The 240,391-nt window shown below is 54.7% G+C and overlaps 3 protein-coding genes and 3 long non-coding RNA genes across 8 annotated transcripts; 4 read left to right on the top strand and 2 right to left on the bottom strand.

Annotated features, from left to right (window-relative positions):
• The first annotated feature begins 20,918 nt into the window (after window positions 1-20,918).
• On the top strand, window positions 20,919-62,784 carry PSD2 (pleckstrin and Sec7 domain containing 2). Of its 2 annotated transcripts, none has more exons than XM_029052371.2 (15): window positions 20,919-21,063; window positions 35,244-35,545; window positions 43,140-43,640; window positions 44,995-45,189; window positions 47,766-47,846; window positions 48,592-48,704; window positions 51,358-51,416; window positions 54,302-54,391; window positions 55,020-55,063; window positions 56,021-56,211; window positions 56,640-56,710; window positions 57,431-57,588; window positions 58,861-59,005; window positions 61,045-61,188; window positions 61,998-62,784. In XM_029052371.2, the coding sequence occupies exons 2-15, from the start codon at window positions 35,265-35,267 to the stop codon at window positions 62,184-62,186; spliced, it is 2,262 nt and encodes a 753-aa protein (XP_028908204.1). In that variant the 5' UTR covers window positions 20,919-21,063; window positions 35,244-35,264; the 3' UTR covers window positions 62,187-62,784. The 2 variants fall into 2 exon arrangements, with proteins under 2 accessions (XP_028908204.1, XP_028908203.1); XM_029052370.2 differs by lacking the exon at window positions 20,919-21,063 and adding an exon at window positions 23,116-23,232 and having other exon boundaries at window positions 51,358-51,418; window positions 54,301-54,391.
• A 7,788-nt stretch (window positions 62,785-70,572) lies between these two features.
• Window positions 70,573-165,096, bottom strand: NRG2 (neuregulin 2). The gene is made up of 11 exons (XM_029053487.2): window positions 164,651-165,096; window positions 108,898-109,069; window positions 103,696-103,814; window positions 97,576-97,696; window positions 88,830-88,888; window positions 80,333-80,356; window positions 77,414-77,516; window positions 76,931-77,054; window positions 74,622-74,749; window positions 73,922-74,161; window positions 70,573-72,652 (listed from the first exon to the last, which is right to left on the bottom strand). Exons 1-11 carry the CDS (start codon window positions 165,069-165,071, stop codon window positions 71,893-71,895), a joined length of 2,271 nt encoding a protein of 756 aa, XP_028909320.1. The 5' UTR covers window positions 165,072-165,096; the 3' UTR covers window positions 70,573-71,892.
• A 530-nt stretch (window positions 165,097-165,626) lies between these two features.
• Window positions 165,627-187,966, bottom strand: LOC114807419. The gene is made up of 3 exons (XR_003755504.1): window positions 187,882-187,966; window positions 170,853-171,095; window positions 165,627-165,857 (listed from the first exon to the last, which is right to left on the bottom strand). It is a non-coding gene; the product is annotated as an uncharacterized LOC114807419 (long non-coding RNA).
• LOC103166437 lies at window positions 172,066-175,914 on the top strand. 2 transcript variants are annotated; one of them, XR_484855.2, is made up of 3 exons: window positions 172,066-172,423; window positions 172,899-173,070; window positions 175,614-175,914. It is a non-coding gene; the product is annotated as an uncharacterized LOC103166437 (long non-coding RNA). The 2 variants fall into 2 exon arrangements; XR_003755503.1 differs by having other exon boundaries at window positions 175,580-175,914.
• Window positions 183,492-191,193, top strand: LOC114807420. The gene is made up of 3 exons (XR_003755506.2): window positions 183,492-183,791; window positions 187,890-188,043; window positions 190,966-191,193. It is a non-coding gene; the product is annotated as an uncharacterized LOC114807420 (long non-coding RNA).
• A 12,722-nt stretch (window positions 191,194-203,915) lies between these two features.
• Window positions 203,916-206,004, top strand: PURA (purine rich element binding protein A). The gene has a single exon (XM_001507146.4). It carries the CDS (start codon window positions 203,954-203,956, stop codon window positions 204,950-204,952), a length of 999 nt encoding a protein of 332 aa, XP_001507196.3. The 5' UTR covers window positions 203,916-203,953; the 3' UTR covers window positions 204,953-206,004.
• The last annotated feature ends 34,387 nt before the right edge of the window (window positions 206,005-240,391 follow it).

Below are 240,391 nucleotides of genomic sequence, written 5' to 3'. Positions count from 1 at the left end.
CCAGCCCATCGCGTTTCAGTCCGGCCTGCGTATTCACTCCCTCGACCGTATTTATGGAGCACTTACTGCGTGCAGATCGCTATACTGAGCGCTTGGGGGACCACTAAAACAACAGACACATCCCCTGCCCGCAACGAGCTTACGGTCCGGAGGGGGAGGCAGACGTGAATATCAATCAATGAATGATAAATAAATTAGAGTCTTGCACATCCCCGCTCGGACCAACGCCAGAACGGGCCGCAGGGAACCAAGGTGGGGACGGTTGCCACGAAGAGCGAGATCCTGCAGTGTCACCATGGCGACACCGCATCTTGCGGCAGCGGCGGCGGCCCGTTCCCGGCATCCTCTCCGCTCCCGACTGCGGCCGGCTCCGGGGCGGACTGGTGGAGGCTGAGGACTCCTGCCTGCTTCTCCCTAAGAGGCCGGGTCCTCCCCCACTCCTCAGAAAACTCCAGCGGTCGCCCATCCACCTCCGCATGGAAGAAAATCTCCTCACCGTTGGCTTCAAAGCCCTCCGTCACCTTGCCCCCTCCTACCTCAGCCCGTTAACCTCTTCCTACGACCCACCGATTACACTCCGCTCCTCCGCTGCCAACCTTCTCGCCGTACTTCGATCTCGTCTGGCTCACGCCGACCCCTCGCCCGCGTCCCGCCTCTGGTCTGCAATGCCCTCCCTCCTCAAATCCAACAGACAGATCCTATTCCTCTCCCCACCCTCAAAGTCTTACCGAAGGGCCATCTCCTCCAACAGGCCTTCCCCGACCGAGCCCTCCTTTCCTCTTCTCTCACTCCCTTCTGCGTCGTCCTGACTTTCCCCCCGATATCCGGCCCCCCTCCCAGCCCCTTATGCCCATATCCGTCATTTATTCATTTATATCAACGACCGTCTCCCCCTCTAGACTGTAAGGTCACTGTGGGCAGGGAATGTGTCTATTGTATTTTTGTAACCTCCCAAGCGCTTAGTACAGAGCTCTGCATACAGTAAGTGCTCCATATATACAATTGATGGATTCAGTTCGGTAGGGCTGGTCGATGGCACTCTTGTCGTCTCGGAGCTTGGAGTCTGACGGACACAGAAACGGGTTCCTGGGGGGAGATGTCGGACTCCTGGGTTCCAGGTGGTGCTGTGATCCTACCTCATTTCCAGGTAAGAGTAATAATAATAGTCATAACGATGGTTCTGGCTGAGCGTTTACTATTTGCCGGGCACCGTACTCAGCGCTGGATTGGATGCAAGCAGATCCGGTTGGACACAGACCCCCGTCCCGCGTGGGGCTCACTGTCTCGATCCTCATTTTACAGATGAGGGAACAGAGGCACAGAGAAGGTACCCGCTCAAAGTCACGCAGCAGACAAGCGGAAGAGATGGGATTAGAACCCAGGACCTTCTGACTCCTGGGCCCGGGCTCTATCCACTACCTTTTCCACTATTCTCGGGTGCTAGAGAATGCCGTTCTGGCCCCCTCCCCTTCTGCCCTCCCTCCCAAGTGCCCCGGCCTGGCCTTCTGCCCCCCCTTTCAGGCCCCCCAGACCAGGGGGAGATAGCGTGGCTCGGTGGAACGAGCCCGGGCTTGGGAGTCAGAGGTCGTGGGTTCTAATCCCATCTTCGCCACTGATCAGCTGTGTGACTCTGAGCCAGTCACTTGACTTCCCTGGGCCTCAGTTCCCTCCTCTGGAAAATGGGGATGAAGCCTGTGAGCCCCACGGGGGACGACCTCATCACCTTGGCTCTACCCCGGCGCTTAGAACAGGGCCTAACAAATGCCGTCATTATTATGCTCAACAACTGCTTAACTAAGCGCTTAACAGATGCCATCAGCATCATTTTTATTACTATAGGCATTAAGTTAAATATCTAAAGGGAATATTTATAATCGAGGTTTTATATAAATAGAATATGTAGAAGGTATTTATATATAAATATAAAGAAATCAAACTTAAATTACAAATATGTACCGATGTCCACTAGATGGCGGCACAAGGTACCCAGCAGGCACCGCCAAACCAGGGCCCGGGTCTTTTTAAATTATTATTATTATTATTAATACTAATATTGGTATTTGTTAAGCGCTTACTATGTGCCGAGCACTGTTCTAAGCGCTGGGGGAGATACAGGGTCATCAGGTCGTCCCACTTGGGCCTCCCAGTCTTCATCCCCATTTTACAGACGAGGGAACTGAGGTCCAGAGAAGTGAAGTGACTTGCCCACAGTCACCCAGCTGAGAGGTGGCGGAGCCGGGATTAGAACCCACGACCTCTGACTCCTAAGCCCGGGCCCTTTCCTCTGAGCCACGCTGCTGCTCTATGCTTACTATGTGCAAGACACCGTTCTAAGCGCTGGGGTAAACGCTTAGAGCAGCACGGCTCAGCGGAAAGAGCCCGGGCTTGGGGGATCAGAGGTCATGGGTTCTACTCCCGGCCCTGCCCCTTATCAGCTGTGGGACTTTGGGCAAGTCACTTCACGTCTCGGTGCCTCAGTGAGCTCATCTGTAAAATGGGGACGAAGCCCGGGAGCCCCACGTGGGACAACCTGTTTTCCGTGTATCCACCCCAGCGCGTAGAACAGTTTTTTGGCACATAGTAAGCGCTTAACGAATGCCATCCTTATTATGTTTAGGCTGTGAGCCCGTCACGGGGCAGGGATCGGCCCTATCTGTTGCCAGTTGTCCATTCCGAGCGCTTCGTACAGTGCTCTGCACATAGTAAGCGCTCAATAAATATTATCGAATGAATGATAGGAGATAATGAGGTCCCACATGGGGCCCACAGTCTAAGTAGGAGGGAGAACAGGGATTGAATCTTCATTTTGCCGATGAGGGAACTGAGGCACGGACCCTTTAAGTGACTTATGGTACAGCGCTCTGCACATAGTGAGCGCTCAATAAATACGATTGAATGAATGAATGATAGGAGATAATGAGGTCCCACATGGGGCCCACAGTCTAAGTAGGAGGGAGAACAGAGATTGAATCTTCATTTTGCAGATGAGGGAACTGAGGCACGGACCGTTTAAGTGACTTACGGTACAGCGCTCTGCACATAGTAAGCGCTCAATAAATACGATTGAATGAACGATTATTATCAATAGGCCCGATCCTGCCTCCACGGGGCAGAGGGGCAGCATCAGGCCCCCGCCGTTGGCCGGCCCAGGGGAGCCCCCCCCGTCTCCTCGGGGCCCGGCTGCCCTTCCCCCTCGGATTTCCCGGAGAGGGCGGCCCCCCGTCTGCAAAAAGCCCCCCCGGTCGGAGCTAATTAGTAATCGGAACCCAACGCTCCTCTCTCCATCGATCCTATCTCCCGGCTCCTCGGCCAGCCGCTCCGCGATCGATAGCTCACTTAATTGCTGCCTCCGGGCTGACAGGCCGGATCCCCAAGACGACCAGGGGCCTGGCACCCCTCCGGCCTCGCCCCACCGCCCCCTCCGCCGCCCCCCGAGACCCTCGGCCCTGCCCCGAATCTCCCCCGCCAAGCCGACGCATCGACGGCCCGCCCCATCGACGGCTCGGGCCCTGGGTTCATCCGTTCATTCGATCGTATTTTTTGAGCGCTTACTGGGAGCACTGTCGTAATAAGAATGTGGGTATTTGTTAATAATAATGTCGGTAGCTGTTAAGCGCTTACTATGTGCGGAGCACCGTTCTAAGCGCTGGGGGAGATCCGGGGGCATCAGGTTGTCCCACGTGAGGCTCCCAGTCTTCATCTTCATTTTCCAGATGAGGGAACCGAGGCACAGAGAAGTGAAGTGACTTGCCCACGGTCATACAAGCGGCGGAGCCGGGATTCGAACCCACGACCTCTGACTCCCAAGCCCGGGCTCTTGCCGCTGAGAGACGCTGCTTCTCTGGTCGTCCCGCGTGGGGCCCCATTTTGCAGACGAAGTAACCGAGGCGCAGAGAAGCGACTCGCTCAAGGTCACTCACACACGTCACTTTACTCTGTGCCTCGGTTCCATCTGTAAAATGGGGATTCAGTACCCGTTCTCCCTCCTACTTAGACACCGTGAGCCCCTTGGGGGACCTGATGATCTCGTATCTACCCCGGGGTTTAATACAGTGCTTGACACATAGTAAACACTTATCAAATGCCACACTACTATTATTGATATTATTATCATCCATCATAATACACACACACACACCTTGAAAGAGAGGTGACTCAATAGTATTTATTGAGCGCTTACTATGTGCAGAGCCCTGTACTAAGCGCTTGGAATGGACAACTCGGCAACCGATAGAGACCATCCCTGCCCACTGACGGGCTCGCGGTCCAATTGTCGTCCATTCACTCGTTGAGCCGCATTTATTGAGTGCTTACTGCGTGCAGAGCGCTCAGTGGAAAGAGCCCGGGCTTGGGAGTCACAGGTCATGGGTTCGAATCCCGGTTCTGCCACTCGTCAGCTGGGTGACTGTGGGCAAGTCACTTCGCTTCTCTGGGCCTCAGTTCCCTCGTCTGTAAAATGGGGAGTAAAACTGCGAGCCTCACGTGGGACGACCCGATGACCCCGTATCTCCCCCAGCGCTTAGAACGGCGCTCGGCACATAGGAAGCGCTTAACAAATACCAACGTTATTATTATTTCTAAGCGCTTGGAAGAGGACACTACAACAGTAAACAGTCTAGACTCCCAGGCTACTTCCCCATCACCGCCCCTCGGGGTTTCCACCTCCCCTCTCCTGTCCTTGTTTCCCCTCTCCTTCCCCCCATCTTCCCGAACCCCCCCGGTGACAACTCCACAGACACAGAGCCACGCGGCCGCTCCGCTCGGTGGCCGGGCGGCCGACGGCTCCCCCGGGAACCGGTCTCTTAGCAACCGTCCTCCGGGCTCGGCGGGAAGCGCTGCGCTCGGGGGTCCCCGTCGGGTGGTCCCCGCGGGCGGCCGGACGGCGGGAGGCAGGCCCGGGCGGCCGGGTAGGCCGGAGAGCCCAGACGAGGGAGAGGGGTGACCCCCATACAATAATATTGGTATTTGTTAAGCGCTTACTATGTGCAGAGCACTGTTCTAAGCTCTGGGGGAGATATAGGGTAATCAGTTTGTCCCACGTGAGGCTCCCCGTTCATCCCCATTTTGCAGATGAGGTAACTGAGGCCCAGAGAAGTTAAGCGACTTGCCCACAGTCGCACAGCTGCCGAGTGGCAGAGCCGGGATTCAAACCCATGACCTCTGGCTCCCTAGCCCGGGCTCTTTCCACTGAGCCACGCTGCTTCTGTAATCCCATCTCCTCCTGGCCACCCCCGTCTCATCTGCCCTTCAAGGAGCTGCTAGGAAAAGCACGGGGTCCTGGGTTCTAATTCTGAGCGACCCAGGGCGAGTCACTCAACCTCTCCGGCCCCCGATTTCCTGCTCCGTAAAATGGGGGAAGATCCCTCCGCTCCTCACAACCTCTCGGGAGAAGCTTGGACCGTGCTTCTGTTCCTGCTAGAGAGGCGGTGTGGTCTAGTGGGTGGCGGGTTGGGGGGGACATTAATATAAATATAAATAAATTACAGATATGAACTGAAGATAAATGTATTCATTCATTCAAACGTATTTATTGAGCGCTTATTGTGTGCAGAGCACTGTATTAAGCGCTTGGGAGAGGACACTACAACAATAAACAGGCACATTCCCTGATCGTGACGAGTTTGCAGTGTGAGCGTGTGTGTGTGTTGGGGGGGGACATTAATATAAATACAAATAAATAAATTACAGATATGTACGTAAGACAAATGTATTCAATCGTATTTTTTGAACGCTTAACGTGTGCAGAGAACTGTACTAAGCGCTTGGTAGAGGACAATACGATAAACGGACACATTCTCTGACCTCAGTGAGTTTATAGTGTGTGTTTGGGGGGACGAATATTAATGTATTATAAATAAATTACAGATATGTACTTAAGACATATATATGTCGTGTACCCTCCCAAACTCTAGGTAACAATAGTAATAATAATTCTATTTGTTAAGCGCTTACCACGTGCCAAGCACTGTTCTAAGCGCTGGGGGAGATACAAAGTAATAAGGTTGTCCCACAGTGAGGCTCGCAGTCTTAATCCCCAATTTACAGATGAAGAAACTGAGGCACAGAGAAGTTAAGTGATCTGCCCAAAGTCATAGAGCCGATAATAATAATAATAATAATATTGGTATTTGTTAAGCGCTTACTATGTGCAGAGCACTGTTCTAAGCGCTGGGGGAGATACAGGGTCATCGGGTTGTCCCACATGAGGCTCCCAGTCTTCATCCCCATTTTACAGATGAGGGAACTGAGGCACAGAGAAGTGAAGTGACTTGCCCACAATCACACAGCTGACAGGTGGCAGAGCTGGGATTCGAACCCGTGACCTCCGGCTCCCACACCCCAGCTCTTTCCACTGAGCCACGCTGCTTCTCTAATGATAGCGGAAAGAGCTCGGAAACGGAGGTCCTGGGTTCCAATTCAGACTCTGTCGCTTGCCAGCTGTGTGACTTTGGGCAAGTCACTTAACTTCTCTGTGCCTCAGTTACCTCATCTATAAAATGGGGATTAAAACCCCCCAGCGCTTAGAACAGTGCTTTGCACATAATAAGCACTTAACAAATACCGCCATTATTATTATAAGTGGCAGAGCTGTTATTCGAACCCATGATTAGTATTCATTCATTCATTCAGTCAGTCAGTCGTACTTATTGAGCATTCACGGTGTCCTCTAGACTGTAAACTCCTACGGGGGCAGGGAATAAGTCTGTTTATTGTTGTATTTTTCTCTCCTGAACGCTTAGTACAGTGCTCTGCACATGGTAGGCGCTCAATAAATATGATTGGATGAGAGCCCTGTACTGAGTACTCGGCAGGGTACCATATAAAAATAGACACATTCATTCATTCAATAGTATTTATTGAGCGCTTACTACGTGCAGAGCACTGTACTAAGCGCTTGGAATGGCCTAGTGGATAGTGCACGGCCCCGGGAGCCAGAGGTCCTGGGTTCTAAATACGATTCTGCCACCTGTCTGCTATGTGGCCTTGGACAAGTCACTTCACTTCTCAGGGGCCTCACTTCCCTCATCTCTAAAATGGGGATTGAGACCGTGAGCCCCACGTGGGCCAAGGGACTCTGTCCAATCCGATTTGCCCGTGTCCACCCCAAGCGCTCAGTACGGTGTCTGGCACGTAATAATAATGTCGGTATCTGTTAAGCGCTTACTATGTGCCGAGCACCGTTCTAAGCGCCGGGAGAGATACAGGGTCATCGGGTTGTCCCACGCGGGGCTCCCAGTCTTCATCCCCATTTTCCAGCTGAGGTCACTGAGGCACGGAGAAGTGAAGTGACTTGCCCACAGTCACCCAGTTGACAAGAGGCGGAGCCGGGATTCGAACCCATGACCTCGGCCTCCCAAGCCCGGCTGGACAGAGGTCATGGGTGCGAATCCCGCCCCCCGCCACTCGTCTGCTGTATGAACTTGGGCAAAGCACTTCTCGGTGTCTCAGTCACCTCATCTGTAAAATGGGGGGGATTAAAAGTGTGAGCCCCGCGTGGGACAACCCGATGACCCTGTATCTCCCCCAGCGCTCAGAACGGTGCTCGGCACAGAGTAAGCGCTTAGCAAATACCAAACATAGCAAGCGCTTAAATACTAACGTTGTTATTATCATTACTAAACATGACGATGATGATTCCCCGCCCACGACGACGAGCTCACAGCCTAGCGAGCTCAATAAATATCACTCATTGATGGATGGGGGGTGGGAGGATCCCTCTTGGGGGGGGGGGGGAGGAGGAGGGAGGAAAAAAAAGGGAGGGAGGGGAAAGGGGGTCGTTAGAGCCTTTTCTCCCGGCCAGGTGTTGCTCTTGAACCGCAGATCTTCCCTCTCCCGGCCGGAAGCAGAGAGCAGGCCCGGGGAAATGGGCCGAAGCTGCGTTCTGAACCCCCAATTTTCCAGAGACCCCGGATCTCTCCCCCCGAAACTTCCATTCCAGGTAGGAGAGGGGCTTCAGCTGGAGGCCACGAAACCGAGCATTAGACCGTAAACCCGTCACCGGGCAGGGATGGGCTCTATCATCCGTTGCCGATTTGTCCATTCCGAGCGCTTAGTACAGTGCTCCGCACAGAGGAAGCGCTCAGGAAATACTATTGAATGAATGAACGGCGCTTCCTAGAAGCGTCTGGCCTCTAGGAAGCGCCGTTCAATCATTCGATGGTATTTATTGAGCGCTTACTGTTGGGGGCTGTGATGAGCACCGGGGCTCGCGGAGAGAGGCAGGGAGAGAGCTTGTTGTCTTAGCCCCATTTTACAGGGGGAGAAACTGAGGCCCAGAGAAGCGACTTGCCCCTGCTCAGAGGATTTTCACGTTTCTACTCCCCTGGCTATTCCTGCTTCAGGAGCACCTCAGTGCTTACACGCTTTATTTCCATCCCAATCTACCCAGCCATGGGTTCGAATCCCGGCTCCGCCACTTGTCAGCTGTGTGACGGGGGGCAAGTCACTTCACTTTTCTGTGCCTCCGTGCCCTCATCTGTAAAATGGGGATAAAGACTGGGAGCCTCACGTGGGACAACCCGATGACCCCGTATCTCCCCCGGCGCTTAGAACAGTGCTCTGCACACAGTAAGTGCTTAAATACCCACATTATTATTATGATTAGGGTTTGTTGATTGTTGTTGATGATGGAGGACTCAGCAACCAGCTTTTTGGGGGAAAGAGGGCAGTGTGGCTTGGGAGTCAGAGATCATGGGTTCAAATCCCGGCTCTGCCACTCGTCAGCTGTGTGACTGTGGGCAAGTCGCTTCACTTCTCTGGGCCTCATCTGGAAAATGGGGATTAACTGTGAGCCCCATGGGGGACAACCCGATGACCCCGTATCTACCCCCAGCGCTTAGAACAGTGCTGTGCACATAATAAGCGCCTAACAAATGCCGACATCATGATCCCGGCTCCGCCGCTTGTCAGCTGTGTGACTGTGGGCAAGTCACTTAACTTCTCTGGGCCTAAATTCCCTCATCTGTAAAATGGGGATTAACTGTGAGCCTCACGTGGGACAACTTGATTCCCCTGTATCTACCTCAGCGCTTAGAACAGGGTTCTGCACATAGTAAGCGCTTAACAAATGCCAGCATTATTATTATGATTATTATTGGGGGTTGTTGATTGTTGTTGGTGATGGAAGACTCAGCAACCAACTTTATGGGGGGTGAGACTTGGCGCTTAGTCCAGTGCTCTGCACATAGTAAGCGCTCAATAAAGACTATTGAATGAATGAATGATTTAATTGATTAATGGGAGCGGGGGAGGGGTCGAGACCACCCCCAAACCACGTGCCCCCCACCACCACGTGACCCCCCAAACTGCAGTGTCCCGTGGGTCCAGGGGGACGCGGGGAAGGTGCAGGTCCCCCGATCGGCCGCCAGAGGGAGCCCGAGAGCTTTCCAAACCGTTCCTTTTTTTTTTTTTTGGAGGGAATTTTTGGGGCGCTTCCATAATAATAATTACGGTATCCGGGAATCCTCCCTAATCACGGTATTTTAATAATAATGTTGGTATTTGTTAAGCGCTTACTAAGTGCAGAGCACTGTTCTAAGCGCTGGGGGAGATACAGGGTGAGCAGGTTGACCCACGTGGGGCTCACAGTTTTTTAATCCCCATTTTACAGATGAGGTAACTGAGGCACAGAGGAGTTGTGACTTGCCCACCGTCACACAGCTGACAAGTGGCAGAGCCTGGATTCGAACCGGTGACCTCTGACTCCCCAGCACGGGCTCTTTCCACTGAGCCACACTGTAATCCGTGGCTCAGTGGAAAGAGCACGGGCTTTGGAGTCAGAGGTCATGGGTTCGAATCCCAGCTCTGCCACTTGTCAGCTGTGTGACGGTGGGCAAGTCACTTCACTTCTCTGTGACTCAGTGACCTCATCTGTAAAATGGGGATTAAGACTGTGAGCCCCACGTGGGACAGCCTGATTCCCCTGTGTGTCTACCCCAGCGCTTAGAACAGTGCTCTGCACATAGTAAGCGCTTAACAAATACCAACATTATCATTATTATTACTAATAATGTTGGTGTTTAAGTGCTGGGGCGAATCCAAGGTGATCAGGTTGTCCCACTTGGGGCTCCCAGTCTTCATCCCCATTTGACAGATGAGGGAACTGAGGCACAGAGAAGTGACTTGCCCGAGGTCACACAGCTGACAAGCGGTGGAGCCGGGATTAATAATAATAATAATAATAATGATGATGGTATTTGTTAAGCGCTTACTATGTGCAGAGCACTACGTGCTGGGGGAGATACAGGGTCATCAGATTGTCCCACGTGTGGCTCACAAATTTTAATCCCCATTTTTACAGATGAGGAAACTGAGGCCCAGTGAAGTAACTTGCCCAAGGTCACACAGCAGACAGATGGCGGAGGCGGCATTAGAACCCACAACCTCTGACTCCCAAGCCCGGGCTCTTGCCACTAAGCCAGGCTCCTTCCCGGGAATAGTAATCACGGTATTTACTGTGTGTCAGGCACTGTACTAAGCGACGGGGTTGATAGAAGCTAATCAGGTCGGACCCAGTCCCTGTCCCACATGGGGCTCGGGGTCTTAATCCTCAAAGTAAAATGCAGATGGGGGTCACTGAGGCACAGAGAAGGGAAGTGACTTAACCAGGGTCACACAGTAATAGTGCCGATAATACTAATGACAGTTGTGGTATTGGTTAAGCGTTTACTAGGGGCCAAGCACTGTACAAAGCGCTGCGCTAGGCACAAGATCATCAGGAGGTCCCCAGTGAGGCTCACGGTCTAAGCGGGGCAGAGAACAAGTATTGAATCCCCCTTCTAAAGATGAGGAAACTGCGACCCGGGGAAGCTGATTTGTCCAAGGTCCCGCAGCGGGAATTGGAACCCGGGGCCTCTGACTCCCAGGCCCGTGCTCTTTCCACTAGATGATGCTGTTTCACACAGCAGACGAGTGAGGTGGCCGGGATTAGAACCCAGATCCTTCTGACTCCCAGGACCGTGCTCTGGGATTGCTCACTAATCTCCGTATTTTAATAACTGATCACGGTATTTACTGTGTGTCAGACACTGTGCTAAGCGACGGGGTAGAGAGAAGCTAATCAGGTCGGACCCAGTCCCTGTCCCACATGGGGCTCGGGGTCTTAATCCTCAAAGTAAAATGCAGATGGGATCACTGAGGCACAGAGAAGGGAAGTGACTTAACCAGGGTCACACAGTAATAGTGCCGATAATACTAATTCAATAGTATTTACTAATGACAGTTGTGGTATTGGCTAAGCGTTTACTAGGGGTCAAGCACTGTACGAAGCGCTGCGCTAGGCACAAGATCATCAGGAGGTCCCCAGTGAAGCTCACGGTCTAAGTGGGGCGGAGAACAGGTATTGAATCCCCCTTTTAAAGATGAGGAAACTGAGACCCGGGGAAGCTGATTTGTCCAAGGTCCCGCAGCAGGATTAGAACCCGGGGCCTCTGACTCCCAGGCCCGTGCCCTTTCCGCTAGATGATGCCGTTTCACACAGCAGACGTGTGGCGCGGCCGGGATTAGAACCCGGGTCCTTCCGACTGCCGGGACCGTGCTCTCTCCACTAGGCTCTGCTGCTTCTCAGCCCGGGTGGGAGGCCGGGTGGTCCGTGCCGCGGGGGTATCCTAGCCCCCTCCATTCCCTCTTTCGCCTGGCAGCCCCCTCCTAATCCGGTTTCGGCTCTGCTGCGATCCCCTTCTCCTCCAGCTTCCTCCCTCTCCATCTTGCGAGACTCTCTCCCTCCCCTCTTCCGTCCCCCACAGACCTCCTCTATTGGTTAAGCGCTTACTCTGTGCCAGGCACTGTACTAAGCGCTGGGGTGGATAGGAGCAAATTGGGCCGGACACGGTCCCCGGCCCGAGCGGGGCTCCCGGTTTCAATGCAGCCTCCCTTCCTCCAGCCCCCCACCGCCGTCCGGCTCCGTTTCCTTCCTCCTGGGTCTGGCCAGCGGCTCGCTCCTGGACCCCGCGGGATCTTGGGGAGGGCAGGTGGGGGCACAGCTCACGGACACCCCCTCCGACCCGAATCCGGTTCACCTGCCGGCCGGAGAAGCCCCCTCCCCCAACCTCCCGGATGGACCCCGCTCCTTTTCTCCGCTCTTGGGCTCGGCCCAGGGGAGTCGGAGGCCAACAAACAGCCCCATTTAGGGGTCAGACAAAGGGCCGGGGACGTGGCCGTAGCCAAGCCCGCTGGCCCCGTCCCCAGGGTGGACGGGCGGGGGAGTCGGGGGGCTGGGGTCCTTTGTCCCCGACCAATGGGGCTAGGCCGCCGCGGGCCTCGCCGCTCTCCGCGGGCCAGGGCAACCTCGGGCTCCCCCTTTCTGGCCGGCCCTCTGGCTCCCGGACACAGGGGCCTTCTCTGCCCCCTCCCCGCCACACCTGGGAACGGGGCCCACGGGTTCCGGTCCCCCTTTTGTCTCTGCCCCGGCTGGTGCCGGCCCGCGGGGGTGGATGAGGGGGTGGGGGGGCACGACGAGGGGTGTCCTGCCAGCTCCCGGCGCGGCTTCCAGCTGAACCCCGGCCAGTCGGCCCCCGCCGCTCCGTAAGGAGCCGGGGGCGTCGGGGGAGCCCACGGGGCCGCGGCGGTCGGGGTTCCGGACCCCAGGACCCCGCCGACCGGGATCCCGTCACCGGGACCCCCCGCAGTTCCCGGGCCCAGGCTCTTTCCACTAGGCCACACTGCTTCCAGTGGACGGGGAACATGCCACTTAATAAAAGTAATAATAATGGTGGTATTTGTTAAGCACTTACTATGTACAGAGCACTCTTCTAAGCGCGGGGGTAGATACAGGGTCATCAGCTTGTCCCACGTGAGGCTCCCAGTCTTCATCCCCATTTTCCAGATGAGGGAACCGAGGCACAGAGAAGTCAAGCGACAGCTGCCAAGTGGCAGAGTCGGGATTCGAATCCATGACCTCTGACTCCCAAGCCCGGGCTCTTTCCACTGAGCCACACTGCTTCTCTAACACAGTTGCACTTCCGTTTGTATTTCCCCAAGCGCTTAGTACAGCGCGCCGGATCCGGTGACTACTCGATAACTGCCGTTATGACTCCTGCTCTAAGAAACAAATCCCCGTGCTCCCACTCCACCCGCAGTCACCCAGACTGGATTTCTGAACGCCAGGAACCAAGGCCCACGGGGACGGGGGCTGATCTGATTGCCTTCAATCGTATTTAGCGAGCGCTTACTGTGCGCAAAGCACTGTACTAAGCTCTCGGGACAGTATAATACAACAGAGTTGGCAAGACGCGGTCCCCGCCCACAGTGAACTTACAGTCTGGAGGACTTTACCGAGAAGCAGCGCGGCCTAACGGAGGGAGTCGGGGCCCGGCAGTCAGAGGACCTGGGTTCTAATTCCGGCTCCGTCACTTGTCTGCTGTGTGAGTCTGGGCATGTCGCTTTATTTTTCCGTGCCTCAGTCTCCTCGTCTGTAAATTGGGGATTAAATCCTTCTCCCACCTAGTCCGTGAGCCCCAAGCAGGGCAGCGACTGGGTCTGACCTGACACAGTCAGGTGAGATGACCTCGTGTCTCTCCCAGTGCTTAGAACGGCGCTTGGCACCTCGGAAGCCCTTAACAAACACAGCAGTCGGAGTAATCTGCCCAAATGCTTGGCGCGGAGCTTGGCAAGACGTACACGGTGCCCACAAAAAAGATGAACCCCAAGTCTGCGGGACGGGAGACCCCGTGATTTCCCATCCCGCTCCCGCCAGCGCCTCTCCCCCTTCCTCCGATCGGTCTCTGGCTTCCCAGACTGGAACTGGAGAGGGCGAGGCACAGGAGGAAGGTTAGCGTGGAAGTTGGGTGGTGATCCCCCGCCCCCCGCCCCCTATGTAGAGATGGTCTCTGGGAGGGGGAGGGGGCTTCCTGCCAGCCTTCCATCCCAGCAAGTTGAGCCTGTAAGGTTGCCATGACAACGGCAGCTGCTGGTGACATCAGAGGTGGCCCGGGGATTCGGCCCAGGCAACCAGACTTCCCGGGGCCAGATAGTGCCAAAGGACAGGAGCGTTGGAGCCGGAGTTTGGGGGGCAGCCTCCTCACCCCCTCCTGGTCTCCCCCTTCCTGGTCTCCCCCCTCCTGGTCTCCCCTCCTCCGGCCTCGGCTCCCGGTGTTTCCCGGCTTGATTGGAGGCCGGTTGTGTTGGGGCTGCCGAGTCGGGTGCCCCTGGGTCCCGGGCATTGAGCTCAGGGGGCCGGGCGGAGGGGCGTTGGATTGGGCTGGGGATCGTCCTGGGCGCCTAGTGGAAAGAGCCAGCGCGACTCAGTGGCAAGAGCCCGGACTCGGGAGTCAGAGGTCGTGGGTTCTGATCCCAGCTCCGCCACTTGTCAGCTGGGTGACTTTGGGCAAATCACTTCAATCCCCTGTGCCTCAGTTACCTCTTCTGTAAAATGGGGATTGGTACCCTGAGCCCCTCCTGGGACGACCTGATCACCTTCTGTCTTCCCCAGTGCTTAGAACAGTTCTTGGCTCATAGTAAGCACTTAACCAATACCATCATTATTATTATCTTAAGAGCCCGGGCCTGGGAGCCGAAGGACCCGGGTTCTAATCCACGGCCCAAAACTCGTCTGCTGTGTGACCTTGGGCAAGTCATTGTTCGTAAGAGATGAGGAGGATTGCAGTCAGGGACCTGGTAGAGGGCATAGAGTTGGAAAGCAGGCAGGAGATCTCCCTGAGACAACCAGCAAGGAGGAGAAGAGGAGGATACTCATTCAGTCCTATTTGAGCACTTACTCTGTGCAGAGCACTGTACTAAGCGACAGTAGGGTTGTGAGATGAGAGGGATTCAAGGGAAGACCCTCATCTGCTGGTTTCTGTTTTATGGACAAAGTAGTTGGCAGGATCACCAGGGGCGGGCAGCAAGGGTTGTGGAAGGGGAAGTGAGAACTTCAGGAGGAGAAAATTAAACAATAATTATGGTCTTTTTTATGGTATTTGTTAAGCGCTTACTTTGTGTCAGCCAATGTACTAAGCGCTGGGGTAGATACAAACTAATCGGGTTGGTCACGGTCCGTGTTCCACATGGGGTTCACAGTCTTCATCCCCATTTTCCAGATGAGGGAACTGAGGCCTAGTGAAGTGACTGACCCAGAGTCACAACAGCAGACAAGTGGCAGAGCTGGGCTTCAAATTCAGGTCATTTGATTCCAAGGCCTGGGCTCTATCATTCATTCATTCAATCGTATTTATTGAGCGCTTACTCCGTGCAAAGCACTGAACTAAGCATTTAGGAGAGCACAATACAGCAAGCAACAGATACGTTCCTTGCCCACAATGAGCTCACACTCTAGAGGGTGATGTACATAATACTATACATAATTGATGAATAAAGAAATAAATTAGTCCACTAGGCCCGGCTGCTTTTCAAGTGCCAAGTGTTTGTGGCACTTACTGTGTGTCAAGATAATCCGGTCAGACGCAATCTCTGTCCCACATGTTTCTTAGAGTCTAAGGGGAAGGGAGAAGAGGAATAATAATGAATAATTGCTGTTTCTGTTAAGCGCTTACTACCTGCCACGTGCTGGGGTAGATAAAGGCTAATAAAGCTGGACCCAGAACCTGTCCCATGTGGGGCTCCAGTCTGAGTAGGAAGGAATAGGATTTAGTCCCCATTTTACAGAGGAGGAAACCGAGGCCTAGAGAAGTGAGTAGAAGAGTGGTCGATCAGAAGAGGCCGCTGAATTCCGGCAGGAGGATTCAAGAGCTTAGTACAGCGCTCTGCACACGGTAAGCTCTCAGTCAATACGATTGATCGATTGAGGAGAGAATGGATTCAAAGCGGCCGGGATGATTTCTACCAGCGGCATGAGCACGAGAACAGCGGAAGCAGGCGGTGGTGAGAGAACAGTGAGGCCACTGAGGCCCAGAGAGGTTGAGTGACCTGCCCAGCGTCACCCAGCAGGCCAGAGACAGAGCTGAGATTAGAACCTGGACCTCCTGACTTCGGTGTTCTTCCCAGAGTCACCCTTGTTCGACTGGAAGCTCCTTAGGGGCAGTGACGCCGGCTCTTCCTTCCGCCCTCCTAGTGCCTAGCTCGGTGCTCTGTGCTAAGTCTGTTCTAACGCGGATCCCCGCTGGCTTTGGTCCAGACTGGGCCTCCCCTGTGCTCCCCCAATCTGGTTGGGGCGCTTTCTCTTATTACATCCCAGCCCGCACACTTCGCTCCTCCGATGCCAACCTTCTCACTGTACCCCGATCTCATCTATCTCGCCGCCGACCTCTCGCCACGTCCCGCCTCTGGCCTGGAACGCCCTCCCTCTTCGTATCTGACAGGCAGTTAATCTCCCCAACTTCAAAGGCTTATGGAAGGCCCCTCTCCTCCAAGAGGCCTTCCCTGCCTAAGCCCTCCTTTCCTCTTCTCCCACTCCCTTCTGCGTCGCCCTGACTTGCTCCCTTTATCCATCCCCCCTCCCACAGCATTTATGCCCATGTCTGACATTTATTGATTTCTATTCATATCTGTCTTCCCCTCTAGAGTGTAAGCTCCTTGTAGGCAGGCAATGTGTTATATTGTTATATTGTACTCTCCCAAGTGCTTAGAACAGTGCTCTGCGCACAGTAAGTGCTCAGTAACTACAGTTGACTTACCGACCGGGTGAAGGGTCGGAGCGATGGGGGCTCGGCAGCCGAGAAGCTGCCCAACCGGGGGTCTTCAGACACAATCAACTCTATTGATTGGGCATCCGCTATGTGTGGAGAAATGTTATTACCCTATTTATTTTGTTAATGAGGTGTCCATCCCCTCGATTCTATTTATCGCGATTAAGTTGCCTTGTTTTTGTCCGTCTGTCTCCTCCGATTAGACTGTAATCCCGTCAGTGGGCAGGGATGCCCTCTGTTGCCGACTTGTCCATTCCAAGCGTTTAGTACAGTGCTCTGCACATAGAAAGCGCTCAATAAATACTCCTGAATGAATGAAGTGCTTGGAAAATTCCAGTAGAGTTAGACACAATCCCTGCCTTGTAGGAGTGTACAGTCTAAGGATCTACTACTTGGAAGGTTATATTTTCCCAAGTGCTTAGTACAGTCCTGTGCGCACAGTAAGTACCCAGTAAATACCATTCATTGATCCGTACTAGTAACAGTCATACAGTCTAGACTGTAAGCGCAGTGTGGACAGGGAACGAGTCTACCGACTCTCTTATTCTCTCTCAAGCACCGAGTACAATGCTCTGCACCCGGTAAGTGCTCAATAAGTACTATTGATTGATTAAAATGTATTGGGCACCCACTGGGTACAAAGCACCGTATTAAGCCCTTGGGAAATAAGAAGCAAGAAAATGGCATTTTCCTTGCCCAGAAAGAGCTTACACGCTGAGAGAGTCTGAAACTAGAAGTAGTCACAGAGTAAGCAAAATAAATTCTGAACCAAGTGAAGTTTACACCTTGTCGTTACTGTGTTCGAGCTCTTACTGTGTGTTAAGCACTGTTCGAACCACTGGGGTAGATACAAGTCAACCAGGTCAGACACAGTCCCTGGTTTAGTGGGGAGAACAGGTATCGAATTCCCCTTTCACAAATGAGGAAACTGAGGTGCACAGAGAAGATAAGTGACTTGCCCAGGGTCACCCAGCAGACAAGTGGCAGAGCTGGGATTAGAATCCAGCTCCTTTGAATCTCAAGCTCGAGCTTTTTCCACTAAACCACCCTGCTCCTCTAAGCAAACTTCGCTGTGCATTAATAATAATAATAATAATAATATTGGGTTTAAGTGCTTACTATGAGCAAAGCACTGTTCTAAGCACTGGAGGGATACAAGGTGTCCCTCAAGGGGCTCACAGTCTTCATCCCCATTTGACAGATGCGGTAACTGAGGCCCAGATCCGTGAAGTGATTCGCCCAAAGTCACACATCGGACAGGCGGCGGAGCCGGGATTAGAACCCATGACCCCTGTCTCCCGAACCCGAGCTCTTTCCGCCGAGCCACGCTGCATTAGAGGCTGTGCGGTTTAGTGGAAAGCTCCCTTTTCACTGGGCTGCAGTCTCACAGTCTGACCGCCTTTGACTTGGAGTTAGAAGTAGGGGTAAATTTGGTCTCGGGTCCAGGGGTTCCACGATGTTCACTCTCCATCAGCCCTGTCCTTTGGGGTGTTCGGGCACCCGGCGTGAGACGATGAAGCAGCTTTCCTCGGGCTTCCTTATGTCTAACCTCATTCCCTCCTGCAGAGGAGGCTCAGACCCATTCCTCCTGAGGGGCTGTCCCCGTCGGCTGGTTCTTGGGCCATCCGGGGTCGGTAGGGTCGCCTCGGGCTGTTGCCCCAGACCACTCGGGAACGGACCGCTCCCCGGTTTGGGATCGTGGGGGGAGCTGCAACTAGCTGATCGGCTCGGGCAGTGATCGCGTTCCTCCCTCTCCCGTCCAACATCCGAGGTGGCTCATTCCGCTCTCTCACTCCCTTAGCACGGGGACTGAATGGGGGGTGGGCGTTGGCCAAGGCCAACTGGGGAGGGGGACGTGGTGAGAGACCACGGTGGGAGGAGCCAATTACAGTCACCTCTGCCTCCCCTCATCCCACCGTGGCCTACCTGTCCTCCCTGGACTCTTGAGTCCCTGAGGACAGAGGATTTTGACTTCGCCTCAGTTAATCAATCATGTTTATTGCGTGCTTACAATGTGCAGAGCACTGTACTAAGCAGTTGGGAGAGTACAATTCAGCAGAGTTGGTGGACACTTTCCCTATCCATAATGAGTTTACAGTTGTCCTCCTTTGGAGGAGAGACAGGAATCTCAGCTGGGAGACTCCAAGGGCAAGACCCCCAGACTGAGGGATGGCAGTGGCGAGGGCATCTCCTGGGATGAAGGTGGCCCCCTTCCCTGAGTGGAGGTTGCTCAGAACCTTGGGGGCTTCTTCCAGGTATTACGGGCAGTCTGTGTTTTTCCTCCTCCTCCTCCTCTTCCTGCTCCTCCTCTTTCTCCTCTCCTCCTCCTCTTCTCCTCCTCCTCCTTCTCTTCTCTTCCTTTTCCTCTTCCTCCCCCTCTCCTTTCTTCCTCTCCTCCTCCTCTTCTTCTCCTCTTCCTCCTTTTCTCTTCCTTTTCCTCTTCCTCCCCTCTCCTCCTCTTCTCTTCCTCCTCTTCTCTTCCTCCTCTTCTCTTCCTCCTCTCCTCCTCTTCCTCTTCTCCTTCTTTTCCATCTCCTTCTCCCCCTCCTCTCTTCCTCCTATTTTGTCCTCTTCTCCTCCTCTCCTCCCCTCCTTCTCTCCTCCTCTTCCTCCTCCTTTCCTCCACTCCTCCGCCTTCTCCAGTCTTCACCTCCTCCTCTTCCTCTTTTCCTCCTCCTCCTCCTTTTCCCCCCCTCTCTTCTCCTCTTTCCCTCCTCTCTTCCTCTTCTTCCTCTCCTCTTCACCTCCTCACCCCCTGGATGGCGGCTCAACCTTCTCTCTGACTTCTGGGCTGAGATCAAGTGTCCATATACGCCCCATCCCCCTCAGAGAGTTCACCCCACCACTCCCCCAGCTTGGCTGTCCCGCGGCCCAGTCTGACCCTCGTGGTCAGCGCCCAATCTTCCCATCCTGCCTGCCCTGGTTGAAGCACCCACAATGCCTATGCCGTGACCTGGTCAGACTTAATAACAACAATAATAATAATTATCATTATGGTATTTGTTAACCACTTACTATGTGGCTAAGCACTGAGTTAGGACTCTAGGTTCCTTGTGGGCAGGGAACATGGCTACCAACTCTCTTATATTGTACTCTTTCAAGTGTCCAGTGTGTCAGTGGGTGCCTAGTAATTACCATTGATAATCAGGTGGGACATGAACCCCGTCCCGTGGGGGCTTGCAGTCTCAGGGAGGGCAGACAACTTCCACCTTCCCACTCTGCAGCCCGGCCTGACCCCTCCATCCCCCAGCCTCCTCCTCCGGGAAGCACCTACCATCTCCTCCTGCCACGTCGGGTAACCCGAAGCCCCCGGCCCTCCAGGCTGGGTCCGAATGGAGCCGGGGGGCTCTGTCCGAGGGTGGGACAGACCAGTTAGAGCAGCAGAGGCGGAGCAGGGGGAGAGACCCCCCCCTCTATCCTTATCCCCGGACAGCACCTGGCCCGATCAATTATTTTTATAGAGTGCTTACCGTGTACAGAGCACTGTACTAAGCGGTTGGGAGAGCACAATACAACACTAAACAGACACATTCCCTCCCCACAGTGAGCTTACAGTCTAGAGGGGAGCTCACTGTGGGCAGGGAACGTGTCAGTCGGTCAATCAGTCACACTCCCGGCCCTGTCACTTGTCTGCCGTTTGATCTTCTCTGGGCCTCAGTTCTCTCATCTGTAAAATGGGGATTGAAACTGCGAGTCCCACGTGGGACAGGGACTGGGTCCAGTCCGATTTACCTGGCACGTAGTAATCGCCTAACAAATACCCCAGTTATTATTCCCAGTCATCTTTATTGAGCGCCACCAACTCTGTTGAACTGTAGCCTCTACCAACTCTGGGTTCTCCCAAGAGGTGCTCTGCACACGGTAGGCGCTCAATAGATGCCACTGCTGGTGATGCCGTCGGTAGCCAAGACTGAGGGTCCGAGAGGCCCCCTGCCCCGAGGAACCGGGCAGAAGCCTTGCTCCCGGCACTGGTTTGGAGGGAAGCAGTTGGCCCTGTGGTCCCTGCCAGCTTTGCGGAGCGGGTGTATATTTTTACTAGTTTCCTCACACTTAGTGGAGTAGTGTCTCCCGCCGGGGGCTGGAGGCCGAGCGGACCGCGCCCCCTCCTTACACACAAGCGCGCACACACACGCTCCCACACACACCACAGCCAGGGCTCTCCTTCCCCCCTTTCATTGACTGCAGAATCCCCTCCCACCCCTTCCCCACCCCCCGCCGCTCCCCCTCCCCTCCTCCTCCTCCTCCTCCTCCTCCCTGCATCCCAGCAATCTCTTGACACCTGAAGAAAAGCCCTAACCAGTGGGAGCCGACTGGGGGAGAGGGGAAAAAAAGCCCAGAAGAGGGGTGGGGGGTGGGGGTGGGGGGCTGCTGGGGACGAGACCCCTCTCGTGGAAACACCGGTTATTGTGTTGCATGGATTATTGAGGAGGAACGACCCCCCACCCCCACCCCCAAGAGCATCAAGACAAGGTCTGCTACTCTGGTAAGTGTGAGCCGATCCCCGGGCCCCCCCTCCTCCCCCATCCCCAAGACCCCCACCATCAATCTGTCCTCCTGGGCACGTTCACTAGCGGAAGGGTTGGGCGGGGGTCGCTCCTCCGCCGGCCAGCCTCGGGGGGCTTCTGGGTCTGAAGCCGGCGTGGACCCCGGTGTGTAGAAACGCCCCTTCGGTTTCTTCTGGGGGTTTCAGGGAGCGGAGACGGATGGGGCCGGGTTGGGGAGGGGGGTGGGTCGTTAAATCGTCCCCCGGCTGGGGTGGCTTCTGTCACGATCGCGACCCACCCCCTTTTCCCCCCCAATCCCCGCACGCCCCCCACATCCCGATGTCTGACAACAAAGCTTCATCTGGAGATCAATCCGGCAGTGGCTCCAGCAGCCCAAATGACATGGTTGTCATGGAGATGGTACAGAGAAGCCCAAGCGATAGGGCAGCATCTGGGCTGAAGATGTCCTTCCTTTCCCCCGTCCGCGAGGCTCTCCTCCCTCCAGATCCATCTTGGTCACCGCCCCCCACCCCAGGGTCCCCCTCCACGCGGCCCCGCCGAGCCCCTTGGGGACTTTTTGTCTGGGAGAGGTGACATTCTCTCCTCTTGGCTAAAACAATAAAGCACCCCAAAGCTGGTTCTCTGGCTGTCCCTACCCCAGTATTAGCTTAATTGTTCCATTAGCATTTCCTTTCTGCCTCCCGCTTCTTCTGCCCATTTTTTAAAAATCCGGACGAGGAGGAGGAGGGGTGGAGGAGAGGGAGGGTGAGGTGGGGAGGGGGTGTTAGAGCAGCCCTGGACCCAGCGGATCGGCAGGACTACTTTCTCATTGGAAGGCCTGGGGGAGGGGTTAGGGGGAGGGACCCCGGGCTTCAGGGGCTCAAAGCCATCTTCCCCGGGCGGGGAGCCTCTCTGAAAGGGGGAGGGGGTCACTAAAATGCAATTTTCAGGGCCACAAGTTGGACTGCAGTGGAGTTGAGACTTCCCGGTGCCAGGACGGGGGTCACATAATGGCCGAGGGAAGAATCTTCCCATTCCGGGCGGGGGCTAGGAGCAGGAGGGGGATCGCGGCAGGAGGCCCCGGGGACCCAAGCACATTTGTGAGCCCCTCCGTTCTCCCCATTTGACCCCGGGAGGTCTGGGAATGTTAGGGACGGAGGGCAGTGGAGAGAAGGGGTGCCCGGTGTGTCCCAGTTGAGTGTCTTGACTCCCCCAGGCCTCAGCCCTGGCTGGATCCAGCCGTGGACTGTCTTCCACCCGGAAGGAGGGCTACCACAGGGTGGGGGTTTGGTAGTGCCGGGTTGGGGGTAGGGAGGTGGGCCTGGGGTCTTCGGGTGAGCCCGAAAGCGTCTGTGCCCCTCTGCGGTTCATTGAAAAGGATGGATTGGGGGGGTGGGCCTCCTTCTCTTCCTTCCCTGAGACCATTTCCACAAGTCGTACTCTCCCAAACACTTAGTACAGTGCTCTGCCCACCGTAAGTGCTCAATAAATACGATTGAATGAATGAATTGGCAGGTCTGGGGCTCCCCCCAACCCTTAGAGGTAAAGTTGGAAACTTTCACTTTTGCCACCCCCTTCCCTGATTGGGCAGGTGTCTTCCCCATCCCTGCAGGAAGTAAGAAACCACCCAAGGTCAGAGGTCAGGGGACCTGATGGGAGAAGGCTTTTCTCACCGTGTCTATTGCACTGTTTAATAACCCGCCCTAGATCTGGGGAGGGGAGAGGTGATTTGAGGAGGGCACTGGGCTCAGGGACTCTTATATCTGCCCCACCCCCTGCTTCGGGGCCTCAGTTTCCCCACCAGTTCAGCGGGAGCCCCTAGGGGTTTGACGATGTATAATTAGGACTGCCTGGTCTGTGGTCAGAGCTGGGCAGGCGGCGGGTTGGGGTGTCAAGTACAGGAGATGAGGTAAGTGAGGCGAGGGCAGTTAGCCTACTGTGGATGCCTCCCCCATCCCTGACCCCCTGACCTCCATGTGCTGGTGACCGAGGAACCAGGACAGGTCTGGGTTTTCCTAAGGGCGGAACTGTTCTTCCTGTCTTGAGATCTTGGAATTTTGGGCCCTGAAGGCAGAAGATTTAGGGAGTCGGGGAGGTGTGAGTGAAGACTGGGACCCTTGGTTCGATCTTGGATCCTGGAGAAAAGTCAATCGATTAATCAACCAAAGGTATTTATTGAGCGCTTACTGTGTGCGGAATCCGGTACGAAACGCTTGGGAGAATACAGTACTATAGTGTGATAGCCCCGGTCCCTGCCCTGGAGGGGCTTACGGTCTAAGTGGCGAGGCAGACATTAAAATAAATTAGAAGTAGGGGCAGCGACAGGGTATAAGTGTGCGTATGTAAGGACTAGGGGACCGGGGAGAGGGAGAATCAAAGCGTTTAAGGGGTACAGACCCAAGTGTTCAGGTGAGGCAGAAGGGAGGAAGAAGAGTCGGGGAAATGAAGACTTTGTCAGGGAAGGCCTCTTGGAGGAGATGGGATTTTAATAAGGCTTTGAAGGTATGGAGAGTGGTGGTCTGTCGGATGTGAAGGGAGCTCCGGGCCAGAGGGAGGAAGTAGGCGAGGTGTCGGTGGTGAGATGGATGACAGTAGGTTAGAAGAGCCAAGTGTGTGGGCTGGGCTGTAGTGGGAGATTAGGGTGGTTAGGTAGGGAGGGTTGATTGAGTGCCTTAAAGCCAATGCTCGGATTTCCTGTTTTCAAACTCCTTAAACAAGTTGCTTACACCACCGCCTATTTCTTCTCCTCCAAATCTCCCTTCGACCCCCTGCAGTCTGGCTTACAGCCCCCCCCACTCCACTTAATCTGCCCTCTCTAAGGTCACCGGTGACCTCCTTCCTGCCTGTTTGTTGTTGTATTGTCCTCTCCCAAGCGCTCAGTTCAGTGCTTTGCACAGTAAGCGCTCAAGAAATACGATCGAATGAACAACTGACGGTCAAATCCAAAGGCCTTTATTCCATCCCGATCCCTTCTCGACGTCTCAGCTGCCTTCAACACCGTGGATCACCCCGTTCTCCTGAAAACCCTCTGTAACCTTGGTCTCACTGACACTGTCCTCTCCTAGTTCTCCCATTTCTTGAGCCGCTCCTTCTCCGCCGGCTCCTTCTCCTCTGCCTCCCATCCTCTGACTTCCTCAAGGCTCAGTTCTAAGTCCCCTTCTGATCTCCATTTAACACCCATTCCCTTGGAGAACTCATTCACTCCCACGGCTTCAACTCCCATCTCTCCGCAGATCATCTCTCCAGCCCTGACCCCTCTCCTCCGCAATCTCGTAGTTCCTCCTGCCTTCAGGACGTCGCCACTTAGATGCCCTGGCGACAGGTTAACATCTCCGAAACAGAACTCCTCATCTTCCCACACAAACCCTGTCCTCCCCCTAAGCTCCCCATCACTGTAGACAGCACCACCATCCTCCCTGTCTCATAAACCCGTAACCTTGGTTGAGCCGTCGCTCATTCAACCTGCACACATAGTCTGTCACAGAATCCCGTCGGTTCTGCCCTCCCAATATTTCTGGAATCCACCCTTTCCTCTCCATCCAAACTGCTACTCTGTTGATCCAAGCTCTTTTTCTATATCTGCCTTGACTACTGCATCAGCCGCCTCTCTGACCTCTCAGCCTCCTGTCTTGTCCATACGTCACTCTGCTGCCGGATCATTTTTCTTAGAAAAAGTTCAGTCAGCGTCTCCCCACTCCTCAAGAACCTCCGGTGGAGGCCCATCCACCTCCACCTCAAACAGAAATTTCTTACCCTCTGTCCTATGGCACTCATTCAGCTCTCCCCATCCTGCCTTACCTTCATCTAATAATAATGATAATTATAACGGCATTTGTTAAGCGCTTACCGAATGACCTCGGACAAGTCACTTTGCTTCTTTGGGCCTCAGTTCCCTCATCTGCAAAATAATAATAATAATAATGTTGGTATTTGTTAAGCCCTTACTACATGCCGAGCGCTGTTCTAAGCGCTGGGGTGGATACAGGGTAATCAGCTTGTCCCATGTGCGGCTCACCGTCTTCATCCCCATTTTACAGATGAGGTAACTGAGGCACCGAGAAGTGAAGTGACTTGCCCAAAGTCACCCAGCTGACAGGTGGCGGAGCCGGAATTAGAACCCATGACCTCTGACTCCTAAGCCTGCGTTCTTTCCACAGAGCCACTGTGCTTCTCAAAATGGGGATTCAAACCCTGTTCTCCCCCTTCTACTTAGTGAACAGTAATCGTATGAGACCTGATGACCTTATATCTACTCCAGCGGTTAGCACAGTGTTTGGTATATAATAAGTGCTTAACAATATCACTGTTACTGTTGTTATTCTTTGTGAAGCAGCATGGGCTAATGGATAGAGCACAGGCCTGGGAGTCAGAAGGACCTGGGTTCTAATCCCAGCTCTGCTACTTATCTGCTGGCTGGCCTTGGGCAAGTCATTTCATTTCTCTGGGCCTCAGTTCCCTCCTCTGTAAAATGGGGATTAAGACTGTGAGTCCCATGTGGGACAGGGACTGTGCCCAACCCGCTTTGCTTGAATCCACCCCAGTACTTAATAATTATTACGGTATTTGTTAAACGCTTACTGTGTGCCGGCTACTGTACTAAGCATTGGAGTGGATACAGGCAAATCAGGTCGGACACAGTCCCCTGTAGGGCTCACAGCCTCAATCAGATGAGGTAACTGAGGCCCAGAGAAGTGAAGTGACTTGTCCAAGGTCACACAGCAGACAAGTGGCGGGGCTGGGATTAGAACCCATGACCTTCTGACTCCCAATCCCGTGCTCTATCCACTGCACCATTCTGCTTCCCATCCACAGAAGGGGTCAGAAGACTTCTCTGCCTCGCCCCACATTGACGCCATCCTTCCCTCTGCCTTCCCACCCCGCCTTAAGAGAAGCAGCGTGGCTCAGTGGAAAGAGCCCGGGCTTGGGAGTCAGGGGTCATGGGTTCGAATCCTGGCTCCGCCACTTGTCAGCTGGGTGACTGTGGGCAAGTCACTTAACTTCTCTGAGCCTCAGTTACCTCATCTGTAAAATAGGGATTAAAACTCTGAGTCCCACGTGGGACAACCTGATCACCCTGTATCTATCCCAGCGCTTAGAACAGTGCTCTGCACATAGTAAGCACTTAACAAATATCAACATTATTATTAATCACGGGGACTCCAGGCTTAGCGGGGATCATGGGGGCAAGAGAGTGGGGAGAGGGAGGTCTGAGGGGACTGTGTGGAGAGTAAAACTTATCCCAGAAGGCCCCCTCTGCTCCATTTCCTGATAAATAATAAGCACTTAACAGCTATCCCCCAAAATTTGTTTCTAGCCTGTTCATTATTAATAATAATAGTTGTTATATTAAGCACTTACCATGTGCCAAGCACTTTTCTAAGAACTGGGGTAGATAGAAGCTAATCAGGTGGGACACAATCCCTGACCGACGTGGGGCTCACACCCTTATCCCCATTTTACAGATGAAGTAGCCGAGACACAGAGAAGTTAAGCGACTCGCCCAAGGCGATTAGAGCAGACAGGCGGCAGACCAGGGATTAGAACCCAGGCCTTCTGACTCCCAGGCCCGTGCTCTCTCCGCTAGGCCACTCTGCTTCTCTGGGGTTTAGCACCACCCCAGAGGTGGCTACATTTCAGGGCTACCTAGAAAGGACCCAGGGTGATTCCGAGCACCGGGATTGAGACCCCAAGACGGTGGCCCACTCTCACCTCCTGACCCGCCAGGCGAACTCCGTGGGTGAGGTGGAGGGCGGGGATTGTACCACAACAGCGTTTCTGACCCTCCCCTCACCACCCCCTGCTCCTTCTCCCCATTCCTGCCTAATAATGATACCTGTCAAGCGCTTACTAGGTGCCAAGCACTGTTCTAAGCACTGGGATAGATGCGCCTTAGATTGACCACACCCTCTGCTCCCCGTTCAGTTTCCCTCTCCCTCGTCTCTTCCCTCTGCTCTGTCCTCTGCCCCACTTTGCCTAAGCAACGGGTGAAGTCTCTGTCTCGGAATGGACTAGAGCATGCTGAAGCAGGAGGGATTAAGGTCAGACACGAGGAAGGACTTCCGACGAGGGAGGGACAGGGTGCGTGGCATGAGAACTCGGACAAGTCATTAGAGAAGCAGCGTGGCTCAGTGGAAGGAGCCCGGGCTTGGGAGCCGGAGGTCATGGGTTCGAATCCCGGTCCTGCCGCTCGGCAGCTGTGTGACTGCTTCACTTAACTTCTCTGTGCCTCAGTGACCTCCTCTGTAAAATGGAGATGAAGACCGTGAGCCTCACGTGGGACAACCTGATCACCCTGCATCTCCCCCAGTGCTTAGAACAGTGCTCTGCACATAGTAAGCGCTTAACAAATACCAACATTATTGTTAATATCATCATTTCACTTCTCTGGGCCTCAGTTACCTAATCAGGAAAATGGGGATTGAGCCTGTGAGCCCCATATGGGACAGGTTGGACTATGTCCATCCTGATTTGCTTGTATCCACTCCAGCAGTTCACTGTTTGGCACATAGTAAGTGCTTAACAAATACGGCAATTATTATTATTATTATTATTGAGGTTATAGGTTCATTCATTGTTGTATTTATTGAGCACTTCCTATGGGCAGAGCACCGTACTAAGAGGTTGGGAGAGGACAATACAGCAATAAACGGACACCTTCCCTGCTCACTACGAGCTCACAGTCTAGAGGAGGATGTGAATATAAATAAAGACATGGATGTAAGTGTGGTGGGGCGTCAACTAGGGGAAACGAGGCCCAGGAAGGGCGAGGGGGCTTCCCGGGGGTCCCCGTAGGAGGGGCGGAGTCAGGAAGAGTTCCCCGAAAGGGGGATGGGAAAGCGGGGTTCCCGGCTCCGATCTTCCCTCCCGCTGTTTCCGCCGACTGACAGATGGCCCTTTCCAGGAAATCCTCTTCTGAGTGGCAGCTTGTGTGTTTAGAGGCCCTATTTAGCCTGGCTCCTTACAACCAGGGTACACTCAGTCTGGGCTGGGTCCCTGCTCCCGCCCCTCCCCGCATCCCGATCCCGCCGCCGCCTGGTCCTGGTTATCCCGGAAGAGGCCACGGTCGTCCGGCTCCCCCCGGACCTAGTCCCGGGAGGGATGCTCCTCCTCGACTAGATATTAAGTTCCTCGAGGGCAGGGAAGCAGCGTGGCCTAGTGGGTAGGGCCTTGGGCCTGGCAGTCAGAAGGACGTGGATTCTAATTCCCGCTCCGTCACTTGTCTGCTCTGGGACCGTGAGCAAGTCACTTCACTTCTCTGGGCCTCAGTGACCTCGTCTGTAAAATGGGGATTAAGACTGGGAGCCCCGTGAGGGACAAGGGACTGTGTCCAATCCAATTTGCTTCTATCCATTCCAGAGCTCAATACAGTGCCTGGCACAGGGTAAGCACTTAAATACCACAATTACTAATATTATTAGCTACTAACACTCTTTTACTCTCCCAAGCGTTCGTTCATTCAGTCGGATTTATTGAGCACTTCCAATATGCAAAGCAATGCTAGAGGAGGCCTGTAAAAACCATTAATAGGTAAATTTCTCCCAATTAGAATTTCAGAATTCTGACTCTCCTGGGCGTGATTCCCCTTTTCAGGGGGAGGACTGCCCACCCCCCACCTCACATTCCTCTCCCCAACACCCCTTCCCTTCAGGTCAGTTTATTTCAGTATTTACTAAGCACTGAGAAGGAGCGTGACCTGGCTTCTAATCCCCGCTCTGCCACTTGTCTGCTGTGTGACCTGGGGCCAGTCACTTCACTTCTCTGGGCCTCAGTTGCCTCATCTGTAAAATGGGGATGGAGACTGTGAGCCCCACGTGGGACGGGGACTGTGTCCAACCTGATTAGCTTGTATCTACCCCAGCGCTTAGTACATAGTAAGTGCTTAACAAATACCGTTTTTTAAAAAAAGATCCTGGGAGCTGACAGGAGAGAATTGAGGTGCCAGTCTATTAGTCCCTGCCCGGCCTCAACCACGCTCTCTGTCCGTCTACCACCCCCGTATTGTCATCGGGGGGACAAGCCCCCCGACTTTACAGAAAACATGGAGGTGGGGGGAGATCTGCAACTTGGAACGGAGGAGCCTCCAAATCAGAGCCAGGGCTGGAGAACGGAAGAGTCAAGTTCACTAAAGACCATGGTTTAGGCAAATGAGAGCAGATCTCATTAATAACCCTTAATTAGCACCGACTAATGGGATCTTGTTCCACAATTATGCATAAAAAACCACAAAACTACCCAGTGAAATCCTCTTATTCATGGAGTCTCTTCCCCTCCCCACAGCCCCCCCTCACCCTCACCCCAACAAAGACCCTGGTCGTCCCCCGAAGTGGGAGGCTGCAGGGTGCCAGGATGGGAAGCAGCGTGGCTCAGTGGAAAGAGCCCGGGCTTGGGAGTCAGAGGTCATGGGTTCGAATCCCACTTGTCAGCTGTGTGACCGTGGGCGAGTCACTTAACTTCTCTGGGCCTCAGTTACCTAATCTGTAAAATGGGGATTAAGACTGTGAGCCTCATGTGGGACAATCTGATTATCCTGTATCTACCCCAGCGCTTAGAACAGTGCTCTGCACATAGTAAGCACTTAACAAATACCAACATTATTATTCAACCACTATTATCATCAAGAAGCGGCGTGGCCTGTTGGAAGTCAGAGGACCTCGGTTCTACCGTGGGACCTTGGCCTGATCGCTGAACTTCTCTAGGCCTCAGTTTCCTCACCTGTAAAATTGGGAAAGGACTCTCCTAAAAACTTTGATGCTCTGCACACGGTAGACTGTATACTTCTTGAGGCGGGAGATCATGTCTGCCAACTCTGATATGCTCTCAATCAATCAATCATTGCTATTTTTGAGCACTTAACTGTTGTGCAGAGCACTGTACTAAACGCTTGGGAGAGTATAATGCAGCGGAATTAGCAGACACGTTCCCTGCCCATATCGAGCTGGTAACCTATTGCTTAGTCCAGTGCTCTGCGCACAGACCGTTGTACTCTTCCAAGTGCTTAGTACAGTGCTCTGCACGGAGCAAGCAGTCAATAAATATTACTGATTGATCGATTGATTGGGAGAGGCTAGAGGGAGGTATAGTAAAACTGAAGGAATGAGGAGTCTGAGCTGATGTGGAGTTTAGGAACAAAGTTAAGCCCTTGGGGTCAGAGAATGCATCTGTTGACTCTGTGGTATTGTTCTCTTCCAACCGCTTAGTACAGTGCTTTGCACACAGTAAGCACTCCGTAAATGCCATTGATTGATTGATTGATGAATCAGAAGGTGGAGAGCCTGCCTTGTTGTGGAAAGAAATAAGTTGTCAGTGGACGGTTGTGGTTTTAAATGGCATTTGTTAAGGGCTTATTATGTGTCAAGCACTGTTTTAAGCATTCAGTTGTATTTATTGAGTGCTTACAAAGCACTGTACTAAGCGCTTGGGAGAGTACAATATAACAGCAGACCCAATCCTGCCCACAACGAGCTCACGGTCTAGAGAGGGAGACGCATTAATGCAAATAAATAAGCACTGGGATAGATACAAATCAATTGGGTCGGACACAGTCCCCGTCCCACGAGGGGCTCCCAGTCTAAGTAGGAGGGAGAACAGATATTGAATCCCCATCTTCCAGATGAGGAAACTGAGACCCAGAGAAGTGAAGCTATTTCCCCAAGGTCACACGACAGACAAATGGCGGAGCCAGGATTAGAACCCAGGTCCTCCGACTCCCGGGCCCGGGGTCTTTCCACTAGGCCATGCTGCCTCTCTAACCCACTCTGGGGGTAACCCAGGTGAAACTGAGGTTTAACGACAGGCTAGGAAGAGTCTCCGCTTCAACCTGGATTTTATTTCTAAGGTCTCTTCTGTTTAATTTCTGTTGCTATTTTGGCTGTTTCTGGTCTTCAGGGAGACTGAAGAGTGTTCCAATATTCTGCAAATTGAGTAAACATTGATTTGTATCTCTGTGCTAAAAAGGGGGAGAGGGGATTGTGGAATCTGTGGTGAAGTCACAAACTCGGGGGAATCCGCGCTACCGCATTGGGGCGGGAGATGAGGCTCTCAGCTTCTCCTCCGGACGATTGCTGTACCCGTCAGTCACTTGTATTTATTGAGCGCTTACTGTGTGCAGAGCACTGGACTAAGCGCTTGGGAGGGTACAGAGTAACAGACACGTTCCCTGCCCACAACGAGCTTACAGTCTAGAGGGAGAGGTCAGACCTCCCCACACGCCAGAAGTCATCCAGGCTTCTTGGGGTCCACATCTGTTAGGGGATTTAGGGGAGCACAAGCTGAAGCTTTTGGGGACTGGACAGGGAAGGTGAAGCTACTGAATCATCCTTGCTCTCCTCCCTGTCCCATCTGGGGTACCCAGTTAGAGAAGCAGCGTGGCTCAGTGGAAAGAGCCCGGGCTTAGGAGTCAGCGGTCATGGGTTCGAATGCCGGCTCCGCCGCCTGTCAGCTGTGTGACTTAGGGCAAGTCGCTTGACTTCTCGGTGCCTCAGTGACCTCATCTGTAAAATGGGGATTAAGACTTTGAGCCTCACGTGGGACAACCTGATTACCCTGCACCTACCCCAGTGCTTAGAACAGTGCTCGGCACGTAGTAAGCCCTTAACAATCACCAACGTCATTATTATTATAATAATTGTGGAATTGGTTGAGTCAAGAGATCTTCAGTTCAGACTCTGTCCCTGTCCCCTTGGGGCTCACAGCCTGAGGGAGAACAGGTTCTGAATCCCCATTTAATAGATGAGGAAACTGAGGCCCAGAGCAGTTAAGTGACTTGCCCAAGGTCACACAGCAGGTAGGTGGCAGAGCCGGGTTTAGAGCCCAAACCCATGGTAAACGCCTAACAAATTCCACTTTTTTTTATTATAAGGATAGCAAGAGACAGTATATGTCTTTGGGGAATTTACTCTCCGGTATCCCCACCCTTCCTTCTAAACACCCCCTACCCTACCACAGCTAATAGCAGCAGCTATTAGGAGAAGCAGCTAATAAGAAGCTATATAGAAGCTATAAAGAAGCTATAGGAGAAGCAGCGTGGCTCAGTGGAAAGAGCATGGGCTTTGGAGTCAGGGCTCATGAGTTCGAATCCCGGCTCTGCCACTTGTCGGCTGTGTGACTGTGGGCAAGTCACTTAACTTCTCTGTGCCTCAGTTCCCTCATCTGTAAAATGGGGATTAAGACTGTGAGCCCCACGTGGGACAACCTGATTCCCCTATGTCTACCCCAGCGCTTAGAACAGTGCTCGGCACATAGTAAGCGCTTAACAAATACCAACATTATTATTATTATTATTAGGCGCATTATTAATAATAATAATGTTGGCATTTGTTAAGCGCTTACTGTGTGCCAAGCGCTGTTCTAAGGGCTGGGAGGTTGGGGTAAATACAATGTCATCAGGTCGTCCCACGTGGGGCTCACCGTCTTCATCCCCATTTTACAGATGAGGTAATTGAGGCCCAGAGAAGTGAAGTGACTTGCCCAAAGCTGACAAGTGGCGGAGGCGGGATTAGAACCCACGACCTCTGACTCCCAAGCCCAGGCTCTTTCCACTAAGCCACGCTGCTTCTGCTGCCATTGAACTGAGACTTCTTGAGCTGGAAAGGGCCAGGAGGTCATCCAGTCCAGTCCCCTGTCCCCAATCAATGGAACTCTTGCTGCAGCTCCCCCCCCCCCCCCGATGCTCACCTGTTGGCTCTCTTCTGTCTCTCCCTATCTCAGTCTTTCTCCCTGTCTCTCCCTCTCTCCCATCCTCCCTGTCTCTGTCTCTCTGATTTTCCCTGTCTTTCCCTATCTCTGTCTCTCTCTGATTCTCCCTCTCTCTCCCTGTCTATGTCTCTGATTCTCCCTAGCTCTGTCTCTCTCATTCCCCCAACTCCCCATCACTGTTTCTGTCTCTGATTCTCTCATCTCTCCCTCTCTGTTTCTCTGTCTCTGAGTCTCTTTGTCTCTCTCTGATTCTCCCCATTTCTGTCTCTCTGTTGCTCCCTGATTATCCCGATCTCTGCTCTCTCTGATGCTCCCTGATTCTCCCTCTCTCTCACCTTATCTCTGTCTCTTTCGGATTCCCCCATCTCTCCGTCTCTGTTTCTCTGTCTCTAATTCTCCCTGTTTCTGTCCTTGATGGTCCCTGATTCTCCCTCCCTCTCCCTGTCTCTCTCTCTCTTATACCCCATCACTCCATCCCTGTTTCTCTGTCTGATTCTCTCTGTCTCTCTGATTCTCCCTCTCTCCCTGATTCGCCCACCTCTGTCTCTGTTTCTCTGACTTCTGATTCTCTGTCTCTGATTGCCCCATCTCTGTCTATGTTTCTCCATCTCTGATTCTCTCTGTCTCTCTGATTCTCCCTCTCTGTCTCTCTCTGATTTCCCCCATCTCCGCCTCTGTTTCTCTACGTGTCTCTTATTCTCACTCTCTCTGATTCCCCCATCTCTGTCTCCATTTCTCTCTGTCTCTCTGATTCTCCCTCTGATTTCCCCATCTCTGTTTCTGTGTCTGATTCTCTGTGCCTCTCTGATCGTCCCTCTCTCTCCCTATCTCTGTATCTCTCTGATTCCCCCCTCTCTGCTTCTGTTTCTCTGTTTCTCTCTGATTCTCTCTCTCTGTCTCTCCCTGATTCCCCCATCTCTGCCTCTGTTTCTCTGTGTCTCTGATTCTCCCTATCTCTGTCTCTCTCTGATTCCCCCGTCTCTGTTTCTCTGCATCTCTCTGATTCTCCCTCTCTCTCCCTCTCTCTGTCTCTGATTGTCCCCTCTCTGCCTCTGTTTCTCTGTGTCTCTCTGATTCTCCCTCCCCTTGTCTCTCTCCGATTCCCCCCATCTCTGTCTCTTTCTCTGGGTCTGATACTCTCTTGTCTCTCTGATTGTCCCTCTCTCTCCCTGCCCCTGTGTCTCTCTCTCATTCCCCCATCTCCCCATCTTCATCTGTCTCTCCCCATGTCTGCCTGTCTCTCTCCCCTCCCCCTCCAGCGCAGGTAGAGCAGCAGCATGGCTCAGTGGAAGGAGCCCAGGTTGGGGAGTCAGAGGCGGTGGGTTCTAATCCCGGCTCCGCCACTTGCCAGCTGAGTGACTTGGGGCCAGTCACTTCACTTCTCTGGGCCTCAGTGACTTCATCTGTAAAATGGGGATGAAAACTGTGAGCTCCATCTGGGACACCCTGATGACCCTGTATCTATCCCAGGGTTTAGAACATTCATTCAATTAATTCAGTAGTATTTATTGAGCGCTTACTATAAAATGTTGGTATTTGTTAAGCGCTTACTATGTGCAGAGCACTGTTCTAAGCGCTGGGGTAGACACAGGGGAATCAGGTTGTCCCACGTGGGGCTCACAGTCTTCATCCCCATTTTCCAGATGAGGGAACTGAGGCCCAGAGAAGTGAGTGACTTGTCCACAGTCACACAGCTGACAAGTGGCAGAGCAGAGCATACGAACCCATGACCTCTGACTGCAAAGCCCGTGCTCTTTCCACTGAGCCACGCTGCTTCACCTATGTGCAGAGCACTGCACTAGGCGCTTGGAATGGACAATTCGGCAACAGATAGAGACAATCCCTACCCATTGACGGGCTCACCGTCTGCTCTGCACATAGTAAGCGCTTAATAAATGCCAACATTGTTATTATTATTCCTCGGGCCTCAGTGACCTCATCTGGAAAATGGGGATGAAGACTGTGAGCCCCATGTGGGACAGCCTAATCACCATCATTCATTCAATCGTATTTATTGAGCGCTTACTATGTGTAGAGCACTGTACTAAGCGCTTGGAATGGACAAATCGGCAACAGAAAGAGGCAGTCCCTGCCCTTTGACGGGCTTACAGTCTAATCGAGGGAGACAGACAGACAAGAATAATAGCAATAAATTTGTATAATAATGTTGGTATTTGTTAAGCGCTTACTAGGTGCAGAGCACTGTTCTAAGCGCTGGGGGTAGATCCAGGGTAATCAGGTTGTCCCACGCGAGGCTCACAGTTAATCCCCATTTTACAGATGAGGGAACTGAGGCACAGAGAAGTGAAGTGACTTGCCCACCGTCACACAGCTGACATCCCCCTCCAGCGGTCAGAACAGTGCTTGGCACAAAGTAAGCGCTTAACAAATGCCACCATTTATTTTCTTTTGTTTTTTTTAGGTTGGATTTCCACAAAGTAAGCGCCTAACAAATGCCACCATTTATTTTCTTGTGCTTTTTTAGGTAGGATTTCCCGCGGGGACGATGAACGAGGAGGCCCGCCGCCCGTCGGCGCCCCCCGGCGGCGGCCCGGGGCCCTGCAGCGAGGCGCGCGCGGCGGCGGACGAGCTCGGGGACGAGCCCGGGGACGAGCCCGGGGACGAGCAGCCGGGGCTCGCGCCCGCCCTGCCGAACGGCGTGCACGTGGAGCGCGGGCCCGGGGGGCGGGGCCGCGCGCCCGGCCGGGCGGCGCAGGCGCACGAGGAGCAGCGCGGCGAGGAGGCGCCCCCTGCGGACGGCGTCGGGAGCGCAGGCGAACCGCTCAGGTAATGACCGGCCTCCTCCTTCCACCAATCCAACAGTGTTGGTATTGGTTAAGCGCTTACTCTGTGCCGAGCACTGTTCTAAGCGCTGGGGGAGATACAGGGTCATCAGGTCCCCCGCAGGGCTCCCAGTCTTCATCCCCATTTTCCAGATGAGGTCACTGAGGCCCAGAGAAGTGAAGTGACTCGCCCACAGTCACACAGCTGCCAAGCGGCAGAGCCGGGATGAGAACCCATGACCCCCGACTCCCAAGCCCGGGCTCTTTCCACTGATTTGTTAAGCGCTTACTGTGTGCCGAGCACTGTTCTAAGCGCTGGAGTAGATACAGGGTCACCAGGTTGTCCCACGTGAGGCTCACGGTCTTCACCCCCATTTTCCAGATGAGGTCACTGAGGCACAGAGAAGTGAAGTGACTTGCCTAAAGTCACACAGCTGCCAAGTGGCGGAGCCGGGATGAGAACCCATGACCTCTGACTCCTAAGCCCGGGCTCTTTCCATTGAGCTCTTTCCACGCTGCTTCTCTAATTTCAGTAAACTGGTATTTACTGAACGCCTACTCTGGGCAGAGCCCTGTCGGAACGCCTTCCCTCCTCAAATCCGGCGGCGACTCTCTCCCCTTCAAAGCCTTATTTGAAGGCCCATCTCCTCTAGGAAGCCTTCCCAGATTAAGCCCCACTTTTCCTCCTCTCCCACTCCCTTCTGCGTCGCCCTGTCTTGCTCCCATTGCTCTTCCCCCCTCTCCCAGCCCCTCAGCACTTTTGTGTAATCTTATTTGTTCATATTGATAATAATAATAATGTTGGTATTTGTTAAGCGCTTACTATGTGCAGAGCACTGTTCTAAGCTCTGGGGTAGATACAGGGTAATCAGGTCGTCCCACATGAGGCTCAGTGTTAAATCCCCATTTTACAGATGAGGTAACTGAGGCACAGAGAAGTTAAGTGACTTTCCCACAGTCACACAGCTGACGAGTGGAAGAGGTGGGATTCGAACCCATGACCTCTGACTCCCAAGCCCGGGCTCTTTCCATTGAGCCATGCTGTTTCTCTGTGTCTGTCTCCCCCCCACACTAGACTGTAAGCTCATCATGGGCAGGGAGTGTCACTGGTGTTTGTTGTATTGTACTTTCCCAAGTGCTTAGTACAGTACTCCGCACGCAGTAAGCGCTCAGTAAATACGACTGAATGAATGCAACAGAATTAGCAGACAAGTTCCCTGCCCTTAAAAGGCTTACAGTCCAGAGGGCCTGTCAGCCATTTCCAAGTACTTAGTACAGTTCTCTGCACATAGTAAGCGCTCAATAAATACTATTGAGTGAATGAATAGTAAGAATAAAAATCCCTCGGGTTTTCTATAGTGCTTTTATTGCCAAAGCTCTCTCCCGTTAAGTAGTGCATTTCAGCCCTCCCAACAACCCTGGCAGGTAGGGAGAGAAGTCTTTTATGATTATCCCAATTTTCAGATGGGGAAACTGAGGTACAGTGAAGTTAAGTGACTCACAGTCCAAAGGTTAGCGGCACGGCTTGGACTGAAACCAAGGTCCTCCGGCTCCTAGACCGGCACGCTGTCACTTCGCCACACTGCACTGTTCTAAACACCGGGGTTAATACGGAATAAACAGGTCCCACAAGGGGGTCACAGTCTAAGTAGGAGGGAGTACAGGTATTGAATCCCCATTTTTTTAATGGTTTTATTTTTATGGTATTTGTTAAGCTCTTACTACGTGCAAGGCACTGTGCAAAGCACTGGCGTAGATTTAAGTTAATTAGGTTGGACCCATCCCTGTCCCACAGGGGGCTCACAGCCAAAGTAGGAGGGAGAACAGGAAAACTGAGGCACAGAAAGGTTAAATGATTTTCCCAAGGTTACACAGAAAGCATTTGGCAGAGCTGGAATTAGAACCCAGCTCCTCTGACTCCTAAGCTTGGGCTCGCTCCACAAGACTATTAACTTCTCTGTGCCTGTGTCCTCTGTAAAAGAGAGATGAGATCCCCACTGGTCTTCCCTTTTACATTGGGAGCCCCGTTTGGGAAAGCGACTATGAACTGATTACCTGGTATCTACCCCAATGCTTAGCACAGCGCTTGGAACATAATAGGTGCTTAATAAATACATTATCATCATTATTATTAGAAAGCATCGCCCAAGCCCCCAGGAGGCTGGAACAGACTGAGGTCTCGTTCCCCTGCCCGACCCTTCTGCTGCAGGAGTGGGAGGGGCGTGGACCCTCATATATGTGCATATGAACACGGGACTGCGAAACCCATGACACATGCAGGACTTACACATGTCCCACTGGTTGGCGGGGGGTGTCGTCCTATGGCTTTCGCCCACTGAGGAACACAGATCTCATCTGACACAGAGGATCTGAAAGTTGGCCATGGCATAGGAGTGGGGGGGTCTGCAAGAACCGGGACCCCCCCCCCCCCCGGGCGGTGGACGTGAGACCGATTCTGCTGATGAGAGGGCGGTTAGAAAGGGTTTCATTTTCAGGGGCAGTCTAGAGGGAGTGGGAGGAAGAGGGTCCCAGAGGGAGCAGGAGGATAAAGACCCCCCATCCAGGACGCCAGATTCAGGGTCCAGTCTCCCCGGGGGGTTTGGAGCCAGGAATCCGCAAAACTCAACTGCTCCCACGGCTCCCGTCTCTGGGCTGGGAGGCCAGAGCTGTCGGGAAAGGTCAAGAGAATGCCCTTCATGGGGAAAAGATAATTGGTGCTTCTCGCCATATTTGGGCAGGGCAGTCACGGGGAGGAGGGCCATGGGGACGCGTCCTTTCCTTCCAAGGACAGAAAAAGGAACGCCCGGACCGGCCTCCTGGAGTAATTAGGTTAAGGAAGAGGAGAAGCTTCTGCAAGGAGGGAGGGCCGGGGGAGAGGGGCCGCGACGGGGGGAGATATGAAGTCGTCATTTATATGGGGGGCCTTCCTCCTACCGTCCGAGGGATCCCACCTACGAGCCCTGCTCCCCGAGATCCACAACCTGGGGTTTGCCTGGGGGCCGTGCTAGATTCGCATCTCATTTGAATGCCCCCGGACAGGCTGGGTCATCCCTTCTCCGGGCGGCCTTGTCCTAGTTGAAGTGTGGCTGCCCATCTCCTGGGATCTTTCTGGCCCCGCCTGTATCTTTTTCTGATCTGGCTTCTCCTCCCATCCCCCACCCACCATATCTTCCCTTCCTCCTCCCCCTATACCCAAGAGTTGGTGGTAATATGGGGGCGCTGGGGACACCACCGTTGTGGGGGAGGTGGAAAAAGATCCAATCTCTGCTCTACTCATATAGGAAATGGCAGGGGAGAAGGAAGGGGAAACTACCTGTTCATCCACCTAGCTTGAGAAACCAGAGGTGTTCGCTCTTTCCCTCCAGTTCTCAGCTGGATCCTGACCCCTGGAAGGTCCGGATCTGGTGGGTATGAATGAGGCACAAGGACCCTTGGTTCAAGGTTAGGGACGGACCATCCAACACTCCCGACTCTTCCCTGTCCGTCCCAGGCTAGTTGTGGGGTGTGGGTTTCAGTCTCATCCCAACTCAGACCTGGTCCAGTATCCCCTTCTCAGAAGCCCGGGGCCCAAGGAACCTGCCGGGGAGGGCAGTGGAGAGTCCAGCCCCCAGAAACTGTGGCTTTGAACGTGAGACTTCCAGACTGGCGACCTCAGCTTCCCCATCTGCAAAATGGATCTGATAGTATTGCAAGCCTTTAAGAGCAGGAGAGGCCCAAAAATGTAGGAGGCACCGGCTAAGTCCTGCCCGGAGCCAGGGGGATGGACAAGATGGCCTCTCTGTCGCCAGCCCTAGATTTCTCCCAAACTCACTTGCCCCCCCCCCCCCCGGGGGGCAGAGTGAAGCTTCTCTAATTAAGGCAGCTAAATAAAGAACTCCGCGTGAATAGTCGGTCTGATTCTCCTGGGGCAGAAACTGGCTTAGTCTGCCCCTCCCAGCACCGAGGCCACCTTCATGTCCTGCCCCACATTGGCATGAAAAATCTTTGGGCTGATGTGGTCACATGCCCAGGATGTCCCTCTGTCGGGGGATTCTGGAGTCGGGAGACAGCCCTCGGCTGGTCCCTGGAGCAGGGCAGGCCAGGCCACGGGTATGGGTGGGTCGCTGGAGGGAGAGTCAGGGGGGTTGGATGGTCTATGCTGGGTCACTGGAGGAGAGTCAGGGATGGAGAGGGAAAATCAGGGATGTTGGATGGTCTGTGATGGGTAACGGGGAGTCGGGGTATTGGATAGTCCATCTCTAGTAATCAATCACATTTATTGAGCATCTACTGAGTGCGGAGCACTAAACTAAGGTCATGGGAGAGTATGGCACGACAGTAGTTAAGGCACATTCCCTGCCCACAAGGAGCTTACAGTCTAGACGAGGCGACAGACATTAATATAAATAAAGAAATAAATTGTAAATATGCACATAAGTGCTGCGGGGCTGGCAGTGGTAGTGAGTAAGGGAGCAAGTCAGGGCGACACAGCGAGAAGTGGGAAAAGAGGAAATGAGGGCTTAGTCAAGGAAGGCCTCTTGGAGGAGATGTGCCTTCAATAAAGCTTTGAAAGAGGGGAGAGTCATTGTCAGATTCGATGAGGGAGGGATCCAAGTCAGAGGCAGGACGTGGGCAAGAGGTCGGCGGCGAGATAGACGAGATCGAGATACAATGAGTAAGTTGGCATCTCTAGCCATGAGGGTGGGTGTCCAGGAGGGCAGCCGGCACACGCAGAGGCTCCAGCTTCCCAGCGGTGAGGGGGACAGGTGCCCACCCCGGTTGAGAATCCATCATCTCCCCGGGGGCCGCCCGGACCGGACTTCTTGGCCACTCAGCCCGGGGCCGTGTCCAGGCCTGAGAGCATCAAGTGGGACTGAAGAATCCCCAGTTGGCACTTTCCAAGCAGCTCAAAGCCTGTCTGCCCTCCCGCTGCCCATCCTCTTCAAAGTGCCCACCCCCTTCTCCTGCCCTCACAAAACATTGGCCCACCGGTGACTAAGCCTGGGCCGGGTTGGGCCGTGATCCCCAACGTGACTGGTGGTCCATGCTGGAGAAATGGGGATGGGGGAAGGGGAGATGATCTAGATGGAGAAAACCTCTCTCTACGGGTGGGCACTGGGCATCATCTCAGCTTTTTGGAATGATGGGGGAGGGCAGGGAATCAGAGAGGGCAAGATGTGAGGGGCTGGGACACTGGAGGCAAGGCAGCTGGTGAGTTAGGCCCTGGGGTTGCCACGGTTCCTGACCCCAGTTTAGGTCAGGAAATAATTATAATAATGATGATATTTGTAAAGTGCTACATGCCAGGCACTGTACTAAGCTCTGGGGTGGTTACAAGCAAATTGGATTAGACACAGTCCTTGTCCCACATGGGACTCACAGTCTCAATCCCCATTTTCCAAATGAGGGGACTGAATCCCAAAGAAGTGAAGTGAGTTGCCCAAGGTCCCACAACAGACGAGTGGCAGAGCCTGGATAAGAACCCATGACCTTCTGACTCCCAGACCCGGGCTCTAGCCACTATGCCATGCTGCTTTTCTACTGGGTATCATCTCTACATGTGGCAGCTGTATACTCCCAAGCACTTAGTACAGTGTGCACACTAAGCGCTCAATAAATACAAGTGAATGAATGAATGAATGTTTGAATGAAAAGGTTAGATCTGCTGCTTCCCCCAGCCATTGCTCTGTGTGTATGAATGCTGTCTGAACGTGTTTGTGTGTACGGGGACGATTGTGTGTACGGGGACAATCGTGTGTACCATGGGTGTGTTCCATTTGAGGGTAGGTTTGTGTGCCATTTTAGTGTGGGTGTGAGAATAGTGTGCGGATGCTGCACATGTGAGTATACTGTTTGCCCTCAGTGTTCCCGAGTGTGTTGTGTGTATGTTTGGTAGGGGTTTGCCGAGCGTCCGAATGACTGTGTCCAGCCGATTTGCTTATATCCGCCTCAGCGCTTAGTACAGTGCCTGGCACATAGTAAGCACTTAACAAATACCATCATTGAGAAGCAGCGTGACTTAGTGGAAAGAACATGAGCTTGGGAGTCAGAGGATGCGGGTTCTAATAATAACTGATAATTATGGAATTTGTTAAGGGCTTATGGTGTGCTAGTCTCTGTACTAAGTGCTGGGGTGGATACCACCAAATCAGGTCTGACACAGTCCCTATCCTGCATAAGGCTCATAATCTTAATCTCCATTTCACAGATGAGGTAACTGAGGCACAGAGAGGTGAAGTGATTTGCCCAAAGCCACCCAGCAGACAAGTGGCGGAGCCGGGATGAAAACCCATGACCTTCTGACTCCCAGCTCCGCCACTTGTCTGCTGTGTGACTTTGGGTGACCCACTTAACTTCTCTGGGCCTCAGTTACCTCATCTGAAAAATGGGGGTTAAAACTGTGAGCCCCACATTGGACAACCTGATTACCGTATATCTACCCCAGTGCTTAGAACGGTGCTTGGTACTTAGTAAACTCTTAACAAATGCCATCATTATTATTATCATTGTGTTATACCGAGGGTATGTGAGTGTATTAGAGAAGCAGTGTGGTCTAAGTAGAGAAGCAGCATGGCCTAGTGGATAGAGCCCGGGCCTGGGAGTCGGAAGGTCATGAGTTCCAACCCCGGCTCCACCACTTGTCTGCTGTGTGACCTTAGACAAGTCGCTTCACTTCTCTGTGCCTCAGTCACCTCATCTGCAAAATGGGGATTAAGATTGTGAGCCCCATGTGGGACAGGGACTGGGTCCAGCACAATTGGCTTGTATCCCCTCCCCAGCGCTTAGTACTGCGCCTGGAAGAGAAAGAGCCCGGGCTTGGGAATCAGAAGTCTTGCGTTCGAATCCCGATCCTGCCACTTGTCAGCTGTGTGACTGTGGGCAAGTCACTTCACCTCTCTGTGCCTCAGCGACCTCATCTGTAAAATGGGGACTGTGAGCCTCACGTGGGACAACCTGATTACCCTGTATCTCCCCCAGCGCTTAGAACGGTGCTCGGGACATAGTAAGCGCTGAACAAATACCGATATTATTATAGTTATTATGAACAAATAGCACAGTTACTTAGTGGATAGGCACGGGCCTGGGAGTCAGGAGGACCTGGGGGGTCTCATGTTGGCTGGGTGTTTTTCAGGGAGCCGGCAGGGGGCGTCCCCCCCCCCCCCCCCCCACGGGCCCCGCTGTTCTTCAGAGAGCCGGCAGGGGCCGCCGGCCTCGTCCCCAGATCACGTGCCCTGCTGTTTTTCAGGCAGCCGGCAGGGGGCGCCGGCATCGTCCCCCGCCCACGTGCCCCGCTATTTTTCAGGGAGCCGGCAGGGGGCGCCGGCCTCGTGCCCGCTGTTTTCAAGGGAGCCGGCAGAGGGCGCTGGCCTCGTTCCCCGCCCACGTGCCATGCTGTTCTGCAGAGAGCCGGCAGGGGGCGCCGGCGCCCACGTGCCCCGCTGTTTTTCAAGGATCCGGCAGGGGGCGCCGGCCTCGCCCCCACCCACGTGCCCCGCTGTTTTTCAAGGATCCGACAGGGGGCGCCGGCCTCGCCCCCACCCACGTGCCCCGCTGTTTTTCAAGGATCCGGCAGGGGGCGCCGGTCTCGCCCCCCACCCACGTGCCCCTCTGTTTTCCAGAGAGCCGGCAGGGGGCGCCGTCCCGGACGACCCCGCCGACCCCGCGGGCCCCGACGAAGAGCGGGAGTTGCAGTTTAAAGACATCCGCGACGGCTTCAGCTCCACCTTCGAGAAGATCGTGGAGTCGGACCTGATGAAGGGCACCTACTACAGCAGCCTGGACTCCCTGGACGTGCTCAGCCTGACGGACGAGACGGACAGCTGCGTGAGCTTCGAGGCCCCGCTGACGCCGCTCATCCAGCAGAGGGTCAAGGAGAGCCCCCCGCCCCCGGAGGGCCGGCCCCGGGAGGACGCGGGGGACGCGGGGGGCGCGGAGGCCGAGCAGCGGCCCGGGGGGGCCGCCCCGGCCGCGGACGGGGACCCCGGGAGCCCCCTCAGACACTCCATCACCAGCAGCCGCTCGGAGAACGTGCTCACCCGCCTCTCCCTCAAGACCCTCCTCCCCAATGGCTTCCACGCGGAGGACGAGGCGGCCGCCACCTCGCCCATGAACTCCGTCAGGTAAAGGTGGGAAAGACCTCGGGCGGCGGGGCCCGGCCCCGCTGCGCTGTGCGACCTCTGGCAGGTGGCTCACCCTCTCTGTGCGTCAGTCGGTCGATCACTGATGTTTATGATAATGATTCATAATCATGGTATTTCTTAAGCACTTACTAGGTGCCAGGCACTGCCGGGGGTCGATACGAGCCGATCGGGTTGGACTCGGTCCCTGTCCCACATGTCTCAATCCCCATTTTACAGACGGGGTAACTGAGGCATAGAGAAGTGAAGTGACATTCATTCATTCATTCAATAGTATTTATCGAGCGCTTACTATGTGCACAGCACTGTACTAAGCACTTGGAGTGTACAATTCGGCAACAGATAGAGACAATCCCTGCCCAGTGACGGGCTCACAGTCTAATCAACTGTGCCCAAAACTTGCCCAAGGTCACAAGCAGACAAGTGGTGGAGCGGGATTAGAACCTTGTCCTCTGACACACAAGCCCATGCTCTTGCCACTAGGTCATGCTGCTTCTAAGGAGTTTACAATTCTGTGGCAAGCATTTTTGGAGAGTCCAATCTGAAAGTATTTCATATTTCAATTGTATGTGTTGAGTGCTTACTGTGTGCAGAGCACTGCACTACGCACGTGAGGGAGTACATCATTCCCTGCCCACAACGAGCTTAGAGTCTAGAGGATGAGATCCCTGTCCTTGTGGACCTTACGGTCATGTGCCAAGCACTGAACTAAGTGCTTGGGAGAGTCCAGTAGAGTAAGTAGACTTGATTTCTGTTCTTGAGTTGACAACCTACTGTGTGCAGAGCACTGTACTTAGTAGAATTAGTAGACAAAAATCCCCATCCTTGAGGAACTTACAATTTAAGGAGGGGGGAGAGACATTAAAAATGATTTTCCCATGTGTGAAATGGGAAGGAGACCCTCGTCCCCCCAGTGTACTTCCTGAGGGGATTGAGGGGCTGATTGGGAAGAACATCTCTGAGGCCTGCTCAGGAGAAAGAGGTGAGGGAGATCCGAAGTGGAGGGTTGTTTGGGGGCTAAATGAGAGCCCGGGAGGGAAGGTCAGGGACTTCCTTCCCCACAGCGGCAGGGTCTCTGACTCCACTGATGCTGGATCCGATGTTTCTGGAGTTTCTTGAGGAGTGGGGAAACATTCCTTGAACATTTTTTTAGGAAAATGACCCGGGAAGCAGAGTGAAGCATGGACTGGAGTGGGGAGAGACAGGCGGCACAGAGGTCAGCAAGGAGGCTGGTCAGCAAGGAGGCTGATAAAGTAATCAAGCCGGGATAGGACACCTCGGGGCATCCCCCACTCACCTCCCCAACCCCTGCTCTCCTCTCCTGTTCCCGCCTCAGTGATGCCAGTCTGGAGGACACCCTGTTCAACTCCGACTCGGACCTGGGCAGCGCGGAGCAGCTGGACCAGGGGAGCACGGACACCTTAGCCAACGGCTGCCGGGTGGACGGGGAGGCCGCCCGGCGCCTGGCTCAGCGCCTCTACAACCTCGAGGGGTTCAAGCACTGTGATGTAGCCCGCCAGCTCGGCAAGAAGTAAGTGGGAATCTTCAAGCGACGGCGCGCCCCCTGGTGGTTAGGGAGCACCGCCAAGCAGCGTGGCTCAGTGGAAAGAGCCCGGGCTTGGGAGTCCGAGGTCATGGGTTCGAATTCCGGCTCTGCCTTTTGTCAGCTGTGTGACTGTGAGCAAGTCACTTAGCTTCTCTGTGCCTCAGTGACCTCATCTGTAAAATGGGGATGAAGACTGTGAGCTTCACGTGAGACAACCTGATGACCCTGTATCTACCCCAGCGCTTAGAACAGTGCTCTGCACATAGTAAGCGCTGAACAAATACCAACGTTATGAATCTTCAAGGGAAGGCACGCCCCCTGGCGGTGGTGAATTTTCAAGGGATGGCGCGCCCCCTGGTGGTGATTAATCTTCGAGGGAAGGGGCGCCCCCTGGTGGTTATAAATTTTCAAAGGACGGTGCGCCCCCTGGTGGTGGTGAATCTTCAGGGGATGGCGCGCCCCCTGGTGGTGGTGGTGAATCTTCACGTGATGGCGCGCCCCCTGGTGGTGAGTAATCTTCGAGGGAAGGGGCGCCCCCTGGTGGTTGTGAATTTTCAAGGGACGGTGCGCCCCCTGGTGGTGGTGAATCTTCAGGGGATGGCGCTCCCCCTGGTGGTGGTGGTGAATCAAGGGATGGCGCGCCCCCCGGTGGTGATTAATCTTTGAGGGAAGGGGCGCCCCCTGGTGGTTGTGAATTTTCAAAGGACGGTGCGCCCCCTGGTGGTGGTGAATCTTCAAAGGATGGCGCGCCCCCTGGTGGTGATTTATCTTCAGGGAAGGCGCGCCCCCTGGTGATGATTTATCTCCAAGGAAGGCGCGCCCCCTGGTGGTGGTGAATCTTCAAGGGCTACCACTTGTCTGCTGTTTGAAATAGAATTTCTCTGTACTTTGGTTCCCTCACCTGCGAAATGGGGATTAAGACTGTGAGCCCTATGTGGGACAGGGACTTTGTCCAGCCTGGTTAGCTTGTATCCATCCCAGTGTTTAGGACAGCGCCTGGCACATAGTAAGCGCTTAACAAATGCCATCATTATTACGGCTTTTCTCCTTCCGAGGTGGGGTCCAGCACGTGTGTCCTTGCTCCAAGCCAGGCCTCATTCATTCAATCGTATTTATTGAGCGCTTACGGTGTGCAGAGCACTGTACTAAGCGCTTGGAAAGTAGAATTTGGCAACAAATAGAGACAATCTTTACCCAACAGTGGGCTCACAGTCTAGAAGACTCCTGCACCAGACCTCCCCCACCCCATTTCTTCCCTAAAACCCTTGGGATAGTTACATCTCTCATCACAGTAGTATCATTATCGTGGTACTTGTTGAGCATTTTCTATGTGCCAAGCACTGTACTAAGCGCTGGGAGAGGTACAAGATGATCAAGTCAGACACAGTCTGTGTCCCATAAGGGACTCACTAGTCTCAGTAAGAGGGAGTTGGATTTAATCCCCATTTTACTGATGAGAAAACTGAGGCCCAGAGAGGTGAAGTGACTGGTCCGGTGTCACACAGCAGGCAGATGGCAGAGCCGGGATGAGAACCCAGGTCCTCCCGACTCCCAGGCCTGGGCTCTTTCCATTAGGCCACACTGCTTCTGCAGTGTGCTGGTTGTTAAAATTATCTGGTTTTTAAGTATGGCTATTTTTCTCACTATTATTATGAACAACCATAATGTTGAGGGGCCTAGACTGAGCTGGGGGGTGACTGGGTTAGCAGCAGTGGAATTTATTGATCACTTACTGGGTGCAGAGCACTGTACTAAGTGCTTGGGAGAGGACAATATGTTGGAGTTATTACAGTATGATCCCTCCCCTAAGGGAACTTTAGCCTCAGGGAACTTAGAGTCTAGGGCAGAAGAGGAACCTTAAAAAAAATGACAGTTAAGGGAAGTGAAGAGTGTCAGGACTTGTTCTTCAGGTCTGTGTGGGGCTTTGGGGGGGCAGCTGAGTCTGGGACAGGGGACATTAAAACCTCCTCAGACCTCAGAAAGCTTCCCTCTCTCTCCCCTTCCTATTGATTCACACAGTGCCGATCTCACGCCCGATTAACTATTGCCAACGTGCCAATTTGTGTTTCCTAATTGTTCCTTTAGACTATCCGCTCGAAGGCAGAAATCTGCTCTTTTCCTTTTCCTGGACACTCCTAAGGAGCCAGTACTGTGCTCTGCACACAGTGGGTGCCCAGTACAGTGCTCTAGAAATCAATCAGTGGTATTTATTGAGTGCGTACGGTGTGCACAGTACTATATTAAGGGCTTGGGAGAGGATACTGTAATGCCACAGGTACATTCACGGTGTACATTGAGCTGAGTGGGTGTCCCGTACGGTCCCTCTTCCTCTCCCCTCTCCTCCTTCCTTTCCGATTCCTCCTCTCCTCCCCTACCTCCTCTTCTCTCTCTCCTCTTCCCTCCCCTCCTTTCCTCTCCTTCCCTCTCTTCTTTCCTCTCCCCATCTCCTCCTCTTCTCCCTTTCTCCTCTTCCCCTTCATCTCTCCTCCCCTCTCTCCTTTCCACCCCTTCCCCTCCCTATTCTCTTCCCCCCAACCCCCGCCGCCCTACTCTCATTACAGTAACGAGTTCAGCAAGTCTGTGGCAGAAGAATACCTCAGTTTCTTCGACTTCTCCGGCCTCACCCTGGACAGAGCGCTTAGGTGAGCATTCCCGGCCCACGGGGTAGGGATTGGGGGTGGGCAGCCGCCTCCTGGAGGAGCCCCTCCCTATCCTGCCCCCCGAGTCTGGATCTTGTCCCGGGATACCCCGACCTTCCAGAGCTTAGAGTCTACTGCCTGTAGGATATGACCCCATTTTCCAGATAAGGGAACTGAGGCCCAGAAAAGTGAAAGGATTGCCCAGCAGATAAGTAGCAGAGCTGGGAGTAGAACCCAGATCTTCTGATGATTTCAGAGATCCGAGAGATAATGCCGGGTCACCAAATCTGGTTCCAACCTGGTGGATACAGAGCCACGTTTGTATAATAATCATCGATTTTAAAAACAGTGCCATTTCTAAAGTCCTTGCTGTGTGCCGAGCACCGAGTACTAAACTCTGGGAGAGATGCAGAATCATCAGATCGGGCAGAGTCCCTGTCCCACATGGGGCTCCCCGTCTAAGCGGGAGAGAAAGCGGGGATTTTAATCCCCCTTTTAAAGATGAGGAAACTGAGGCACAGAGAATTTAAGCGACTTTCCCTAGGTCACTCAGCCGGCAAGTGGAAGAGCTGGGATTAGAACCTGGGTTCTCCCGCCTCCCCATATACCTGAGCAGTTTTCACTAGGCCTCCCTATTCCCTCTGTCCTTCCTACTGGTCACCCCCACGCTCAGCCTCCCAACCCTGGAAGGGGGGCTGGGGTGGAGCCAGCAGCCCTGACACCCCACCCCGTCGGTCTTTCCACCCAGGACGTTCCTCAAGACCTTCCCCCTGATGGGGGAGACTCAGGAGCGGGAGCGGGTGCTCACCCACTTCTCCAGAAGATATTGCCAGTGCAACCAGGGCGAGAGCCCATCCGAAGGTATGGCCCTTCTCCCATGCCAGCTCTTGCCACGGGGCTCTGGGCGCTGCTGGGGGCTGGGCACCGGGCTGGGGGCCGGGCACAGGGTTGGGATTAGACACTAGACTGGATTCTGCTGCTAGGCTGAGGTCAGGCTGTGGATTGAGGTCGGGCACTGGGCTGGGCATCTGCTGGTGGCCGGGCACTGGTCTGGATGCTTCAGGGGCCAGGTATAGGGCTGCTGGGGGTGCTGCTGGGGGTGGGGCACTGGGGCTGGGGTCGGGCACCGGGCTGGGCATCTGCTGGTGGCTGGGCACTTGTCTGAGGTCGGGCACCGGCTTGGGCATCTGCTTGTGGCCGGGCACTGATCTGGATGCTGCTGGGGGCAGGCATCGGTTTGGGGTCGGGCACTGGGCCAGGCATCTGGTGGTGGGCGGGCACTGGGCAATGTGGTTGGGCACTGGGCTGGACACTAGGCTGGGCACTGTCATGGCTGGGCCCTGGGCTGAGATCAGGCACCGGGCTGGACATCTGCAGGTGGTTGGCCACTGGTCTGTGCGATAGGGCACTCGGATAAATACTGCCAGGCTTGGGCACTAGGCTGGGCACTGCCCTGGCCGGGCATCGGTCTGGGGAGGACTCTTGGATTTAGTAATAATAATAATAGTGGCATTTGTTAAGCGCTTACTTGGGCCAGGCACCGTTCTAAGCACAAGGGTGGTTACAAGCTAATCAGGTTGGACACAGTCCCTGTCCCACATGGGGCACACAGTCTTAATCCCCATTTTACAGATGAGGGAACTGAGGCACAGAGAAGTGAAGCGACTTGCTCAAGGTGACACAGCAGACAAGTGGCGGAACTGGGATTAGAACTCACGTCCTCTGACTCCCAAGCCCGTGCTCTTGCCACTACGCCATACTGAGAAACTATTCTACTCTAGTGGGGAGGTGGGAACAAGAAGAGACACATAGATGCAACTGAATACAGTAAAAGTAAGCAAAAAAGTGGAAAGGACCCCCATCCCACCCCCACACCTACCCCTGACCCTTACTAAGCCGCACTGAGGGTCCCACCCCAAGATGAGTTTCCAGCTACGGAGGGCTCAGCGGTGTCAGATGGAGGCATCAGTGCTTAGAACAGTGCTTGGCATATAGTAAGCGCTTAAGAAATGGCATCATCATCAGCCATCATCCCGTCTGAGGCTGCAGGTTGTCTCCACTCTCCGGACCAATCGCTTCACTGGCCGGCCTCTGGGACTGGGGAGACTGGGCAGGCTGGGAGAGTTGGGGGCAGGGGTGATGGGTGGAGCAGAGTAGGACAGACCCTGTCCCTCCACATATCCCCCCTGCATCAATTCATCTCCGGTCGGAGTGTCCTGGATCCTAGCAGTGTGGTCTAGTGGCTAGAGCCCCAGGCCTGGGAGTCAGAAGGATCTGGGCTCTGCCACTCGGCTGCTGCATGACCTTGGGCAAGGCACTTCACTTCCGTGCCTCAGTTTCCTCATCAGTAAAATGGGGATTAAGACAGTGAGCCCCGTGTGGGACAGGGACTATGTCCAACTTGATTGACTTGTCTCTACCCCGGCGTTTAGAGCATTCATTCATTCAGTCGTATTTATTGAGCGCTTATTGTGTGCAAAGCACTGTCCTAAGCGCTTGGGAGAGGACAGTACAACAACAAACAGACACATAGTAAGCGCTTAACAAGTACCATTAGTATTATTATAATTATTATTAGCTTGCATCAGTGTATCCTGGTTGAGCTTAGCCTCCCTCCCCAGCACCCCCAGGTACCTTGGGGGAGCTGAGCCCTCCCCTCCCACCACCGCCCAAGTGTCGAGTGCAAATGTCGAGTTTCAGGTGAGGCAGTTAGGATTCTTTTTTAATGACCATGAAAGGTTAATTAGACCCTGGGAAATGATGGATTATGCAGTCACCGGGAAACGAGATAATTGATCTTCATTTCCTCTCCTGGCCAGCCCGACTGAGGGGAAATGGTTCTCCTCTAGACCTCTCTTTTTTCTTGTTGTTGTCGTGGTCTTTGTTAAGCGTGTACCGTGTGCCAGGCACCGTACTAAGCACTGGGGTATGTACAAGCTACTCTGGTTGGACGCTCTCCCTGTACCACATGGGGCTCACGGTCTTCATCCCCATTTCACAGATGAGGGAATTGAGGCCCAGAGAAGTGAAGTAACTTGCCCAAGGCCTAAACAGCAGAAAAGTGGCGGAGTCGGGATTAGAACCCACGCCCACATGGGGCTCCGTCCTCCCAGGCCTGGGCTCTTTCTACAAGGCCACACACTGTTCCTTGTTGTCATAGTCAGGGGGACGGATTAAGGTGTTTATTGAACGCCCACTGAATGTAACACCAAGCAAGTGGGAAAGTACCCCGGATATGGGAAACGGAGTCCCCACCCACCAGGGATTAACCCCGGGGACGGGGGATAAGGGATGAGACACCCCCCTGCCCCACCCTGCGGGTCCCTCGAGACCTTCCCAAGCAGGGGATGTTGGATGTTGTGCCGCTAGACCTCTCCACTTGAGTGAGGGCGCGATGTCCGGCTGCCGGGGGTCCCGTGGGAAGCCCCCCACCCTGGACCGAACTGGTCGTCGGAGGGGCGTGAGAAGGGGGCGTGCCTGGATCGAGGTTAAAGGCCTCTCTGCTGTGTTTCAGACGGAATTCACACCCTCACATGTGCCCTGATGCTCCTCAACACGGACCTGCACGGCCACGTGAGTGGGGGTGGGCCGGGGGCGTATCTGCGACGGGGCAGGGCGGGACAGGGGATGGAATTGGGGAGGGACGAAGGATAGAAAAAAGGAAAAAAGGGGAAGCGCTGCTGGGTGGGGGGCTTTGGGGTCCTAATCTGGGAGAGGTGTAGCAGCACGGCCTAGCGGAACGAGCCCGGGCCTCGGAGTCAAACGACCTGGGTTCTAATCCTGCCTCTGCTACTTGTCAGCTGGGTGACCCTGAGCGAGTCACTTCACTTCTCTGGGCACCAGTTGCCTCATGGGGATTAAGACTATGAGCCCCTCGTGGGGCAGGGACTGCGTCCACCTGATTTGCTTATATCTCCCTCAGCATTTAGCACAGCGCCTCACATACAATCAGTGCTTAACAAATACCGCAATTATTATCATTATTATTATTATTTATTGAGCTCCTCCTGAGTACAGGGCGCTGTGCTCTGTACTAAGTGCTGAGAAGTGCAACAGAAGCCCAGGAGACACATTCTTTGCCCACAAGGGGATTCCAGTCTAATGGGGGAGACAGACAGAAATATCGAATATGCACATATGTGTTCAAGTGGTGAGGTTGGCTTTAAATGCATACTACTACTAATAATACTTGTGCTCTACTACTATTAATAATAATAACAAATGTGGTATTTAAGCACATACAGTGTGCCAAGCACTGTACTAAGCGCTGGGGGAGATACAAGATAATCAGGTCGGCCATAGTCCCTGGAGATACTGGAGAGAAAGAATGGGCCGGATTTGGCAACAGACCTTTTTCCTCCCTCCTTCCTCCTCCTCCTCCACGTCCTCTTGCCCGCTTCGTGCCCCTTCTCTGCCTGCCCTGTCTCTCTAGTGGTGGCTGGCAAACTTTCCTGGGGTCTCAGGGCATCGTTAGCCTCCCAGCTCTGAGGGGCTACCCCACGGTCCCCTTCTGGCTGTCACCCACATTATCCCTTCCTGCTCCGTCCCCTCTCCCTCCCTCCCTGCCCTAGCTCCTTGACCCCCATCTCCGAGGAGAGCCGGGCCCTGCTCCATCTTGGCCGGGCACTGGGTTTGCTGGGTGACGCGGGGCCAGTCCCTGAGCCTCTCTGAGCCTCAGTTTGCCCATCTGCACAATGGAGAGGTAACCATCCCACTCCGCCCTCTCGAGGGGCGTTGTGAGAATCGAGGAGGCGGTATCTAGCCCAGGCGGTTCCGGGACTCGGTTTCTGGGTCTCCTCTCACCCCCCCCCCGGACTCCCCACGGGTGCAGTTCTGCTGGGGATGGGTGGGGGTCTCCTTTCGCTCGCCTCCCTCGCCTCATGAAGCTCTCCTTTTTTCCTTCTGCTCCTGGACCCCATCTTCCTGCCTTTTTCTCCTTTCCTAGGTGGTAAGTGCTGCTGTTTGTGTGTGTGTGTGTATGTGTCAGAGAGAGAGAGAGAGAGATACATTCCCTATCATCTGCTATGTGTGTGTCTATCTGGTTCTGACCACACCTGAATCCCCCCCATGACTCCCCATTTCCCCCTGCCCCTCCTCCCACTCTCCCATCCCTCCATCCTTCCCCTTTTCCCTCTCCTCCCTACCTCTCCTCCCTTCTCCTGCTCTCCCACCCTTCCTCCCACTCTCCTCCTCTCTTCTTCTCACCCCTCACCCATTCTTCTCCTCTCCCCCCTTCACCCCCCAGCCCCTTCTCTTGCTCTCCTCACCTGCCCAGCTCCATCACGGAGAGGTGGTGAGTTTCTGGAGATCACTGATGGGAAAGTAACCGGCACAAAGATTCTGGGTGGTGTTGTTTTGTTGTTGCTCTGATTGTGAAGGCCCAGAAGGCCCTGGTCGGCCAGGAGCTTGTGTAACCTCCCCGGGTGTGTGGAAGTGAGGTCCAAGCCCCCCTCCCAGCCCACACTGGACCTGGGCATTACTGGTCCTTGTGGCTCCAGGCCCAGCTGAACCAGATTTCCGGCTTCAACCTGCCCATTGCCCCTGAGGGGCTGCCTCTCCCTGCTCCTCCTCCAGGCTGGCTTCCATACTGGGGCAGGAGGGGAGAGGAAGGGCAGGAGACGGAGGCAATTGAATCTTTGAGTTAAAGTGATTAACTGAGGGTTTCCCTTCTTCATCTGATCTTCCCTCACTGAAGGTGGGGCTTGACTGTGCCATCTCTCTAAGTCTCTGTCTCCTTTCTCTCTTGGTAGCTCTGCCTTTTATTTTTCTGTGTCTTTCCATATGTCTCTGTCCCTGCTTGTCTCTCTCTCTCTCTCATGCACACACACACTCAAACACAAAAAACCCCACACAGCCTCTGTCACTCCTGCGTGGACTAAGGAGGGATTTATCCCACTCCCAACAGAAGGTGATTCTTGTCTAGGGTGGGATTGGGGCAGAAGGGGACCAGAGAGAGCAGGCTGGCTTCTTCCCCTCATCCCTAGGGGACATCACAGTTTCTTAGAAGGCTCCAACAGAAGCCCCTCTGCCCCTCCCATGCTGCCCCACCCCCTGACAAGAATGTTTTGGTTCCAAGTCCTTTCTCAAGGCTTTGGGATGAGTGGGGTTTGCAGGAGGTGGGGATCTGCAGGTGAGGTTGAGGGGGGCAAAAAGAGGGGTGAGGCTCCATGAGGGGAAGAGCCTGGAGGGGGAGGGGTTTCCTGTATTGTGCTTAGTACAATGCTCTGAATATAGTAAGCACTGAAAAAATACCATTAATTGATTGACTGATTGAGTGGGTCCATTCATGACAGAGAAAAATACCTCATGGGACTTCCTAGGAGATTCCATCCTGGCCAACCAGGGCCAACCTTCATCTCTGCCTTCTCCCTCCTTCTCTCACCCTCACCGTGGGGGGCTGAGATGCCACTGGAGCATCCCCCAGCCCCTTCCCACCCTCTCACCCCTCTGGTTTTCAGAACATCGGGAAGAAGATGTCATGCCAGCAGTTCATCGCCAACCTGGACAGACTCAACAACGGGCAGGACTTCGCCAAGGACTTGCTGAAGGTACTTCTGAGGGCTGTCTCCGAAGCTCCCCGAGATCCCAGCTCCCCCACCACCCCGAGCCCCCACTGCCAGGGGCCAGAGGAGACCCTGGAACCAGAGGGCTGGGCAAGGGAGACAGCAGGGAAAAGACATGACTGGATTCCCAGCTCGGCACCTGCCCACCTTGGGTCTCAGTTTTCTCATCTGAAAAATGAGATTAACACCTGTCTCTCCCTACTCTCTCTCAGGGACCTTGTGAGCACAAAGGGAAATAAGTAGGATGGATAGACAAGATCAAGGGACCACCCCTTAGCAGTAGTATTTATCAAAGAGGAAGATACAATAGAATCAAGCCAGGATACAACCGCCTAGACCAGCAGGATGTCCTCGCTAGCGGGATATGGGATGGGCAGATCTGGGAAATCCGGTGGAATAAAAACCGACGAGATTGAGCGGGAGAGTTGAAAGAGTGAGTGACTGAGGATAATTCCAGCCTTTCAGGCTTCAGAAGCGGGGGGTGGTGGTGTTGTCAACCGTGATGGGCAAGTTAGGCGGAAGGGTAGGTTTGGTAGGGAAGACGACGAGGAGATGTGGGGAAATCGTGTGTGAGTTTTAGGCAACTCACCAGCGCCGTCTCCTCCCCTTTCAGACTCTCTACAACTCCATCAAGAACGAGAAGTTGGAATGGGCAATGTGAGTACCCTCTTGGGGTCCCGGGCTGGGTCCAGCACTCACCCCCGCCTTCCCGTCCTCCCCGGGTCGGACCTGGGAGGGTCAGGTCCCCACCGCTGGGCCTTTGAGGCTCTGATGTGTGGTGGGAAGAGAGCACTGCGGGCTGTCTCCACTGTGATAGAGAGAGTGAGCACTGTGATCTGCCTGTAGTGCAGGCCGGGCCTCTCCCAGCCTGTGCCCTGGTTCCAGGCCGGGCCAAGTCCCCCAGCCTGTCCTGGCCCAAGGATGCCTGCCGGTAGCCAGGTCCTCAGGCCCGCGAGTGGCTTCCAGTCCAGTCAACCGATCAGTGGTATTTATTGAGCTCTTATTGTGTGTGGAGCACCGTACTAAGCGCTCGGGAGAGTACAATTCAAGAGATTCTGTAGACCCGTTCCCTGCCTCCAGCTCCCCAATTCCCTAGATCTCCTGCCTGGCTGGGCTGCAGGGCAGGGAATCTGCTCCCTCCTTCCCCTCTCCACCCCTGTTCCTTCCTTCCTTCTTTCTCTCCCCCCATCCCTCTTTCATTCACTGATTGTATTTATTGAGTACTTACTGTGTGCAAAGCACTGAACTAAGTACTTGGGAGAGTACAGTGTAACAATTCGTGCTTTTCTTGCTCTATCCCCTTATGTTCTCCCACCCCTCCTCTTCTTCCTTCTCTCTCCTCTCCCCCCGCCCCCACCATTCCTCCTTCTCCTGCCTTTTCCCAGTCCTGGGGCAAAGAAAATGCTCTAGCTCGGCCTAGTGGATCGAGCACAGGCCTGGGACTCAGGGGTGAGTGGGGGGGAATGAGGGAAGATGGGGCCGGCCATTGCCATGACGACGGAGCCAGCGTCAAGGGCTTTGGACCGACCGGCGCCTCCCAGCCTCAGGGGGCCGCCTCCCGGGCCCGGTCCCAGGCGGCCTTGGCTCCCAGTTGATGCCGCCTCCCGCCCCCAGCGACGAGGACGAGCTGAGGAAGTCGCTGTCGGAGCTGGTGGACGATCAGTTCGGGGCTGGGGCCAAGAAAGTCACGCGCATCGTGGACGGGGGGAACCCCTTTCTGAACGTCCCCCAGGCCCTCGGCGCCACCACCTACAAGCACGGCATCCTCACCCGGAAGACCCACGCCGACATGGACGGCAAGAGGAGTGAGTCCAGCCCCGGGGTGGGGTTCCCGACGCCGGGAACGGGGGTCCGGAAGGGGCCCGGCCGTCTCTCTCCCGGTACCAGAGAGGAGGCAGGCTGTCCCCTCTAAGAAAGGGCCATTACCCAGAATGGTTTTGCCCGGAGGTGGGGGATGGAGGACCTGACCTTCAAAGGTCCCTGACACCCTGAGGTTCGATCTTCAGAGTTTTCCAGGGATCCGACAGCCCCTGCCCTCAAGGAACTTATCATTTAAAGGGGTAGAAAAGGACCCAAATTCTCATTTGCCGTGATACAAAATCGGGAAAATTAGGAGCTGGTTCTGGCCTAGGCCAAGGGAGGGGAAGCAGTGGGGTTGGGGGGGCCGGGAGTGCTGCTCGGGAGGCAGAAGCAAGAAAAGATCCTCAATAACCTCCCCATCATCCCCCTCCAGCACCCAGGGGCAGGCGAGGCTGGAAGAAGTTTTATGCTGTGCTCAAGGGGACTGTGCTCTATCTACAGAAGGTAAATTCCCCCCGTCCTTCCGTCCGTCCATCCGTCACTCAGCCAACCCCTCAATCAATCCAGGCTATTTCCTGAGCGCCAGCTGAGTGCAGACCACTGCACTGATGACTCGGGAGAGTACAAGAGAGTTAGTAGACACGATCCGTGCCCTCAAAGGGCCTTTAGTCTACTGGGGGAGACGGACAGTCAAAAACATGACTGGGTCGGGGGGGAGCAATAAAATGTAAAGATATGGACGTAAGTGCAACCTTAGTGGGTGTGTGTGGAGGGGAGGTAGAGTGGGGGTGTAGGGGTAATCAGGGAAGGCTTCCTGGAGGAGATGGGCTTTCAGAAGGGACTTGATAATGGGGGCCCAGGCTCCAGGGAATAAATCCCTCTGCCCTTGAAAGAGGTAATATTTTGGGGTTGCCCTGCCCAACCCCTAGGAGAGTTTATCCCTCTCCGGGAACTTCCAGTGGAGTTGGCCCCTGTGCCTCCCACCTCCTTTAGCCTGATTGGCTGGAGGGAGAACAAGGGCAGGGGCCACTCAGTCCATCAATCATATTTATTGAGCACTTACTTTGTGCAGAGCACTGTACTAAGCACTTGGGAGAGCACTGTACTAAGCACTTGGGAGAGTACAACAGAATGATAAACAGACACGTTCCCTGCGCACAAAGAGCTTGCAGTCTAGAGGGGTTTAGAATCTTTGACCAAAGCCTCTCCTCCCAACCCACGCAGGACGAGTACAAAGCCGACAAGGACCTGTCGGAAGCCGACCTGAAAAACGCCATCCGCGTCCACCACGCGCTGGCCACCAGGGCCTCGGACTACAGCAAGAAGTCCAACGTGCTCAAGCTGAAGACGGCCGACTGGCGGGTCTTCCTCTTCCAAGCCCCGTGAGTCACCCGCTGACCCCTTCCCCAGCCTGGAGGCCGGACGAGGCAGGGGTGGGGAGTGGGGCGGGGCGGGGGCGGCCGGCTTGCCCCGGGAAAGGATGCCGGAGGAGGGGCTGGGCAGGGCCCCCAGGATGGGCCGGAGAGACCGGACCGGTTAAGGCTCTGAAGCCGGACATGCGCCAGGTGAGAGGGGTGGGATTCTAGGTCACGGAATCTGGAAGAGGGCAGTTTTCCCTAGACCCACCTTCCTTGGGCAAGGGGCACCCAGGAAGCCAGGGTGTTGGCTGACCCTCTGAGGGGCGGGGTGGGAAGTGTCCATTTTGAGCCACGGGAGGAAGAGTCAGGAGTATTGGTTGGTCCGTGCTAGGTCACGGGGGGCGGGGGGAGAGTCGGGGTGTTGGATCGTCCATCTCTAACCTTGAGGGTGGGTGGGTCTCACAGGGGTCAGGGGTCAGGAAGGTGATGAGGCAGTGGGGAGAATTTCCCCCAGGGGGTGCGAGGGACACTTGCGGCCCAGAGTCAACCCTCACACCGAGTTGCTTCCGAAAATCCAAGTTCTCCAACAGCTCCAGGTTCTCACCAGGTCCTCACAGTCCAAGGGGGAGAGAGACCAAGTTCCTATTTCCCACTTGCGGAAAGTGGTGGTCAGGTGGAGAAATGGCCCCTGGGCAGAGAAAGATCTGGGCAGAGAAAGATCTATCTGAAGATGCAGAGGAGAGGGAAGGCTCGTTGGTGCAGGCGTACCCTAGGGGCTGGGAGGGTCCAGGATAATAACAATAATAATTATGGTATTTGTTAAGCACTTATTATGTGTCAGGCACCGTACTAAGCGCTGAGATGGATACAAACAGATCGGGTTGGACACATTCCCTGTCCCACGTGGGGCTGTCTCCATCCCCATTTTACAGATGAGGGAACTGAGGCCCAGAGAAGTGAAGTGACCGGGCCAAGGTCACCCAGCAGACAAGTGGCGGAGAGCCGGGGTTGGCTTCTGGTAGTTCAAGTTCCACCAGGGTGTGACCTGAGACGTCCCTGCCTCCGATGGGAGGGGTCTCCCATTTTGGGGCTTGAGCTCCCTCCCACCCCCGCCAGGTGGTTCAGCGAGTTCCCATCCCCCAGTGGTTCAGGCAGTTTCCTCGCCAACCCCAGCTTCACACGGGTCGGCTCGGGCGCGAGCGGCGGGAGGGAGGAAGGGGTCGGAAGGCCTGAGAAAGGACCCCAGGTAAATTCCGTCTGTCGGCCCTCCTCCCCGGCCGCTCCCGTCCCCACCAGGAGCAGGGAAGAGATGCTGTCCTGGATCCTGAGAATCAACCTGGTGGCAGCCATTTTCTCAGCCCCCGCCTTCCCCGCCGCCATCTGCTCCATGAAGAAGTTCTGTCGGCCTCTGCTGCCCTCCTCCACCACTCGGCTGTGCCAGGTAAGGGCCGGGCGCGGGGCCTCCGGAGGTGCCCGCTTCTCCCCGTCAGCTCCCCGTCCTCCCACCCCGTATCCCCTCTGGCTCTACCACCCACCCAGCCCAAGTCATCCATCCATCGGTACTATTTACTGAGTGCCGCCTATGTACAGAGCACTGTATTAAGCACGAGAAGCAGCGTGGCGCAGTGGAAAGAGCACGGGCTTTGGAGTCAGGGCTCATGAGTTCGAATCCCTGCTTTGCCACTTGTCAGCTGTGTGACTGTGGGCAAGTCACTTAACTTCTCTGTGCCTCAGTTCCCTCATCTGTAAAATGGGGATTAAGACTGTGAGCCCCACGTGGGATAACCTGATTTCCCTGTATTTACCCCAGCGCTTAGAACAGTGCTCGGCACATAGTAAGCGCTTAACAAATACCAACATTATTATTATTATTCACGAGGGAGAGAACAAGGCAGTTGAGTTTTTGGGGTTTTTTTAAATGGTATTTGTTAAGCCCCTACTGTGTGCCCGGCACTGTACTAAGCACTGGGGTGGAGAAAAGCAAATCAGGGGGGACACAGTCTCTGTCCCACATAGGGTTCACTGTTTCAATCCCCATTTTGCAGGGGAGGTAACAGGCAAACTGAAATGACTAGCCCAAGGTCACACAGCAGACAAGAAGCAGATCGGGGATTAGAAACCAGGTCATTCGTTCATTCATTCAACAGTATTTATTGAGAGCTTACTATGGGCAGAACACTGTACTAAGCACTTGGAATGTACAATTCGGCAACAGATCCCTGCCCATTGACGGGCTCACAGTCTAATCGGGGGAGACAGACGGACAAAAACGATGGCAATAAATAGAACCAAGGGGATGGACATATCAGGTCCTCTGATTCCCAGGCCCGGGCTCTATCCACTGGGCCACACCGCTTTAGTATCTTAAAGCCCGAGGTCGGAAACCTCTGCTCGACGTGGAGGGGAAGGGGCGGCCATTGAAGGCTTTTGAGGAATCGGCAGCAGAGTGAAGTGTGGACTGGCGTTGGGAGAGGCTGGAGGCAGGGAGGTCCGTGAAGAAGCTGATACAGGAGTTAAGGTGGGTTATTCATTCAATAGTATTTATTGAGCGCTTACTATGTGCAGAGCACTGGACTGAGCGCTTGGAATGTACAAATCGATAACAGAGACAGTCCCTGCCCATTGACGGGCTTACGGCAAGTGACTGGTACCAGCTGGGTAGCTAGTTGGTTGGAGAGGATGGGGCAGATCCAGGAACTGTTGTGGAGGAAGAACCAACAGGATTTGGCAATGGTGAAAAGAGCGGGAGGGGCCAAAGATAATTGCCAAGACAAGGGCCTTGAGAGATGGAGAAGAAGGTGGTGGTATCAAGGGATGGGAAAATCAGTGGGTGTCAGCCCCTTAAGCGCAGGGATTGTGTCTCCTCACTCAATTGGACTCTCCCAAGTGCTCATTACAGTGCTCTGCGCATAACAGACTGTAAGCCCCTAAAGGGCAGGGAATATGGCTACTATAGTGTTCTCTCCAAAGCACTCAGGACAGTGTTCTGCACACAGCAGACCGTAAAGTAACCCCGAGGTCAAGGGATCGTATCCACTAACTTGATTGCACTCTCCCAAGTGCTCAGTACAGTGCTGTGCGTACTGCAGTCGCTCAGTAAGTTCCACTGACTGATGGTTTGATTGAGAAGACTTGGAAGGAAGATAAAGAGTTCTGCTTTGGACACGTTGAGCTGGAGGGGGCAGTGGGGCAGACATTCAGTATCTGCCCCCCGCCACCGGCTCGGTCTCCCGGGTTCTCCTCCGTGCGCCGCCCGTGAGGGCGGTCCTGACCCCGCGGAGGCGGGTCGAGGTTCAGGCAGGGGTCACGCCGGGCGTCCCCAGGCTCGGGGGCCGGGGCGGGGGGTCTCCGCGAAGGACCTGGCCTGGGGCGAACCCAGGAGAACGGGCACACCGGCCAGCTTGGGGGAGACCCCAGCCCGCCCTCCCCGGGCCCGGGGGACCTGGTGCGGACCCGTGCCCCGTCTCCCACGCTCCACAGGACGAACAGCTGCGGTCCCACGAGAACAAGATGAGGCAGATCACGGAAGAGCTGGCCGAGCACAGCTTGCACCCGGCCAAGAAGAGCACCAAATCCAAGGAGGCGGAGGAGGCCCGACTGAAGGAGCACTATCTCACTTTCGAGGTGGGGCCCCTCACGGGGAGCGGGCAGGGCTGGGGGGTTGGGGAGGGGGACCGTTCTCCCCCGGGGCGTCGCTGGATCCGGAGGAGGCTTGGCCCTTCCCCGTCATGGCAGGTCTCGGTCTGTCCATCCGCACGGCGGGGAGAGTCTCCGGAGTCCGGCCCTAGCTTGAGCCTCCAGGGGCAGGCAGGGAGTGGGGTCGAGGCCAGGGGGCCGATGGGAATCGGTTACTCTGTGCCAAACCCCGTGCCGAGCACCGAGGGAGGTGCAAGATCATCACTCAGTCCCCGTCACCTCTAGGGTTCATCGTCTAGGAGGGAGAGCGGGAATCTCATCCCCTTAGGGGGGAAACTGAGGCCCAGCAAAGTTATGCAATCATAATAACCAGTATTTGTTAAGTGCTTAGTGTGCCCCAAGCATCTGGGGACATATGAGCTAATCGGGTGAGACACAGCCCCTGTCTCACTTGGGGCTCACCAGTCCAAGTAGGAGGGAGTCCAGGCATCGAATCCCCATTTCACAGATGCGGAAACCGACTTGCCCGGGGTCACCCAGCAGACAAGTGGTAGAACCGGGACTGGAACCCAGGTCTCCCGGCTCCCGGCTGTGGGCTCTTCCCCCTGGGCCTAGTTGCCTCTCTTCACCCTGGGCGGCGGCGGCCCCCGAACTAGCCTAGCCGTGGAGGGGCTCACTCCCAGGTGCTTTAGGGGCAGGCGGCCCGGATCGGTCGGCCCTGGGCCCCTGTCCGCCGCCACCTGTCCGGCGGCACCCCTTGATTCCCCCCCGACCCCCCCACCCGGCTCTGCCCCCAGAAAAGCCGCTACGAGACGTACATCCGGCTCCTGTGCGTCAAGATGAGGGTCGGGAGCGACGACCTGGAGCGGATCGAGGCGGGGCTGGGCATGGCCGACGTGGACGACTCCTCGCTGCGCAAGACACACTCCAGCCCCGCCCTGAGCCAGGCCCACGGCCCCGCCGCGGGGGACCCGCCCAGATCCTAGCGAGGCCCGCGGCCCGGCCCGACACCTCCGCCCTCGCCGGGAGCCCCCCGCCGTCGCCGGCTCGGCGTCCCCCCCGCCCCCCCAGCGCCCCTCAGAAAACACTCCTCACGTGCATGCAATAAGAACTGCTGGGGGGAAGGGGAGGTGGGGGGACACCCTGCCCCAAATCCACTGGGCCCCTGGGCCGCCCACCCCTCTGAGACGAAGAGCAGCAGCAGGTCTGCGGATCCCCCCCCGCCCCGCCAAATCCCCTCCCCCAGCAGACAGGACGGGACCCCCGCCTCCAGCCGCTAAGGAGGGGCAAAAAACCTGGACCGATAGCGGCCCCGTGGGGGCTAAGAGCCCCCTTACCCTGCTCTGCTTCTGTCCCTGAGAAGGGGGTGATGAGAGCGCGAGGGTCCTGCCGAGGACACAGTGGGGTGGACACAGTGGGGGTGGACACAGCGGGGGACAGCTGGGGACCCTGGTGAGACCCTGCAGGCGGGCAACTCGGGCCAAAGCCCCCTCCCCGTTTTATAACCAGACCCACTGTGGTTGCTGTGGCTACCACGTGCTTTTTCTGTTAATGCTGTCGAAATAAATAGGAAGTGCAATCAAAGAGTGGCTGAAACAGGTGTGTCGGCGGTCGCGTCTAGATAAAAGGGGACAAACCGCTTCTTACCTATGGGTGGGAGTAGCTGGGGTGGTGTTTTCTCCATGAATCGCACCCTCGGACCAGAGACTCTGAACCCCAACTGCCCCCCAACCCCTAATTTCATCCAGAAGTAACGCTGTGCCCCAAACTCGTCAGTGTAGCGAACTATGAAGTGGTGCATGCTGGGAAAGAGGGATCAAATTTGCATATCGGAGGACGCCATCTTGAAATTGCCATTTCGGGGTCACCGAGAGGTCAATGGGTTCATCGAGAGTTCAAGGGGTTATTTGAGGTCAATTTGGACATTTCTCGCGACGCAACGATTTCGGAGCGAGAAGAAAGGTCACCGAAAGTTCACATTTGGGGTCACGGGGAGGTCAACGGGTTCACGGAGAGGTCAATGGGTTCACGGAGAGGTCAAAAGGTTATTTGAGGACAATTTTGATTTTTCTTTCGGCGCAGCGATTTCGGAGCGAGAAGAGGGGTCACCGAAAGTTCACATTTGGGGTCACGGGGAGGTCAATGGGGTCACAGAGAGGTCAAAAGGTTATTTGAGGACAATTTTGATTTTTTTTTTTTCTCTTTGTGAAACAAGCACAGTCCTTCAGCTCAGTGATTTTGGGGATAGAAGAGGGGCTATAAAGAGTTTATATTGGGGGTCTTGTGAGGGGGTTGATGTGTTCAGAGAGAGTTCATCGGGTCAGAGAGTTCAAGAAGTTTATTTGAGGTTATTTTGAACCATTTTTGCTATGTAAAATCAGGCCTATACAGTAATTTCAGGAAAAAAAAAAAGGTCCCAGAGTTCACCTGTGGAAGTCCTAAAGGAAACAGCGGGTTTCTGGAGCTGCTTCAGGGGGTTCACTAACCCTAGAGGGGTCACCAAGGAGGGGCCAATTCCAGATGGGGTTGTAGTGCGATTACCTTAAACATGGGCCACTGCCTTTTTCCAGGTCTAGTTCCCTTCCCATCTTTGATTCCCAACATTCTCTCCGGGCCCCCCTTTCTCCAGGTAGCCCCCCCCAATTTGCAGGTACCCACCCCCGGAAGTGCCCTCGGCGGTGCTCTTGAAGGGACACTGGATCCCAGGTTTAAACCTTGGTGCTCATCCATCTGCTCCATCTGCCCCCTCCTCCCTGTGTCTGTCTGTGCTCCCCCAGACCCGCCTCCTCCCTACGACTGTGTTCCCCCGGACCACCCCTCCCCTCCCCGGTGTCTGTCGGTGCCCCCCGCCCCCCCCCCGAGACCTGCAGCCCTGCCCCTCCGGGAGCTTTCCCATACTGTGGCAGTTGCAGCAGCCTCCCAGAGCTCACCGCCCCTCCCTTTCCCTGCAGATTTGGGGAGGAGCACCTGGGCCCTTGAGGACGCGAGGGCTGGGACTGCTGTGCAGAGGCAGGGCAAGGAGGAGGTAGGCCTCTGGAGAGTCCCCTGTGAGGCCGCGGTCGGTTTCCTCCTCGCCGACGAAATGGCCGAGTCCCAGTGGGGTGTGGAGGTCTAGGCGGAAGAGCCGTGCTGGGCGGCGATGCTCCCGTCCGTGGACGTGGTCGAACGGGACACAGCTGGCCCGGGGCCGGGGCAGGGCTAGCGGCAGAGGACCCCACTTCTCACTGAGCACCGGAGGCGCCAGGGAGATGGTGGCACGGAGCATCGGGCGGCAGGTTCCGGGGGGCATATTAGGGAGAGAAAGAGGCAAGGGGGAGACCAAAAGGGGAGAATTAGGGGAGTAAAAAGAGGGGAAACAGAAAGAAAAGGGGAGGAAAAAGGGCAAAGAGGAAGAAGTGGGAGAGATTGGGCCAACAGGGAGAGGAAAAGAGGTGACCAGGGAGGATAAAGGGGAGAGAGGAGGAGGAAGAGGAAAAAGGGAGAAAGGGGGGAGGCTAAAGGAGAAAAAGAGAAGGAAAATGGGAGGGAGAGGGGAAGGAAAGGAAAAAGAGGGAAAGAGGAGGAGGAGTGGGGCAGGAGGAAAGGGGGGAAAGGAAGAAAGAAAAAGAAGGGGAAGAGGAGAACTGCATCTGATCTGATGAACTTGTATCTACCCCAGCACTTAGAACAGTGTTTGACACAGAGTAAGCGCTTCACAAATACGGTAATTATTATTAGAAGGAAAAATGGGGGAAGAGGAAAAAGAGAAGAGGAGGAAGAAAAGGGGGAAGAAGGAAAAATAGCGGGAAGAGGAGGCAGCAAAAGGGGGAAGAGGAGAAAATGGGGAAGAAAAGGAAGAGGAGGTAAGGGAAGGAGAAAAGGGGGAAGAGGAGAAAAGGCAGAGAGGTAAAAGGGGGAAAGGAGAAAAAAACGGGGAAAGGAGAAAGTGGGGGAGAGAAAGAAAAAGAAAAAGGAGAAAAGACAATGTCCCCAGAGGGGGAAAATGAGGCAAGAAAAGGAAAGAGAGGGAAGAGGAGAAAAAGAGGGAAGAGGAGAGGGAAAAGGGGGAGGAGTAAGACTAAGTTTGTTAATTCTAATTCTGTTATAGTGTAGTAATAATAATACTGTTGGTATTTGTTAAGCACTTACTATGTGCAGAGCACTGTTCTAAGCACTGGGTTAGATACAGGGTAATCAGATTGTCCCATGTGAGGCTCACAGTCTTAATCCCCATTTTACAGATGAGGTAACTGAGGCACAGAGAAGTTAAGTGACTTGCCCACAGTCACACAGCTGCCAAGTGGCAGAGCAGGGATTCGAACCCATGACCTCTGACTCCGAAGCCTGTGCTCTTTCCACTGAGCTATGCTGCTTCCAAGTGTTTAGTACAGTGCTCTGCACATAGTAAGCGCTTCATAAATACTATTGACTGAGGGTAAAGAAGAGGAGGAAGAGGGGGGAAGCGGAGAAGGAAAAAGGAGAGAAGAAGGGGAAAGGAAAGGAGGAAAAGATGGTAAAAAGGAGGAGGAGGAAAGGGAGGAAGAGGAAGGGGAGGAAGAGGAAGGGGAGGAAGAGGATGAGAAAAGGGGAGAAGAGGAGGAAAGGGGGGCCCAGAGAAAAAGGGGAGAGAGGGGGAGAGAGAGAAGTGGGGGAGATCAGAGTCTGGGAGGGGAAGGAAGGGTCCGTCGGCAGCGGGGGGGGCTCTCCGGCTCCCAATAGTAGGACAAACTCCCTCTAGGCCACCGGCAGTTTCCAAGGGGAAGGCTCCCGGGACTGGCAGGCTCCTGTGGGACATCACAAAGGGCAAGTTAGAGGCTTCTGTCCTCCCTTCCCACATTCCCACCCTCCTCATCCCTCCCCCTCACCCACAACCCCCACCCAGAAATGGGGATGTTCTGCCAGTGGCACTAAATGTGCCCAGACCCCTTCTGAAGTAGCCCAACCCCGGGGGGGCTTGGTGGAGCAACCTCACTCTCAAGCACGCACCCTCTCATCTAGATCAATCAATCAATTGTATTTATTGAGCACTTAGTGTGCAGAGCATTGTCCTAAGCGCTTGGGAAAGTGTGATATAACAATATGACAGAGTTGGTAGACACATGCTACCAATTCTAGTTATCTACATCCTAGATATGCAAAGAAAATGCAAAACACCCTGAAGTTTACATTTCCAAACTGCCTGCCCTCTCTAGACTGTAAGCTCCCCTCGAGACTGGAAGTTTGATCTGGGCAAGGAATGTGTCTGTTAATTGTTCTAGTGGGCTCTCCCAAGTGCTTAGTACAATGCTCTGCATACAGTAAGCATTCAATAAATATAATTGAATTCATTCATTCATCAATAAGAATTTAGAAGCTGCATGGCCTAGTGGCTAGAGCCCGAGCCTGGGGATCAGAAGTATCGGGGTTCTAATCCCGGCTCTGCCGCTTGTCTGCTGTGTGACCTTGGGCAAGTCGCCTAACTTCTCTGTGGCTGTTTCCTCATCTGTAAAATGGGGATGAAGACCGTGAGCCCTGTGTGGGACAGATACTGTGTCTAACCCGATGATCTTGTACAACCCCTGTGCTTAGTATAGTGCCTGGCACATAGTGAACACTTAACAAGTGCCACAGTTATTATTAGAGGAGTGAGGGCAAGTGTCTTGAGATGGTAAAAGGGGATGGGGTCGGAGGCACGGGGGAAGGGGGTGATTTTGAGAACCGGAGGAAGACCCCTTGAGAGGCTGCTCTGAATTATGAGCGTGCATATGGGGGAGGGAGGAGTTTTGGGGTGGGTGCGTGAGACTGGAGAGTTCGAATCTAATGGTTTCCGAACTAACTCTCTTCCCCCCTTCAAAGCCCTACTGAGATCTCACCTCCTCCAAGAGGCCTTCCCAGACTGAGCTCCCCCTTTTCCCTCTGCTCCCCCTCTGACATCTGCTCCCTCAGCTAAACCCCCTTTCACTCTGCTCCTCTCCCTCTCCCTTCCCCTCCCCTCAGCACTGTGCTCATTTGTATATATTTTTATTTCCCTATTTATTTTGCTAATGAGATGTCCATCCCCTTGATTCTATCGATCGTGATTACGTTGTCTTGTTTTTGTCCGCCTGTCTCCCCCAGTTAGACTGTAAGCCCGTCATTGGGCAGGGATTGTCTCTCTCTGTTGCCGAACTGTCCATTCCAAGCGCTTAGTGCAGTGCTCTGCACATAGTAAGCACTCAATAAATACTACTGAATAAATGAAGTTTAACAAAGTAGTTGATAAGAGAGATAGCAGAGCACGGGGAGCTTCAGGGAAGGAGTTAAATCATTATTATGATCAAGTGCCGTTGAGTAATTTCCGAGGCATAGGAGTTAAAAGTCTGGAAGAATTCCCGGTTGGGCCACAAGGCGGCGCCACTAAGCCCTCACTCACTCCCACACGCCAGTCACGCCACTAGACGCTCGCACATACACCAGCCGGGCCACTAGGCGGCGACACTAAGCGCTCGAACAAACGCCAGCCAGACCACTAGGCGCTCGCAATACGCCAGTCAGACCACTGGGCGGCGCCACTAGGCACTCGCAAAAACGCCAGCCAGGGCCACTAGGCGGCGCCACTGGGCGCTCGCAAAAACGCCAGCTAGGGCCACTAGGCGGCGCCACTAGGCGCTCGAATATAGGCCAGCAATAGTAATAATAATAATAATAATAATAATGACGGCATTCGTTAAGCGCTTACTATGTGCAAAACACTGTTCTAAGCGCTGGGGATTAGACTGAAAGCCCGTAAATGGGCAGGGATTGTCTCTGTTGCCGAATTGTACATTCCAAGCGCTTAGTACAGTGCTCTGCAATAGTAAGCGCTCAATACATACTATTGAATGAATACAAGGTGATCAGGTTGTCCCCCGTGGGCTCACAGTCTTCATCCCCATTTTAGAGATGGAGTCACTGAGGCCCAGAGAAGTGAAGTGACTTGCCCCAAATGACACAACTGACAAGTGGCTGAGTCGGCATTTGAACCCACGACCTGACTCCCAAGACCGGGCTCTTTCCACTGAGCTGCTTCTCTATGAAACCAGGCGGCGCCACTAGGCGCTCGAACAAACGCCCCCCAGGAGTCCTCGCCGCCCCCCCGCTTCCCGGGGGCCGTGATGGGGGTCTTGGTGGGGGAGGGGTGCACCCCCCCGCCCCCCGCCCCGAAGCAGCTCAGGGACTGAGCCCTGGGGCGGCCTCCTCTCCCCCCGATGGGCCCCGCGGGTTCGGAAACCCAACGCAGCCTCCCTCTCACCCGAGTCGAAGCTGGTCCCCGGCTCCTGGGGGGCTCCGGGGGGCTCCGGGGACCCCAGGCCGAGAGCCCCGGGGGTCGGGCCGTCCAACCCCGGGCTCGATCCAGCTGCGGACGGTTTGCACTTGTCGCCCGCGAGGAGGGAGAAACAAGCCCCGGGCACTACAGACAGACACACAACAAAAACACGCACACACAAAACACACATCCAAGTGACCCGACTGGGACCCCCTCCCCGGGGTGACCGAGGCCTGGGGCTGACCGCTCCCCGCTCCCCGCACTCTCTGCACCCCCAGTCTGCAGAGCCCAGCCACCGAGCTGCTTCTCCTTCCCAACTGCGCCACCCCCCCCTCCCCCGGCCCCCGACTCTCCCGACCCCCGATCACCCCCCACCCGTGCGGCTCCGCTGGCTCTCCTCAGCTGCGAGCGGTGCTGGGACCTGCTCTGCCGCCGTGTCCGGAGGGCATTCAATCGTACTCATTATTATCATTAGTAATAATAATGGTCTTTGTTAAGCGCTTACTAGGTGCCAAGCACTGTTCTAAGCGCTGGGGTAGATACAAGGTATTCAGGTTGTCCCACGGGGAGCTCAGTCTTCATCCCCATTTTACAGATGAGGTCGCTGAGGCCCAGAGAATAATAATGTTGGGATTTGTTAGGCGCTTACTTTGTGTCCAGCACTGTTCTAAGCGCTGGGGGAGACAGAGGGTTTTCCCACGGGGAGCTCCCAGTCTTAATCCCCATTTTACAGATGAGGGAACTGAGGCAGACTGAAGTGATTTGCCCAAACTCATACAGCGGGTAAGTGGCGGAGGCGGGATTAGAAACCACGACCTGTGACTCCCAAGCCCGGGCTCTTTCCACTAAGCCACGCTGCAGTGAAGTGACGTGCCCGGGGTCCGTGCTCTTGCCACTAAACCACGCCACTCTACTGTACTAAGCGCTCGGCGGCACGACTGCCAAGGCCCCGGCCACCCACGTGGGGGTGGCATCGGCCGCCCCGGCTTAAAACCACCCGCCCCCCTAGCTCCCCTGCTCCTCACCACCGCGAGTCCCCCGCTGCTCCGCGCTTGGCACAGCGCTTGGCACAGCGCTTGGCACAGAGTGAGCGCTTGCACAAATCCCGCTATTCAGAGCGGCCCGCGCCCCCTGCCGGCCGCCCGAGAAACGCCACCCGAGCCTCGTGCTTCGGCTCTTCCAGCCTTCCCTCCTTCCTCCCCTCTTGGTGCGAGAATCCACCCGAATCCACTCGAATCCACTCCCCCCCCTTTACAAAAAAGCCATTTCCCGAGCGGCTCTGACGTGCCAGGCACTGCCCTGTACAATCCGATCTGTCCCCCGCGGGGCCCACAGTCTTAAGTAAGAGGGAGAACGGATATTTCTGGCCCACCTGACAGAGGAGGAAATGGAGTCGCCGGGAAGTGAAGTGACTTGCCCGAGTTCACGCAGCGGGCATGGGAAGCAAAGTGGCCTAGTGACGCTGGGAGAGTCACTTCACTTCTCTGTGCCTCAGTTCCCTCATCTGTAAAATGGGGATCGAGACTGAGAGCCCCCTATGGGGCGGGGACTGGGTCCCATCCGATTTGCTTGTATCCATCCCAGCGTTTAGTACAGAGCCCGGCACCATAACAAAGGCTTAACGAATGCCACAGTTATTATTATTAGTGCACGGGTCGGGGAGTCAGAAGGACCTGGGTTCTAATCCGAGCTCTGTCTCTTGTGTGCTGTGGGACCTTGGGCAAGTCACCTAGCTCGTCTGCGTCTCGGCTCCTTCATCTGCCCAGTGGAGATGGAGAGTGTGAGACCCGTGTGGGACTGCGACGGTGTCCAACCCGATTAGCTTGAATCTACCTTAGCTCTCGGGACGGTGCTTGGCCCCTAGTAAAAGCTTAAGAAATAGGATTAAAAAGGGGGGGAGGGGGCGGAGCTGGGATCAGGCCCCAGGTCCTCCGACTCGCAGACTCGTCCGCTTTCCACTAACCTAGACTGTCACGCTCGCCCCCACGGCTTTCCCCGGTTCAGCCACACAAGGACCCGGGGTCGAGGGGGTGGGGGTGGGCGGGGGTCGGCCCGGACCCCCTCCCCTCGGATGGACGGTCTCCGGCGAGGCGGTCCGGGGCCCGATGAACACAGGAAGCGGCGGCGGAGTTCTTTCTGGTTTTATTTATAATCTAAAAAAAAAAAATGTTCAAGTGTTCAACAGTCAGGAGTTCGGACATTCAGACAACCCAGAGCAAACTTCCCATTGGTTCGTGGTGGCAATCTTCGTTTGGTTACAATCACCTGTAGGACCAATTAGCCGGTTTTCCTCCGGGCCCCGCAGGGGTGGGGGAGGGTGGAGGGGCGGGAACCGGGCCTGGGGGCGGCGGAGGGGAAGGGGGAAGTTAGTTACTTTATTGCTAAAAGGTTAAATCAAACACACGGCCGGTTGTTGTACTATCTTCTCAGTCGCAGCTTCACCATGCATCCAATCTACAGTATCTGAAATGCGAAGGGCATGCAGGCGGAAAATAGAAAAGGCTATTGTGTAAACAAGAGTGCTGCACAGAACCGAGAGGAGCCCTGGGCCCTCCCGCTGGGGGGGGGGAGGGGAGGGGAGGGGTCTCCCGTGCCCCCCCACCCCGGCCTTGCTCTCTAGGCTGCGGAGGAAACCCGCACCTCCCCACCCCCCCCACCGGGTGAAGCCTCCTCCAGCGGGCAGGACCCGGGCTGGGAGCTGAGGCACCCTCCCCGCCTGCGGGCTCGATTTTGGGGTTCCCGCTCCCATGCCCCGGTCCCGATCCATCCGCCTCCCACCCTCCGGGTTCTCTGGAGCGGGCAGGGGGCCGTCACCCACCCTCGGCCCCTTCCCCCAGGCCTCGTCGAGGGGAGCGCGGCCTTCTGCGGGCCCGGGGTCAGGGGGCATCTGGATGGACCGCGGCCTGGTTCTCCTGTCACTCTCCATCTCCCCTTCTCTCGCCCTCCCCCCTTTCCTCCTCCCCGCCCCTCCGCCGACCGAGAGCAGGAGGCATTTAGGAGCCACTCTCTCCCCGGTGCCCCAGACCCAGGGCACAGAGGGGAGGGGGAAACAGGGCAGACCCCGCCGGCCCCCCACCTCACCGACCCCAGCGCCGCCCCTTCCCTCCCCCACGCCAATCCCCGGGGCTCCATATTAGCATACAGCAAAAAGGCACCACAATATAGGTTTCTATTAAATAGTCAAAAAGTTGGCCCACGGCCTTTTTGGAAGCTGTAAATCAAGATGTTACATATAAATAGTATCCCTATAAAAAAAGTCTTTGCCGGTAGCTAGTAGAAGACAACCTCTCCTAAAATGAAAATAAACCATTTTGTTATAGTTCTTCCCCCCCCCCTCCCCTTTTTTGTGTTTTTTTTATAGAAAATAAAAATAGTTTTTTATTTCTTTTTCTTTCCGCGCGGGGGCGCTCTCCCTTCCGAATCGGCGGCGGGCGGGGAGGGGGCGGGGCCTAGAGCGGGGCCGAGTCTCGTTTGGAGCGTGCGCGCGGGGCCCGGCCGTGTCCGCTCTCGCGAGCGTTGTGTCCGTCGGGGCCGCAGGGAGTCCTGGCGCGCGCCGGCCGGCCCCGGGCGGGCGAGTCCGCGTCTCTGGCGCCCCCTCTGGCGCCGCCGAGGAAGGGCGTGTACTCGGCCACCAGCTCCTCGTCCGACTCGCTGTAGGAGGCGCTGCTGAGCGAGCAGGAGGAGGAGCCGGGCGCGGGCGGGGCCCGTTCCCGCTCCCGGTCTCGCACCCTCGACGCCTCGTGCCCGTCCCCTCGGGAGCGGCGCCAGCGACGGTGCGGGCCCCCCGGCCCCGGCCCCCTGCGCGGCCCCGGCTCCCCGCGGGAAGGCGCGTACTCCTGCGTGGTCTCGTACTCGTCGTCGTCGGGCGGGCGCGGCGGGCTGGCCGGCGGGGCGCCCGGCCCGCAGAGGCTGCCCAGGCTGCCCGGCCCGTCCGACGGCCCGCCCCGCCGCGGGCGGCGGCCGTCGTAGCGCCGCGCGTCCGGGCCCCGGGGGCGGCCGGGGGCCGCGGGCCGGGCCGGCCGGGCGGGCGAGCGGCGGAGCAGGGGCTGGTGCTCGGCCAGGCGGAAGCTGCCCGGGGCGGCCGGGGGCAGGGAGAAGGCGTGGGCGGAGTTGGGGGACGTGATCTCGAACGTGGGCACCTGCGAGGCCAACGAGTAGTGCGGGTCCACCGGCGACAGGCGGGCGGGCGTCGTCAGGGCCGACACGTACCTGGAAGACAGGCCCGGGGGGGCGGACGGTAGCGGCGATAAACGTCCGCCTCTCTCGCTCGTTTACTGCCGTTCGTCTCTGTCTCCCCCTCTAGACCGTAAGCCCCTCGTGGGCGGGGAGCGTCTCCGTTCCCCGTTGGATCGGAGCCTCCCGAGTGCTCAGTACAGTAAATGCTCAGATACGACCGCACGGACAGTACTCATCGAGTGCTTGGAGCTCAGGGCACGCGGAGCACTCCTCTGGACCGTGAGCTCGTCTTGGGCACGGAACGTCACTTTTTACTGTTGCGCTGTATTCCCCCGAGAGCTTAGGACAGTGCTCCGCACACGGTAGACGCTTAATAAAGACCATCGACTGAACCAAAGAGCGCACGGGTGGGAATCAGACGCCGAGGGGGGTGGTATCTGGGGGTCCGAGCCCAGGCCAGCGCCACCTGAGAGGCAGGGGGTAATTCATTCGTTCACCCAGTCATCTTTACTGAGCACTTACCCTGTGCAGAGCACCTTATTAAGCTCTGGGAGAGTACGATACAACAGTGAACTGTATTAAGCTCTTGGGAGAGTACGATACAACAGTGAACTGACACATTCCCCACCCACAACGAGCTTACAGTCTCGAGCAGGGGAGACGGGCATTGATATAAATGTTGGTCCTTGACCCCGTTCCCTGTGGCAAAATCCCTCTAGTCAGGTGTCTGCTGAGCAAGTCACTTCACTTTTCTGTTCCTCAGTTCCCTTGTCCACAAGATGGGGAGTCAACACCAGTTCTCCCTGCTACTTAGACTGTGAGCCCCGTGGGGGACAGGGGCTGTGTCCAACCCAATTAACTCGCACCTACCCCGACAGTCACAAGAGTGCTTGAAACATGGCAGACATTTAATAAATACCATAATAAATACGTAAAAATAAAAATAGCTCTCTCTCAAGGACTGAATACAGTGCTCTGGACTCAGTAGACGCTCAACCGATTGATTAATGAATCGATTGATTGATGGCCAGCAGCTGGTCAAACTGGGCACGATACAGTCTTCTCTCACCCCTCCCAGACTGGCTTTGCGCTTTACCACAGAGTGGGAGAAGGACTCCCTCGTCTCTCTCGGTTACGGCCCAGCATCGGCAGCCCATTTACCCTGGGGATCTGCAGAGGCCCCCCAGGGCCCCCTATGACCGCTGGATCTTTTTCTGCCTCACCCTGGACCTTTCCCCATCGGTAGCTCTGTCCCACCTCGGTAGGCCCGGGGTCGGCGGGGAGATGGGAGTAAGGACTGACCTCTCGCTGTGCGGGGAGTCGCGCAGGGAGTCCACGGAATCGTGGTATTGCATGGTGGGTCTCCTGGCCTCCCCGCTGCAGTAGGCGGCGGCGGTGGCGGCGGCCTCCCTGCGGGCCCGGGCCTCCACGCAGGCCGGGCTGTTGCACTTGCTGGTCCCCACGGAGGACATGAGGATGCCCGACTGGGAGTCCGAGGTCACACTCTCCGTCTGATCCAGGCTCCACGTGTGGCTCTCGTGTCTGCAGAGCAAAAAGCAACGCTCAGGGCCACGACTCTTCACTCTCCGGGTCGGGGAAGGGAGGGGCTTTCGGGGGCAGCGAATGGGGGGAGACCTGGGAACCCGAGGGCTGGAGGGAGGGCACCAGCCCTGCTGTCCCCACGGAGCTGGCACGGTGCCGCCTCCCCACCTGGGCCCCAGGTGTCCCAGCCCCGGGGTGGGGGGACGTCAAAAGAGTCGAAGCTTGTTGAGGGCAGGGAACGTGTCTCTTCCTTGCTTGGGCTCCCCAGTCACTTAATACAGTGCGTCACTAAGCCCTTCCAGCGAGATCACTCTGCAGTTTCTTGAACACGCAAGGGTGAAGGCACATACGTGTGGATGTCCGGGTGTGCGTGTGGGTGCGTAAGCGTGCAGACCCGCTGCCCCCTCAAGTGTAGCCAGGGCCCGCCGGGGAGAGGACCACCCCCCCAACACACACACACCTGTGGCTGGAGGTGGGTGTGGCGGTGGAGCAGTGGTGCGACGGTGAGCAGGAGCGGCTCCCGGAAAACGTGGTCTCGGTTTCCCTCCGGATGACGTGGTCGGTGGCCGGGACGTTTTTAGAAATGTACTGAACGGGAGGGAGAGGACGGGGGGAGAGGGGCTGTCACGGTCAGACCACCGCCGCCGCCACAGAGGAGAAAACGGCATTCTCCAGCCCAGCTCGGCGGCACGTGGTCCACCGGGCTACCCGACCCACACCTCAGAGAGGTTCGGCTGGCCGTCCTCTCTCCTGACCCCCCTCCTGACCCCCAAAGGCTCCCCCGCTGCGGGGGGCTGCAGGGACCCCACTGGCAGAACAGTCCCCAGAGCCCTGAGCCTTGCCTTCTCCTCTCTCTAAGGATTCCGGCCGCTCCGGTCCTTGGAAAAATTTCCCCAAATTCCCCAAGCTTGGGACTCCCGGACCCCATCCTCCTACCGCTCACCTTCACCAAACTCTGTCTCTTCCCTTCTTCCAAGCCTCCGAAAAAGCCCCCTCCTCCATGAAGGTGGAGACCGTCCTCCTGGGTTCTGCTATCTCTCCAGCCCCTCAGCCTGCTCATAGATTGTGAGCCTCCCACCCCCCACCTCAAGGGTCAGGGATCGTGTCTAAATCTCACCCGTGTAGTCTCCCCAGCACTTAGTACAGTGCGCTGCACACAGTAAATGCTTAATAAATACTATTACTACCATCCCTCCCATTAAATTTGACTCCCTTTATTCCTCCTCCTATGTTCCTCAGGCACCAATGGGAAAAGTAGCATGGTCTGGTGGAAAGAGCGCAGGCCCGGGATTCAAAGCACCTGGGTTTTTATCTCGGTTCTGCCACTTGCCTGCTGCGGGACTGTGGGTAAGTCAATTCTTTGTGCGTCAGTTTCCTCATCTGTAAAATGGGGATGAGATTTCTGTCCCCTCTCCCCCTCAGACTGTCAGCCCCATGTAGGACAGGTGCATAGCCTGTAATAAGTGTTGAAAAAATATCCCAATCATTATTACTATTTTTTAGTGGTATTTGGTAAGCGCTTACTATGTGCCAGGCAATGTACCAAGTGCTGGGGTAGATACAAACTATGGCTTCTAATAATAGTCACTGGTATTCGTTAAGCGCTTACTATGTGTCAGGCACTGTACTAAGCGCTGGGGAGGGAATACAAACCAATTGTGCTGGACACAGACCCTGTCCCATAGGGCTCACAGTCTTAATCCCCATTTTACAGATGAGGTAACTGAGGCTCAGAGAAGTGAAGCGACTTGCCCAAGGTCACACGGCAGACAAGTGGTGGAGCCGGGATTAGAACCTTCTGACTCCCAGATCCGGACTCTATCCATTAGGCCACATTGCTTCCCTAATCAGGTTGGACACTGTACCTGTCCCACGTGGGGCTCACAGTCTTAATCCCCATTTTACAGATGATAAAACTGAGGGACAGAGAAGATGAGTGACTGGCCCAAGATTCCACAGTAGACAAGTAGTGGAGCTGGGATTAGAACCCAGGTCCTTCTGCCTCCCGGGCCCATCCACTAGGCAATGCTGCTTAACTGGACACAGTAATAATAATATTAATAATGATGGTGTTTCTTAAGCACTTACTATGAGCCAGGCACCGTACTAAGCACTGAGGTGGATACAAGCAAATCAATTTGGACACAGTCCCTGCCCCATGTGGGACTCACAGTCTCAATCCTCATTTTACAGATGAGGTAACTGAGGCACAGAGAAGTGAAGTGACTTGCTTAAGGTCACACAGGGGAGAAGTAGTAGAGCCAGTGGTAGACCCATGACCTTCTGGCTTCCAGACCCGAGCTCTATCTATCCACTCTGCCACACCGCTGCTCACTCGGGCACTCATTACACTGCTCAGCTTACAGTAAGGAGGTGCTCAGACAGTGCTCTGCTCACAGCAAGTGCTCAGTCCTGGGGCTGTTCGGGGAAAGAGACAGGTGGAGGCCTGAACTGGAGCCTTGCCCGTATTAAACTGGAACGGTCCGGAGTCAGAGGAGCCCCCTTCCCTCCTACTGAGGGCCTTTGGTGCCGATTTAGTGAAGGCTTGCGGATAGCTACCGGCCTGCACTGGGACAGCCGCGAAGGAGTCAAAGGGAACTGGACAGGGAGAGTCTCTCCTCCCTCCCTCCCGCTCTCCGGGCTCTGCCCCATCACCTTCTGGGCTCATGGCCGCTGGCTGCTAGGGACTACAACCAGCTTCTCGGTGGGCTGCCGGGGACCAGTCGACTCCTCCCCAGGGACAGCCCTAGGCATTCCCGGGCTACTCACGTCTGCCATGGGGATCTCCTCGGGGTCCAGCCGCGGGTGACTGGGTCCGTTGGCTAGGTTCCGGTTCTGGTGGGCCGGACACATGTTTTGCCGCAGGTGGTTGTGCATCTGCTTCCGCTGCTTCCTGAAGAGTAACGTGGGAGGGGGGAACCGGGTTGACCCGACCCTGCGGCAGGTGCACGCGGCCGGCGCTGCCTCCCGTCCTGTCCTCGGCCGCCCTCGCCCATCCCCTAGCTCACCCAGCCCTGCCGGGGACGGGGGTGGGTGGGAGGGGAAGGAGCCTGGGACTCCCAGCTCCTGCTCTCCTATGGGAACATGGGGAGCTGCATGGAGGGTGGGGGGCCGAGGCTCCCCGAAGATCCAGTAGCCCATCTGGAGTCTCTCTGCATTCCCAAGGACCAATGAGGAGCCCCGCTTGGGGGGGCGCCGCCCTCCCCGGGTCCTGCACGTGCCTCCCCCGGGCCCCCGCTGGCGTTCACTCACTTGGTCTTACAGTAGGCCACCACGCACACGATGCCCACCACAAGCAGGGCCACGCAGATGCCCGTGATGGTGAGAACCCTCTTCTGATACAGCTCCTCGGCCTCTGCAGGGGTGGGAGAGGGCGCCAGTCAGACGGGGGGCAGAGGGCCGCACTGGGGGTGTGGGGGGGAGAGGAGAGGGCCACCTAGGCAGGGGGAGAGACCAGAGCCCGCCTCAGAGGGAGGCCAGGCTGATCAGGGGGGTTGGGCGAGAAGACCCTCAAAGCTGGAGACTGCCCCACCTCAGTTTCCCCTCCCTGCCAGGCCCTCCGGGACAATTTTCACGCTCGTCCCTCTGCTCCTTTGGTGGGGAAGGGACTGGAACCACCCACAGCTCTCCCCTTTCCCAGTTTTCACCCCCGCCCCCCGCCCCCTGCCAAATTAGCCCCTCTCTGCCCCCCTGCCCACAGTGACCTCAACACTCTGACCCCAAGGATTCTCCCAAGGTCCACACGGCAGGGCTTTGGGGCGGTGACGTTGGCAAGGAAGGAGGATGAAGGAGGGAAGGAGCGATGGGGTCGAAGGAAGCAATGAGAGCCAGGCGGGGCCGGATTAACGGTGCCACGAACGCACGCCCACCCACAAGTCTGCCGAGGGTGGGGGCAGCCTGGCTGAGGGCATACAGGCCAGGCGGAGAAGGGTCAGCGGGGTGACGGGATCCAGGCCCAGCCTCCACACAGCCTGTCTTTGGAGGGGAAGAGACCAACACTGATCAGAAGTGGATTCTAGAAGTTTAGGGGAATGGGGGGGGGGGGGGGAAATGGGAGAGACTTGGGAAGCCTTTGGAGTCAACCCACATCCGGAGGGGGAAAGTCCACTCCTCCGATTTCTAAACCAATCAAAATCCCAGCATCAGAAATGCGGTCTCCAGGGAGTCAGAGTTCTAATCTCTGGGCAGGGAACATGTCTGCCAACTCTGTTGTGCGGTACTCTCCCAAGCGCTGACTACAGTGCTCTGCACATAGCAAGCGTTCAACAAATACCATTGATTGATCGATCGATTGGTTGATTAATCCTGAGGACCAAAGCTCCACCCCATCTCATACCACTGTGGTCGGCTTCACTATGGTGGGAGGAGAGCAAAGGGTGGACAGCGAAGAGGAAGAAAAAAATGAATCCTAGACCCAGATTGGGTCCAAAAGGCCCAGTAATCCAGTTCCTCTAAGTTTTTTTAAGTTTCCCCTAACTCTACTGGGCTTTCTCAAGCACTCAATAGGGTGCTCTGCACACAATACACAGTAAGTTCCTTGAAGGCAGGGATCATGTTTCCTGACTCTATTGTATTCTCACAAGCACCTAGTACAGTGCTTTGTACTGTTTAACTGACTTTCAGCTCCCTGAGGCTAGGGATCGGGTCTTTTAACATTACTTCACTCTCCCAAACATCCAGTATAGTAAGTCACACAGTAAATACTTAATAAATATGATTACTACTACTATTACAGTATCGGTGAACTCCTCAAGACCAAGGATCCTATCTTCTAACTCTATAATACTCTCCTACACACTTAGTACAGTGCTCTGCACAGGAGAGGCACCCAATCAATACTACTGATCAACTGATTGGAAGAACAGGAGGTGGAAGAGCTCAATCAAAGCCCCTGACTTGGGTTATAAGGCCCCACTCAAGGGAGAGACGGAGTTGGTGACGAATGACTTGAGGCTCTGAGTTAGGGCCTGTGCTTCAAGCAAAATCACCCGTCACTAAGCCCACCCCGCTACCGGGGGACACCTTGCAGCCTGATCCCCCACTACACTGGGGAGAACCGCGGGGAGAAGCCCCCCACTCTGTCCCTCCCCACATCCAAAATCTGTAAAACCTTTTGTTTCACATGCATTGGGTTTGGGATTGGGCACTGCCCCTCCCAGTAGAAAAAATAAAAACCCATACAGGCTTCTTACCTGCCCTGGGCTGGGGGAGGGAACAGGGAGTTGAAGGGAGCCTGGAGTCTTTCTCTGGAGAACCCCACCCACTTGGGGTGGGGCGGGGGGCTGTTTAGTTGGCGTTCTCCCCAGGGGCTGAAGAATTGACAAGATCACCTGTACAGATTCCTACCAGCCCCCAGAATTGTCCCTGCTTCTGCCCCTTGGGTGGCTCCAACCCTCTGGCGGCGTGTGTGGCACAGCCCCCTCCTCGTCCCCTGCCAGGGATGACCCCCGACGTGGCCCGCAGATGCAGAAGGCCTGGGGTTGGGGGGGCAATGGAAGACAGACAGGCAGACCGAGAGACAGACAGAGCTGATGGCCTTGCAGACGAAGAATGGGGCGGGGGAAAGGAAGGGCTAGGGTGTTGGAAAGGAGGAGGAGGAGGTCATTTCGAAAGGGACCCCTCCCAGCCCAAACCCATCTTCTGGTTTTCCCAAGCATCAGAGTTAGCAGTGTCTCCTTCTCTGAGAGGAATTGTCTAGCAAGCTGGACCCCTCGCTCCCAACCCAGCCTCTCCCACCGCCTCCCGGAAGCCCAGTCCGGTGTCTGGGGGGGCGTGGTCCCCCCCGGCTGTCGGTCTGTGAGCATGGAACTCAGTGACCCTTCGATTCCTGCCACCTCCTTGGGCAGATGCTTCAAACCTCCTGTTCCCCTTTTGCCTGGGGAATGAATCGGGGAGGGGTCTCCCTGGGAATCCCCTACTGCTCCCACGGGGACCGGCCCCAGGGGCTGAGGACCCCCAGAGGGTTCCAGGAAGACAGAGAAAAAGTCACTGCTAACACTGCCCCCCACCCACACCAGCCTCCCCTTTGACACTGTAGCCCCTTCGCCCTCCCCTGCCCGCCAAAAGGCCGAGGGGCCGCTTCCCTATACCATCCGTCCCCGACCCTCCGGAGGGATCCCTCCCCTCAGCACGGGTCTTAGCAATGAGGGGGTGAGGGGGGCGGCGCCGTACCCTTCAACTCAAATCCGAGGTGCTCTGACCCGGCGGAAGAGAAGAGGAGGAGGAGGAGGAGGAAGAGGAGCAGGAGAAGGAGCAGGAGAGAGGGAGAAAGAGAAGAAAAAGCATTTGTCAGGGTTCTTCCGACACTGTGGCGCTGGGGAAGGAAGCCAAGGTTAGATGGGGGGAGGGAGGGAAGGGGGAGGCCTCCCCCCCATCCAAGTCAGGGTCTCTCCCCCTCCCCAACAGTCCCTCTGGGGGTGGTGGCGGCAGAGAGAGATGGTGGAGTGAACAGCTGAGGGTTCTTAGAGCAGGGCCAGCCAGGGAGAAGTGGACCAGGGTCGGGGAAGAGAGAGCTGGATTGGAGTGGGGGGATCCTATTCCCTCCAGGCCCACCCCCAGCAAGGCCCCAGCGGATGAAGAAGAGTCCCAAAATGGGTGTGCCCAAGCCCCGACCCCCCTAACCCCCAGGCCCCCGGGAATGGGCATCCCATCCAGTTCCCTCTGCAGCTCCACTCACTGGGCTGGAACCTGAACGGGTCACCCCTGCCTCCACTCTGGGCAGGTGCCTTTCTCCACCTTCAGGGGTGTCTAACCCAGCCAAAAACCATCCTATCGAAGACCCCTCAAACCAACGGGGCTCCCTGCAATTCCCCATCTGTTGTAGCCGGCCCGGCTGAGGGGAGAGAACCCAGGCCTGGCGGTCAAGGGACCAGGGTTCTAGTCCCAGCTCTGCCCGTCGTGTGGTCTTGGCAAGTCACTCACCCTCTCCGGGCCTCTGTTTCCTCATCTGGAAAATGGGGATGATGACCCTGCTCCCCTTCCCTCTTAGATTGCTAGTCCCAAGGGGGACAGGGGCTGATTTGTCTATCTTTTATCTACCCCAGCTTCAGGTATACAGGAAGGGCTTAATAAATCCCACCATCACTGTGCTCTACCACAGAGCCTCGCCTCCTAAAACGGAGGAGAAGAGGCCTGACCTTTTTCTGGCTCATCTGGCTGACCAGAACTGAACTCAAGAGTGCACGGATGAGCATCTAGACTTTAAAAAGTTCTCGGAAGTCGCCTAGCAGGAACAGCCCGGACCTGGGAGTCACTCGTCTGCTGGGAGATCTTAGCCAGGTCATCTCACTTCTCTGGGCCTCAGTTTCCTCATCTGTAAAATGGGGGCTCAAGACCTGTTCTCCCTGCCGTTTAGATTGTGAGCCCCGTATGTCCGACCTCTACTCCAGCGCTCAGTACGGTGCTTGGCACACTGTAAGCGCTTAACAAATACCATCACTAGTATTATGATTTTAAAATGAGCCTGATCAGGTCTCCAACATGGTCCCCCTGTGCTCCCCATCCCTCCGTCACGGTGGGTTTTCCAATCCCAAGGGACTTCCTGGTTCTCTCTGGACAATCATGTGGGATGTCTAAAAGTGAGAGCTGAGGCTAGAGGGAAATTGCATTCAGTACAGTACTTTCTGCACAAAGTAGTTGCTCAGGACAGTGCCCTCTGAACAAAGTCGACCTCAGTACAATGCTCTCTGCACTAAGTAGGTGCTCAGTACAGTACCCTCTGCACATAGTTAGGGCTCAACAGAATGCTTTGTACCCAACAGACCCTCCATATAGTGCTCTCTGCACATAGTAGGCTCCCAGTACAGTGCCCAGTCTCCAAAAGATGCTCAGTTCACGGCTCTGCTCACAGAAAATGCTCAATACAGTGGCCTGCACCCAGTAAGCGCCCAGTACCATGCTCTGTGCCCAGTACTGCCCAATAAATACCATTGATCGACCGACTGATTGACCTTCACCCCAGTTAAGTGATGTCTCTGCCCCGCCAGTGGGAAACACATCTCCATTTCCCTTCCTGATCCGTTAGGCTGTATTCCCCGCTAGACTGGAAGCTCCTTGGGGGCAGGGGACGTGACTTCCTACTCTGCTGTATTGGACTCTCCCAAAGTCCGGTGCTCTGCTCAAAGTGAGCACTCAATAAACACCACCGATTAATTTATTGATAGGGAACAGGAAAATAGAAGGTTCCCCAGAGAAGCAGAGCCCGGAGGCAGGATTTCTCTGAGCATTTTCCCCGGCGCCCGCAGGTGCTGTCCACCTCTTTTCGGCTGATGCCTCGACTGCCTGGATGGGGAGACTGAGGCATCGGGGCACTTGGCTGCTGAGCAAAGCTAGGTGGAACCGTGTCCCCGGTCTAGGGCTCGAGGTGACGGACAAGGAGGAGGAAGGAGCCCGGGGCTGGGGAGGTGCCGGCGAAGGGCCCGGGAGGGGCCACTGGTTTCAGGACCCAGGGCTCAGCCGAGGAGTGAGTGGGGCCCCGCAGCCCTGCTCCCCCTTCCTCCCCCTCAGCGGGGCTGTGCTGCTCCACAAAGCCACACAAACACACCCTACAAAAACGACTAGCCCTTCCACAGCCATAGCCTGCCAGGGAGAGGCAAGCAACGTTGGGGTCGTTGGACGTCCATTTCCAGCCAGCCCGGATTCTGCCTCTGGCCGGGGAACCAGGTGCTCAGTGCCAACCTGGGGACATCCACTTAAGCTTCCCCTCGCTGGGCACAGAGCATCTCCGAACCAAACCACACACCGGTCCTAGTCTGCGAGGAGGCCCGCAGGTGGCCAAGGGCTTCCGAAAGGCCAAGTGAGAAGGCACTATGGACTAGGGGAAGGAGCCGGGGACTGGGAGTCAGCCCAGTGGCAAGAGCATGGGCTTAGGAGTCAGAGGTCGGGGGTTCTAATCCCGGCTCCACCACTTGTCTGCTGTGTGACCTTGGGCAAGTCACTTAACTTCTCTGGGCCTCAGTTACCTCATCTGTAAAATGGGGATTGAGACTGTGAGCCCCATATGGGACAACCTGATTACCTTGTATCTACCCCAGTGCTTAGAACAGTGCTTGGCACATAGTATGAGCTTCACAAATACTATAATAATTTACAATTATTATTCTACGCCTGGGTCTGCCACCGGGCTGCTGTATGACCGGGGGCAAGCTGCTTAACCTCTCTGGGCCTCGGTTTCCTCCTCTGTAAAATGGGCATTAAGAATCCTGCTCTCCCTCCTTCTTCATCGGTGAGACAGAGACTGTAGCTGATTATATTATCGTCTGTGGACCCCTGTACTTGGCACTGTGCTCAGTGCACATTAAGCACTCAACGAATACTGTTTATTAGAAGTATTATTTGGCTTCATGAGTTAATTCTGTTTCAGTGCCTGGCCTATAGTAAGCGCTTAACAGATACCACTAATATTATGATTATGATTTCAAGCATTCACCCCCAAGGATGGTGAGGAATGAGGAATCTCAGTGGATTAACTACAAGAAGTTGCACGACCTAAAATAACAGCAGATTCCAGAGGGGTTTGATCGATCTATAATCCAGTGGCCCAGCCTGGGTCACTGGAGAATCAGGGATGTTGGAAGTTCTGTGCTGGGTCACTGGGGGACAGCCGGGGAGTTGGATGATGTCCAGGAGGCTGAGTGATGTCCAGGAGGTCAACGAGCACCAAGTTCCGCCAAACCCCCTGGGGTCCCTGTCAGAGGCAGAATCCTGGGCTGGGTGACCCCTGGGGTTGACCTAGGAATGGCAGTGGCCATGGGCTGATATTCTTCACATTTCTAATTATATCTGCCTGTTAGTCAAGCCTGAAGATGTTGTGCCACCGATGTCGTAATTTACCTATGGTGGTGGGGAGGGGGTGTATGTGTGCGTGAAAAGATCAAAGCAGGATCGCCCACCCCAGGCCCATGTGCGGATCGGCAAAAGCTGCTTTTGCCTTTTTAATCTCAGCTCCTCTTGAAACTCCGGCTCTCACAGAGAGTCATTTTTCCGGGGCTGCAGTGCCGCCGGCTGGTCGGTCTGGTCTGCCGCCGCTGTCTCCCAGCTGGGAGCAGGTGTATCTGAGAATGAAGGCTGCGTGGCCTTGAAGCGTGTTGTCTTCCATCCTCCTTGCTCGGTTTCGGCTGCCCCCCGGGGCTGTCACCGTCAGGGCATCTTGTTGACGTCCATTTCCATCCCGGTTTCCACCCAGCATGGCTTGTTGTGGTGTGACTGAGGAGACTCACTCTGTCCCAGGACTTTCTCGTCTGCGGTCCTGCCGGGCTGTTGGGTCCGGAGCCGAGAGTGACACTGCCAGACCCACTCTCAGAGCTGGACGTGACATCCGGTACGGGGGGGATCCGGGTCTCACGGCCGCAGAGAGGGGTGGCCGGCGCCGTGACTCCGTTGGAGACCGGGGGTCACCCTCGCGTGCTGGGGAACCACTAAGCCGCACTGCTGCTTCTCAGCTCCTGCTCCCTTGGGGGTCATGAGGTCCTGCCTTCCATTTCCCCACCCGGGAGGAGAAGGGTGGAGAAGAGACAGGGTGGATGTGGCGGGACACGCCTCCTGGTTTAACTGTTGTTGGACATCCGTCCATTCCTGCCCGGATCAAGGGCAGGAGATGACCATGCCCACGCCTTTCTCCTGCTCTGAAAATCCACCCTGATACCTACAGAAATCAGCATGGGCCCAGAAGAAATCCGGCGGTGGGCCAGCAGGGAAGATTCTAGGCTGGGTCTGCTTCCTCTGTTGCCCATTTTGGTTTGGGAGGAAAGGCAGAGTCATCCGGTCCCTGCTGGCCCCGTATTGGGCCTCCTGCTGAGGGAGGTGAGGGTCGTGGTCCAGCTCAGGTTGGGAGGTGGGGGGCACTGGGAATTGGGAGTGGGATCAGTTTGCTCTGACCTGGACATTGTGGGGGTGTGGGGAACTCAGGGTGGGCCAGGATATGTGCTAAGGCAAGAGTGGTGGGCAGAAACTTCCACCAACCAGAGCCTCGGGTCTGTCTTTCTTCTGGATCCAACAGAGTTGAGCAAGCTTGGCTGTTTCACCCCCATCTTCTGCCAGACTGTGGCTAGGGGCATCTGCTTTCATCTGGCCCCAACATGGGAAGAGGCAGGAGTCCTGTGGGGCAGCCTCCCGCGGTGAGGCCGGACCCACCTGGGGCCCCTGAGGCAGCCCAATTTCACGGAAGGGGATAGAGAGCAGCTCTTGGAAGAGAACGGGTGTCCCGAGATCGCCACACCCCATCTCCCCAACCGGTCCAGCGCTTCCCATGAGCCCCTGGGGCTCGGATCTCTGGGTCGCCATTGTGTCTGCGGCTGCTTGTTGGCCACGGTGTCATCTCTCTGGGCCCCGTCACACAGCTCAGATGCTGACGTCAAAGACTTTCCCGCTCCCCCGGCCTCAATCCAGCATCTCCCGACATTTCCGCAGACAACGGAGGGAGGAGAACTGCCACTCCCTTAGGCTCGGTCGCTCCAACTGGCGGATCTGGCCAAGGGGCCGTGGGGAGGGGAACGCGACCCACCTTGTCCCCTCGTCTCTTGCTGTTCCTTGGGACGGAGCTGAAGAGTCCAACTCTATGCCATAAAGGCACCAGTTCCACGGCCAAGAGAAAACCTTAGGATCGTGATGTCAGAGGAAGAGGGAGGGAGGGTTCATTCTCCCACTGCCTCCGAGAAGTAGATGGTGGCAGGAGAGTTGCATTTCCCACTGAGTGAGGAATAAAGACCAAGGATGGGATTCATACAGTGACAGAACAGCATGTAGCATCAAAGAGAGCATGGTCATCCAATGAAAATCCAAGCGGGGGCCCATCCAATGAGAGTCCAAGCAGAGGCTCATCCAATGACAATCCGACCAGCGGCCCATCCGATGACAACCCAACCAAGAGCCCATCCAACGGCAATCCAAACGTAAGTTCAACCAATGAGAATCTGAAGGGAGCTTATCCAATGAGAATCCAACCGGAAGCCCTTCCAATGGGAATCCAAACAGAAACATAACCAATGAGAATCCAACCAGGAGCCCATCCAACAGGAACCCAAATCACGAGCTCATCCAATGGAAACCCAACCAGGAGCCCATCCGATGAGAACCCAAACAGAAGTTCAACCAGTGAGAATCCAATCAGGTGTCCATGCATTGAGAATCCAAGAAGGAGGACATCTAATGAGACTCCAGTCTACAGCCCATCCAGCGAGAAACCAACTAGCAGCCCAACCAAAGAGAATTCCACCAGGAGTAAATCCAATGGGATTCCAACCATGAGCCCAACCGATGAAGTTCAGCTTCCCTCAAGAGAAATGACTCCAAGACAACTGGGAAACTGTGGATCAGGCCGTTCGCCTAGAAGATCCTGGCTTCCCTCCCTTCTGCTGAAGCCATGTACTAAGAGCTTATTCCAGTGCTTTGTACATAATAAGCGCTCAGTAAATACAATTGAATGAAAGCCATGGTAAGACTAATGGACGCTAGGCTGTAATGAGTTTTAGAAAGGATGTCTGGGAAGTGGAGAGAAAAGTTTGGGGTGTGTGGTGGGGTGCGAACTTTGGGTGGGTGACGGGGGCTGGTGGAGTCTATTGGGGCAAAACCACAGTTTCCCTACAGTTGTCTAGGCTGCGCTTGTTGTGGGCAGGGAATGTGACCGTTTATTGCTGTAGTGTACTCTCCCAGATGCTTAGTACAGTGCTTTGCACACAGTAAGCACTCAATAAATATATCTGAATGAATGAACACAGTCAGTGCTCAATGAATACAACCGAATAAATGAATGAACCCCCGCCTCGCTCACTCTGGTCTCGTGACTTCGGAACAGGGATGAAAGGATCCCAAATGGAAACTTTCTGATCTGGTGACTCTGAGGGGGTTCTGCCAGCCTCTCCCAAGCGAAGACCCACCCCCTTCAAACCCCTCTCTCCCCATGAACAACTATTACCTAAGAATGTAAAAAGACTCAAAAAAGGTTAATGGAAAATAGGCCTATGGTGGGTTGTTAGGGAAAAGTTAGGGATGGAGAGGACAGAGATACGGGTGTTGGATGGTCTGCATTGGGTGTCTGGGGGAGAGTCAGGGATGGAGAGGGGAGAGAAAGGGATGGAGAGGGGGCATCAGGGGTGTTGGATAGTCCTTCCTGGGTGATTGGAGGAGAGTTAAAAATAGAGAGGGAAGAATCAGGGGTGTTTTTTTCAAAAAAAAATGGCATTTGTTAAGTGCTTACTATGTGCACCAAGCACTGTTCTAAGCGCTGGGGTAGATACAGGGTAATCAGGTTGTCCCACATGGGGCTCACAATTTTAACCCTCATTTTACAGATGAGGCAACAGAGGCCCAGAGAAGGAAGTGGCTTGCGACAAGTGGTGGAGCCGGGATTAGAACCCATGTCCTCTGACTCCCAAGCACGGGCTCTTGCCACTAAGCCCCACTGCTTCTCTGGCCACACAACCTGACCAATTAATTGACTGATTGGTCCAAAACACCACCGCCCGATCGATCGTTCAGATCTGACGGATCTGACCTCGGCCTTTTGCTTTTTAATCTGTCTGCTGGCAGAACAGGAAACTGGCCGACCCTCCTCTTAAACTAAATTCTCCAATTTCCCTAAAACTGAGACAAGATAATCCGGCCAGCTCCCCATTTGGAGTGAACGAGGTGCTTCCGGGTCACAGAACTCATTAACATCACTTCCCCCTAAAATTTTTCTTTACCCCTGAGGGCTAAAGAGATGTTGCCCCACAGCTTCACCCTCATAGGAGGTTCAGAGAAAGTTTTCTTTGTTGTTATTTTTGGGGGGCTTTTAAATGGTATTTGTTATGTGTTTACTCCGCATTGGGGGTAGATACAAGCCAATGAAGTTGGACACAGTCCCGGTCCCACATGGGATTCACAGTCTTCATCCCCATTTTACAGATGAGGTAACTAAGGCCCAGAGAAGTGATGCTACTTACCCGAGGTCACATAGCAGACACGAGGTGGAGGTGGGATTAGAACCCAGGTCCCTCTGACTAATCAGATCCTCCATGGGGCTCACATTCTAAATCGGAGGGAGAAGAGGGATCGAATCCCCATTTTGCAGATGAGGAAACCAAGGCCCAGGGAAGCCAAGTGACTTGCCCAGTCACCCAGTAGATACACTGTGGAGCCGGAATTTGAACCCAGGCCCGGGCTCTTTCCACTAGGCCATGCTGCTGCTCAGTGGGCTAGCAGCACAGCGCTCTGCATGCAGCAGGCAACCGGCACAGTGCTATGCCTTCAAGTGGGGCCCAGTGGAATGCTTTATACATATTAGGAGCCCAGAATATGAGTACGTGCTCAGTCCTGGGCTCTACGTTGCATGGGCTCAATAACTATCAAGGATCCATCGATGATCCCGACGAGGATGCTCAAGCCTCCCCTCGCCTCTCTCCCTACTCCCCCTTCTACCGGGAGACGGGCAGCATGCCCAGGCCCGCCCTGCCTCTTGAACCGGCTCCTGCCATCTGGGCCTGTATGGGCCGGGAGCCTCTCGGTGTCTGCCACCAAAACGGGCGATGGGGGTGGTGAGCCTGACTCCCGTCCCTCCTCTCTACCACCTGCAAAAGCCGAGGAGGGGAGAGGAGCCCCAAGGCGACCCCAGCCCACCCACCCCCCCCACTCTGAAACGCCGCCCTCGAGGGCTCCGGGAACTGGGGGAACAGAGAAGTAGAAAGAGACATACTGGAGAAGTTGACCATTGCGAACTGTTGGCACCTGTCCCCCGTGTATCCAACCGGGCATCTAGACGGAACAAAGAAAAGCAGAGGAGAGAAGCGGGTAGCAAACATGGCATAGAGACGGATGGCCCGGCGCCAGCCTCCTTCGGGCTCCTCCGCAGCTCCTGGCCCGGGGCCGCCGTCCGATCCTGAGACCCTTCTCCTGCGACCCTAACTTTAAACCCAAGGGTTAGACCGAGATTATATAGCAATAAGAGTAAATGAAAAAAAATCATCGTAATCGTAATCAAACAAAAGCCAAGCAAAAGACCGACCAAACAACGGAAACCACCAGCAACTCTAACCCGGGCCCCCGGGAGGCCCTCCGCCCGGCCGGCCCGGTGAGGCACGCTGGTGGCTTTAAGAGGAGGACGGGTTTTTATTCGGGTCTTCAAACATACTGTGCTTAGGGTCTGGCATGTACAATCGCAAAGGCAGTTTCTCCAAACATCTCTGTCCGAAGAATCCATTTGGACATCTGGAGGAGGAAAGGGGAAAAATCACAGAACTTGCATGGTCCGTGAGGCGCAGGTCAGAAATCAAAGCGCATAGTGATGAATGGTAAAAAAAAAATCAAGTTTGGTATTCGGCGGGGTGGGGGTGGGGGAGGGTCACACCGCAGCAAAGGGGAGGGGGGATGGAACGGACAGATGACCCCGCCTTGGTTCCGTCCGCTGCCGGACACCTTCCAGCTTTGCCGACCGGTCGCTCCTCCCGGCCGGACTTTTCAGGGGTGTGGGAGCGGGGAGGGGTGGGAAGGGGGAAGCGGGTGGGATGAGGCAACAATTTCTGAGAGCGAGTAGGGAGGGGTCTGCGGATGCAGGAAGCACCAGGGTGGGGGTCAGAGTCTTGCCACCCCCCCCCCCCCCAACTCAGGGTTCCTCTCTGGGGCCAGCAACGGGTCTGGGCACTCCAGTCAGCCGGGATACAGCAACCCAGAGAGTCCAGGAAGACGCCCGGAGGGTCTGTGGAGATTCCTGAAGGTCCAGGGGGACACTGGGTGTGGTGGGGTGGACCGGCAGGGAGATCTGGGGGCAGGGAGCTGCCCTGCTTCCTTCCCTAGAAAGTTTGTCTGCAGCCTCTCGGGGGGCCGGGCTGCCCCCACCCCTGCCTTCTCACTGTGGCTCAACCTTCCCCCTTCTCCCTCCGCTTTCTCTGAGAACCCCTCTGCCCCCTTTTGGCCAGGCCCCCGATCCGGGGATACCCCAAGAGTCCGACCTGGGTCTCGAGGGTAGTGCCAGTCCCGAGGATGCTCTCCCAGGCCCACAGGAGGGCACTCTGCAGGGAAAGACGAGGACCGGGGAGGCCGGCTCGGGGGAGGGAGGGAGGGCAGGCAGGCGGGGTTTGGCCGGGAGCCCCCCGAGGCCTCTGGGGGTCAGGGAGAGGAGATGGGGGATGGAAGAGAATTTGGAGCCGGTGGAAGAGACTTCTGCTTTTCCTGAGGCCGCAGCCTAAAGGGCTTGGCCTGAGTCAGGAGGTGTGGAATCCACTCCGGCTCGGCCTCTGGCCTGAGGCATGTGACCTCGGGCAGGCCGCTCACCCTCTCTGGACCTCGGTTTCCTCAGCTGGAAGATGGGGAGAAGATTCCTGCTCTTCATCCCTCTTCCAATGGGAGTCCCCGGGGGAGTGGGAGGTGGGGTGGAGGATTGATTCCCTGGCATCAATGAAATACCATTATTAACTATTATTATTTTTGATAAACGTGGCCCCCATCGCCAGCCCCAAGACTCGGCATCCCAGGCACCGAGGCAGAGGGGTACGGCCTGGGGCCCTGAGCTTTCTGGTCAGGGCCAATATTTCTATGTGAAGAGTCGCTCAGCCGTTTCCCCACCCAGGGGGACTGGTCTGTGTCTTCTCAGTTTCCTCCTGGGGCTGGGGGAGTTGGGGCCCGAGTCAGGAGGAGGCAGGAAGGAAGAGGAGGGAGAGGAGGAGAAAGAAGAGGAGGTGGAGGAGAGAGGGGAAAACGAGATGAGAGGAGGACAAGGGAGACAAGGAGGAGGGAGAGGAGCAGGAGGGGAGGAGGAGGAGCGGGAGGGAGCCTCCCAGGAAAGGGGAAAGGGGGTGGGGGCGGGGGGTAAGACTGTTGTCTATTCAGCCCGGAGAGGTAGACGGTGAGGCAGAAGGGGAGGAGGATGGGGGCCCCCTTAGAGGAGGAAGAGAGCCAAGGATGGAGCTGAGGAGACACAGTCCTGAAGTTCCCTCAGCCCCCAAATTCCGAAAGGATCCAGTTATCCAGAGCGATCCGCTCTCCTCCAACTAGTCTGGCATCTAGTCATCACCGTGGCTTCTGCTTCGACAGGGCCACTGAAGATGAGCCCCGCGTTCGCTCTACGGATGGGGCCTGGGATATTTTTAAAGGAGATTTTGTTCGGGAATCCTCCAGGAGTTGTAGCAGTGATGTGGACACGAGGAATAAGAATAACCCGTCTCCTCCTCTAGACCGTACACTCGTTACGGCCAGGGAACGTGCCTGCTAATTCTGTTGCATTGTACACCCCCAAGCACTTAGTACAGTGCTCTGCACATAGTAAGTACTCAATAAACACCATTGATTGACTGCTTGACTGATTGAGGAGGAAGCCACAGGGGCTGTGTTCTGCCCCAGCTCTGCCATCAGGGCTACATCAAAAGCTCAGAGAAAATCACTTAACCTCTCTGGGCCTCCGTTTCCCCATCTGTAAAATGGGGAGTTTAACTTCCACCCTTCTGTAAACTCCTGGTGGGTCGGGAACTGTTCTACCAGCTCTGTTGCACTGTACTCTGCCGAGCACTAAGTACAGTGCTCCGCACACTGTTGGAGCTCAATAAACACCACTGATTGATTCCATACATCCATCCCCTCCCTCCAGGTGAGGCTAAAATGAGGCAAAGGATGGGAAAGCATTTTGGAAAAAATCAAAGTTCTCCTTTTTTTTTTTTTTTTTAAACACGGGAAGCCGGAGGGAATTGCTGTCCTCTCAAAATCTGGAGGAGTGGGTTGGTTCTTGGAGAAATTAAATAAAAAGGATATTCGGGGCTTACTGAAAAGGTTAGGCCAGGAGCAAAGGGATCGGGTGAGAGAGAGTGGAGGGCAAGAGGGGCGAACTGCGCTGGGGGAACCCCGCCGCCACCGCCCAGCAGTTGATTTAATCGGCAGCCGTAGCGGCGAGTACTCTGGGCGGGAGAGATCCGCGCCCCTCATTATTAGCGGGGAGGGAGGTGGTGCTTACAGAGTAATTGCGGTAGTTGTTGGGCCACTGTTCTAAACGCTGGGGAAGATACACGATAATTAGCTCCGGAGACCATCCCTCCAGGACTTGCCTTGTCTTCCAAATTTGAGGGGAAGGGAAGAAGTTTAATTCCCAATTTCAGGCTATTGGGATAGTTAAAGTGTACTCTCCCTAAAGCGGGGATCATGCTGTGCTCTGTCAAGCGTTTAGTTCAGTGCTCTGCACACAGTGGGGGCTCGGTAAATGTACCGATGGATCGGTCGACTGATTACCGAATGGGAGGAATGTTTTTACTGAGAAATGGTGTGGTTTAGTGGAAGGAGCCCGGGCCTAGGAGTCAGAAGGTTCTGGGTTCTAATCCCGACTCTGCCGCTTGTCTGCTGCATGACCTCGGGCAAGTCATTTCACTTCTCTGGACCTCAGCTGCCTCACCTGTAAAATGGGGATTTAGACTGTGAGCCCCATGTAGAGCATGGGCTGCGTCCAACCTGATTAGCTTGTCTCTCCCCTAGCGCTTACTACAGCACCTGACGCATACTAAGTACTTAAATGCCAAAAATTAAAACAAAACAGAAACAAAAACTGGATTGGCATCTCGTGGGCTTGGATTAATTAGGAGCTGCAAGATTGACATTCACCCGTCGCCAAAGCACCGTTGGGTTTGGTGCCTTTGCCTGGGTTACCGGACAGAGACGAGGGTGGGGACGGGGTGGGGGGCCTTGTAGAGAAGGGTAACCGGCTTAAACCCCGCAAACCTCTGGATAAGCAGCGTGGCCCGGAGCTGACAGTTAGAAGACCTGAGTTCTAATTCCGGCTCTGCCACTTGCCGGCTGTGTGACCTTAGATAAGTCGGGTAATTTCTCTAAGCCTCAATTTCCTCATAAGTAAAATGGCGACTTGAAACCCGTCTCCCTCCTCCTTAGACTGCAAGCCCCCTGTGCTGTGCTCGGCCTGAGTATCTTGTATCTACCTCAGTGCTTAGCACATAGTAAGCGCTTAACGAATACTACCTTATTGGCGGCTGCCTCCTTTGCCCCCAGCTGTCCCCACCCACCCCAAAACTCTGATGAGAAGTTACTGTCGAGTCCCCGGGATCTGTCTGGAAGTAGGTGGGCCCTTGGCACTGCCAACAGAGGGGGACTATTTACTGGGGTTGCCCCAGCCCCACCCTTCCGCTCCCTCCCACTCCTCGCCAGGTTTAGGGCACAAACACAATAGGGACTTGAGTTCCAGTTCCCCGCCTCGGCCACGCCGGTCAATGCTCTGTGCCTGTTTCCCCAAGAGGCCGCCCAGATGCTGTCCCGTGATCAGAATGAGCCGATGGGTCAGGCGGATGGGCAACCCTCCCGGGGTGGGGGCCGTCCGGAAGACCCCATCAAATGACCCCGGCCTCTCCGGCGCCTTGTGCTGGGGATGGGCGGTGGGGTGTGGGCGGGGATGCGAGCTGAGCAAGCAGATGTGAGTGGAAGGAACCAGGAGGGTTCGGGGCATGGAGGGGGAGGGGGAACCAGGGAGAGTGATGGGGGCGGGGGGAAACAGCGTCCATGCCCTGCTCGTCTGCACAGAGGGAGGGCTGAAAAGACCACCCCGTTCTGTCATCATCCCCTTACCCAGACCCCAGATGGCCTGCGCACCTCCAAAGTCTGCGGAGGGATCGTCCACGCCGCCCGGGGTCCGGGGTCCGGCCTGGGACTACATCCCCTCCTCTGGAGCCGTCGGGGTCCCACCTGACCGGCTCCGACCCACACGGGCGAGAACCCACCGGGATACTTTCCTTATCCAAGCTGAGCGCCGTGCAAAATAACCCCAAAACAAAGTAAACCCCCGAAGTCAACAAACAGTACGGATGTCTCCATTCTCTCTCTAATCCTTCTGTTACGTTATATGGTCCCCTCATATCCTCATTTGGCTTTAGAAACCCAAGACGATTGACTAGCAATCCTGTACCTAATTAGCCACCACGCTTCCACCTTCCCCCGCCAACATCATTAGTAGGGCTCCAATTTCTCCAGACACCCCCCCTCACACCTCGGGGTGCTTTCTGTCATTGGATAGTACCCTCCCCTCCATGCAAACGGCCCCAGCAAACTCTCCTTGCCTTACAGATAGCCACTTGCCCAGGCCAGTAATGATTTCTGCCCGCCAGGCCGGTTGCCAAAAAAAAAAAAAAACACACACACAAAAAACTAAAACATAATAACAATAAAGGTGAGTTTGCGGATTTAACAAACCCGTATGACAGCTGGGAGGAGGTCAAGGCTGAGGAAGTGCTATGGGCTGGGAAATGTGGGCCCCTAAACAGCAAGGCTATTGTCAACAGGCTTGGAGCCTCCTGGACCACAGCTGAGCCCCAGGGCAAGGCCCAGTTAGCCTTAGATTTGGGTTCGGTGGTATTTCCGGCGATCTGCTGGGCCTCGTGCCAGGGATCTATCTACATGGAAGATTTATCGACCGACGGCGGGTTTTGGCTGGGGGCGCTGGGAGGGAAGAGGAAGGGGCAGGCCCTGCTAATGCTTCTATGCGCCCCATCTCTCCGTCTCCACTGTCTCATCTGTGCTGACCCCGCCGAGTTGCCCCTCCTCCGGCCCCCCGATCACTGCTTACGGCCCAGACCCTGGCACCTGATAAAGACCCCCGGTGGGGGTAAGGGAGAGATGGGAAAGATGGGATTCAGGTTCTGGGCAGGAGGAGGAGGAGAAGGAAGGAGCTGGTTTTTGCTGGGGATTCTGGGAGGGGATAGAGGGGAGGTGAGATGGAAAGAGGGAGACTTGGAGGGGTCACCTGCGGTCCACCCCCCATCTTCATAGAGGAAACTGTAGAAAGCAAACTGTGCTGGGACGGCCCGGTCCCCACGGGGTCCGGGGCACTGGGGCGGGGGACCCCTGGGCCGAATTTGGTCAGAGCCGGATTTCCACTCTGGGCTGCTGTGGCAGCTGGGTGCTGTCCTGCTCAGGGCCTAGCCAGGGGTGGGTGACTGGCGTGCGCTCCAGGGGGCTTAAGGCCCACAGCCTTTCCTCCGTTCCTACAGGCTGAACCCAAGGCTCCTGGCCCCAGCGGCTGGGGAGGAAGGGAACGAATGCATTCATAGTCTCCTGGTACTCCCCAATGGGTACTCCCCAATGCTGGGGGGGCTGCCGGGGGTAAGGGGAACCTGACTAGAGGGCAGGGTGGTGGGGTGGCCGGGGGCTCCAGGAAGACATCTCCCTGCCCCACAGGAGACCCCTCACTTTGGGGTGGGGAGAGATGGGGGAGCAACAGGTCTGTATTCCCTCTTCCCACCGCTCCCTGATTCAGTGGACTTCAATCCTGCCCCATCTCTGCCGGCATCTGTCTACAGACTTCTGTCTGGAGGAGGCCTGGGGGAGGGTGTGGTGGAGCCCATTCTGACCAAGAAATAAGGGAAATGAGGAGGAGGGTCTCTGTCAGGAGGGGCCCCGGAGGAGAGGACAGTGGCCTGGTGAGTTCCACTGAGGCCTGTTTCTCGGCCACAGGTGGAGGAGCCTGCGGGGCTGGGACTGGGGGTGGGCCGGCTGCCATGGGTGCTGGCCGGAGCAGGAGCGGAGCCCAGGGTTGGGGGGGTGGGGGGGGTCACTTCCCGAAGGGTGACACAGCAGCGTGTCCCGGATCTGGGCTGGAACCTCTGGATTTGAGGGAGGCTCCCCAGTTCCCCACACCTAGCCCAGGAATCCTGCCTGTGGAAAGGGGTGGGGAGACCCCTAACCTGACCCTAAAGGGCAACTGGCCCCAGAGCCAGGACTCTATCCTCTCTCCGTGAGCCCAAGACCCCCACTCCAAAGGTCCTGGGGACCACAGGGGGACAGGCCAGTGCCCGGAAGGCTCTAACAGAGAACACCCGGCGCTCGGCTGTCCTTCCCTGGGGCTGCCCGCTTGTCCCAGGCCTCAGCTTGGCCTCGTTGTCATGCCGACCTCTCTGTGCCTCAGTTCTCCAATCTCTCTCTGGAGGGGCCTGCCCTCCTCTCAGGGATGGGGCAGCAATGAGGGTTCTGTGGTGAGCAGCCCGGAGGCAGTGTCCAAGGAAATGCTACACTTTGGGGCAGCGCCTGTGGGGCTGTGGTGGTACCCACGGGTTGGAAGGTCAGTGGAGGTGGGTAGGTTAGTCTGGCCTTCTGCCGGCAACATCGGGAGGACAGGGAATCCGGAGATCCCTCCTCCCCAGCCTTGCCTTGACCCTATAGGGATGGTTCCCCCGGTCTCTCTCTCACCCCGCCCCTGCTCCCCCTTCTTGCGCCCCAGGGAGGTTGGTTCTGCCCTCCTCTATTTCCCCACTCAAGGGTGGGTGACCGACCGACTCTGTCTCAGCTCTGCCCTCCATCTGACTCCACGGCCGCAGCGGGGTGGGGGGAGCGACTGGCAGGAGGGTCAAGGGCAGTGGAGCAATGGGTGGGAGGGGCTGCATCTCCAGGTTTCGGCACAGAGAGCGAACCGAGCAGGCTGGGCCAAGGGAGAGCGAGGCTGACTAAGATTGGAGATCAGTTCCGGGGATGACTCCGCATCCAGGCCGGTCCTCTTGGACCTGAGGATGGCTGGGGGGAGGGGGCCGGGGGCGGGACCCTCTGGGGCGATTACTCGGTCGGAGCAGGCCGGTCCAAACCCCGTGGCCTCTCCGGCCGCTCCTGGGACTGGGGAGGTTCCAACCGCAACCAGGAAACCAAGGGACCGGGGGATACGCGGGCTTGGGGGCTGATCGCTGGCCACGACGGCAACGGGTGGACCTTCGGGATAGGGGGTGGGAGTCCTCCCGCCTCAGCCCAGCCTGGATCCAATTCCCAGGAGAGAAGGCTGGGAAGGTTGTTCCCTGGCTAAAGGGAGGGGAGAGGCCTCATGCCCAAAGTCAGGTCAATCCCCAAGCGTGGCCCGCGAGGACTCCAAGCCAGTTGGCCTTTGGCTGGGCGCGGAAGGGAAACAGGGGTCCCTGGTGGGATTTGAGGACCAGATCCAGTGAGGAAGGAGGGTCCTGGGAGAGAAGGGGCCAGTGAGCCCCAGATGTGGCTGCCTATTCTGGGGATATGGAACCAGAGACCAGGAAGGATGGCAGAACGGAGCACTATATTTACTCCGGAGCCCCCCAAGCCCTACCAGAAATCCCCTTCTCTGCTCTCCCCTGCTTGCCCCAGTGACGTCTTGCTGAGAGAACCCAGGATGGGGCGTCGGGAGACGGGGGTTTTAGTCCCAGCTCCCCACCCCGGCCTGCTGCGGGACCCTGGGCAAGTGGCTGAACCTCTCTGGGCCTCAGCTTCCTGATCCATACCACGGGTGAGACACTTATTCTCCCCACATAGACCGTGAGTCCCTCGAGGAGTAGGGTCCATGTCCAGCCCTGACACCCAAGGCCCGGCCCGACGTCCGGCCCCGACTCGATGCTCGCTCACTACAGACTCTTACTGGGCACCGTCGACTGCCGGAGAGAGCCCGGCGGAGGGGTCTACCTCGCCCCACCCCCACCCCCCACCGCCCCGGGGGGCCCGGTCCGCCGCTCACTTACTTGCAGGAAAGCTGGTTGATGCCCTCGATGTAGTAACACACTCCGCCGTTCACGCAGAAGGACCTGGCCGTCTCGTTGCACTTCCTGGCGTGCCCAGACCAGGAGGAGAGCGTCGTGGTCACTAAGGGAAACACACAACGGGCCGCATTGTTTCCGCAGCTCTTTCCTCCCGGGGAAGGACCGCAGCGGGGGGTGGGAGGGGCCCGATGCTGCCCACGTTGCTTTCCGGGGAGAGGGGGGTTTGGTATTTCAATGCACTTGGCGGCTGGCACGGGGGTCTTGGCAGCGGAGGGGGTGCCGCCCGGAGCCCGGGGGCCGCAGTGACGCAGGGAGGGACGTGGCCCCGGGCCAGCAGGCCTTGTTCCTGGCTCGCTCCAGGCAGAGAGGGGCCCCTGTGGCTCTGGGGGTGAATGGGGCCGGGCCAACTGGGCCAAGAGTTATGAAGTGTGGCAGATGCGTGTGGGGGGGTGTCCCCCCTTCAAGGCTCCTCCCTGGTGCGGGTCGAGGGCACAGGGCACCTCTCCATCCCGGGCTCATTCCTTGCTGGTTCTCAACAGTCGGGCTAACCAGGGGGTTCTCAACAGCGATCTGAAATAGTTGGGGGTAGGGGAGACCTCGTCCTGAAGGGCAAGGATTATCTCTATCTGTTGCCGTATTGTACATTCCAAGGGCTTGGTACAGTGCTCTGCACAGAGTAAGCGCTCAATAAATACTGCTGAATGAATGAAGGTGGAGCGTCTACCCGGCTAGCTCAGCGTGGAGCAGCCAGCTCTGGGGTGAAGCCTGACAACCCCACAGTGTTCCACGCAAATTGAGACTATGAGCCCCTTGGAGGACAGGGACTGCGTCCAACCTGATTTGCTTGTTTCCACCTTAGCGTTTAGTACGGTGCCTGGCACATAGTGTTTAACAAATACCACTACTATTATATTATTATTATTATTTGAGAATGGCACGCACTTCTCTCTGGGGTGGCTGGGGTGGCCCAGAGACCGGAGGAGGCCTGGCCCGGTGAAGAGAGCTCGGGCAGGAGTCGGAAGTCCCGCTTTCGAGGCCCGGCTCTAGAACCAGCTTGCTGTGTGGACCTTGGGCAACTCACGTCACCTCTCTGGGCCTCCTCATCTGTCCGGTGAGAACCAAGCACTTGATCCCCCTCAGATTGGAATCCCCCAGTGGGGCAGGGTCTGTGTCCAATCTGCTTCTCTCGAACCTGCCTTAGTGCTCTGCACAGTGCTGGGCACATGGTAAACCCTTAATAAGCACTGCTTTAAAAAAACCCCAAACCAAGCAACGTGCCTCCAGTGACTGGGAAGTTCCCGGCCCCCAGCCTCTCTCCTCGATCCTCCCCGCCCCGGCAGACAATTCCACCAGCCGGGGAATGGCCCCGGGGGTCTTCTGTGGTCCCGAGCCCAGCGTGTGCTCTGGGCACGGCTGAGCGCTGGCCCGGGAGCAGGGGCCGGGCAGGAGGAGCGGGATGACCAGTGGCCGCAGACTAAATGAAGTCCAGTTGTTGGCAAATTCAGCTCATCAGCGCTTCCAAGGCTCCAGAAATCACACGCCCGACGAGCCCTTCACTGGGGTTCGGGCCCGGCCGTACCCCAGCTGGGGCTCCGTCACCCGCCTCCCTCACCTCCCCGAGCCGGGGGTGGGGGCCTGGGGGCGGGTGGCTCCCTCCTCTTCCAGTGTTTAGACATGCGGGAGACGGATGGGCAGAGCGGGGCTGGAGTGTATACACGGCAGCCCGTCTGTATACGTCTGCCGGTCCCGGCCCCGCTGATAAAGCCCAGAGGGCCGCTATCCCCGCTCCTTCCACCCCCGCAATGTCTGCCTCAGGCCGGCTGAGGGTCTTCCCCACGATGGCCTCCTGCCAGCTAGGACTTCCCCGGCCCCAGCCCAGATGCCCCTCTCCCCCATCCTCACCCCGGAGAACAGCTAGCTCAGCGCTGCGGCCTCTCCGCTGGCCAAGGGATCATTTATGACCCATGAGGGATTTCTAGCGGCCCCCTCCCGGACCTGGCCGGCAGAACCTCTGGGTGGGCAAGAACAGAGGGGAAGAGAACTGGGAACCGCCGGCCGGCAAAACGGGGATGCATTGGTGAACCCGAATGAGCTGCAATACGAATCACATGGCTCCAGACTTCATCACACCGTGTGCAGAGCACTGAGCTGAGCATCTACTGTGTGCAGGGCACTGCACTGATCATGTACTGTATGCCAAGCACTCTACTGAACACCTACTGGGTGCCAAGCATTGAACTAGACATTTGGAAGAACACAAAATAGAACTAAAAGATGAAGTCCCTGCCCTTGAGAGTCTCATAACCCAAAAGACCAACACTAACCCGGACCCCATCGATCCCTCCCTCAACCTTTTACCCTCGGCCCCCCACAGCAGTCACAAGCACGCAGAATCCACAGACTGACAGCGGGACCTCGTAGAAAGAGCGTGGGGTTGGGGGCAGGGCACCTGGGTTCTAATCTCAGCTCTGTCCCTGGCATGCTGGGTGACCAAGGGCCAGTCGCTTCACTTCTCTGGGCCTCTATTTCTTCCCCTGTAAAACGGGGATCAGGTCCCTGCTCACCTTCCTTCTTGGTTGGTGATCCCCAAGCAGGACAGGGGTTGGCTCTGGTCTGATTCTCCTGAATCGATCGCAGTGCTTATCGCACCACTGGCCACCCGGGGAGCGGGTTCTACGTATCACAAGGGACCCGATGCTGGCACAAGCTGGGAAGCAGCTTGGCCTAGTGGAAAGAGTCTGGGCCTCGGAGTCAGAGGACTTCGGTTCTCATCCCGGCTCTGCCACTTATTTGCTCGCTGACCTCGGACAAGACACCTCACTTCTCTGTGCCTCAGTTTCTTCATTTATAAAATAGGCATTCGACACTCATTCTCCCTAGTATTTAGACTGTGAGCCCCTATGCTGACAGGGACCGAGTCTGCCCTGATTATCCTGCATTGATTCCCCAGCACTTAATACAGTGCTTGGCACAGTGTAAGAGTTCAACAAGTGGCGTTTAGCATCTCCGGGCCTCCTTTTCCCCATCTGAACAGTGGGGGCTTTGATCCTTGTTCTCCCTTCCCCTTAGACTATAAATCCTATGAGGAACAGGGACTGTATCTGACCTGAATCACTTGTATCTATCAACCCCTGTGCTTGGTCCATCCTAAGTGCTTTATACAGTGCTTGGCACATGGTAAGCGCTTAGCGAAGCCCACGACTGGCATTATCGTTATTATTATTACGGTCCGAGCATGCTGGGGCCCAGGGAGCAGGGCCTGGCTCCCCTCCAGGATGGTTGACTCTTTGCCACCATGTCTTCGAAGCCCATTTGGAAGCGGAGGCTCCGTATGCTCCCAGAAGCCAAGTCCGCGGCCAGGAAGGCTCTTGGCCCGTGTTCCGGGAGGGCGGCTGGCGTGATCCCGCCTGAAGCGGGTTAGGGTGCCAGGGAAGAGGCTGGGGCGTCCCCCTCCCGGCCCGCTGACCCCGCTGACACTGATGGGCCCCCTCGGGGGGACGGAGGCAGCCCAGGGGGTGAGAGGATGGTCCTCAGGCCAAGGACGGAGCCAGTTTCAGGATTGAGATTGCAAGACAAGCGCCCTACCTGGGCCCGGGACGCTGGCGTGGGCCTCTGGCCTGGTTATGCGCTAACTGCCCCTGGGCCAGGAGGCGAGGGTCCCAGACGGGTGGGGGCCCAGGCAGGAGAGCGGCCGCGGGCTGAGGGGGTGAGTCAGCTTGCGGGCGGCCAGCCTGGGCCGGCTGGGGAGAATCCTGTCCCTGCAGGTCTCCCGGGAACCGGGCGCTAACTGAACTCTTCCCCGCTCTTTCTGCCCGGCTGAAGAAGGCTGGCTTGGACCCCCTCGGGGATGCCAGAGGGGGTGGAGGGAGGGAAGGGGTGTGAGGGGTTGGGGCCCAGTTGGGGGGTGGGGTTTGTGTATGAGGGAGGTGGGGGGACGGCTGCTTTCCCACAAGCCCCGCTTTCCCAGGCCTGTCCCCCGAGACCCCGGGTCGGTCGGCCCCATGATCACCTCCCTTGGCTGGGGCTGGCCAGTGAAAACCACTGGGAATCAGGAGGCCTGGGTCCTGGTCCCAGCTCTGCCTGCTGAGGCTGAGGTTTTTAACTGAAGAACCGCCTAGTAGGGTGGCCTAGAGGAAAGACCATGGGCCTGGGAGTCAGGAGACCCGGGTTCTAATTCCGGCTCCACCGTTTGCCTGCCGGGTGACCTTGGGCAAATCACTTAACCTCTCTAGGCCTCAGTTTCCTCATCTGCAAAATGGGGATTCACTTCCTGGCTTCCCTCCTTCTTAGGCTGTGTGCCTGACCTTGATATTTGATATTGCAAGCGACTAGCCCGGTACTGACTGTGGTGCTTGGCGCATAATAAGGCCTCACCAGAGAGTGCAGGGACGACGGAACATTCCTCGAAGTGTACAAGTCCAGGAAAAATTGCTGGCCAGAGCAGGTGGGGAGGACCTGCAGCAGCTCTGGAGGCAACCGTCGCCTGCCCGGGGTCGGTGCTCCTATCACTGAGGCTGTCAGAGGGTCTTGCCTGTCAAAATCTCTGCAGGGGCTTCACCGGGTGCTGGCCCCTACCCACCTGCTCGCTCGCTGTACCCCAGGCCCCTTGGGGGACACAACAGGCATGGGCTTGGGAGTCAGCGGTTACGGTTTCTGATCCCAGCTCTGCCACTTGTCTGCTGTGTGACCTCGGGCAAGTACCTTCACTTCTCTGTGCCTCAGTGACCTCATCTGTAAATGTGAGCCCCACTTGAGAGAGGAACTGTATCCAACTTAATTCGCTTGTATCTAATAATAACGGTGGTATTTGTTAAGTGCTTACTAGGTGCCAAGCACTGTTCTAAGCACTGCGGTAGATATGAAGTTATCAAGTTGCCCCACGTGGGGCTCACAGTCTTATTCCCCATTGTACAGATTCCCCTCGGTGACCGCGCATCCCCATCCCCACTTCTGGGCAGGAACCCCAACTTCCAGGGAGGACGACTCGTACCGCAACTTTCCTTCTGGCTCCTGAACCAGAACCCACTGAAGCCCCTTCGGCTCCACCTGACTGGGCCTTGGTGGGACCAGGATGAGCAGGGAGCTGCTTTGGGGACAAGGAGCTGGCAATGGCCGGAGGGCCAGGGGAACTGGTAAAACCGCCTATCGGCCCCCCAGGCCCGTCCACTGAAGCACCCCCCAAATTCTGGCCCACAGGGGGACGATGCCCATGGCTCACTGCCCCCCAACCTTTCTCGAGCTCCTCTTCGGTTTCTGCCGCTCACCCGGGGACCCCGGCTGAAACTAGCTGGCCCAGTGCGCTCCCCCGGCCGAGGGCTCTGTACTCCCCATCACCCGCCGGTTCCTGGCAGCCGAAAGGTCCGTAATCACTTTCTAAAAATACCCTGCCCCCGCCAGACCCACCCGCTCCCCAGTGCACCTCGGGCCCTCGCCGACGTAGTTCAAAATATTTAGGTTTCAGGGTACGGAAAATGAATGGCGACGGCTTCGCCAGCTCCAGAGAGAAAAACTAAACACTGATGCCTGAGCCGCTTGTTCCTGAACTTGCCACGGGACTACCCGGACCGGAGAAAGCATGGGGACTCAGTGGCCCGGGGGTCATGCAGGATCAGGGCCATGCCAGCCGCTCATCGGGGGAACCGGGTCCCGCAAGGACTGGGCGCTGTGCAAATGGAATGCACGTGGCCCGGACACCCTATCGACTGGATGTGCCAGGATTGGGGGCCACAGGAACTGGGGGCCACATGGACCAGATGCCCTGGGGACTGGGTGACGCATGGACCGGATGCAGCATGGACTGGGTGCACTGGGATTGGATGCCACACAGACTGGCCGTCCCGTGGATCGGGCGCCCCCGGACTGGGTGCACATACAGGACGCTGCAAGGACAGGATGGTACTGGGTCCCGCAGAGCTGGGAGCTGTATGAACCAGGTGCCAGACAGACTGGACACCCCAGGATTGGGTGCCAAGTGGACCAAGTGCCGCACAGACTGGATGCTGCACAGACCGGACGCCACAAAGGCAGGGTGCCACATGGATGGGGTGCCCGTACAGAGGGGAGACCAGCGAGCTGACCCGGCTGGCCCTTGGGGCAACTTACCACTGTTCACATTAAGTCTCCCTTTTGCAGTGTCTTTCCCTAGAATGTTCTCCGCCTCACAGACATATTCCCCTGCATCTTCCACCTTCACCTTATTGAACTGCAGTCTTGAATTTTTTCTGTTGGGGAAAAAAAAAATAGAGGATTTGATGTGAAGGCGCATGGTGTCCCGTGGCGGAGTGGGAAAAGGGAGTTGGAGGGGGAGACAGTGGACCGTGAGAGGGGTGGGGGGCGGTGAGTTGGACTGCAAAAAGAGCAGGAGCACCGTCAAGGGGCAGAAGGGGCAGGGGTGCAGGCAGGGCCCCAGGTCCAGGCGGGGCATGGAGAGCGTCGAATAAACTTTCAACGGACTGACAAAAATGTAGCCTTTCAGAGGACTGACAAAAATAGGAGCCCAGGCTGAGAGCACAGGGAATCAGGAACACAAATCCATGGATAGCTGGCTGAGTACGGGGGACTAGTAATAATAATAATAATATTGGTTAAGGTTTTTCTATGTGCTCGGCACTGGGGCAGATATAATACAATCAAATACAGTCCCTGTCCCACGTGGGGTTCACATTCTAATGGGGAGGGAGAAAAGGGTACTGAAATCTTCTTTTACAGATGAAGAAACTGAGGCACAGAAAAGTTAAGTTTCTTGACCAAGGCCAGTAAATACCATTGCTTGAATGAAGGATACAAAGCATGATTGACAAGGAGAACTCCCGACCCTCTCCCCCGAGGCTAAGGAGCAGGGAATGCACTGCCGGGATGGAACAGGGAAACGGTTGCTATGCAGCACCAAGAGGTCTCCCTGGCAATGGAAAAGTTGGTGAGACAACCGCTGTTGGGCGCTGGGGGTCCTGGAAAGATCCAAGCCACATCACCTTGCCTTCTCTCACTTCCTGCAAATTTGGGTGGGGAGACGCAGACACTTCGACCAAGAGCGTCCTCACTTTTGAAATTGAAATGGAAATAGGTGGGGAGGGCCCATCTGCATAAACTTTAAGGTGTCCTGGGATGATCTAGAGGGCTGGGTTTGGGGAGACGTCTCCCCACTCCTCAGAAACCTCCAGCGGTTGCCCATCCACGTCCACATCGAACGGAAATTCCCGACCATCGGCTTTAAGGCACTCAATCGGCTGACCCCCCGCCATCGGACTTCGCTGAGCTCCTACTCCAGTCCAGCCCGCACACTCCGCTCCTCCAATGCCAATCTACTCGCTGTACCTCTATCTCGTCCGTCTTGCCGACCTCTTGTGACTTTGCGGAATAAGTCAACGGTATTTATCGAGCATTTACCGTACTGAGCTCTGGGGACAGTAAAACAGACTTGGTGGGCGCCATCCCCGCCCACGAGGAGTTTCTGGTCTTAGAGGTGAGGGAGGCTGTAGTTCTTATCCAGGGTGAGCAGGCAGCCGCTAACTCCTCGGGGGAGAGATCACTGAATGTAAGAGTTCGGTCCCGGGGGCACGCCCAGCCCACGGCTCGCCTTCAGCGGAGGCATCGGGACGTTTGGGGGAATGGAAGTGCTGGTCGCCCCGCTGGATGCCCGGGTCCCGCACCCTCTGCCCTTTCCTGGCTGCCACACTGTGGCACCCTCTCTGGGCTCCCGGCTTTCGGGGGCGTGAGGAGGCACACAGAGGACGGAGGAGCGCGGGGGCCGGATGAAGATGGCATTGAAATCCCCCTGCAATCTGGGACAGAAACTTCAAGCTCCAGTCGTGAGTCCCACCCGATGCCCAGACTGAGCATACTCCAGACCTGGCTCATTGTGAGCAGGAATGTAGCTGTATATTGTTATAACCTGATCTCCCAGGCGCTCAGAACAGAGCTCTGCACACAGTAAGCGCTCAATAAATACAATTCGATGAATGAAAGGCCGAAGCCCAGCCCTCTAGACTGTTAGCTCGTTGTGGGCAGGGATGTGGTTGTATATTGTATATAGAGAAGCAGCGTGGCTCAGTGGAAAGAGCACGGGCTTTGGAGTCAGAGGTCATGGGTTCGAATCCCAGCTCTGCCACTTGTCAGCTGTGTGACTGTGGGCGAGTCACTTCACTTCTCCGTGCCTCAGTGACCTCATCTGTCCAATGGGGCTGAAGACTGTGAGGCTCACGTGGGACAACCTGATGACCCTGGATCTCCCCCAGAGCTTAGAACAGTGCTCTGCACATAGGAAGCGCTTAACAAATACCAACATTATTATCCCGGCTCTGCCACTTGTCAGCTGTGTGACCGTGGGCAAGTCACTTCACTTGAGAAGCAGCGTGGCGCCGTGGAAAGAGCACGGGCTTTGGAGTCAGGGCTCATGAGTTCGAATCCCAGCTCTGCCACTTGTCAGCTGTGTGACTGTGGGCGAGTCACTTCACTTCTCTGGGCCTCAGTTCCCTCATCTGTAAAATGGGGATTAAGACTGTGAGCCCCACGTAGGACAACCTGATTCCCCTGTGTCTACCCCAGCGCTGAGAACAGTGCTCTGCACATAGTAAGCGCTTAACAAATACCAACATTATTATTCTCTGTGCCTCGGTTACCTCATCTGTAAAATGGGGCTGAAGACTGTGAGCCTCACGTGGGACAACCTGATGACCCTGTATCTCCCCCAGCGCTTAGAACAGTGCTCTGCACAGAGGAAGCGCTTAACAAATACCAACATTATTATTATGATTGAATACGATTGAGTGATGGACTCCTGCTCAGCCCCCCGCCCCTCCCGCGGGTCCCGACCGGCCCCGCCCTCGTGCTGCGGCCCTACAGGCCCCGCCCACCTCACGTGACACAGGCCCCGCCCATCCCACGTGACTGAGGCCGGACAGGCCCCGCCCACCGCCTCCCCCACGTGACTGCGCGCGCCCCCGCCCCGCCACGTGCCTGCCCGGGCCTGCTCGGCTCAGCGCGGCATGTGCGCATGCGCCGCCAAGGGCGGGGGGGGGGGGGGGGGGCTCCCCGCGGAGCCACGAACCGACCACGTGATCGAGGAAACAATGTTGGGGGGGGGGGCAGAGACCTTGCAGAGACCAACCGAGAGACAGAGAGACACACGATTGAGACTGCGAACCCCATTTGCTTGTATCCACCCCAGCGCTTAGTAATAATAATAATCATGTTGGTATTTGTTAAGCGCTTACTGTGTGCAGAGTACTGTTCCAAGCGCTGGGGGAGATCCAGGGTCATCAGGTTGTCCCACGTGAGGCTCACGGTTCATCCCCATTTTACAGATGAGGTCACTGAGGCACAGAGAAGTGAAGTGACTTGCCCACAGTCACACAGCTGACAAGCAGCATGGCACTGAGTAAGCGCTTAACGAATACCATTATTATTCTCAAGCTCGTTAGGGGCAGGGAACATGTCTGCTAATTCTGTTGTACTTTCCCAAGCACTTTGTACACTCAGGAGCAGTAATAATAATAATAATGTTGGTATTTGTTAAGCGCTTACTATGTGCAGCGCACTCTTCTGAGCGCTGGGGGAGATACAGGGTCATCAGGTTGACCCACGTGAAGCTCACAGTTCATTCCCATTTTCCAGATGAGGTAACTGAGGCACAGAGAAGTGAAGTGACTTGCCCACGGTCACACAGCTGACAAGTGGCAGAGCTGGGATTCGAACCCATGAACCCGGACTCCCAAGCCCGGGCGCTTTCCACTGAGCCACGCCGCTTCTCTACTAATCCCAACTCCATCACATGTCAGCTCTGTGACCTTGGAGGGGTCACTTCACTTCTCTGGGCCTCAGTTCCCTCTTCTGCAAAATGGGGATCGAGTGTGAGCCTCAAAGGGGACAGGGACTGTGTGCAACCCAATTTGCTTGGATCCACTACAGTGCCTGGCATAGAGTAAGCGCTTAACAAATACCATCATTCTTATTAATAATAATATAATATATAATAATATATAACAATGCATAATAATATATTAATAATAATAATAATGTTGGTATTTGTTAAGCGCTTATTCTGTGCCAAGCACGGTACTAAGTGCTGGGATAGATACTAGGTTATTAGGTTGTCCCACTTGGGGCTCACAGTCTTCATTCCCATTTTACAGATGAGGTAGCTGAGGCACAGAGAAGTAAAGTGACTTGCCCAGAGCCACACAGCTGCTAAGCGGTTAAGCCGTAATTAGAACCCACAACCTCTGACTCCCAAGCCGGTGCTCTTTCCACTTGCTCCGCTCATAGTGAGGGACTTAATAAATACCACTGATTGAATGAATGAGACAGGGACAGAGAGAAAGGGAGCAGTAGAGAGGCAGTGGAAGACAGAGAGATGTGAGCCGTAGAGAGGCAGTACAAGACAGAGACAGTGAGCGACAGGGAGGCAGTGAGAGACCGACAGTGAGAGACCACAGATTGGCATCGAAAATAGGTCAGGGAGAAGCACCGTGGCTCTCAAAGAGACCCCCACGTCCAGAGTCCCTTAGGTGAGGCGACCAAGGCCCAGAGACGTTAAGTGACTTGCCCAAGATGCCACACTGGAATTAGAAGCCAGGTCCCCTAATGCCCAGGGGGCGTCTTCCTCATCCCTTCTTCAGGGAAGCTGACCTGGTAGACTCTCACCGGTGGGCAGAGCCGAGAAACGGAAACGTCCGCCCACGGTGACGGCTGAGCTCCGACGCTGATGTGCGCCTGTTTCTGGGGAGGGGCAGAGCCACCGTTTCCCTGACTCGGCCCAGCTGCCTGGTGCAGGCCTTAAAAAAAGGGAGGTGACGTCCTTGGGGATTGGAAGGGTAGAGATGAGAAGGGCCCCTCGCTTTTATCGCCTCCTGTAGACTGAAAGCTCACCGTGGGCAGGGAACGCGTCTACCAACTCTGTTACATTATTGTATTCTCCTAAGCGCTCGGCACAGTGCCCTGCACTCAGTTAAATGCTCTATAAATAAGGTTGATTAACTGATGAAATGTTTTGATCAGAATCATTCATGCTTTCAAATTGTCCAGGACTTTCCTCTCAGGGATCCCACGTTAGCCTCGCGGCCTAACCGCCTCCCCGCGAGGGCGGGAGCAGGTTGAGGAAACCGAGGCCACGAGGGGTCCCGAGGCCACCCGGCGGGGCCGGTGGCAGAGCCGGGGCTGGAACCCGGGTCGCCTGACTCCCGGGTCCTTCCGCAGGCCGTGCCCTCGGCAGCGGTCCGGGGTCTTGGCGGGTCTTCCCGCTCAGCTCGGACCCCGGGGTCCCGTCCCGGTGCGTCCCCCCGCCTCCCACGCGGAGTCGGTACTCACTTGCCATTTCCGTATTTGATCCGGATGTCCCTGGTCTTGTTGAGCTCCTTCCCGTCCTTGAACCACCTGTAGGAGGGCTGGGGGTTGCCGGCGGAGGCCTCGCACTTGAGCGACTGCTTGTCTCCGACCTGCACGTTCTGGCTCTTCATCTTCTTCAGCTTGGGCCGGACCGCTGTGGAAACGGGGGGAGGGAGGCGGGAAGGAGAGAGGAGCGACACGTGAATCACACGTGCCGGCCGCGGGACGTGAGAGATCGGGGCCACCCCTGCCCGCCGGGTGCCGGTCGACCCACGCGTGCGAGGCGAGCTCCCGGGCGAGCCACTTGTCGGACGACGTGTGGACCGACCATGCGCCTACAGTCTCCTTTATTCGTTCAGTCATATTTATTGAGCGCTTACCGTGTGCAAAGCACTGTACCAAGCGCTTGGGAGAGCACAATGTAACAATAAACAGACATATTCCCTTCACATACAAGAGAAGCAGCATGGCCTGGTGGATAGACCCCAGGCCTGGGAGTCGGAAGGACCTGGGTTCTAATCCTGGCTCTGCCACTTGATGATGATGGTTATTTGTTAAGTGCTTAATGTGTTCCGGGCACTGTACTAAGCGCTGGGGTGGATACAAGCAAATTGAATTGGAAACAGTCCCTATCCCACATGGGGCTCACAGTCTCAATCCCCATTTGACAGGTGAGATAACTGAGGCAAAGAGAAGTGAAGTGACTTGACCGAGGTCGCGCAGCAGACAAGTGGAGGAGCCGGGATTAGAACCCATGACCTTCTGACTACCCAAGCCTATGCTCTATCCACTACGCCATGCTGGTTCTCACTTGTCCCCTGGGTGATCTCAGGCAAGTCACTTCACTTCTCCGTGCCTCAGTTACCTCATCTGCAAAAAAACGGTGTTTAAGACGGAGAGCCCCATGTGGGACAGCGACTATATCCGATCTGATTAGCTTGTATCTACCCCAGCTCGACACATAATGGGAGTTTAACAAATACCATCATCATCATCACACACTGTGCTCATCGCATCACTCCGCACAAGGCTGATGCTCAGAACATGCCCCTTCCAAAGGGAGGTACTCACTACAGCATTCTACCCACAGTTCGTGCTCAGTACGGTGCCCTCCGCAGCAGAGGTGTCCACTACAGTGCTGTGTACACCACAGATGCTCAGTCATGGGCCCTCCACACCAGAGGTGGCTATTACAGCCACGATAGCGCTTTGCCTGGAGTAGACTTTCAATACAGTGCTCTACAGACAGTAGGTGCTCAGTACAGTACGCTGCCCACAGTAGGTCATTGGTACAATGCCCTACCCACCAGAAACGTTCACTATAATACTCTGAACGAAACAGGTGCTCAGTCAAGTGCCCTACAAACCAGAAATACCCACTACGATCCTCTGTCAGTCAGCCAATCAGTCGATCGTATTTCTTGAGGACTTACTGTGTGCAGAGCACTGTATTAAGCACTAGGGCAAGTACAATCTAACAATATAATAGACACATTCCCTGCCCACAGTGAACTGACAGTCTAGAGGGCGGAGATGGACATTAATAAAAGTAAATAAATGACAGATATGGACATAAGTGTTGTGGGGCAGGCAGGGGGGATGAATAAAGGGAGCAAGTCAGGGCGATGCAGAAGGGAATGGGAGGAGAGGAAAGGGGGGCTCGGTCAGGGAAGGCGCACAGAGTAGATGCTCAATACAGTGCCCTACACACCTCAGGTACTAGGTACAGCATTCTGCACTTAGAAGGTGTTTAGTGCAGCACCCTACCCCCATGTGACGAGCACCTGAAAGAGCACAGCAGAAGCCAAAGACCTAGGTCTTGCCCTTCTGAGCTCAGCAGCCACAGACAGAGCTGCCAGGGTGAGGTGAGGGGACGAGGGCCGAGCTGGCGGACGCCCGGTCACCGGCCGGACCTCTGGGGACCGAACGGGCCCTTGGACCGCCAGGCGGAGGAACCAGGGGCCGGATCACGGGCGGTGAAGAAGTCTGCCCGCTCCTGTCCCTTCCCACGGGGGCTTGGGTGCGCTTTCCCTAGGCACCGAGGCCCTCCGCCCTGCCGGGCCCTCGATCCCAGCCTTCGTGCCCGGTGACTCCTCCTCGGCGGGGTCAGCACGGGCCTGGGCGAGCCCACGGGGGCCGGGGGAGCCCAGGGAGGGGAGAGCCCAGGAGAGTCCGGGCCAGGGAGGCGGGGCCCGTTTGAAATCCTAATGCAATAATAACAACAAATGATTTTCATTCTCAGCCTGCCGTCTGCAGGGTTCTGGGCCCCCTCTGCCCCGGTGCGTGGCCTAATTAGACCCAGACAGGTCCCCTGCCCAGGGAGAGGTGACAGGGAGGAGACTGAAGGGGGTGGGGGCACCCTGGGCACGAGGGGACGCGTACCACCCAGCTCCTCCCTCCCCCGTATGCCATCACCCCCTCCTAAGCCCAGGCAAGAATAATAATAACTGTGGTATTTGTGAAGCATTTACTACGTGCCAAGTACTGTACTGAGGGCTAGGGTAGGTACAAGCAAATCGGGTTGGACACAGTCCCTGTCCCACGTGGGGCTCACGGTCTCAACCCCCATTTTACAGATGAGAGAACTGAGGCACAGAGAAGTGAAGCGACTTGCCCGAGGTCACACAGCGGACAAGCGGCGGAGCTGGGATTAGAACCCACAATCTCTGACTCCCAGACCCGTGATCTATCCACTCCTCCATGCTGCTTCTCAGGAAGGGGTGCAGAGGCTCAGAGTGCTGAGCCCTGAGGAGGGAATCTTTAAAGTATCAGGGGTGGTTTGTGCGGGCTGACTCACCGCCTCTCCCCCCTACCCCCCCGACAAACAGTGCCAAGGTTGGGGCTCCTAAACCTGGCCGGGAAACACAGAGAACCTGGGTGCCCGCCCCCTGCCCACCTCGGGACAGCAGCTGGGCAGCCCAATGGTCCCACCCTCCAATCCCCCAAGGATTGGGTGAGGGGGGATGACCCCGGGGTAGAGCTCAAAGCTCCCTCCGGCCCAGCCGAGGCTGCCCCTGCCCCTCTGCCCCTCTGCCCCCCTGCCCCTCCGCCCCAGTTGGGCTGCGATGTCTCAGGAGGTAATTACAGACTCTGAGTTCTAACGACCGGGAGGGAAAAAAAAAAGAGGGAGAAATGAAAAAGGGCAGGTGAGACTCGCGGCGGGCACCCTCGACTTTACCATCTGTGAAACGGGCGGACCAACGCCTTCCCCACACCGCGCGCTCAGGGAGGGCCGGGGGCACCAACCGGTCGACGGGAGACCCAGGCGCCCAGGTCCCCGGGGATCCGGCCCAGCCCTCTCTACTCGCTGCGCCTCCGGATCTGAGAGAACGGAACAGGTTGGCAGAGGGCCGCCCACCCACCCACCCGACCTTGGCTCGCCCCAGAGTGGGCCAGGCCGATGACTGCCGCGTGACCTTGGGAAAGACGCTTCACCTCTCTGGGTCTCAGTTCCCTCATCTGTAAAATGGGGGATTGAGACTCTGAGCCCCGTGTTGGACATGGACTGTGTCTAACCTGATTAGCTTGTATCGACCCCAGCGCTTAGTACAGCGTAGACACAATCCCTGCCCTCAAGATCTGGCAGAGGAGACAAACACTAAAATAAATTTAGGGAGGTGGAAGTATATTCATTCATTCATTCATTCATTCATTCATTCAATAGTATTTATTGAGCGCTTACCATGTGCAGAGCACTGTACTAAGCGCTTGGGAGACAGACAGACAAGAACAATGGCAATAAATAGAATCAAGGGGAAGAACATCTCATTAAAACAGTAGCAAATAAATAGAATCAAGGTGATGTACATCTCATTCACAAAGTATATCGATACGTACATCCGTGTTCTGCCATTTTTCCTTTAATTCCTCCTTTTCCTGCTATGAGGAGATACTGATCCACTCAAGACTGCAGTTTAGAGAGACTTAGACAGGACAGGATTAAGGGACAGGGAATCCTGAAGTGGGTGGGCTGGGCAGAGGTAAGTATCTGTCTGTTAGAGCCCACTGTTTTTCCATTAATCAATCAGGCAATCAATCGTATTTATTGAGTACTCATTGTGTGCAGAGCACCATACTAAATGCCTGGGAGAGTACAAAATAGCAATATAACAGAGTTTGTTGACACATTTCCTGCCCACCACGAGTTTACAGTCTAGATGGAAAGACAAACATTAATATAAATAAATAAATGACGGATATGGGCATACACGCTGTGGGGCCGAGGAGTGGACAAACTGTTAGACTGCAAACTCCTCCAAGAGCCTTTTTTTTGGTTAAATGGTACATGTTGAGTGCTTACTATGTGCCAGGCACTGTTTGAAGCGCTGGGGTGGACCCAAGATTGGCTGGTTTGACAGTCCCTGTCTCACATGGGACTCACAGTCTTAGCAGGAGGGAGACCGGGTATTGAATCTCCATTTTACAGATGAGGACACTGAGGCCCAGAGAAGTCAACTGACTTGCCCATGGTCCCACAGCAGACCAGCGGCAGAGCTGGGATGAGAACCCAGGTTCTCTGACTGCCAGGCCCGTTCTCTTTCCACTAGATCAGACCGCTTCCTTCCTTAGGCACCTCAGTGGAAAGAGGGGCCGGGGGCAAGATGGAGAGCGTCTCAGACCTTTCGGGAATTCCTTGAAACTCCACAGGCTGTGAGTGATTTTCAAATCCTACAGACAAAACGGCAGACAGACACAATCCTTCAGGAGCTGCTGTTTGCGATGACTGCTCTCTACAGGCCCACACCCAAAAAGACCTGGAGAGCAATGTGAACTTACTCCAGGCTGATAATAACAATAATAATGATGATGGTATTTGTTAATGTGCCAAGCACTGTTCTAAGGTAGTCAGGTTGTCCCACAGTCTTAATCCCCATCTTACAGATGAGGTAACTGAGGCACAGAGAAGTGAAATGACTTGCCCAAAGTCACACAGCTGACAAGTAACGGAGCCGGGACTACAACCCACGACCTCCGACTCCCAAGCCCGTGTTCTTTCCGCTAAGCCACTCTGCATCAGCCTGCATCCTCCCCCACAAAATCAGTCCTATTTATGAATCGCTTACTGTGTGCAGAGCACTGGACTACATGATTCGGAAAGTATAATGCGACCAATATCTTTCCCCGGCAAGGGAACCGAACGTGGGTCGAGAATCCCATTACCCAGGCATTGGGAGGTATATTGTTTTACTGTCCTCTCCCAAACTCTTAGAACAGTGCTCTGCCCACAGTAAGAGCTCCATAAATACGATTGACTGACAGTGATGCAACGAAAGACAAGGAATTGGAAAAAATCGATCGAGCGGGTGGGACAGCCATTGGGTGGCTGTCATGTAGAACAGAAAACCGGATTCCACACAAAACTCAGAGCCTACAGAGCTGCACTTTTCTGATTCTCCCCAACCTCGAGGAGCTGGGGAGGTGGACAAATTTACCAACAGAAGGAGAAGGGGATTGGAATATGAGCTGGTGCTCAAATAGTAAAGTGCGGAAGCCAATATTCAGAAGGGCTGAGGTGACAGAGAGGATTTAGCCTTGGGGAGAAAAGTCTATTCATTGAGGAAGGCTTCCTGGAAGAGGGAGGTTTTCAGAAGGTATTTGAAGATGGAGAGAGGAAGGGGAAATGTAATCCTCGGCCTACAGACCCCTCACTCCGGTCCTACCTCTGGCCTGGAACTCCCTCCCTCTTCAAATCTGACAGACCATCACTCTCCTCGCCTTCAACGCTTTACTGAAAGCACATCTCCTTCCTACCGAAGGGGTGGGCAGAGGTAGCTCCCGGCGCCCGCTCTCGTGCCACCCTGGCCCCGGGGCCGGCTCCTGCCTCCACCCCGCCCAAGGAGCTGGCTGGTCTCCCCCGCCCAGGGGGCTGGGCCAGACGGAAGGCATTTACGAAGAGGGAAGATCCGTTCCCCGGCTGGGAGTTGTGGGGTAATGGGGGAGATGAGAAGTAGCGTGGGCTAGTGGAAAGGGCCCGGGACCTGGTTTTTAATCCCGGCTCCGTCTCCCGCCTGCTGGGTGACCTTGGGTGAGTCATGTAAACTCTCTGGGCCTCAGTTTCCTCCTCTGCAAAATGGGGATTCGTTCCCTGTTCTCCCTCCCCCTTGGACTGAGTCCCACGTGGGACAAGGACTTTGTCCGACCTGGTTTTCTTGCATTGACCCCAGCGTTTAGTTCAGTGCTTGGCACAGAGGGAGGGCTTAACCCACAACCACCATCACGATCAGCATCGTGTTGTTTCAGACGGGTTCAGCCAGAGAACCCTCAATCCCGGCTCGGTCCCGCCTGATGAGGCGGGACCCGCGCCCGCCGCCCCCCGCCAGCCCGGCCCCGGGTTCTGAGTTCTTCACGGTTCGGGCCCTGGTTAGGGCGAGTTTTGGGGACGGCCTCTGATCTGCCCGGGACTACTGGGCCGGGAGACCTCCCCACCCTTCCCCCAGACATCCAGGGGGAGACCCTCCCTCTGTGGCGGGTGGGCAGGGCTCCCCCGCTCCCTGGCGAACATGTGGCAGGGCAGCCCGGCCCTGCCCTGGCCCTGGCTCCGTGAGTCACACGGTGGGGCAGAGCCCACACCTGGCCCAGCCTCGCCTAGGCCCTCAGGCCCGGCGGCTCCAGTGGCTCCGGCGCGGGCCCCCTCCCTCGCCCCCCCAACTCCAGCTGAGCACACAGCAGCCCGGCTTTTCCCATGGCAGGAGGTGGGGGGGGGTGCACGGGCAGGTCCCCGAGAGCTTCTGAGAGGAGGCGGCGGGGCGGGCGGGTGGGCGGACTCCGACACATGATGCCAGGCTGGGCGGTTTGAGAGCACAGGACCCGTCCCGGTGCCCCCTCCCCAGCCCCACCTCCGCCTCCTCTCACACACCCCTCCCCACCTGCAGGGGGTCAGGCAGACTTCACGGCGTCCTCCACTTCCCCTGTCGGCCTGGCCGTGGATGGGAAGCCCCCAAATCCCCGTTGGTTCTCCCCTTCCCGGTGCCCAGGCTGATGAGTCCTGGGAGGGAAAAGTTGGAGGAGGAGGCAGGGAAGAGAGTTAGGCCCCCGCCCTGGACCGGAGCAGGGAGGCGATGGCCCTTTCCTGGCCCCCTACCCGCCCCCGCTACTCGCCAGAGTCCAGGGCAGAACCACCTCTGAACGGTGCCTCTGGGCCACCCCTTCAGCTCTGGCCCTCTAGGGGAACTGTGCCTGCCCCCCAACAAAACCAAATCTCCACCTCTCCCCACCCCCGCCAAGGAGAAAAGGAGAGCTCTATAGCAGGTGGGATTAAGGCTAGACCACCTAAAGGGTTGTGGCGGGGCAGGGGGCCCGGGAAAGAGTCCCCAAGGGGTTAGAGGCATTCCTGCCTGGAAAGGGGAAGTGGGGGCCGACTTGCAGGGACTGACCTCCACGTGACCTGGAGATCTCCACTGGGCTGGCCCAGCTTTGGGGGGGGGTTCCCACCCTGGACAAGACAGCCCCCCCAGGAGCGTCTGAGCACCGTTACCCCTTCTCCTGTCTCTCCAACTCGGGAGGCCAAGAGCCCCGAGCTGAAGGGCAAGAAGTTGGGGAAATCTGGATGGTCCCTATGTATGTATGGGGGAGGGGGGGTCCGCCGGGTGGGGGGCATTGGCAGCGGGGAAGGGAGGTGGCAGGGGAGGTCTCCCACTGCTCCGGAGAACGGAAATGTTACATTTTAGGCAAAGGAAGAAATGGAGCTGGGGTGGGGTTGAAGGGACAGGGAGAGATGAGTTAGGGGTCGGGGGATGAGGCTGCAGGTGGTTCGGTCTACGCACCCCCTCCCCCCTCAAACGCACTCCCCTCCAGGAGCAGGGAAGGAGGCCCCCGGGCCCTACACCCCAGCCAGGCCCCCCTCCATAGTCCGGGACCAGGGTAAGTAAGGCTTGAGACCCTCTGCCCTCCTTTCCCAGGCTTCCCAGGTCCTGCCCTGCACTGGCAGCATCTGCGTCCTGTCCCCAGACATCACCTCCTGCGATTTATCAGCAATATTTACCAAGCACCTAACGTCCGCGGCGGTGCACTGTGCTGACCACTCGAGTGCCTTCCGCGGCCACCGGACCACCCAAACCCGAGGAGGGCGGGGGGGGAGGGAGGGCGTACGGACCATTCCTCCCGCAGACCCGGGGGGGCAGGGAGAACGCCCATCTCACTGCCTTGCTCGTCACCATCCCCAGAGGCTCAGAGAGGGACGGCAACATGCCGGAGGTCACACAGCACCCAAGCCAGAAACAGTTCCTCCTCCCTACCCGGGCGGCGCTGTGATGGGACCCCCGTGCTGGGGGAAACTCCATCCGCGTCCCCCATATCCCCGTCCCGCCCTGCTCTCGAGTCCCTGTTGTGATTTCTCTCCAAGGCCGGGATGGTTTCTCCAAGCCCTCTGACCTGGTGGGCAGGGGGCGAGGAGGAAAGGCGGGACGATGACACAGATCAGAATCTTAGCACTCCCTGCCTCAAACAGCACAGCGGTAGTATGTCCACAACACAACTGTATTCACCCCAGTGCTTAGTATAGTTCCGGGTACATAGTAAGCGCTAAACGAATTTTATTATTAACACACATATACACACACAGCTGAGACCCCAGGTAACCCTCACAGGGTGAAGCAGTCCCTTCTCAGATCTCTGAAGCATAATTAAAAGGACTCAAGCCAACAAGGGTCCTCCCTAGCACTGACTGAGCTCTGACTGGATGAAAAGCACTGCCCTGAGAGCACCTAGTAGGAGTAGAGCACTGTGCCGAGCACTTACTGAGTGCAGAACACCGTGTCGGGTGCCTTCTGTGGGCGGAGTACCTTACTTGAGTGCCTGCTCGGTGCAGAGCCCTAGACCGGGTATTTGGGCACAGACACCGAGAGGAGAAGGCGTGGGCCCTGCACTTGAGGATCTTCCAATCTAATGGAGAACTTAAAGATGGGAAGAAGTGGGCAGAGACGCCCAGCTAAAACTTCCCGGCTGCCACTTCCAGCCGGGCTGAGACTGAGGGGGTCCTCGGTGCCCCCAGCCCCTTCCCCGGGCAGGCCCGTTGTGGCTCACCCTCTCCCACCCACCCACCTCCAAGGCCCCAGGCCTCGAGTCCGGTGCAGCAGCTCGCCTCCCCATCCCGGGGGAAGACAGCGGTATCCTGACATCGCCCCCCTGCCCTCCTGCGTCCCGGGGAACCGTCTGGAATGGCGCACGCCTCCGCCGGCCTCCCGCCGCCCCGCGGGGAAGGTCAGGCCGTGACCCCGGGGTCAGGCTGGGGGCAGGGAGGGCCTGGGCTGGCCCAGAGACAAGGTCCGCCCGCCGGACCACCTGCTCAGCCCGGCCCCCTCTGCCCGTTGTGGGGCAGGCCCGGAAAGCCTTCTCGGGACCCCGCTTTCCCCTCGGCGGGTGAGGTGAGGGTAGAGGCCGAGCCCGGCCCCCGCGGTCCCCATCCCCGAGGGCACCGATTCTCCCATCCCTGCGCGCCCAGCCCAGGCCTGGGTACCTTTCTCACCGGGGTCCGGCTCCTTCTCCCTTCTCTTCCCCTCTTCTCTGGCCTTCTTGCCTCTTCCTCTCCCCCTCCTCTTGCTCTCGGACATGGTCCCCCTCTGCGCCGGGCCCCGCGGACCAAGGGGCCCGGCTGCAGCCTCCCGTCCGCCCCGCTCTTCCCTGCCCGCTTCCGCTCCGGTGCCACCGACCCGGGCCCGGCCTCGGCCCCACGGCCCCACGGCCTCGCCGTCCCAGCCCCGGCCTCGGCCCCCTAGCCTCGGCTTCGGCCCCACAGCCTGAGCCCCACAGCCTCGGCCCCACGGCCTCGGCCTCCGTCTCTAGGCCTCGGCCCCACGGCCGCACAGCCTCGACCCCGCGGCCTCAGCCCCGCAGCCCCATCTCCAGCCTCGGCCCCACAGCCTCACGGCCTCAACCCCGCAGCCCCATCTCCAGCCTCAACCCTACAGCCTCACGGCCTCAACTCCACAGCCTCTGCCTCAGTTCCACAGCCTCAGCCCCTCAGCCCCTCAGCCCCAGCCTCAGCTCCAGCCTCAGCTCCACATCTCCAGCTTCAGCCCCAGCCCCATCCACAGCCACAGCCTCAGGATCGGGTTCAGATTCAGGACCAGCCCGAGCCCTAGCCCCCCGCCGCCGGCCCCCGGTCTGCCCGGTCTCCCCGGTCTCCCCTGCCCCCGGCCCCCGGTCCGCTGCTGTCCTCCGCGCCGGCCGGGGCCGCTTATAAGAGGTGGGGGGCGGGGGGAGGGCGGCGGCTACACCCACCGCGGGGTGGGGAGCCCGCACGTTAACTCTTCGCCTCCTGCCGCCGCTCCGAGGGGCCCGGGCCCGCCTCCGGGCCGCTTGGGCGGGGCGGGGCGGGGCGGGGCGGGGCGGGGCGGGGCGGGGCGGGGGAGTCCTCTTCAAAACCCGCGGACGCCTCCGGGACTTCTCAGTCCCGCTCCGGCAGGACCTGAACCGGGGACCCGGGACGGCCCGGTCCGGTCCGGTCCATCCATCCATTTATCCATCCATTTATCCATCCGTCCGGCCGTCCAACCATCCATCCATCCATCCATCCATCCATCCATCCATCCATCCATCCATCCACCCACCCACCCACCCACCCATCCATCCATCCATCCATCCATCCATCCATCCATCCATCATCCATCCATCCATCCATCCATCCCTCTATTCATCCATCCATCCATCTATCCATCCGTCCGTCCGTCCATCCGTCCATTTATCCGTTCATCCATCCATCCATCCGTCTATCCGTCCATCCATCTAACCGACCATCCATCCGTCAATCTATCTATCCACCCATCCGTCTGGGGGTCGCCCCTCCACCCTCCCCGCCGCGGCCTCGGTCCCGGTCCCGGGGGCACAGGGGCCGGGCCGGGCCGGCGGCCGGCGCCCCTTCCCCCTCACGGCCGGGCCCGGCCGGCGGGGGCGAAGGGGGCGAGGGGAGGCCGGGCCACGGACGCCCGGGACTGGACGGATCCGCGCTCCGAGGGAGGGGAGGAGCCGATGCTCAAGTGGGGAGAGGGGCTCCCGGAGGGAGGGGCCGTAGGGAGAGGGGACAAGGGGGAGTGAACAACTCTGCAGTCCGGCCACAGTCCGAGAGGACAGGAGACCGGCAAGTCGCTATCCTGGCTCGCCCTAATAATGATAACTGTGGTATCCGTTAAGTGCTTACTACGTGACAAGCACCGTTCTAAGTTCTGGGGTAAAGACCGGGTCATCGGTTTGGACACGGTCCCTGTCCCACGTGGGGCTCACAGTTGTAATCCCCGTTTCACAGACGAGGGGGCTAAGGGCCAGAGAAGTGAAGTGACTCGCCCAAGGTCAGGCAGCAGACATGTGGCCGAGCCAGGATTAGAACTCACATCCTTGTGACTCCCAGGCCCGGGATCTAGCCACTAGGCCACGCTGCTTCCCTCCGGACGAATCGCCCGCCACTTCTGGCAAATTTCTGGGCCTCTTCTGTCAAACGGCGGCTCGTCTGCACCAACCGGGACTCTCCCTGCCCGAGAACCCCGAGACCCCCCGAGACCCCGGCCCCCTCTCCGCCCGCCGGACACCTTTTGGGGGGACACTCACTGGACGCAGAGTGCTGTGCTGAGCACCTACCGTATGCAGAGCACTGTACCGATACCTACTGTGAGCAGAAGCAGCGTGGCTTAGTGGAAAGAGCGCGGCATTGGGAGTCACAGAGCGTGGGTTCTAATCCCGGCTCCGACACCAGCTGTGTGACTTTGGACAAGTCACTTAACTTCTCTGTGCCTCAGTTACCTCATCTGTAAAATGAGGATTTAGACTGTGTGCCCCATGTGGGATAACTCGATTACCTTGTTTCTACCCCGGTGCTTAGAATAGTGCTTGGCACATAGTAAGTGCTTAACAAATACCATCATCATTATTATTACTATTACTGAACACCTGCACCTCCTACGTGCAGATTGTAGCACCGGGCATTCGCTTCATACAGGGCGCTGTACCGAGCATCTACTGTGTGCTGAACACACTACTGAATACCTCTACCTACTGTGTGCACAGCACTGAACTGGGTGTCTGCTGTGTGCGGAGCACTCTATAAGATGCCTACTCTGTGCCGAGCGCTGTAGCGAGCACTTGGAAGAGTACACCAGAAATGACGTACACACTGCTTGCCCCGTTGGGGCTCGCACTCTAACATCTAGGGCCTTGACCTCGCCAAGACTGTGGGTCCCAGCAGGGGACCCCAAAACGGTCAACAGGCGGAGCGGGTGTGTGTTGTGTGTGAATGTGTCCCTTCTGGTCCTGGCCGGCGATTGTGCAATTCCTTGTGCGACCTTTTCACGGATCTCCGGGGCAAAGACAAAAGCCCAGAAAAAATAACCAAAAAAAGAAAGATCCTGATGTGTCATGTCCCCCCCCCCCCACTTCACCCCCCCCGCCCCCAGTTTCACAATGGGAAGCGAAGAGAAATCTCACGGGCTAATTGAATTCCTTTAAAGAGCAAAACACCCAACGTGTAACTGGCTGCAAACTTATTCTCTCCCCCTAACGTTTCTCCCTTCCCATTTGTACAGCGACACTTCCACTTTAAGGCCGGGCCGCGGGCGCACTTTGAAGTCGGGAAAGTTTAGACATGTTTGGATCGTGTGCAAAAACACCTACGGGAGGATGGAGGGTGGGGGGTGGGAGTGGGGAGGGAGAGGAGCCTCCCCTCCCACTCGGGGGCCCAAGGCAGGGGGGCAGGGGGCTACGCGGGATGATGGAGGGTCCTCTCACCGAAAGGCCCTTCGACGGTCAACCCGGCCATGCCCCTGCCCTCCCCCTCTAGAGGTGCCGGCCATGCGGGGGAGGAGGGGGGCGCGGGAAGGGGGGCGTCCTCCCTCTGTGATCCGCTCAGTGTGGGAAAGCTGGCTCCTTCGGGAGTCTCCCCGAAAGCCCTCTTGCTGCGGCAGGAGGAGGGAGGCTGGGCGTGCTGGGCTGCGCCCGCTGGAGAAACGTGGGGAGGGTGAGGAGGGGGCTCTCGCCTTGCACAGTCAAGGGAATGACGCCAGAATTCCCATTCTACAGACCAGGAGAGACGAGACGAGGACTTCCACCCAGTGAGCCAGCACGGACTATCCCACACCCCTGACTTTCCCCTCTCCATCCCTGACTGTCCCCCAGTGACCCAGTACATACCATCCAACATCTCTGACTTTCCCCTCTCCATCCCTGTCACCGGTGACCCAGCACGGACCATCCCACACCCCTGACTCTCCCCTCTCCATCCCTGAATGTCTCCCAGGGGCCCAGGACGGACCGTCCCACTCCTCTGACTCTCCCCTCTCCATCCCCGATTCTCCCCAGAACAGTGACCCAACACAGTGACCCAGGGATTCCTAGTGGAAAGAGCCCGGGCCTGGGAGACAGAGGACCTGGCTTCTAACACCGACTCTGCCTCTTGCCTGCTGCGTGAATTTGGGCGTATCACTTAACTTCTCTGCCCCTCAGTTCCCTCATCTGTAAAATAGGGATTCAATACCTGTTCTCCTTCCTATTTAGACTGTGAGCCCCACGTGGGACCTGATTATCTCGTGTCTTCCCCAGCGCTTAATACAGTGCTTGGCACGTAGTAAGCCCTTAACAAAAATGATTACTATAAAGTTCCTCTGAGTTCTAGTTGCAGGACTGCATTACTCTGGGCCTCTTCCTTCCCTAGCCTCAATTTCCTCACCTGTAAAGCGGGGCTAAGAAAAGCAGTCCCCTTTCCTCCCCCCCGCCCCACATGTGCCCGGGGACGCTCAGGGGATCACCGGGCAGATGTTTGTGAGGTGCTTTGAGCTCCCAGTAAAATCAGGGTGTTATTATCCAGATCCACACCCACCCCAAAAGGAGCCGTACAAAGTGCCAGGATTACACAGCGAAAAAGCCCATCACCTGCATAGACCGTCCGCGAACAGTTCATTCGTTCATACATTCATTCAATGAATCCTATTTATCGAGCACTGTGTGCAGAGCACTGTACTAAGCTCTTAGGAGAGTACAATACAACAAAAACCAGACACATTCCCTGCCCACAATGAGCTTACAGTCTAAAGGGGGAGAGAGACATTAATAGAAATAAATAAATGACAGATAAGGACGGAAGTGCTGTTTTCCACTCTTCAGGTCAGCCCTGCCCGGGTGGGGGAGCAATAGGGGAGGAGATCGATCCCTGCTCCTCTCCCCAGCTCCTCCTTGGTCTCCTTGGGTGGCCCTAAGCCAGTCCCCCACCCAACCCCCGGCTCCTCCCTCCAATGGACTCTCTCCATCTTAGCGATGGAGACGAGCCTTTGCCAGCGGGGCGGGATGGGATGGGATCGGATGTGAGAACAGTGCTTGGCACACAGTAAGCACTTAACAAATACCATCATTATTATTATTATCCCCAGCCTGCCCGATTCCTCCCCCTGCACAGGGAAACCGAGTTGGAGAGGGATCAGAGAGCGGCGACGGGAAATAGGGTGTTGCTTTAGTCCGGTGCTCGAGTACCCAGTTTAGTGGTTGAACCCAATTTGATTCCCGAGCATCCAGGCCAGAGCTCCAGTGCCCAGTTTGGTGTTCAAGCACCCAGGCCAAGTCAGGCCAAGTGCTCGAGCACCGAGGCCGGAGCTCTAATGTCCAGTTCGGCCCTCAAGCGCCCAGGCCAGAGCTCCAATGCCCCTCTGGTGCTCGAGCGCCCAAAACAGAGCTCTGCACCCTTTAGGTCCTCCATCAATACTGGAGATTCTGACACTGAGGAATAACAATAACTGTGGTATTTGTTAAGTGCTTACTAAGTGCCAGGCACTGGGTCAGTGCTGGGTCACGGTACTAGGCGAGAAGCACAACCAGCACTCAAGGCCAGTGCTCCCAAGGAGGTCCAGACCCAGAGACCTGTCCTCAGAGGGGAGGAATGCGAATGGGGACGGGAGCTGGGAGTCCCGGGGTCCCGAATCCACCCTCCCCCGGCCCCCCTCCCAACCTCTGGCACAGAGACCAGGGTCACTTGCCCAGTTAGGAGGCCTTCCCCAACTAAGCCTTCTTTCCCCCTCCTCCCTCTCCCTTCCAACTCACCCTTGCACTTGGATCTGTCCTCTTTAAGCACTTGATATTCACTTCCCCTTCAGCCCCACTGCACTGATGGACACATCCGTTATTTATCTACTTATTTATTTATATCCATGCCCATCTTCCCCTCTAGACTGTGAGCTCGTTGTGAGCAGTAATAATAATAATTTTGGCATTTGTTAAGCGTTTACTATGTTCCAGGCACTGTAGTAAGCGCTGGGGCGGTCACAAGCAAATCAGGTTGGCCACAGTCCCCGTCCCACTGGGGCTCACAGTCTCGATGCCCATTTTACAGATGACGGAACTGAGGCCCAGAGAAGGGAAGTGACTTGCCCAAGACCACACTGCAGACAAGTGGCGGAGCCGGGATCAGAACCCAGGTCTCCCTCCTCCCAGTCGTGAGTTTCTTCTGCTAGGCGATGCAGCGGCGGAAAGGGAAGGGTCGGTGCCCGGGGGGGTGAAATTCCTTGGCACCGTGAGCTCCCTCCTCTCGCCTCTCTGCCCTCCTGGGCGATCGGGGCGGGGTGCCGAGGGTGGGGGACGGACGGAAACGGGGCAGCTCCAGGTGGGGTGAGATGCCAGGTGGGATCGGGAAGAGGAGGGGGCAGTGGGGGCACGGGCCAAGGGCGGGGGATTTCTCTCCGTGCGAACGGCCGAGGGAGAGGGAGAAAGGAACGAGGGGAGAGGTGAGGCGACGGTGGGCAGGCCTGGGCAGAGCCAACGGAGGATGGAAGAGAGGAGGAGAAAGGGGAGGAGGAGGAGCAGGAGAAGGAGGTGGAGGAGGAGGAGGAGAAGGTGAAGAAGGAGGAGAAGGTGAAGGAGGAGGAGGAGGAGAAGGAGGTAGAGGAGAAGGTGAAGGAGGTGAAGGAGGAGGAGGAAGAGGAGGAGGAGGTGAATGAAGAGGTGAAGGAGGAAGAGGAGGAGGAGGAGGAGAAGGAGGAAGAGGTGAATGAGGAGGAGGTGGAGGAAGAGGAGGAGAAGGAGAAGAGGAGGAGGAGAGAAGATAGGAGGAGGAGAAGAGGAGGAGGACAAATGCACAGGGTCAGAGATCCAGGTGTGATGGGCAGCGTGGAGCCCAGCTGAACCTCGAGGATTTGGGTCGGGGGGGCATCTATTCATTCGTTACGACTGAACGCTTACTGTGTGCAGAGCACTGCACTAAACGCTTGGGAAAGTACATTACAGCAATAAAGACAGCAATCCCTGGCCACAATGAGATCCTTGGGAGGAGGGGGAGAGGGCAGGGGCAGCAGTGGGGGGCAGAGGGACGGGGGAGGGCTCTGTAGGGTCACAGGCAGGACGCTGGGCATCTGCTCCTCCCACCCCCGGCCCGGCCCCACCTCCACGGGGCGCTGCGGGGCGGCAGTCGTGCCCTTCGACCTTCCCACTTCATTCATTCCATCGTATCGACTGAGCGCTTACCGTGTGCAGAGCGCTGTACTAAGCGCTTGGAAAGTACAATTCGGCAACAGAAGGAGACGATCCCTACCCAACAACGGGCTCACAGTCTAGAAGTCACACCTCCCCGCACGCCGAAGCCGGGCGGTATCTGCCCGGCTCAAGGCCGAGGAGATGCTCTAAGGACACAATGGGGCCCAATTTCCGACCCTGTCGGGGCAGTTGAGATCCGCACTGTAATTGCTTTTATATTAATGTGTCTCTCCCCCCTGTAGACCGTAAGCTCGTTGTGGGCAGGGACTCTGTCTATTGCTGTATCGTCCTCTTCCAAGCGCTTAATACAGTGATCTGCACACAGTAAGCGCTCCAAAAATATGATTGAATGAATGAATGAGGAGCCCCAGCCAAAACAAAGTTCAGTGCTCGCCCAGAGACGTGCGGCCGCGTGCACCCACAGACACAAACTCACAAAAACACACGCATGCACACACAGATGCGTGGTCCTACCCACCCGGAGTGACAGTTTTGCCCAAACACAGGAAGCGTACACACGTGCGCACCAACACAACCACAGAGCAGTGCACACAAGGATGCATGGCATCTGAGTGACACACCGTCTGCCACAAACACAAACGCGCACGATGGGCCCGTCCTCGGCCTTTATGACTCAACTCAGTCTCCTCTAATGAAACTCCCTAATTAGGCGACAATCACTTCCCCTCGTGCGGGTCCAGCCGAGGCCTCCGATATGAACGGTCCTGGCTCGTGACTCGGTTTCCTCATCGATCCCGAGGATTGGGACTGAGGCCTCGCCCCATCCCACCTCCACCCAGGGCGCTACGTTAAAACGGGACGGGAAATGTGTCTGCTTATTGCCCTGTTGGGCTCTCCCAAGCGCTCAGTACAGCGCTCCGCACACGGTGAACGCGACGGAATGAATCAGCTGTCGTTTCTGAGGTGCTCTCTGAGGTTCCGTCGGCGGGGGAGGCGGATGATGAGAATAATGAAAAGTTGGGATATTCGTGAGACGCTTGCTATGTGCCAACCACTGGTCTGAGCGCTGGGAAGCACCAGCTCGAGGAAAGGCGTCCGTGCCCGCCCTGGGGCCGCCAACCTGGGTGCTGACACTCCCATCTGTCTCACCTCCAGGAGCCGCCCCCCCACCCCGCCCTCGGCCCCCGCAGGCCGGGGTTTGGGGTGCTTTGGGGCCTGGGCCAGCAGGCAGGAAGCCCTGCCCAGTGCAGGCATCCCGGCCCCGTGGGGCAGGAAGCGGCCCGCCCGGCCCGGCCCGGCCCCACGCCCACGGGGGAGGGCAAACACGCCCACTCAAAGGGGGAGACACACCCACTGAGCGGGCAATACGGGCCCGGGCACTCGAATGCCCTCCCTCCTCACACCCGCCAAACTCTCTTCCAAACCCCACTGAGGGCTCACCTCCTCCAGGGGGCCTTCCCAGACTGAACCCTCCCTTTCCCTCTGCCCCTCCTCATCCCCCTTCCTCCCTCTGCTCTTCCCCCTTCCCCTCCCCACAGCACTTGGGCATATTTGTATATAATAATAATGATGACGGCATTTGTTAAGCGCTTACTATGTGCCAAGCACTGTTCTAAGCGCAAGGGGGGGGGAACAAGGTGATCAGGTTGTCCCACGTGGGGCTCACGGTCTTCATCCCCATTTTACAGATGAGGTCACTGAGGCCCAGAGAATAATGGCATTTGTTAAGCACTTACTATGTGCTAAGCACGGTTAATAATGTTGGCATCTGTTAAGCACTTACTATGTGCCAAGCACTGTTCTAAGTGCAAGGGGTGGGGACAAGGTGATCAGGTTGTCCCACGTGGGGCTCACAGTCTTCATCCCCATTTTACAGATGAGGTCACTGAAGCCCAGAGAATGATGGCATTTGTTAAGCGCTTACTATGTGCCAAGCACTGTTCTAAGCGCAAGGGAGGGGAACAAGGTGATCAGGTTGTCCCACGTGGGGCTCACGGTCTTCATCCCCATTTTACAGATGAGGTCACTGAGGCCCAGAGAATAATGGCATTTGTTAAGCACTTATTATGTGTTAAGCAAGGTTAATAATGTTGGCATCTGTTAAGCACTTACTATGTGCCAAGCACTGTTCTAAGTGCAAGGGGTGGGGACATTGGAGAAGCAGCGTGGCTCAGTGGAAAGAGCACGGGCTTTGGAGTCAGAGGTCATGGGTTCGAATCCCAGCTCGGCCACTTGACAGCTGTGTGACTGTGGGCAAGTCACTTAACTTCTCTGTGCCTCGGTTACCTCATCTGTAAAATGGGGATTAAGACTGTGAGCCCCACGTGGGACAACCTGATTCCCCTGTGTCTACCCCAGTGCTTAGAACAGTGCTCTGCACATAGTAAGCGCTTAACAAATACCAACATTATTAAGGTGATCAGGTTGTCCCACGTGGGGCTCACAGTCTTCATCCCCATTTTACAGATGAGGTCACTGAAGCCCAGAGAATGATGGCATTTGTTAAGCGCTTACTATGTGCCAAGCACTGTTCTAAGCGCAAGGGGGAGGGACAAGGTGATCAGGTTGTCCCATGTGGGGCTCACAGTCTTCATCCCCATTTTACAGGTGAGGTCACTGAGGCCCAGAGAACGATGGCATTTGTTAAGCACTTACTATGTGTTAAGCACGGTTAATAATGTTGGCATTTGTTAAGCGCTTACTATGTGCCAAGCACTGTTCTAAGCACAGGGGCGGGGGGGGGGGGGACAAGGGGATCAGCTTGTTCCACGTGGGGCTCACATTCTTAATCCCCATTTTACAGATGAGGTCACTGAGGCACAGAGACGTTAAGTGACTTGCCCAAAGTCAGACAGCTGACAAGCGGCGGAGGCGGAATTAGAACCCATGACCTCGGACTCCCAAGCCCGGGCTCTTTCCACTGAGCCACGCGTATATATTATTTATTACCCTATTTTCTTAATGATGTGTCTATATCTACGATTCTATTTATCTTGATGGTAGTGACGTCTGGCTTCTTGTTTTGTTTTGCGGTCTGCCTCCCCCGTTTAGACTGTGAGCCCGTTGTTGGGCCGTCCATCATCGAAATCCCGCCCCCTTCTCCTCCCCCTTCTCCCCGCCCCGCCCACCAGGATTGCTCAAATCAATCGATCAGTCAATCAATCAATCAATCGTACTTACCGAGCGCTTACTTTGTGCAGATCACCGGCCTAAGCGCTTGGGAGAGGACAATACAACAATTTACAGACAAATTCCTCGCCCACAGCGGGCTTACAGTCTGGAGGGGAGGCAGACATTAATATAAATAAATAGATTATTTGCCAGATATGGACATATGTGCTGTGGGGCTAGGAGGGGGTCACGAATAGTCAGTTTCCTCATCTGTAAAATGGAGATTCGATTCCTGTTCTCCCCTCTTGATCGTCAGCTGCCTGAGGGACAAGGAACCCGTGTCCAACCTGATTATCTTGCATTTCCTCCAGCGCTTAGCACGTAAGAAGCGCTTAGCCCCTTTTAGACTGTAAGCTCATTGTGGGCAGGGAATGCATCTACCAACTCTGTTTTACCATACTCTCCCAAGTGCTTAGCCCAGTGTTCTGCATACAGTTAAGCGCTCACTAAATATCACTGACGGATCGATTGATTTGGCCCACACCACGATGACTATTATCACTCTTATTATTACTCTCGCCACTCAGCCCCTGAGCCTGCCCTGGTCTAGGGAGTCCCACACCCCCTCTAGCTCACCGTGGGCTGGGAATTCGGCGTGGCCTAGCGGCAAGAACACGGGCTTGGGAGTCAGAGGTCATGGGTTCTAATCCCGGCTCTGCCACTTGTCTGTTGTGTGACCTTTAAGTCACTTCGCTTCTCTGTGCCTCAGTTACCCGATCTGTATAATGGGGATTAAGACTGTGAACTCCATGCGGGGCAGGAACTGGGTCCAACCTGATTTGCTTGGATCTAACCCAGGGCTTAGTTCAGGGCTTGGCACAAAGTAAGCGCTTTACCGATACCATTAAAAAAAAAATCAACTCCGCTCTGACTAGATAAATCACCTCTCGTGCCGCTCCAATGGTAAAATCTCCAAGTTTCTGGTAAACTGGCAAAAGAAAAAACCCCTCTATTTTTCTTAAGGGCAGTGAATTACTCCTTCCTCATTGTATTCTACACATGGAATTACTCAACCGGCTTGTTCTGTTTTAATTAACCCAGCTAATAACTTCCCCGCTCTACTCCTTGGTCGTAACTTCTTGGTTTCGTATAATAATGTGCTTGTTTCTTCCTTTGTGTTATAATGAAACGATAATGACCTGTCCTCCTGGCATCCATCCCCCCTTAATATCCGGAGATTTCATTAATAGAGAACGCTCTTGCCGTCAGTGCTGTCTCTCTCTCTGTCTCTCTCCGTCTCTTTCCCCCTTTTGACGGGACCTTTCTGTTTTCTCCTCTTGGGCCCTCTCCTGTGGGGAGTCAGTGTCAGAGCCCCATCCCTGGGGGGGTGAGAGGGGCTCCTTGGCAAGACAGGCCTCGGGTCCGGCTCTGGCTACCCGGGGCTCTCGTCCGGGCCCGCGTCTGGGTCCCCGTTGTCCCGGGGTAGATCTGAAGCGATAGGGCGGTGGAGAGCAGGGCGGGGGAACTGGGAAATGGAGAACTCGGGAATGGGGAGTGGGTGGGATGGAGAAGTGGGGAAAACGAGGCAGGGGAAGGGGAATCTGAAGGAGGTAAGGGGCAGGAGGGGTTTGATCGTGCTATTATTCGTAGCATTTGTTAAGCACTTCTAGGTGCCAAACAGAGGGGTCAAGGTACAAATAATCAATCTACTCCCAAATACAAAGACTGCAAGTTATTTGAGGGCAGAAGCTGTCTCTTTTACTTCTCCAAGTTTACTAGCACTTGGAGTGCCACAAACCTAGGCACAGAAACGGTTTGGTCCACTACTCGGCACCCAGAAAGTGCTCAGTACACTGCTCTGCTCTCAGTAGGGATCCAGGAATGTACTCTGCACACTGTAGGTGTTCAATACAGTGCTCTGCACATAGTGGATGCCCAATACGGTAGCCTGCAAACAGTAGGGCAATGCTCTGCAATGCGACGCTCTGCACCCTAGACCTTCAGTGCTCCGCCATTAGCCGGCACTCAGCATAGAGCTCTACGGATGGCAGGTCTTTGGCAGAGTGTCGTGCACACCGTTGGCGCTCGTTCTGTGCTCTGCCCCCAATAGACACTCAGTGGCACTCTGTGCCTAGGAGGCACTCAGTACAGCGCTCTGCACACATCAGGTGCTCAGTCAGTGCCATCCAAGATGAATGCTGAACCAAATCACCTGAATCTCGAAGGGAAACAGACCAACCCTGGTTTCCGGTGTTTGCTGAGATGGGGAGGGTCAGTGGGAAAACTGGGATAGGGTGGGGTCTTCCTTGGGGGGAATGGCTGCCGCTACCCATGTTTCTTCCAGTCAGTCAATCATATTTATTGAGCACTCATTGTGTGCGGAGCACTGTTCTAAGAGCTGGGAAGAGTACAACGCAACAATATAACAGACACATTCTCTGTCCACAAAAAGCTTACAGTCCATAGTGGGAGATAGACATTAATAGAAATAAATAAATGACCGATAGGGACATAAGTGGTGTGGGACTGGGAGCGGGGATGAATAAAGGGACCAAAGGAGGGCTCACTCAGGGACACGCCAGGACCGCTCCTCAAAAAACTCCAGTGGTTGCCCATCCACCTCCATATCAAACAAAAACTTCTCACCCTTGGCTTTGAAGGAGTCCATCAGCTTGCCCCCACCTACCTCACCCCACTTCTCTCCTTCTACAGCCCAGCCTGTACACTTGGCTCCTCTAGTGCTAATCTTCTCACTGTGCCTCCATCTCACCTGCCCGACCCCTGGCCCATGTCCTGCCGCTGGCCTGGAGCGGCCTCCCTCCTTAAATCCGACGTAATGACTCTCCCCATGTTCAGAGCCTTATTGAAGGCACATCTCCTCCAAGAAGCCCAGACTAAGCCCCACTTTTCCTCATCTCCCACTCCCATCTGTGTCACCCTGACTTGCTCCCTTTGCTCTTCCCCCCTCCCAGGCCCACAGCGCTTATCTATCATTATAGTACATATCTATCATTTTTTAAATTTGCATTCATGTCTCCCCGCCTCTAGATTGTAAGCTCGTTGTGGGCCGGGTATGTCACTATTTATTGCTGTATTGTACTTGCTCTGCACACCGTTCTAATCGCTGGGATAGATACAAGTTAATCAGGTTGGACAGAGTCCCTGTCCCACATGGGGCTCACGCTCTTATCCCCATTTTCCAGATGAGGTAACTGAGGCACAGAGAAGTTAAGTGACTTACCCAAGGTCACACAGCAGACCAGTGGCAGAGCCTAGATTCATTCAATAGTATTTATTGAGCGCTTACTACGTGCAGAGCACTGTACTAAGCACTTGGAATGTACAATACGGCGACAGGTAGAGACAATCCCTGCCCCGTGACGGGCCCACAGTCCGAACGGGGGAGACAGCAAAGCAAAACAGAACAGACAACATCATCAAGATAAATAGAATCAAGGAGACATACACCTTATTAACAAAATAAATACGGTAATAAATAATATATACAAATGAGCACAGTGTTGAGGGGAGGAGAGGGGGGAAGAGGAGAAGGGGGAAGAGCAGAGGGAAAGGGGGGCTCAGTCTAGGAAGTCCTCCTGGAGGAGGTGCGCTCCCAGTAGGGCTTTGAAGAGGGGAAGAGAGTTAGTTTGGCGGAGGTGAGGAGGGAGGGCATTCCGGGACAGCGGTAGGACGTGGGCCAGGGGTCGACGGCGGGACAGGCGCGAACGGGGGGACAGTGAGGAGGTGAGCGGCAGAGGAGCAGAGGAGCGGAGTGCACGGGGTGGGCAGTAGAAAGGGAGAAGGGAGGTGAGGTAGGAGGGGGCAAGGTGATGGGGAGCTTTGAAGCCAAGAGTGAGGAGTTTTTGTTTCGTGTGAAGGTTGATAGGCAACCACTGGAGGTTTTTGAGGAGGAGAGTGACATGCCCAGAGTGTTTCTGTAGGAGATCAGAACTCAGGTCCTTCAGACCCTCAGGGCCATGCTCTGGCCACTAGGCTCTCTCTTGCTTTCTTTCTCTCCCCCATCCCTCCTCTTTCTCACTCTTTCTCTCTCTTTCTTCTCCTCTGTCTCGCTCTCTCTGTGGTCCTCCCTCTCCCTCCCTCTCCACTTGCCAGAACAGTGTCAGGAGTCCCACTAAGTTCAACTGTCTGTGCCTCAGCTCCATGGAAACCTCTGAATATCCCCTCTGAGGACAATCCCCCGACCCCCCCAACGTGCCTTTCATCCTGCTCACGGGCCTGCTTTCCCAATCCCTAATCAGGTTTCCTTCACGCCTCGGGCCGAGGCTGGACCTCAAACATGCGGAAAGCCCAGCCCCATTTACAACACGGACCTCAGCCATTAGAGAAGCCAACCCAACCCAGGCCAGACCCTGACCTCAGTCAGAGCTCTCTGCAACCCCCCTCTCCCCCTCAAACCTTCTGCAACCTCCCCCCGCCCCCCACCTCCTTCCTGCTCCCCGAGCTCACCTCAAATGACCTCAGGACCTCATGCATGGACAACCAGCCTTGACCTCCCACAGTTCATTCAGATTTGCGCTTCAGCCCTCCAAGGTATTCACCGAGCACCCACTGGGTGCTGAGCACTGTGCTGCTGTTCTAAATAAGCACTTGGAGAGTCAAAAGAATTAGAAGACCTGCTCTCTGCCCTTAAGGAGCTGACAGACTATTCTGTTCAAAGCACTAGACTGAGAGCTTGGAAGAGTCCAGAAGAGTCAGACACAATCCCTCTGCTTCCAGTCTGCGGCAGAACACTAAACTAAGGGCTCAGGAGAGAACAATTCCAGACAGTTAGTAGGCATGATCCCTGCCCTGAGGGAGCTTCCAGGCTAGAAAGCAGGGAATAAAAATTAGAGCAATGTCTGTGGTATTTGTTAAGCGATTACTATACGCCAAACAATGTGCTAAGAGTGGAGTAAATACAAATTAATCGGGTCTCATATTCTAAGTTAGGAGGGAAGTACAGTTGTTGATTCCCCACTTTGCAGATGAGGGAACTGAGGCAAAGGGAAAGTGAAGCGACTTGCCTAAGGTCATACAGCAGGTGAGTGGCGGAGCCGGGATTAAAAGCCAGGTCTCTGAATCCAGGTCTGTGTTCTTTCCACTAGGCCATGCTACTTCCCGTGAATGCATCTTTTTTCTGCTGTTTTCTCCCAGTACCTGGTACACTGATTTACTCTGAGCAGGCGCTCAGTAAACACCACTGACTGACTGACCACTGGACTGCAGCCCAGGAGGAGAGACCGACATGGAACGCTGAACATCACCAAGCTCAGGACCTTCAAGATGGAGCCTGGGGAAGGAAAGGACCAGGGGAGTGCGGATGTAGTGGGAGCAGGGGGGAGAGGAAGAAGGGGAGCAATGCCTCTATTGGGAGACTTCGCACCAGCCCCCAGCCCCTTCAGATGCCCAGGCCTCCCTGCAGAAGGAGAGATTTCTGGGATGATCGTCTAGGACGGCCGCCGAGGCTCTCCGGGGGTCATCCGGTCCATCCCCCAGCCTCCAGAGCCAAATGGAATCCAACTGGAATCTACCTGGAGGGATTGGTGAAGGGTTTTGGGCAGCCCTCGCCCCCGAGGCTGGGCTTGGGCTGCAGTTGGACTGTCCACCCTGCACTGGAGTAGGAGTAGGAGTAGGAGGCAGGGGAAGCTCAGTCGGGAGATGCCTCCTGGGGGTCTTCCCGCTTCAGGCAGGGGCTCCCGGGGCCTGCCATCTCGAAAGTGGCGGTCCCGGAGCCAGTTCCGTCAAAGGGCTTTAGGGGTGGGCCTCCGGGGACGGCCGCTGTCCGCTTCCAGACCCCTTCCCCATTTAGGAGCCCTACACTGTTTCTAAGTCCCACCTTGTTGTTTTAAAAAAAATGATATTAACTGCTTACTAGGTGCCGGGCATCGTACCGCCCAAAAGCCCCGTCACCCCGTTTCTGAGCACTCCGTCCCATATCTGAGCCCCCTTATCCTATTTCTGAGCCCCATCCCATTTCCCTCATTTCTGAGCCCTCACCCTGTTTCGCGCAAAATGCCTTAAACCGCAGTTTGTGGAGAGCTTTGCCGGGGCCGGGCCGAAGGGGAGAACGAGCAGGGTGGGCTAGTAGAAGGCGCCCAGGGCGGAGAGTCGGGAACGAGTCCAGGTTTGAAGGCAGATCAGTAGGCTGCCCGGGACAAGGAAGGGAGAAGGGTTGGAGGTCGGGGGTCGGCAGCCGGGGTAGGGGAGGCGGACAGAGAGGACAGACGGGGGAGGGGGTCAGGTGGGGCGAGGGGCCGGCCGTTCTGGCCTTTTGGATATCCAGTCAATTTGCCAATCCTGTGCACATTCCCGGTGCGTTCGTGAACTGGCGGGAGAGGCTGGGGGTGGGGTCCCCTTCCAGGCCTCCTGGACTCTGCAGCCCCCAACCCCCCGCCTGGCGGACAGCTGTTGTGAATTAGAGGGAAGTTTCCTGCGTGTGCAAGCCTCCCACTGGGCTCTGCGGGGGTCACCGGCCCGGGCTCGTCCTCCCAGGGGTCGGGGTGCGGGCCCCAACCCCAAAAACCCTCCTGCGCTCCAGCTGCGCTCCCGGCGGTTTTCCTGGTCACGTCACTGCACGGCTTTCTCGCTCCTTTTCACTGGTTTTTCTTGCTCTTTTACCTTTTGCACGTCTGGCAACGTGGGTCTGCTTTTTCTCCCCCTTTGGACTGTATGTTCCTTGCAGACGAGGGCCTAGCAATCGATGTCTGTCTCCCCCTCTAGACTGTGAGCTCACTGTGGGCGTGAATGTGTCTGTTTGTTGCTTTGTTGTACTCTCCCAAGTGCTTAATACATTGCTTTGCACACAGTAAGCGCTTAATAACCTCCCTGTGCCTCAGTTACCTCACCGGTAAAATGGGGATTAAGACTGTGAGCCCATCGTGGGACAACCTAACCTATCTATTCCAGCGCTGAGAACAGTGCTTGGCACATTCACCTGGTCCAAGTCCAACCAGCACCTGCCCAGATGGCCCGCTTCTACCCAGCCCCTAGAGGGATGGGGGGAAGCAGAAGGGTCAGGAAGAAGTGGTCCATCCTGGGGAGGAAGGGAAGGAGGGAGGAAAGGAGAGCCGGATGGAGAGAGGGAGGAAAGGCGGGCAGGCAGGCCCATCTGGAGGGGTGGCTTTGAGAATTGTGACATTTTTCTTTTTCTTATTCTGCATTTCCACCTTCCTTCCTCAAGACCAGCATGCACAAGAGCAGCCTACATTCCCCGTGGGGCAGGGCAGAGGGCAGAGGGCACGGGGAGGCAGAGCCAGGGCTGGGCTGGGCTGGAGGGCGGCAGGGGCCGGCCCAGGCCCTCCCTCCCTATGGGCTCCTCAGCTGGGGCCGTGACCTCTCTCAGGAAGTTCTTGGAGAAACACAATTTCCCTCTGTCAAAACTGGGTCTTGTCTCAACTAGCCAGTTCCAGCTCCAGGAAGAAGGGAAAGGGAGGAGGAGGAGGAGGAAGGGAAGGAGGAGAAGGAGGAAGGGAAGGAGGATGAAGAGGAAGAGAAGGAGGATGAGGAAGAAAGGACAAGGAGGAGGAGAAGGAGAAAAGACCAGGAAGAGGCGAAATGGGAGGATGAGGAGAAAAGAACAGGAAGGGGAGCAGAGGAGAAGAGAGGGAGCAAAGAAGAGGAGGGGAAGGAGGAGGAGAAAGAGGAGAAGGGGAGGTGTCTGTCAGCAGAACCCCAGTGAGCGGAAGGCCATTCTTCTCATTTTACCAGCAGGGACACTGAGGCCCAGGGTCAAGGTTACACAGCAGGCCGGGATATTATTGCTGTATTATATCCTCCTAAATGCTTAGTACAGTGTTCCACACATAGTAAGCGCTGGGGAGGAAATGTCACAGTTTATTGTTGCATTGTACTTACCCAAGTGCTTAGTACAGTGCTCCGCACACAGTAAGTGTTCAATAAATATGATCAAATGAACGAATGAACCCAGGACTCCCGACACCCAGCTCTGTGCCCTTCCCACGGGACCACCCTCCCTCCAGGTGGCTAAGGGAATCCGGAGGTGCCCGGGGATGCAGGCGGGGGGGGGGGGGGGAGACAGTGCCCAGCCGGCCCCCAGACCGGTGTCCCCCAGCCACCGCCAGCTGTCCCTTCCCGAAAGATGTCCCCCACAGCCAGGGCCATCTTGCAGCAACAGGCAGCGGGATGTTGAAAGAGAGAGAGAGAGAGAAAGAGAGGCATAACTGGGCAGAACGAGCCGATGGCCCCCGGGTGAAACGAGGCTGTGGGGAGCGGGCCAAGTGAGGATTAGAAATCCAAAGCTCCCTGGAGGACTGGACTAAAGAGACCTCAGCGGCAGCGGCACAAGGGCCAACCCGGGGGCTCGGTTTCCCCACCCAGGGGACAGGCGGGGCAGGGCGGGGAGGACGGAGCTCAGGCCGAACCCTCAGTCCTCGGAAATGTGCTAGGGGAGAGAGACAGGCAGAATATCACCAGATGGTGGGAAGGCTACATCCTAACTGCCACTCGAGTGAAGCCAAATGGACGCAGAAACTGCTGACCTCTGGGGGACCGGTCTCCTGCCCACCTCCTCCCACCTTTTCCTCCCTGCAAGGTCCCCTCAATGGCCTTCCTCTGCCCACTCCCACCTTTTATGGTATTTGTTAAGTGCTCACTATGTGCCAGGCACCGTACTAAGCTTTGGGGTAGACACAAGCTAATCAGGTTGGAAACAGTCCTGACTCACAGGGGGGTTCACAGTCTTCATCCCCATTGTACAGATGAGGAAACCGAGGCCCAGAGAAGTGAAGTGGACTGGTCCGAGGTCACCCAGCAGACAGGAGGCGGAGCTGGGATTAAAAACCTGGTACTTCTGACTCCCAGGACGGTTCTTTATCCACCAGGAGGCCATGCTGCTTCTCTAATCTCGTGGTTATTCAGGACTTTAGTGTGGAAATTTGTCAGGCCTGAGGTGGAAGCGGAATCACCCTTGCATTTACTTCAGTGAAGACTGAACTCAAGAATTCCCGAGACTCTCAGCTATTTCCTTTCCATCTACAACTGTTTGTTTTCTATCAAGATAAGGATACTTGGATTTTGACGCCTTCTCACTTTCATTCACTCATTCGTTCAATCGTATTTACTGAGAGTTTACCGTGTGCAGAGCACTTTACTAAGCGCTTGGGAGAGTGCAATTCAACAATAAACAGATACATGCAGCGTAGTCTAGCGGCAAGATCACGGGCTTGCAAGTCGGAGGACGTGGGTTCTAATCCTGGCCCTGCCACTTGTCAGCTGTGTGACTTTGGGCGAGTCACTTAACTTCTCTGTACCTCAGTTACCTCATCTGTAAAATGAGGATTAAAACTGTGAGCCCCATGTGAGACATGGATTGTGTCCAACCCGATTACCTTGTATCTACCCCAGCTCTTAAAATAGTGCTTGACCCATAGTAAGCACTTAACCCCCACAGCATTTACGTACATATCTGTAGTTTATTTATTTGTATTGATGTCTGTCTCCCCCACCCTAGACACAACTCACTGTGGGAAGGAAATGTGTCTGTTTATTGTCGTATCGTACTCTCCCAACCGCTTTGTACAGTGCTCTGCACCCAGTAAGCATAAATATGATCGAATGAAGGAATGAAATATTATTACTATTTGCTTGTATTGACCCCCACACTGAGTAATTAACTAATAACGGTGTTTCTTAGGCACTTACTACGTGCCAGGCACTGTTCTAAGCACTGGAGTAGATATAAACTAATTGGGTTGAACACAATCCCTGTCCCACATAGGCGTCACAGCCGTAATCCTTATTTTACAGATGAGAGAATTGAGGCACAGAGAAGTTAAGTGACTTGCCAAAAGTCACACAGCAGACCAGTAGAGGAAATGGGATAAGAAACCAGGCCCTTCTGACTCCCAGGCCCGGTGCTCTATCCACTAGGGCCTAGCACATAGTAAGCGCTTAACAAACACCATTAAAACAAACATATAAACAAAAAACAAACCGAAGTGGCGACCCAACCTGTCCGCTCTGCCTCCATCTGTACCTTGGGGGGAATCTTTCCCGGGAATAGTGGAAAGAGCCCGGGCTTGGGAGTCAGAGGTCATAGGTTTGAATCCCGGCTCCGCTGCTTGTCAGCTGTGTGACTTTGGGCAAGTCACTTAACTTCCCTGTGCCTCAGTTACCTCACCTGTAAAAGGGGGATTAAAACTGTCAGCCCCACGTGGGACAACTGATCACCTTGTATCCCCCAGCGCTTAGAACAGTGCTTTGCACATAGTAAGTGCCTAACAAATACCATTATTATTATTATTATTATTATTATTAAGAGACCCTTCTCGGCCGGCCGGGAGGGGAGGTGGGCTTTGGGGTAGGGGGAAGAGAAGGTGGAGCTCCAGTCCAGCTGGAGTAACTGTCGTGACGAAAGGACTGTGATGATCGGGCTCGGGTGGACCCAGCCGGGGCAGCGAGGAGCCTGAAAACCTTTCCACAGGCAGCAACTGACCGCAGTTCTAATTGTTTTTGTTGTCGTAGTCGTTGTTTGATCATTTATTGTTTTGGCTTAATGTTAATTCTCTCCTGATGGGTCTGTGGCCAGTTCGCCTTTCTTTTAGATTGTGAGGCCCCTGGGGGCCAGGAACCAGGCCTGAATTATTACCCCAGTATCTTTCCCCAGCACAAAGCCCAACTGCCCACACAAAGCCAGCCCTCGAAAAATGCAATAAATAATAATAATGAGCTTAATTGAATTGTCCCGTGTTTTGTTATACCGCTCTTTACCAGGACTTTCCCTCCTGCTTCAAATCTGTCAGGTCCCAGCCCTCCCGATCTTCAAACATTCCCGTGAAATTCCACCTCCTCCAGAAGCAGCGTGGCCCGGTAGCAAGGGTCTGGGTCTGGGAGTCAGAGGACCTGGGTTCTAGTCTCGGCTCTGCCACTTGCCTGCTGGGTGACCTCGGGAAAATCACTTCACTTCTCTGTGCCTCAGTTACCTCATCTGGAAAATGGGGATTAAGACTGTGAGCCCCACGTGGGACAACCTGAGTCCCCTGTGTCTACCCCAGCGCTTAGAACAGTGCTCTGCACATAGTAAGCCCTTAACAGATACCAACATTATTATTATTATTGTTACTGTTCTCTGGACCTTAGTTCCCTCATCTGCAAATGTGAATTTAAAACCTGTTCTCCCTCCTATTTAGACTCTGAGCTCCATGTAGGATTGATTACCTTGTATCTACCTCAGTGCTTGCCACATATTAAGAGCTCAACAAATACCACAATATTATTATTATATTATATTAAATTATTAATAACAATAATTTAAATGGTATTTTGTTAAGTGCTATGTGCCAGACCTTGTACTAAGTGGTGGGGTAGATAGAAGCTAATCAGGTCGGGCACGGTCCATGCCCCTCATTCAGCTGACAGCTTAATCCCCATTTTGCAGATGAGGTAACTGAGGCACAGAGACTGAAATGACTTATCCAAGGTCACACAGCACACAAGTCGCTCTTCTTCCTCCTTCCTGTAAACTACTCTGTGCCTGTCTCCCCTGTTTCAAATTAAAGCTCCTTGAGGACAGAGAGTGTGTCATCTATGCTTAGAACAGTGCTTGGCACATGGTAAGTGCTTAACAAATACCATAACTATCTACCTCTAGCATACTCTTCCAAGCACTTTCAAACACAGTCGGCATGAAGAAGATATTCAGTAAATACTCTGTGAGCAAGTTCTCTCCACCCGCTGCCTCCAAGTCTCTATTTGTTCCCCTGCAATCTATCTTCTCTCCACTCCCTGGAAACTGCCCTCTCTAAGGTCACCGATGACTTTCTTCTTGCCAAATCCGACGGGCCTCTACTTCATCCAAATCCTCCTTGACCTTTCAGCTGCCTTCGACACTGTGGACCACCCCGTCTGCTGGAAACATAATTTAGCCTCAGCTTCACGGACACTGTCCTCTCCTCGTTCTCCTATTATCTCTCTGTCTCTCTAGTCTCTCCCCACTCCAGTTCATACCTCAACCCGCTGCCGGGATCATTTTTCTAAAACAAAAGTAAAAAACTTAAAAACCATTCAGTTGATGTTTTCCCACTCCTCAAAAACCTCCGGTGGTTGCCCATCCACCTCTGCATCGAACGGAAACTCCTTACCATTGATTTAAAGCACTCAATCACCTTGCCCCCTCCGACCTCACCTCACTCATTCATTCATTCAATTGTACTTATTGAGCGCTTACTGTATGTAGAGCACTGTACTAAGCGCTTGAGACAGTACAATATAACAATAAACAGACACATTCCCTGCCCTCGACAACCTTATAGCCTAGAGATAAGCTTATAGTCCCAGGGCAGAATAGCTTAAGCAGTTTTAGGCTGACATAATTTTCATAATCAATCAACGGCATATTTTGAGCAGCAACTGAGTTCAAAGCACAGGTCTAAGCCCTTGGGAGAATTCAACTGCAGTAGTACACACCATCCCTATCCTCACCGTACTTACAATATAATAATACCGATAGTAATAATAATACTATCACTTTGCATTTGTATAGCATTTGGTTTCCCCAAAGCGTTTCCACAGCAATGACTTCATTTTGTCCTCCCTACATTCCTGAGAGGAGGGACAAGAGGTACTAAATCCTCATTTTACAGATGAGGAAACTGAGCCCCAGAGAGGTAAAGTGACTTGTTCATGGTCACCCAGGGGGCCACTATGCCTTTCCAGAATGGGACTCGGCCGATATTAAATAATAATAAGTGGTAATAATAATAACAGTAAGTGGTATCTGTTAAGTGCTGACCATGTGTCAAGCACTGTACTAAGCACTGGAGTGGACACAAGACAGGACTCTCAATCCGAGTAGGAGGAAGCCCTACTTGAAGCCCCATTTTATTGATGAGGAAACTGAGATCCAGAGAAGGGAAGTGACTTGCCCGAGGTCACCCAGCAGACCTGGGATTAGGACCCAGATTGTTCCGACTCCCAGGCTCGGGGTCTTTCCATTTGGCCGTACTGTTTCAGCCGGCCCTGCGGTCCCCCCATTCCCGTCCCGTCCCTGGGCCGAGGGTGGCTGGAGGATCCGTGTCCCCCAGGGGCCAGGGCTTGGGCCTCCCCTCCGATCATCTGATGTCGGCATCTACCGGGCTCACCCCCACTCCCCACCGGAACCCCGCCAAGACGGGGGTGAGCGTATGGTACCCCAGCCCTGTTGCCACCTCGGTTTCCCTCTCGGGAAAGTGGGCAAGGGCAGACCGGGCCAGCCTCTGTAAAGACAGAACACAAGCTTCCTCCTAGTTCCGCCTCGAGAGTCTCTCCGAAGGGAGAAGGAGCATAGCGGAGGAGATGAGATGGATTAACCCGGAAGAAAGCAAAGGGAGACTTGGGGGGAGGAGGTAGGGAAAGACATGTGGGGAAGGCTGTTTCCCACAAGCCTTTGCCTGAGCTTGCTTCGGGCAGCAATTCCGAACTCTTTCAAGCATCGACAGCCCATTTTCCTCCGACTTTGCGGAGCACACGCTGTTCAGATCTCCTCATTAAGGATCAATTACCGGCCAAGGAAACTTCAGTTGTTTTGGAGTTGTTTGAGCCAAAAGAGAAAACATAACAGCCCTCTAACATGTTGTCAGGGTTTGTTTTGGGTGGGTTTTTTTTTTTTGCTTGTCCGCGTTTCTTCTAATAAAAAAAAGTATATTTTATGTGCACATCCTCGTAACTCCCGGAAAAGCTGAAGGGGTTCCTCTTCGGATCTGGCCAACAGCAATGGCCCCGGGGCAGGGCTGATCTGGGAAAATTTCAGGCCAAATTATAAAAGATAACAAAGCTGAGGTGCTGAGATCCCTTCGGCTGGCAGCAGCGGTGGCGGTGGGATGGCGGGGGTGAGAAGGTCAGATGCCCAGCCCTTGGCTGCCTGGGTTAGCCGGGTGCCCCAATATCCACCCTACTGTGTCCCCCACACTGGTCAGAGAAGCTCTTCTGGGAACTGGGAGCGGCCTCCTTAGGGGAGACCATCTCCAGTCCGATCCACGGACTCCTTCCTTCTCTCTCCCGGCAGAGGACGGGAGGGGGCCTGGGAAGAGCTCCTGCCTCGGACCCCGGATATGAGGATGGGGTAAACTGAGGTAGAGGGAGGGGCAGATGGGGAAGCCACGGGCCCCAGTGGAGTCTGCAGAATCTCAGTTCAGAGAGGGATCGGGAGATTCAATCAGCGACTCGGGTCTTGCACCCTCACTAACTGCTCCGGCCTGGTTCTTTAAGCACTTCAGTCAGTCAGTCAGTCAGTCGTATTTATTGAGCACTTACTGTGTGCAGAGCACTATACTAAGCATTTGGGGGAGTATGGTATAACAATATAACAGACACATTCCCTGCCTACAACGAGCATAGTCCAGAGGGAGAGACAGACATGAATATAAATAAATAAGTGATGGATATGGACCTAAATTGTGTGGGATGGGGGGGGGATGAATACAGGGAGCAAGTCAGGGCCACGTAGAAGGGACTGGGAAAGGAGGAAAGTGGGGCTTGGTCAGGAAAGGCCTCTTGGCCTTCCTCATCTGCTGATCTGTACTTCCTCCAGGCTGCGATTTATTCTGCATCTATGCCCCTCACCAGATTATAAGAGCCTAGAAGACAGAGATGCAGTACGGCCCAGCAGAAAGAGTCTGGGTTCTAACCCTGACTCCGCCTCTTACCTGCTGCGTGACCCCGGGCAAGTCACTTCGTTTCTCTGTGCCTCAGGTCCCTCATCTGCAAAATGGGGATTCAATCTCTCTGCTCCCACCTACTTTGAATGTGAGCCCTCTGTGGGCCTGCAGAGCCGGGGGGCTTCTCCCCCACAGGTCCAAGAAGCTGAAAGCCAAGGAACTCTCCCGCAGGACCCTAGCAGAGCTGGAGGCCAAGGTTCTCTCCCCAAGGGCCCGAGGAGCCGCGTCCAAAGCGTTCTCCCCCAGGGCCCTGCAGAGCCAGAGTCACCAGGGTCAATTTTTCCCATCACGGGCTCAGCGGGGTGGAGTTGGGGGGCCAGGAAGCAGCAGGCAGAGCCAGAGGTGAGGGACCGAAGAACCGAGGCTCAAGCATTCGATTCCACGGCGGGAGCAGGGACCAGGTCCGGGGGCTCAGAGAGAAACACAAGCTGGAGAGGTCGGGATCCCCCTCCCTGCCCGGGCCCTGTCGCCCTGCCAACTTTGAGAAAGTCACCCGGCCCACCTGGGCCTCGGTTTCTCCATCTGTAAAACGGGGATAATAATAACACTCTCTGGGGTGTGAAGCCCTTTGATGGGCCCAGATGAAAGTCTCCCTCAGACTGTCGCCATTAGAGCTAATAACCGAACCGACACGCTCATAACCCGCTCTTTGAAAACGGGCCTGACTCACCCTGTTTACCGTTTGGGCTCTGGGAGCAGGTGGCCGGCAGAGGCTGGGGGCCGGGCGGGAGGTAAGGAGGGGGCTTGTGGGGACACAGATGGCGCCCCCCAGCTCTGTTTTGGCCGCAGCCCCCCACCCTGGAAGGGGTCTCCCTCCGCCGTGGGCTGCTCTGACTTGGTGCCCTTCTCCTCACCCCGCACCCCCTCCCCTCCCCAGAGCCTCCTCTGCGGGCTCATGAAGGCCCGGAGCCCCTTCTGCGGGCTCATGGAGCTAATCAGAGTTGTTTAGGAACATGTGGGCAACATGGGGTCGTGAGTCACCGTGTGGACGGACCCCGCCCCTGGCCCGGTCGGCCCACGGCCCCGCCGGGGACCTTGGCCCGGCCTGGGAGAGGTGCCCGGTTATGGTGGGGCTCTCCCATGGGCCCCCACATCTGTCCAGATGCTGCAGCCTCCAGCTTCCCCCCTTCCCGGGAGGGACCAGGGGTCCTGGGTAAGGGGGGGAGCGGTGCCTGCCAACTCTGCCTTGGGACTGTGAGAGACTCCCAGAGGGGTGGGGGTCCGCAGCCCGGGTGGGGGTCACCCGGGACGGCCGATGTCCGGCAACTCTGGGGAAACCATCCTGGCCAGACCTGGGTCCCATGACCAAAGGTCCCCCCATACCAAACTTGCCCCCACCATCAAACATTCATTTAATCATATTTCTTGAGCACTTACCGTGTGCAGAGCACTGTACTAAGCGCTTGGGAAAGTACAATAGAGCAATAAAGAAATAATCTCTGCCTACAACAAGCTCACCATCTGGCGGGGAGACAGACATCAATACAAGTAAACAGACATCGACACTGAGCTGCTCTCCTGGCAGAGGGGGATGTGGGGCCGACTGCCCCAGAACCCGGCTTCCGGCCCGTGCCCCTTCCGTGCCCCAGACTCATTCCAGAAACAGCCCCAGCCCTGTCAATCCATTAATCCATCCTATTTATTGAACACTGATTGTGTGAAGAGCATTTAACTAAGTGCTTGGGAGAGGACAATAATACTACTAATAATAGAAAAAGAATAATGGTACTTGTTATATGCTTACTGTGTGCTGAGGCACTGTTCTAAGTGCTGGGTTAAAGACAATTTAATCAGGTTGGACACGGTCCCTGTCCGTCATGGGGCTCACACTCTTAACCCCCATTTTCAGCGGAGGCAACTGAGGCCCAGAGAAGTTAAGAGACTTGTCCATAGTCACACAGCAGCCAAGGGGCAGGGCCGGGATTAGAACCCAGGTCCTTCTGACTCCCAGGCCCGTGATCTAGCCACTAAATCATGCTGCATAGACGAGGTAGCGACGAGGTGAACAGGAGGGACCGACAGACATGTGCCCTGCCCACACTGAGCTTACAGTCTAGAGGGAGGAGCTTGCAACCCTCCAGGGGGAGGACCAGTTTGAGCATTTGGGAGGACACCCCTTCCCCAGCCCACTCACCCCGACTTGTTTCTCTGCTCTTCAGGGTTCTGACTGTACCTCTGCCTCCCCTCCTTCGACGTCAGACGGTCAGAGAAGGTTGCTCTGGTGATTAGGCAGTGTGGTCCAGTCGAAAAAGAACTCACCTATTAACTCAATAATCCTCTCCCAACCTCTCGGTCCAGTGCCCTGCACACAGTAGGCTCTAATCAATCCATCAGTGATATTTACTGAGCGCTTACTATGTGCAGACCACTGTACTAAGTGCTTGAGAGAGTACAACAGAATTAGCAGACAAATTGGAAGGCAGGGATTGTTTCTATTGACTATGGTGTTCTCCCAAGTCCTCCCCCAGATGATCGCGGGCTTGAGGCCTGCTTCTTCGGATTTAGTCTGACCTGATCATCTGGAGTGCCCATCCCAGGGCTGATCGCCTTGAATGAGTGTTTATCGCAGTGCTGATCACCTTGAGTGAGTGTTTATCCCAGTGCCGATCACCTTAAGTGTCTATGCAAGTGCTAACCGCCTAAGGTGAGTGTCTACCCCAGTGCTGAAGCCTTAAGCGAGTGCCCATCCCAGTGCTGATCGCCTTGAGTGACTACCCCAGTACTCAGCACAGTGACTGTCATAATAATAATGTTGGTATTTGTTAAGCGCTTACTATGTGCAGAGCACTGTTCTAAGCGCTGGGGTAGTCACAAGGGAATCAGGTTGCCCCACGTGGGGCTCACAGTCTTAATCCCCATTTTACAGATGAGGTCACTGAGGCACAGAGAAGTGAAGTGACTCGCCCACAGTCACACAGCTGACAAGTGGCGGAGCTGGAATTCGAACCCATGACCTCTGACTCCAAAGCCCGTGCTCTTTCCACTGAGCCACGCTGCTTCTCATCAAGCGAACCAGATGAACCCCTCAGGAGGTTCAGCGGGAATCAAAAGAGAGGAATGTGGTGGAAGCAGAGGAAGACCCCAGAGCAAGGCAGGCGGGTCCCCCACCAACCAGAGACCCCTCCCCATGACCCCCGGCAGGCAGGGGGACACCCAAGCATCTCCAGGCCAGGCCGGGTACATAGAGTTTCCCCAAAAGGAGCCCCCCACAAGCTTAGTTCCCCTGTCTGCTGACTGCAGAGATAACTTCCCACTATGGGATCTGAGAAATCATAATAATTGTGAAATTTCTTCTTCTCGATAATAATAATAATGATGATGATAATAGTACTCGTTAAGCACTTACTATGTGCCAGGCACTATTCTAAGCGCTGGTTAGATATAAGATAATCGGGTTGGACAGTTCCTGCCCCACATAGGGCTCACAGTCTCGTTGTGGGCAGGAACGCGTCTGTTATATTGTTATATTGTACTCTCCCAAATGCTTAGTAGAGCGCTCTGCACGCAGTGAGCGCTCAATAAATACAATCGACTGAACGAGGCCCAGAGAAGCGAAGCGGCTTGCCCAAAGTCTCAGAGCAGACAAGTGGCGGAGCCAGGATTAGAACCCGGGTCCTTCTGACTCCCAGCCTCGTGCCCTAACCATCTCTACTTCACACTCCCTGCTCAACTGCATATATTTTCATTACCCTGTTTATTTTGTTAATGAAATGTACATCGCCTTAATTCTATTTATTTGCTATTGTTTTAATGAGATGTTCTTCCCCTCGATTCTATTTATTGCTATCGTTCTCGTCCGTCCGTCTCCCCTGATTAGACCGTGAGCCCGTCTGAGGGCATGGACTGTCTCTGTCTGTTACCGATCTGTACATTCCAAGCGCTTAGTACAGTGCTCTGCACATAGTAAGCGCTCAATAAATACTACTGAATGAATGAATGAATGCTTAGAAGGGTGATCCACACTCGACCGACACTTTACCAATTCCGCTGCTCGACCGAGCTCCCTTCGCAACGCGGAGGTGAAGAAGATGAAGGAGAATGGAGATGGCCTTCTTGGGATGGACGTCCTGGGCGAGAGACCAGTCATCCTCGTGTGACCCCTTCACCCCCAGCCTCTCCCGCGGGCCCCACCAGGAGGCAAGTCTGAAGTTGAGCCGCCAGCCCCGGCTGGCTGGGGGCGGGGCAGGGGGAGAGAGGGGGAGGGCGGGCAAGCCCCCGGGACGTTGGCCCCGAGCCCCCGGACGCACCCCAGGACTCGAAGCCCGGGCTGCCTGCCTGCCGACACCACTGGCCTCTCCTAATGACCCCCTGGGTTTATATAGGGCCTTCCTTTCAGGGAGCTCAAAGCGCCCTCCCGTCTCCCGTCTCCCCTCTTCCTGTGAAGTCGGGTGGGGGGGGGTCACCCCGTTTTAAGGGGGGGGAAACTGAGGCCCGGAGAGACGGAAGAACTCTCCCCCGGGGCGCCGCTGTGAGTCAGCAAACCTGGAACTGGGACCGTGGGAATGGCGAGGTTCCTTCAGAGGTCAACCGGTCCACCCTCCCTCCCACCAGGTAGGGCGGCCCTAACCCACCCGGCCAAATGGGGTTCGGAACGGAGTCCAAGCCTCCTGTGATAAGTGGTGTCGACGGTCCTTCTTTAACTCTGACTTTAATCCCTCCTGCAGCAGAAAGTCGGGAGACGAACAATACCAGCTCTTTCAAGGTTGGATGTCTACAGTCACCGCCCCACTCTGCCTTTATCTTTTACTAATAATGGCAATAATAATAACAGTATTTGCTCAGTGCTCCCTACACGCTGAGCACTGTACTGCACACTGGGGTGGATAAAACGAAGCATGACGCGGCATGGCTAAGTGGACAGAGCACGGACCGAAGAGTAGGAAGGTCATGGGTTCTAATCCCGACTCGGCCATTTATCTGCTGTGTGTCCTTGGGCAAGTCGCTTCACTTCTCCGGGCCTCAGTTCCCTCATCTGTAAAATGGGGACTGTGAGCCCCACGTGGGACAGGGACTGTGTCCAACCCAATTTGCTTGAATCCACCGCAGCGCTTAGAAGGGTGCCTGGCACATAGAAAGTGCTTAACAAATATCATAATTGTTATTATTATTATTATTAATAATAAAATTAATTCGGGTCAGACACAGACCCTGGCCCAAAGCGGGAGGGAGTACAGGTATTTAATCCCCATTGTACAGATGAGGAAATTGAAGCACGGAGTGGTTAGGTGATTTGCCTAAGGTCACACAGGAGAAGCACGAGTTCTGGCCCGGCGCTTGCCGGCCACGCTCCGTCTCATCCTATCTCACCTTGCCCAACGGGCCCTTTGGCGAGCCAAGGGAAAAGAGTGACCATGGAGCAGGGTGCTGCACACAGCCAACAGGTGTGTGTGGCGGGGGGTAGGGGAGGGAGGGCCCTGGAGCCTGGAGGACCTCGGAATACAGAGGCATCATCACGCAGCTGCGAGGCCTGGTGGGAGCTAGGCCCCGTTCCCTGCGTGGATCACCCGCCCCTGCGATCGAGCCGGGAAACAGAGGAGCGCAGCAGAACGCCCCCCGCCCACAGCCCGGCACGGGCCCCTGCACACACTCCCAATGCCCCCCAGGACCCCCAGACCCCCCAGCCCAGGGGGGCGGCCCTCCGAGCGTAATGGTCCCCCGGCTCCCGGGCCCGGCCGACCGGCCTGCCGCCGCCCCCCGCCCCGGGGATGGATGAGTGCTCGGAGTCGGGCTGGGGAGGGGGCCGCCCCCCGACAGCGTCCCTGAGCTGGCGCCCCCCTCCCCACAGGGACCATCCTCACCGCCACCCGGGAGGACAGGGGGAGTGAGGAAGCGGAGGGGCTGGGGGGGCAAGGGGAGGGAGGAGAAGGGGATGGGGCAGAGAAGGGGAAAGGGTGGAAGAGAAGGGAAGGGGGGAGGAGGTCAGGCAGGATGGGGAGAGGGGGAAGGGAAAGTGGGGGAAGTGAGGGAGCCTCTCGGCCGTCCGCCCCAAGCTGGCTGGGCGGGCCTGGGAAGGCCGGCAGGCCGGCCGAGTGGTTAGTGTCAGCCCGACAGGAGAAGCTGCCCCCGTCTGCCGGCCCCCTACTTCCGGCTCATCCCAAGGGCCTTCCCCAGGGAGCTGCCCTCCTTATCGGCCCTCTCCCCACCCCAGCCAGCCATCGATAGCATTTGCTGAGCGCTTCCTGGGTGCACAGAACTGAACAGAGCACCTCCACACCCCCGTCCCGATTTCAGCAGGCTGCTCAGAGCCCTCTCCAAGGGGAAACTGAAGCAAGGAAGGGAAAAAGTGCTCCAACCTGGATTCAGTCAGGGCCGGTGGGGTAGGGACGGCAGGTGGGACAGCACCCGCCTGACCGTCCTCCACCTCCCGCCCAACTCGAATCTCTTTTGGCCAACCACCGGCCACCACTCCCAGGGCCCCGGGGACAAATCCGTGAGGTGGACAGGCAGGAGGGCGGTTACCTCAAATACAAACCCACCCTGGGGGGCCAGAGCCTCCTACCCTCTCTCCGCCAGGGGCCTGGAGCCCCCAAGGTCTCCCCGCATTGGGCCGGGGCCCGGTCCAGCCCAGAACCCCAGATTCTGGGGGGCATTAGCCCGCTGGGACCCCAGAGACCACCAGCCCCCCACCCTGGGGACCATGGACATCTGGTTGGCACTCTAGGACCATTCACCTTTCTCCCAGCAGTGGCACGACCCCCGCCCTCCATGTTCTCTTCCCCCCACCCCTTTTGCCCGGGGGGGCTGCAGCAGCCGGGCTGAGGGAAAGAGCAGACTGGCGGCAAGCAAGGGTTCTGGAAGTCCCGTGGCCAGCCTGGGGCTCACGTGAGAAGCATCATGGCCCGTAGAAGCAGCCCAGCCTAGTGGAAAGACTTCAGGCCTGGGGGCCAGAGGACCAGCACTCTAATCCCGGCTCTGCCAAGTGCAGACTGTGTGACCTGGGGCAAGTCACTGCACTTCTCTGGGCCCCAGCTGCCTCCTCCTCCTTCCTCCAATTTAGACTGTGAGTCCCACTTGGGACAGGAACTGTGTCCGACTGATAAAACTTGCATCTACCCCAGCACTTAGAACAGCGCTTGACACAAAATAAGTCCTTAGCAAATGCCATTAGCAAATAATGAAAATAATGACTGTTATACCACCTTGGTCTTTCATAACATACTCATTTCCAAAGTGCTGTCAAGTGACCTACCTCATTTTGGTCCCCCACATTGACACTGTAAGGAAGGGAGAAAGGTAGGTATCATGACCCCCATTTTGGGGATGAGCATACTGAGATTCAAGGAAGTTAAATGACTCGTCCAAGGTTATTCGGCGGCCGGTGATGGACCGTGGGGCCGAACCCGGACCCTCCTGCTTCGGGCCCGAGGCTCTTCCGCCCATCCTGCTGCCTCCCCTCGCTTAACGCAGCCCAAGGCCAGCCAGGGGAAAAGATGGAAACATTTAGGAACTTCAGAGGATTAATTTCACAGAGTTGGGGGAGGAACAGGAGTGCTGGGGATGGGGGAGGGGTCTTGGGCGGGATGGGGGGAATCTCCAGAAAAAGTGAGAAAGGAGAGGAAAGGTGGAGAGTGGCAGGCCGGAATTAGTCCAGTGCTCTGCACCCAGTAAGCGCTCAATAACTGTGAATGAATGAATGTATCTAGGAGAGAGAAAAAAGATGGTTTTGTTCCTCCGAAGACTGGCTAACGGAGCACTGTCTAAGTCGCTGGCCGGCTAGGCTAGTTAGGACCCAGAAGGGGCCATGTGCACCCGTAAACCCAGACACGTGCAGATGATGCAGGGCGAGGTATAATCCCCCTGTTCGATAGGGGAATTACGGGGTCCAAAAACGAGGGGCTGTTCTGCTCTGCTCTGTTTCCCGTGATTTATTGGTGGCTCGTGCTAGCTGGCTCCAGGAGACCTGGACCCAGGAAGGCAGAAACCATCATTTGTTCTAATAATAATAATAATAATGACGTTGGTATTTGTTAAGCGCTTACTATGTGCAGAGCACTGTTCTAAGAGCTGGGGTAGATACAGGGGAATGCAGCGTGGCTCAGTGGAAAGAGCACGGGCTTTGGAGTCAGGGCTCATGAGTTCGAATCCCAGCTCTGCCACTTGTCGGCTGTGTGACTGTGGGCAAGTCACTTAACTTCTCTGTGCCTCAGTTCCCTCATCTGTAAAATGGGGATTAAGATTGTGAGCCCCACGTGGGACAACCTGATTCCCCTATGTCTACCCCAGCGCTTAGAACAGTGCTCGGCACATAGTAAGCGCTTAACAAATACCAACATTATTAGGTTGTCCCACGTGAGGCTCACAGTCTTCACCCCCATTTTACAGATGAGGGAACTGAGGCACAGAGAAGTGAAGTGACTCGCCCACAGTCACACAGCTGACAAGGGGCAGAGTCGGGACGGGATGCCGAAAGCCTCCCGGAGCTGCCCTGTCACCTGGTGCCGAATTGTACATTCCGAGCGCTTAGTACAGTGCTCTGCACGTAGTAAGCGCTCAATAAACACTGTCGAATGAAAGAAATGATCGCGAGGGGGGTTGGGGGCTCTGGGAAAGGCTGGATGGCGATGGGCTGCCTTGACACCTAGTGGTCATTCAATCGTATTTATTGAGTGCTTACTGTGTGCAGAGCACTGTACTAAGCGCTTCGGGGGGGGGTGGTCTGGGAAAGGCTGGATGAAGTAGGATGCCCTGCCGCCTAGTGGCCGCGAGCGGGATTGAGAACTCTGGAAAAAGGCTGGATGGAGGTTGGGAAGCCCTAATAATAATAATAATAATAACAATAATAGCATTTTTTAAGGGTTTACTAAGTGCCAAGCACTGTTCTAAGCGCTGAAGTACATCCCAGGTAATCAGGTTGGACTCACACGGGACCGTCTTAAACCCCATTTTCCAGATGAGATAACCGAGGCACAGAGAAGTTAAGTGACTTACCCAAGGTCAAAAGGCAGACAAGTGGCGGGGGTAGGATTAGAACCCACCTCCTCTGGCTCCCAAGCCCCTGCTCTTACCACTAGGCCACGCTGCCTCCCCCCTTCTAGATTGTGAGCCCGATGTGGGCCAGGGAGTGTCTTTCTCTGTGGCTGAACTCCCTCCGATTAGACTGTAAGCCCGTCAAAGGGCAGGGACTGTCTCTATCTGTTGCCGATTTGTCCATTCCAAGCGCTTAGTACAGTGCTCTGCACATAGTAAGCGCTCAATAAATACGATTGAATGAATAAATCCGATTGAATGAAGGAATGCTGCCCTGCCACCTGGTGGTCGCGAGGGGGATTTGCGGCTCTGGGAAAGGCCGGATGGGGTGGGATGCCCTGCCACCTGGTGGTCACGAGGGGGATTGGCAGCTCTGGGGGATGCCCTGCCACCTGGTGGCCACGAGGGGGATTGGCGGCTCTGGGAAAGGCTGGATGGGGGGTGCCCTGCCACCTGGTGGTCTCGAGGGGGATTGGCAGCTCTGGGGGAGGATGGCTGGGGGTGGGCCGCTCTGCCACCTGCTTCAATCAATCAGTGGTATTTATTGAGCACTTACTGTGTGCGGAGCACTGTACTAAGCGCTTGGGATAGTACACTACAACAGAGCTGACAGACCTATTCCCCGCCCACAGCGAGCTCACAGTCTAGAGGGGGAGAAAGACACTTATAGAAATAAACGCATTTATAATAATAATAATAATAATGTTGGCATTTGTTAAGCGCTTACTATGTGCAGAGCACTGTTCTAAGCGCTGGGGGAGATTCAGGGTAATCAGCTTGTCCCAGATGAGGCTCACAGTCTTAATCCCCATTTTACAGATGAGGGAACTGAGGCATAGAGAAGTTAAGTGACTTGCCCATAGTCACACAGCTGACAAGTGGCAGACCGGGGATTCGAACCCATGATTTCTGATTCCCAAGCCCGGGCTCTTTCCACTGAGCCATGCTGCTTCTCAGCATTACCGATATGGACACACGTGCAGTGCGACTGAGGGAGGGGTGAATAACAATAATAATAATATTGGTATTTGTTAAGCGCTTACTATGTGCAGAGCACTGTTCTAAGCGCTGGGGGAAATACAGGGGCATCAGGTTGTCCCATGTGAGGGTCACAGTCTTAATCCCCATTTTACAGATGAGGGAACTGAGGCAGAGAGAAGTGAAGTGACTTGCCCACAGTCACACAGCTGACAAGTGGCAGAGCCAGGATTCGAACCCATGACCTCTGACTCCCCAGCCCGGGCTCTTTCCACTGAGGCACGCGGGTGAATCGAGGGAGCACAGACGTGCACGACGGTCTTTTTTTTTTATAGTATTTGTTAAGCACCTACTATGTGCCAGGCACTCTTCTAAGCGCTGGGATAGATACAAGGTAGTCAGGTTGGACACAGTCCCTGTCCCACACGGGGCTCACAGTCTTTATCCCCATTTCACAGATGAAGGAACTGAGGCACAGAGAAGTGAAGTGACTCATCCAAGGTCACCCGGCAGACAAGTGGAGGAGCCGGGACTAGAACCCAGGTCTTTCTGCCTCTCAAGCTCAGGCCTCTATCCACTAGGCCATGCTGCTCTGCGTCCAGGAAGTCCTGGCGCCATGAGGATTAGCACCACCTGATGCCTCAAATGGTGCCAGCCGCTTCTCTCAGCTTCTCTCTCCCCCGGTGCCCTGCTGTCCTCTCCTCTCTTGCCCCCAGATGGGGACGCTACCCTGCAGTGCCCATAGGGAGAGGGACCACAGGTCGGGGGGAAAGGGCAGGGGTCCAGGCAGCCTCCCCCTCGGCCCAGCGAGGCCTCCAAGGCTCTATGTGCGACTGCCACTGGCCGGGCCTCCGACCGAGCCACCCCCCGCCCTCCTCCTCATCCTCCTGCTTCTCCTCGTCCCCCTTCCCTGCTCTCCTCCTCTGCCCTTGACCCCAGATTTCCCATCACGCTCCAAAGGGCCCAGTGATCTTATCTCCCTCATAAAAGCCTTCCCGCTGAAGCGCAAGCTGATTTCCCACCTGAGGCCCGCTCTCGGCCTTTCCTGCTCCCCCTCACCGGGTGCCGGGGATAGAGAGGGGGGCCTGGCAGGCCACGTGACCCGGTGGAAAATGGGGACCAGCCCGCTCCCCCACTCTCCGCCACACACTGCTTCTCTGGACCTCAGGGCCCTCAGCCCCCCGCATCCCACCTCCTAGGCCTCCGATTGGATCGCGCGGACGTCCCAAAAGTCCTCCTGCTCTCACAGCTCGGCCAGGGGTTTGAGGACGGTCTTTCGTGGGGGGACAATGAAGTCTGGAGGGAGGGGTGACAGCATTAACAGGGGTGGGGGGCTAGGTGGGTTCCGGGTGGGACTCAAAGGGCTCCGGCCTCAAGATCATCTAGAGTGAAGTAGAACGGCCTGGGGGTCCCAAGACCTGGGTTCCAGTCCCATCTCGGGCTCTTATCAGCTGCACGACCTTGAGCAAGTCACTTCACATCTCTGTGCCTCCATTTCCTCATCTGTAAAAGGGGGTTGAAATGTCTGTTTTCCCTCCGACTAAGACTGGGAGTCCCACGTGATAGAGAGACTGTGTCCAACCTGATGAGCTTGGATCTTCCCCGGCACACAGTAAGTGCTTAACAAATTCCACAATTATTGTTATTATCATTATCATCATTATCAACAAGGAGCATAGGACTGTGTGTCAGGAGACTCAAGTTCTAGTCTCAGCTCTGCTTCCGGTCTGCTGTACGTGACCTCGGGCAAGTCACATAAATGCTCTGGGCCTCAGTTTCCTCTTCTGTAGACTGGGGCTTAAACCCCTCAGGCTGAGTGGTCTTCCCCGGCTCCCCGACTGAGCAGCTCTCAGTGCCGGGGTGGAGGCTCCTCCTCCCCAGACCCCCCGCAAGGTGTCACGGCACCCTAGCCCCCGGCCCGGCCCCAGGCCTCCCGGGGAACACCGTGGCTGCCTGCTGCCCGGAAGGAGCGATTGACCGAGCGGCCCACCCGCCTCTGGGGAAGGGGAAGCTGCAGATGGCATCACGGCGGGCCGCGGGGGCTCAGGGGAGGCACGATGGGCTAGAAACCCTCTTCTTTCTAGGTCACCGCCGGCATCCGGCCTGGATCGGGGAGCCGGCGCTCAGTGAAGGGCAGCAGGGGGTCGGGGGCCGTTGTGGGCAGGGGATGTGTCTCTTATATTGTTCTACTGTCCTCCCCAAGTGCTTAGTACAGTACTCTGCACACAGTAAGCGCTCAATAAATACCACTGACTGACTGACTGACTGGAAAAGTTGCCAACCCGGCCAGGGCAGGGACAGAGTGGCTGCCCGACCCTGGCCCGGGGACTGGGACAGCGGACTCTGACTAGCACCACGACTAGCACTGCCGATGCCTCACGAAGTATCGCTCGCTCCAGGTAGCACAGAGAAGCAGTGCGGCCTAGCGGGTAGAGCCCGGGATTGGGAGTCAGACGGATAAGAGTTCTCATCCAGCTACGCCCCTTGTCTGCTGTGTGACCTTGGGCAAATTACTTCGGTTCCCTGGACCTCAGTTGCCTCTTCTGTAAAATGGGAATTAAGGCGGCGAGCCCCATACGAGTCATGGACTGAGTCCGATCTGACTAGCTTTTACCTACCCCAGTGCTTAATACAGTGCCAGGCACGTAGTTAGTGCTTAACCAATACCATTAAAAAAAATGGGGCAGAGACAATGATGTAATTAAAATCCCATCTCCTCCAAAAGGCCTTCCCTGACTAGGCCGTCATTTCCATAGTTTATTTACTTATATTAATGTCAGTCTCCCCCTCTAGACTGTAAGCTTCTTATGGGCAGGGAACATGTTTACCAACTCTCCCAAGTGCTAACTACAGCCCTCTGCACACAGTAAGCGCTCCACAAATATGACTGAACCTGGGGAGACGGAGGAGAAAGTAAGCCCACAAACTCTGCCCTCCTGCTCCCACTCCCCAGATTCACCTTGGGTCGATTCGGGCTTCCCCATCTCCAAAGGGTCCCCGGAAGCCCCAGGGTCTCCCGGGCGGCCGACCGGCCCCTCCTCCGTGGTGACGACTGCGATGACTGAGGTGACTGTGGCGACGACTGTGGCGACTGGTGACGACTGCGGTGGTTGTGGTGACGACTGGGGTGACTGTGGTGAGAGAGAGCAGGACCCGGAGCCAGTCGCTATAGGGGAGGAGCGGAGCCTGCCTGTCTGCCTTTCCCTGCCCCCCGACAAACCCTCCCGAAGAGGGCCAGGCTGGCAGCATCTCGGGACAGCATGGCGGGCGGTGGGCGGCGGGCATCGGGAGGGATCCCGCGGGGTTGGCAGGGGCAGGAGGGAAGGGGAAGGGCGGTCCCGTCAAGGATCTCAGGTCATGGGTGTCCGGATTGGCTAACGGATGAGCGCTGGGGCCTGAGGTAGGATGTGGGCCCAAGGGAGGGGTGCCCTCAATCTCCCCGCTGTCCTAGGGAGCCCCATGCCGGCCAGGGAGCCGAGGGCTTCCTCTCCCTCACTGGAGGGAAAGCGGCGAGGAGCGGGGCGCGGAGCGGAGCGGCCCGGCTGGGAAACAGATGCTCCTGACGGCGCCTCGGTAACTCCAGGGATAAGGGGTTGGCGGGAATGGGTTCGCCTGCCAAAGGAGAGGACGGGAGTAAGGAGGGAAGCCCGGCTCTGCGATCCCCTCCCCGAAGAGGAGGCCTGAAGGCAGGGACAGATGGCCAGGAAGCCCCTCTCCCCCTCCCTCCCCGCCTCCCACTGCCCTGCTTTTCCTCAGTGGGCAAGGGGGAGGCCGTCAGGGCAAGGAGGAAGAGGAGCCTGGGCCCTGACCAGGGGAGTGAGGAGGCAGAGTGACGGCATTGCTTCCGGGTCAGCTTCTGGGTCAGCGTGGCTGGAGGTCGGGAGGACGGGCACAACCCCACAGTCCAGATCTGGAATTTATTTATTCGCAGTAATGTCTGTCTCCCCCTCTAGACTGTAAGCTTCTTGTGGGCAGGGAATGTGGCTACCTACTTCACAACTTTTATTCATTTTAATGTCTTTCATTCAAATTAATGAGAAGCAGTGTGGTCTAGTGGATAGAGCACGGGCCTGGGAGTCAGAAGGACCTGTGTCCTAATCCCAGCTCTGCCCCTTGTCTGCCGGGTGACCTGGGGCACTTCTCTGTGCCTCAGTTCCTTCATCTGTAAAATGGGGATAAAGACTGTGAGCCCCAAGTGGGACAGGGATTGGGTCCAATCTATCTTGTATCTACCCCAGTGTTTAGAAAAGTGCTTGGCACATAGTAAGCGCTTAAGAGAGGACACAGTTATTATCATTATTATGTAGCTTTCCCTCTGGGTCTCCGTTTCCTCATGCACAAGACGAGGCCTTGTTCGCCCTGCCTGGGATGAGGGACCGTGTCTGATCATGTGTCTACTCCAGTGCTCGGCCCATAGCGAGCGCGTAATAAATACCATCCAAAAAATTAGATACATGCCCCACCCCTGAAGCTGGCCGGAGAATCTCTAGAGATTCTAGAAGCCCTGGAGGGTTACGCGCAAGGGTATCGTAGCCTTTGAGGTCGGCACCAATCATCCGCATGATCGACTGCGGTATTTATTAAGTGTCTATTATGCACGGAGCACAGTGCTAAGCACTGGAGAAAATGCAAAGGAAACAGCTCAGGACCCCAATCCAAGATAAGACACGTTGAAAAATGAAATGAAAACTAAAACAAAAAATAGGAAATATTAAGAATCCCAGAATTCACAACTCTCACGTTTCAACTACTGTGCTACCGCGGTCCTGGTGCTGGCTGGCCGTCACAAACCCCCGGGCCAACCAGCGCCCTAAATTGGCAAGCCAAAGGAGGGGCCCAGTCCAGAAAGTTTAATGGGCCCTCTACTCGCCGCTCCCTCCTCAACCTGCTGCCCTTGTCTGAGGGGATTCTTGTTCTATCTTCGTTCAAAATTTCCCCTAGATCTCTGAGCATCTGTCTGCCAGGCTTGAAGCAGGAAAACATCAGGGTTGCCCCCTCCTACCCACTACCAGTGCAAGAGAGGGCAGAGGCCACAGCAGAGCCTGATAATTCCACCACCTCGGGCACGTCTGCTTCTTTGGAACGGATGCTTCAGATGGCTGCCTGCCCGCCCTGGCCCCCCCCGGCCCCCGCCACTGGATGTTTCAGATTGGGGTTTCCCCGGCACTATATTGAGCTGTTTTCCTTCTCCTCTTCCAGGTGGCAGGTCCCGCCCGGATCCCTGGGAGCCGCTTGTTCTGAACCCAAGCCCGTTGGCCGGGCCCCGAGACCCTGATCCGATCCGGCTTGATGCCGGATCCAGGGAGGCCCCGCTCTGACCTTCCCCGCTGTGGCTGCTGCTCGCCCTTCTCGATGAGCCCCGAAGTAGGCACCGCCCTGGGACCACCGTGCTTCCCGCTGGGCTTCCCGCGGCTTCCCATGCTTCCCAGATGGAACCTCCAGCTGGCCCGCTAGGAGCACGGAGCAGGCTAGGTCTCCCAGAAGGACAGGGACAGAGCACAACAGATCACCCCTCCCCCCACCTTCAAAACCCTCTTAAAATCCCATCTCCTTCAAGAGGCCTTCCCTGACTTAGCCCTTACATCCTTTCGTTGTGGGCAGGGAATGTGCCTGTTGGTTGTTATATTGCACGCTCCCAAGCACTTAGTACAGTGCTCTGCCCACAGTAAGCACTCAATAAATCCGACTGAATGAATGAATGAACCTGCCCTCCCCTCTGCATCCCCTACACCCTCAGCTCTGTCCCCTTTAAGCACTTGATACTCACCCCACCCTCATTTAAATAATCAGTCACATTTATTGAGCACTTTCTGTGTGCAGAGCCCTGGGAGAGTATACTAGGACAGAGTTGGTAGATATGTTCCAGAAGAAGCAGCGTGGCTCAGTGGAAAGAGCACGGGCTTTGGAGTCAGGGCTCATGAGTTCGAATCCCAGCTCTGCCACTTGTCAGCTGTGTGACTGTGGGCAAGTCACTTAACTTCTCTGTGCCTCAGTTCCCTCATCTGTAAAATGGGGGTTAAGACTGTGAGCCCCACGTGGGACAACCTGATTCCCCTATGTCTACCCCAGCGCTTAGAACAGTGCTCGGCACATAGTAAGCGCTTAACAAATACCAACATCATCATCATCATCATGTTCCCTGCTCACAACGAGTTTCCAGTATAGCAACCGGACCCTCAGACCCACAGCCCTTATGCACATATCCGCAATTTTATTATACTGTCCGTCTCCCCCTCTAGATTGTAAACTTGTTGAGGGCAGAGTTTCTGTTGTATTGGTCTCTCCCAAGCGCTTAGCACAGTTCTTCTCACACAGCAAGCGCTCCGTAAATACCACACCTCCCGATTCCCAGCCTCAGGCTCTTTCCACTAGGCTTCTCTGCTCTTGTCAGAAAGGTAGTCCGTCACCCACCCAAACACCCCCAGTTGCTGGCCTCTGGTGGGAGGGAGAGTGGTCTAGTGGAAAAAGCCTCAGGTCGGGGAGGTCTAATCCCAGCTCTTCCACTTGCCAGCTGCGAGACCTTGGGTCAGTCACTTAACCCCTGTGCGCTCAGTTTCCTCAGCTGCAAACCAGAAATAATAATACTCGGACTCTCATGGGAAGGCAGTGAAGACAAAAATGAGATTAAATAAAATGAAAGCGCTTTGGAAAAACACCAGCTTCCCCACCGAGTTGAGGTGTGATTAATCCAACACCTTTCTCCGGCCAGAAAACCGGTCGCTTTTGATTCAAACCGAGAGATGTTGACCAAGCGCTGTGTCGAGGACGTGTGGAGGCTGTTGCCCCTCTGGGGGGGACCTTTACATTTCCGATTCTGAGAGAGAGGGACTTTCTGCTCTCTAATCGGAACTTTGTCCTTTAGGTCCCTCAGATCTCGTTAACCCTAACGGGCACAGGGAGAGGACCAGAGGAGCCCCCGGAGAGATCCTCGAGAAGCGGCGTGGCCTAGGGGATTAAAGCCCAGGCCTGGGAATCGGAAGGACCTGGGTTCTAGTCCCGGCTCTGCCACTTGTCTGCTCCGAGGTCTCGGTTGAGTCGCTTCACTTCTCTGGGCCTCAGTGGCCTCATGTGGAAAATGGGGATTAAGACAGTGAGCCCCACGTGGGAAGGAGACTGTGTCCAAACTGATTAACCCTCGCGCTCAATACAGTGTCTGTTACATAGTAAGTGCTTAACAAATAACTTTTTTTAAAAAAAGAGGATAAAATTCCAACTGGTAAGAGATCCCCCTTGGAGAGGAGATCCCCAAGGCGACAGATAAAAGGGCAGGCAATCCCCAACCCCAGGAGGCTGGCTTGGGTCACTGGGAGTCGAGCTGAGAGACTACTGTGGTTTTCACTCTCTTACTTTTCCCGCACCACCCTGGTCAACTCCACTTTCTTCAGGCGGCTTCTAGGCCGGTGAGCCGAGCTTTCCCTTACGGGGAGGGGGCTGGCGAGGAAGGGATCTGGAGAGAAAGGAGCCGGGGGGTTGAGGGGGAGAGGGGGTACAGCAGGAGAGAAGGAGGGAGCTGGTCCAGAGGAGCAAGGGGGAAGAGGCAAGAGAGAGAGCGATCCGTCCCCAGACCCCGTCTTGGGGAAGAGAGTGGCCGTACTGGTGGGAATTGGTCAGGTGCGTGGGTTGGAATTTCCCATAAGCCCCCAGCTCCTGGCTCTGTGCCTATAGTAGACTCCTGCCGTGGTCCAGCTGGGGACACCCCCCTGGGAGCCTGAGAAAAGCGGGATTGCGATTTGTCAGAAGAAGGCACGGCCCCCGCCAGGCCCAAGCCGATGGATAAGGAATAATAATAATAATAGTAGGGGTATTTGTTAAGCGATTGCTACGTGCCAAGCACTGAACTCAGCACCGGGGCAGAGGCAAAGTTACCGGGCATGCTAATTAGGCTTTGAAAGGGAGGCCCGGCACTCAAATCCTCCCGTTTTCCCTTTTCAAAAACACACAGATGATCTACATGCCGTCCCCTAATGCCAAGCTGGGTTTGAAGTTGGGCCGCTGCAAAAGCAGGGGGGAAATCCCCAAGGTGGAAATGAAGGTTCTGAAGCATGAAAACTGCTAACAAGGACAAAAAGGAAACGGAGAACCGCTCAAAACAAGAACCACCGGGCCGGAGACCGTGAGGATCACTTTCAGAATGAGATATTTTCCTAGCACTGGCTACCGAATGGCTTATCCCGGCTGGACCCCCCCAACCCCTACCCCTTCCCCAATCGCCGGCCCCTGCCCCGCCCCACCAGAAGACCGGGTAAGAGGTCACTCAAATTTCTTTCGAGGAAATTTAAAGCATTTCCCTGGAGTTTTCATCACCCGAGGGTCCAGAAGAGGCATTCTGAACGATGGACACTTATAGACCCATCAATCAATCGATCGCTGGGTATTTATTGAGCAAGCGCGAGATGTGCAAAACAATGGACTTGGGAGAAAATGATGATGATGATTCTTTATGAAGCACTTTCTAGGTGCAATCAATCCGGAGCGTTTTCCAAGCACCTACTGAGTGCAAGCACTGTACTAGGCGCTTGAGAGAGCACAACGGGGTACGAAAGAATGGAACACATTAGCTCTCTGCCTTCATGGAACTGCAAGCACCGATGTAAGCACTGGGGTAAGTACGAGATACTCCATCAAACTTATCGAGTGTTTACTGTGTGCAGAGCACTGTGCTAAGCACTTGGGAGAGTACAATATAAGAGTCAGAACACACATTCCCAAGATAACCGGTCCCAACAGATTACCGTGTCTCACAACAACAACGATAGTAATAATAATAATAGTTGAGTGCTGACTATATGCTAAGCACTGGGGAGGATACGCGATAAACGGGTCCCACAGGAGGTTCACAGTTTAGGTAGGAGGGAGAACAAAGATTGAATCCCAATTTTGCAGATGAAGAAACTGAGCCTCAGAGAAGTGAAGTGACTTACCCAAGGTCACAAGAACCCCGACCCACTGACTCCCAGGCCCGGGCTCTTTTCGCTAGGCTGCGCGGCTTCCCTAGCTTTCCCAAGCGCTCGGCACACAGTGAGCGGTCAATAAAGACCACTGATTGACTGACCGATTAAAACCACCTTCCTTCCGGATGGTGTAAACCAGCTCCGCACCCCATTTTGAGGTTGCTTCTAAACTGTCCAGCGGAAAGTCCACTGGAAGTTGGGGAGGTGCCCTAAAACAAGGATGCCACTTGGCCTTGAGAAGGCTCGAGACCCTCACCCTGTAGATCACTCCTGTCAGCTGTGTGACTGTGGGCAAGTCACTTCACTTCTCTGTGCCTCAGTTACCTCATCTGTAAAATGGGGATTAAGACTGTGAGCCCCACGTGGGACATCCTGATTCCCGTGTCTACCCCAGCGCTTAGAACAGTGCTCGTCACATAGTAAGCGCTTAACAAATACCAACATTATTATTATTATTATTATTACTCCTTGTTGGCAGGGACCGTGCCGGCCAACTCGGCTGTACCGTAGTCTCTCGGGGGCTCGGTCCAGTGCTCGGCACACGGTAAGCGCTGAATAAACACGATTGATCGATCAACCGATCGATCCCCGTGGTCCCGAGCTCCGGCCCCACGCCCCTCTGATATGAGCCCGTCGCAACCGGGCTCCAGATCCACGGCGTGATGGACCGTCCTGGCTGTTTCCAAATTTGCCAACAGCCAAGCTGCTCCAACCAGAAAACGTCTCGGCAGACTGCTAGGCCCAGGAGAGAAAAGAGAAAGTGAGATGGTTGGCCGCTTCCTGCCACACGCACGGAGGGTGTTGTGGTTTGGGGTGATTTCTGGTTTCCGTGTTTGACAACCTTAACCCTCCGCCCCAGCTTTCTCTTTCCCCCTTAGCTGACATAAGCTCACCCTCCATCCTCCGGGTGGCGAGACGCCCGGTCCTAACCCCCGGGCTTCGTGTCCGGCTTCAGGTCCTCGGCCGGGAGCTCCGCCACCCCCCTCCGAACGCTGACGGTCGTGCCCCGGGAGGGATCTCTGCACCTGAGGACAGTTCGTTTCCATCCCCGTTTCCTCCTCCCTGGCAGTTTGGGATGTGGGAGGGCCTCCTCTCTCGCGGTAATTGCAGTTCTAAATTTATCTTTCTGATAGCTAAGCGGCGCATGCTGCTTTAAGCATATAAGAAAAGCTCCCCACGAAGAGCAGCCTGTTTCTGAACCCCTCGGCCCACAAACAAAACAAAACAAAACCCAAAAATCCCCAACAACAACAACAACAACAACAACAAAGACTTCCTGGCTTTCCAGTGAGACGAGTACAGGCTTCCCGACCGGATGCAGGCGGAGTGGCGGGTCCAGGGGTTTGGGAGGAAGAGAAGAAGAGGGGAAGAGGAGGAGGAGGAGGAGGAGGAAGAGGAGGAGGAGAAGGAAGAAGAGGAGGCAAGGAGGAAGGACAGCTGTTGGCTGGAGTAGGGACCCGGGACAGTCATTAAACTGCTGAAGAAAGGGAAAGCCCACGGATCTGGCCCTCCGGCCTCTCTCGGTCAAGCATTCGTCCCCTCCGCCCCTTCCCCGCCGTCCAGTTCTGCTGCTGACCACCCCCTCTCCCCCCCCACCACCCTCTCAGCCTTAAAGCAGACCTCGGTTTCCCCTCGAAGTCCGGCAAAGCCGAGCATCGCCAGTCCTCCCACCCCGTCAGGGCCCAGCGATGCGCCGTCCCTCGTCCTCAGGGTCTCCTGGATCCCCAGGCCGATTTTCCCCCAAGCTGCCGTCGAGGCGGGCTCTGAGGGCAATAAGGGGCTGCGGGTTGAGATCTCCCCCTGGCCCCAACGGGCAACTCGGGCCACCACAGGAGGCGAATCCTGATGGAGAGGCGGGAAGTGTCAGGGGAGCCGTAGGGGCGAGACAAAACTTTCAGGGCGGCTGCCGGGTAGCCACTTCCCCCCTGCTTGGGTGGACCGCTCTGTCGCAGGGGGGTCCGGGCCCGAGGCTCCTGTGGGCCGGCACAAGAGGTGGGAGGGAGGAGGAGGAGAAAGATAGGGAGGGGAAGGGGAAGAAGGAGAAGGGTCCAGGGGGAGGAGGCGGCGAGCAGGCCCTTGGGGAGGGATCAGGTTGGGTTTCAGGGCCATCACCGTCCTCCGGCCGGGGGCCCTGGCCGGTGCCACTTTCCGACCCCGGCCCCTACCAGCTCCAGCCGACTTCGGGGGAGGGATGGGGAAGGGGATGGGGAGGGGGCGGCCCGGGAGGACCGGCCCCCGCCGAGGAGTCGGGGTCAACTGCCGGTGTTCCGCCGGAGTAAGTTGCCACGCTATTTCATCACCATCATCATCTCCATCATCACCCTCATCACACCTAAAGGCAATGGGGCACCGGGGAGCGGGGGGGGGGCGCAAAAGGAAAGTGGGGGGAGGGCCTCAAAGGGATGGCCCAGTACAGCCGGGAGAGGTTGCGGGGGGCGGGGGGGCTTCCAGGTCGGCCGACGGGTCCGGGGGCCGAGGTCCGGACCGCCCCCACCCCCACCCCGGACAGGCCGCGGCTTCGGGGCCGGGGTCAGAGTCCCACTCCGCAGCGGCGGGAGGGGGGGGTCCCGGGAGACCCCCTCCCCCCGGTGCCAGGCCCACGGGCGACCGGAGGGGCCCCGGAACTTTTCCCCTCCCGGGCGGCCGGGGGGCCGCCGGGCGGGAGAGGCCCCGCTCACTCACCGCAGTCGGCGCAGAGGATGCGGCCCACCTCCTTCTTGAGGTTCTTGGCGTTGGTGTCGAGGGGGGCGAAGGCCGTCTTGAAGACGAGGGGCTGGTCGGTGGGCTCCAGGAAGAAGATGTAGCGCTGGTTCCTCTGGACCGGGGCGCAGGAGCCCACGCTGATGAGCTGCTCCCGCTGCAGGCCGCCGCTCCGGAGCGCCCACTTGTCCAGCACCTTGACCAGCGCCACCGGGCCGGCGGCGGGCGCGGGCTCCCGGGTGCCGTTGGGGCCGGCCGAGGGGGCCAGCCCCTGGACCTTGCCCTCCACCACCACCGGGGCCCGGTAGGCCTGGTCCTGCACCGACCTGAGGCTGGGCGAGTAGCAGGCCAGCGACACCCCGAAGAGCAGCATGGAGAAGCCGGGGGTCGGGGGGCGCCTCATGCCGCCGGCGGGGGCTGCGGCTGCAGCGCGGCGGGAGCTGCTGCTGCTCGTGTCGTCGCTGCTGCCGCTGCCGCTGCCGCTGCTGCACCCGCTGCTGCTGCACCCTCTGCTGCACCCTCTGCCGCCGCTGCGGCGGCCCGCAGCTTCCTCCTCCTCCTCCTCCTCCTCCTCCTCCTCCCCCGGTGTCGTCGGTGTGGGCGCTGGGCGGCTGGCTGCCGCAGCCGGACAGGCCATTTGGGGGGCTCCGCCGCCCCGCCGCCCCGCCGCCCGGGGCCTGGGGAACCGGAAGCGGCGTAACCGGGGCGGGAGGGGGTGGGGGCACGGGCAGCGCCGGTCAAACCCGGCCCGGGCCGGTCCTGGGGGGAGGGGCGCGCCGGGGATGCGGACCGTCCCCCCCCGCCGGTCACCCCGTGGCTCCGGGAGAGAGGCGACGGCGGCCCGGGCCCAGCGTCTGTGTGAGTGTGGGTGTTGCGGTGGGGAGGGGGCGTCCCCCCCATCCCAGTCATCCCCCACCCCCGGGAAGCCCCGGGTCCGCCCCGGCCCCTGCCCCTACCCCTTGCGACCTCCCCGGACGGCGAGGGGCGAGCCGGCCCGGCCTCGGGAGGCCCAAGACCCTGGGTTCCGATCCCGCTTCTTCTCGGCCGCGTGACCTTGGCCAAGTCACTGCCCTGGGCCGCACTTACCTCCTCGGGAAGGTGGGGAGTAGGACCGTGAGCCCCACGAGGGGTAACCTGATTACTTCTATCGACCTCAGGGCGTAGAACGGTGCTCGGCCTGGAGGAAGCGCTTGACAAATGCCGGGATCGGGATGATCTGTTATTATTACTCGAATAAAGACGGCGCCCCAAGCCCCCGGCTAGCCCAGTCCCGCTACCCACCCCTGACCTCCCACCGGACCAGTTTGGCCGCCTCCCGACCCCCCGGCCTCCCAGCCGGGCCGGTCGGGCCGGCCCCCTGCCTCCCCATCTCCCACCCCGCCGGGGCCCTCACTCCCCAGGGTCCCCTTCCCCTGAATCGGTACCCTCTTGCCCCCTCTCCCCCCCCGGGGTCTGGGCCCCTGGACCCTCGGGGCCGGAAAGAAGCCGGCAGGCCCTCCCGGAGCCCACCGGAGGCCCGAGCCCAAGGTGCCCAGGCCGGAGGCAGGCCGAGAAGGCCCCGGGGGCGGCGGGAGGAGAGGGTGACCGGCTCCTGAGCGGGGTCCGGCCTGGCGGTCTCACTTCCCAAACCCCGAACCCAAGGTCCAGCCTCGCATTCCCTGAGACGGCCGGTCCGTCCGGGCCAGTTCCCCCCTCCGTGGCTGTCCTCCACGGGCCGGCCCCGGCCGCCCTCCTCCGTAAGATGGACGGAAGGCCTCGGCAAGAAGGAGAAGCCGCGGGGCCTAGTGGAAAGGGCACGAGGCTGGGAGTCAGGAGGCCGGGCTTCTGAGTCCAGATCCGCCACTTTCCTGCCCACGGCCTGCTTTCCTTCTCTGAGCCCCACTTTCCTCCTCTATGAAATGGGATTTAGATGCCCAGTCTCCCTCCCCCTGTAGACTACAAGCCCCACGGACGAGACTGCATTTGGTTTTTTGGTTTTCAGTTTTTTGGTTTTTTTAATGCTACCTGCGAAGCGCTTACTATGTGTCAGATACTGTCCTAACTGCTGAGGTAGATACAAGATAATCAGTTGGACATAATCCCTGTTCCACACGGGACTCTCAGTCTAAATTGGAGGGAGGAGGATTTAATCCCAAATTACGGATGAGGTGACCAAGGGACAGAGAAGTTAAGTGACTTGCCCAAGGTCACACAAAAGGCAAGTGGAGGAGCCAGAGGCAGCTCCTCTAATCCCCAGGCCTACGCTCTTTCCACCAAGCCACACTGCCGTGTCTGCCTCAAAGTGATCTGATTGTATCCGGTGCCTAACCCAGCGCTTAGCCCGATGTTTGACACGTAAGAGGCGTTTCACGTATACTCCCCACCATTATTATTAGGGGTACTGAGAGAAGCTTGGCCGATGATTATTATTATGATGGTATTGGTTAAGCGCTTACTAGGTGCCAAGCGCTGGGATAGATACGAGGTGATCGGGTTGTCCCGTGTGGGGCTCACTGTCTTCATCCCCATTTTACAGAGGAGCTAACTGAGACCCAGAGAAACGAAGTGGCTTGCCCAAGGTGACACATTCATTCATTCATTCAATAGTATTTATTGAGCGCTTACTATGTGCAGAGCACTGTACTAAGCGCTTGGGATGAACAAGTCGGCAACAGATAGAGACAGTCCCTGCCGTTTGACGGGCTTACGGTCTAATCGGGGGAGACGGACAGACAAGAACAATGGCACTAAACAGCGTCATGGGGAAGAACATCTCGTAAAAACCGATGGCAACTAAATAGAATCGAGGCGATGTACAATTCATTAACAAAATAAATAGAGTAACGAAAATATATACAGTTGAGCGGACGAGTACAGTGCTGTGGGGATGGGAAGGGAGAGGTGGAGGAGCAGAGGGAAAAGGGGAAAATGAGGCTTTAGCTGCGGAGAGGTAAAGGGGGGATGGCAGAGGGAGTAGAGGGGGAAGAGGAGCTCAGTCTGAGAACACCTCTTGGAGGAGGTGATTTTTAAGTAAGGTTTTGAAGAGGGAAAGAGAATCGGTTTGGTGGAGGTGAGGAGGGAGGGCATTCCAGGACCGCGGGAGGACGTGACCCAGGGGTCGACGGCGGGATAGGCGAGACCGAGGGACGGTGAGGAGGTGGGCGGCGGAGGAGCGGAGCGTGCGGGGTGGGCGGTAGAAAGAGAGAAGGGAGGAGAGGTAGGAAGGGGCAAGGTGATGGAGAGCCTCGAAGCCTAGAGTGAGGAGTTTTTGTTTGGAGCGGAGGTCGATAGGCAACCACTGGAGTTGTTTAAGAAGGGGAGTGACATGCCCAGATCGTTTCTGCGGGAAGATGAGCCGGGCAGCGGAGTGAAGAATAGACCGGAGCGGGGCGAGAGAGGAGGAAGGGAGGTCAGAGAGAAGGCTGACACAGTAGTCTAGCCGGGATATAACGAGAGCCCGTAATAGTAAGGTAGCCGTTTGGGTGGAGAGGAAAGGGCGGATCTTGGCGATAGCAGACAAGTGGTGGAGCCGGGATTAGAACCCACATCCTCCGACTCCCAAGCCCGTGCTCTTGCCTCTAAGCCACGCTGCTACTCTAAGCATGGTTGGATGCTGGTAAGGAGCTTCCAGGATATGCGATGGACAGGTAGGAAGATTTAGGAATACACAATAATAGGATAGGACCCTTCATCCCAACTTTAGGATACAAGTTCACACTCGAGACACGGGCTTCCTTCCCACCCCACCCCACCATTCCTCTCAAACAGCAAGTGGGAGGGCATTTCCAGCCAACTCCGCTCAGGAACTTAAGGAGGGGAAAGTGAGTTACTCCAGAACAGTTATCTGGTCAATGGGGCCACCTTGAGAAACACCGTGGCCTAGTGGAAAGCATGGGCCCGGGACTCAGATGATCTGGTTTCTAATCCCAGCTCTACCAACTGTGTGACCTTGGGCAAATCACCTCACTTTTCTGTGCCACGGTTTCTTCATCTGTAAAATGGGGATTCAATATCTGGTCTCCTACCCAGGCAGGACCCCCCATGTGGGACACAGACTGTCCAACTTGATTATCTTGCCTCTACCCCAAAGCTTAGTACGGGGCTTGGTACGTACCAAGGGCCTAATGAATACCGCCATTTTTACGTCTGCAAGACCGACATCGACAAGACTCCCCGACAGCTATTCTCCACCGGTTTCCATGGCCGTGCTCAGCCTCCTCCTCGATGAAGGAAAGTGGAAGGCCCTTCTCTTTTTCCTAGATTAGCTATTTATGTATTTATATCCATCCTCAGCCCTTCTGTCTATTCAATTACTGATTCCGATCGTTCATCCTGGCATATGTGCACGCTACCTGTTTTCACCTTGTTCTCCCTCCTGCTCCCCTTGAATGTAAATCATTTTTGTCTATAATAATAGTAATAATAATGAGAAGAAGAATGGTGTTTGTTAAGCGCTTACTATGTGCTATGAGTTTCCCAAAATTCGACTGTAAACTCCCTGAAGGCAAGGGGCACTGATCTCACTTCTGAGATGCAGCACAGCCTAGTGAAAAGAGCAAGGGCTGGAAGTCAGAGGTCCCGGGTCCACTACTTGCCAAATGTGTGACTTTGGGCAAGTCACTTCACTTCTCTGTGCCTCAGTTTCATCATCTGCAAAATGGGGATTCGATACCTGGCCTCCCTCCTATTGAGACTGTGAGCCCCATGTGGGACCTGTTCATCTTCTATCTTCCCCAGCGATTAGTACAGCGCTTGACACATAGTAAGCACTCAACAAATACCACAATTCTTGTTGTTGTTGCTATTATTAATAAGGTGGGAGATCCACACCATCCCCATTCCCTCCCTCTGAAACTGATTCTTCACCTTGCATCTCTTCCCATCCTCCTCCATGTGCCCTTGGATTCTTGAAGGCTGCCAGATAACCAGTCAAAGCTTCTTCCCTGCAGGAAACCCATTTCCCCCTGGCTGGATTCCTGTATTTACTGAGCAGCTGCCGTCTTCCTCAGACCCTAAGCTCCGAGAGGGTGGGGACCGTGTCATTGGCTTCTGTTGTTCAATCAATCCATCAACCGGTGGTATTTATGAGCGCTTACTGCGGGCAGAGCACTCTACTAAGCACAAGGGAGAGTTCAAGACAATTGAGGCAGTAGACACGATCCCTGCCCTCAAGGATCTTGCAGTTAAATGCCCAGGACTTGCAGGCTGTTAAGCGGTCAGTAGATGCTACTGATCGCGGGAGAGTTCTGAAGTTCCTACCGAGCTGGGCCATCGGCCCGTATGTTCTGCAGGAGACCGGTCGGTCCTTATGCATTATTATCTGTTGCCAAATTGTACATTCCAAGCGGTTAGTATAGTGCTCTGCCCATAGTAAGCGCTCAATAAATACTATCGAATGAAAGCTCAAAAATGGTCCCCGAGGAAACAGACACTTGATGTTCTCGTCAGAGCCTGGTTTTGGTCTCCCAGAACCTGCTAAGTGGCTGCCCTTGTCTGGATCACTGGGAACCTGATGAGGCATAGGGTCTCTCTCCGACCTGATTACCTTGAATTCATTCAATAGTATTTATTGAGCGCTTACTATGTGCAGAGCACCGTCCTAACTGCTTGAATGTACAGTTCGGCAAGAGAATTGACCCCAGCCAGTTCTCGGTAGAGTGCTTGGCACACCCAGTGGGCACTTTACTCACTATTATCACTACTACTATTATTATCATTATTGACAATAGTGATAATGACAATGATAATCAGGGTCTGGGGGTGCTAAGTCTGCCTACATGAAATGTTTCTGACCTAATTAAAGAACTTGTATGTCACTAAGTGCCTAGTACAGTGCTTGGCACAAAGTGAGCACTCTGCGAATACTATCGTCATCAGTACCGCCCTCAATTATTACTAATGACATCGATGATGATGTTATTGATTATAATAATCCACAACGATGGTAATGATAATAATCGTAATAAAGGACCTCGGGCAGTGGAGTGACAGCCCGGCTCCGTGGGCTGCCGGGGACTGCCCGCCCCATGATCCTCACAGCTTCTCTTCCATGAAGAACCTGTCTCCCCCTCTAGACTGAAAGCTCGTTGTGGGCAGGGAACGTGTCTGTTTATTGCTATATCGTACTCTCCCAACCACTCAGTACAGTGCTCCGCGCACGGTGAGCGCTCAGTAAATACAACCGATGGAAGGACTGACTCCTTACCTCAGATAAGGAGGAAACACCCTGAAAGGTGATTTGATCCGGAGCAACTTGCAAATAGAAAGCGTTCTCCGTGAGTCGAGGGGGATGGGATCGTGGGTGGAATTCGTCCCGAGCGAGGGCAAGAGCTGGGTGAATCGTTCAGGCCGAGGTCTGGGCCTCCTCCTTCTCGGGCTCCATCAGAGGGACGATGTTGATTGTTATTGACGGAGAACGGGCTGGGGCCATGGCGAGGCATCGCGACACCTGCGAATGCCACAGAAGCTCGGCTGGAGTTAAAGATAAATGATGGGGACAGCTGTCTCTCTATTTTTATGTATTTTCCTGATGATGATGATAATAATAGTAACAGCTTGCGTTCTTGTAGAGCTTTAATTATTCAAAAGCTTTCCAACCAATTCTCTCCTTTCATTCAGTCATTCAATTGTATTTATTGAGCGCTTCCTCTGAGGAAAGCGCTGTACTAAGCGCTTGGGAGAGTGCACTAGAACAACCAACACACAGACACATTCCCTGCCCGCAACGACTTTCATAATAGTAATGGTCTTTGTTAAGCGCTTACTATGGGCTAAGCACTGTTTTAAGCACTGAGGTAGGTACATGTGAACCCGGTCAGATACAATCCCTGTCCCACACGGGGCTCACAGTCTAAGTAGGAGGGAGAACAGGTATTTCATTCCCATTTAACACCTGAATAAACTGGGGCAGAGAGAAGTGATGTGACTTGCCCAAAGTCACACAGCAGGCAAATGGCAGAGCTGGGATTAGAGCCCCAGTTCTCTGGCTCCCAGGCCCATGTTCTTTTTTGTGCTAAGCCACACTGTTTCTAACCTTCCAGCATCCTCAATTAGTAGGGAGAGGCACATATTATTAGTAATAAAAATAATAATAATAATCCTGGTATTTGTTAAGCTTTTACTATGTGCCAGGCACTGTAACAAGAGCTAGGGAGGATACAAGCAAATCTGGTTGGACACAATCCCTGTCCCGCATGGGGCTCACAGTCTCAATCCCCATTTTACAGATGAGATAACTGAGGCCCAGAGAAGTGAAGTGACTTGCCCTAGGTCACTCAGCAGACAAGTGCCGAAGCCGGGATTAGAACCCACAGTCTTCTGATTCCCAGGCCTGTGCTCTATCCACTAAGCCATGCTGCAGGGGAGGAAACCGAGGCCCAGAGAAGTGACGTGAATTGCCTAAGATCCCACAGCAGACAAGTGGCAGAGCCTGGATTAGAAGCCTGGCCCTTCCGACTCCCAGGCCGATTGCTCTGTCCATTAGGCCGTGGCACAGAGCACACGCTTAAATGAGTATCATAGAAAAGAAAAAGGTGCTTCCTGGGGTGATTTAGGGGCAGGAAGCTCCCTCCACGTGGGGTCGATGGGGCACAGTCAGGGTGACTTAACCCAAACCCCCGACCTGGAATCCCAGCCCTGCACCCAAGGGGGATGGTCTGCCTAGCCAGTCTCCCCCAGGTCCGTTCCCACGCCAGGAGAGGCCCGGCGGGCCGCTTCCCCCTCTCTACTCCTTAAAGGAGCCAGTTCCAGCCGACACACCCCGACGACGATGTCCAGGTAAGCTCCTGACACCACCCCGGGACTCAAAAGGGATCCTTTTTTTGAGCGGGAGGGTCGCTTCCAGCCCTGCTCCCAGAAGATCCAGCATCTGGCTGGGGAAGAAACCCTCAGCCTCCTCCCTGAGAGTGGGTCCCCTCTGAGGGAATGGGGTTCGCAACTGATAGAAGCCACGGGCACCCCTCTTTATAGAAGGACATGAATGTGCTCGTTCCAGATAAAAATAGTACCAGATTCAGAATCTCAAGTCTTTCTTAGCATCCCTAAGCTGAATGAAGAAAGGAACCGATTCTTCCCTCCCCCCCAGCACTGCCAAGTAAATCTGGGAGGGCGCACCCCACATCTTTGCTCATGGGCCAGGGAGAATGGGGGTCACTGTTTACTATATCCCATCCACTAGTACCCCCATTAAGCTTCTTCCACTAAATGGGCTGGTAACAGGATAAACTAAACAATCACTGTCCCTGCCCCGCAGAATTTCACAGTGACTGTACAATACATCCGATCAATCAACGGTATTTATTGAGCACCTACTGAAGGCAAAGCGTTGGAATGAGCACTTGGGAGAGTACAAGAGAAGAAGAAAAAGACAGTCCCTGCCCGCAAGGAGCTGACCATCAGAAAGATTTCAGGAGCGTTTGAAAACGGTGAGGATTGTGGCCCGAAGATTCCGAAGGCAGCCTCTTCACTGAACTCCCTGCCTGCTGTCTCTCACCACTCCAATTCTTACTTTTCTCTGCCGCCCGGATCATTTATCTAAAAAATTGTTCAGTCCACATTTCCCCACTCTTCAAGAACTTCCAGTGGCTGCCTATCGACCTCCACATCAAGTAGAAGCTCCTCATTATTGGCTTCTAAAGCACTTAATCACCTCTCCCCCCTCCTTCCTTACTTTGATGATTTCCAACTACAACCGAGTCCACACACTTTGCTCCTCTAACGCCAAGCTACTCACTGTACCTCAATCTCCTCTACTGCACCGTCGACCCTTTGCCAAGTTTTCCCTCTGTCCTGAAACTCCCTCCCGCTTCACGTATGAAGGATCGCCACTCTCCCCACCTTCAAAACCTTTCTAAAATCACATCCCCTCCAGGAGGCCTTCCCCAGCTATGCCGTCCCAATCAATCGATGGTATTTATTGAGCAGTTACTATATGTTGAGCATTGTACTAAGCGCTTGGGAGAGTCCTAAACTACAGAATTAGCTCCCTTCTGTGTCACTTACACACTCCCTCTCTCCTCTTTAAGCACTTGATATTCACCTTACCCTCTTCCCCACAGCGCTTAGGTTCAGATCCATAATTTATGCTAATAATAATGGTATGTGCCAAGCACCGTTCCAAGCGCTAGCGCTGATATTAATTTCCGTCTCCCCCTCTGGACTGCACGTTCCTCGTGGGCAGGGAACGTGTCTACCGACTCTGTTGGACTGTAGTGTCCCAAGCATTCTGCACACAGTAAGCATTCAATAAATACCATTAATTGAGGAGGGAGTTCCTTGCCGAGCAGAGTTGTGGAGAAGCAGCGTAGCTTAGTGGAAAGAGCCCGGGCTTGGGAGTCAGCGCTCGTGGGTTCTAATCCTGGCTCCAACATTTATCAGCTGTGCGACTTTGGGCCAGTCACTTAACTTCCCTGTGCCTCAGTTACCTCCTCTGTAAAATGGGGTTGAGGCCGTGAGCCCCACGTGGGACAACGGGATGTCCTTGTATCCATCCCGGAGCTTCAAACAGTGCTTGGCACATAGTAAGCGCTTAACAAATACCATCATCATTATTACTGCGAGCAGCGAGTTAAAATACAAACAACGTATTGGAAAGGTTTAAAGTGAGGGGTCGACGGATTCTTGGAGGGGAGGTGTCATTCTGACCCGTATCTCTCTACGGAGAGCCTTCGTCCAAGAAGGCCTCATCCCGAATACAACTCCATTCCTCAATCCACATCTCCCTCAATACCACAGGGAGGCAGCACAGATAATTATTTGTCTTCGGCAGGAATTCCTTGGTTCCCGTAGCTTCCCCCGGCAGTTTTCCACCCGGAAAAGAGCCCACTTCCTCTTACCATTCATTCATTCGTTCATTCACTCATTCAATCGCATTTATTGAGCGCTTGCCGGGTGCCGCGCTCTGTACTAAGCTCTTGGGAAAGTACAGTGCAACAATAAACAGTGACAATCCCGGCCCACAACGAGCTCACGGCCTGGGGGTGGAAGACAGACGTCAATATTAATAAAGGGACATCAATGCAATAAATACAATGTATATACGGAAGTGCCGTGGGGCTGAGAGGACTGTGCTAAACATTTGGGAGAGTATAATGGAGTTAGTAGACCTGATCCCTGCCCTCAACTAGCTGACAAGTAGGGGAGACCGATCCTAAAATAAATTATAGGTAGGAGGAATAGATTGTAAATATATGTCCTTAACAGCTACAGGAAAGTAGCTATTAGAGTAGTGAAAGCAGATAGTAGTAATAATATCAACAGTAATAGTATTAGTAATTATAATATTATCACTATTATTATGTTATTGTATTTACTAAATACCTAAAAATCGCCAAGCGCTGTACTAAGTACTAGAGTTCACACAATAATCAGATTGGACCCAGTCTCTGCCCCAAGTGGGGCCCAGAGTCTAAGAAGAAATGAGGGTCAAGTATAGCTATCTCCATTTTCCAGAGGAGGAAACTGAGATCCAGAGAGGTGAAGTGATTTGTTCAAGATCTCACGGCAAACTACTGGCAAAACTGAGACCCAGACCTAAATCCGTCTCCTAGTCCGATGCTCCTTCCACTGGGTCACAATGCCTCCATCAATCAGTCGATCGATGGCATTTATTGAGCACTTGCTGTGGGCAGAGCCCTGAACTAAGGGCTTGGGAGAGTACAGTAGAACAGAATTGGTAGACATGTTCCCTGCCCACAACGAGCTTACAGTCTAAAGGAGGGAGACAGACATTTAATATAAATTACGGACATGTACGTAAGTGCCGTGGGGCTCAGGGAGGGTTGAGTAAAGGGTGCAAATCCCTGAAATTTCGATTTCTCTCTCTTCCTCTCTCCCTCTCTAAATTTTCCCTTCCCATCCCATCCCTTCCCCTTTATTTTCCTTTCCTGTCCATTTTCATTCCCTTTCCATTTTCCTTCCACTTCTCTTCAGCAGAAAGCTGCTAAGTGAAGTTATTCTTCTCCATTAGGTCTCCTCCAGCAAGCCTCTTCTCTGGACAGCGCCTCCTTTTTTCTCCCTGGGCAAAGCAGTGCTGAGGGATAGGGGGAATTTTCCTGAAATTCCCTCTTCTGCGCCTTTACAGTCGCCAGTGCCACTGAGCCCTGCTGTTGATGCGGAGGAAAGAGCACACGCTTCTTGGACTCAGGAGACGTGGGTTTTGACCTCCACCCCTGGACTCTAAGCTTGTCGTGAGCAAGGAGCATGTCTACTAACTCTGTTGGAATGTGCTCTCAGGCAGTCAGTTGTATTTACTGAGCGCTTACCATGTGTGGAACACTGTACTAAGCCCTTGAGAGAGTTGGCTATGACAATATAAAAGACACGTTCCCTGCGCACAACGAAAAGGAGGTAGGATGACTTATGGGCCGGGCATGGGGCTGGGACTCGGGAGCCCTGGGTTCTCACCCCGACTCCGGCCCGCTGTGTGACGTCGGGCCAGCCACTTAACTTCTCTAGGCCTCAGTGTCCTCATCTGCAAAAGGGGCACAGGATACCAGTTCTCTCTACCTCTTAAATAGTGAGCCCCATGTGGGAGAGGGACTATGTCCAATCCTACGTCCACCTCAGTGCTTCGCGCCAAGCTTGACCCAGAAACTGGGAGAGGGTGGGGGTGGGGGGTGGAAACAGAGAGAGGGGACGGATGAGACATGGATGAGATGAGGGAACTCTCATTCATTCATTCAATCGTATTTATTGAGCGCTTGCTGTATGCAGAGCACTGTACTACCTGCTTGGAAGAGTACAATACCACAATAAAAAGACATATTCCCTGCCCGCAAGGAGCTTACAGTCTAGAGGGAGGGAGACAGACATTAATATAAAAAAAAATGACAGGTACATAAGTGGTGTGGGGCTGGGAAGGGGGAGAACAGAGAGAATAAGTCAGGGTGACGCAGAAACTCTCCCAAAAGCCCCAGTAGCTGCTGCTGATACCCGCCCTCTCCCTTTGCTAGCCAGGAGCAGGGAGACCCCGATTTGTTTAAGGAGGAAAATAAAACTAATAATAATAGCATTTGTTAAGCGCTTACTATGTGCCAAGCACTGTTCTATGTGCTTATCAGGTTGTCCCACGTGGGGCTCACAGTCATAATCCGCATTTTACAGAGGAGGTAACTGAGGCACCGAGAAGTGAAGTGACTTGCCCAAAGTCACACAGCTGACAAGTGGCAGAGCCGGGATTAAAACCCACGACCTCTGACTCCTTTCCACTAAGCCACGCTGCCCCTCTCCGAAAACTCTTTGCCCTTGTGGAGTAGAGAGGATGCCGCTGCCAAGGCCAGAGAGCGTTAAACCGGATTTGTGGGTAGTGGGCGGGAGGAGCAAAGTTGGAGGCCACGGCTCACCCGGGCCCGGATCTCCAGGCTCCGCCGAGGCCTGTTCCGGCTTGGAGCAGCCCAGCCGAGCTTGGCAGCCGCGCTGGCCCTCACACGCGAGCCGTGGAAGGCCGGGAGCCGTCCGGCAACCGACACCACTTCTCCCCCCCTTTCTGACCCTGACGACCCCACCGCGCCCCTTGCACCCACCCCGCTGCTCGCCCTCCCTGGCCAGGGTCGCCCCGCGGGGCCTAAGAGGGAGGCCTGGGGGCGGCTCCCTCCATTCACCCGCCTGGGGTGGGCACGGAGATTTGCAGAGATCGGGTGCCCATTTGCATTCCCCTTGCATGAGGCGTTTAGAATAAAGACAACATTCATGAATTGAAAAGAGGTTCATTCCATTCCTTCCTTCTTTGTCCAAGTCCTGGTGAAGGACATAGGGGTGACAGCGCCCTCCGAGGGTTACACGGCTGCCAAAACGTGGGCCTGGCATTGCCCCCGCCCCTTCGTTGCCCCCGCCGAGGGCTTGGAGAGCCCTTGGTTTAATCCCTGTGGAACCTTATCGCTCCAGCCCAGAAAAGGTCATTCCCTTTACACCCCCTCCTCAGGAGAAGTTGTCCTGACCAAAGGGCAGTCCAGAAACCCAGGGCCCTTCCCTGAAAAGAAGTGACCTCTAATGGGAGAAAGATCCCTCCAAGGGACGATTTTTTTTTAATGGTATTGGTTAATTCATTCATTCATTCATTCAATAGTATTTATTGAGCGCTTACTATGTGCAGAGCACTGTACTAAGCGCTTGGGATGAACAAGTCGGCAACAGATAGAGACAGTCCCTGCCGTTTGATGGGCTTACAGTCTAATCGGGGGAGACGGACAGACAAGAACAATGGCAATAAATAGAGTCAAGGGGAAGAACATCTCGTAAAAACAATGGCGACTAAATAGAATCGAGGCGATGTACAATTCATTAACAAAATAAATAGGGTAACGAAAATATATACAGTTGAGCGGACGAGTACAGTGCTGTGGGGATGGGAAGGGAGAGGTGGAGGAGCAGAGGGAAAAGGGGAAAAAGAGGGTTAAGCTGCGGAGAGGTAAAGGGGGGATGGCAGAGGGAGTAGAGGAAGAAGAGGAGCTCAGTCTGGGAACGCCTCTTGGAGGAGGTGAGTTTTAAGTAGGGTTTTGAAGAGGGAAAGAGAATCAGTTTGGCGGAGGTGAGGAGGGAGGTTAAGCACCTACTATATGCCAGGCACTGTACTAAGCATTGGGGTAGATACAACATAATCAGGTTGGACACAGTCCCTGTCCCACATGGGGCTCCCAGTCTTAATCCCCATTTTGGAGATGAGGGAACTGAGGCCCAGAGAAGTGAAGTTGACTTGCCCAAAGTCACGCAGCAGGAAAGTGGCAGAGCTGGGATTGTCCATCGATCAATCATATTTGTTGAGCGCTTAATGTGGGCAGAGAGCTATACTAAAGGCTTGGGAGAATCCAATATAACAGAGTCGGTCAGCACGTTCCCTGCCCACAATGAGCTTTCAGTCTAGAGGGGGAGAACGGGCTGGAGTGGGGAGAACCCCGGTCGTCTGACTCCCAGGCCCGTGCTCTTTCCACTAGACCAGGCTACTTCTCACACGGGATCTGTCCCGTGTTCAGCTGGCCTGTGCCCTGTCCCGAATAGATGGCGGTGCTGGTCACCTAAGCGCTCAGTACAGCACTCGGCACACAGTAAACACTCAATAAATATGACTGACTGGCTTGGGGACACTGGATTTTTTGAAACATCCGGTCCTACTGCCGATTGATCGATTGCTAAGGGAGTCAGAAATACCTTGTGGTAGGAGCCCGGGACTGGGAGTCAGGAGACTTGGGTTCTAGTCCCAGCTCTGCTCCTGACCAGCTGTGTGACCTTGGGCAAGTAATGACTTCCATAGGCCTCAGTTTCCTTAACAGTAAAATGGGGTTAAGATGCCCAGTCTCCCTGCTTCTTATACTGAAAACCCAATGTGGGACTGGGATTGCACCCTGATTATCCAGAGTGTACCCATCCCAGTGCTTAGCATGCAGTAAGCCCTTACTACATATCATAATTAACAAATCAAAGAAATAAACGATTTTGCCTCCTTGAGGAGTTTACCATCTAGGATCTGAACCTTCCAAGAACAGAAAGGGAGTGTGACGAAAATAGTGACAATTATAATATTTGTTCCGCCTGGCGGACTTTGGCCCTCCCTAGACTTTAAATGAAGCCATTGGCTAAAACTGTCACACTAAAACTAATCTACAAAGGGCTAATAATGATGCTTTAATTCTATGGCAGAGAAATGAATTGGGGTGTGTGTGTGCGCATTCAGAGAGTTGAGTTAGATGGCAGAGGAATAAACTGGTGTGCGGGGGTGGGGGGGAGGTTTGTGTGTTCAGACAGTTGAGTTCTATGGCAGAGGAATAAATTGGGTTGTGTGTGTGTTGTTCAGAGAGTTGAATTTTATGAAGAGGATAAACTGGTTGTTTGTGTGTGTGTGTGTTTGTATGTTCAGAGGGTTGAGTTGTCTCAAGGTTCTCCAACCTGAAGGTGAAATATACACCCCGATTTGTCAATAGACCTTGAGCAGCTGCAACAACCAGGAGGGAGGGAGAGGAGGTGGGAGACTCCAGCCCTCCATTTCCCTTTGACCCATTGGCTCCTAAGAGCCAAGTTTAGAGGACACGGTGTTTTCTGCGCACAAAGCCACAGTGCCGGGAGGGTGGCCACTGTCCTTTCAGCCCTTAAGCCAACAGTGAGGAAGAAGCAAGCCACCAGAGCACGCAGCCTGGTCACCCACCAAGACAGAGAAGAGGACCGTGTTCCGCCAATGGCTGAAACTCCTCGGCTGAGGACGTGGAGATGTGGAATTTTGCCTACACAAAAGAGAAAATTGGGGGAGAAATCTGATCCGGCCTGGAAGAAATTTCACTCTCAGCCCAGAGCAGAGACAAGGACATTTTGAACTTTGCTTGTGCGACACCTCCTCCTAGCCTGGAAATCCCTCCCCCTTCATTATGCCCGACCACCACTCACCCTACCTTCAAAGCCTTATTAAAGTCATATCTCCAAGAAGCCTTCCCCGATATAGCCCTCTTTTCCCCGGTTCCCTCTCCCTTCTGTGTCCTCTATGCACTTGGATCTGTGACCTTTGGGAATCTGACAATAATAACTAATAACAATAATGATGATGGTATTTGTTAGGCACTCACAATGTGCCAAGCACTGTTCTAAGCTCTGGGGTGGATATAAGGTCATCACGTTGTCCCACGTGGGGTTCATAGTCTTAATCCCCATTTTACAGATGAGGGAACTGAGGCCCACAGAAGTTAAATGACTTGCTCAAAGTCACACAGTCGATAAGCGGAGGAGCCAGAATAAGAACCCAAGATCTCTGACTGCCAAACCCCCGCTCTTTCCACTAAGCCACGTTGCTGCTCAACCCATGGCATGTATGTACATATCTATAAATTCCATATTATAAACTATGTATTTCTATTAATCTCTGTCCCCCCACCAGACTGTAAGCTCATTGGGGGAAAGGAACATTATCTGCCACTTAAGCGTTTAGTCCAGTGCTACGCACAGAGTAAGTGCCCAATAAATACCACCGATTGATTGACTGACCCTTCAAAGGTCAGAGTGGTCTGAAAGTCAACCACCACCGTATACCTAAAGATGAGCTCTTGACCAGGACAATCTAAAGTATGTGAGTCTCTGGGGTTTCCACTCGCTCCTCCTAAGTGCGGGAAATAATCTTAGACCCAGGGAGAAAGTGTGGAAAGAGTAATAGTAATAGTATCTATCAAGTGCTTACCGTTATTTATTTATATTGATGCCTGTTTACTTGTTTTGACGTCTGTCTCCCCCCTTCTAAACTGTAAGCCTGAAGTGGACAGGGATTGTCTCTCTTTATTGCTGAAATATACTTTCCAAGCATGTAGTATAGTGCTCTGCACACAGTGAGAGCTCAATAAATATGATTGATTGAATGAATGAATGAATGAATGAATGAATACTGTAGTAAATGCTGGAGAAGTAGCATGGCCTAATGGGCAAGGGACTTAAATTCTAATCTCAGCTTTGACACCTGCCTGCTGTGGGACCTTGGACCAGTCACTTCATTTCTCTGGGCCTCGGTTACCTCATCTGCAAAATGGGGATTCAGTGCCTGTTCTCCCTCCTCCTTAAACTGGAAGCCCCATGTGGGACAGGGACTGTGTCCAACCTGATTAACTTGTACTTATCCCAGGGCTTAGAGCAGTGCTTGGCACAGCGTAGCGTTTAACACATAGTCAGCGCTTAACAAATATCCTTAAAAAATACACAGATGGGAATTAGACACAGTCCTGTCCTTCGGGTGGCTCGAGGAGACCCAGGTTTTAATCTCAGCTCTGTCCGGGGTCTGCTCTATTATCTTAGGCAAATCACTTAGTCTTTTCGTGCTTTAGTCTCCACATCCTTAAAATGGGATAACCACACCTGCCTCTCCCTTCCCCAAGGGGTACACTGTGAGGATGAAATGGAATAAGAAATGAGAAAGAACTTTGGGAAAAAATAAAAGGGTTCTAAGAATTCAAGACGTCATTATTAGAATTCTTTGAGCGACTTAACACGTGTGAGGTCACTGTGGGCAGGGAATGTAACTGTTATATTGTTATAATATTCTCTCCCAAGCACTTAGTACAATGCTCTGCTCAATAAATACCACTGATGGATTATTTAGTCAACACTCTGGTTGATACTATAATAAAGATAAGCACATTTGATCAAATAAAGATATAGCCCCTGCTCTCAGGGTGTTTGCATTCCAAGAGAGATAATACTGAAGCAAACAAGCATAAAGGAAGGGACATTTTTCAACCCACTAGGCAAAACCAAAAATCTTTGCCACAGACGATGCCAAGAGTCAATCTCCAAGAAACCATATTTCCAATCACCTTTTTCTCCAGTTTCTGCTGCCCTAACTATTTTTTGGTTCCTGGTTTCACCATTTGCAAAGAGGATTTTGCTTTTGTTTTGTATTTTCACAAACAAACAAATTTCAGGCCACACTGCAGAGGCACCATCTGCTTAAACTCCTTTACTCTGATTAGCCTGGTTTGGTCCATCAGGTGGGGGACAGAGGTCTGATGAGAGCTGTGGGTTTTGACATTCTGTCGGGAGATTAATTTTGTGCTGCATTTTGTACATTATGTCCAGAGAGCGGAAGAGGGTGAGGAAGGCCTCTTCTGTGCAATTAAAATGCAGAAAAATGGACAGACGTGTGCCTGCTGGACCCTAGCACAGTGGAAAGCTTCCAAATTGACACCCTGAGGAAGCCTGTTATTTGAAACAACTTTGCAGATAGCGACAGGCCCGCATCCCAATTCTGGGAACAATTCATGGTGGGCCGGCTGTCGAAAAAAGTTGATTTCATTGAGTTTCCTTCCTGGCCCAAATCGTCTGGCGTATGGGCCGGTGGAGGCGTTTTGTGGGTGGGTAAATATGCGGGGCTCATCTGCGGGAGTAGTTGAAGGGTCAAATCCTGTCTGGCCCAGGCTGGCGAGAAGCAAGAATTCTCTCTCTCCTGAGGTGGGCGATCCCTTTCCTTTTCCATGTCAGACCTCAGCCCCTTAGCTGACACTGCTAACTGAAGGAAGCAGATGAATTCTGCTGACTCTGCCCAGGCCTGGGGGGCAGAGGACCTGGGTTCTAATCCCGGCTCCGCCGACTGTCTGCTTGGTGACCTTGGGCAAGTCATTTAACTTCTCGGGGCTGTCAGTTTACTCATCTGTAAAATGGGCATTAAGACTGTGAGCTCCACGTGGGACAACCTGATCACTTTGTATCCTCCTCAGCACTTAGAACAGTGTTTTGCACATAGTAAGCACTTAACAGATGCCATGATTATTATTATTAAGGTTGTGAACCCCATGTGGGACAGGGACTGTGTCCAACCGGATGAGCTTGTCTCCACCCCAGCACCTAGAACAGTGCCTGGCACACAGTAAGCACTTAACAAATACCCTAAAAAAAACCCCAAAAACCTGTCCTCTCTCCTACGTAGACTGTGACCCCCGTGTGGTATGGAGACTGTGTCTGAGCTGATTAACTTGTATCCACCCCAGTGCTTAGAACAGTGCTTGATACATATCTACTCCAGCACTTAGTACAGTGCCTGGCACATAGTAAGCATTTAACAAATTTCAAAATAATAATTATTATTATAGTAAGCACTTGTCAAATACCACAGTAACTATTATTTTTATTACTGACATGGAGATTGTAGGGATGGCGAGGCCGGGGTGGGTGGAGGTGACTCAATGTCCAGCTAGCTGAAGGTCCCCTCAGTTTGAAAACTCCTTTTAAGCTTCCCCAGTGTGAACAGTTGTGTCATGGATTCCCTCCCCTCAAGAGGTGGTGGTTTCCCCTCCGATTCCACAACAGTCGCTCCACGGAACCGCCTCCCGGAACAAGGATGCGCAAGAGAATGGGCAACTTCCGATGTTAGGGAAACAGGAGGGTTCGGAGAATAAATTCAATGATTTTGCCTCTCTTGTTTCTCTCTCATTGCCTTAGGTTTCATTTCAACTTCTTGCTTTCTAGAGACGCTTCCCAAAATACACGTGGCAGTTTCTAAAAATGTCCCGGCAAACTCCAGCATGGGTTTTATTTAAGCGTGTGCCTTGTAAAGAGCTCGGAGGCTTTTTTTCAGAAATCTCCGAGGAAACGGTTCGAATGTAGATGTGCCCGGGGAAGTTGAGCCCGCCGGTCCCAAAAGAAATCCGAGAAAACCAGTGATTCCACCTGGAGGGACCGGTGCTAGAAGGTGAGATGAGAGGCCTGTGTGTGTGTGCCTGCATCATGATCATCATCATTATTATTGTTATTGTCATTATTATTATTATAGCACTATTTTATTGTATTTAAGTACTTACTATATGTTTTGCTCCGTTCTATATGCGAGGATAGATACAAGATAATCAGGTCCCACATGGGGCTCGGGAATTGAATCCCCATTTTACAGATGAGGGAGCTGGGGCACAGAGAAGCTAAGTGACTTGACCAGGGTCACACAGCAGGCACGAAGCAGAATCAGTACATCATCCTGCACACAGTAAGTGCTCAATAGCTACTATTAAAAAAAAATGGAATTTGTTATGTGCTTACTCTGTGTCAGGCACTATACTGTGCGCTGGGGTAGGTAGAAGCTAATCAGGTTAGACGAAGCTAATGTCCCACGCGGGCTCACCGTCTTAATCTCCATTTTAAAGATGAGGTAACTGAGGCCCTGAGAAGTAAAGTGACTTGCCCAAGGTAAGGCAGACATATTTATTAAGCGCTTATTGTGTGCAGAGCACTGTATTAAGTGCAGGGGAGAGTACAATATGACAATATAACAGACACATTCCCTGACCACAGAGATCTTACAGACTGGAAGTCACCCAGCATGGAAGTGGCAGAGCCGGGATTAGAACCCAGGACCTCTGACCCCCAAGCCCGGGCTCTATCCACATTTTTCACTCTCCCTTTCTCCCTCTCTTTAATTCATTCACCCACCAAGAAGCTAAACGATTTGGCCGAGGATACCAAGTCGGTCAGCAGGAGGGCTGGGACTCGAACCCCGGAGTCCAGATGCACGATTTGGGGGTCCGGTGGTCAAAACGCTCCGCTTTTCTGTCTGCTATGGAGCCACGAGGCGCTTGTCTTCCCCAGCAGGGCCTTGTAAATTCCCGGTATCCTCGGGGCCGCTATAAAAATAGCCTGCGCCTTTCTGAAGAGAAGCTACTACGGCTTCTGATGCAATCTACGCTAGGATTTCTGCTTAAGCATGGAGGGAAGCCAAACAGAAGCAGCTCCAATAGGCCAAAAGGGACCGGGGGTCTGCGCTCTCCAAAAGGGGAGAGAAGCCCGGAGAGAAATGACACAGAGCCGCCCTTCAGGGGGCTACTGCTTAGTACACTCCCTGGCACATAGTAAGCGCTTAACAAATACCATCATTATTATTATTATTAGCAGGTGGCAAACCAGAGCTGGGTTTGAAAATTATAAGGATGGTATTTGTTAAGCATCTACTATGTGCCGAGCACTGAACTAAGCGCTGGGCTAAGTACGAGATCATCAGGTCAGACACAGTCTCTGTCCCACGTGGGGCTCACAGTCTTAATCCCGATTTTACCGATGAGGTAACTGACGCCCAAAGTAGTGAAGTGACTTGCCTAAGGTTACAGAGCACACAGATGGTGAGCCAGGATTAGAACCCAGGTCCTTCTGCCTCCAGCAGCTGTTGATTGTTCCCGCAAATCACTGGCCCAACGACGGTTGGGGTCACTGAATGGGATCAATGGGGTCAGTGAAATGGTAAGCATTTTCAGGGAAGGGGTCAAGTCTTAGCATGAGGAGAAGTAGCATGATCTGGAGGAAAGAGCCCGGGCCTGGGAGTCAGAGGACCTGGGTTCTAATTCTGGCTCGGCCACTTGTTTGCCGGGTCACTTCACTTTTCTGTGCTTCTGTTCCTCATCTGCAATACCTGTTCTTCCTCCTACCCTGAGCCCCCGTGGGACCTGATGATCTCCTATCTACCCCAGTGCTTAGAACAGTGTATGACACATCAGATGCGCTTAACAGATACCACTAGCACTACCACTAGCATTTCTGGAAAAATGCGTGCCATCCAGGCAGCAACTTGACAGATCTAGCAAAGTAAAAAAAATCCAATGGACATGGTCAAGTGGGTGGGAAGGTCTCCGATTAAAGTTGAGGTGTCCAACCCGATTAACTTGTAACTACCTCAGTACTTAGAACGGTGCTTGGCACATAGTAAGTGCTAGGCACATAGTAAGTGCTAAACAAGTACTATAATTATACAAGTACTATAAGTACTATAATCAATATATATTGATTAAAATAAGGTCTCTCTGGTCTGGGAAAAATAGGATATCAGGGAGGCTGCCTTGGGAAACTGGGGAACGTTTTCCGGAACCTCAGGCCGACATGGAAGGCTGCAAGCGGAGGGGCTCAACTCGAACAAGAGGAAACACTTTTTTAAGCAACTGATGGGATTCATTCCCGCAGGAAGGGAGCCGGCAGAAGGTTTCGATGGGTTCGAGAGGGGCTTAGATCAGACGGGGTGTAACGGGTCATTAAGGCGGAAGCCTGGGGTGTTAGAAGGCTCAGAAAAAGGTTTAGCTAGAGCCCCACGATGGGGAAGCGATAACCCTGGGGACGGGGAACGTCTCTCATCGTGAGGATGGCAGGGCAAGAAGGTTCACCGTCTCCCTGTTCCTCCAAGGGTCCTATGGCACCTATTGGAGGCAGAAGAATGGGCTGGATGGATCGATGCTCAGGTCCTGAATCGATCGATCAACCCAGAAGCCGCTTGGCCTAGTGGAGAGAGCCCGGGCCTGGCAGTCGGAAGGACCTGGGTGCCATTTGGCTGCGGTGTGACCTTGGCCAAGTCACTTCACTTCCCAGGGCCTCAGTTCTCTCATCTGTAAAATGGGGATTAAGACTGTGAGCCCTATGTGGGTCAGGGACTGGGAATAATCTGATTAGCTTGTATCTAACCCAGCGCCTAGAACAGTGCCTGGCACATAGTAAGCCCCTAACAAATATCACAATTATTATTCGATTGCTCCCTTAGCTCTTTGCCCCTCCCAGCCCCACAGCACTTATGTACATATCTGTAATTTATTTATTTGCATTGATGCCTGCCTCTCCCCACCAAGACTGTAAGCTTGTGGAGGGCAGGGAATGTATCTACTTATTGTTGTATTGTACTCCCCCCGGCGCTTAGTACAGTGATAATAATAATAATGTTGGTATTTGTTAAGGGCTTACTATGTGCCGAGCACTGTTCTAAGCGCTGGGGTAGACATAGGGGAATCAGGTTGTCCCACGTGGGGCCCACAGTCTTAATCCCCATTTTACAGATGAGGGAACTGAGGCACAGAGAAGTTAAGTGACTTGCCCACAGTCACACAGCCGACAAGTGGCAGAGCTGGGATTCGAACTCATGAGCCCTGACTCCAAAGCCCATGCTCTTTCCACTGAACCACGCTGCTTCTCCAACAGTGCTCTGAACACAGTAAAAGGTGAGGAAATACGATTGAATGAATGAATATTATTCATAAATACCGTTAATTGACTGGTTGACTGTTTCAAATAGGATCATTACAGAAACCCAAATGAAAGCCCGGTAACTTTTCATGAGGGACCGTCATATGCCTCTTTATGTCTGCGCAATAAATACCGTCTTGATTGATTCACCGGGTTTTTCGATCTTCAGTCATATGTTGCCATCGAAAACTAACGTGCAGGAAAAAATGGACAGGGAACCTGCTTACCAACTCTGCTGCACTGGACTCGCCCAAAGTTCTACCCGCCGTCCCCGCCCAATAAATACCATTGATCGATTAATACGGGAGCGGCGGCGATCAGTCGTTCCTACCCCAGGTGATGCACCCAGCAGGCGCAGCGTCACTGGGATGCGTGAGATTTTCAAAGTTTATAATCAAAACTGAATCCATTTGTAAAAGGGATCAACTGGGAGAGTCCCTCCCTTCCCGGGAAAGTGCAATTTGGGGAAACTGATCATTTAAACTTGCAAGGATGTGAAAAGGGGATGGCCTTTTATCCCAGCAGATGGCAGCATTTTCCTAGCAGGAAATTGAGATTATTTAAAAGAAAAAACACCAGCACCCCGAGAAAGTCCTTTCCCAGCCCCAGCCGCGAAACCCAGAAACGACCACTCTGATTAAAATCTACCTGGAAAAATCTGATTAAAATCCCTTAAAATCTGCCTGGAAAAAAGGGTTTGCTTGGCATACAAATCCTTATCGGGTAAATATTGATTAAGTTATCTAAAGCGAGATAAGGAATCACTGCAGCTTTCCTTTAAATCATTAATTTGATCCCACCTTTTCAGGTAGCCGTTGGAGAAGACGAAAGTTTGACCAGAAATGTTTGACTGTCGTCGTGATCATCAACGGTATTTTTCGAGCACTGTACTAGGCAGACAGGGAAGAGACGGAAGAAGTTTGACTCGATTCCTGCCCGCTGGAAGCTTCCATCCTAATGGGGTAATACAGGCAGCTATAAATTGATGAAGATGTTAACAGGTCCCAAATTCATCAAAAGCAGCCTGGCCTACTGAAAGGAGTCTGGGACTGGGAGTCTGAGGACCTGGGTTCTAATTCCCGTTCCACCGCTTGTCTGATGTCTGATCTTGGATATGTCACTTTGCTTCTCTGTGCCTCGCTTCCTCATCTGTAAAATGTTTCCTGTCCTCCCGCCCACTTAAACCATGAGTCCCCTGTGGGACGGGGACTGTGTCTGACCTGATCACCTTGTATCTACCCCAGTGCTTGATACAGAACTTAGCACATAGTACAAGCCCTTAAAATTTACCACAATTCATATTATTTTTTAAATTATCATCATCATCTAAGAGGAAGGGCATTCAAATCAAAATCATCTGGGGGGGAGTGAGGAGGAAGATATTTTGAATTCTTCAGTTGAGAGAGATCTCCTTAGTTTCACTTGATGAGAGAACCTAGATGAATCAGTTTACTCTGGTTTATCTAAGCTTTTTTTTTGATAGCACAAAACTGTACTGCTGTAGTCTAGTAAACAGACTAATAGTAAATAGTAATAGTAACTAGCAAATAGCATCAGACTTCCTATGTGGGACAGACACTGTGTCCAACCTGATAAACGTGTATCCATCCCAGTGCTTAGAACTGTTTTTGACGCATAGTAAGTGATTAACAAGCACAATAACAGTACTGATGCTAATAATAATAATAATAAAACTTCTTACTCTTCTGCCTCCTTTCCATCTACCTTCAAACAAGCCTCCCCTATTCCGGCAAAACCATCACTCTCTCCTCTCCCCTCCAGATAGATACTCAGCCACTGGCCTTCTCCGTTTCTCACTGTCTACAGTAGTGTCCTCCGCTTCCTCTGTGCTAACTTTCTCCTTGACCTATAATTTCACTGAGGCTCCTTCTGTTCATTTCTAGGGCAGTCTTTCTTGACCTATAGATCAATCCATCAGTGGTATTTATTGAGCATTTCCAGGGTGCAGAGCACTAAACTTTAGAGAGGATAGTACAAATTTCCCTTCTTTACTCTTACCCAACATGGAATTGGTTTTCTCAAAAGTCAGCAGGCGTACCACGCTCTCATTAAACCGTTCCCGAGACCATGGATGATGAGGATGATATCGCTTACACCCCTGAACATCAGCTTCAGTGCCTTTAACCAACTGACCCCTCGCTCCTAGCTGACCTCCTCTTCCCTCTATTCTGCCGAGACTCAAGAATCCTCACACTTAGTTCTCGCACTTTCAAGCCATCGTTCCCATAGTCCTGAGGCCTGAAATACACTTTCCCCCTCGGCTTCTGTTGTACTGTATTCTACCAAGTGCTTAGTAGAGGACCCTCTCCACAGAAAGCGCTCGATAAATACCATTGATGGATTGATTTGCAGGATCACCCGCTTCTCTTTCTCTTTCCAAACTTCCTCCCACATGAAGTCTTTCCCGAATAATCTCATTTCCGGGGCATACAGTGTACCCGTATGAAAATGCCGATGATTGAATTTCATTTTACCCATTTATCTGACTTACTGTTCGTGACATCCCTCTCGATGCTAGAACAGAGTGGTGCCCATCGAGCGCCCCTTGTTTACTAAGAACCACACTAGACCCTTGGAAGTCCACGATATAGGGAAAAGACTGTCCTCGAGGAGCTTAACGTTTAACAGGGAAGCCATGGAGACAGAAATGATTTGCAATTAATAGGAAGCAATCCCATGGATACCATCAGTCAATCAATTGATGGTATTTATTGAGGGCTTACTGTGTGCAGAGCATTGCACCAAACACTTGGGACAGGACAATACAAGGGAGTTGATAGACCCACCAATCCCTGCCCATAGAGAACTACAGGGTAGGGATCCAGCTGGAAGAGTAAGAGGGAGGAGTTGGGAAGGGGAGTAAATAAGCGAGTGAAAAACTAGAGTATCTAGTTCAATATTTGCGTTTGTGCTGAGGATGGCTGGGTGTAATGCTGAGGAGCATATTGGGAGGACATAACCTTGGGGGGGTGGGGGTTCAATCAGGGAAGGCTTTTTGGAAGAGATGGAATTTCAGCTGTTTAAAAGGGGAAACAGCATAGCCTAGTGGAAAGAACATGGGCCTGGGAGTCAGGGCTCCTGAGTGCTACTCTGGGGTCTGCCAATTACCTGCTGTGTGACCTTGGGGAAGTCACTTCACTTTTCTGGATCTCAGTTGCTGTCATCTGTAAAATGCAGATAAAATACCTGTTCTCCCTCCTACTTAGACTGTGATCCCCATGTGGGACAGGGACTGCGTCCAACCTGATTAACTTGTACCTACCCCAGGATTTAGGTCAGTGCTTGATACATAGTAAGTGCTTAAATGTAATAATAATAATAATGATAATAATAGGGGAAGGCATTCCGGGCTGCGGGGAAGGGTGTGAGCCATGGTTTGGATGCAAGAACGGAAGAAGCAAAGTGCCCAGGGCAAACTTTGGAGCTGCAGAGAGAACGAACTGGGGAGCAGTTGAGAAGCAGTGTGGCCTAGTGGGTAGGGCCGGGACCTTGAAGTCAGAAGAACCTGGATTCTAGTCCCGGCTCTGCCACTTTTCATTCACTGATTCATTCTGTGTGATCCTAGGCAAATCACTTCACTTCTCTGGGCCTCAGTTACCTCCTCTGTAAATGGGATGAAAACTGTACGCCCCATGTGGGATGGACTGTGAACTATCTAACTAGCTTGAATCTACCCCAGTGCTTAGCACAGTACTCGGCACCTAGTAAGCTCTTAACAAATACCATTTAAAAAAAAAAAACAGTAGCAGGAGAAGAGAGCATAATGTGGGTGGTGATGTAATGTGAGAAATACATGTGGTGATGTGGAAGATGCTATGATGAGGTGGGCTTTGGTTGGATTGATTGACTGATTTTTCCTTTAGCGAGCTGGTTCCAGTCACTGCCCTGATAGAAGCCCGACCGCCGCTCCAGAGGGTGACCAGCGGACCAAATTAAGGCCCCCATGGAAAGAGGGCAAAGCCCCATGGACTGAAAAACGGAGTTTCGGGATCTTTTCCAACGGCCGCCACCTCCGCCGTCAACGAAACACAATGGTGTTCCGGCAAACTTTCCACCTCGGATAAATCTACATAAATCTAGATGCTTTTAGACTGAACGAGTCCGTTTCTACTCCTTAATAACAGCTCTGTAGCTCAACTATCCTCCTCCTCCTCCCAAACCCCTTCCCTGGGTAAGGCCCACTAATAATAACTATGGTATTTGTTGAGCGTTTACTGTGTGCCAGGCACTGTTCATTCATTCAGTCAGCCGTATTTATTGAGCACTTATTGTATGCAGAGCACTGTACTAAGCACTCGGGACAGTACGATAGAACAATAAACAGACCTATTCCCTGTCCACAACAGTGCTTACCCTGTTCTAAGCACTGGGGTAGAGCCAAGATAATTGGGTCAGACACAGTCCCTGACCTTCAATAGTGCTCACAGTCTTAATTCCCATTTTACAAATGAGGAAACCAGGGCACAGAGAAGCAAAGTGACTTGCCCAAGGTCACATGGCAGGCATATGGCGGAGCTGGGATTAGAACTCAGGTCCTTTTGACTCCCTGGCCCGGGCTTTATCTACTAGGCAACGCTGCTTCTCTAGTGGAACTGCCTTTGCAGTCTAGGGAATGGGCTTTGGATCATCATCATCAAGAGTATCTGTTGAGTGCTTATTATGTGAACAGCACTGTCCTAAATGCTTGGGGGAGGACAACCCAAAAGAGTAAGTAGACACATTCCCTTCTCATCCAGGCAGCAACTTGACAGATCTCAGAAAGGTAAAAAAAAATCCAATGGAAATGGTCGAGAGGGTGAGAAGTTCTCCGATTAAAGTTGAGCTGACCATCCTGATTAATTTGTATCTAGCTCAGCACTTAGAACAGTACACGGCACATAGTAAGCGCTAAACAAGTGCCATAATTATTGGTACATTGATTAAAATAAGGTCTCTCTGGTCTGGGAAAGATGGGATCTCAGGGAGGCTGCCTTGGGAAACCGGGGAACGTTCCCTTCAGAGAGCTCAGAAAAAGCCCTTAAGCAGTGTACTAAGATCTGGGGTAAGTACAAGATAATCAGGCCCCCTCATAGGGCTCACAGTCTAAGTAGGATGGAGAGCAGGTATCGGATCCCCATTTTTCAGATGACAGAACCGAGGCACAGAGAAGTTGAGACCCTCCTGAGGTCACCTAGCAGGCGAGTGGCAGAGCTGGGATTAGAACTCAGATCCTCTGACTCCCAGGCCTGGGCTTTCTCCACTAGGCCGCACTGCTTCTGTGCAAGAGCTCTCAAAAAACACAGTGTTTGAGAACCGTGACCACATTTGGGTCTGCGGCTTCCAACTGGGCTGGGGGGAGGAAAGGTGGATGGGTGAGGGGCGGTGTTGAAGTACCACGGGGATAAACGTCCCGGCGAGAGGGCGTAGAAATCCGAAAAGGTTGGAGAAAAATCTGGAGACTTGGCCACGGCACACGGCCTGGTTCTCACAGGCCCAGCCGCTGGCCTAGGTAGAGCTTTCCCTCGGGGACGCCGCCTCAAGTCTGAGCTCATACCGGGCCGGGGACCTTCGTTTTTAGGGCTGGAATGGGACCCAGCTGCTGGGTTTGGGACTCAGCCACCCCCCAGTAAAAACCACACACAGAGGCACGCGCATACACATGCACAAACCGTGTTGAGCAGGAACACCCTCGGCAGTGGCGGCCTGCTGCCAGAAGCAAGCTGGCAGGAGGCTGGGAGCTGAGTAAAGGCCCGTGGGGCGATGTGATTCCGGCCTGCCACACGCCAAGGCCCCGGAGGAAGGCTGCCGCGTTTGGGGAACACCTCTTGCTGAATCCCCTCCACTGCGCCGAACGCAAGGACGGTGAAAGGCGCCACCCAGGACAAGCCAAGCTGTCGCTAGAATCCACCGGCAGTGGCTCTGCCCCCTTGAGGGACGGCTCCAACTCCCTGGATTCTCAGAGAGGGCATAGGGTGGTGGAGTCGCCCACCCCGAGGGTACTCGTTAGGCCTTAATTGATCACGAGGGTCGCTGTAGGAATACTTTCAGAGAGTGGGAAGAAGCAGTGTGGTCTAGTAGTTAGAGCACGGGCCGGGGAGTCGGAAGGACGTGGTTTCTAATCCCGGCTCTCCTGCTTGTCTGCTGCGGTCCTTGGGCAAGTCACTTAACTTCTCTGGGCCTGGGTTACCTCATCTGTACAATGGGGGTTAAGAATGTGAGCCCCATGGGGGACAGGGACTGTGTCCGACATGATTCATTTGTATCTACCCCAGCACTTGTAACGGTGCTTGGCACATAGTAAGCGCTTAACAAGTACCATGATTATTATGTGGGGCATGGACTGTGTCCAACCGGATTAGCTTGCGTCTACCTCAGCGTTTAGCACACTGCCTGGCACATAGTGAGCGCTTAACAAATACCACAAAAAAGTGCATACATTTCCCGAGTTGGGCGCATAATGAGAGTAGTAATCAAGATTACTTTCAAGTGGCCCCTGCTTAAATCAGCTAGTTGGTTCCCTCCGAGGCTGGGAGGGGAAGCTCCTTAGCTTTCGAGGGAGGTGTGAAGAGCCGGGCTGGATTTCTCTCTGTCTCACAGGTCACCAGCTAGGATCCCAGGCTGGGCTAGGCAGCAGAGATGATGCTTCGAGGGAGAGAAGACAATCCCTGGATTTGTCAAATTGCAGGCTGGATGCCTCTTGGCAACAAGAAAATTGATCTTTTAACTCGAAAAGCCCGTTGAGCGTGTCGTTGAGAGAGTCTATGGGGTCATTTTTGGAAGCTGCTAAAGAGGAATCTAAATGGTAAGCTCTTTGAGGGCAGGGACCGGAGTCTACTAACTCGACTGTAATCTCCCAAGTGCTCGATTCAGTGTTTTTCACACGATTGAAGCTCAGTAAATGCTATTTATTAATTGCTGGTTCTTGCTTTTTGGGAAGAGGAATTCCATGCTCGAGCTCCTCCCCAAACTAAGGAGGCGGAGGTATGGGAGCCATCTGAGCTTCTGACAATATTAGACGTCTTGCTTCTCTGCCGCTCTCACCTGAGCTGAAAGAGCCTTTCTGGATCTCTTCCCTGATTGATTCTATTTTTCCCCCTGAAATTCCATCTCCTCCTTTTTGCCTGGGCCTCTTGACCGTCCTCCCTCTCGGCTCTTGTTTTACATTTCCTCCGACTGTATTACCTTTGCGATTCATCTGAAGAAGGAGTCTGCGCTACACTCTTTAGGAAATCAAGTAATAAAATGCTGCAATGATGCTAATACAGGACTGCCACCAAAGGAGATGACTAAAGCCGTTCAGAGAAAGGGTACTACTGATCATTGTGAACCTGCCTCCAAGATACTTCCATCGCAAGAAGGGGATTAATACTTATTTCTGGAACAACTGAAGTGTACAGTTTGAGATTACATTTATTACAGAAGCACGGAGGTCCAGGACAGAGTTTTTTTATTTTGGGGTTTTGTTTATTCCCCGACACTGGAACCCTTGAGGTTTTTCAGGGGCAAAAAGGGATGGAAAAAGGTACTCTCTGCAGCTCCAAAATCTGTCTCATTAGGGCTATTAAATTCGGTCAAGAGGGGCTCCAAAGAAATTAACCAGTGACATTTATTAAGTACCTTCTGTGTGCTGGATACTGTACTAGGCACTTGGGAGAATACAGCAGGGATGCAATCTTCCTTCTAGGGGTGTACAAGCAAATGGAAAACTGATTTGGTGAATAAGTAAGGACTAGCTGAGATGTTAGCAGATGTGGTTGGGTCCCTAGGTTTGCTACTGATTTTCAGGTGATGAGATAAGCAAGTTTCTTAACTTCTCTATGCCTCGATAGCTTCATTTATGAAATGGGATTGATGGTATATGCTCCTTCCCTGCCTCACAAGGTTTACCTGGATAAGCTTCTGGGAGGAAGGCATTGAAATTTAAAAGTCCATTATTATAACCAAAAGCAAGCATGAAATTGGCATTGTAGTATGTGTTAATGATAAATGAGATGCAACCAAGACGGTAATAATAATAATGTTGGTATTTGTTAAGCGCTTACTATGTGCCGAGCACTGTTCTAAGCGCTGGGGTAGACACAGGGGAAGCAGGTTGTCCCACGTGGGGCTCACAGTCTTAATCCCCATTTTACAGATGAGGGAACTGAGGCACCGAGAAGTGAAGCGACTTGCCCAAAGTCACACAGCTGACAAGTGGCCGAGCCGGGATTCGAACCCATGACCTCTGACTCCAAAGCCCGTGCTCTTTCCACTGAGCCACGCCGCCTCTCTCTACCGCCGCCGCCGGTAGCTTGGCCTAGTGGGAAGAGCACGAGCTGGGGAGTTGGAAGACCCGGGTCCTAATCCCCACTTGACCATTTGCCTGCTGTGTGACCCTGGGCAACTCACTTCACTGGGCTTCAGTTTCCTCGACTCTAAAATGGGGATTAAATACCTGTTCTCCCTCCTACTTTGACTCTGAGCCCCATGCAGGACAGGGACTCTGCCCGACCTAAACTGGCTTGTACCTATGCCAGCGGTAGAACAGTGTTGGACACAAAGTAAGTGCTTAACAAATACCATAAAAATAAACACCATAATTATTCATTCTTATTATAGTAGTAAAAACCTAATCTGAAGTTTGACTACATCACAGCCCACCACCATTTAAGAAAATCATTATTATTTTTCGCTGAAAATAATTTAGGGGCTATTGTGCGACATGCTACTTTAGTAATGAATGAAACAGGTGGGGCTAAGACTTCTAAAAAACTACTAATTTACTTGCCCCTGTTTTTATAGATGGCAAGATAAGAGGAGCAAGAGCTGCTCTGAACAGTGGCCCGGTGCCACAGAATCTGGCCATATTCCAATAATCAAAAAGCTATATGTTTAGCAATTACACCGTACTTTGTGATCATTAACTCATTCCTTCTTGTAGCTCCCTCCACCCCACCCCGAGGCAGATAAACCCCATCTATTAGGATTTCTCTTTAATCCTAGTCACTCAACCTGCTCCAGATGGAGACAGTCCTATCATGTCTCGGTCATTTTTTTTTAGCACCCGAAAGTCTCTCCTCCTCCAGGCCCCTTATCCCGGGTGAGGAGGGGCAGCTGCTCCGGACTAGGGGGGCTGAAGGATGGGGATGGGGAGAAGGGAGGCTTTGGTGGGGGGCAGAAGGCGAAGAGGGACTAGAGGGGAATGGAAGGTGGAGGGGGATGGAGGATGGGGGTGAAGGGAAGGGTTGGGGATGGGGAGAATGGGAGACGCCCCTCTGGATGGGTCACAGGCCTGGGAGTCGGGAGGTCATGGGTTCTAATCCCGGCTTTGCCACTCGTCTGCTGTGTGACCTTGGGCAAATCTCTTCACTTCCCTGTGCCTCAGTCCCCTCGTCTGAAAGATGAGGATTGAGACTGAGACCCACGTGGGACAGGGGACCGTGTCCAACCCGATTTGCCTGTATCCACCCCACCTCTTAGTTCCGTGCCTGGCACGTAGTAAGCGCTTAACGAATACCATCACTGATATTATGGATGGGGCCGGGCTCCCTCCTCTAACCGGGTTCGTGCGGTCCGAACAACCCGTGTTGCACCCTGTGCCCCCGAACCTGTGGCAAAGCCCCAGAGAGCCAACCTGGACAAAGTCTGGTGCCTCCTTTGAGGGGTCAGCTCCTGGACGGGCTGAGGCGGTTAGGCCGAGGAGGCCGGGTTGCGCCGTAGTGGCTGGTCGGGCCGAAGGGACCGGCTAAACTGAAGTGGCCGGTTGGGCTGAGGGGGGTGGCCGGGCTAAGTGGCCGGTTGGGCTTCAAGGGCTGGTCTGGCTGAGGCGGTTGGCTAAACTGAGGAGGCTGTGGGGCTGAGGAAGCTGGAGGGGGCTGAGGAGGCTGGCTAATCTGAAGAGGCTGCCCGGGCTAAGGGGGCCGGTGGGGCCGAGGAGGCCGAGGAGGATTGCTCAACTGAGGAGGCTGGCGAGGCTGGGGTTTTTGGTGGGGCTGAGGAGGCTCCCTAAACTGAGGGGGCTGGTGAGGTTGGGGTTTTTGGTGGGGCTGAGGAGGCCAAGGAGGCTCACTCAATTGAGGAGGCTGGTGAGGCTGGGTTTTTTGGTGGGGCTGAGGAGGCTCCCTAAACTGAGGGGGCTGGTGAGGTTGGGGTTTTTGGTGGGGCTGAGGAGGCCAAGGAGGCTCACTCAATTGAGGAGGCTGGTGAGGCTGGGTTTTTTGGTGGGGTTGAGGAGGCTCCCTAAACTGAGGGGGCTGGCGAGGCTGAGGGTGTTGGTGGGGCTGAGGAGGGCAAGGAGGTCGCTCAACTGAGGCGGTTGGCGAGGCTGGGGGTTTGGGTGGGGCTGAGGAGGCCAAGGAGGCTCGCTCAACTGAGGAGGCTGGAGTTCTCGGTGGGGCTGAGGAGGCCAGGGAGGCCGGCTCAACTGAGGAGGCTGGCGAGGCTGGGGTTCTTGGTGGGTTGAGGAGACTAGCTAAACTGAGGCGGCTGATGGGGTTGGGGCTTTTGGCGGGGCTGAGGAGGCCAAGGAGGCTCGCTCAACTGAGGAGGCTGGGGAGGCTGGGGCTTTTGGCGGGGCTGAGGAGGCCAAGGAGGCTCGCTCAACTGAGGAGGCTGGGGTTCTCGGGGGGGCTGAGGAGGCCAGGGAGGCTGGGGTTCTCGGGGGGGCTGAGGAGGCTCGCTAGGCTGCGCGGGCCGGTGGGGCCGAGGTGGCTGAGGAGACTGGCTAAACTGAGGGGGCTGGCAGAAGGGAGGAGGCCGGAGGGGCTGAGGTGTCCGGTGGCGCTGGGGAGGCCCTCCCAACTGAGGAGGCCGGCGGGGCCGAGGAGCTTGCTGGGGGCGGAGGAGGCCGGGCAGCTCCTCCGTCGCTCGCCCCCCCCCGCCCCCGCCCCCGATCCTCTCCCACCCGCCGCCTCGGCGCGCGGGCCCGCGGGCGCCGCCGCGAGCGCGGGCGCGGGGGCGGCGCGAGCCCCGGAGGCGGGCACGCGCGCTGACGTCTGGCCGTGTCACGCACGGAGCGCCGGGTTACGCGCCGACGTCTGGCTGCCACGACTTGCCGTTTGCGGCGAGCGGAGCCCGGAGGGCAAAGGAGGAGGAGGAGGAGGAGGAGGAGGAGGGAAAGGGAAGCCGGGGGGCTGCGAGGGCCGCGACCGAGCGGCGGGCTCTGACCGGGGCCTGCCCCCCCCCCCCCCCCGCCCACCCGGAGCCGAGTCACCTTCCCCCTCCCTCGTCCCTCCCCTCCCGCCCCCTTCCTCTCCTCCCCCCGGCCCTCCCTCCTCCTCCTCCCCTCCCTCCTCCCGCCGCCCGCCCGCCCGCCCGCCGCCTCAGCCGCAGCTCGCGCCGCCCGCCCGCCCGCCCGCCCGGGACAGGTGCGCGCGCGCTCCCTCGCCCTCACCTGCTGCTGCAGGACAGCGCCCGGGTAAGCCCGCCGCGCGGCCCTTCGTCCGTCCGTCCTCCCGCCCCCTCCTCCTCCTCTTCCTCTCTCCTCCCCCCCCCCCCCCCCCGCCGCCACTGCGGCCCCGCTGCACCCAGACCCCCGCCGCTCGGCGCCTGTGCACCGCCCCGGGGCCGCCGCCGCCGCCGCCGCCGTCGTCGTCCCCTCCACCCCGCCTCTTCCTCCGCCCTCGGTGATTATTATTTAATCACTGCAGACATCTCTGCGCCCGCCTCTCTCCCGGGGAGGCCGTGCCGCCTCCCCCTCCCCCCGGTCCCGGGCCTCCCCGCCCCGCCGATGGCCCGTCCTCGGGGGTGGGTGCGCGGGGGCCCTCCCGCCCCATCCGCCGGCCCCCGGGACCGGTGAGCCCCCGGGGCTGGGTTCGGGGTCGGTTGGCGGATGGGCCGGGATGCTCTCCTCCTCCTCCTCCTCCTCCTCCTCCCCCCCGCTACGTTGCAAAAATAAACAAACCAAGCAGAGGTGGGGAGGGGGGGAAGGCTGCGGCCCGAAACCGGCCCGGGCTCGCCCTTTTCTTTGCCCACGGGGGGCCCCTCCGCCCCGGCCCTTTAGAAAGGAGAAGAGCCGCCCCGGGGAGGCGTTGGACGGGCGTCGCGGCGGGTTCGGGCCCGGTTGGCCGCTCGGGAGGCTCGGATGGATATTTCGGCGGGGCCGCGGGCCCGGATCCGGCCTGGTCCCCGGACCGGGCATCCCCGGAGCGGTCCCTCCCGTCCCCCTTCCTCGCTCCGTCGTCCTCCTCCTCCTGGGCGCCCGTCGGCGGGACGAGGGTCTTGGGGTCGGTCCTTCGGAGGGTGTTTTGAAGGCAGGCCCGGCGCCGGGCCGCCCTCACCTTTCTGCCCGGGCGGGGACTGGTCGCACGGGCCTCGGAGGGCAGAATCGGCGGCGGGGGGCTGGGGGGGGGGGGGGACCGGAGCGGCCGAAGGCTCCTTCGGTCGCCGCGGGGACCCCTCTCCTTCTCCCCCTCCCCCCTAGAGGCGTCCGAGCCACTTGTCCGGGGGCGCCGGAGGGAGTCGGGCCGGGCCGCTCCTGAGCCAAAGTTTGGGATCCGCCGCGCCCTCCGCCCCTTCGAGGACTTGTCTGCGCTTCCCTCCTCGGGTTCTCAGCGGTGCAGGCGGGAAATCCTCGGCGAGTCGCCCCCCGCCGCGGTTTGGGGGCCGGACGGAGAGGGGGCGATTCCGTTCTTAGCACCGTTTCGGTGGGGGGGGGAGGGGGCGGGGGGCGGGAAGAATCGCCACTTGGAAGACTCCTCGGTGGAGGCCGTAGGCTGCGGGGCGGTCGAGGATTCCCACCCCCGTCCCCCTCCTCCTCGTCCTCCTCGTCCTCCCTCCTTCGGATCGTGAACCGATTCGGGTTGGGTTGGGCGCTGTCTTCACCTCGGCGTCGAAAGGTCCTCTTGTCCGGGCGAAGGAAGGGGCCACGCCGCCCCCCGGGGACCCAAAACGCCGTCATTCGGCCCGGTGGCCGCGAATTGGGCTTTGGTCTCTGGCGGGTGGCGGGTGGGTCGCCCCTTTCGCCGGTGGGAAAAGCCGCCTTTGCCTCCCTCACCCCAGTCGGGGGCGATTCGTTACTCGATCGAGCCACCGTCTTTGATTTGGGAATTTCCATCCCCCGCGTGAGGGAGAAAGGTACGTATGCCGTCTGGGCCGATCTCTTTTTCATGTGCGTTTGAGGCGTTTTCGGCCGGATTCGGATCGGTGGAGGCTCAAAGAGCCAAACCCCAGGGTGAAGGCGACTCCGAGGCCTGCTTTTTATGGTCCTGCATGTTTATGGTGTGCTTTCTCTTGCGTAAACAATTGATTTTTGGGGTAGGGATGCCAGAAATGGCTTTCGCCTTGTAAAATTCGTGTGATTTTTTAAAAATAAATGGATATCGTTTTTTTCCAACTCTGTGTTTGGAATCAGTCAAACGAAATCTCGAAAACTTAGTAGGGAGGTTTACGTTTTCTCAGGGATGTGAGTAAACCTACAGGGAGCGGGAGGCGGGGAGGGGGGGGGGGAGAGATCCTTTTAAAAAATTCACCGAAGGCGAATTTTGACGCACTTAAAACTCATATTTCGTTTTCCCTTCATTCTCTCTTCAAGATTGCGGAGAACCCGGGGGTGTGATTGTACATCTGACACTAGTTTTCAAAGCCACAATGCAAACAATTGGCGATAAGGATTCCGGTCTCGCACGTTGCTCTAAATAGCACGATGCGGCTCCCCGGGAGGAGGGAGAGAATTCCCCTCATCGAAGTCCAATTTTCGATTGGGATGGAACTACCTCACGCAGATGGGTGCGCGGCATTGGCCTCGGACCTTTTATTTCGTTGTGGAAATCGAAACGGGTTGTGAGGAAAACCTCCACGCTCGCACGCTCGGGAAGGCCCGAGACTTAGAGAGGGCGCCTTCGGTTTCCCCCTCCCCAAGACTCACCGTCCACCCTCCGGCCGTTGAGCCTACGTTTCCTCCGGCATTCCTGAGGTTGCTTTCCGTGGTGCGGATTTTGGTCGATCTCCCGTTGATCGTTCTGTGTTGGGCCTCTCCGGCGCCGTGGGCTGCCGGTGGAAGAGAAGCGGCGGTGGTGGTGGTTGGTGGTGGTGGTTGGGAGCGGGACGCCGGACTCCGGGCGCCCCTCTCCTCCCCCCCCAGCTCCCGAAGAGGTCGGGGTGTGGAGAGGAAAATGGAATTGGCCATTCCAAGCGCGTAGTACAGTCCTCTGCACATAGTAAGCGCTCCATAAATACTATTGAGTGAATGCAAAGGGCGGCGGGCCGGCCGGGGAGGTGGGTCCGGGTCGGGCCCGGCGCCCGCGGGAACCGGCGGGTTCTTTCAGGTCGCGGGGAGACGGAAGCCCCCCCCCTCCCCCCGTCCCGGGAAAGCGGGGTCCGCCGACCCCCTCAGCCCCGGTGGCCGCGGAGGGGGCCGGGGCTGGTCCTGGGAATGGACGCCGGCGGCCCCGCCTCCGCGCCCTAGGGCCTCCTCCTCCTCCTCCTCCGGCGGCGGGGCGGTGGGGCGGCGGGGCGGCGGGGCGGCGGGGCGGAGGGGCCCGGGCCGGGGGCGTGTGGGCCTCCGGGCCCCTCCCTTCCTCCCCTCCTCCGCCCCTCAGCCCCTTCGGGTCTTGGGCCCGGGTCTCTCCAGGGTCCTGATCGCGGCCGAGCGGCCCCAGCGGCGTTGGTCCTCCCGGCGGGGACGGCGAGCCCCACCGGCCCTTCCCGCCCTCCAGCCCCCACACCCACCCCCGGACCAGGGCCCAGCGCCCCCAGACCACGACCCGCTATTTTTTCCGGCCGCCCCGGGCCCCGGCCTCCTCGTCTCCGGCCTCCCCGACCCTCCGGTCTCCCGGCCCCCGGCCCGCCTCCTTCCTGCTTCCCCGGCCCCCGGCCCGCTTCCCTCCGGCCTCCCCGGACCCCTTCCCCCGGGTCTCCCGGCCCCCGGCCCGCTCCCCTCCGGCCTCCCCGGACCCCGACCCCCTTCCCTCCGGTCTCCCGGCCCCCGGCCCGCCTCCTTCCTGCTTCCCCGACCCCCGGCCCGCCTCCCTCGGGCCTCCCCGGGGTCCCGGGTGGAGGAGGGGGCGCCTTCCTAGGGGCATTTCATTGGAAAATTTGGCATCGACGGGAATGGGGTTTCTGGACGTCAACAGCCCCAGCCCCGCACTGTCCCGGTCACTTGCGGAAAGGGAGAGGAGGAGGAGGAGCGGGAGGAGGGCGCCTTGGAGAAACAGCGTGGCGTAGTGGTTAGGGCCCGGACTTGGGAGTCAGAAGGTCAGGGCTTCTAATCCCGGCCCTGCCACTCGTCTGCTCCGAGACCTTAGGCAAGTCACTCCACTTCTCCGACCCTCAGTTCCCTCCTCTGCTAAACGGGGATTAAGATGGCGAGCTCCGTGTGGGACGGGGACTGTGTCCAACCCGTTTATTTTGCATCCACCCCGGCGCTTCGAACAGTGGCCGACACGTAGTAAGCGCTGCACGGTTACTCCAGTTACGATCCCAGCCCCGCAGGAAGGAGAGCGCCTCGGCCCGAGGCCTTCCCTGCCTCGACGCCCCTTCTGCCCACCGCCCTTCCCGGAGGCCAGTCCGTCCCGGCCCACGGCCTCTCCCTCGGGCCAAGGGACCCGTCGGGATCAGTTGGCCTCCCGGGCGGGAAGGAGAGGGGCCCGGCCCGGCCCGGCCGGGCCGCCCCTCACCACGTCTAGATTGGCGGCGCGGGGGACCCATCCTAATGAATCCCGTAAGCCTCGGCGTTTCCCAGGAAATTCCTGGCATTTTTACGGAGTGAATTTCCCAAACCCGGTTGGGTTCTCTCCTCCTTTCTGGCTTCTCCCCGGGAGAACGAGGAGGAGGAGGAGACGGAGGAGGAGGAGGAGGAGGAGGAGGAGGAGAAGGAAGGGCCCCGGGTGGGAGGTCCCCCTGGAGCGGAGCAGCCCGGCCTTGCTGCATTAGCCATCCTGCGGCCTCCCGGCCCCGCACCTCCCCGGGGCCCCGTTCCCGGGGGGACCGACGGCGGGGCCGAGGTGTGAGAGTGTGCGTGTGTGTGAGGGTGCGGGCCCGCCCCCCTCCGCTCCCGTCGGCGGCGCCGGTCCCCCGGCCCTGCGCGCGCCGGGCGGTGCGGGGCTGCGGCGGGGGGAGGGGAGACGGGAGCGGGATCATCTGAGGCCAGAGCCGCTGCCGTGCGCGGGGGGAGGGGGCCAGGGAGAGGAGGAGGAGGAGGACGACGGCGAGGAGGAGGAGGAGGAGGAGGAGGAGAGGGGGGAGGGTCAGACAAGGTGTCTGCCGCCGCTCCGCCCGTCCCCCCGGTTGGCGGTTGGCGGAGGGAACGGGCCCCGACCTATTTGCAGCCCCCCCTTCCCCGGTCCCCGGTCCTCCCCCCCCCTTCCCTCTGCGGAGCGCGCGTGGGGGGGGCCGCCCCCCCTACACATCCACACATCCATCCACACGCACCCGGACGGTCCTGGGGGGGGGGGGGGGGGGTCGGCGGGATGGGGAGGCGCGACGCCGGATGGGGGGAAGGAGGGAGGGAGGGAGAGAGAGAGCGCCGCCTGGCGGGCGGGGGCGGGGTCCGGCGCGGGGGGTCACGTGCCGGGCGCCGTACAGTAGGGGCGGGGGGGGGGGGGGCGCCCCGCTACTGTACTCGGGGAGTCAGTGCCCTGTTACCGGGGTCTTGTGTGTGTCGTCTCTCTCTGTCTCTCCCTCCCTCCTTCCCTCCCTCCCTCCCTTTCCTCCCCCCCCCCCCCGCAGATCTCGCGAGATCGGGCGGCTGGCTGGCCGGCTGCTGGCTGCTGGCGGCGGCGGCTGCTGCTGCTGCTGCTGCTGCTGCTGCTGGCCGCTGGCTGGCTGGGGGCTTGCGGCGGCGGCGGCGGCGGCGGCGGCGGCGGCGGCGGGCGGAGCCGGACCGGGAGCCCCAGCCGGGGGCCGGGGAGGCGGCGGAGCGAGGAAGGCGGCGGCGGCGGCGGGCGGAGCGGCATCATGGCGGACCGAGACAGCGGCAGCGAGCAAGGCGGAGCGGCGCTGGGGTCCGGCGGCTCCCTGGGGCACCCGGGCCCGGGCTCGGGCGGCGGCGGCGGCGGCGGCGGCGGCGGCGGGGGCTCGGGCGGCTCGGGCGGCGCGGCCCCCGGGGGCCTGCAGCACGAGACGCAGGAGCTGGCCTCCAAGCGGGTGGACATCCAGAACAAGCGCTTCTACCTGGACGTCAAGCAGAACGCCAAGGGCCGCTTCCTGAAGATCGCCGAGGTGGGCGCCGGGGGCAACAAGAGCCGGCTGACGCTGTCCATGTCGGTGGCCGTGGAGTTCCGCGACTACCTGGGCGACTTCATCGAGCACTACGCGCAGCTGGGGCCCAGCCAGCCGCCCGACCTGGCCCAGGCGCAGGACGAGCCCCGCCGGGCGCTGAAGAGCGAGTTCCTGGTGCGGGAGAACCGCAAGTACTACATGGATCTCAAGGAGAACCAGCGGGGCCGCTTCCTCCGCATCCGCCAGACGGTCAACCGGGGCCCCGGCCTGGGCTCCACGCAGGGCCAGACCATCGCCCTGCCGGCCCAGGGCCTCATCGAGTTCCGCGACGCCCTGGCCAAGCTCATCGACGACTACGGCGTGGAGGAGGAGCCGGCCGAGCTGCCCGAGGGCACCTCCTTGACTGTGGACAACAAGCGCTTCTTCTTCGACGTGGGCTCCAACAAGTACGGGGTCTTCATGCGGGTCAGCGAGGTCAAGCCCACCTACCGCAACTCCATCACCGTGCCCTACAAGGTGTGGGCCAAGTTCGGCCACACCTTCTGCAAGTACTCGGAGGAGATGAAGAAGATCCAGGAGAAGCAGCGGGAGAAGCGGGCCGCCTGCGAGCAGCAGCAGCTGCAGCAGCAGCAGCAGCAGCAGCTGCAACAGCTGCAGCAGCAGCAGCCGCAGGAGGAGGCGGCGGCGGCGGCCACCTTGCTGCTGCAGGGGGAGGAGGAGGGGGACGAAGATTGATCAAACTCTATTAAAACACACACACACACACACACACACACGCAGAGAGAGGGAAAAAATAAAAAAATAAACTATCCCCCAAAGCGACGGAAAACAGAATTCAAAACCTAAAATGAGGAAAAAAAAAAAAAACAACCCCCACCCCCACCCCCCCCACCCCCCAGACGCGCGCACACACACCAAACGACAACAGACAAAACCAACCACCGAAACCCCAACAAACTCCGAGGGAGCGCAACCCAGCCACCCACCCACCCTGAACCTCCACCGACCGACAGCTCCTCTTCTTCTTCTTCTTTGACTCGCTCACCCATCGCTGGATGTCGTCCACCTTAACCACCGTATCACACAGTAAGCGGCTGCTAAAAACAACAACAACAACAACAACAAAAACAAAAAAAAACAAAAAAAAAAACGACAAAAAAAACCACGACAAAAAAACCACGACAAAAAAAAAAACCGACAACAAAAGTAATAACGTTATATATATATGAACTGTGTTTCCTACTTGATTAAAAGATATAAAGAACTGAGTGTTTATTTCCCTAATTAACCAAGAACTTTTGTACACGTTTAAGCTATTATTATTAAAAAAAAAAAAGTGTTTGCAAAAATGGTCGAGATTATAATATTGCTGAATTATATAAAAAGAAAAAGTCCTTTTCATGTTGAGCTAACATTTGACTTTAGCACAAAAAAGAGATATTTTAGAACACGTAAAAATAATATTTTTAGTTTTTTCTTCTCATTTTGTTACCAAATTTCCAACCTTACACGGAGGTTATTCTAGTATATTTGACACCCTATATACCTGTGATTAGAGATGTGTATATATATGAGGGCGAGGCATGCTGTGTGTCTGAGCTTTGTCTAAATGTTATGCAGAAGTTTGTAGAGTTCAAGGTACGTAGGTTTAATTCATGCAAGGTAAACAATAAGTGCTCTCTTTTATACGATATGCATTGCATCTGGACCTTAAACATATAAAAAAAATGGTCAGTGAAACTTCTGTGAACATGAAGAAAATTATTAAAAAAGGCATTTAAATGAAATCCGCCAAGTTGTGATTTTTACGGTTGGAACCAAAGTTAATTCAGATAGCAGAGAAGCAGATGAGAGAATCACCTCCCAGGCTAGGTCTTTTTTTTTTTTTGCTTTTTTTTCTTTTCCCTGCACCTGTCTGGTTTACAACTGAGTAGGCGTACTGTCATTATTGTGTATATGAGATGTACTTGTATTGTTCATGATATCTATTTTTTTTTTCTTTTTTAAAAAAATTCTGTGTAGAAAAGACTTAAAGTTACCTATCTGACGTGCGGGCCGTTCCCCGGTCAGGCTGTATCTGGAGAACGGGGAGGGAGCGGGCACGTGCGTGTGCGTGCGGGTGTGTACAGCCCCTCGGCCCGTGCGCCTGCGTTGCGCGTGTTGCCCGCACGCCGGCGGTCACCGGCTCCCCAGATTGTAAGGGGCGGCCGTCCGATTTCCACCGGGGCTCCTTCCCTTTGGTTAGACCCGTGCGGTGCCCACGATGGTAGCGCGAGCCGGCCGAGCCGTGGATTTTGAGTTTCATGTAAAGGCGAAAGCCAGGTGGGTGCCCGGAGCTGTGGCGCTAGCTGCGACTGGCCGTGTTCTCGTCTCAGTGTGTCTGTGACCACCCCCTTAACCACCCCCCCAGCCCCGTAACCCTTCCGATGTACCTGCCTTCCAGCGAAAGTAGCGTTCTGGTTTACTCGTATGCCAGGCGGAGGGTATGGAAAAGGCAGAACTCGAGAAAGGCGCCGACTGGGCCCTTGCGTTCTCCAGATTGAAATGATGTGTACCTGTAGATGACGATGACGATTATCGGTTGTTGGTTTTTTGGTTGTTTTTTTTTTTTTGGCAGGTTTTCTTTTAAAGACGTTTGTGTGCTTTTAATTGACGACTAACTTCTTGCTGCTGTATAGTAAAATATTAATATATTTTTATCATTAAACTGCTGCATGACTATCATCATGATGAGTGAAGAGAAAATGTTATATATATAAATATATATATATATATAAAAAGATGCCTTAAACAGTATGTTGTTGTTGGGAATTCTGTCGAAAGCATTGAAGGAAAATGAGAATCTTGTCCGACTCAAAGTCTGGGGATGAAATCGTATGTCTCTTGACCAACCTAACCGCGTAGATCTGAACTGCTGTATTTCGAAGGCACAGACCTATAGCAACAGAATGGAATCTGTGCTCTTTTATCGATTGTTAATGCGTTGGCCTAAGAAGGTGAAAAAGTTTGTCTCTTTTGAAGGATTGACCTTTTTTTCCTCCACCTGTTCTTTGGTTTTGTTTTCCTATGCTTGAAAATTTCTGGTTGCGTGTTTTGGCGGCGGGGTGAGGGGTGTGTGTCGGGCGGGGGGGTGCGGTTGGGGGCTGGGGGGGTTGGGTCGTTGGGAGTTTTTTTTGTTGTTTTTTGGACATCTACTGTACATGTTGAATAACGTAAAGCTATTTTCATTGTTCCCTCCCCTTGTCCTCTTAGAACAAGTTTGCTTTCATTATCCGTGCGGTGTTAAATTTAAGGTGACCGACAGTACGAGAGTTGGGAGTTTCTTTTCTTTGCGAATCACTGGAAATGATGAAATGGCTTTTTTTTTTTTCCCCTTCCCCCTTCAGGGTGCGTGTTTTCCCATCCAAATAGTAGAATGAAGCTTTTGCAGTGCATACTGTGCCATTCAGAATGCCTTTCAGCTGCATGTAGACATTGATTACCTGCTCTCTTTCGTTTCAAGTTTCGTTGAGCAGTTTTGTTGACTACTTCAAGTGGGATACGGGATGGACTGCCTTCCCTATGCCGTTGTTAGTGAGGGAAGTGGACCGCTCTGATTTTGTTTCTGGTGTACCGTAGTTCGTTGTTGTTATTGTCGACGTCGCCGGTGGTGTTCTCCTTCAAGTTCAGCGTTACGCTGCAGGTCGTTGGCGTACCTTTAGGTCAGTGTGGTTACGATCTCCAGCAATAAGTAGTGGGAGTCAACGAGGGAGAAAAAAGCCAGCAGACTTAGGCCAAGTGTCCTTCTCGTACCGTAGAATGGTCAGAGAGGTTCCCTCCCGAGGTTTGCTCTGGCTTAGAGAGTTGAGGTTCTCTTGGAGGTAATCCGGCCGGCCCATGCAGCTGCCTTGAGGGCTCTGTCGTTCCCTTTACGCAGTTATTGCAGTTGAACACAATCTCAGCAAGGTGTCGTGAGCAGTTTGTATTCAATGGGCAGGGTGTGTGGTTTTTGAGTTGGTGGGGTGGGGTGGGGGGCTGTTGGGTTTTTGGAGGGGCGGCTTTTTTCTTTCAACCCACGGATAGAGACGTTAGGAGTGGAGCGGTGTTCACGAGAAAGACTAAATGACTGTCAAGATGCCCTTCCCGTATCTCCCGTGCCCCGAGGTGGCTCGGTACTTTACCCAGGACCTATAGCTCAGTGTCTGGCGTGTCCCTGGGGGTTTGTTTGGGGCATGTTTTTATTTGACTAGTTGGTCAGCCTCGTTTATGCTGAAACAATAAAGGAGATGGGATAGTCGACCTTACCTGTTGTTCTCAGAAGACTGTGTGATCAAACGTGACCACCACCCCCCTGTCTCACCCCCCCTCCACACACACACAAACAACTCAGTTCTCGACAAGCATGCCTTAGTTTCCTCGATTAATCTGCTTTGTTGTAAAGGTCTAAAGTGCTTGGTCAAACTACTTCACTTTATTTGCCTAACTGTAAAAGAAAACTTGAAATTCATTGCAATACTGGCCTTCTTTAAAGCGAGAGACACTGTCAAGTCATTTCTAACCCAGAGGTTAATCCCCGGATTTTAAATGTCCATTTTTCTTCTCCTCCTGCCACTGAAGGAAAATATATATATATATATATATATATATATATATATATATATATATGCATATATATATATCTATACACACACACACATATATGTATCTGGCTACAGCCCCTGTTCATTTGTGCCTCCCGTTTGATCACGCTGATGCTACTAGAAGCAGGCATCCGTAGAAGCAGCCGTAGAGGGAGCTAAAGTTAACTAGAACAGGATCGAAGTCTTTGTGTGTTGCCTTTGACAACAAAGGAAGTTCATAAGAAAAGCCATATTGGCTTGTGCTCTCTAAGATTAGGGTTAGTGGGCCAGAGACTCTGTACCCGGTGGAAAGAAGGAGGTGCGGAAAGAACTGTGGGGCAGTGGAGTTCTGTCTCGTAGGTAGCCGTGAAAGTCAGAACCAAAAACAACCGCAACAACAACAACCACAAAAAATCATGATAATGAAAAAACTTGATAGAGTCACTTTCGGGTTGTCCCCTCACTAGGGTGGAGATTGGGCTCAGAGCTTGAGGCGGAGCAAAACGTGCTATTAGATTGTCTCACTGGCGGGGCCGGGGGAAGGAGTGGAGATATGTGTGTGTCTGTGTGTGTGTCTGTGTGCACATGTGTGTGTGTGTGTGTGTGTGTTTGTGTGTGCGTGTACATGCCGAAAGAGGCCCGGAGAGGAGGTTCACTCTCTCCTGTCTGATCTTTCAGGTAACGAAGAGGGCTGCTAATCACTTTAACCCCTGCCTAGAGCAGACCGATATTTTCATTTGGGAGCAAGTGTGTCGTTGCCTTTCAGAATAGCACTGTAGCAAACCTCTGACAATTAGCTGGAGCGCAACCTTTATCCTTTTCAAACTATGCAAACTCTTAAGTAAGAGTAAATTAGATTCACTTAAAGGTAGTTGATGCTCTTTTGCAATCGGATGGCGTTCAGGACCCTAACCCGAGCGTGTACCAACTGTTGGGCTCAGAATTTCGTGTGTTAACAGCGAACTCTAACCTGGCTATCTCTTCTGATATTGTGTAACGGGGAGGGGGGAGGATTGCCTCTCACCTTCTTGAAGAGCGAGGGATTAAGGATTTTTATACTTGTTTTTCATCAAATTTTAATATTTTTGTCAACATTTTTAGGTATTTAATTTGTAAAACAGACTTTGCTTTGTATTGGGCGTACAGAAAAGAGGGGATTGATTTAAGCTTTTTGAAGCCGAGCGATCAAGTGCATTTGTAATAAAAGTCAATGGATCTCTATCAGTCGTACTCACTGTTTTCATTTCTTGGACCTACGGATTTCAGCGATGCCGCAACTTCTCGGCTGAACTTGAGTGGCGGGGAAGGGAATCTGCCGAGGGGCTGGGAAGATCAGGACAGCTTCTACGAGAGAGGAGCAGGCCCCCCCCCCCCCGAACGTCCCCCCCACCCCGTGCTTTTCCCCAGTATTTCCCCTCACCCCACCCCGATACTTGAGATCCGTGGGGCTTTCCCGTTCCTCGGACTTCCCTTGCCCGTTCAAACTCTCCCAATGAACAGGTTCTTCTTTAAACGCCTTGCGCGTGCCGTACTCTCCCAAGCGTTTAGAACAGTGCTTCTTTGCAAGCGCTCAAAAAATACGATCAAATGAAGACAGCCCTGGTGACCCATCCTGGCCAGAATCGTTGTTCTTTCCCTTGGGTTCTCTCCTCCTTATAGTCTGACACCTCCCCCCTAAAATGACCTGCCCTAGGTATTTTGTTTTTCCAAGTGGTCCAGAAAGACTTCGGATTGTGTGTCTTACCAACTGGGCTGTAGTGGATTCTCCCGAGTGCTCAGTACAGGGCTCTGAACAGCGTAAGCGCTCAGTCAGTACGCTCGGAGGAGGTGTAAAATCCCTCCCTGGCCCGAGAATTCATTTCCTATTTTCCTAGATGAGCCCGTACGTGTTTCCCCTCCACCCGCAGTTAGAAAGACCGTCCCAAGCCTCATGGCGCCTTTCCTCCACGGCCTGGAACGGATGCCACATCCTGCCGATCGTGTCTGAGGGCACTCCGTCAAGGGCAGACATTCTCAGGAACCTGGGCTTTTGACCTTGGATTTTGTAACCTGGTTTGGGGCTGCAATTTGGGCTCTGCCCAGTTTGGACGAGTGGTTGTTTATGGGAGTTGTCGGACTCCGCTGGAGCAGGTTTCCATAGGCGAAAAGAGCCCTTCCCAGCTGCAAAGAATTGTTTGGGGTTCTTAGGTTTTTGTTTTAAATGGTGTTGGTCTAGCCCTCGCTCTGTGCCGGGCGCTGTACTAAAGCCCTGGGGGAAAATATAAGGTGATGAGGTGGGACGCGGTCCCTGTCCCACATGGGGTTCACAGTTTTTGTCCCCATTTTACAGGTGAGGTGATTGAATCCGAGAGGAGGTGAAATGACTTGCCCCGGGTCACACAGCAGACAGATGGCGGAGCCGGGATTAGAACCCAGGTCCTCCCGACTCCCAGGCCCGGGCTTATCTACTGGACCGTGCTGCTTCTGTCTTGGTGGCGGCAGGATTGTTGGTGGACTAAAGCGAGAATTGGATAGAGCCATTTCTACGGAGTTTTCTGTTTGAGGGATGTTGTGTGGTTGAAGAATCACATTTCGCGAAGAAAACAAGAAATCCTTTAGTGTTCCCTTCACCTCTTTGCACTTTGTTTGAAACTCTGCATGTCACCCAGCATAGACAGGGAAACTCGATTGGTCACTTCTGGTAGCCTTCCCCGCTCTCATTCAGTCATATTGATCTCGGGACTGCAACGCAAAACGTTTGACCTGGGTCGAAAAGTCTAATTTTTAAAAAAAAAATTTTTTCTTGTTCCGTAAGCATCCAGTTGTTAGAACTTAAAGCGGAAGCCAAATTTGAGATCCGGGCCACCTGACCAGAACACTTACTTGTCGACCTCGTGGCTCAACAGATACCACCGTGATTATTATTGTGGCTCAGACCAGCTGAGATGAAGCTCAAAAAAATTTCTCTGTGTTTCTGGCATACTTACGGTACTTCAGCGATCACTGTGTGCCAAGCACTGGTCTAAGCGCTGAGGTAGATACAGGTTAATCGGATTGGGCACAGCCCCACATGGAGGGTCCCAGTCTTAATCCCCATTTTACAGAGGAAACAACAAGGTCACACAGCAGATGAGTGGCAGAGCCGGGATTAGAACCCAGGTCCTCTCCCTGGCCCTCGCTCATTTCCGGAAGCCCCACGCTGTTTCTATTTAGAGAGCGCCCTGGGGTGTTTGTGATTTTCAAAAGAAGCTCCCATCTTCTGCCTTGATGAAAACGTGACTGATACCAGGGGAGGAAATGTGACCCCGTCGGGGACAGCATAAGTTGCTTCCTAATGGCTGGAGTTTTGCCTCTAGGTCTCTGCGGTGGTTTTCAAAACCGAGCCGTCAGTCTTCCTGTTTGAGCACGTACTGTGTGCAGAGCACTGCATTAAGCATTTTGGAGAATAGGGTAGAGTTAGTAGACGCGATCCCTGTCCTCGAGGAGGTTACGCGGGGTAGGGGTGAAGGGGGGCAAGATGACCCCTGTTACCGGGGTCACGAGAAGGAGAACTTGTGCACCAGCACTTGGGTCCTGATTTGGGTGAGATTAGAACAATAATACCCAGTCAGTCCGGCCTGGTTTTCCAGTTTGAGACAGTCAGAGCCCCGGACGATTCCAGCGTTTAGGATTAGGCCTGAGTTGTAATGGAACTTCATTGTTACGGGGGGTGGGGGGCGGTGGATTTTGAGAAAATACAGAAATATGCTTCCTATCTGTGTGGGTTCTGCCAGAGGAGATTAGAACAGATGGGCAAATGGCCTCGCTTAGTACAGTACTCTGCGTGCAGTAAATGCTCAATAAATACGATCGATTGATTCTTAAAGCCCATTCCTGGGCTGGCCTCCCTGGCTGTCTCAGCCAGTGGGATTGGCGGTTGGGCTGTGGTGAGAAAATACCCCCTCCCACTCCAGGGTGTCTTTGGGGCTCCCACGGCTAAAAGGGCAGAAGCTTGGGCTAGGCTGGCACCTCGGGGGTGGGGGGGAAGGGGACAGTCGTCCATTCAGTTTCTTTACATTTGTAAACTGGGAGGTGTGAAATTGGAAAGCATAAGTATGTGTGTTTCAGGAAAGTCCCTGGGACCTGTGGGTGATGGGAGGAAAACCGGGAAGTGAGCGAAGGGGGTGATTCGAGGGAGAAGGACCTTAGGCTTTGGGGGATGGGAAGTGGTCCGGGGAAGACGCGTGGTTGGAAGGGAGAGACGAGGAGGTAGAAAGAGGCCGATGGGCAGTTTAGGTGAGTGTAGGGGAATCATTGGTCACGGCCCCCTCGAGGTGGTCCAAGCCAAAGCCGGTGGAATGGATACCTGATTGGTTCGGGGAATTCCCGTGATCCTCCTGGTGGTGCCGCCCACACAGTCTTACATCTGGGGCTCCAGTCTAGCTACTCCTCCATGGAATTCCATGTCCATATATGTAATTGATTCCTATTAATGTCTGCCTCTCCCTCTAGACTGTAAGCTCGCTGACGGCAGGGAGCGTGCCATCCTAACTCTGTTACATTGTACTCTCCCAAGCGCTTAGTACTGTGCCCTGCACACAGAAAGCATGCAATAAATACGATTGATTGAATTCCATGATAATATCATTCTCCATTGGCCTAAAGGGAAGGGGGCGTGATTAGATCATTTCAGGCTTTTTCAATCTTTGAGCTTCTAGAATCAAGCATCAGAAATAGAGTACTGGGGGAAGGTCCTATGGGTTTTTGTTTTGTTTTGTTTTTTTCCTCTAGCCTTTTCAGAGAGGTTCTTTGAGTCAGATGGCAGTTTAAAGTCTTCGAGACCTGCAGGACTTTGCTTTTGGGGAAATTCTGCAAATCAAGATAGGGCCTTAGTCCTGGTTGATGGCTTCCCTCTGGGCCAACTGAAATGGTAGCTCCACGTTGAGTCTTCGCACATTCTGGGGCACTCGGTGAGAAGGAGCTTTCTCTGGTAGGAATGAGCAAGCGTGGGCTCTGCTGTCTCTCCATCTCATCTTTGTAGTCGCTCTGGTGTAGCGCTCTCTCTCTGCTGGGTGGCTAAGCCAGCGTGGGCTGAGAGGCGTTAAGCACTTTATGGACTCTTGTTGGACTCCTGCAACTTTCTGGCCTCTTTCGGTAGAGCAGAAACAGCGTTGAAACGTGTCCCCCTCTCCGAATAGTGTTTGGTGTCGAACTTACTTGGTATAATTTTGCGAAATGATTGTAATAAACTCAACGAGGTAGACATAACGTAAGTCAGTTCCCTCTAAAAGTAAAATCAAATCTAGGCGCATGGTCATTTTTACCAGCAGGTTTCAAATTTAGGACTTTACTGGTCCCTTCTCTGAAAATTCCGGGCCTGTCATGTTTTAAAGAAGCAATCAACTGTGACCTCTTGCCGACCATTTTGGTAGCTAGAAGGGAGGAATAATTATTAAGCAAATAATGTCAAGTACGCGGACAATAGGGCTTCTTTCACGGTAGCTTATTTTCTAACGTTGGCACACGGTCTCAGTGTGATTTGCAAACTTGACATTGAGTCGGATTCGGAAGCTAGAGTAGTCACAGACTAGAATTTGTTATAGTCAGCCCGGGGTTGGGTAAAGCGGCCCCTCAGTTTAACATTTGTGCGAGAAAAGGAGAGCGGTCGTCCTTGCTGGCATTAACTAGCAGGGTTGGAAATGACTAGGGGAGTCGAGGCTCTCGGTCTTCCTGGAGTTTTATGCGCGGCAGTAAGTGATAGCAGCTGCCAGGGTAGAGTTACCGCCTGCACTGGTTTGGATGCATAATTCCGCCCCGGCGGAATCATGCAAGCGGGGGGCGAGGGCGGGGACCGGGGGCGGAGGGGGGTCGAATTTAGTTTCCACAAGTGCCCCGCCGGACTTTACACTCACCTCTGAACACCAAAACTGGCTGGCCACTTTCACTTTTATTTCCAATCACTTTCAATTCCTCGGTCCCTGAGCAGAATTCTGGACCCGGTTCGTTTTGCCTCCTCGAGTGCCATCAGACCTGTTTGGCAAAGGGTCAGGAAAATAGTCAGTGTCGGTGGTGTACGGTGAGGGCGCCTTTAATCCGGGGGGGCCCAACGGCCCCTCTGGGCTCCCGGGACGCAGTTTTCGACGCTGCTTTGTCACCGTGCAGGGCCGAAGTTTGGGATGGGAAAGAGAAAATGAGATGGCGGTGACTAAGAGCCGGGTGCCAGAGTTTTCTCTTTCTGGCCCCCGCTGCCAGGGAGGAAAACCTGGCCCCTTCGGATTTGGATGGGTTGAGGGATGAGTCCTGCTCTCTCACTGGATCAGTGGGGAACTTTCATGAGTGTGATCAGGACTTTCTCCACGGGTCTGCCTGGTGGTGGGGATTTTAGGAAGGAGTAAGGCCTAAACTGCATTGCTGGGCAAATGAGTAGCAGTCCCTTAGGAATTCTCTGGCAGCTTTCGGGAGGCTTAGGAGAGACCTGGAATTTGATTTTCCCCTTTTCTTGGAGGGTGCGAAAGTTCAAACCCCGTGGAACTGCTTGGGCCCAAGGGGTGGTAAATATACCCCCATCCCCACTCCGGCCTGGTTCCTGACACTTGGCTGAGCTCCTTGAGGATCGGGATCATGTCTAGCGCCTGTTTGTTTTGACCCCTCCCAAGCACGTCTGGCACCTCTATTATATATTATACTCTGCCAAGCGCTTCGTCCAGTGCTCAATAAATACCATTGATTGTTGGATTGACATTTCTGCCAGGCTGTTCCCCGCCACCCCGCCGCAAGCCCAAACCCACGTGGTGCGAGTGTTCCAAAGAGGGGAGAATCAAACTCCGGCATTTTCGGCCCCAGGCAGTTTGTACCAAAAAAACGTTCGCTCTAGAAAGAAAAGAAAAGTTTTCAAGAAGCCCAGCCGGTGTGGGTGAGCCGGTGCTCGAGAGCATCTGCAAACTCGATCCCCAGGTTCTTGTCAGGAAAGCTGAATGAGGAATTTCTGCCTAAATGATTTTTATAAAGCTATTTATATAACGGTTGGTTTCTGCTCTCTTTTCCACAGCTTTTTAAGCACATTATGCTTAAAAGCAACGAGCGAGCGGCCTGCCTTCAAATCTGGTTGATTGGGGGCATTTTTTGAGTGAGTGATTTTGGGCAGTTGGCGGTGGGGAGGAGACAGAGGGAGATGAGTCTGCCTGTAGGCATGCGGAGTAGTCCCTAGTGTGATTCTGCTAGTCATTCTAGACCTAAGTGTGCAACTATTGTTGAAGATGCAATATTGTTTGTGTAAAAAAAAATAATAATCTGGGCAACCTGTGTGTGTGTGTGTGAGTGTGAGTGTTTTGTGAGTTGATTACTGCCCCAGAACTTTGTATCTCTTTAATTTTGGTCAGGAAAGTTTTAACTTCCATTGTTCAGATTTTAGATTTGTGTTCTTGTCTTGTGGAACCGTGCCAGGGAGTGGTCTGAATACGGACCGATGATTAAAACGCAGTATTTTGGGAAATAAAGCTAACAGGTATCTTCGCCTCTTAGAGAATGAATCCATGTAAACAAAAAGTACACTCAGTGGCGGTGGACGTTTCAGAGTTCTGACTTCTAAGGCGTGAGCCACCAAGTTCTTCACTTGTCGGACTAAAGGCTGGAAATTTATCGGAGAAGGGTCAGGGGCAGAATTCTACTCACGTGGATTTCTTTCAAGAAAGCGGGTCGGTTTGGGTCTCCGAGGCACCTTCTGAGCCATCTCAGCTGCCCAACTAAGAGAAATTGAGAAAGTGATTTTTTGGGGTGGGTTTTTTTTTTTTTTTTCCCTCTTAATGGAGTGAACGTTACAATTTCAGAATATCTTTCCTCTGCTCCATCTTAGTTCTAGAATTCGAACATCTCTTTCCCAAACTTGAGTAAGGGGAGAAGGACTGAATTTGGGGGCCGTTTTTAAGGACCGCCCCCCTCCCCGCCCCCAGCTCTGGACCCCAAGATCCAGTTGAACTCTTTATTGAGAGGGAATGGAAACCGGAAAACCACATTGATTTCTCCACATAAATGAGGATTTACCCGTCTGTCTTGTGTTTCGTGGTGTGTGCTGTTGATGGCTTTTACCCGTCGGCGGGCTCCTGAAACCAGAAGCCTAAACATTCCTTTAGTGTCAACCAGTGGATAGTTACTTCTCCTCCCTTAGGTGAAAACATAGGTAGTTTTAAATATCCAAATATCTTTCCCCTTTGTTTCTCGACTTGTTCCAAATCTGTAGGTCATGCAAATAGGCATCCGGCAGCATAGACGCCTGACAAATTGTCTCTTGGGAGTTGAAGCTTTGTAGAAACAGTACTTTGAGTCTAATCTACACTACTCTATTGTGTGTAATGGTTTTATTACAGAATTTTGGTGCATGTCTTTGGGCTTATTCAAAAGTGTACAATAGGAAAGTATATTTCCTTTCGTAGAAAGGAGATTTTTTTTTCTACTTTGCAAAGTGTGAGTACAGAGATCTTCTACTATGGGAAGATTAACCACGTACTGAACTACTGAGGAGTATATATTTTTACGTATATAGAAGGAACCTATATAGAACAGCGTTCGGAGCCTAAATTCTATATAGACGCAACATTCAAGACGCTAAACGGACTCTGTCAGGTAGAGTGAGCAGAGAAAACCCACAGAGCCGGAAGGAACCTTGAGAGAGGTCATCTGGTCCAGCCCCCTGCCTCCAGGCGGGGGAATGACTAAACCGTTCAGGGTAGACACGACTGCCCGTTCTCGTAAGATCTCTTGGGGCGGAGACCCTGTGTCTCGGTCCTCGCAATGGCTTCCAAATTGCAGCCTACACAGAAATGTCGTCACCGACTCCTCCTAGACCCACCGAACGGTTTATCCCGTCGCGTAAATGTCCTCCCGCGGTGTCTGCCGCCCAAACACGACAGCTCGGGGATAGCACGTAGAGGAGTCAAAGACCAGACTTAAGCAGATCGGCCTGGTTTGCCGAGCCAGCCCCAGCGAGGCCCCGCGCGTTCCGGAAACCAGACGGCAACTTAACCCGCCCCGGGCCAGGAAGATTCGCATTTGGGGGAACGGTCTCTCGCCCCGACGGTGCCGTCGGAGGAGAAACGGCGCTGGCCTCTAACTTGTGCCCAGCCACCGGCTGATTTCCCCTGAGATTCCCCCTCCCCCGAGTCCAGAGTCGCCCTGCCGCCTCGGTGCCCCGGGGGCCGGGGCTTTCCCTGAAAGGGCAACTTCTCCGGGGGTGCCGTAGAAAGACCCGTTAATTCACGAGCGGTGGCTCATCTGCTTTCGAGTCAGTGTGAGACCAATACCATCACCACCATGGCGTGACTGCAGGTGCTATCTTTCAGAAGAGGCGTGAAACCACCGCCCTCCCCCAGCCCGATCGCCCCCCGGGCATTTTCAGAGCAGAGTGGGGCGGGGGTGGGGCGGGAGGGGCCGGCCCGCCTCAGCCGCCCTGGTCCAACTCCAGCTCAGGGGTTCACCTGCCCCCGCCCACCCCCACCCCAGTTCTTCCTGCGGTTTGAATTGGACCCAGTGCTGACCACGTTCCGCTTCTCGCGTCGAGTAGCACTGTCGAGTGTCTCTCTCTCTCTCTCTCTCTCTCTCTCTCTCTTCTTCCCCCACCCCCTCCCCCCGCAAGCCTCAGAGATGGCGATGGGTCTGAGATGTGGGCCTCGTGAAACCCATACCTACCTCACAGGGGTGTTGTGAGGCCAAACGTTAAAGCTGGTGAAGCGCGCCGCGAGCTCCTAGACTAGGAGACGCGGTCCGCTTCCGGTTTCGTCGGACTTTTCCTGGCCCAAGTTGGGAATCTGTAGTGACTGGAGTCTTCCAGCAGTATGGCATGAGCTGAATGGAGCCTGCTCTCCTTCCCTTCCCCCACCCCCTGCGCGTGAGAAGATGGGGCTGTCGGGGAAGGGGGTGGGGGGGGTGGTTTCTGGGCCCCGTCGGCTCGGATCTGGGTAACCGAGGCAGGGCCGGCAGGATCGTCAGAGGGGTTCGAGCGGGGCGCCGGCGGGCGAGCCAGCTGGGGGCCTTGGTTGCCACAGATGCAGTGAGAAGAGTCACCATTATTTTCAATGGTCGTGATAGTCGTCCCCGCTCCCCACTCCCACCCGGTCGCTGCCCTTCCCCTCCCTCCCCCCCCTTGGTCGTTCTCCTAAAATGATATTGTAGAGTTGCTTTATTTTGAGCTGTCCGTGTATCCACAATCCCAAACTGGAAAAATAAAAATCCTGCTGTGAAAGGTATATATTACTCTAGATTTTTTTCTTACTGTAAATATTGTAAGATTGTAATACTGTCAATATTTTATTAACCAACAAATGTTAATCTATGTGAACTCAGACTTACTTTAAATGTGCTTCATATTTCCTGTACGTGGTCCCTGTTGCAGACAGTATTAAGTTATATTCTGATGTAAGATTAACTTTATTAAAGAATGTAAACATTAATGTTTCCTTTGGGGAAAACAAATAAAGTATAAGGAAGACAATTCTTGTCACTGAAACCTATTGTGTACTTACACTCGCTGTTGTGTACTTACACTCGCTAGACCCAAGACCACTTATCAATTTCGCACAGCCGTTCCAAAACCTTCGTTAACACAGCTGATCTAGCCCGAGTCGTGAGCGAGTCGGAGAACGAGTATTGTCGGAATAGCAGCAGTCTCTAGACTGGAAGCTCGTGGTGGGCAGGGAACGGGTCTGCCGACTCTGTTGTATTGTGCTCTCCCAAGTACTTAAGTACAGTGCTCTGCACACAGTAAGCGCTCAATAAATACCGTTGATGATGATGATGATGAATATCAACAGTTTGTATCAGTCTGCTGTGAATCGGAATCTTGACATTTCTAATCAAGTTTGTACACTTTTTATAGTGAAAAATTTTACTGACTTCATTTTAAAACATCACCTTCTCTAAAGAATGATCCCTCCCCACCCTTCCCCCGTCCTCCCCCCGAAAAAAGTACCCTTCGGAGGTAGAATTGTTCTTTAATATCTTTGCAAAGTGGCTTGGTTGGAAGGACCATAAGTATATTTGCTAAAGGTTTTGGGGAGGAGTTTGATGATATTCTTTGAGTTTACAAGTTAATCTTTATTGAAGATGTGCCAATATACAGTAGGACATCGTTAATTTGCACTATCGAATGGAGAACCCATGAAGAATGCCTTGATTATTGCCAATTAGGACCCAAGCAAATGCAATTTTAAACATAGATAATATATATATATATATATATAAAACATATACATATGCACATATGTATATGTTCTCATATGTATACATATATGTAAGAACACCGTCTCACGTGAGCGAGAGTCAGGGGGAGGTGTTGACCTGTATTCTCACCACCTCGAGTGGAGCGGGGGCCCCCCTCATTCCCGGTGTCGGGAAGTCGGAACGTACACGGAAGGCCAGCAGCTCTGTGATACGACGACGAGCTTGCCCGTTCGAAACATCGGACTGGAAACTAGCGATGTTCTACTGTATTGCTTTATCGAAGTATTGTGATTATTTTAGGCATTTTGATTCTTACCAAATATATACTGTAACAGTATACTTTGTACAGATTTAAATTTTATTTGAAAAATGAAATAAAGTAGGCGAAAAATAAAGATGTTTATTTTTCACGTGACTCTGTACACCGATCAGTGTTTTGTTTCAGTGCCCCGGTGGGGAGGGCTGAGGGGGTCTCGAAAGTTGGACTCGCTTTTAAGGCGCGTGGAGCGAGCGTATCGACCTGCCGTAAGCCCTCCGGTAAGTGGGCGGAGATGTCTCGGAATGGAGGGGGACGGTCCCGAAGACGTTTCCGGTTTACGACAGAGAATTTCTTGGACGTCCATAGGCCCGCCATCCTGCCTCCGGGGTCAGGGACCTGGATTCCCAGCAAGGGGGGGACGGGCTTAGTCTCCGGAGATGAGAGCGGTCATTTGGAAGGGAGCGGGGAAGGACGGTCCCGGGATGTGGGGGTTGGGGTGGGGATGTCTTTCAGAATCCCCAACACGGCACGATATAGACGAATTTCCCTGGGAAACACTTTTCCCCTGGGCCGGAGCCAATGTGTCACCTGCCCGGGTTTACATCCTGATGCTCTCTGGGGGGACCTTCCTCTGAATGGCATGACATGAAGGAGGGTACCGAAAAGCGGGACTTAAGGCGGACTTCCTCGAAGATGGAACGGTAATGGGGAAATCTCCCAGTCTTCTCTCCCCGACCCCCCCGGAACAGTGAGAAGCGGAAGACAACATTGGCCCTGTTGGCGATAAGCGCCTTCTCCCTGCCCACCGCCGGGAACTGGGTGGAAGCTTTGACTAGGGCTTCCCCTTTCCACGCTCACTTTTCCCAAACCTCCGGTTGTCTCCTGGGGGCGAAACGGGTATCGTGTCCTTCCCGGGATCCAACCGTCCAGGCCCGGACCATCGCAGCGGGAATCCCAACCTCGTTGGGCTAGAACCCGGCTCGTACGTGGACCGCAAGGCCGGACGGTCACCGCGTTCCAGCTGAAAACCGAGATTGAGCCTCAGATTCTCCTTGGGAGGGGTCGGCAGAAGTGGGAACGGGAACCCTCCGCTCAGGTTGGAGCCGGCCGCTGTAATGCGGGGTCGGGGCTGATGGATAGAGGTCTCGTAGGAGACCCATCCCTGATCTGCGTGTCCCATTTGCCTGCTTAAGCCGGGACTCGGAACCGGTGTCAAGGTGCTTAGCTTTCCAAGTGACCTGGAACAGGCTTAAGATGCTGCATGCAGGGGGAAAGAAAACGCCAGCGAGAGGGTTGGGGGTCCGTGCCCTGACCTGGAGCACTGGAGCCCGCTTTGGTGGCCACACCCCATCTTCCCAAAGTCACCCCACCACGACCGGCCACAGGCATTCCCGAGAACCCAACTCCAGTGTTCCCAGGGTGCCCGGATTTTGCCGAGGCTCCCTGTCACCCTCTGACGTGGGATCTCCGTGGCGTGAGCCGGGGCTGAGGGCAGAAGGCTTTGGGATCTAGGCTCTGGAAAGCCGCGGGATGGGGTTGAAAACCAGCTCGATCCAGGAAGAGATGGAGACTGGGGCAACTAAGCCCTCAGACCTCACTCTGGCTTCTCATTAGAACCGAGCGCAGGAACCTGTTTAGGGGGCCTGACCCCTGACCCTCACCCCCTCCCTGTCAGCCATTCCACAAGGATGCTTGACTTTTGATCGTTTTTTTTCTCTTATTTGGCTTCGAAAAGAGTAATGCAATATGCAGGCTCCATGTTTTTTAGATTTTCTGCTTGAGTATGTTAATTTTGATTTACCAATGCAGCGTTTCATTTTCTTTGGCTGCCTTGCACTTTTTTGAGAAATCCTGTTGTTTCTACTTCCAATAAGCTTTTCTGTTGTTGTTGTTGTTATTGTTATTTTTGCTTTTTTTCCCCAGGAGGGAGGGCTTTTTTTTGTTTTTCTGGTTGAGATTTTTCTATCCGATCTGGGATGAAGGGGAGAGAAATCTACCTTTAACTATTACCTGCGTCTGATCTTACAGATTGGTGGGATGGGGACACCCTTTCCGACACCGGATGAGCACGGGTCTCGTCGCTGGGGTAGTGATGGTATTTATTGGGCACTAAAGTGCACTGCACTAAATACTTGGGAAAGTTCAGGAGACGCACAACCCGTATCCCCTGCCCTCCCTTTGACGGGGAAGGCCGACAGAGAAATATTTCCATAGCTCCTCAGGGACTCAGAACTGCAAGCTCGGGAACTTCTCCCCCTCCCAAACCCCTCCCTTCCCCCAGATCAGACACTCCCCTTCCCATCGAGAAGTAGCATGGCTTAGTGGAAAGAGCCCGGGCTTGGGAGTCAGAGGATGTGGGTTCTAATCCCGGCTCCGCCGCTTGTCTGCTGTGTGACCTCGGGCAAGTCACTTCACTTCTCTGGGCCTCAGTTCCCTCATTTGTAAAATGGGGATTAAGACTGTGAACCCCATGTGGGGCATGGACTGTGTCCAGTCAGTTCGTATCTACCCCAGCACTTAGTACAATGCCTGGCACGCAGTAAGCGTTTAACCAATACCGGGGGCGTGCGGACAGGATGCGGCCAGATGATTGTATCCAGGAGTGAGCTGGGCTCCAATTTACTGTTCTGCATGTGACTGGAGAGAAGGAGGGCGGGGAGGGGGATCCTTTCCACTCTGCTTTACAGTTCCTTCGCCCACTATCTTCCCTCCCTGTCCTCGCCACCATTCTATGGCAACGATCCCTGCCCATCCTGCTCCCTCCTAGTGGGGCGTGGGTGGTGGGCAGTCTCCCCCAAGGGGGTCACTGGGTGGTCAGGAGACCTTCCGTAGATCTGGCTGAACGTCCAACTTTTAACTTGGCCACTTCTCCTGGCCGCTGCCCCATCTGAGGATGCCTTGACTTGGCCAAAGAGTGAAATGCACCCGGGGCCTTTAGTTTCCCGCCCAAAGCCTAATAATGATAATAATAACGGTATTAAGCACTTACTATGTGCCAAACACTGTACTAAGCACTGGGGTAGATAGAAGATTACTAGGTCAGATAAGGTCCCCATTTTATAGATGAAGAGATTGATTTTCTCATTGATCTCGGATGGGATTTATCAGAACAAAACCTGAACTCTCTGGAGAGACTTCCTTGGGGGACCAAGCCAGTTGATGACAATCTATTAGAGATGTTTTCCTCTTCCAAATGAAACCTTTTGATTTCAGACTCCCCTCCCGCCAGGGGAGGGGGGCCCAGGCTTCAGTATCAGGCCATGCAGTGGGTTGGCCTTGATTCCCAGGAAAAGGGGAAACGGGAAATTTTTTTTTAACGATATTGGTTAATCGCTTATTATGGGCCAGGACTGTACTAAGCACTGGGGCAGATACAAGCTAATCAGGTTGGACACAGTACCTGTCCCACCTGGGGCTCCTAGTCTAACCCCCATTTTACAGATGAGGTCGCTGAGGTTCAGAGAAGTGAAGGGGCTGACCCAAGGTCACACAGCAGATGAGTGGCAGAGTCGGGATCAGAACCCAGGTCCTTCGGATTCTCAAGTCCGGGCTGTATCCACGCTGTTTCCATTGGGATGGTCCCCCCTTTTCTCCTGGATCTCTTTTTCCCCTGGTGGGTCTTGGTGTCCTGGGCGCCAGATCACCCGAGGGGTTTTGTGGGGTCTCTGAAGGTATCTGACTCCTATTGCCAATTCCCTGCTGAAAAATAAATGCTCCAGTGGGGCCCCGCCAAACTCCCCTCCCCCAAATCACAGAAATGAGAGCAGGAATCCACGTCCGAAGGAGAGACGATGTAGCGGGAAGCCCCTAACTGCTGCCCGGTTCTAATGCCTGGAGCCTTCCCTTTCAGATCCCAGTCTGGAGCTGAAGGAGACCCCTCCCCCGCTAGTCCCCTCGCCCCTTAGCACCGCATGCTTCCTCATGCCCCGCTGTCAGAGCGGTGGTTTGAGCCTGGCTCTAGGAACCAGTAGGCCTGGGTCCTCGTTACGGTCCCGCCAGGTGGGGCTGAGCCCACGGGACGAAGTTTCCTGACCAAAGGACAACAGTGAGGTGAACGGGCCCGGCGGGAATGCCGAGGTTCAGCTGACCGACACGGGCGGAGAAGACGGCGGAGGCCAGAGGGGAGCCTACCTGCTGGATCGTGGCACTCGGGCCCACGTTGGCACTGTGCGGTGCCCGATCTGGCCATAAATGGCCCCGCGGGTCCAGCCCCCTGCCCACCCTCTCGCCATTTTCCTGAAACCCGAGAACGCAAGGATCTCGTTCTAGTGGAAATGGCTGCACTGGAGTTCCAGCGATGGGAGGGTGGAGTTTGCACCTATCTGGGCTTTCTGCTCTTTGGGATTCACTTTTGGTGACGGGGAGGAGGGCACGATGCCCATTTCCAAAGCCAGGTGGGAGGAGAGGGGTCCTGCATCCCCCTCAGGACACCCGACAGGATGAATCCTGCCAGCTGAGAAGTAGCTTCGGAGTTCTGCCCCTGAACTGAACCTCCTCTCTCCTTTCCCCTCTCTACCCCCCCCACATCTTTTCTTTCTCCCACCCGCTCTTTCTCTCTCCCTCACCGTCCCCCCACCCGGCATAGCCGCCTCGGATCTAGATGGTGGCGGTTCGGCATCGACTGTGGTATCTGTGGAGTTGAGGTTTGGTGGCCTTAGGGATCGGGTAACTTTGATCCCCTCATCTCACACCCCCTTCTTTTCCAATTCTCACCGCTTCCTCTCCCAAGGGATTCCAGCTCAGGAAGAGCCGTCACGGTGGGCGGCCAGGCCGGAGCCTTCCCAGAATCCCCGGATCCGGCATCAGCTCCGGGATCCTCTCCTGGTGGGGTGAGTGGGGGCATGTGGGTCCCCAGGTTGTAATAAAAATAATAATAACTGTGCTATTTGTTAAGCATTGACTATGTGTCAGGACTGTACTAAGCGCAAGGGTAGATACCAGATAATAATAATGTTGGTATTTGTCAAGCGCTTACTATGTGCCGAGCACTGTTCTAAGCCCTGGGGTGGACACAGGGGAATCAGGTCGTCCCACGTGGGGCTCACAGTCTTAATCCCCATTTTACAGATGAGGTAACCGAGGCACAGAGAAGTTAAGTGACTTGCCCAAAGTCACGCAGCAGATCATTAGTTCCCACATGGGGCTCACCGTCTAAGAAGGTCAGGCATTTTTGCAGATGAGGGAACTGAGGCTCGGAGAATAATAATAATAATAATATTGGTATTTGTTAAGCGCTTACTATGTGCAGAGCACTGTTCTAAGCGCTGGGGTAAACACAGGGGAATCAGGTTGTCCCACGTGGGGCTCACAGTCTTAATCCCTATTTTACAGATGAGGGAATTTAGGCACAGAGAAGTTAAGTGACTCGCCCACAGTCACACAGCTGACAAGTGGCAGAGCTGGGATTCAAACTCATGAGCAGTGACTTACCCGAGGTCACGCAGCAGACAGATGGCGGTCCTCTGACCTCCAGATCCGTGCTCTTTCCGCTAGGCCACAAGGAACGCTCACAGTTGTCCCTTTGGGCATCACTGTTCGACAGGTTAACAGCGGGGGAGGTTGGAGGGGTCGGGGAGCCGGGGTCAGTGGCATCATGACCTCTGCACATAGTAAGCGCTCAATAAATACTATTGAATGAATGACCTCTGTTCCTGAACCCGGGGGCCAAGGGCTGGCCACGCGTGACTAGGGCCCTCTTGCTCTTTTGGCAGCGAGGCCTTGAGAAGGTCGGGCCCACCTGGAGCGAGGGAAGGGGGCAGCCGGAGGAAGAGGCTATCCAGAGCCTCTAGGGGCTGGGGGGTGGCCAACTGGCCCGCACCTCTCTGGCCTATCAAATCGCACTGGACCCTCCAGCCCCTTGTTCTGTGCCTCAGTTCCCCCAATCCGTAAGATGGAGGTGATGAGCAGTCGCCCGGGAATAAGGGGATTTCCAAGCTCCGGGGAATAATTGGGAGCACTGAGGAGGCTGATGCTTCCCCAGGGACCGGAGTGAGCTGAACTGGGTCTTCAAAGTGAACGTTTAAAACCTTCCACACCAGGTGCATCTAATAATAATGATGATAATCTCATGATAATAATAATGGATTTTTGGTAAACACTTGCTGTGTATCAAGCACTGTTCTAAGTGCTGGGGTAGATATGAGTTTATCAGGTTGGACGCAGTCTCTGTTCCACAAGGGGCTCATAGTCTAAGTTGGAGGAAGAACAGGGATTCAGTTCCCATTTTACAGATGAGGAAACTGAGACACAGGAAAGTGAGGTGACTTGCCCAAGGTCACACAGCAAGCAGTTGGCACGGCTGAGATTAGAACCCGGGTCCTCTGACTCCCAAGCCCGTGCTCTTTCCACTAGGCCACGCTACTTCTCAATAATAATAATAACGACGATAATACGTAATGGAATTATAAAAATAATTGTGGTGCCAAGAGCTCTACTAAACAGATGGATATAAGGTGATCGGGTCAGCCCCAGTCCCACAAGGGGCTCATATTCTAAGTGGGAGGGAGCCTTCACCCCAGGCCCTCCGGGGCCACCCCTTCATCATCGGCGGTATTTACTGAGCTCTTACTGTGTGCAAAGCACTGCAGTAAGTGTTTGGGAGGATACAATTCGATTGGGAGACACAATCCCAGCCCTCAAGGAGTTTACAGTCTGCGGTGTGCAGACCACTGGACTGAGGGCCTGGGAGAGGGCAAGAGAGTAAGTAGACACCATCCCTGTCCTCAAGGAGCTCATAATAATAATAATAATGTTGGTATTTGTTAAGCGCTTACTACGTGCAGAGCACTGTTCTGAGCGCTGGGGTAGATACAAGGTAATCAGGTTGTCCCACCCGGGGCTCACAGTCTTCATCCCCATTTTACAGATGAGGTACCTGAGGCACTGAGAAGTTAAGTGACTTGCCCACAGTCACACAGCTGACAAGTGGCAGAGCCGGGATTCGAACCCACGACCTCTGACTCCCAAACCTGGGCTCTTTCCACTGAGCCACGCTGCTAATCTAGCGGAGGGGAGACAGACGCATGAATAAATTACATGTAGGAGGAAGTGATGGAGTAGAAGGCTAAGTACCTAAGTGTTATGGTGTCATTGAGTACTTAAGTGCTTGGGGTGGTGCAGAAGGGCTTAAGAACATCGGACCAGAAGCCATGACGTTACTGAATCAGCCCATTGGACCACCCGGCCCAGTTCTCCGTAACCCGGGTTTTGGCTGCGTGTTTTGGAGAGCGAGAACGCCGTTAATAATAATAATGTTGGTATTTGTTAAGCGCCTACTGTGTGCAGAGCACTGTTCTAAGCGCTGGGGCAGATGCAGGGTAATCAGGTTCTCCCACGTGAGGCTCACAGTCTTAATTCCCCATTTTACAGATGAGGTAACTGAGACACAGAGAAGTCAAGTGACTTGCCCGTAGTCACACAGCTGACAAGTGACAGAGCCGGGATCCGAACCCATGACCTCTGACTCCCAAGCCCCGGCTCTTTCCCCTGAGCCACGCGTTAAGGAATCAGGGAACTTCTTTTTGACGATGCCCGTTACGAAGCAGGGTGAACCAGTGGAAGGAGATGGCCCTTGGACTCAGAGGACCTGGGTTCAAATCCCAGCTCCACCGCTTCCCTGCTGTGTGATCTTAGGCAAGTCACTTAACTTCTCTCTGCTTTGGTTCCTTTATCCCCAAAATGGGGATTCGGTATCTGTTCTCCCTCCTACTTAGTGAGCCCTATCCGGGACCTGATTATCCTGTATCTACCCCAACGCTCAACAGAGTGCCTGGCACCTAGTAAATGCTTAACAATTACTGCAGTTATTAACGTTATTATTATCTGTACGGCACGGGGCACGGGGTCGGAAGAGACAGCTTTGTGGGTGAGGGTGGAGTTCTCCTTAACGCTGGGTTTGTTAGGAAGTAACTCCTACTTTTAGGGGGATGGAGCGTGTTCTGCCTGGCAGTGGAAAAAGGCTGCTGAAGGCCCCGTGGGCCGGTCGGCCCTCTCTGACACCCGTCGCCATGGTGAGAGATGGACCCTTTAGCATCTCGTGCTTTTCCCTCAAATGCCTTCCTGGCTAGCGCGAGGGTCTCTGATGGAATGACAAGGAGAAGGGCTGAATGAGCCCGACAGGGAGATGGTGTTCTCTGGAATGAAATGACTCAAAGGGAGAAAAAAAATGTTGTTTTTCCTTAGGTTTCAATCCATTGGAGACTTTAGGTTCCCTGACTCAGCTGAGTCCAAAAGGAGAATGATAATAGTGATAATTATAATTTATGGTATTTGTTAAGCGCTTGTCGTGGGCAGGGAACATGTCTACTGTATTCTCCCAAGCGCTTAGTACACTCAATAAATACCACTGATTGATTGATTACTATGGGCCAAGCACTGTACTAACCGCAAGATGATCAGGTCAAACCCAGCCCCTGCCCCACATGGAGCTCACGGTCTAAGAGGGGAGGAGAAGAGAAATTTCATCCCAGGATGAATTTAGGATTTTAGGCACAAGTAAATCTTTGCCGAGCCAGGTCTTTGGGATGCCAGGGAGATCTGCGTGTACACACACTCTCTCTCTCTCACACACACACTGTCCCCTTCTTGTGCCGACGTATTTATCATTTGCAGCGCCTGGTGCTGTTCTGACTCAGTCACCAGTGGGTCATGAAACCCACCCCGCCTCCCCAGAAGCCCCCCCAAACCAGAACTGCTTCCCTCCGGGGAGATCAAGGCGCTTTGCCGAGTGGCTTCTAGGCACCCCAACTACCTGACGTCGCACAGGAAAAGAGGGTGGCGTTTTGGTGGGTGGGGAAGCTGAGGCTCAAAGTGTTTTTTGTTGTTGTTTTTTTCAAATAGTTTTGTTAAAACACTTACCATGTGCCAGGCACTGTATCAAGCGCTGGGATAGAGCAGGTTGGACACAGTCCCCGTCCCACATGGGGCTCACAGGTCTCAATCCCCATTTTACAGATGAGGTCACTGAGGCTCAGAGAAGTCGAGTGCCTTGCCCGAGGTCACACAGCAGACAAGTGGCACCCAGGTCCTTCTGACTCCCAGGCCCCCGCTCTACCCACTAGGCCACGCTGCTTGAGAGCCCAGGTCTCCCGGCTCCCGGCTGCCTTCCCCGACTTCTGCAGGAGTTTTTAGCTACTGTCCCTTTTGTAGGTTGGGCAAAAAGTTCCCACCTCCACCCTGTCAGAACCAGAGCCGGGGCCGCTAAGACGGCCTGAAGAGGCCACTTGGCCACCGTTCAAAGCGGGCACGCACCGGTCCGCTCGGGCTCCCGAGAGCGACTCCTTATTGGTGGAGTGGGATTGCCCAACCATCTGTCAAGGAAGAGAGGGCGAGTAATATAAGATTACTCTAGGTCAATAATTAATATTCATCGACCTATTGGACTTTTAGATGGAGGGTTCTGGGCTCTAGCCCCGTTCCAGGCCCTCCTGCTGGTCAGACCAGAATGCAGCCGGTCTCCGGTGCGGCCGACCGATGGGATGTGTTGATGTATGCTGATCGGCACTGACCTCGAAAATACCCAGGGCTTTCGAGCCACCTCCGTCCAAGATGGAATTGCCTGCGACTTATTAATCGGAAGTTCGGAGCCGAGGATGGGCCGTGTGATCTCCAGCCCCCTCGGTGAGGACTTATCAGATTCCGAAGACCACCCCGCCTCCATCTCAGTCGCGATTAGATTAGTGGGGTGGAAACAGGCACCGGCCTCTCCCTCCTCCCTGTGTTTAGGAGGGAGGTGGTCCTGGGGAACAGAGAAGGAGCCTGGCCTAGTGGAAAGAGCACAGGCCTGGATTCCAATCCCAGCTCTGACACTTCCCAGCTGGGTGACCTTGTGCAAGTCACTTCACTTCTCGGTGCCTTAGTTTCCTCATCTGTGAAATGGGTTAAGATTACTCGTTCTCCCTCCCCGATAGACTCCGGTCAGCCTGATCATCTTGAATCTACCTAGCACTTAGTAGAGTGCTTATAAGCGTGGTCTAGCAGCGGGAACGCAGTCTGGGAGTCAGAGGACTTGGGTTCTAATCCCAGCTCCGCCGCTTGTCTGCTGAGTGACCTTGGATTAGTCACTTCACTTCTCTGTGACTCAGTTTCCTCATCTATAAAACGGGGACTAAATCCAACTCCTTCCCACTTAGACTGTGAGCGCCATGTAGGACGGGGACTCTATCCTACCCGATCATCTTGAATCTACCCCAGTGCCCGACTCCCAGGCCTGTGCTCTTTCCACTCGGTCACGCTGTTTTCCGTGACGCTTTCTCGTTGCAATTCAGATTCGGCAATACTCTATCTCTTTGGTTTGGCGACCAATCAATCAGTCAGTGGTATTTACTGATTGCCTCCTGGGTGCAGAGCACTGTAGTAAGAGCTCGGGAGAGTCCAATAGAACCGAGCCGAAGGATGCTATCCCTGTCCACGAGGAGCTCGCATTCTACGAGGGGCCATAAAATATGACTGGACAGCCTGCAGCTTCCCTTCCTCTACAGAACCCCCTCTCGTCTGACTTTCCTTCCTCCCTCCCAACCCAGAGCCCAGCAACTGCCCCTAACCGAGGTCCTGAACTGCCTGGGACCCGGGAGCCACAATCCCCGAGTTTCCCGGACAGATTCCAAATCAGGTCATTTCCGGCACCCGGCCTCGATTTCCACTGACTGCCCACCCCCCTCTCCCTCCCTTCCCTGCCCTCACATCCCATGCCACACCCCGGGCCTGGGAGTCAGGGGACCTGAGTTCCAATCCTGGTCTTGCCTGCCGTGTGACCTTGGGCAAATTGCTTCGCTACTCGGTGCCTCATCTGTAAGATGGGGGTTCAAGGCCTGTTCTCCCCAGGGACGGTGTTTGACCTGATTGTCTTGTACCTACCCCAGGGCTCAGTACAGGAATGGCACATAGTAAATGCTTAACAATTACTAATATTAATCAACCAATCAACCAGTCTCCTCACTGTGTGCAGACCACTGGACTAAGTGCTTGGAAGAACACAATATAACAGAGTCGGTAGACACGTCCCCTGCCCACAATGAGCTTACAGTCTAGAAGATATTATTATTAATTATTACTGATTGAATTATTATCGATTGAAGGCTCTTGGGCCTACCTGAGGGTAGCCCCTCTGAAGTCCTGAGTCTTGAGGTAAATTACTCCCCACCTCTACTTACCGTATCGTCCTCCCACCCCACCCGCTTTCCTGATCTGGGGTCTCTATCCCCAAATCCAGTGTCTGCCAAGCTGGTCGATCTCCTTCCATCAGGCTACTAAATCTCCCTCCGCCCCTGGCTTCTTCAGTTAACTCCTTGGAAGCTCTGCTCCTTAACCTGACTCGATGCCGGAAGGGTTATGGTACCTCTCTCTCGGGGAAGACTCGAGATTCCGAGAGAGATTCGCCTGCTAGGGCCCTCAGGCAGTGGGAGGAGACACGTGGACTGCATCTGTGAGTCACTGTGGAAACCGGAATAGAAGCCCTCATATCGAGAAGCGGCGTGGCCTAGTGGAAGGAGAACGGGCCCGGGGGTCAGGGGACCCAGGTTCTAATCCCGGCTCTGCCGCTTGTCTGCTGTGTCCCCGTGTCGTGATGATGACGATGACAAGAATCGGGTCTAAGAAGCAGCGCGGCCTAATGAGATAGAGCACGGGCATGGGAGTCGGAAGGACCTGGGCTCTAATCCCAGCTCCACAACGTCTGTGCTCTGTGACCTCGGGCAACTCACTTGGCTTCTCTGTGCCTCACTTACCTCATTTGTAAAATTCAATCATAGTTATTGAGCGCTTACTGTGTGCAAAGCACTGTACTAAGCCCTTGGGAGAGTTCAACACAACAATCAACAGACACCTTCCCTGCCCACAGTGAGCTTACAGTCTAGAGGGGAGGCAGATATTAATATAAATAAATGAATTACAGATATGTACGTAAGTCCTGTTGGGTTGGGAGGGGAATGAATAAAATGGGGATTACGACTGCGAGGCCCACGTGGGACGGGGACTTTGTCCAACCTTATTTGCTTGTATCTACCCCAGTGCTTAGTACAGTGCCTGGCACATAGCATTTAACAAATACCACAGTTAAGTTATTATTGTTATCTGCTTCTATCGTTTAACCCCAGTACTTAGTACAGTGCTCTGCACCCAGTAAGCACTCAATAAATACAATTTACCAATTGATTGCTTACCACAGTGCTTGGTATAGAGTATTCCCCAATTAACTATTCTCCTCACTCTTGTCATCCAGCCTCAAGTTTGCCACGCTAGACCCGTGCTCTTGCTGCTTCTGCAGCGACTCAACTCTGCGAGTCTCAGCCTTCCACCCCCCCCCCCCCCCCCGCCTTCTTGCAGGACGGAGCCGATGAAAATTCGCACCACTACAAAATTCCTCCACTACGGGAGAGTGGTTTCCTTGCAGCCGATGCGGAACCAATGGATACGATTTCCGATTTCCGGCATGGGGCTATGGAATCGGCCACAGGGGTTGAGGCGTTTTGCTAATGGGAGAATACTATAGAAAATGATTCCTTGACATTTGCATCTCAAAAGACGGAATGAGCCCCGGACCGAATAGTTAACAGATTGGTCGGGGGCTGAGAAATCTGTCCCGGTGATGGGAAATTGGCCGTCACACAAATGACTTGGATCAATTGATCGATCGATAGTAGTCATTGAGTGCTTTCTCTATGCGGAGCGCTGTGCTGAGCGCTAGGGAGAGTTCAAGACAACAGGATCAGTGGACAAGTTCCCTAGTAATCAGTCGTATTTATCGAGTCCCTAGTGTGTGCAGAGAGTTGTACCGAGCACTGAGGAGAGTACAAAAGAACAATGTGACGGTTACATTGATTCATTCATCCATTCAATCGTATTTATTGAGTGCATACTGTGTGCACACAGAGAAAGTACAGTACAACAATAAAAAGCCACATTCCCATAAGGTCTGGAGGGGGAGGCAGACATTAAAAGAAGTAAATAGACTACAGACATGGACATGAGTGCTGGTCGGGGGGATGAATAAAGGGAGCAAATCGGGGCGACGCAGAAGGGAGTGGAAGAAAACCTGTAACGAGCTTACAGTCTAGAAAATGAGAATGTCAAAGAGATATCACGAGCGCCCTGCATTGCCCCATCCCACCCTTTCCTTCCTAAACCAGGGATTGTGAAGCAGCCTGGCATAGTGGCTAGAGCACAGGCCTGGGAGTCAAAAGGTCATGGGTTCTAATCCTAGCTCCACAACCTGTCTGCTCTGTGACCTTACTTCACTTCTCTGTGCCTCAGTTACCTCATCTGGAAAATGAGGATTAAAACTGGGAGCCCCACGTGGGACAGAGACTGTGTCCTACCCAATTTGCTTGTATCCACCACAGCGCGTAATACAGTGCCTGGCACATAGTAAGCACTTAACAGATACCATAATTATTATTATTGTGGGCTAGGGTCCCACCTGGGATGCAAATTTCCCTCTAGACTGTAAACCCCTTGTGAGCAGGGAACGAGTCTGTTAATTCTGCTGTACTCTCCCAAGTGCTCAGTAGTGCTCTGCACAGAGTAAGTGCTCAATAAATACGATGAATGAATCGTACTCTCCTAAACAGTTGGGACAATGCTCTGCACGCAGGAAGCACTCAAACAATTCTGTTGATGGATGGATTGATCGATGGACTGATTTCTCTTTTCCCTCCCCCGAGGGTATCCAGGGCCACCCACCACGCAGCTGGGCATCCTTCAACCTGAAATCCTGGGCTGGGGGAGGGATTGTCGCAAGTTACGGCAATATCCCACAAGAACTTCCTTGGGAGTGGAAAGCAGGGCTGCCCGGCGTCTCCTCCGGCTCCCGGGCCAGGTTGGCCTTAGTCCCAACTCTGACAAGCCGGCGCTTCTGAGAAGCTCATTTGATCCGTCCCGATGTGTGTAACATAAATGTTTGTCTTGGGCCTGCTTGGCAGCTGTGAGGAGCTGGCCGGGAGGAGCAGGTGCAACTTAGACTGAGAGTGTAAGCTCGTTGTGAGGAGGGAATATGTCTGCTGATTTTTGTATCGTACTCTCCCAAGTGCTTATTACAGTGCTCTGCACCCAGTAAGCGGTCATTAACTACGATGGAATGAATAAACTTGGCTGGAGCCGGGGCTGGGGAGAGAAGTCCTCGGGTCCCCGTTCCACCTGCTGAGGACACAGTGGAGAGCTTGTCCTCCGGTGGGCCCCCCCCCCCACCCCGTGCCTCAGTCTCTCCAGAAAGCGGGGAAAGCTTGGGGCGCTTCTGGGAGTCAGGCAGGAGAGGGGAGGCTGTCTAATAATAATGGGAATCAACTTTTTTGTTAAGTGTCAGTCAATCATATTTATTGAGCACTTACTGTGTGCAGAGCACTGTACTAAGTGCCTGGGAGAGACCAATATAACAATAAACACATTCCCTGCCCACAACGAGCTTACAGTCTAGAGGAGAGACAGACATTAATATAAATAAATCCCTACCCGGACTCGCTTCCAAGCTCCTCCTGAACCCCAAGGACCCAGAGGAGGCATTGTGAAATGAGGGCTTTCTGTGGGTAAGTGTCTGAGAATTAAAGTCACGCAAAAGGGAGAAACGCTAAAGAGTTGTGGGTTACCCATTCCTCGTGGTCATCTGGCCCCTGTCGATAATTTTTCTTTTTGTCTGTCTCTTCCAGTTCTCAAGGACCTGGGCCACAGAGCTCCCTCCTCCTCTTCCCTAGCAAGATCTATACTTTGCACTATGATATGTACCCTTTGGCTATTTGGTACTCACCCCATCCACAGCACTTATGTCCATATCCCTAATCGATTGATATATATTAATGTCTATCTCTCCCTCTGGACTGGGAACTCCTTAATAATCGTGAATGTTAATTATAATTCTTGATAAGCACTTACTACGTGCCAAGCACTGTTCTCGCGTGGCTCAGTGGAAAGAGCCCGGTTTCTGGAGTCGGAGGTCATGGGTTCTAATCCCGGCTCCACCACTTGTCAGCTGTGTGACCTTGGGCAAGTCATTTCTTGGGCAAGTCATTTCACTTCTCTGGGCCTCAGTGACCTCATCTGGAAAATGGGGATGAAGACTGGGAGCCCCACGTGGGACTACCTGATGACGTTGTATCCCCCCTCGGTGCTTAGAACAGTGCTTTGTACACAGTAAGCACTTAAATGCCATTATTATTATTATTATTCTAAGCACAGGGGTCGATACAAATTAATCAGGTTGGACACAGTCCCTGTCCCAAATTAGGCTCACACTCTTAATCTCCCTTTTTTACAGATGAGGTCACTGAGGCCCACAGAAGTGAAGTTACTTGCCCAAGGTCGCACAGCAGCCAAGTGGTGAAGCTGGGATTAGAACCCATGACCTTCTGACTCCCAGGTCCATGCCCTGTCCACTACACCATGCTGCTTCTCCTTGCGAGCATGGCATGTGGCTACCAACTCTCTTCCAGGGGGGCTATATGCCCTCCAGGGGTTGAGGCCCGGGGAACCCTGGGCTTCCCTCTGCTCCTCCCCCTCTCCCTTCCTCTCCTCTCCGCACTGTGCTCCTCTGTATATATTTTTATTACCCTACTTATTTTGTTAATGAGGTGTCCATCCCCTTGATTCTATTGATCATGATTAAATTGTGTTGTTTTTGCGTGTCTGTCTCCCCCGATTAGACTGTGAGCCCGTCAACTGGCAGGGATGATCTCAATCTGTTGACGAATTGTCCATTCCAAGCACTTAGTACAGTGCTGTGCACATAGTAAGTGCCTAATACTATAAATACTAGAGAAGCAACGTAGCTCAGTGGAAAGAGCACGGGCTGGGGAGTCAGAGGTCATGGGTTTGAATCCCCGGTCTGCCACTCATCAGCTGTGTGACTGTGGGAAAGTCACTTAACTTCTCTGTGCATCAGTTTCCTCATCTGTAAAATGGGGATGAAGATTGTGAGCCTCATGTGGGACAACCTGATTACCCTGTATCTATCCCAGTGCTTAGAACAGTGCTCTGCACATAGTAAGCGCTTAACAAATACCAACATTGTAAGGAAGCAGCGTGCCTCAGTGGAAAGAGCCCGGGCTGGGGAATCAGAGGTCATGGGTTCGAATCCCGGCTCTGCCACTTGGCAGCTGTGTGACTGCGGGCAAGTCGCTTCACTTCTTTGTGCCTCAGTTCCCTCATCTGTAAAATGGGGATGAAGACTGGGAGCCTCACGTGGGACAGCCTGATGACCCTGTATCTCCCCAGCGCTTACAACTGTGCTCTGCACACAGTAAGCGCTTAACAAATACCAACATTATTGTTATTACTATTGAATGAATGAATGGATGAATGAATGAACCCTGTCGTCCCTGAGGCGCAGGCGCCCCCTGCTGGCCAACCCCCAGACTGCCATTGCTAATCCTTGGCTTCTTCCCATCGAGCCTTCGCCTCCCAACACCTCGGGGCTTTTCTGTTCCTCTGTTTTGATGGTTATTTGTTAAGCGCTTACTATGTGTCGAACACTGTTCTAAGCGCTGGGGAAGGTGCAAGTTCATTACTCTCCACTCTGCCCTCCCCGGGGGAAACTGGGACCGGAGGACTTCTCTCCCCAGCCCCGGCCCCAGCCTCAGTTCATTCATTCCATCGTATTTATTGAACGCTTACGCAGGGCACTGTAATAAGCACTTGGGGCAGATACAGGTTCATCAGGTCGGACACAGCCCCTGTCTCATATGGGGCTTAGGGTCCAAGAAGGCGGGAGGTCAGATATCGAATCCCCCTTTTACAGATGAGGAAACGGAGGCCCAGAGAAGTGAAGTGACTTGCCCAAGGTCACATAGCGGGCAACTAGCGGAGCCGCGATTAGAGCGCAGGTCCCGATTAGAGCAGCAGCCTGGCCTAATGGATAGATCACAGGCCTGAGAATCAGAAGGTCATGGGTTCTAATCCTAGCTCTGCCACTTGTTGGCTGTGTAACCTTCGACAGTGGCTTAACTTCTCTGGGCCTCAGTTCCCTCTCTGTAAAATGGGGATTAAGACTTTGAGCGCTATGTGGGACAGGGATTGTGTCCAACCCTATTATCTTGTGTCCATCCCGGCGCTTAGAGCAGTGCCAGGTACATAGTAAATGCTTAGCAAAACCTATTATTATTATTAGATCCTCTGACTCCCAGGCCCAGGCTCTTTCCACTAGGCCATGGCTGCTCCTAGCCGCTAAGCACCCGCTCCCCGCCTCCACCACCACACAGACACACCTCCGGACTGTAAGATCACTATGAGCAGGGCATGTGTACGTTTATTGTGAAACTGTACTCTCCCAAGGGCTCAGCACAGTGCTCTGCACACAGTAAGCACTCAATAAATACAATTGAATGAACACACACACAGGTTAAGCCTGAGAGGTATCACCGTTGGCGAGATGATGGGGAGGTAGCTTCCGAGCCCTCCAGGCCTGAGGGGAGCTGGTGGGCCAATGGGGGATTCCCCCAAATGCTGAGATGGATTTCCTTCAGTGCTGGGCTGGACAACTCAGTGCTCCGCACATAGTAAGCACTCAATAAATACAGTTAAATGAACACACCCACAGGTTAAGCCTGCGAGGTATCACCGTTGGCGAGATGATGGGGATGTGCTCCAGGCCTGAGGGGAGCTGGTGGACCAATGGGGGATTCCCCCAATTGCTGAGGTGGATTTCCTTCAGTGCTGGGCTGGACCGCTCAGTGCTCCGCAGAGAGTAAGCACTCAGTAAATACAATTGAATGAACACACACACACGTTAAGCCCGCGAGGTATCACCGTTGCTGAGGTGATGGGGATGTGGTCGAGGTCTGAGGGGAGCTGGTGGGCCGATGGGGGAGTCCCCCAAAGACTGAGGTGGATTTCCTTCAGTGCTGGGCTGGACAGCTCACCCCCGCCCTGCTCCCGGAGGTGCCCCCCGGCGGCCAGCAGGTGGCGCTTCGGGCAGCCAAACTACCCCCTTCATCATCATCATCATCATGGTATTTGGTAAGCGCTTACTATGTGCCAAGCGCTGTTCTAAGCGCTGGGGGGGTTCGAAGTGATCAGGTTGTCCCACGTGGGGCTCACAATCTTCATCCCCATTTTACAGAGGAGGGAACTGAGGCACAGGCAAGTGAAGCGACTTGCCCAAAGGCACACAGCTGACGAGCGGCGGAGCCGGGATTAGAACCCATGTCCTCCGACTCCCAAGCCCGGGCTCTTTCCATTGAGCCACGCTGCTTCTCTTGATCTGGTGAGGTCTTTGTCTTTGCGGGCAGACGGTTGATGATGATGATGATGATGATGATGGGATTTGTTAAGCGCTTACTATGTGCCAAGCACTGTTCTAAGCGCTGGAGGACATACGAGGTAAGCAGGTTGTCCCACGTGGGGCTCACAGTCTTAATGCCCATTTTACAGATGAGGGAACTGAGGCATAGGGACAGCTGACAAGTGGCGAAGCTGGGATTAGAACCCATGACCTCTGATTCCCAAGCCCGGGTTTTTTCCACTAAGCCATGCTGCTTCGATTCCCCTGCCTTCTCCTTCATGGCCCTCCTACACGGCCAGGGATTTTCGTGCCCACACGGACCCATCTCTGAGCTCCGCGCCCGGCACGGGGCTGCCTCTTGGAAGGCGTTGCTCTCGGAAGCAGCCTGGCCCAGTGGCTAGAGCCCGGGCCTGGGAGTCAGAAGGACCTGGGTTCTAATCCAGATTCTGCCACTTGTCTGTTGTTTTATCTTGGGCAAGCCACTTCACGTCTCTGTGCCCACCCCCATCGGTAAAATGGGGTTTAAGTCCAATTTGGTTACCCTGTATCCATCCCAGTGCTTAATACAGTGCCTGGCGCACAGTCTGCCCTTAAATACCATAATCATTATTATTATTTCCCCTGTATGGAACCCCTTTCCCCCTCAAATCCGTCTCTCTCTCTACACTGTAAGTTCCTTTAGTGTAGAGATGTATCTACTAATGCTAACTGTACTCTCCCAAGTACTTAGTACAGGGCTTTACACACAGCAGGGACTCAATAAATACTCAATAAATACTACCGATTGAATGATTTGCCAAAGCAGCCCCCCATACACATTACTTCAAAGCCCTCCTACAAAGTATTTCTAGAGGCATTCTACAGTTAATATATTATACTCTCCCAAGCACTTAGCAGAGTGCTCTGCACACAGTAATAACTCAATAAATATGATTGATCGTTACCTCCTTTTTCTGGTATTTATTAAGTTCTTACTATGTGCCAGGCACTGTTGTAAGTGCTGACAATAGATACAAGATAATCACGTCGGACACGGTCCATATCCCACATGGGGCTCACAGTCATAATCCCCATTTTACAGATGCAGTAACTGAGGCACAGAGAGGTAAAGTGACTTGGTCACAGAGTAGACAAGTGGAGGAGCTGGGACTAGAACTCAGGTCCTTCTGACTCCATGCTCGTGCTCCGTCCATTAGGCCACGCTGCTCATGCGATCCCACCAACCACCTTGGCACTCACGCGTAGATCTGTTCACTTAATTTTTGTCTAGTTACTTTTGCCACAAGAGCCAGTTTTTATTGAGAAGGGAGAAGGCAAGCGGAGAGACGGGGAGAGAGGTTCCGTGCCCCGAGCACTGTCTGTGTCTTAGAGGAGTCTGTCCAAACCCCTGAATCAAGAGCATTCCTCGAGGGGGACACCCCTGACCTTCCCCTGGATCCGGGGGCACCTTTCCCTTTTCAACGCCAGCGGCCCCGCAGACACTCCGCTCTGCAGCTCCCGCCTCACCTGCTTACCTGCTTAGAGAAGCAGCGTGGCTCAGTGGAAAGAGCCTGGGCTTGGGAGTCAGAGGTCCTGAGTCCGAATCCTGGCTCTGCCACTTGGCAGCTGTGTGACTGTGGGCAAGTTACTTCACTTCTCTGGGCCTCAGTTCCCTCATCTGTAAAATGGGGATGAAGACTGTGAGCCTCACGTGGGACTACCTGATGACCCTGTATCTACCCCAGCGCTTAGAACAGTGCTCTGCACATAGTAAGCGCTTAACAAATACCAACATTATTATTATTACCCTCGATGAAGGCCCTGAGAATGTGGGAAGTTCGGCCCCACCGACCGCCCTCTGCGTTAGCCCTATTTACCGAGAGCTTACCGTGCGCACGGCACTGTAATAAGCGCTTGGGAGGGTGCAATGCAACAGTAAACAGACACATCCCCTGCCCACAGTGAGC

Source organism: Ornithorhynchus anatinus, chromosome X2 (assembly GCF_004115215.2).
Source record: "Ornithorhynchus anatinus isolate Pmale09 chromosome X2, mOrnAna1.pri.v4, whole genome shotgun sequence".
NCBI lineage: Eukaryota > Metazoa > Chordata > Mammalia > Monotremata > Ornithorhynchidae > Ornithorhynchus > Ornithorhynchus anatinus.
The sequence above is the reverse complement of the archived record's forward strand: the minus strand, read 5'-3'. Positions and strand labels throughout refer to the sequence as shown.

Excerpts from the sequence above, each read along its gene's own strand:
- NRG2 (XM_029053487.2), bottom strand. The coding sequence starts at position 165,071 with ATGAGGCGCCCCCCGACCCCCGGCTTCTCCATGCTGCTCTTCGGGGTG. Across the intron at positions 77,517-80,332 it reads CCTCGGATTTGAGTTGAAGG|AGGCCGAGGAGCTGTATCAG; the intron begins GTACGGCGCCGC and ends CCACCCCTGCAG. Across the intron at positions 72,653-73,921 it reads GACTCCCCGCACAGCGAGAG|GTACGTGTCGGCCCTGACGA; the intron begins GTCAGTCCTTAC and ends CCTGTCTTCCAG.
- PSD2 (XM_029052370.2), top strand. The coding sequence starts at position 35,265 with ATGAACGAGGAGGCCCGCCGCCCGTCGGCGCCCCCCGGCGGCGGCCCG. Across the intron at positions 51,419-54,300 it reads ACGGACCTGCACGGCCACGT|GAACATCGGGAAGAAGATGT; the intron begins GAGTGGGGGTGG and ends CTCTGGTTTTCA. Across the intron at positions 55,064-56,020 it reads GAGAAGTTGGAATGGGCAAT|CGACGAGGACGAGCTGAGGA; the intron begins GTGAGTACCCTC and ends TCCCGCCCCCAG.
- PURA (XM_001507146.4), top strand. The coding sequence starts at position 203,954 with ATGGCGGACCGAGACAGCGGCAGCGAGCAAGGCGGAGCGGCGCTGGGG.